Source organism: Dicentrarchus labrax, unplaced genomic scaffold, assembly GCF_905237075.1.
Source record: "Dicentrarchus labrax unplaced genomic scaffold, dlabrax2021, whole genome shotgun sequence".
NCBI lineage: Eukaryota > Metazoa > Chordata > Actinopteri > Moronidae > Dicentrarchus > Dicentrarchus labrax.
Genome location: NW_026136720.1, coordinates 20,477,833 through 20,766,190, shown reverse-complemented (window position 1 = coordinate 20,766,190; position 288,358 = coordinate 20,477,833). Strand labels below are relative to the sequence as shown.

The window sequence follows — 288,358 nt, the reverse complement described above, 5'->3', positions numbered from 1 at the left end:
TGTTATCACCGCGGGGGTGTTCAGTGAAATTCAATTCTTTTTGAGGTTCATAGAAATAACACACAAGTGAATCACAGGTGAATCTAATTATAGGAGATTTAGCAGCAAATCTCAGATAAACTGCTCCAGGGCTGCTTACTCTAGACAGACAATACCTCTGCTGCACTCTTTACCTTCAAGTGTGAGTGAGGGAAGAAAACAGATCGCACACACTCCTGTGGCGGGTTTGAAAACGTCCCACCTGTTCTTCATGGGATCGGTTTCCAGCCTGCATGGTGACATATTTACCAGCCAGACATTTTGAAAAGGAAATCCTCCCTTCGGCCCTGAAAGCTGGAATCCAACTCCGCATCGAGGGGCCCTCGGCGCGCACATTCAGGCCAGCGTCAGTGTCCAAAATGACAGGAGCTTCACATAAAATAACAGAGACAGTAGCTGAGGGCAGAAGGTGGGCTGATGGAGACAATAGACTGCAAAGGTTGAAACAGTGGGGAGTATAGCCAGGAGGCCAACAGGACTCTTCTGTCAACCAGAAAACTGAGATGGGTTAAACAAAAAAAGAAGAAAAAAACAGAGAAAGCAGCAACAAACAGGCCTCTTGGTATTTTAGTGAGTGTGACATTTGGACATTTTTTTACTGTAAAAGAAGAATCCATGTGTAAAAAAATGCAGGATGTGTTTGTAAATTATTCTAATGTAGAATAAAGATACAGCCAAATTAAAGGAATAGTTTGATATTTTGGGAAATAACAATATTTGTTACCAAATAACCACTCTCAATAATGTAAAAAAACAACAATGTATCATTACACGTTTCCAGTCTTTATGCTAAGCTAAGCTAACTGGCTGCTGGCAGTAGCTTCATATTTACAGACATGAGAAAGGAACATGAAACAAATTATGTCAAACTGGTCTTGTAATATTTTTTGTCTTCTCAGCCACATTGTATGGAGACCCAAAAAAATAACCAAGAAATTAATAATCATTTTGAGTAATTGCAGGCATAAGATGTTGTATAATCGTTAAATTCAAATGTATCAAACTATTATTTTGTTAAAGGTCCAGTGTGTAACATTCAGGAGGATCTATTGACAGAAATGTAGAATATAATATTAAATTTTATGTTTTCATTCGTGTTTAATCACCTGAAAATATGAAGAATGTTACCTTAGAATTGGCTGTTGTTATCTACGAACACCTTTCATGGAGGCTGCCATACTGAACCATAATGTTTCTACAGTAGCCCAGAAGGCACGAACTAAAAAATGGCTCTAGTTGCTGCGGTCTGACTAAACAAGTAGGTTTGGGGGTCCATACATTGGGACAATTCACACTTAATACTACTGGACATAAACCTGTTCTCCAACTCTCTCGGTACCCCTATCAGCATGACATACACATTAAATACTTGCATACTGTCACACCATAATACTCTCACACCCACCTGAGATGACACACAGTCTGATACCTGTCTCAGTTCCCAGCAATGATCCCTTGGATAACCCATCATTTCAACATCCATGCTAATTTTGCTTTGTGTCAGAGTTTCCTAATTATTTCTGATCAAGGCAGGCTTTGTGATTCATGAAATGGAGAACAAAAATAGAACCAACTTTAAAAAGGTAGATTAACTGGGCACCATCTTTGTCTGATATTTTCTTGGCAATGTGGGAAATAACACACACGGAAAAACTGATACTTTCCTGGATTCAAAACACCAAGTGGATAAAGCCAGTGACCCATAAAAGGGTCATACTGTATCGCACTAAGCACCAGAGAAATATAACAATAACTACATGTTTCTTTTTCACAAACGTGTCTCATTTGTTACTGTTGTAAAAAATAAACAATGAAAGTTAGTATGGAAGAGGGACACAAGCCTCTCCTGCTTCACTGACGGAGAAACTAAAAGCAAGATGAGCTTCTTCAGTTTGGATTTGACTGATGTGCCTGATGACTCGGCTGTTTTGCTTCTCTAACCTGGTAAAGTCTGTCCATCTAGGACTTAAAATGTCATCGGTGTATGTGTAAATCTTGCTACCCTGAATCTCGATAGAGGTCTTTATCAGGAACCAAATAACATTCACTTGAAGATGAACAGTGTTATGAGGATAGAAACATGGCGTCTGTGAATAGGTAGGCTTACCGTTAGTAACAAGAGTTTATACAGTGTATGCAATATGATTGATTACATTACATGCACTGGCTGGTGTAGTCTTATAACCTTGTGAAATCACGAAACCACAAGATCATGGGAGAATCCATCTTCCCAGCCTTCATGCTGTGAGCTTGTGGCCCAACTACAATCAACGTCCTTTAAGGAAGTACTGACAGCAACAGGGTGGGCTTTATATCAGAACTGGAGAATATTTGTCAATTGAAAGAAGAGCAAAGAAGCACTGAAAGCTTTTCTGAAAGAAAAGATGTTATCGCTCTTCTCTTGACAGTCAGTAAGAGTTTGACTCTACGTTATATGGTTCACTGATCTGATTGGCTGAAGTTTGGTCGTGATAGACAGTGTGAGACAGGTGGTTGATCCAATCACCTGACGAGTATTTTTTGATAGTACCGGCCCTTTTCCAAACAGTCTCAAATGATGAGCCAACCAATAATATTATACATTGATGTTTTGAGCTATATTTTTGGGACTATTTACTCAGTTTCTAAAAATTATTGATAAATCCATTCCAGCATCCGAGCAACTAATAATGTTATTGCCTGTGTCTGCTATGAACATTTAACTTTAGTTTAATTCCACATTCCTCTAATAGCTCTCATTATACAATGACATTATACTTGTTGCATCAGTCGTTTGGGTAGGCTACTTCGACCTTCTGCTCAGTATTCAGTATTTTACTAGTTTCCTAAATACATGTGAAAGTGTGTGTGTGTGTGTGTGTGTGTGTGTGTGTGTGTGTGTGTGTGTGTGTGTGTGTGTGTGTAAATGTTTGGTTTATCTGTCCATGCCATCTTACACATAGTGATTGGTGGCTGGTCACTCCAGCCTCCTATATTTCATGTGGGTGCTGGGTACCTTTTTGCCACTGCCCCACTGAGTTTTATTGGGGCCAATAAAAATCCCTCTGAGGCAGGCCTCCAGCACTGGCAGCTAAATAATGATTACAACAACGTAAGCCCTTTTAGTGATACCAAACAATTACAGGGGATTGGATAGTTCACATCCATCACTCAACCATAAGCTTGTATGTCAAAACATCAGGACAGGATTACACTTGAAAAGTCGTAGAATAGATGTTTTGGGTTCAGCTCAAAGGTTAAAAATTACAGTCTGCCCTGAGAACAATGTGAGACCTGTGTCAGAGACCTTAAAAAGATAAATATGGTGAAGTGGCTATAAACTCTGTCTTCACGCAGCTACGGGAGGATCTGTTATCCGGCCCCACAGCAGGCACCGGGGCCAACAAAACTAATCAAAACGCACTATTCGCCTCATCTCTGAATAAACAGTGTGGTGTTATGGCTTGTTTATTGCGGTGTTGCAGCTGGAACTCTCTACTTCCCTGCGCCAATCCTCTGAGAACAATGTGAGGATGTGATTATTTTTGATAATCTCAAGGTAAGCTGCCAGGCTGTGGCAACCCTCGGCTTTATAACGGAGAGGAAAACCTCAAACAAGAAACAAAGAGGTTTGTTCCACAATGCTACAGTAGCCTGTTGTAGATCCATTTGACTAATGTATAAATCATTGGCTGAGCTTTCGTGTGATTTCAGATGAAGAGACTGTGTATTTAGGGTTGAACAGGGTTTGTACAAACAAAGCAGACTAACTTAACTGACAACAGAGATGAGTGTTTATGTGTCATTATTCATTAAAATTAGAGTGCTTGGTTTGATGTTGGATAAGAATGAGCTGAATAAGCTTTGGGAAACACCTCTTCAATTTTAATAGCATGTCCTCCTACCCTTTACCCAATACTCGTTTGAAGCTATACACAGTTCATACAGCACTCAGGATGAGTCAGCATGATCCTCCATTTGTAACAGAAGTTATAATATATTGGGATGAATAGAGGAATGACCGAAAATCCAGTAGAAGAAAGATCCAAAAATAAAGAAAAGTACAATGTCTGTTTAAAAAGCAACCACACACACACACACACACACACACTGACACCCTGACCTCTGACCTCTCTGGTCAGGTGGTGAACCTGACCAGAGAGGTCGCCTCTGTAGGGAAGCAGCTGATTTACTGCACTGACCATAAATCAACCCTTCAGCAGCTTTGAGGACACCGAAGCTGATTCTTGACAGTTTTATAAAGTCATTTCCAGAGTTCAATAAATCCCAGCAGGTATACTTTAACGGTCCAGTGTGTAGGATTTAGTGGCATCTAGCGGTGTAGTTACAGATTGACACTGCCTCACTTCACCCTCCCCTTCCAAGTGTAAAGGAGAAACTACGGTGGCCAAGAACGAACGCCCCTATCTAGAGCCAGTGTTTAGTTTGTTCCTTCTGGGCTACTGTAAAAACATGGTGGTTTAACTCCATGGAAGGCAACCTGTAGATAAAACAGCTCATTCTAAGGTAACAAAAACATAAAAATACCTTTGCTCAGGTGATTATACACAAATGAAAACATACCTGTGAAATATTCAACTTCTGCCACTAGATCCTCACTGGACCTTTAAAGTAAATGGGCCTCATCTTTGCCAGACATTGAGGGCAAGGGGTCCCCCTGGTGGTAAAAATGATTAATAACACAAATACACTGCCAGAGGAACTGAGGTTTTGTTTAACTTAAATATGACAGTAGAAACCACTGAAAACCAAAACTTTGAAATTCAAATGCCTCAATTTACGTTTGCTATCTTTCATTCCAGTGTTTCATTTCCATAACCAAGTCTTCATGCTTGTTTCTGCGGCACCTGAGGAACATCTCCAGTCTCAGGCCATCATTTCCTGACTCCGTTAAAGAAAACGTCACCCAATTCCCATTACAGTCCTGGACCAGCTCCAGTAAGTCCAGGATTCTCACCTCTGCGTGTCAAATTCTCCTCCTCACATACAAGTATCTTCATAACTTGGTTCCTAGAAACGTCTGTAGGAATATCTTAATGGCCAATATGGACAGGGGGGAATTAATACAACAAGCAAAACTCTTACATATGGGCTTGAAAAACTGTGAACCTATCCTTTAAAATATCACCACTTTTGTATTGTGTTGTTAGTTTGAATGTGTTCATTACGGCTTTTATGAGCTGAATGTGTGAAAGTGATTTCCATCTGAGTAGCTATAAAAAGGAGAAGTGAAATAGATTCCCTTTTTTTTCATAATATGAAAATAAATTGCATTGCATTGTTATATCCTGTCTGGATCTGGTGTCCTTCTGATTGTGTAATGTATTGCGCTGTGTGTGTTGTCTCTTCTATTTGTATTTTATCTATTTATTTATTTATTTATTTATTTATTTATTAGGGACTACGGATGCAAATTAGCAGCTTTGCTATAAACCGGCATGTTTACAGAGATGTTTAAATATCGATGTTCATTAATGTGCACTGTCCCTATCCAAAAATAAAGCATTTATCATTTATTATTTATTATAAAGCTGAAGGAAGTTAAGCAACAAAGTGTACTCTGCAAGGTCTAAGAACTACTACATTTACTGGAACCACAATCACTGGAGTTGTACTGACATCCCATTTAAATTACTTGAAAGTGACTCAATAAACAATTCTATAGTTGTGTAGAGCGTGTACATTTGTGGGTATTCTGTGATAAAGTATGTGTACGATGGATTAAGTGTGAAGAAGGTGTGTTAAAAGTCATTATGAATTAACTGTGTCTATTATCGTCAAACAAATCAGACACAAAATGGATTCCACAAAGGTAGGGATTTCTAAGGAATAGGATTTTGGACAAGATCATTTATTCATTTATTTTGTAATTAGGTAATTAACTGAATTGTGTACAAAACAACTAATAATAACTTTATATTATAATATTACTAAGAGGTAGTTTGGATGGAGAAAAGTCACAAGATAACAGAAACATAAGATGTAGCAATGCTTTCATTTACCTCAAAACATATAATTATATATAATTAACATATAATTATATATAATTAACATATAATGGCTGTATTACGAAGTCAAGTGTGGGCGCGCCTAAATGTCGTCGACACAGCGACACTTCTGGTGATGTCATCAGAACGCGCCTCACAGAAAGCTCTTTAAGCGGTAAGCATTTTATGATTTTATGGTTTTACCAGCTAATATTATATCACTGTCTTATTTAACATTAATATCTTCTATCTGAGCTCCCGTGTACCAGACTTACATCAAGTACTAGCCGCTAGCTACGTGTGAAAAGCATCAAAGCTACAATTGTGTTGATTCATGTTTTATTTGTGCTAACAGATTTATAACGTTAGTCAGCGTAAACCCAAACAGCCCGAGCTAATATAAGATATTATATAATATATAATATATAATATAAGTAATATATTATACATTATATATCATGGTTTAATACCAAGCGTTGAGTAGCAGTCAGCGCCTGTTTGGTGTCTTTCACTTTCACTGACGACCAGCTGCAGATGAGCCAGCAGATCTGATGTAGCTTCAGTGTTTGAACGACAGTGTAGCCGGTTAGCTCCTGTCGGTAAACCTCTCTGTCTAAAGACAACCGGGTAAACTTTCTGTTTGTTTTCCACAGTGGCAGGATTTTGACTGCAGTCTCCAGAAAATGGTGAGTAAACTGGCTTGCCAGTATAATTGTGGAGTTATATTATACTAATGATGTCTTTCCTCTGCCTTCTTGTGGGATTCTTCTGGAGCCGGTCTACAGAGTCCTGCTGCTGTTGTCCGCTGTCCGCTTCTTTCTTTGTGTGATTGAATGAGAAACAATATTTCTGTTATTATTCGTCCATTAGATTCCTCAGGATTTTATATTTTGATGCTGTGTGCAATCCTTAAAAGACCTTAACATACAGATGGGTGAAAAATTAAAGGAAAAACACAACATAAAGTGTGTCAGTAAGGTGTTAGGCCTCCACGAGCCTCCACAACTGCTTCAGTCTAGTTACTCTACTGAGTAACTTATGAGCACATTTCTTCAAAAAGATATTCCCTCATTTGGTGTTTTGATGATGATGATGATGATGATGATGGTGGAGGACACTTTCTTACATGTTGCTGCAAAATCTCTCATAGCTATTAAATTGTGTTGAAATCTGGGTGTTGTGAATGTATACACTCATTAAACCATTCAGTGACTCGTTGTGCGCTGTATGGAAATCTCTGCATTTATGATATTGTTACTCATCTCTATAGTTCATTTTGGATTGTAGGTGTACGATGCAGTCTACAAAACACACTTTGTCAATGGAATAATTGAATTGGTTATTTTGGCTGTAGACTGCAGTGTTATCCATTCTACAAGCCACCTTAGCCACAAGATAAGAACGAGAACCACACTTCAGAGAAGTAAAGGTCAAGAGGGAGTAAACCCAACAGAATGGTATGGGGCAAAATGTTTCTAGTCAAATGTGGAAGACAGTTTAAGAGAGAAAAAGATTACTTGTTGTCCCTGGATTAACCCCAACAAAATATTCTCAATTACTTGTTGCTCTGTCGTCTGTATTTTAAATTCTATGTAAATTAAGTTCCATCTAATTTTCAACGGCTTTCCGCTTCCTTTCAGTCTCGTCGATATGATTCACGAACAACCATCTTCTCACCAGAGGGTAAGAGCTCCTGAATACTGCAGATTTTTACTGTGTGAAGTTTCTTCCATTTTGATTTTATAGTAGAAGTTGTATAAATATAACCAGAAGCAGGGATCTTGTTTTAGGTTTTTTGTTGTTTGTTCGTTTTGTTTCTTGCTTTTTAGGGCTTTGTGCTTGCGTCCTCGTCCTGACAGCATTGTGTTTCATTTGCAGGGCGTCTGTATCAGGTTGAATATGCCATGGAGGCCATCGGCCACGCCGGCACCTGCCTGGGAATTTTAGCCAATGACGGAGTGCTACTGGCTGCTGAGAGGAGGAACATTCACAAGCTGCTGGATGAAGTGTTTTTCTCAGAGAAAATCTACAAGCTGAATGAGTGAGCTACTTCTGCATCAGCCTTTCTTTTTTTTTTTTGTGGCATTGGTTCAACCGCAGTGACATATTTCTCTAACAGCCTCCCTCTATTTCCTTGCAGAGACATGGCGTGCAGCGTGGCAGGAATCACATCAGATGCCAACGTGCTGACCAATGAGCTGAGACTTATAGCACAGAGGTAAGCTCCAGTTAGGGACACGGTCTTCTTCTTAATTTCTGCTGCAGTCAAATAGTTGTAGTGGGACAAAATACTGTGTTGCTGTTTCAGGTACCTGCTGCAGTACCAGGAGCCAATCCCCTGTGAGCAGCTGGTCACAGCTTTGTGTGACATAAAACAGGCCTACACTCAGTTTGGAGGTATGAAGCAGCACCAGAGTTTACATCCTGACGAGACAGCTTTGAGATCATCTATGCAGTGACCAAATTGTGCCTTTTTAGTGGGTTGGCATTTGATCTACCTAGAAACACATAGCCTCACACATGTAAACAAACTGGTGTGCGCAGATAAAAAGGCAGTTAATTTAGTTGGCAAGTTGTCCCGCAGATCCAGTTAGCTACAATAACGTATCTAGTATTCATTTTAGTACTTGGGCAAGACTCGCGCTGCTGATCCTGATATGAATTGTTTTGACACAGTGAAGTTACCTGAACCACTATAGTGCAAAGTTAACTTGTGAAGGACTTGTGAAAATAAGTCCTGTTAACTTTGCATCATGGTATTTTTCTTGAGCAACTATAAAGTATTTAGGTTTTATTTAGGCTGAATCATTATTACGATGACAGTGTACGTGTGTCTGTCTCACAGGAAAGCGTCCCTTTGGAGTCTCACTGCTCTACATGGGCTGGGATAAACACTATGGCTTCCAGCTGTACCAGAGTGACCCCAGTGGAAACTATGGAGGCTGGAAGGCCACCTGCATCGGAAACAACAGTGCTGTAAGTCTCACAGGAGTGCTTCAGGGCTCTCGTCTAAGAATTAAATCATGTAAAATAGTTATAAAATATATATATATATAATTATTATACATTTTATTATAAAGGAATAAAGGACACTAATACATGTGGAAACTGCATTTTTGGATTTGATCACTGCGCCGATGTATTCAGACAAACTGTTATTCCACGCAGTGACACTTGAGGGCGCAGCTGCTCAACGTTTTTTAAACACTGTGGCCATGAAAAGCACTGAACCCTCACAATTAACAGACATTCTGTGGCCTACTTAGTGCTGACTCTTGAGGCAGCTAATTGTGTAAGTCCTGATTCCTGGTGGCTTTACTAATCTCAGTGGGTCTCCACAGGGCTCCACACAGGGCATTGTGGGTAACAGATCCGCCTGTGTGAACACCTTTTGTCCAAGATGCCTTACGATAAGCCTGAGTTCATGCACTTTTAGTTTGGGTGTCTCCAGTGAGGAAACACACACCCGGTCCTGACAGTGTTAGTGTTGTGCTCCACACAGTGAGCCGCACAGGAGCGGATATCAGATTTGGCAGTAATGGCCTGAGACCACAAGATAAACTGAGCTATAATGCAACGTTCATGAAGGAAAACAGTTTATAGTCAATTCTGCAGCACTAACAAGAAGGATGGTGTTTTTGGACTGTGGCAATTAAAATGATATTTACTTTATCTCTCTTTTTGTTTCCTTTGCTCACTTCTAGGCAGCGGTCTCTATGCTGAAGCAGGACTTCAAAGAAGGAGAGATGGCACTTTCCACGGCCCTTGCTCTTGCCGTTAAAGTTCTCAATAAAACCATGGACGTCAGCAAGCTGTCCGCAGAGAAAGGTGCGGATTTGAGCAGTTATGTAGAGAGCAAATGAATGTCATCCTAATGTTTAAATCACAATAGTCAACAAGTGATTCTGCTCCTTTATTTTCTATCCGCACTTACAGCTGGTCTTTATAACAACCTAATGAATGATGTGTTCATGGATAAGCAGGGTGTTACTTTCTTCTGCAGCATTAACAGCACATAGCATTGCCTGAAAATAAAGGTCACCTATTCATTTGTTTAGCTTGTCTGCATGTGTACATAATGCGTCCGCACAACACGTGAGATATCTTTCCAGATCAACCTGTTTGGTGGCTGATCAGGTGATAACTTCACAGTAACCTCCTTGTTGCAACATGTTCCAAACACTGACACTGCATCCAGCTGAACTATACATTATGTAGACATTTGGATATAGATAGAAACCACAAGTATGTGTATATAATAACATAATACGTTATCTTCCAGCAGCTGGTTCATGACTGTCTGTCTCGGTCTCTGTCGTTTCAGTGGAGATCGCCACTCTGACCCGCGAGAACGGCAAGACGTGCATCAAAGTGCTGAAGCAGAAGGAAGTCGAGGAGCTGATCAAGAAGCACGAAGCAGAAGAGGCCAAAGCCGAGAAAGACAAGAAAGAGAAGGAACAGAAAGAGAAGGACAAGTAGTGCCGCTCCCCACACTTTTCTTGTTTTCTTCTTCTTCTGTGTGTGAGAACGAATGTGAGTGTGGCTGTAAAAAGTCTTCAGGTATGTTTGCAATTGTGTTGTTTCCTAAAATAAATCCAGATGACGAATAATTGACTACTGATTTTATTTCCTATTTAGTTGTTTTTGTCTGTTTCATGTTAAATGTTGCAGTGTTTGGTCTTAAAAAGTTCATAATGCTGTTTATTTATGGTCAAAACAAGAATTTATTACTTTTTAGTCGTAAAGCGATTTAATAGCGTCACTCGTAAAGTGAGTCCACTTCAGAGGTTTAAACGTTATTTATCCCCTACGATTTATGGGGATTTGCAGTTGAAATCAATATGGGATTTGAGCTTAATGTGTGTGTGTGTGTGTGCTCAGTCTGTTCTAAGACAGAGCAGATGGTCTCAATGTATTCTGCATGAATTGTGTAATGCATACTTTAAACTGTTATGAAATAGGAGACCATGATTATTCAATGGTATATGGATATATTCACCTTTGTTTGAGTGGGGCTGTTTTCCAGTTCTTGTTGTTAAACAGGAAGTGTATCATCCTTCAAACCTCCTATCAAAAAAAAAAAACTCCCTAACTCTAAACAGCAGACAGACACAGTTAGCAACTAGCTGGTGAACATAGTGGATCTTTTAGCAGCTACAGAGCCAGATATTTCCCCCTCAGGAGCTGGTGAAGACCAGAAGAGTAAATATTAAGTGCTCATACTCCCCAGGTGGACACAGACAGGACTCTAAATGACTGATGATGTCTCTCCATAACTGGTGGATGTGTAAATAAGCAACTGATGCTGAAAAGTTTACCATATCAATTTAAAATATGATTTGTCAATGTTGTGTTCATAACTAGTTTCTGCTGCCCCCAAGTGGCCAAAAGAAATACAAGTAATTGCAAGTTTAAAGAGAATATACAATGAGGTGCAATGTTCACTCTTGAGCTTGTAAAACAGCCATTAAATTGACCTTGTGGTTATTTTTTTTCAGCTGCTGTTTCTTAGGTCAAGAATAAACTTTAAAAAAAGAGAAAAATATGAACATCTCCATCAGCTGATAAAGAACGTGTGATATGATCGAAAGCTCCAGAACAGCTACAAACCTTGTGGTTGAGATTATTTTGTCAGCAGTGGTTATGTCGGGACATTTCATGATATAATACAGAGCAGAAGCACAGAAAAGTAGGTTCTCATTCGGGCACATTACATTTGATGTGCTCTTCAGTGAGGTCTGCAGCAGCGCGAGTCTCTTTAGAGGGGATTAGCTATTGACTGGCTGCTTTTAACTCTGCTTAATGGATGCTGGAAACTGAGATGTGAGGACGTATATAGGCAGTTTCTGAGAAATCCCATGCTGTGAGTGTAGCTGGTGCTGTAACCGCTTATCAGCCTCAATCTGAGGTGAGTTTATGTAAAGTCAACATAGGATTAAGGCCAGGAGGGGAATATCTGCCTCTTGTCTTTAGTCTGGGAGATTAGTGACAGAGCTTGAATGCCTGACTTCAGTTTTTTTAGTGCAATGTTGTGTCATGTTGGCTGCTGGTGGGGCACCCCTGAAGGTCTAAATATCAACACAAACATAGGGAATTTCCCAGATGTGTTGTGGTTAATTTGTCTTCTTTTGTTGGTGTGACAAAGGACAAATTGGTACCTGCCACTTCTCAGAATTAGAGCAGTCCCTGTACTGCTGAATGGATTTTCTCCTTCAGGAGACAACAAAGGTTTTATAGCAGGTTGCTGCTGTATTAGAGACTCCAATATAGCCCAGCTGAGTCTGTCCTGGCCCGGGCACTGAAAATAGATCAAGATCAACTGACTTGGGAGGTTGCCGCCTTTGGCGAGAAGCCAGCGGTGAGCTGTAATGTACAAGGAGCTGAGCTGGTTAGAGATTAGCGCCTGAGTCAGCGATCGGCTCGAACACAGCTTCCCACATCTACTGTTCCTGAAAACAGAAACCACTTTCATTTCCTCAAATTGGCCTCATCATCATCATCATCACTGCTCTACTTTCACATTTCATTGCCTTAATTTGGCTGCCATGGTGTCCTTGTGTAATTGTACTTATTTTACATCCTCCAGTATGTTTCCTCAGTTTTATAACCTTGGCTTGCTTCCTGTGTTGTTCCCTCTACATGTTTACTAGTACAACACTTAACAAAAAACAACAATAACAGGTTTAGATAACAAGTTTTATTGCCCCCGCCCCCAAGACAAAAATTTGCAGAGTATACAAGTGTGGATTGTCATTGAATGGTTGCTAACTATGTCACCGAGAACAAAACATAAATCCCTAAACTATCACAGTAAACATTTGAGAAATATACATACATAAAAATATACCTCTGAGAAAATTCATATATTGACAACAGCTTATAGTCAGGGCTCAATCAGTAGCAACGAAGACTCATGATCTGAACACATGCAGAAGAAAAAAGGCCCCCACCCCATCCCAACACCAATATGGAACAGACTACTATCATGTTTCTCTGAGGTGTTACAGGTAGTATGGCTAGCATGGGGAATGTAGGTTGAAATTGCTTTACACACCAGGTCTAAATAAGCAGAATTTTGAAAGCAAGGTGATTTGAATTGATAGCGTGTTACAGACAGAATGGATTCTTTGGCGTTTTTGTTCAGAGTACTAAAAACCACAAAACAAACAACAAAAAAAAACCTGCAAAAGATTCCTTCTGTGTTTTTACTCTAATTGCATATTGGGTAATCACCTGAAGTGCTCCTGTTGTACCCATACGATGAGGTCATTGCCTCACGTGGCATGGGTCTGAATCTGCATGGGATGAAGTGAGGAAAATGGACACGTTCCTCAATAAGACTCAAGAGCAAAAATATTGACATTGCACTCTCCTCTTTAGGCACAAGAAGCCCCGTTTCAATCGAGCTTTCAACTGGTGCAGGACAGTACTACTGACGACTCTACTGAGCTAAATGAAGCCTCTCTAGACCCAGTTTGTGCTTCTCGTGTATTATAATCATCATCAATCCAGTCACAGGGTATCTGTGATCTCTGAAATACCCAGAAGGCTGTTTAACAAAACTGTTCTGAAGAGATTTACAGAACTTTGTTTGCTGCATGATAAAGGTTTCCTCAAATTGTAGATTATGTCAAAATAAAAGTTTTGTTAAGAGTTATATTCTACATTCATCTTAAAATTGTATTGTTTTACATTTTCATACAAAAAAAAAATATCTTTCTTGTGTTGTACAGAACAAGCAAGGACAATGTCAATTCTGGAAACTTGGATAGAACATATTGGGAGACAGTTTAAAACTAATTTTCATCCATATGGTTAGAAGGGTCTTTATAACAAGCGGCTGTTGTTAAACAACTTTCTATTTATGTTTAACAGCTGCTTAGCTAGACTTGAATGTAATGTCAATACATGAGAGGCACAGACTGAGGCTTCACTACATTCAAACATTGTGTTTAAGTAACAGTAAGTGGAGCTTCTCTTTGAACCACCTCAAACCAAACATTATTCAGCTTATGATCTTTGAAGAATAAAAAGCATTTGTTTCTGTGTGTGAGGTGCAAAGTGAAACAACAGCAAGGCCGTCCTCCTCTCCAGCTCGGCAATAACTCACACCGTCAACTGGACAGGTTGATTACTGCGCAGAGGAAGAGGAGGAGGAGGAGGAGGAGTGAGCTGGCAGCCACCCTGTTGTGACATTCAACATACAGGCTGCTTCTTAGCTTTGACACATCTGGAGAGACTAACAGGGCATTTCCACATTTGTGGTTAGATTGTTTTTGGGCAGACAAGAGCTACAAAAAAAAATGATGAATGCTGGAATGATGCCTCAATATATATCAGGAAGAGTGTAAAGAAATGTTTACATATGCTTCAATGTTAAATGTAACACATGAGGCTGTATCCCCACCTATATTATAAAGCAAACAAGATTTTATTGACCATACAAAACCCATAATTCCCTCTCTTTAGCCTTACAATCACTGCTTGCATGGTATACAGCACACAAAGACAAACAAAGTCTCTTTCCTTATAAAAAGGTCAAAGCTGTCAGAGGAGAGATATGCTGAATTTTAATGTAAAACACCACCTTCTCCTGAATGTCAACAGTTGGTTTGTTGATGGCAGCACAAAAAAAATTAAAAATAACGTGGTTGAGAGGAACCACTTAGCAGGAAAAATAAGAATCCCACGATGCAAGTGATGTATAAGTTCAAGCTACGCCGCTCCTCGTTTCTCCAATCCGCACTTATCCTCTGGGAAGGGAAAGGGGGGAGGCGGGGGGCATCTGAGTCACATGGAAATCCTACCACTCCCAAACACCCCCTTAAATCACAAGTCTATTAAAAAAAGTGACACCTCCCAGTCAGTGATGAAGGATTTCTAGAGGAGGAGGAGGGGTTTGTGTCAGAGCCAGAGTCAAAGTGGATTTGATTGCATGAGGAAGAAAAGAGGCAGAAGGCATGTTTCTATCAGGGAGGGAGAGGAGGGAGGGAAGGGAAGGGGGTAAGGGTGGGAGAGGGAGGTGTCAGGAGACCGTGTGGCAGTCACTCCTCGTCTGAGCTGCTGTTGTCCAGAGAGTATACCATGAAGGCCAGATCAGGTCGGGCCGGTACCATGGGGTTGCCCGGCTTCACCATCTCAAAGCCCATGTAGTGGAACGTCTTGATGATGGACACTGGGGAGGAAAGCAGGACAGAGTCAGAGGTTCTACTGGTGACACCTGAAGTCTCAGGTTCTGCATGTTAATTACACTAAAACACTAGTTTTAATTTAAAAGGAATGGTTCCTCTCTTTGGGAAACACTTTTCTTTCCCAGAGTGAGATGAGAAGATCGATATGAATGTCTGAGCTGCAGTCAAAACTTAGTTAGCTTAGCATAAAGACTGGAGACAGGGGGAAACTGCTAGCCTGGTTCTTTTTCAATGGATCGCGTCGAAAGTAATTTTTTGCTAACATCAGTGAGAACGGAAGCTCAGGTTGGTCAGCTAGCTGCAACCAAACCACAATGAATAACTGTATCCAGTGCCGGCCACCGCGCAACGCCAGCAAACAAAGTAACCCTGTGAACGGCAATCCAGCCAGATCACCCCCTCCATTTATAATGTTGGCTAGTGTTGCACGCTGTTGACAATGTAGGAAAAGGCACTTGGGAGGGTGTATAATAATAATAATAATAATAATAATAATAATAATCATCCTTTGGATTTTCGTGGAAAATCCAACCCATATCCCTACGTAGAAATGCAAAAAAAATCCGTCCACAGGCAACGAGAAAGCCAGGGAAGGCCTCATTTTTTAGTTACACATTGGCAATGAAAAGCATTTAATACATGGAAATATTACATAAAATGCTTCACAATCTCACATATGGAACCTTAAAAAGGTTTTGGAGTATTTTTCAACTTTTAAAAAGGAGAGCCGTTAACCTTCGCTAACCCCGCTGCAGAGGACCACTCAAGTCAACTGACAAAACAATTTGCCCAGGGAACTCTAGTAAATCCACCCACATACACACTCTACATGAAGTAAAAAATCTTTACGATCGTCTGTGTACTCAATTAACAACTCAGGTCTTCGTATTTTCAAATCAATACAAAAAAGGTTGTGAGAACCAAAAAAAAATAAATACTACAAGCAAACAATATTTAAAAATAAGGGCACTTACATCGATCCTCTCTGCCTTTATGGAACCACAGGAACACATAGTTAACTTTGAGCTTCTCTTCTGCAAACTCGAGCAGAGCAGTGAGCCTGAGGATGACATGAGCACAGAGGGAGAGGGCTGGTAAAGAAGGGTGATGACGCACACAAAGTAGTTTTTATTTTTTTCCTCTTTACATAAGCACTGCAACTTTACATAATAATGCAGTAGCAGCTGCAAAGCTGGATGCCAAAACTACTGGCTGTGTGCCCACAGCAGGCAAGGTTACTCTGTCCTGGCATTGATTACAACCAAACACAAAGCCAGGCAATGAAAGCAGAAACTAATAAGTTTCTGTTTTCATTGCCTGGCTTTGTGCCTTTTAATTAAGGGCACATTGATAGCATTAAAACATAACAGCCTTTCCTTTACAATTTAGACCCATATGATGTGCAGACTTCCACTAAATTGCTCTGTTAGACAGGCTTATTTCTATTTTAACAGTATATTTCTGATACTGTGAGGAAACAATTGATCTTAACATAAGCAATTGCTTATTTCTTTCAAACACTCAAACCAAAACTAAATAGGAGAACTGAAGAACATTAAGGAATATTCCAAGATTGAAGTCTCCTTTGTGGGCTTAAATAACCTTGCGAGGCAGCTGGACTCGCAAGATCACAAAATCATGAAGGAATCCATCTTTGGTTTGGTGTAACAAACCATGTGGAATAGTCAGGTTAAGGCTTAAAATGGTGAATCTGAAAAGACCTCCTCAGAGCTCCCCAAAGGTTGCATATTTAGCGATTCATTTAACAAACTTTTCTCAAGTGCACCTTTTTGGTGGAGTTTACAGAGGTAGCCTGCAGGGACTTCATTGTAAATAAAGTTGCTACAGAGTAATTTATTTTTTTTAATGTGTTTCAAGTAAGCTGATCCTTACCCCTCTTTGCTCCCCTCCACCAGTGGCCCGGCAGGGATCTCAAGGAAGAGGCTGTCTTCTGATAGAGCCGTATCCCAGGAGGCCGAGCGGCGCTCACTCAGCTGGTAGTGGAAGCGGAGAAGAGAGGGGTTCCCACTCACTGGAGCGCCCTGTGTCACTGTTAACTTCTCATCCTGGGTCAGACAAAAAAAACAAAAAAAACAACAGATTCAGTTTAATTCAATTGTAATTTTTCAGCATTAATGCTAAAATTCATTTTAAAACTGAAGACTGCTTTGGCTAGAGCACATGAGGGTTCAGTCACATACATATTGTAAAAGTCTGAATTATGAAAGTTTTCCACTTCTATTTCATCAGAAAATAATAATTAAATTACATTTTTAGTTAATATAGACTTAATTATTGTCGATGTTAAAAGAACAAGTCACCTAACTTGGGAAAGATACCAGGTTACAAATCTGTTAGTGTTTACATTCGGGATTGTACATTGTTGTTACCCACCACACCACTGGGCACTTTAAAAACCGGATAACACATTAAATGTCAAGTGTAAAGAGGACTTTCTGCATCTGAGAGCAGTTCTGAAGTGAAATGAGTCAAAGAGGATGTGGTTGTCGCGTGGGTATCTTGAAGAAGCTGTATCATAACTGATGTGTGGTTTGACAAACCACTTGCATTATTAACTTACTGAGCTTTTGGTCATATTTTTTTCAGGCATATCAATTTGTACTGACAGCATCTAACAACAACAAGCACGAGTTCTGTGTCAAAAGCAGTGATGATATCAATGTGTGGCCTGTTTGTTTGGTACGTTAGTTTTTATAGCCGTCTAATAATTGGGATGATTTGATTACTGTCAAATGTTCGCATATATTGGATCTGATGTTTTCTTAGTCATAAATACTGAGCAGCATTGTCAGTCACTGTGGATGACGTGATGAAGATGCAACCGTTATGTAACAATGAGTAAATAAATACTGAAGCAGACATGTTAATCAAGTTATACTGTGTTACACAACTTAAATGTCTAACAGCAAATACAATTCTATGTAAATGTAAGCAAGAGTTTGTGTTGTAAGTTGTAAACCAGTACTCTGTTACAGAGTTCTGTGCTGGCTGAGGACAGATGAGGATGTCAATATGACAGTTGTGACTCATCTGTCTGATCCTAAATCTCTAATCCCCGGGGACGGCCAGGCACATGTCTGGGGTACAACTTGACACGCATGCTTATAACTGTACTGGTTTTCCTTTCTGATGTTATTTAAAATAGAATAAACTCATTACTTTATATTATAAAATGTGAGCCTGCCAAGAGGAAACTGGGTGAATGAATGAATTCATGCATTAAATCCACTGCAGGTGCACATTATGAGCATTAGAAAGATTAAAGGATTTTTAAGCTTTTTTTTTTTTTTTAAAAAAAGGGAATTTGCAAAATGAGGGTACAACTCATTAGTGAGGTGTTCCTGTGTTTAGTGCACTGAGTCAGAGTGGTCCCTGAGGGATGAAGCACTTAACACAATTATTACCTTAAGTATTGTTTTCCATTATTACCATTTAAAACCATTTAAAACCATTTAGCTCTTATAGAATTTACTTCATCTTAAAATAAAAAGCCTTTAAAAATACCAATCTGGGACAAAGACTTATATCATCACAAACTCTTGTTTCATAACGTTTGATGTCCCAGTTCAAATATCACATTCACAAGTTGCCAGTGTTTCTGGTATCACAGCAGTTAAGGTGACAATTATGTGGCCGAGTTTTGCTATTTAATTCACTAACCAAAACTTCACCACAACTTCCCTGCTGTTTTATGCTTAGCAGTATGTTGCATTATAGGTTCACATATGCAGCTGTTACCAGAAAGCTTCACACATGTTGAACTACAGCTCTCTGTGTTGTTGTGTGAAGTCGAGAACTGTCACCTTGTGTAGTAGCACGCCGAGAGAGTGATCCCTGACAGTCCCTCGCCCACCCGGGATCTTCAGTTGTGGGTGAGGGGCATCAGGAGCACCACAGAGGCCCCGGAGACTGAGGGATGGAGCTGGGCAGCCGAGACCCAGCTAACCAGGAACTGGAAAGAGAAAGAAGAATCTGTTAGTGTTTCAGATGGTTTCACTGCACCTCATCCTTCCACACACACACACTGCAACTGCAACATTCACCTGAATATCACTTGACTTTCTAATAAAACAGTTGAAGGAAAAAGTTTGGCAAAAGAGGGGGGGGAACTGATGCTTTTGGAGGAACTGATGCTTTTGTTTTGTTATTTTTTTAGCTTTTTTTAAATTGGCTTTGCAAATTTAGTTTAATTACGTTTAATGAGGAAGTAAATGCACTTGGCACATTTTTTTTTTAGACCTCAAGGATTCACACAATGCATTTTGGTGAAAAAACTCTGCCTGTAAACTTCTGTGTGTTCACAAAAACCTCCACACGGCATCTTTAACTCAAACAGACAGAACTGAAACTGAAACACGATGACTAACCCTGCTCTGCTACTGAATGTAAACCTCTCAGCTTGTTGCCTCACTCTAAGTCCCATTTTAACTTCATTAAGGACGTTCCTGTAATTAGCAAACCTAAAGCACCTGTGGCAACGTGGCCCACCACTGCAGTGTGGAGGACAGCCAGAGGGACTTAACATGATTACACTGTTTGCTTATTTGTTGGATCCCTTTATGTAATTAGCAGGATTCCAACACTTTACCCAGACAACTGTACAAGTGTACAAAATCCTCCTGTTTGACTTCATTCCTACTGTACTGTTTGCCTCAGACTGAAGAATGTGAGTTTAGAAGTATTAGCACACTGACTGCTTTAAACAGTTAACCCGGTCTTGTTGGCTATGTACACACACATTTCATCATAGTCATCCAACCTTGTGACCACAATTCAAACAAATTTAAATCATAATGCATACACAAAGAACAAAGCCTGTGATGTGATGCAAACAAGTTCATCAAATTATTGAATTACTCCTAGCAAGTTTCAGTCCATTGACTCTCCTGAAAATCCATCACAGGCAGTTTGTTTATGACGAGCCTACCACACAGACCAAATTAAAGCCAATGATTTATAACAGCATTCAAAGAGTTCCTGATGGGTTGTGCATGTGGTGGAAAGCATGTAGCAATAACAAGCACATGATCTGTAAACACCTCTGCAAATAGCTTGGGTGGCTTTCAGGAACACACATCTTCAGCGTTTTGAGTTACAGACGCGAATCTCAAACCAGACATGATGGCAGCTGGCCGATGCTGCCAGATGGGCCTGGACTCTGGATTCTCATATTGTCAAATTTTGGCCTTTATAAATGAGCAAAAGACCCTGGGACATTACTGAGGTTGTTTTTTTTTTAAACCTCACATTTTACACATTCTTTTGTCTGACACTGTACCAGCCAGACCAACCTGTTTGGGACTCAAGAGCCACAGAACAACATCAGCATTTTACGAGAGGAGAAGAAGCTGTGGCAAAGTTTCCCTGCAGACCAGACAGGTAACCTGGACGACCTGATCTGCATAGCTACAAGCCAAAGCGAGCAATGGAAAACAAAGCTCATTATACCTGGACTGTTCACCTCACAGCAGCAACTGCACGCACCCTTTCCCCTGTCTCGTCACTTCCTCGGATCTTAACTATGCACAGGCAATGTATTACTGAAGCATTAAAGTGTAGATAGAACCTGCTCTCTCCATTTGTAGAAAAAGACATTTGATGACATCATTTTGTGCTGTAAGATATTATAATAGTATTTAGTATTAGTATTTCAGTGTTTTCTGATGTTTTACAGACCAAACTATTAGTTGATTAATTGATGGTATTATCAGCTAAATGTACTTAATGTATCAAAGTTCTCATTATGCAGCAGAATGGCTCCTTTCCATTTCATATTTTACTCACACACAGATGGATGAACATGTGAGCAGCATAGTAATTTTTTTACAAGTCATGGGTGAGCAAATCACTTAACTATTTTAATCAACTTTAGGATAGTTAAATATATAACAATAAATCAAAATGTATAAGCTCATCATGGGTGTGTGATGTACATTACAAGTACATTAAAATTGTACTTAAGTACAGTACTTATATAAATGTACTTTTATTTTTATTTATATTCACTACTGACAACTGAAAACACATAAAAGGAATAGATGCTAAATAACTAAAATAGATGCATAAAAAGGTTGCAGTCAAGGACACTGACAACAGCAGTACCCAGCAGGTATAACTTCTACTGAAAAAAGTCTACTAAATCTACCAGAATCTCCTTTAAAAAACAGCGTAGTTGGTTTTAATGGTCTGCTGCCAACATTCACCTCATTCCAGTCTAGACAGCCAAGACTTTCTCTTCATTTATTCCACAGAAACGAAACTGATGCAGACTGTATCAGGGACAACAGGTAGGGTACAGATGGAGGAGGAGATAAGCACGCTCGCCAAGATGTCAAGACCTGCTTCTCTTTTTCCATCTTCCCTTTCAGAAACAGACAGAAGAGCCTGTCCTTGATGGAAATGCCAGCTTGTTTTGAAAGGCAACACTTTCGTCCTCTGACATTTCAGCCACACTCCAAGCAGCCCTCCCCACCCTCCTGTCCCATGATGCCACTCAAGCTGGAAGGCTGCAGCCTTTAGCCCCCAATAGATCACAGGGTCATCCTAAAAACAGAATATAGGTTACATTTTTAAAGAAGGTGTACTTGATGGGTGAAACAGGCTGTGCACTAACTTGAGGGCCAAGCACGCAGACAAGTCTGGGCTATATTAATATGCTGGTAAGGATTCAATCATCTGTGTGTTGCGGGAAGACTGAAAGATGCCAAGTGCGTCATCGTTCGATTCTCCCAGTAGGGGTGAGGGCATGCAAGAGAAAATATTCTTTTTGTTTCTAAAGACCAAGGCTTCCACTGCCAGTTTGCTCTTCCTGGGCTGTCAGTTGTTTTGAGAACTGATTCAGGTGAATTGTTTCAGGGGATGAACGGCCTGGATTTGCCAGCTGCTGAACTGTTTGGCTGACAGCCAACAAACACACGACCCAACCAAAACAGGAAGTGCTCTGGTAGGCCCTCCAAGAAGACCGAAACACACCAAACCAACTTCTAACACTATAATTACCAGCTTAGTAATGGAAAAAGACTCAACTTAAACCCAGTTTGTCAAAATAATCAAGCCCCCCCAAAAAAACTGTGGTGAAAATAATACGTTGGAGACAAACAATATGTTGCTGTATGCAGGAAAGTAAACAGAAGAGTCCTCAGACCTCCTCCGACCCCTGGAAGTTGGGCAGAGCAGCGTGTCGGAAAACACGTCGAGACAGAAACAGGAAAGGCACACGTGCTCTGGAACCTGAGTGTGGTGGGACGTATCCCTGTCAAAACCCGATGCTCTGACCCCTTTAGCCAAACTGTGGCTGTGCAGCGCTGGTCAGACACACAGACAACACCAAAACAACCAAACTAGTATAAATAACCAGAGCAGCACAGTGCAAGGCTGGATATCAAAATAAGTAAAGAGTTAAAGTAAAATAACAAATGTTCATTTTGTTACAGAACATACAGGATCAGTAGACTCAGTGTTTATGAATGCTAATGCTAACATGCGGATGATAGGCAGACCTGTTTACCATGTTCACCAACCTTAACACAAAACATGGACGGGAAATTTCATGACAATCAATGTCATAGTTTGAGATATACCACAAAAACCACAAATGTCCACCTCATTATGGCCGTAGAGGAAAAGAAAAGCAACCCCTATGCTAATGATCAGGAGGATCACAAAACTGTCTGTCTGCAAAAACAGTGGCAACGAGTCAACAACAAATTTGTTAAGTAAAGACTTAAGAAGGAAGGATTACCACCCTGGGAAAGTAGAATGATTATTACTCTGAATATAACCCATACTAATCATAAACCCACCAAACTGCAAACAGGCAGCCCTACACTTGGAGCACATGGTAATTTTAAAAACATCCCTTACAGACATTTGCCCCACCCAAAACACAGGCTGACTGTAGTTTATGGAAACCAGCGCCTACATAGTTTATTTCAGCACAGCACAGTCAGTAAAGGCACAGTCTGGTAAGCCTGTGACAATAATAAGTAACAATATGACACCAAAATGAGGGACGACAGCAAAGCAATGTCATAATTGGCCATCTTATTTACACAGCATTTGAGCCTTTATGTCTTTTGCCTGTTGTGAAAACATAGCTTTGGCAGAAAACAACGTCAACATATTCACCCATCAGCAAAGAGGCTGTGCTTGGCACTAAACCATCTGTGGGTCATTGGTGTACAAACTGTCTGCTATACTGGATTTCAGTGGGCACATAGGAAAATTATTGTCTTGATTAAAAGATTATTGTTTGGTCAAAAAATAGTGAAAAATGTCCAAAGGTGATGTTTTCAGATGTCTTGTTTTGTCCAACCAACAGTCCAGCTTTTTTATAAATATATTTTTTTATTAGTCTGATATTTTATGGCCCAAACAATGAATAATTTTTATTCTTTTTTAAACTAAAGGTTAACTAATGATGAAACTGATCCTTTACTGCATGTGAAGAGCCTCTAAGTTTTCTGCCAGAGTGTGTGGGCCTTTTTTCCAGGGCAATGTGTTTATGTCATTTCAAGCCTGTCTGCAACTCACTTGTAGGTGCATGTAAAAGCTGACGCTGACAATTCCACATGGCAGCTGAAACTGGTGGGCATGGTTTATGTTTTGGTTTCGTTATTGTCAATGGAAAATTCAACAGTGCTCTGAGAATCTTCCAGCAACCACTGAAGAGTTCAGTCTGCCGGTCACTTAGAGGGGCTCAGAGTTACACTCCGGTAGCTCAGGTTAGATAATCCAGCTGTTTCTGACTGAATCCACCCTGTACTCCTCCTTGTTTTGAAATAATCTTTGACTTGCATGATGCCCCTGATCCTGGCCATTTAAATGAATACAAAAACATGAATGTCTCCTCACTCACGTACACTTGTGCGTTAAAAGTCACACCGCTGAGTTTTACTGATCAAGCGCTGACACACAAGTCAGACTTATAGTAAATAATCACACGAGCATATGTACGTGCGTCTTGTTCTCTGTTACCCTTTCCACCCCCCATACACACACAAACAGATTCCATTGATGTTTGAGAAGTGAACCAGTGGAGGGGAGGGGGTTATATAACCGGGCTGATGTAGGCCAGTTGATGCCTTCAGCTGACAGGGCCATAACAGTCAGTGAGCTAATATAGTCACTGTTCTGGCTAACAGCATCAATGGACCGGTAAACCCACAGAGGACAAAAACAAGGCTTATGCCTCCGATTTTGTGCAGAGCAAAAGAAGGAAAACACACAGGCTGCGATTTATCTGTGTCATTGCTCATAAAATCCTTTATCTTAGGTCTACCTCTCGATAAGAAAGAAGCATTGATAAATGACATTTTACTACCACCGTGACACTGAATCTCTATGGGACTACTGTGGTGGTAAAACTGGAAAAGGTCAAACATTAGAAATATACAGCACCTACAGTGGTAGTAAAGCCTACCCTAAACAAAACTGTTAGTAGGGCTGCAACTAATTATTATTTATTATCGATTATGTGGTTGATTATTTTTTATTACTCATTTAGATAATAAAAAGGTCAGAAAGTTGTAGAAATGCCACCCTACAATTTCCCAAGGTGATGAATAGATTGGCTGGAGAGATACAACAGACAATGATTATTATCAAATAATAAATGATTTTCTGTCCATAAACTAATCCATTAATACACTAGTTATTTCAGCACTAGTTTAACGTCAGTGTATTTTCTCCAGTAGGCCTGCCTTGAACTCCTTTCTTTAGTGCTGAAGTATTTTGATAATTAATTATTTAACACCAAAATAAGTCAACTGAGATAGCCAAGAGGGGAGTCAGTGCAACAATTATAACAGACAATATTTATTTACTTATTTACAGTTTCCTGAATGTAAGGATCTGTAACATTTCTCTGTTTACTACCTTTGGAAATTGGATTTTTAAATAAAGTATATGCTTGAGTTTCAGACAAAATAAGCTAAATAAAAGCAGCTACCCTGAGCTACAGTTAGTATCCATTATACAGAACAATGAACCACTTATTCGATACAATAATAATCAATAGTGATTTTTGGCTGCAGCCCTATTACTTGAACTAGAAATAACTTGCAGGTTCCCTCCAAGAAAAGCTCTAATATTTGAGATTTACATTAAAAACCCGTTTCCTTGTTGGTATTTAAAGACCTTAAATGCTCTTGCAACATCATATTGTGTCCACTGCATCACGCTGCATGTTTAACTTTTACCAGTTGTTTTCCTCTTATTTTGCGAGCCAGCTAAAAGCAAAGTCTGAATATTTGATCATGTAATGTGTAAAAGTTTACCACATACTGTAACAAACAGACTGAACTAGCTCAATCACCATCATCCAACCCCGTTAGCGACTGTTTCTAGAAGCATCCTCCTACCTTTCCTCGGTGTTCAGCATGATAGCTTCGAGGAAACACGGGTCTTTGGGTCCTTTTTGACAACTAAAACAATTACTGTTCAGTAAAAACTCCACAGAAAAGTTCACCATCCGTGATTTAAGACGAAACCTTGTCGCGGTAAAGGTCTCTAGTGCGACTGTTCGTGGGAGAGGTGGATCAGACTTCACTACGTCGACTTACAGCAGCAACTCGGTCAGCTACAGCCGGGCGACGGGGTATTTATAGCCGCAGCAAGGCATCATGGGTAATCCACACCGGGAAGTGAAAGTAAACAGACCTTAAAGGATTTCACAGCAGCATTTAAAATAATAATAATAATAATAATAATAATAATAATAATAATAATAATAATAATCATGATATGAGCTGTAACTTTATCACACTTAATGGTAGTTTTAAATAAATTATTGTTATGTAAACAGGACTAAATCTTAATAAAAGAAAAAGAAAGCTAAGTGGTGCCTTCATTTAAAGGCATAAATAATGTTTTATTTTACTGTTTTCTTTTCCATAAATTTAATTTATTTTTTCAGCAATACCACAAAATAAACTTAATTAGTAGCCCTGCAGTGAATATGTTACTGAAGTATTAGTAGCAAATGTAGCCTACTTAATGTATCAAACATAAAAGTAAGCGACTCATTTGGCAGTAGAATGACACCTGATCGTGTTTATACTTTATACAGCTGGATACAGTTAATCAGTAACCATGTAACTTTAGATAAATTATGTAAAATCTTACTATGTAAAGTTAAAAGTAACTATAGCTATGAGTAAGTAAGATTTTCAATGTTTTTCCTTTGTGGAATAGAGAAATAGTGACACATAAAATGGAGATAAAGCACCTGACACACCCCTGACGCAGCATTGGGCGTCCTGATTTCACTACGGTTGACCTTGACCTTGAAAACCTGTGCAGGGATCAACGTGACCTTGGGAGAGACCTATCAAAAAAAAAAAACAAGCTCAATACACTTCCTGGGAGTGATCAGAGAGTCCCGTTCTCCCTCTAAAACTGTCCGTCTGTCCCTCACAGCAGTCAGCATTTGGCCCAGCCTCTCAGCTTGAATCTGAACATAGACTCAGTTATGTAAGGAGGAATGGAAAAGAGCCCCTCTGCCAAAAAGATTATCAGATTAGTAACAAGATAGTAGCGCAGCAACTTGATCCTAGCACATCACAGCACCACTGTTGCTGGTTGCTGCTGCATGGGTAAGCAGGGGGCCAATGCCACCTGCCAGCCACCGTTGAACAGCACTGTCATGATGTAACAGTGAGCGAAACCTGCTGAGGGAGTCTGTGTCAGGCAAATGACAGCAGCAGTTGTGACTTACAACATGTTTAATAGCATGTACGTCTTCCTGCCATTTACACTGCAAGAATCCACAATTCAGTTAATTCAGTGTCAGGAGATCCGGTGGTGGTGATAATGTGTATTTCCAGGCTTCACCACCTCAATGCACGTAATGAGAGGTGGCAGTGACCTAACCCTCATGCAAGGATGAGAACCGAACAAAGAACTAATTAGACAGAAGGGGATGCATAGATCGGATTTGGGAGAGGAGATGTCATTCAGTGAGGAGATGTGGGGTATTTATTCAGAAGATCAGAAAAGGTCTTGATACTCTTGACATTAATGTGGTTGGTTTAAATTCTCAGACCAGCTGTGTAAAAACTCTCTGGGAAACAGGAGGAGGAATGTCCCTCTATGTCCCTGCTAAAACATTTTCAGCCCCACTGAATGTTCATGTTTTCCAACGGAGAAACCACTTATCTTTGGCGGCCACGTTTACCTCAAATTATAGTGACGAAATTAAATAAAAACCCAATAACAGAGTATATACTCAGAACATATGGGGTAGATTTGCACATTTAGTCTTTTGTTGATTTAGTGTCATCCTAAACTGACTAAAATGTTATGAAGAAGATATGTTCTTACAAAAATATGATTAATGAATCATTTGACAGTATTAAAGTCATTACTCACTAAGCTAATTACAGTTAATACAGTTGAATGAGACCAGTATACTGATGGCCTATTTCTGCTTCAGGAGAGAGTCTATCAGACCTTTTCAATTCAGTCACACTGAGACTGCAAACAAATGGTCGAGGTCGAGGTCAAATTCTTGGCCTCATTATTTGTAATGCAAAGAAATGTGCAGTTTCCCTACTGACCTATGTGTGTTGTTTTCTGTCTCAAACACTAATGGATTGCTGATGTTGCCACATGACAAGCTTAACAACAACAATGTGACTTTGGTGGGAATGTGCTAATATAGTGAGGTTGAAAGAAAGGCAGTTTTCAATTACAATTTCATTTATATTTTCTGCATGAACTGCAAATAAATGTTGATTTTTGGCATGAATTTAGATTAGTACTTCTTTATTACGGTTAAAGACAAACATTTATAATGACAAAGAATAAACAGTAACCCATTAGGAAAGAGATTAGACTGATTATTGGATTAAAACTTAAAAGACGTTAGCATATTATCACTAAATGGCAGCATGCAGATACAGCTTGAGCAGTTAATATGTAGGCTGTATGTTTTGACTGTATTTTTAATAGTTTACAATTGTCCAGTTCAGAAATTTTAAGTGCTTCAAGTATAAATTATTATGTTTTGCTACCAAATGAACATTCAGAAAAGTGTGGAACGGTGGTGCAGTGGTTAACATTCAGACCTCACAGCAAGGAGGTTTTGTGTTTGAATCCGCCCTCTGGCTGGGGCCTTTTTGTGACTGGGGCTGGGAACGTTTTGATTGGAGTTTGCATGTTCTCCTTGTGTTTGTGTGTGTTTTCTCCAGCTCCCCTGCACACATTCCAAAGACATGCACTTTAACAAGTTATTTGGTGACCATAGGTGTGAATGTGACAGGGAATTATTTGTTTGTGCCTTTTGCCCAATGTTAGCTGGGATTGGTTCAAGCTCCCTGTGACCCTGCAAAGGATACCGTAAGCGGGTATAGGCCATAGATGGATGGAACATTCAGTATATTCAAGAAGAGTTTACAGCCATGCTTCTACATCAAAAGAGAAGCTATCACCAAAGTTATCACAATTTATCCTGAGGGATCCCCTAAGTCAGTAGACGTCATCCTCTGTGGACCACGAATGTCTGTACAGAATCCTGACAATCCATCCAGTAGTTGTTGAGATATTTCAGTTTGGACCAAAGTGGTGGACCAACCAACCAACCAACCAACCAAATATCATAGAATATTAGAATGGCAATGTCATGGCTAAAAACGTTTTTTATCCTGAATAAATGTGCCACCTGCCACATATGACCTTTTCCACTGCTCATATTAAGTCATCTAACTAAACTGGCTACAAGAATTCATCACAACACACATAAACAATAAAATGAATAAAAAAACAAAGCATAGAACAAGTCCTTTGTTGTATTGGTTGCAACAGATGTATAGCAGCAGTAGCAGAAAAAAAGCAATCTGAGCATCTTAGTTTCTAGGACAAACTGTCCTTCAGCTGCCCCTGATGAACTGCAGGCAGCGTCACAGAGTTGCACATGAGATGCTGGCTGAAAAACAAAACATCTCTCCTGTTTCAACCTCAATGCTGTTTGAGACTGACACCGCTGACCTGGTATTTCGTTTTGTCAGCCAAGCTCCTCACACCGAAGACAAAAGGCAGATCGTGTGAACAACATGAGACACTATCTCTGCTTTGAGAATGAAATATTCAGCAGGTGCTCAGTGGGGAATGAGTCTGAAAAACTGTTGCTTAAAGAGAGTCCTCCTGTTGCTGCCATCAAACCTGACAATAGAAATGGGCCTCAGAAGTGTTGTCAGCGCTGAAGGATTTGTAAGACAGACGAGTTGGTTATATATCATTCAAATAATACCATTTATGGAAAGCATGCCTGTTGTTGAAAACAACTTTAAGGCTGGAATGACAGTGTTGTTCAAACAAACCTTCTTCAACACAGTCTGCCAGAGAAAGTCTCAAAAAATAACTCAGATTCATGTTCTAGGAGGTGTTTGCCTCTTTAGACTTGACCAGGCCTGCAGGTACCACTCAGGACAAGACATGGAATTTTTCAGTGGTCCTTCTGCAGTCTGATGCTGATATGTTTTTAGACTTTGTGTACTTAGATTTGACAATTTTAGGTTAAATAAACATATTATACATATATACATTTTAATAAATCGGCTATTCATCTGTGCATCAAACAGGATTTAAAAACATTTGAATCAGAATCTGATAAAAACAGTCACTAAGTAACTACGATGTTTTATTCAGAACTTTACCTTCGATTGTGCTAATTTAGTGAGGAATATTTAATATTTAATGTTATAGAAATGCTTGGGATTTGAAACTGCACTTTCAGGGGGTTTAAAAATGCATTTAGAAAAGTGTTTACTAAGGGGAGATTAACTAAATTGCGTTCAAACTTAATGTATTTATCAAGAGCAGGTTGTAGGATGGGCTGTACCAGCTCTTGATAAATACATTAAGTAAAAGTTAACCTTTTTTGTTTGTTTGTTTGTTTGTGTTTTTGACACAGACGTTAACTTTTGTTGTAGCCTCAGCTCAACCTTTTTATTGGAAATGTGTCAAATATTAGATCCTGATGTGACTGTTGTGGTTATATTCAAATAAAGGAAGCTCTCTGAAATATTTATTCTTTATCTATATATACATCATCTCACAGTACAGTTTGCAGGTGCACCGTTCAGGTCAGATCAGATTTTGGAAAACATCTTACCCCTGCTGAAAATAAAGATATCATATTTCTTTACATTGTGTGTAAAAACACATGTGTTACATGGAAGGGAAAACATCAGAACTGGGACACTAACATCTGAATATACTTTTCTTCAGGTTTCATGCTTATAGCTAAATCTCTATTACATGGCACATCAAAGAAAAGAAGAAAGATTAGGAAGAAGCGCTTGCGTATCTGCTTCTGTATGTGACTGTATGTGTGCTGTGACAATCCCTGGACAAACTCTTCAGCTCACTGAAGTTCCCATTGTTTCTCTCTGGCAGCGTCCCACATTCCTTGTGGGGAAAGGGTGATTTACTCGTGCAGGTAAATCACAACAAACACAAGGACGCTCATGTCCACAATTCCTATATTTTAACACTTTTTGTTTTTATGTCAACTGGCAGAAAATATATATATCAATAACTGTGGTCCTGACCAAAAATAGTTTATTTTAAAGTGCAGATAAAAAGACAGTGATTGTGAGTTTGAATAAGAACCATCTCTCTCTCTCTGCCAGATCTTCAGTGGAAGTTATGATGATGATAGTGATTGTTGTGGGTGAGGCTCTCGTCAACAATGGAGCCAAGCGTGCAGGCGTTCACAGGAAGGACAAGTTGTCCACTTTTGTTCTTCAGATGATTTGAGATTGTTTGCATGTGCTTTCATAAGTCGGATGGCGGATGCAGTTATAGAGAGCAGCTTATACAGTAGTGTGCTGTTCTGGGAGCTGATCTACAGGGTGTGGACGTATCCTTGTTGATAAATGCTGCCCCAATAACAATTCAAATCATAACTATAAACCATGTCCTGATACTACTTAAACTGATAGAAGAACATAGGAAGGAAAGTTAATTATATCACTAAAATCTTCAAATAATCAAGCACACTTTGGCAAAACTACACTGGACATGAGAGTGTATATACAGTATAATGGCTTTTTTCTAAAGTTGATTCTGTAATGATGACATGTCCATTACCATGACAGGTAAAGCTGAAGTATTAATAAAAAAAGTCAATGCATTAATCACATGGTATGTTTGGTATGCCATAAATACGTGGAGGAGGAAACGTGGCTCCAGTCCCTTGGCCCCTACGTGTCACCTTGTTTGTCTCAGGAAGCAGCCTTCACGTGATAAAAACTCACGCGTGCTGAATTCAGAGCCATGATGTTCATACTAAGCACCTTCATAAGCTGATTGTCTCTGTAATGCAGCCCTGCAGGAATGTCTCACTGTTTCCAGGTAGAGCTGTTCTGAGAGCATGCCCTGCAGTTATGTTATGATCTTCAGAAACTTATAATCTCTGTCTCATTATGCGTCAATTAATGAAAGTCTGCAGCAATAATCAGATACATGTAGGTTGGAGACGGTTGCTTGTTAGCTTTAAAGGTCCAGTGTGTAACATTTAAGAGGCTCTATTGGCAGAAATAGAACATAATATTCATAGTAATGTTTTCATTAGTGTATAAAAAGAATTGTTACGTTTTTGTTACCTTATAATGAGCCTTTTATATCTCCTTGTCGCCTTCCATGGAGGCTGCCATGTTGTGCTACCATGTTTCAACAGTAGCCCAGAATGGACAAACCAGACACTGGCTGTAAATAGGGCCTTTGGCATTTTTGCTAGTTTCGCGGCCACCATAGTTTGTCCTACACGCTTCACAGCCCATTCTTATTTTCCAGATTGTCAAATACAGATGGTCACTACACTGGTCCTTCAAGAATTGTAAATACTGGATCCAAGCAAGAGAAGCTATAAGCTTTAACAATGAAGCAAATGGAGGTAACAACATTAAAGTGGGTGCTGAACCATTCACAAACAACATCATGTTCCCTCCCACCAATCTGTTTGCACTTTTCCCAAACCAGTAGTCTCACAGTGTTCTGTGTGGTTGGACTTTAGGATTATAGTCATCTTGGGGTGGTTGAGGCAGTCTGCAGGAACTGTGTAAGTGGGTAGTCCCTCAGTGGGCTCCATATCCGGCTGATATACCAGTGCCTCAAGTGCCAACAGAGCTGCTCTTTCTAAAAGAAACCTATCTTGCCCGTCAGCTCGGCACTTTGTTACATAAGTCCCGCTGTCCCATTTCCATTCACCATCATGGCTGTACACCACAGAGGAGCAGACTTTTAGCGTAAATATTACAAGTGATAGTTCCTTCCTTCAGTATGTGGGCCCATAAATATTGGATTAAAATGCGCACACACCCTTACTTTTACTCTGTCATGCATATATACAGACTTTATTTCAACACATCAAAATAACTTGAAAAGCTGGCAGCAGGTCCATAGCCTGAGGAACTACAGCCTGATGAATATTTCATACTCTTACACAACCCCCTCAATCAGCCAAACAGCATAACCCACTGCCAGTGCTATTACCCAGTTACATGAGACGAGCAGGAATGCAGCAGCACTTTTATTGTCTTGCAGAACACTTAACAGTGTCCACATGCCACAGGGTTTTATCATGCCCCCAAAAATATGAAGCCAGGCCAGGGGGAGAAGTGACTTTAATTAGCCAAGTACCCTGCACAGTGTACAGAGCATTAGGGCCACCTGGTCAGCACAGAGCCAGCGGAAAGCTATTATCCCCTGTGATTTTACTTATTAACTACACTTTAATCCTGAGGCTGAGATGGAGATGATGGAGACAAGGTCGGGTAAAAATGGATTTTAAAGCCGCAAGATAATTTATTAAAAGTGAAATATGGATGAATAAAGTGTGATTAAAGTTTGACTTGATAGTTTTTGTGGCCAAACTTCATATTATACAATAAGCAATAGATATTATGCATGCAGGCACACACAAGAGCTATTTATGTACTATAGTGTTTCTTTAGTAATTTATGGTGTACCACAACAACAAGAAAAATACTCAAGAGACTGCAAGAGAAAAGTAGACCAAATATTTCATAAGTAGGATGTAGTGAAGTGAAGATGTTACCCTCTCAGACATTATTTGAATGATGTTTACAGGCATGAAGAGGTAAAACTATCGCACACGCAGCATTGGGAGCAATTTGGGGTTCAGTATCTTTCTTAAGGATACTTCGACATGCAGCGTGGAGGAGCCAGGGATTAAACCAACAACCTTCTGATTAGTGGATAATCAATGGGATGCCCCGTGAATAAAAATCTCCACATATGCTTCCGAACAATGCACAGCTTTCCACATTTGCATCAAGTCAAGGAACATTCCCTCATATTATGCTATAACATGAACCAATCTTAGTTAGCTAGCAGGCTGGATAACATATAGGTAGCGGGGTTAGGAATAGGGCTATGGGGGTTTATTTTCAGGTTAGAGCAACAGCCCCTTAAAAATGTCTGTGCACATCTCTGACTGGTCCTGACCCCTTAGGTTGGGAACTCTAACATCTAACCTTGACTAACTTCCCTCACTGGAAAATATTCTCACTGATGAAGAAGATATTTCCTATTTTTCTATCCTAAGTACATTCATGTTTCATAAGTTCAAAGCATGCGCACACACATAACTCAGATTTACTGGATATAAGCTTGAGAGAAGACACAGGAGCATGGTCTTTCACGTAATTCCCATTTAAGACAATAGAAACCCAGCAGAGCCGGCCTAAATTAGCATACACTCTCAGTGGCCTTGTTGCACTGTCTTCCTGTTCAGAGCGGTGAGCAAGCAGTAACTCTGGAGGAAGGGCAGGAGATCGTGGGAACCCGGCGTGTCACCACAGCCTCAGCCACGTCCCAAAGAAAGCTCCTTCCAGAGAACAACATGACAAACTCTGCAAGCAACAGAGGAGGGGAAAAGAAACCAGAGAGGAAACTGGAGAACAATGAAGAAATGGATGTGACACCACTGCTTAGCTATAGGTCTGGGCCAAAAGGCTGTTGTACTGGAGTCAGAGCCTTTGGCTTTCTAAAATTCATTGACAAAAAACAAGGCCCAGTTCCCACGGTGACCTTTCCCACGCCGCTGCTCATGTTGTATATTTATACTTCTCTTGTCGAACTGTTTCCTCTCTGACTTGTACACGGCTTGTTTGTGTTTCCTTATCTTTGTGGACGTGCTTTGGCTGTTATTTTGAACTCGATCTTAGCTTTATTCAGGCCTTTCAGCCTGCAGACATTTATATTGGAAAACTGAAAAAAAAGCATTGAGTGTGGAGGAGAAAGAATAGCCACTGATTACAATAACTGGCTTGTTAGAACATTATGCATCCACTTTCATGTCCCTCCAAACCGGATTTGTTAGACCTCCTTACTTCCTGCTATTAAAGTATTTCAATTATTACAGTTTTGGAAGTTAAAAGATAAGGCTGGTAATATTATACAGTTTTCTTATTGTCAAGAAATCCCATGAAAAGACCAAAACCAAGAATAAATTGATCCAAGTATTAGTATTAGTATTAGTTTTTGGCAGCTTTTGGACATTTTGGTGTGGCTTAAATTTAAAACTGACTTTTATAGTGTTTGAAAGTTTCTCCACAGCTCTTTATTGAATTTGGATGGTCAATGTTTACTTTGTTGTTTCTGGTGATAACTCTGGAACTTGATTGGAATACAAATGTGGCAAATTCAGCTGACCACTTAAGTCCACACAACTCTCCGCACACATCTGAGGTAGAATTGTATTCAGGCATTGATTGACGCACGGAAAAGGCTCCCAGGAGCACAGAGAGCCCCATCAGGAATATGAAACCATGACTCTAGAGCTTCAAATCCTGCCAAACACAGTATCTGAGCAAAATGAGCCCTGGCCAGTAAAGTGACGACTTCAGAGGCTGGCAAACCTGCCAGAGGGACAACAATCTCTACAACACTCCACTATTCAAGTCTTTGTTATAAAGAGAGCAAGAGAATGGCTAGAAGAAACCGGAGCACACGTGACCTCAGACTGAGGAGAAGATTCAAATTTCAGCAAAACAATGATGCAAAATACAAAGAAAGACAACACTGAAGTGGCTATGGGAATGTTCGGATTTGAACCCTGTGAGCTCAAATCTGTAGAACAGTTTCTCCTCAACAGAGAAACAATAAAAAATATATGTTTAAGTGTATTATTTTTTAGGAATCTGCAAACATTAAAAAAGAGATTTAAGACACATTTCATCTTTTTTTTTTTTTTGCTCAAGTGAAATTTTGACTGCAGGACTTGTATTGGACAAATATATTGTTATACTGTGGAACTGCTACTTAAAGGTCCAGTCTGTAACATTTAGGAGGATGTATTAGCAGAAATGGAATATAATATTCATAAATATGTTTTCATTAGTGTATAATCACCTGAAAAGAGGAAGCGTTAAGTTTTTATTACCTTAGAATAAGCCTTTTATAAGCAAAAGCATTTTGTGGCACAAAAGCTGACAGATTGGCTCTAGTGATATCAGTTGAGTTATCTTAATTAAATATATAGAGTTAGAAAGAAGCTTACCTGTCCTGGCTACATTAGAATCAGAATCAGAATCAGAAATACTTTATTGATCACCGGGAGGAAATTTGTTTGTTACAGTTGTTCTACTCACACAACGTTATAGAATAGTACCTATATGCAATATCTAACACAATATACAGCATAGAAATTAATGTATAGGTGTGTACATATAGTAAAAAGAAAAAGAAAAATGGAAAAAATAAATATAATAAGAGCCTATTAGCTGCTACTACTTTCCAGCCTTGAACTGTGGGCAGGAGAATTTCACTGTGGGTAACGTGTGTGAGGTGTGTTGACAAGAAAGTAGAATGTGTGGAATAAGAAAGATGATATCTCTGGTTCTGCTGCAGTGATTGTGATAATTTTGTCTATTGTGAGTTCAACAATGTTATAAAATATGCAACACTAAATCAGTGGAATACTCTTGTAAAACCAAAACAATGAGCTGGACGACACTAAAACAGAAAACTACAGAGTCTGGTGATGAATCTGTATGGGTTTGTTACCACGACTTACACCTTTCACATTCATGTAATATTGTAACCCATAGTTAATATGAAAATATTGATTTGTGCAGCTTTATGTCAACAAAGTAGATGAGTGTGACTTTCTAACTAACGAACAAAACACTGAAAAACATGAACTTGTATGAGCTTGCAAGAATCCATCTTCTCACTGAGTAATCTGATTCTGTCCTCAGGGGATCTCTGATTGGCAGCAAATACACCTGTTCTGTGTGAGCTAAATTCAAACTTTCAGAGTGAGGAGAAAAACAAAAACATGCTCCACTGGTCCCTGTCAGGAGGGCAGGATGTGGACGTTAGAATACCTCCACGCTTCGTGTTGTGATTCTCTCCAGTGTTCTTTTAATCTCGTTGACAAAGCCTCTTGCAGGAAGCTATGCCAGATATGTCCGGCCTGTCACGGCTTTTCCAATAAAGCCAGTAAGTGAAGAATAACACTGTTTCACCGGACAATCCCCAATCGCCACAAACAAGGCCAAACTGAACAACAGAGGGTTTAACCAAGACCACGGTTGTGCCGACTCCAGGGAATTCTTTCCATATTTTCCTTCTGGTGAGTCACTGGATGCCTGAGTGAATCCGGCCAAAACAAGGAGTGCAGAACACACACCTTATTTCTGTATCTCATCACAAATAGTTTTTCTTGGCTGAACTACCGTTTAACCATTGTGAAGCATATTTCCCCTAAATCCTTTATTAATAAACATTATAAAGAATTTACATTCTGTTGAAAACCCCTTGAGGCACAATATTCATTTTGAAAACTTCAAACTAAAATCAAACCAGAGGGTATTGTATAATTTCATATTATAGTGGGATATTCTGTGCAAATAATACTCTGATCATTGTGTTTACTTCTGAAAATAAAGTCCATCTCAAGTGTGTGTTTCCCTGTGGTGGGAAGTCTTTTCCATTAGGGTCTGTACCTGCAGTATTACAGCTTGTATAAAAACATATATCTAATGTCTGAGTCAGATTCTTTTGTACATTTAAGGAACTTATTTCTAAAGGCTGACGTTGATTTTAATCTAAAGCATAATCGACTGATTGATTGTTCTAGTACCTAAACTGAAATTTCAGTTGTTTTTATAAAGGAGTAGTTTTTTTTACCATATGCTTTTCACTTTAGAAGAGAATTAGATGAGAATAACACTCTCACGTCTGTACGCTAAATATGAAGCTAAAGCCGGCAGCTGGTTAGTTAACATGTAATTTTTACACTTGGATGGATTTAACAGACAAGATACGTGTTAATTAGTGAGCTTTATAGGCACTGGTAGGCACATTTTCTTACCTTTGTGCTAAGCTAAGCTAACTGGCTGCAGCCTGTATTTACTGCACAGACGTGAAAGTGGTATCTTTTTCATCTAACTCTCAGCAAGAAAGCCAAAAAGGGGGCGCCCTGGTAGCTCGCCTGTACCAAGGACTTCACCCATGTACCAAGGTGAAGTCCTTGCTGCAGCGGCCATGGGTTTAAGTCTAATCAAGATTTCCCAAAATGTCAGACATTTCCTTGAAGTCCAAATCAGTTCTTAAGCCTTAAAAATAAGCCAGGAGTACTTGAAGGAAAGTCAAACTGCAACAAGTGTTGCCCCATTGGACTGACAAAAGGTTGCCCAATCAGAGCTGAAAACCCATCCCATCATCATAAAAATAGCCAAACTTTTAGTTTTTTTTATATTATTACGATTGAACACTTATATGCTTTTACAAATCTTTTATTGCAGAGCTATGATGGAGTAACAATTGGAATAGGAAAAAAATCAACTAGTTGTAATGTACTGAAACGGAATAACTAAAATTACAGGGTCCAGTAAATCCATGTATATTTTCATATCCAGAGCGATAAAGGATTGAAAACACCCACCCACCAGCTATCACTTTATTTACATCTCCAGCAAAGAACAACAGAAAGACATAAACAGGCCTCAAACAAACAGATGAGTGATGAACTTTTCCAGCTTGGGAACGCATTCTTCAGATTACCTTCTGTCTGCAGTTGAGTTGACAAAAGCAGATGAGGTCAGTTATGTTTAGGAATACCATTCCCTCACCCAGCACTGTTCCCATGGCCTCCACATGTTTCCAGACACTGCTTCTATAAAAAGTCTACATGGGAATAAATTATATTATATTACAATAATATCACTTATTATCAGGGGTATTGTTTGGGGTGGCCCAAAGCTTAAGACAGCAGCTATAACATCTTGTAAATGTATCTAGTTTTTATGGTGGAGGACCTCTTATTAAGCTTACATTAAGTCCATGATTATTACAAAGATAGACGATATTATTATAGTTTATTCCCATTTGGCCTTTATACACCCAAAAGGCATTTTATACACTACTTATGTGCAATAATGAACTCTTTATTTATGCACTTCACTCAGTCAGTGTCTATCTTCATGCTGATTCAGTGTGAAAAAAAACCCTCAGACCAATCTGATCTGGAAACTCCTGAAAAGGGCAAAACTGTAGTCACTTAGGGCTCAAAAGGTCCTGCAACTGTTCCAGACTGAACAGCTATCGTCCCAAATTGACGTTCTTTTATTTTTATTTTATAATTTATAATTAATGCAGTTTAATACATTTATTTCAGTAACTCACATCACTTCATATAAACACTCTGGTCCACCATGGAAGTTCTGCAAGTTCTCTGGACTTTTTTAAATGTATTTTTGGGGGGCTTCTATTCCTTTATTTGACAGCTTGTGAGATAAACAGGAAAGCTGGAGGGAGAGATAGAGAGAGAGAGATAGAGAGAGAGAGAGAGAGAGAGAGAGAGAGAGAGAGAGAGAGAGAGAGAGAGAGATTGAAAGAGAGAGACAGAGAGAGAAAGAGGGGATGACATGCAGCAAAGGGCCACAGGTTGGATATGAACGCACGGCCGCTGCAGCAAGGACTCATCCTTGGCCACAATCAGTTTTGGTTATTTTCATTTTCATTCAAATTTGAACATCTGACAATCAAAATTATATATATTCTATGATGCATAAATGTTAAAATGTTTTCATTTGTAAAATACATTTCTCGACTGTCCCAGACAGTAGATCTTTGTGTCCCAAGTGCTATTTTTATGGACATTCTTAGTTTTGCGGGCTGTAGTCACTGTAATCTCCTGTCTGCTGCTAATTAAGACTTGAAAACAACATCCAGTCAAGCAGAATATATTGACATGACAGTATAACCCAACCCAAAGCTGTCTGCAAAGTGTGTGTTTTAACTTGCTTGAAGCTCCAGATGGGAGTGGTTTCACCACACGAGCATCAGGAAGATCAGACAATTACAGGAAGGTGTGTCTAACGTCCATTTTCTTTTCTGTATCTGACAACATTCAAACCACATTCTCCTGCTGCAGTAAAATACACCATTCATCACAGAAGAGAACAAAAGCAAATACTGATGATTCTTTTGTAAACAACTTTCTTTCCCCCGCGGTGATAATGTGTGACAGAAGTGGAACAAACAAGTGGAAAGCCAGAGGAGCCATTTTATGTTCTCAACAATCATGAATAGACAGAGTACCACAGAAATGCACAATTCCTCATTTTATTGCACTACAATCACATGAAAAACCACAAACATGGACTGCCTCTGTGCTGCTGTGCAGCTGCTGCTCCAGTGTGAGGGCGCCCTCTGCAGTTCACATTCACACTTTGTGATAATAAATGAAAGGCTGTACTGTTTAGTCCAGACCGCTCAAAGTGTCCTTTTGTAAAATAAAGCTGAAATAAACAAGCATGACATTTCTGTGCTATTCATAGTTTTAAGCAGACGTGTAAGAAGTCCTCAGATGTTTTACTTCAAACTGCTATATTTATGCTATACTAATGTTTTGTCACCACTACAGAAACACTGGGTTTTCTGACATTAACGGCTGTTAGTTATTGGTTTGATTCATGGTTTAATGATGTTTGTATTGTATGCAGTAAACTGTTTCCTTATTATATTTATTTTCCTAAACATGATTGATTAGATTTGATGATTTAAAAAACACACACAAACACAACACTGCACATCACACAATGGGCTTTATGGCGTTACTACAGACTCCTGATAAAGCTTGAAAGCTCAGCATTCTCGTTGCCCTTTAATTACCCTTTTTATAGACACATTAATGTTTATTCACCGAGAAGAATCTAATATTTCTCTGTATAATATGACCAGCTTTTTTTTTTCCTAAGTATTTTTTGGGGCTTTTTGTATTGCCTTTATGATATGATTATGAGACAGCTGAAGATAGACAGGAAAGGGGGACAGAGAGAGGGGATGACACGCAGCAAAGGGACGCAAGTCGGATTCGAACCCTGGGCCGCTGCAGCAAAGGCTCAGCCTCGATACATGGGTCGCCAGCTCTACCCACTGAGCTAACCAGGCTCCCATGACCAACTCTTTTTATCAGCTGCTGTGTGTCTGCAGGGTATTTATTGGTTTTCCACACATGCTTTCAGGCCAGTTAGTTTCCCAAAGACAAATGGAAAATAGAGCCCTGTGTATCTCCTGACGATGGTCTTTATTTCTGGATCCTTATGTAGAAATCTGTGCAAAATAAAGTTCACTTTTGTAAACCTGTCAGCTCCATCTAAGCTCTAAAGGGGCAATAGTGGGTTTCCACTGGTGCAGTCAGAAAGGATGTCTGACTAAATAACGCCCCTAGAGTGAGGAAGAAGAATTCTTTTAAAAAATACAAAAAATAAAAAAGACCAGCTAAAACGTTTTCATAGTAATAAACAGATAAAAGAAGAAAGAAGCCAAAACAAGTCATACATAAATGCACCAACACTTTTATGGTGCTAGTGATACCTATATGTAATGAAATTCACTCAGTTTAACAAAAATTGAAACCTTTATTTCAGATTTCATTTTTTTTTACAAAAAGCAACGAACAGTTAAGTGCACCTTGGAATGCTCGTTGGTAAATGGACCCAGAGTGTCGTCATGATTGCTCGATGTTAATGCTCTTCTGGTGCTTTAAGACGGCAGCCACAGACACCGAATGACCCCAAAGCCCCTTCTCCAGGACCAGGGCTGTTAGTGATAAAACAAGGTGGCCTGCACGATCCCCCCCCCCCTCCCTCCCCACCCAAACACCCCACCCCCCACCAGTCCTGTTTTTTGTTCTTCCCACAAGCAGCACTCTACTCCTTGGCCACTGCGAATGGCTTCTCCACCTCGATTTTGCCACAATCGTGGATGCTGACGTCTTTAAGAGGCTTATCGCGGCCATCTGTCTTTGTGGCCTCAATCTTCTTCACCACATCCTGGAAGATCAAAAAAAGTTAATTAGAATGGCAATTATAACATGATGGGCTTAATCCAACAGCAAAGATCTACACAAATCTACACCTTTGGTAACCATAATGTATTCTAGTGGTGTTTCTTTGGGTTGTTTTAGCTTATCCTTAATATAAAATATGTATATGATCGTATCATTTTCACTAGCCTGCAATGATAATATCTGTCAACCTTAGTGGTGGAAGATCAGATCCTCTACTTTAGTAAAAGTAGCAGTACCACAGTGTAAGAATGCTCCATTACCACTTTTATTGGGGTAAATTACATCTTTAAAATGAACTCATTCTGCAGTCTTAGGTGGTTGTTAGGTTGCCAGGAAATCAGTGTCTATTTTAGTCTGAAATTCAGCTGTTATTTTTGGCATTTAAACAGATACTGTAGGTGTCAGTTGGTGGCTAACGAGACCTAACAGATGAGCGTTTAGATAGCACACTATATTTACTTGTTCACCCGCATTCAGTGGTTTTAACTTCCCCAGATGTGTCCAAGACAATGTGTGCCATGAATGTGCAAACTATCAGGCCTGACACTCACCATTCCCTCCAGAATTTTCCCAAAGACGACATGTTTGCCGTCCAGCCATGGAGTCTGAACAGTAGTGATGAAGAACTGAGAGCCGTTGGTGTCTTTGCCGGCGTTCGCCATGCTGAGCCAGCCAGGACCGTAGTGCTTCAGCTTGAAGTTCTCATCGGGGAAACGGTCTCCATAGATGCTCTTGCCTTCATTTAAAAAAGGAAAATATTTGAATTGTACCGTTTAAATCAAGTAAAATCAGTTGATGTTTGGTATCTGAGTTGTTTCCACAAACATTCCCTCCCTGTAGAGACGTTTGCATCTCACTTGGATGACTTGACTGCTGCAAAATCTTTATTTTCACTTCATCGGATGACCTTTTCATATTCATGAATGCTGAACAGTGCTGTGACTCATTCTGAAGGAGAGCATCTGCCAAATGGCAAAGTGGCACTTTGTGAAATAGCTCTTGGCACAAAGTTTCACTTTTGATGCCTTGGGCCATAATTTCTTTTAAACAATAGAAGCCTCATCAATCATAAAAAGTATAAAACACTAAGGAGGTTGTTGTAAATCTTCTGAATTATATAGCAACCAGGAAAAGTTGACACTAGAATTTAGACATTTTCCAATAGTTTGTACAGTTGAACTGCTGAACCCTAAAGTTCCCATACCAGAAAAGACCCTGAAGTCATGTTCAGGACAGTACTGGTGCAGACATTCATGGGCAAGTTTGTTCTTGCAGAGACAAATCTATACAAATCTGTGCACCGATATAAATGCCATCCTGCTGGTGTCAATGGCCATCTTACCTCCAGTGCCATCTCCTCTGGTGAAGTCTCCACCCTGGATCATGAACTCCTTGATGACTCTGTGGAATTTGCTGCCCTTGTAACCAAATCCTTTCTGTTTATCAGAACAAAAAAAAAAAAAAAAAAACATAATCAATAACTGAAGAATCTGAAAGGGATATCAGCTGCCAGAGAGTCAAATGACTTATTCAAAGTGTCTCCAGGATTGGTAATCTGTATTTAGTTTGGTAATTTGACTGAGTGGAAGCCTTGAATACATTTGCACAAATACAAACTCACACTCACAACCACAGTCTGATCTGCTGCCACTGGGCAGGACACCTCAGTAGCGGTAACGAGGGAGGGGGAGGCACTACTTTTTCCACTTTCCCCACCACTGACCCCAAATGAAAAGTATGCAATACAGCTCATTTCACATACACAGCAAAGTCTGATACCTTTTCTATGCTGTATTACTGTATAACAACGAAGGGCTGATTCTTTGAATGTGTATCAGTCATGTTTATGTCTGCTTGAAATGTTTTTTCCCCCTTTAATTGAATTTAATCATGAATTTGGTCATTGCCAGACAAAATCACTGCAGACTGCTGCACTGATTTACAATCACGACAGACTTCGGGAACACAATATGAACTGTGATGTTCTCACCTCTCCTGTCGCCAAAGCAACAAAGTTGTCAACTGTTTTGGGAACGGTTTTCCCAAATACGCCGATGACGATTCTTCCAACATCTTCATCTCCAATTCTTATGTCAAAGAACACCTAGAAAAGAAGTGAAGACACGACATTACTTATTTTATACTTACTTTTATAACTTATTATTTACTGATATTTTGAATAAAGAATGGATGAGCTGGCTCAGGATCTTTCAATGGGTAACATCTTATTGGCAAATACATGGTGCATTCATTCCACTGTTTTATAGATTGGTTAATAATGTAAAAAGGTTAGGTACTCCACAGGATTTCATTCATTCACTGATGATTCAAACCAGTCTACCTTTGTTTGGGGGTTTGCATGCAACCATTTCAAGAGCCAAAAGTATTTTAGAAAGAGATATTTATTATATTAAGTTTATTCACTAGTTAGCCCTGTTATAAAATGACAGGAGAGCAAATTCAAATGCTATTCTTGTATTTTCTATTCTATGCCATTTTGCCATTATGATAAAGTTACAGGAAACAAATATTTTTTCAATTAAAAAGTTTTCCCCCCCAACAATTGTTGATTCTTCTGACTAACTCACAACTTGCAGTACAAAAAAAACTGATTTGTGGTCCATAACAGTTTTTAAATAGAAACACATCTTTAAAGAGAGATCTGGTTGTTCGGTCTACACAATATGAAGAAGAGTGAATTGAGTTTTACCCTGAGGGACATCTGAAACACAGAGCCTATCAGCTACTGACCACTTCACAGCTTCCTTGTAACTGTGGACGTGGACAAACCTGCTGCACCCAGACACAACAATAACATCAGCAGGGCCTCACTGAGCTGCAGACAAGCGGGTTCACTAACGGGATACTTACTGACTTATATACTTAAATGGATGTGGGGCAGTTGATAATTGGTGCATTTGATGATACCGACAGCTAACGTTAAGGCCAAAGTACAGGCTACCACAGCTAACGTTAGCTCCACTGAGATTAACCAGCAGCAGAGGTCCTCTCATTAGATTCGCTGGACTCCTGGTCAACAGTGGTTAAACTGTGTTACATGCAGCAAACACTGCGACTGTAAACGTCCTCACTTACTGCACAGATTACACATTAGCCATCTGCTAACTAACGTTAGCTTCGCGGCTAACAACCCCCCCCCCCGACCAACGGACGACCAGTTGAAGGCTAACCTCCGTGTGACGTGGCTTTACGGTCTGCAGCTAGCTTTAGCTTTGAGGAGGAGCTCTGATTTTTTTTATTTTTTTTTTGTAATACTTGATCCACTAGCCAGAGAGCTAGCGAGCTAGCACCTACCTTCGCTGTTACTTTGGGGCCCTTCTTCTTCTCGTCGGCGGATGAGCCATTGGGGAAGGCGAGGAAAATCACTGATCCCACAATGACTGTGACAGCTACAAGGAATTTCATCCTTCTCTCGCAGAGTCTAACCATCAACAAGAAAAAAGGGCAGCCCGGGGACGGCCTGTTAGTCGTGCTACCTTTATATGAGCCGGGGGTAGGAGTGCGGTATCCGGGGTGGAGACTGCAGCTGCGGCCGCTCCGGATACCAGGGCGAGCTGCCTCCACGACACAGGGGGCGGGCTTCAACGCAGCGCACAGACGCACGGCGCTCTGATTGGTTCACGTACTGGAGCGTTGTAGCCAATCAGATGCAGACGCGTAACACCGTTTTCCCCCTATGTGTTTTATTATATCCGGGGAAGGCCCGATAGACAGACTGAAACCATACTGAATATCTATATCAGAGATACCCTTGTTACTGTATATGGTGTGCTCTCCCGTTATACTGTGTATACAGACTAACAGAGGGCTGTACTACAAGGGAGTTGAACCTACTCAGACTTTATTTGACAAACTCTAAAGCCTAAAGATAGATAGATAGATTTATAAGGTAACATTGAGTTTACCATGAAGATAACCGGCTCAGAGCAGTAAATACATACCTCGAGTGAAAAGTATCCACCTTTTGTAACACGAGTTAACCTGGAGGTTGCTCCTGACATTACCTGGATAAGCCAGTGACCTCGCTTTGTAGTACAGCCCTCAGCTCAAAAGATATTTTGTATGTATTTATGTACTTTTCTTTCTCTCCAATTCATGAAAATATGTTTTATAAACTAATGTTGCAGCATGAGGGGTCTTGGGATCCCTCCCAAGCATCTCTGGGATAATCTTCAGTCCACACAATATACATAAATCTTATAAAACCCCAATAAATACTGGTAGCCAAATGTTTTCTCTATATCACATCACATACTGTACTTTGAAATCTATCTAACATTAAACAAATGTAGATTTCTATTAATTTACTACATACTACTTCAAGTAGGGTTGTAACTAAGGGTTATTTTTATAACCAATTAATCTGCTGATTACTTTTTAATTCATTGTTTAGTCAATAAGATAGTTTTTAAAAAGCCAATTAATATTACTCAGATGAAGATTTAATCCTCTAATGTCTATTTTTTTTATGACTAACACTCTTAAAACCCAAATATATTCACTTTATATTGATATAATTAATTAATCATAATTTGAAAATATTGACATTTAAGACACTAGAGCCAGAGAATGTTTAAACTATTTGTGATGATTTTAAAATTGCTGCTCAATGCAAATTAATCAATTATTCAGCTAATAATTTCAGCACTAGTTTTAGCTTCTTTCAACATAGACAAATACGTGCAATTATCTGCAGCACTACAATCAAGCCAAGTACTACTCTCCATACATATTTTAATGACAAACTACAAGTAGATGAAACTTTTGACAGATACAAATGTTAAAAACATGAGACACAAACTAGGAAATTAGTAAAGTTGAATAGATTGTTCTTGCTAAAAAAAATAAAGGGGCGGGGGGGTCTGGAGTTAAGGTTACATTCACCTTTGCAGGCACACCTGCCACTTCCCACTAGTGCAAAGAATTAATTCTGCAAAACAAAATGCCATATATCTTTCAGTTGTATGTTTGCATTAAGACTCCATTATTGCATGCCTTCAGTGGCCATGTGAGGTATACAAATACGCTGCTCAAACAGTTACATACTGCACATCTAACATGATGCAGGCGTTCCTAAGTAAGCTCAGAAAAAAAAAAACAACCAACCAACCCACCCATGAAAAAGCACAATTTATCTATATGCTAAATTGTATATACAGTATGTTGCACTGGCCAGCGTGTAAGGTTTTCCAGGATATCATGTTACATAATCACATTTTGTAAGTGAAGGAAAGCAATAACTGAAAGATTGTACAAACAAAACAAAACACAAACAAACAAGTACAGTGACCCTGATAACATGACCTACGCTGCCTTATATTGTAAATTTTGTCTCCAACAGAACCTTTAGGTTAATTGGCTGGCATCTGATTGTAAACTGAGCTTTACTGCATAAAGAAGAATCCCCTTCAAAACCACATTTAACTTTGCATTTATAAGTGTGACATTTCATTGATCAACAATTTATATGGATGCTGCTTTAGCAATTTATAATGTAGAGCAAGCAACAGAGATTATAACAACCCTAAAAATGTTGTTTGCACTGAGCAGTTTCCAAACTTAAACAACTTTATAGTGGGAGTGTTTAGGCCAAAAATGGAGATAACACAAACTCGCACTAGGATTTTTATCCTCACAGGACAAATAACATACATGTCAAGTATTTCTAGACAACAGTTAATACATGTAAAGAAGTCAGATACGCATAGGAGAATGAGCTTTCAAGTGATCTAGTGACTATTTGACGTCAATGCACCAAAAGTTGAAGAAACAAATAACATTGAGAATACCACTTAGATTCTACAATATAGTAAGACGCCCGTCAGTCTCCAGTCAAACACAATAGTTTATATGTGTGTGTATATATAGTGTATACATCTCAGAAAGGTAACTGATGTGAGACTTAATTTTGAGTTTATCTGGCTCTGAAATATGACTAAAATATTTAATGATAACTTTTATTTTCTCAAGGCACAGCATACTGAAGGTATGCAGGTCAAAGTAAATTGGGTGAGCCAACAAAACTCTTTGGAGTTTGTGGAGATGGCTTTAAGCTGCGCCCAGTGCATAGAGTCAGGCCACCTCACAGCCCGGTTAGATCCACTGCTGTAAAGCTCTGCCTCAGTTTCTGTGTCTGCTGGAGGACTAGAGGAGGGAGAACAGAGGAGACCGGAGCAGGCTGGAAAAAAATTATCAGGCAGGATTTTAAAACTATCACCATCGATCACATTCTTAAACTCAGTGGAGCTTCGGGAAGGAAGACACAAAACCTGGTTCAGGATACGGATGCCTGAACAGGTTTAGAAACATGACTCCAACACCACTGCAAGTGAAACTTCACTGGCTCTTTTCAGCACTTCCAATCAATGTTTTCCAGAGAAATGGAGTGTCAGATTCAAGCAAACCTCAGAAGGGCTGCTGGGTCTTTAACTCTGAGTAAACTAGTCCCTCTGCTGAGATGGCATCCCCGAGCCCTACTGTCCGAAGTGGCTGTTTGCAGACCAGCACCGGTGTCAGGTGGAAGGTGACGTTTCCCCTCCGCCACACAGTAACAGGCTCTGCTGGGTTCAGGGACAGCTTCTCTCGTGGCTCAGTGTGTGAGCTGTGAAACTCTTGTGGGGCTTTGAGCTCCACTTTGCTAACATCAACAGACTGGAGGCCACAGGCCTGACTGCTGGCCACTCGTGCTCCAGCCATCACTGCTGCCGCCTGGTTCCCCCAGTATCCATCCACCGTAGCCAGGATGTGGTAGGCCAGCGTGTGGAAGTGAATGCGAGTCAGGTCCGCTTCTGACGATGGGTCACTGCGGCCGTGCTGCTCCAAGATCCAGTGGAGGATGTCGCTGACCCGGCCCACGTCTGGAATGCCTTTCCAGGCAGTCATGTCTGCATGAGGCCCCTCACCAGCCTGAGAGAGAAAGAGCAGCTCCTGCTCGTTCAGCCCGATGGAGCTGACAATGGGCATAACCTGCTAACAGGAAACAGGGAAAAAAACTTTAATTAAATATACCGAACCCTTTAGGGATTTGTGGGATTTGAGCACACTCATTCCTTCTCTGTGAAGGATTTTCTGAAAGAACTGTTTTCCACATGTACCTCCTGCATAATGCTGTTCATGTAGTCTTTGTCGGTCATGCTTGCCAGCTCCAGATGGATGGGAATATCCTTACGAATGTCAGATATGGCTGACACAGCCTGCAGCGAGGAGGAAAGTATAAGACGTTAGATAAGTTACCCCAAAATGTATACAGTTTGAGTCACTGCCTATGTGACCATGCATACACAGACATTGCTTCCGGGCAACATAATAATAATAATAATAATAATAATAATAATAATAACAATAATAATAATGTTCTGATGAAGAACTGATGACCTTGAATCTTCCTCTCCTTGTCACGCAACATTATATTGGACATAATAACTAACCAAGTAGTCTAAAGTTTTGTTCTGTTCTTAGTTGAAGAATCGGCTAAAACAACCGCAGGCACATTTTGAGTTTTTTTACAACACTGTACATTACTATAAACAATTCTCCAAAGCAAATCATAGCTTTTCAATCAAAAAATGTTAGGACCAATTTTCAATAGCATAAGTAGCATAATGGTTTTGATGGGTTAAAAGATGGGAAGAGAATCCCATAAAGGTTGGAATAACCTTTACTCCTCAGTGCATTACTACACATCAATAGTCTTTAATAAAAGTAGATAATGTTTATTGTTATAAAGTATTTCAAGTTTAATATATTGTGACTGAGAAATAACAGATTAAGAATATATGATTTTCAGTTAATGGGACAGTTTTGTCAATTAAAACAACAGGCAGAGAAAACCGTAAGGACAGCTTTTAGCCACTGACCTCTTTCAGTCGATCCTCCCACAACTCTCTACCCTGACCCTCCATCATGTGGAGCCCCGACAGGACAACGAGTTCTGGCTGAAACTCGTCCAGACTCGCCACGAACGTCTCCAGTGAGCTCATCTCTCCGTTGGACACATCGTGAGAGAAGATGAAGCGGTTGGCTTGAGGTGCCTGAGTTGAACCCCACTGTTCACCTTGAGACAGAGACCAAACACAGCTGTTGAATTACATTAAGTGCAACAGAGGCTGTAAAAGCTGCAGCGTGTTCTCCTCTTTACCTGCTTTATACTCCAGGATGAGGTGAAATTCATCTGTCTCCTGGAGAGACTCCGGGGGGACAACTATCTGCTCATCCAGCATCTCGTGAAGTTTAGGACCGACTGGCCCACATAACAAAACCTGCGGTGTAAAAAATATTAACCGTCAACCTGAAGCACTGAACCACTCTTTAAGATATGTGCTGTCATGTGGTAGAATAATTGCCTTTTTGGGAATTGTTTTCTGCATAACACTGGATTTGTGACAGGAAATGTGCCTTATAAGATATACACATTTTCTTTGAATAATAATAAGTGCCCAGGGATTCGAATTAGACCACAATATTGTGTTTAATAGGCTGCCAAAACACATTTTCATATTATAAAATGATATGAATGTTTATTATTTCTTTACCATCAGCACGAAGATTGGCTATTTCTATTTAGTTAAAGTTATTCTTAATGCCTGCAGCAAGGTTGGATTCGCAGATTCCCCTTGAAATGAAATAAATGAGGCAGTAGAAACTGCCAGAATTATACAAAATAAGACAAGATAGGGACCCTCCATAGGGTAAATTGAAAATGAAAGTTCCTTTAAGGGGTTTTAACTTGCTGGAAATAGATTTGACTGACCAGCTTGAATCTAACAGTTTATAACAGAAGTATAAACATGCTACTGTACCATCAGGTCAGGGTAAGTAGCGAGCTTCTGGCCAATGAGGGCAGCATTTCCTCCCACATACAGCTGGAAGAAGACAAAAGTAAAGTTTACCAGGAGGGAGGTCACTAAAAAATGACTTAATAAAACGACAAGTATTCATCTTCTGAGAAGGTTTGGGGAGTGAGGTAGCCTTGCCTTCGCCCCAGGGTACTCCGCAGCTGCACGGGCAATCCTCTGAAAGACCTCCTTGTCGCTGAAGAAGCGCTCGGCAGCTGCTCCACGCTCCATGTAATGGATGAAGGCTTCCTTCAAGTCCTCTTTGGAGTGCAACACTTCGTGATCCAGGCCGGTGCCAGGATCCACAGCCAGTGCCTGCAGCAGTCCCACTCCTGAGACGACCACATCGACACAGGCATTCACCCTTTACCAGAGAGGAGATATAGACAGTTTAGAAGAAACACAGAGTACAGGTTATTTGATAGTTAATAATAACTTAATCATCATTATATACTTGATTTTTATCCCTGTGAAAAATATGTCAAAAGTAGGGAGGGATTAGGTAGAGACCAACAGTCCTCTACAGCTCCATATCTCCTTGTAATGTGTCACACCCATATTCTGTTTTTCTTTGAAGTATTCTACATTATGGAAGATAAAGATGCCTTAACAGCCATTTTACGGTGACTTAACAAGTAACTTCAGTTGTTGTATTAAAGAGACATAAACCATTCCTAAACAATACACCTTCCCTTCACTCCTTGGAGGAATAAATCTCTCCAACCCTCTGGTAGGCTGTCCTTCGGGTCCAGCCAATCACCATCTTCCACCTTTTAAAAACTCTGATCAAGTGTGTTGGCTATTCTAAAACAGCCTAAAAGGAAAGTAATTTAATTCACTGGGGTAACACTGTCTTGGACCCAGCCATCTGAGCCGGGACTGAGTCACGATAACACATTCCTTCTCACAAGCAGAGCTGTATACAGCCTCTCAAACATGCCACAGTCTGCTGTAGAGTGCCTGCAGGAGCACAGACGCAGCAATAAATATCCACTCCAGGTGACATGCATCTATTTCTCACAGTAACTTTATAACTCACCCTACTGCCACTTTGCTCCACTGTCGGGTCGGTAGAGTTATCAGAGTCTCCCAGGCAGCTGAGATCACCTGCTCCAGGCTGTTTTGGCTGTTCTGGCTCTGATATGATTGCTGAAAGTTTGGCAGGCTGATATACTGCAGAATCTGCTCTGGCAGGTCTGGGCTGCCATTGTAGAAATAGCCAACAGCTAAGGCCAGCAGGGCCGCTGCTGAAGCCTTCCTCCACATGATGCTCCCACACACTCCTACAGCGAAGGAAATCAGTCAGTTCTCTCTCATATCAACCATTAGCATTTCAAAGTGATCAACTTATTGACTGGTAATTAAAGAGCTGCATAGCAATGTTCAGTGTTCAAACACGTGACACACACACACAACTGTGTTCCACTGTTCTTGATTATACAAGAACAAACTCATCATATCTGTAAAAGAAAACCTTTACCTAATTTTGTTTGTCTAAACTTGCAGCTCGCATGGAATAATTAACTCATTTTAAGAAGGATAACATCACATGGAATAATCGCATGGAATAATTAACTCATTTTAAGAAGGATAACATCACATTGGCATATGATTTGGCTGAACCAATAATATTGAATTACAGGTGTTTGGATTAGATGATTAGATTGAGGAGTTAATTAATCAATCAAAAGAAAATTAATCATCAACTATTGACATTTGAATATTTTGAAAAGAAGAGAGAAAGAAATTACGCCCAAAAGTTAATAGTTCCAGGTTCTTAAATGGGAGAATATTCTACTTTTCTTGTTTTTACATCATAATAAATTAAATATCTTCTGTAAGTCAGTCAAATAAAAGACATTTGATGATGTCACCTTGTGTCCTTGGATAATGTAATGGCTATTATTTCGTTTTCTGCTGTTTTATACACCAAAAGATTCAACAAAACAATAGTTGGCAGATTATTATATATAATGAAAATAATCATTAGTTGCAGCCCTAGTTTGAATCAGTAAATTAGGGAAGTGTTTAGCAGAGGTGCTAAACCACCCGGATCCTGATTCTCCTCGTCCTATTCATCTGCTGGTTATTTTCTAAATAATTGCTTGGTCAATAAAACATCAGAAAACTGTGAAAAATACCATCACAATCTCCTTGGGCTCAATCATCAAGTGTGAATCAAGTGGTTCCTCTTGTCTTACTACCAGTCCAAATCCCTATAATGTTACATTTAGTACCAAGAAAAGCAGTAAATCTTCACATCTGTGAACCTTGAACAATCAAATGTTGGCATATTTGCCTGAAAAATGACTTATATGATTATAAAAATATGAGAAAAAAGCAGACTTTCTTTCAAATGACTTTGACCCTAAATGAATCATACAGTACAGGATCCCCCAAAGTGAATGAATGAGGTAGAGAGAATATATAAGTACAATTTATAGAGTTTTAATTGTACAAAAACAACAAGTATATCCAACTCTCCTTGCAGATAATCTCATTGTCTTTCGCCCAGTTGGTGAGCTCGACATTTACACCTGGATGACAGGGCATGTTCAAAAGTTAGTGTTGGTGTTCCCTCATACTGCCCAGGAGTACAGGAATAACCACAGCAAGAGCCACTGCCCTGGAGGCTGCAACGACGCTGCGTACTCTTTATGGTACAGAATACAGGGGTTAAGTTACTGCTAACGTGGACACACACACACACACACACACACACACACACACACACACACACACACACACACACACACACACAAGCTAACATGCTAGCATCAGCACACAGGGTCTGCAGTCTATCAAAGCTAATCTGACAGTAGCAAGTAGCTTCTAGCTCGGCTTAGCGAGACATCTCATTAAGAGACGAGCCTGACAGCCAAGTACTTTAATACACCTTAATTAACAGCTTTCATTAAAATCTTCATGTTTGTTAGCGGCACGTACCGATAATGTGCAGGCTTCAAGTTTGTTAGTCAGGAAGAGGATCCTGTTCCCTGGTAAATCACATACAGAGCATTTATTTTGCTGAATACTGCCGGTGGAGGGAGAAGTAACTGAGGAAGTCAGAGTCATTGAAGAAGCAATGATTGGGAAAGACAGCAGCAGGAGACCGCCAGCACACAGCAGCAGCAGCGGCTTCCGTCTACCGCTCCGCGCATGCGCTACTACAGGGTACATTCGGGAGGCGACGTCATGACCCGCCCTACTCGGGCTCTGATTGGCTGGTACCTCAAGGGGTTTGGTTGGTCAGGTTTAGACGAGCCAATCAGAGGCCGAGTAGCGCCGTGTCTTCCAGCAAGGCGAGTCCGGGTACATTCATGGTACAGACTGTGAAGAACAGAGCTGAAGGGTAAACACATGGGTTAAATAAAGACTGAAAGTGAAAAGGTACTTGGATTTTTAAAGGTTATATATATACTTATTAAAAAAATACATCTGTGGTTTCAAATGCGTCTGTTTTAACTCGGAATTCCTGGAAATCATTAAGTGTAAGTTAATGATCCTGGTGAGATATTAAACAAAGATTTTACAAAGTTTGCAGAATCAGTGACATCTTTTAAATCACTTTTCAAAACTTATCTGTTAGATATTTTAAAAAAGCTGTTCATTAATGCTAGCATACCGCTTTTTATTATTTTATTATATTTTCATTTCAATCAATTAGTGGGATTTAATTTGCCTCATTGCAGTTGTACAATGTTTTAATCCTGTTCAACCACATAAAGCACCCTGTAACTTTGTTTTGAAAGGGGCTATATGAATTATTATTATTTTTTTTTATCATTATAGTACACTGCTTTACTGCTCAACTGTTATGGGCCTTCAGTTAACACCTAGATTCATTGTCTGGGGGGCTCTGGGGAAAAAAGAAGTCCCCTGTGGGTATACCATAAACCAGGTTTCCATCCGAATGTGTCGAGAATTTGAACCAAATTTCCAGGAAATCTGTGCAAGAAAACACAAATGTATACGCATGTTCATCCACTACAGTTGTGTTAATATTAGGAGTCGGTCAACATACACAAAGATGCTAATTGTCCAGTCAGGTGCCATCATACCACTGCAGAAGAAGAGAGCACCATTTAAACCTCAAATGGTGGGGGGAAAAAATGTAGAAAACATGATGGAAATATGATATTTATGTTGGTTTCATGTATTCATAAAGATGTTTACAGTCTTCCCTTCACTCTCCAAATCCTAACTCTCCAGTCGTCTTCCACAGCCTCTCTCTATATCTAACAACACATCCACATGATCAGTTTATACCTCACGAAGAATATCACTTCATACTGCTGTCTTCTGTGGTTCTGTAGGAAACTAAAATGGGAGGAAATGATGTTCATCAGGGTTATTTGGGGTTTGGGGTTGGTGATTATGTATTATTTAACAGAAAGCATTTGTTACAAGCTGGAAATGTGGAAATTCAAAGGTGTGGACAGGGAAGGTCTAAATAAAAGGTACCATTGAGCTGCATTATGGTAAATGTAGGATAAATAAAAAAAGATTAAAGTGAAACATTATCTTTCATAGCTTTGGAGGAATTTAAATCTTTGAGGCTAATATATGTGACACGTTATTTGTAATTAGCACTAGCTATATTATTACTGTATTTTACAAGTACTTACTTCATGACTCTTTTAGACACATTATTGAAGATTTTCTTACTCACTTCTAGATATTGATCACTAATAACTAACTCCTGACACAGCATCCAGAAAATTCTGGCTTAAATTTGTTCCTTTTTCAGAGTGAACAGGTCCAAACAGGTCTTGAAATGTACCAACGGAGGCGATTTAGAACACCACTAAACCACAACCAAATAACACAATTAAAGACTTAACTGCTTTCTTCCCGTCTTTTCTCCCTCAGGCAAATATGCATGAATGTTCTGCTTGTTGCTACTTGTAAACCATTTTGCTGGAGGCTGAGGTGAGGCATGGCAGCTGTAGAGAAAACTGACACCTTTAACACTTGCATACTGTATGAAGAAATACATCTGAAGTGTCAGTTATACTGAAATTATCCGTTAATATTCAAAATAAATGACCCCAGTCAAATTCAATGCTACACTATTTTTTTTTCCTTCTGTATATTTATGTCAAGAAACAGGAGGATCTAGCACAAGACGTGTTTGGGTGTCTTGCTTTGTGTGCTATAGGTTTTAAGGGGGTCTTATAGGGAAAAAGATGATGATTTAGCATCTTTTGTGTAATTTATTATAAGACTTAAGTGTAATTTATTTAACACATCACGTAGTTTGTAAATGTTTTTTAAATAAACTGACTGAAGTTGATCAGGAAGTATAAATTATATCTCAGACTACAGCAAATCTATTATTATTGGTCAATAACGTCTTAAATAGCCAATATAAAACCAATCTGTGAAAAGATTGTGTCCAAACGACGCCTTAATTTCTCAAACAGAAGAATGTTGATCATCTTGTTCAACAGCTCAGGTTTAAATAGAGAATTCACGCAGGGTAAGATATGTTTGATTCTTTATTATAATTTCATTATAAACAAGATGTTATAAAACTACACCAACTAAAAAACTATTTGTTTACACATAAAAAATGCTTCAAAATACCACAGCAACAATATTTGACCGAAGGTGAATGAAAATAGGCAACAATATGGCTAAAACGAATAAAAGACACTTTTGCATGTGGCCACATCTTCATTAAAATTATGTTACCTTCACGACTAAAAGCACAAACACATATTAACAGAACAAAGTTTAAAGATGGGTTTTGGTGTTTGGCCTCAGTATTAGATTCTCAAAGGGCAGTATAATGTTGAACAGCACGATAGGAGGAGTAAAACAAAGCAGCCGCTGACTTTAGACAAAAGAATCCTCCAAATGACCTATTTCAGGCTGTTTTGTATGCAGGCGTATGCTTTCATTCCTGTTTGACTGTGCTACATATTCTACTTTAAAACTACTTTTACAAACTATAATTTCAGGCCTCTATAGAAGATGTGGGGTCAGGCTTGGTGAGAGTGGGGGAAGTGAAGCTGACCCGGACGTCCCGAGGGTAAAAACCCTGAAGAACCCCGTCCACAACAATATCTGGGAGATCTGCAAGACAGGGATTCAAAATGACATTACCAAACAACAAAATGGACTGACAAGTGCAGAGTCAAAATGTTGCAGAACACAAAATGCTGTACAGAAGCTGTTCTCTCCTACCTGACGTGCAGTCAGAGAGATAAGGATCCTGAAAAAATCCAAACACTCTCTGATGTGGTAACTCATAACTGAGGGAAAAAGGTAAAAATGTGACTGATTAGTCTTATGCAACATTAAAAAAAAACATTATGTGCACACAAAATACATGCCTGAAGCACAATAAGGAGGTTGGGTGCTGACACAGATGTTTATACAAACAGGACCAAGCCTGTGCTTCGGGGCAACAGTCGAACCAAGACCCTGAGTAGACGAGTGGCCTTTAAGTGCAACACACACTGATCAATTTGTGCAGCGTCATGTAGTTTCATGTGTGTCAAATAACGCCTTTAACACTCCCAGGACAAGATGTACAGATAGAAGAAGTCAATACATATGGTAGTCTGGAGGTGTCAATTTGTAGAGTGACGTCAAGATGTTGCTAGGGAGTCAGCATACATTAAAAAAACAAGACAAGCAGGTTGTTTGACATTTTTGACGCTCATGTTCTTTACAGTGATTTTATTACAGTTTCTTTTAAAGGTTCAGTGTGTAGGATTTAGTGGCATCTAGTGGTTCAATTGCAGATTACAAACCCTACACCTCACCCACCCCGTGTAGGAGAATCTAGGGTGGCCACGGGAATCTCAACAAAAGCTAGGGCCAGTCTTTGGTTTGTCCTGTGTGGGCTACTGTAGAAACATCTTGTGCATAGGGCTCCTCTCTTCCAGTAGTAGGCTACATATACTGTACCGCACAAATATAGAGAGATGGGAAATACTAGTATATCTTACTTGTAATCCTGACTGTCCAATTCCTCAAGTGATCTGAAATTAGAGCACATAACTATTACAGATTTCCAGACATTACAGACACAACAATAATACAGAAACTAACTAATTTCCTTTTGTTTATAAAGTTACAATCAGTTTTTATAAAGACAATAATCCAACTCACCCACATACGTTACACTACTGTACTACTGTACACTACTAGCTGTTATGTCATATATGTTTTTTCAGTCAAAAACAAAGAGTGATCTGATCTATCTGTACATATCATTGTGGGTTAGAGCCAGTGCTGCTGCTCCACACCACTGTGAAAAATGTGTTCAAAGTTTTATTATGTCGCCGCGTTGCCCCCAATCTTTAAAAATAGAGGACCTAAATATAGCAACATATCCAACATCTCCGGGTTCAGTTAGAGGAGTCAGGACTGAAGGACTTACTCCGTGCTGCTGATCTTGTTCCCTGTGTGAAAGTGTTTGAGGTGGAGGAAGTCCAGCAGCACCTGCGGCACGTCTTCATTTTGATAGATGATATCCTGGCCAACAGAGAACAATACAACTTGTAAAATTGTAGTGAAATGGTTTGTCAAGCAAGGTTTCAAAGCTTGTGTTTGTGCAAAAGACATTTTCAATATCAGTGAAAATCATATGTTTAAGATTAAAGTTAATAAAAAATGGCTGATGGCACATAGCTTTTTATTTTTTCATGACCTTTCCTTCAGCCCAAAGTTTAAGAAAAATTCACCCATGTTTTTTTATTAAATCATTCTTCAGCTCCTGTGAGGCTTTGTTCACCTGTAGCTCAACTACTGCTGCTCCAAAACTCTGTAGCACGGGGTTTAACGAAAACTAAACAAAAAGTTTTAGGGTTTTTGTCTCATAGTCTCCCTCTGTCACTTATAGGAATGAAGACATTTTTATGCATTGCATGATCAGATACTTCTGAAATTTAAAGCACTTACTGAGCCCTCTGACTAGAAGGCAACCTGGCCTTAATCCGACAAGTTCTGAAAACGAGTTGTTGGGTCGGGTTCAGGCCATTTTTTTGCCTGAAACTTCAGGTTGCATTATTTTTAAATATAACTTATTACTTATTAAATCTTTCTCTCTGTGACCCTGCCAATCGTCATATATCATGTGTTGAAAGTAGATATGTAATGCCCACTGGGAAGCAGGATGAGAGACTGAGTGTAGCCAGTGCTTGTTGACCAGAGTAGGATGACACTAAAACCATCTATGGTGGATGTGATTGTCTTCCTCCACGAGCATCGTGATCACGCATGTACTCAGTTCAGTTCTGGGCTCTTGTCAAGTTCGACTGGGAAAGATGTTTTGAGTTTACCAGCCACATTCATCTGGCCTCAAGCCTTTTGTCTTTGAAGAAGAAGTATACAGAAGCATAAAATTGTTGACTTGGTCTTGGATCAGATTCCAAATTCAACTGTACCAGGAGGGTTCTGGACTCTGGTCTTTTATTGTAAATGACTCCTACAGGACCTGTCTTGCACAAGGGAAGTTCAGCAGGACAGAGGCTTGCTGCTTAAGGATATCAGATTGAAAGACGAGGGCTGAATCCCATTTATTAGTGCCTGAAGAACACCTGGATGTGTTACCTGGATGTAGTCTTCCAGCTCCTGCCTCCTCTGCTCCAGAGGTTTGGTCCTCAGATGAGGGTTCCTTTTGCTCGGAAAATCTGGAGTCTGGATGATCTTTCTGAGCTGCAGGTACCACAAGATACAACATGAACCTTCGAATCAGACTGTAAGTTCGTGGCAATAATGTACCAAGAAACATAGCACACATACTGTATATATACACATAAATGCATGTATATATGTAACTGTATAGCTTCTTTGGAAATATAATTTAGTTTTCTTTTTTTATTTCTTCCTTTACTGCTACATATATACTTTTATTGTATTTCATTGTTTTATTCTATTTTAATTTAAAATATTTGTTTGTTTGGGCTGCATTATTAAAGCCATAATCAAATTACTTTTTCACCTCTTTCTACACCTACAACTATTGCAACTACAGTTTTCAAGTATAAAGTTTTATAAAACTGTCAGCTTCAAAAGACTGTCCAAGTAACAGGTTGGTTGTAAGTCTTTGGGCGTTCACTTCCAACATGACATCATCATTTCTGTAAAATACGTATATTTACAAATGCAAGTGACCATTGAAGTGAAGCTTTGTTATGTTACACAGAAATGCTCCATCTAACAGCACAACATGCAGCGCTACATACAGTACACGTCACTCAGTGGCACCGTATTAATCATTACTGTGGCTATAATAAGTTACATATACATACTTTCCTGTGGAGGCTCTGGAATTCGCTGCTTCTTCTGAGCACAAAATGTTTCCTTCCATTAAACAAGATTTCAATTCGGAAACGCTGCAAACAAACCAAAGAAGAAGGAGGCACACAGATAATTTACAGTTCTGTCTGTCATTAAGTGAATTAAATGGTTTTCAGGTTGGACATTTAAAGATGAACAGAGGTGTGTCATACTCTTCACCGACGATGAAAATAAACCAAATATAAAAACCAAATCTTTATGTTTTAAACAGACACAAACATTCTGCAATTTGGTCAAATCTTACTTAAATTAGGCTACAATAACAAGACAAAATATAATTCAACACATTTATTAACAAGGTTAAAATATGCTTTCTTTATAGTGTGTATATGTACTGTAATAATAATAATAATAATAATAATAATAAGAAGTACAGTCTAGACCTGCTTTATATGAAAAGTGAGATAACTTCTGTTATGACTGGGCGTTCTACAAATATAACATAACTGAATTAATATTAATAGTTAATTTACCACATTTAAAACATCAGCCCATCAGGTGAAGACAGACATTTGGCAACAGTCAAATATAACCAGTGACACACAGAGCCGGATTTATCTTAAAGTCTGTCATACTTCTGCTGAGTAGATTTCTTTTTGGAAAAATCTGTGTAAAAAATAAATGAAGGAATTAAGATGAAGAGCTTAAATAATAATAATAATAGCAACCATGCCTTGGGGGTCTTACAAACATATTAGTAATTGTTAAAGTACTTAGAGGTTCTCATTTCTCCACCAGGAGGAGGCACAGAGCTTCAGATTTCATTCTCAAGAAGTCAGTGTACTTTCTGATTTCTTATGTGCTTATCCAACATTGATTCTTCATTTTAAAGCATTAATATAATAATCAAGATATTATTTGTAATGTCGAAGGTTTAGTGTACTCACTGTAAACAAATCCCTGCTTTATACACTTTTACATTAACATCTGCTATTTTGAATTAACCGAGCCAAGACCTTAGTGATAAAGTTTTAAACAGTAGAAGAAGTATTCAGATCCTAAACTGAAGTAAAACTACACTACAAGTACAGTCCTGCATTCAAATCCTTACTTAAGCTAAAGTATTTAAGAATTATCAGCATCAAAATGTACTTGGAAGTATCACAAGTAAAAGTACTCATTCTGCAGTAAAATGGTCCATGTCAGTGTTTTACTATTATATCTGTATGTAGATTTGTAGATCTGTTTTTTAGATGAATATTACTGCTGCATTAATGCATATGTGGCATTTTACTGCTGTAAATCTTTAAGATAATGTAAGGTAAGGTAAATGTTTTTTAATTTAGTTTAATCTTTAATTGTTTAAACATTTAGAATGAATTGGATGGCAAAATGTTTTTTTTTTAAATAATTGGGAAATATAGCCACAGGCGGACATTAGTGGTCAAAGTAGCTTTTGTAGAGGACATTGAGCTGGACTTGTGGGTCAAATTTAAAGTCAATTGACTGTGGCCCTTCCAAAATTGCGTCTTGGGGCATTAATTACACCATCTGGCCAATGTGGCTCATGTTTTTGGGGAAACACTTGCACATATTCAGCCCCTGAACCCCAAATAATGAGGAATGACAGCTGAAGAAAAGAAACTGAGTGCTTGAGGGTTTGTGCAGAACAAACTGCAGGACGTCGTCCTCATACAGTTACAGCTTACAACACTTTATCAGTAATGTAAACAAAAGGTAACACAAGTCTAAGATCTTGTGGAGCCTTGTGGCCTCAGACTGAGATAGTAACACCAAACAAAAGGATAGTTCAGCACACTGCAGTCCGTCCTCTACAGCCCGGGTCAGCTGGAGCAAATTCCCCATGCGAGTGTCATATTTAACCATTTTAAAGTGTTGGTGTGAATAGGATTTATTACAAATTCATAACTAGGTGACTATTCTCTGTAAGTCTGACGAGTTTCACTTCAGCCCCGTGCATTTCACTGAGGTTAAAGGAGCATTGCAGGAACCTTCAGTAACACATAAACAGAGTTATAAAACTCAGACACCACATGTGTTCATGTCACCCTTTTCCTTGATATAAACCTTCATGCATGATCACCAAACATGTGGAGCAAATCCACTGTATGTGTCACTTTGCTTTCAAAACAGGGTGCATGTAACATAAAGACAGTAAATTAAAAAGATCTTCCATTGCAGAGTAAACCATTCAGCTCACTAAGCTCAGGGTGTCATTTAATGTACAATGTTAAGCATGTACTGCAGTGTATAATGTCACCAATGTTTTACAGCTTTCTGCATTAATTAATTTGAAAATGAGCAAAGGGAGGAAAAACCTTTCATACAAAGGTCAGTGGTAACTTTATGACATTATATGTATAATTTGATTCATAAATACTTTACTGAAGTATTTACTGAAGTAGTTTTGAAATATTTTCCATAATTATTAATATTATTATTATCTTGTGAGATTGTATTCTTTAGATGGTTATTATCTGGTGAATGTACTATTTTGGTTCACTGCTTCTGTAAACTACTCAGCAGTGTACTTGTTATTGAAGAACTACTGTTACTGTTACTATAAGTAAAAAGAATACTTCTTCCACCATAAAATAAGACTTTGAGCACTTGGTTTCCTCCTCATGCTCACACACATGCCTGAAGGTGTGTGGGCATCACTGAGGTCAAGAGTACTTGTAATCCACTAGATTTCAGAATAAAATATTGTACTTTTCTACTCCATTACTCTGACAGTTAGAGTTAGTAGTTACTGTAATGTTATAAGATCCAATCATATAACAGTGACGCATCGTTTTGCATTTACTTTTGTTATTTGAAGTACACATTGCTGCCACTGCTTCTGCACTTTACTTAGAACTGTGAATGAAGGATTTATTACTCGTAATGTAGTATTGCTACTATTATGGCTACTTCTGAATACTTATCCAACCAGTTACTTTTGCTTTAGAGTCAAATACAAAGATTTGTGGAGATAAATCGAAAGAGAACCTGCGCTGCTCTCACTTTCCCTCTTCCTTACCTGGCTCACCTGTCGGCACACCTTTACTGCCACACTGTAAACATGCGCTGTAGGCTCTAACAATACAGCAAACAGTCACCATGGAGGAATAACGATAACTTTAAGTGTTTTTTACGCTGTCGAGACAAGTTTAGAAGAGTTAGACTGACAAAAGATCACGCAGCGTGCTCACCTTTTTGGACTTTCCCGACTCATCCACTTCCCTCTCCATCGAAGGTATCGATACTTCAATCATCGGGAAATCTTCCACCCACACCATCGGACTGTGTCGGACTGTCTGCGATTAACTTTTCACTTAACTGAGTATAAACTGAGAAGTAAGCTCACACTGGGTTTTTCTCCTCGTCCAGGAACTGGGGAACAAAAGTGTCGGTGTTGTCGCTCTCGGTTTCCTCCTGTGCTCCACCTACACACTAATTGGACGAGCCCAACTCATCCAGGCACATTAAAGGTGCAGTCCGAAATATGGGAATAAAAGAGTTTAGTGCACATAAACGACACAAGAGTTTGTTTTCTGGATGTGTGACGCTTAGTGGGCGGAGAGCATGCTGGCAATCTGTGTCTGAAGGTTTGATATCACTGAGCTGCTGGTTGGCATCCACACTGAAGCTGTGCCATGTTTTAATGTCAAACCTTTATGTGCTGTCACATTGTTTTGTTTTTACACTGGTGGGTTTTATTTTATATTTTTTACTTTTACCTCAGACACAGAACAGAAAGAAAAAACATTTTCATTATTTTGATTTTACATATGTTACTTTTTCAATGTTCTATAAATGTTAGGCCTTTTAGCTTTGTTTTGGTCTCCATCAACTCCTGAGAAACATATGTGGCTCTTTAGCTGCTAAATGCTCCACTAAGGTTCTGAACAGGTAGTGTTAACGTAAGAGTGAAGCAAATCAATAAAGTTTTTGCCCATAAAACCAAAAAAACATAAAACGAGCTGAAAGGCACTAAAATGCTTTGTAGAACTGATGGGAACTGCAGAGATTATCATAATTATTCCGATAAGTGGGTTTAAAACCAACAGCTTTCAGACAGCCACATGCAACTTTCAAATCCAGGTTCACTTCCCACTGCACTTGAAACACAAAGTAAAACAAGCACAACTCATTGGATATAAATAGGGATGTAAAGCCAGACCACAAAGCTGTACTCACATCCTCTCACACCCACTGCTCAAAACTTCAAACCAAACTTTGTTTAGTGAGAAAAAAGTAAAAGAAAAAGTTATCGTGCTGCTTTGTATTATTTATATTTATAGATTTTGCACAAGGGCTTCCCTTCTCAGCCATTTCTCCTCTTTCTCCATTAAAATACTACGTACAGCTCATTTTCCACGTGTTGATCTCAACCAGAATCACATGCTCTGTCTGTGACCTGTCATCACAAGATTTATATCTTCCCATTCCTGTTGTTGCTCACTGTGTTTTAATTAAAGCAGACAGAAGAGCTTACTTAAGCAGCTCTAAGAGAGGATATGTGACCTTATAGAGTCATAGATCACAGCAGGGTAAAAATATAACAGTGATTTGCGTGGTCTGCATGTTGTGTCATCACTGCGTTTTACTACGGCTCATGTCCTCCTCTCCCTGTCTGAAGTCCCACCGTCAGCAGACACAAACCACACACATTAACAAAAAGCACCTGTTTGATGTGTCAACAGTTTCTACCTTGAACATAACCTTTGAATAATATTTAAAAATTAAATAACTTTTTGTGTTTTTGTGTTGGATCAGACTTAAAGACCCTCGTCTTCTGTTTTATTTATCCTATGCTTTTATTTTGTCTATTTTCAGTATATTTCAGTGCACTCAATGCGAGTTTAAAGATGTTTACAGGACGACAAGAATTTCACACACAATCAAAGACTGATTTTCATTGGCACACCTGCAAGTCAGTGAATTTCTTAGCTAAAAAAACAGTCTACTTTCCCAGTAGACGTTTTTCACAGCAGCCATTTTGGCATGAAATAGTATCATTGGTACCTCCTGTGTTCATGTCATATTGGCAGTAGAGCTGGTTATTGGTGCCATGATCAGTTAGGTCAGAAACAAGGTTATCTTTATTTAATGGAACAGTTTGACTCCCCGTCGTGCCGAGAGTTGGATGAGAAGATTGATTACTTTAACTCCCCATCGTTCTCCTCCCTGACCTGCAGTTGTCCTCAATGTCTCGCACCCCAGATTCTGTACAGGCCACTTTCTCTCAGCGGTCTTTTGTGATCACCCCTTTTGAATTCTTTGCCCCCCCCAGCTTTGCCCCTTTGTCGAACTGGTACACCTTGTTTTAATTCAATTCGCCTACCTGAGTTGTGCATCCAGTCATCTCTTGTCTGTGAAACTGAACCTTTGCATGTAAGTTGACTTATTTAAAGTTTTAGCTTACATTGAAGTACTTCAAAACTAAAAGTTGTTAACTTTGGTTTTCATTAAACTTGCATTTATCAGGTAAAAATCTTGTATAATTGTCGTCCAGTCGAGCATATGAGCTGTACAATAACATTACAGACTTAAGGAACCCTTGTCACTCGTACTGAAGAGATACATTTATTCAGTGACTGATGAGAAAAAAGCAAGTGAAGTCTCAAAACTAAACGTTTCAACTTGATAATACTTGTTAATGATATTGCAACCTATGAAATGTCTCTTGGAAAGTTCCCATTTCACATATTCAGAAAAAAAAATTGTAGTTTCTACACTCAGGTGATATTAGATGCCAAGATATTCACACAAAGTAATTTCAGGAAATGCCATCCAGTCTGGCATTCTCATTTTCTGGATGTTTTCTGTTTGGCTGATCTGGACATAAACGGAAGTTGTAATTCAATCTTGTGACTCAGATGCATCAATGTGGAAATACTTATGTATTCTGGCATTTGAATTCCCTTCTGAAGCTCTTTTCAGTGGAATGTGAAGGCAAGTTTCAACAACTTCAGCACTGGAGTTTGTCATTTATAGACATACCAGCCGATCTGGGGAGCGTGATGCAATTTGTCGGAGCCAGTGTGTGAATGAAAGGAAGCACTGTCATCCAGAATAACTGAGTTAGCTGACGCATTCTTGAGTTCTGCACACAGTTCAACTGTTTACTGCTTCAGACTGTCATCCAGTGGTTCATACACATATACCAACAAAATATAGACCAACAAAATAATTCCATTATTTTTATAATGGAATAATGATGCATCAGCTGTCTTCCTAAACAACTTTGGTATAAAGTAAATGCTTAATGTGGACTGACTTAAATATGTTTTAAGCTTGCATTGTTTCTTATCTCCTATATAAATCTAATTTAATCAAGTTAATGAATTTGCTCTACCCTGTTTCACCTTAATAATAACCTTATGTTTATCCCCATGCTGTTGGTTTATTAAAGCTTAAACTCTTTCAGAAAATTTTTTTATCTTGATTTTATTTGAGTTTAGGTCTTTGTTAAATGAGTTGTAATTTTGATAAAACACCCTCAAAAATCAGCCATCTGTCTGTCTCTCAAGCAGTCTTTATCAATCTTCTAATTAAGGTCACATCTCCATTTCTCATAAGAAAGTGAGAACAAAAAGGAGGGAAAGAAGTATAAATTACCACCTATTAAATATTCCATTTAATATATTTCAGCTGAACAGCCTAACCAGTGTGTTTGAATACTTTATGATGCACAAAACTCTCCCCGTTGGGGAGTCTGGGGGTCTCCCTAAATCTTGAAAATAAATTAATCACAATTAGTCAAGTGAACTTTATATGGCTTATGGTTAATGGTGTATAATTCCTGCATCTCTTTGAAGACTATTCACATACATTTTAGAAACAGATACATTATGTAAAATATATATATTTGACTTGATTTTTGGACGTGAGTGACAGGATCCCCTCAAGGACTTAACTGTACTTGATAATTCAATCCCTAAAGGCCTTGTTTTGAAGTGAAATTTGAGGAGTCTAAATCTAAGGTCTCTCTACACCCATTGATGTAACAAAAAAATGTGGGTGGTCTATTTTTGTTATGTTCCACAAGGATTTATTGTAATTTTATTTATCCCATGGATTTATTAGGTTGTCTGGTTTATAAAGACATAAACTGAACTGCATGAAACATTAAATGAAATGTTTATTTTTATTTCATGTTTCTCAATTCTAAAGCTTCTTGGAAACTGCAGTGATTGATGTGTACAGTTTACAATACACTACCACTAGTGTACACTACTGTTTTACACTACACTGCTACAATGTTTCTACAGTAACCCAGAACAGGAAAACTAAATACTGATAAAGCCTTTCACCTTTTACACACATATTTTATATATATGTATATATATATATATATTAATAGAGGGATGTAGGACATAATGAGCTGCTTCTGCCAGGAAACGCCTAATTTTCCCTTCTCTCCTCGCTTTTTCCTTGTTTTTTTTGCTCCTTGTCATTTTCTGTTCCCTCCCCACATTTACTTATCTTTTGTTTGCTCCCTCCTTTGTCAATTAGTCTGCATTTTCCCCCTTTTTTCTTCTCTTCTTCTTTTCCTCTTCTCTTTTCTAGTTGTCAGCTTATATACCACTTCCCCTTGCTGTTCCTCAACACTCACGTCAACACAAAGGCACACACACACACACACACACACACACACACACACACACACACACACACACGAATCCTATACAATAGGCTGCCCTGTACCCATATCATTTATCCTAACCCTTGTTTTTGTTTTGTTGTTTTGTTTTTTCAGTCACACAACATGTAAAGTCTGTCTTGTTTCATTTAATCTCACAAAATAAATCTTATACCTCTCCAGTCCCAAGAACTTTTGCTGAGACAAAGGATTGAACATTAACAGGAACTGTTACCTGTGCTGACTGTGTGCTGCCGTCCTCTCCTCTCTTCTTTTGACCTTTTCTGGTGTTTACAGTACTCTCTGCATAGTCAGTGTTACGACCTCAGATGTAAGGTCCGGGGGTTAGAGGAGCAACAATTAATAATTAACCCAGGGTTAAAAAAGGACAGGAAAACAGAATTATGTGTACTAACAAAACTATTTATTAAACGTTTTAATCATAAATGAAGAGTTCAAGATTAACAAAAAACTACTTCCTTAAAAAATAGAAAGTGAAAATAACTATTTTAACAAAAAGCATGAATTAAACAAACCACACACTAATTCAACAAATAAACACCAATGTCACTCTCCCTCCACTGACAGAGTAATGAAAGTAGTACAGGTATGCACAAACAGCATACAGCACCACACAGCTATCAGGCAGTTTGGCCCAGTGGTCTTGTCTGCTTCTGCTGTCCTTGTTTTAAAGCCGTTGGAATGATTGCTAAACTAATGCAGGTGCGCCTGACCAGTCGGAGGGGAGGGTTGTACCTGGAAAAGGGCACACAGAACAGAGGCAAAACAAAACACCACACTATACTCGTAACAGTCAGCCATCTCATTTTCCATTTAGGTCAAAGAAAGAGTCATAGATGTCCCAGATAGCAGCAATTGTGCCTCTGGACATGAGAGAATTTCAACTCAATGTCCACTTTGAAAAACTGAACCACACTGGCTCTATATAGCAGAAACTTGTTGGACTGTGAGGACTGTCTGAGGTTCAAAAGCCAACTATAACAATTCTGAGCTGATAACAATTGATGTGTGTTTCTTTCCACTAAAACTTTATCATGTGACATCAACTCCAAAATACTGCCAGCAAACTTTAGCTGCTGTCTTTAGAGACTTAAATTTGGACTTTGACATGTGTTTAATTATTGATGAGGTTTCATTGTCAGACAAAAGATTTGAGTTGGAGTGAATTAAAACAATAAATTGACCTACCCACTATTCCTATTGATGAAGTCTTACTGCTATTTAAAAAATAAACATTACCAAAAACAGTACCCAAAAAGTAAAATTAAGCCTTTTCACATTCAGGAAGTACCACTTCAAGTGGAGTATACTTTACTTACTTTAGTAAGTACTTGTACTGGAGTACTTCTACTCCACTACATTTGAGAGGCAAATAATCTAGTTTTTACTCCACAACATTTATATGACAGCTTTAACTCTAGTTATTTGCAGTTTCTGATTATTTGTAAGAAATATAATCAGAAAATAAATCCTAATTATTAGTATTATCATGGATTAAGCTATCCACAGTAGTTAAAACTGGCCCCGTCTTTACTAGCTGCAAAATTGAAGGGATGCTTACACATGAATGCATTCATCAGTAACTATAATCTAATAATATATACTGTCATTCTGCATAATCAGTGCTTTTACTTTGGTACTTTCAGTATATTCTCATGCTAATACTTCGGTACTTTTACACAGGTACATTTTGAATGCATGACTTTTACAAGTTACGAGTTATTTCTGCACTGTTGCTACTTTTACTTTTAAGTGAAGGTTATTTTTGAATATCTCTTCCATCACTTTACTTAGCCTGTTTACTGTAGATTAAGGACTTACACCAGAAGTTGTTTTGTTTGTGAACCCCTGACTGAGTTATTGATTGCTCCAGAAGATCTAGGAGAAAGCAATATAACAGATCAACAGGCTGTAAGCCACTATCCAAAGTACTTCGTCCTGAGTTAAAACTAGAACTGTTGAAAAACTGAACTTAAGCACCAGTCTTCTTCTCTTTCCCACAGGGGTACACGTTTTTGTGTTGTGCATGCCCTCCTTACAGTAAAGAAAAACACGTCTGCATGTATATTATTGGCCAGCTAACTTTTTTTTTTAATCTCCCAAGGGCTCCTAAGCAATGTTAACTCCAGATTGCCATGGCAACGCGAAGGCCTTCCCGCCAACAGCCTGTGTTGCCGGGAACAGAAAAACAGAAATCTTGACATTGAAGTGCGAGCTACAGATGAGTTCTTTTTAATAAGACATGAGCTCCCCTGAAAACATGATCTGTCCCTAAAATATTGACAACATGCCATTTTTGCCAGACATATCTATTTCCCTAAATTTTCATAATCAGGGATTATGGGTAAACTTGGGCTACAAATGATCTATGATTTGTGCATGAGGGTGATTCATCACTGATTCAATATCATTATCATTAACTTCAGATCAGAAAATATACCTAAAATAAACTTTCGTAGTTTATCTATAGGCTGTAGCCTATGTTTTCGGTTTTATGGCAGCGTATGCATCACTGAAACTGACTATGGGCTCGTATAGCTCCAGTCTCTCAATACAGTAGCCTACAGCAGTTTGAATAGAGACCTACTGTAGAGTCATATTACCAGAGCATGAACATTACCATTGTCTGTTTTAACAAATGTTTTAGCACAGGTACAAAAACAATAATATGAAACATGAAAATGCCTGTTGCTACATGCCAGTGGTTCCCAACCTTTTTCCTTAAGGGACCCCACAAATAAAAAGTGTTTTGGATGAATAGTGAGCAGATAATTTCCCATGAATATTGATCAGAGCTGAGTTTTCCTGATATTTTAAGTAACTTTTTATACAATTATCTGTCTGTAGTATGTATTTATTTTTTAATTTGCTTTAGCAATTATACATACTTATAGCCTTTTTTCCCTGTGTTTTCTTGTCATTGTTCTATTAGCTCTTTGGATGTTTAATTGTACTTTCTAATTCAGAAATAGGCTGTTTATCAGTGAGTGAAAGCTTGTGTTAAGGTCTTCAAAGTTTACATATTAAATAATAATCTCAACTTTAAAAATAACAATTCAATTTAGTTTTCTTCACAGAAATCGACAAAATGCTGAGATATTGGCTTACTGTGTATATTTTTTAAGTTGCATACATCCTTTAAACTTAAAGAAAGCCTTGCAACCCCCTGTCAAGCTCTGGCAACCCAAGGTTGGGAACCACTACTTCATACTATGTCTGAGTGAGGGAGGTTCATGGCTGAAGCTGAGAAGATTAGCGCATTTAGCCTATTTATCCACTAGGTGGCAGTAAATGAGTGAGATGCTTCAACTATTATTAAATGACTACTACAGCTCACCACTATGAATATATCACTACCACTACTACTATTGCTTTTAGTTATACTAAAACTGCAACAAATACTGCTGCCTGTGTTTCAAATAAAATAATATATATAATAATAATCCTCACCATACAATGCTACCCACAAACCATAATACACATAAAGTGTTTTGTAATGAAACTTATAATAAACCTAAACAAAAAAAGCTTTAGCAAAAGTAATTTTCTATTTACGTTTGTCGATTTATGTAGATAATTTGGGACTAAAACTTTTAGTTTTATTTATTATATGAGTGAATTATCGCATTCGAAAACAAATAGGAAATACAGATAGTAACTTTAAATGTAATAAGAAATAACAGTGACGATCCCATACTACAGACACACTTTTGTTCACAATTCCACCAGACCACCAGAAGTGACACAGACTAACGTGCATAGGGAATCAGTTCAGAGTAGGAGACAAGGGGACAAAAAATAATAATCTGGGTGGATTGATATGATGTGGAAAAACTTCTGGTCAGTCTTCACTTTGATGAATAATCTTGATGAGTTACATTCATTACTTGAATATATAATACAATTACAACACAAATCTGACGCCAGAGAAGATCTTGGTGCTGCATGAATGCATGGACACAGTCAAATACCAAAAGCTTAAACTAACATTACATTCACTCAGCACCGTCTCAGCTTTATACAGCATGTCTCACATCGGAGGCAAAACAATGTGGGTAGCCCTCAGTCAATGTCATTTAAATCAATATAATCAGGGCAGTCCGGGACATCTCCAAGGTCCCATCTTATCTTTAAATCCAGACAGCCGAGCCTCCCAACATAAAGCACACCAAGTGTGAAGGCCTAGGAGGCCTCACAGGTTAAGGTTAGTGCATAAGTGAGACATTCCTTTATATCCATACATTTCTACCACAGATAGCCAATGTTTACTAAACTACCAATACAAAGTCTTGTTTCGAGTATTGATACAAGCATCGATAGATTGATATAAAACAAAGTCTCTTAGATGACAGTCTGGGACCATGAACACATCCACTCTTTGTTTCTCTGCTGCTGTCATGTGCAGGACGTCCTTATTTCACTGCCTTACATTTATTTCAGTTAGTTGCTTTGCAGATTTAGATTATTTATACAAAATATCAACTAATGAATTATGATATATTATTATGTATTAAGATACACTGCAGTATAGGGTTAATAAAATGAACTCCTTTGCCACCATTACCAGCTGCAACATTAAAGTGATGTACACATTAATGGATCCCTAATTATTATCCAGTAATATAACAGTTTCTATATGTTAATAAGATAATATATTCCTTTATCTATCCCCCTTAGGAGAAATTCAGGTTGACACAGCAGCAATAGGGCAAAGTAGTGCAAAAACAGAGAACAAAGAATATCACAATAAAAATATTACTAATATTATTCATATTGGAAGATATAAAACAAAAATTAAAGTATATACACTATGCATTGTTCAAGTAAGACATGGAGTGCAAAATATAAGCAGAAAATTAAACTTGACTAAAACTACTAAACTACTGGAAGTGTAAATTAAATATAAATAGTGCAAAAGGCTTGTGCGTCTCTGTCTGCGGGGGTCTGGAGGAACTGGGAGCTGTGTGCTAACACTTTTGTAGTTTTTCTTAATATTTTGAATGCAGGACTTTTACTTGTAACAGAGTATTTTTACACTGTACTGCTACTTTGAAAACAGAAATAAAAAATATAATAAATAAAGCTACTACTTGATACCCACAGTACCTGTGGGGCATAAAAACTGGAACGAACCAACGCGTTAAAACACTTCCGGGTTTCAGAACGACAGTCACGTCACCCCCGAGCGTCATCCCCTCCCCTCCTCCTCCCCTCCTCCTCCCCCCTCCTCCCCCCCTCTGCACCGAGCATCCCAGAGATAACGGCCGAGTGTCTGTGCGCCTTTAAGAGCCGTATATATCCCGCTGCCCTCTGCACTAAATCTCCATCGCTGCTGTGTGAGGGGGAGAGAAGAAACAGAAAGCCACGGCAATGTCCGCCAGCTCTGCTTTCAACGATGAGAAGGGGGGCTCGTCCAGTGTCGGGGAGCCTGAATATGGTCACGACCCGGCGAGCGGAGGGATTTTTTCCTCCGACTACAAAAGGTACAGAGCCACCTGCCTCGGTGCCGCTTGACGCCGATGTAATTTGCCATATTGTAGGGGGGGTATACCGGGGCAGCTAATGGCGGGGGAGGTGCAGTATGGATGTGTTTTCCTGTCTCTCCGGACGCATAGGAAGTGTATTTAAATGTAAGGAGACGGAAGGAAACACAGAAGCCTTCAAAGTGAACTTTCTTGGCTGTTAGGCCCGTGATTTAAAAGCGGTGTCTGCTTTTTTTCTGGCCGTGAACGTCTCACCGTGATTTGGTCGCTCGAGCAGCGCGCAGATGGTGAAATAATGGTCCAGTTTAGGCGCTGGGCTTTCATTATATGTACATTGAGTGGCGTGTGTTTGATAGCAGCGAGGTTCCGGGTGTTTATATTGGCATGTTTGTGAGGTGAGAAGTGAAAGGCCTGTCAGAGGGGATGCCAGGCCTCAGCTCCAAGCTTTTCAGCACCACCCCTGGTGGACAGCGCGCACACAGGCGGCGGATACACACATACACACATACACTGATACACACATACACTGATACACACATACACTGATACACACATACACACATACACTGATACACACATACACTGATACACACATACACACATACACTGATACACTGATACACACATACACACATACACTGATACACACATACACTGATACACACATACACACATACACTGATACACAGATACACACATACACACATACACTGATACACTGATACACTGATACACACATACACACATACACACATACACTGATACACTGATACACACATACACACATACACTGATACACAGATACACACATACACTGATACACTGATACACACATACACACATACACTGATACACAGATACACACATACACTGATACACACATACACACATACACTGATACACACATACACTGATACACACATACACACATACACTGATACACACATACACTGATACACACATACACACATACACAGATACACACATACACAGATACACACACACACACACACACACACACACACACACACACACACACACGGGTATCTACAGTCAGCCAGAATAGGTTAATTAGTCATTCACTGTTGTCTGAGTTTGTCTTTGCTCTTATTCAGGGTCCCAGTTGTGTCTTGTCTATAGGCCTACAGTACAGTGGCTGCACAAACACAACAATGATAATAATAACAACAATAAAGGCTTCAACTAACCTCTAATGTCATTATTGATTAATCTGGTCAATATTTTGTTAGTAATCTGTAAATTGTTTGGTCTTTAAATGTGGAGAAAAAGTAAAAAAGTTCCCACAACCAAAGATAATATGATCATTTAAAATGTTTGTTTTGTTCAAACAACATAACCAACACTGGATCTTTGAAGCCAATACTAATCTCATAGTGATAAATTGGCAGATAGTGATTTTCCTTTTTAAACAATCACACAACAGTAACAAACAACCTTTATGCGGATCACTTAGACTTGTTTTATTTAAAGAATTGTGTTCAAAGATATGTTCTGAATGGGACATTTTACAGTTGAAAACTCATGTGTTTGTGCTCGCTGGAACTATTTAATGGAGACATGTTTCTAAATCACCTCAAACACAGAATGGCATTCCTGTACTACAGTTTCTTCTAATAATATTGGCTATATATATATTTATAAATATATATATTGGCCTGGCTCTATTCTTAATCCTAAAATATTCAGTTTACTATCTTATAATGGAAACAAACAAACAAAACAGCAAACCGTCACAGTTGAGTGTCTGGAACCAGCATTTTTCTGTAAAAAGTTACTTCAATCAACTAATCAATTAATAGCTCTAATCATTTTAATAATGATAATTTAAGATCAGTACTTGAGGGGCATAGCAAATATCACACTGACATACATTTATAGCGCCATTAAACATGCAGCCTATCATGTCTCCTTGAAAAATCTAAAATCTGTTAAATCTTTTGAAATTATAACCACCAGAAATAATTCTCAAATGTCCATATGTACATTTAAAGATTTATTGGTTTTCTGGGGACATGACTGCAGTTTACACTTTGACGTGTGAGCTTTTAAAGCAAAGGTGCACTGATCAAGAACAGATCAATTATTCATTAGAGCAGGAACACAACGTTAACAAACTGCACCGACAGCTTTCTCAATGTAGAGGCAAACTTGTGCACAGGAATAATTTGTTCTTCCAGGAACAATATACACAAAGATACATCAAGATACAGAAAGGTGTTGATGGACATGATGCTATTTTAATGAAGAACTGATTTTGATTTAGTCTCATAAAACAAGAATCTTCTGAATTCTTAAGCGCCCCATGAAAGAGTCATTTGGTGTAAACATGGCTATTATATTAGATAATAAATGGCATATGTAGTTTATAGAACAGAGGCAAGCTAACCTAGGCTCAGTTTACACATTTTATTGGATTTATTATTAATTTACAGCTGGCACAGAGTTTTAGGATGTAAACTAATTATGGGCTGACAAGAGAAAGCGTTGTTGATTATATTTTCATTGGCATATGATGACATTAGGGATAACATCTGAGACAATAATGGGGCTGAGGGTCCAGCCAGCCGCCACAAGTTGGACCTTTACTAGAGCAGCTTTTGTACACAAACATTTAGAGGAATAATGAAGTTATTACAGCCAGAGAGTTTTTTCAGCGCAACAGTTACGCCATAGGCCATGTTTTACAGCAGACATTTTCACTTGACTTTATCCGTAATTCATTAGATTATTTACACCTGTGCTTTTTCTTCTGTGACATGTCGAAATGTATTCTGTGAAAAAGGCATTGAAAAAATGTATCCGGTACACTGGACTGCATGCTTTGATCAGATACTATTGTAACATATTAGTATTGTACAGTTTGGGTACATTGTTGACATACCAGAGCTGTTGTGTTACTGACAGATGTTTAAGGCCCTGCACACCCACACAAGGGTTCATTAGACCTTTTGCTCTGGTTGAATGAACTTTAGCCTTGTAGAGTTTTGTGTATCTGTGTCTGCTTTCATCTCGCCTTGTTTTGTTTTACACCTGTTCTCTATGCATGTATCTCAGTTTGGGAACATGTCTAATTGTTTTATTGCCCCCAACGGCTCCACTGAAACTGCTAATGAAAGTGTGCAGAAAAAGCAGTAGCATCACCAGCTCTTTTCACTAATAGATACCACTGCTTCACCGTAACTCCCCAGCAGAGGGAGCTCATTGTTCATAGACGATGGATTGCATTTGTGCATGTGAACTGTGACCTTTCGATCTGGAGGAGGAGATTTTGCCTTGAGGCTCTTTGGCAAACCTTAGTCGTTAGTTTTAAATGTCTTGTGATTAAATTCTGCCTTGATTAGTTGATTGAAGTGTATTCTGGGCCTTTGTTGCCATGTAGATCTGTGTTTGCAGAAGTCGATGTCTCCTCAGTGAAGGTAGATCAACTGGTTTGTCTGTAAACATTGCAGTGAAAGCGCTGACTCGACCTTCACTGCTGTCTCCTTGGAAACACGGCAGATGTGAAATGTTGCTTCAGTTCCCAAACCATGTTAATCTTGTTGTTAATACTCAAAAATAACTGTCCCTCAGCATGAAATTACTGTTTTAAGTTTAATACAGGTTTTTCATTTTTGACCAGCTCCTGAGATTACATGAAAATGCACAAAAATAATCTTAAAGAAATAATAATAACTTGAAGATCTGAACTTCTTCCATATACAGTTTTAGTGTAGGATACATTTAATTCTCAATACATAAAATCAAATGTCATAGTAATTTAGTTTTGTATTTTACATGAGATGGTTTGTGACTGGTGTAAATGTTTGTTCTTTTGTGAACAACATATTTTGTTTTGGGATTTCTTTGCCCCTCAAAAAAAGTTGATTAGAGTCATTTTTTAAATGAGTTGTTTTTCACATTCTTGTCAAGCATTGTTACATGAGTTGTTTAGCTTAGCTGAAAGCCTGGAAACGGGAAACTGCTAGCCTGAAAAAGTGTATTTTGTATTTCCCGAATGGCAAACTATTGTTGTTACCGTGAAGTTGCTAGGCAACCAGCAGAGGAAGTCACTGCACCCAGCCAATAAGTAGTTCGGCACATAACAACCGGAAAATCACAAATTGTTGTTTTTATACTTAAGATTTTATACAAATATTAAACAAATGAGATGTAACATGTTTATTAATGAGCTTTACAGCTGTTGGTGTTTCCTTTTAGACAGAGTCAGGCTAGCTGTTTCTCCCTGTTTCCACTCTTTATGCTAAGCTAATGTGACCGGCTGCAGGATTTAGCCTTTCATTTAGCATGCAGACATAAAAGTGGAGTCAGTCAACTATTCCTTTGAAAAAACATGCCTGCATCAGGATTTTAAAAACCATTAAAGATAACACATTAAAGCTAAAAGGCTTAATTTTAAGTGTAGTCCCAGTAGGGGATGAATATGAATTATCCAGCTTCAGGACTTATACATGCTAGAGTTTATTAATTCATGAAAGCATTCATGTTCTTTCTGAGATACCCTGTTACTGTAAGCCTCTTTCATTTAGCGAATATGATACAGCTGCACTCCACCCAAAATCTGACATAAAAGTTTTGAGAAAAAGAGGAGAAAAAAAACAAGCTTTTAAAAATAGTCGGCAGCAGCAGGCTTTTGTTGTCTGAATGATTAGAGATTTACAGAACTGGATCTTCTCAGGATGTTTTAAATAATGACTGTGATGTTTTTTCATTTTTATGCTGTTATAGGGAGACTATTTAGACTAGTTTTTTTAAAGTCATGTTGTTCTAAAATTGAGATCAAAGACTTCAGTTTTTCAAAAATACTTTCTAAAGCAACTGCAGGAAGAAATTCTCTCTGTTTTATATCCAACATAGCATTAATCTATATTGTCACGGTCAATGTAGTGCTCTGAATGCTGCAGCCCCGGGGTGTATTTCCTGGTGACATCACAGGTTAAACATCTTATTAGTCTTTAGCAAATTTCAGCAAATCCTGACTGAGCTGTTACAGATCACAGGGGGAGCATATGTGAATTGCGCTTCAAGGCAGTTATTTTCGTTCGAGCCAAAAACCAATGAGTGGGAGAGACAAGAGAGAGAGAGAGAGAGAGAGAGAGAGAGAGTTGTCCTCATCACGACACTGCCAAGAAAGCTGAGTCATGTAAGACGGGAAAAAAAAGGTACCTCACAGGATATTAAAAATGAACAAGGCAGGGACATTTTTAAGCATAATGAGCAAGAGGAGTGTTTTAAAAGCATCTGTCGGGTATCAGAAAGGATTAGTAAAAGAAAAGGATGGCAGATAAAGGAAGCTGCGATGGAGAGAACATGAATGAGGGCAGTGAGATTTCAAGCTGTTAATGTGAAGAGGCGGAGCAGAGATGGCAATCATGAAGGGGCGGTGGGGGAGCGGGGGGGAGATACCGTGGCAAAAGATGGGAGAAGCTGTGTCATTGTTAGAGAGCTCAGATATGTGGACATATTGAATCCACACGGGGAGGCAGAGGGAGGCTGGTGCAGCAGCATGAGCAGTGGGAGGAGTCGCGAGAGGAGAGGCTTCATGGCAAATAAAGCTCCACGCCCCTCTCTGCCGAGCATCCATTTACTGAGCAGCTGATGTCTGCTGCTTCACTGGAAGCGTACAGACTCAGCAGTAACAGAAGAAGAAAAAATAAAGCTATAGTGCACTTGGGCTCTGGTGGATTTGGATCGGAAAGTGTATCAACGTTGCCTCGTTAGAGAAGTCTTTCAGCAGGCACTGGAGCAGTGCTGAAGAGGGTTGTTGCATCATTCGTACGAGAAATGTTGGATATACTTAACCTCGGAGGGAAGGAGTGTTTAAAACACAGAGTCTAACTGAAGCTGCTCGGTGTTGTGTGAAAACTATCTGGGGGAGGATCTGGAAAATTTCATAGACTCGTCCATCTGATTAAGAAACTGCAGCCTTTCCACTTTATATACCTGGGATTCTACAGGTTGCTCTCAAGCTTTTGATTCAGACCAAGTTTCAAACATGACCACCATGCAAAAGCTGCTGCAGCTGCCGGTGAACGCGGTGAACATCGTGAAGACTGTGCAGAGTCAGGTCCAGGGCCAGGAGGAGGACAAGAGCCCCGTGCTAACCCCTGACGGTGTGCAGCAGGCCTGGTACAGTGCCCTGCAGCCGGATGAGCTGCGCCACCTCCGATCTGGAGGTACAGGAGGAGGAGGAGGAGGAGGGAGGTGGCGGAGACCATGAGGAACGAGCACACCTGGAGGAAGGTGGTGGAGGTGGCGGCAGTTTCCAAACTCAACCTTTGCGGTAGGAAAGTCCAGGAGGATCCAGATCTGTTCAACCCCACCGTGCTACAGTTATATTTGAGGGCAGGTTATGATGAGTGCAACTGGATGCTTAAAATGTTGAACTAACAGAATAATAAGAGAATTAGTCAGTGGTTTCCAGCCTGAGGGTCGGTGCTCCCCAAAGGGTCACAAGATAAGTCTTGAGGGTCGAAAGGCAATTAACAGGACAGAAAATAAGAAAAAATATATTTCTTCAAATTCTTCTTCTCAAATTGGTGTTTTCTTATTATGGGCTGTTGGCCTTATAACTGTTCAAATAAAAACCTGACAAAAGCTGTGCTTCGCTTTAAAGGCACACAAGTTAAAAAAGATGGGAAGCACTGGTATTAGACCTCTGAAGAAGCTGTGGCCAGGAAGAAAAGTGAATAGCCTTGGTATAGAAATCAGAGGAGGGGAGATAGGTACAAGTTTACTGATATGCCACATAACACACACATACACATTACAAACAATAGCTTTTCTGCAGTGATGCTGTTATTATAAGACATATATTTTCTTACTGTTTGATTAATCAGACCTATGATAGCATAAAAAGCCATAAGAGCTGCTGTACCTAATTAATCAGACTGTGAACATCAAAAGTGGTGCTCTTCAGGAATAGATTTGCCAAAAGAGATATAAATACACTTTTAAATAAACTATATTATTTTTATTTTTACAGGATGAGCTTTACTAAAGTTCTGGTTGGTTTAAGAAGGCGTATATATGTCACACAAAAAAAAAACAATAGACTTCAGGCTAAAACAGTCAGCTTATGTAAAACAGCCTCAGCAGCTACTTATAAATGCAAGCTGCAACTCTTCAGTCTTTCACTTTCCTCTGATTCATGCAAATACATTCTTACATCTACTCCTTTTAATGTTATTGCAGTCTTGCAGAGCTCTGTTCTTGGTGAACAGAATGACATCTGAAGTTGTATCATTGAACACTGGGCCTACTTCCATGGAGACTTTCCAGCTGCTGATCTCTTGGCTTTGGTGCCAGGTAACCTGACCGCCGGTGTACTCTGTTGTACCACAGCGGGTTAAATAATTCAGAGCTGTTTGTAAATTCAGCTGTTGTTCGGCAGGACGGGACAAAATCCAGAGAAATTAGAGAACCAACGTCGGTGCAGAATTACTTTTGGCCCTTTGGGCATGAGCGGAGTAGTATAAACCCAGTCAGAGGGTTGTTTTTCCTGTTGGTGCACAAGATGCATATTTCTTAGATAATTCACTGAGGTGGCATTAATAGTTTGTTAAAATACATCATGGTCGAGCAGATAGACTGCAAAGTACCCGGGGCTGTTACCTTTTTCCTGAAACTGCTTTGTTTTGTAGGAAAGAAGTGTTTTAGTGTATAAAAAGGTGGAAGAGATGCTTTTCTTTCCTTATAGGCTGATAAATTGTTGCCACCTTTTCCTTCAGTTGTAATGGCATTGCTTGGTTTATATATGTCCCACTACTACTGACACTACGACTATTACTAATAATGCATGTATAACTTGTCTGTGGTTGCAGTTTGCTGATGATTCCACTTTGACAGGTTGAATGTTTGGCTACCGCTGCAGCAAATGTAATCAGTGTATTCAGATCCAGTTTTAATTAGATCTTCAAAAGGCCTGTTTCTCATCAAACAAGCCACATGCATTCCTGTCACTTTATTAATTAGTGAGGCTGATGAAGGTGGTAAATAGACACGAGCTGTACAAAAAATTAAGTCTTTGGTCGATAAGTTACTCTACCGTAACATTTTAGCAGGTAAAAACATTAAACGTGTCTGTTAAAATATGAAATTTACATGTCAAGTTGGCCTGCAAATATTGATTCAGTTAATGAATTCCTGTTTCCTGCCTGTTGATAACATCCAGAGAATTGATGTGAGGTCTTTGCTTTGCTGTCTTGCATGTGGGGAAAAAGAGTGCGAGCATACTAAAAACAAGGTCAGTGCAACATCATGCTGCTGCAGTGTGGTTCAATGAGGCTGTGGAAAAAGGCAACTCTGACTCTTACTTTAGATTCTCCCCTGTATGATTTCTAAGTGCGAAATTGTGACTCTTGAAAGAAGCTCAGACGCTAAAATGTGATGCCTACAGTTGATGGTGATATACTGTTGATTACTGCAGTGTTCAGTCTGCCAGGTCCAACAATATTTGATGGATTGTCATGAGATTTACAGACATTCATGGTGCCCAGAGAATGAATCCTAATGTATGAATGATATTTCTTCTTTTTGCCGGGTTGACAGTTTTGGTTTTGAGTGAAATATCTCCACAACTATATGGATTGTCATGAAATTTGGTATATTCATATCCCCGTGAGGTTGAACTGCAACAACTTTGTTGTTGTTTGTCCGGTGTGTAACAGGAGGATCTATTGACACAAAAGGAATATAATATTCATAGGTATGTTTTCATTATTAGATAATCACCTGAAAATAAGAATTGTGTTTTCCTTACCTTAGATTGAGCCTGTTATAGAGAGGCTTCGGGTCGCCTTCCATGGAGTCCGCCATGTTTATATAGTGGCCCAGATGGGACAAACCAAACAGTGGCTCTAGATAAGGACGTTTGTGTTTTTCGTGTGTTTTGTGGCCACCGTAGTTTCTCCTTCGCTCTTGGAAGGGGAGAGTGAAGCGATGAAATTGCGATCTTCGACTACACCGCTAGATGGCAATAAATCCGATCAGGTTTTCAGTTAGTTAGTTTAGTCAGTTAGTATTTTTAATTTGAGTTTTTTTGTACAATAGTTTAGTTTGTGACATTCCCAAACCAAACTGTACTTTGTGTTAAAAGCTAATGCGAGCAAATGCTAGCATGCTAACATCTAAACCAAGTGTGAACCTTATCATATACAGTATACTGTCAATGATCTGAACTAAAATTGTGAACATGGTAAACAGTATAAATACCTTAACACCAGGATGTTTGCATAGGGACATTAGCATTTACTTCAAAGCACCGCTGTGTCTACTGTAAGACATTTTATGGAGGCACTGGCATAGCTGTAGACTGATTTCACTCCATAATTCCATTGTTTCTCTATTACATACACGGATCAGCCATGACATTATGACCACCTGGGCACCCTGGTGGTCATAGTGCCGTCCTATATGCAACAAACTGCAGACGGGGAACACCCCACAAGAGCTGACCCAGTCGTCTAGTCGTCACAATGTGGTCCTTGTCAAAGCCCCTCAGTTCCTCACGCTGCCCATTTTTCCTACTTCAAACACATCAACTTTGAGGACAAAATGTTCACTTGCTGCCTAATATATCCCACCCACAGACAAATCCCATGATGGCGAGATAATCAGTGATATTCACTTCACCTGTCAGTGGCCGTAATGTTGTGGCTGATCGGTGTATGTACATTCATCCAGTGATTCGCAGGAATAAGAGAAATACATATAGAAATCTAAGGTATATCTACTAGCTGTGGTGCTGTTAGATGTTTTGGGTTTGACGTTTTCTTTTATTAGTTTGTCTTTATTTGTCACTTTAAGATAAACACTTTTTTTTATCAACTTTACATCAAAGGCAGTGGATGGAGGTTGTTTCAGGCTGTAATAAATCGACTAGTTGATGGAAATGTTCCCATTTCTGGAGTCTTGGCCACAGGCTGCAGCCCATCATCACGATTTCGCAGGCAGAAATGAACCAGTGGGACCATCATTTTCTGCTGGAAATCAGCATTAGTGTTACTCATCCTCATGTCTGGTCTTTCGGTGCTTTGGGCAAGTTGTCTTTGCATTTTTGCATCAGAGTTTGTTTTTTAATTTGTTTTGGGACACAGCCATATATTTGTAACCAAGAAACCAGCGTCAGTTCGCTGCTCACATCCAAAAATAATCCATAACAAACAGCATTTTATAGCTACTGTCAGGTTTTAATTTGACACTCTTTGATGAATTTAGGTTTTGAAGTGTGTGACAGTGTGAACTATATTATTCATGCAATGAAATTATTAACACTTTGATGCTTGATGGAGACGAAAGCAGAAATCTTTCTTAGCGCACAGAAACGCGCTCACAAACACAGTCAGGCAAACTCAAACTCAGGCAGAGTCGTGATAAATCAACCGTGTTCTGCAGTGGCCACCTCCTCACAGACTGCAAGGCCTCCATTCACTGCTGTCACACAACCCAAACAGATGAAATAGGAACAGTAGTATACCCTACCTCAGCACCTCACTCAGTGACAGTTGGATTAACTAGTTAGGAAAGTTATTTGTCATGTTGGTTTCAGTGTGTTTGAATTATTAACTACAATGTAGGACAGAAAAGTAAAAAAGTTCATAGGCTCCATTCACAATTAGTAGCTAGTTAAAAGTTATTACATTTGAGCATCTTTGGGATCAGTACTCAGAGGATATGTACAATGTCTTCTAAATGTGTTATTTTACTTTAATGTTTCAATTTTTTAAAATCTTGATCTGAATATCGATAAACTTTAAAATACACATTTAATAGGACTTCATTCAAGGACGAATTCTGACTAACTTTATTTATGATTATAGACTAATTAACAGTAAATATGGCCATGATTTAAGTATAGCACATTAAAAAGCGCAATTTAGGGCATGTCCAGATAATTTATGCACCACATTTGGTAAAGATTTGGCAAAATTTGAAGGAGAAGAAGGGGGTGAACCTTTCTATATGCCGGACCGTCTGTTTTATACCTTACAGTTCAGGATGAAGTTCAACAGTCACATGGTGGTGCTGTTCAGAACAAAACAAGCCTCTTTTTTTTTTAGATAACCTACTAACATTTATATGAGATATGACCAGCGTCTGAATTGCATTGTATCCACCTGTTACATAGCAGTGAGTGGCATGAATCAGGAGCCTGTAGTCACAATGTTTCCACTGCTCAGCACCACAGACCTTCAGTCCCTCGTGGTAAAGCTGTCAAGGCGCTACAGAAAGGCAGGAAATCACTTAACTTAATTTTATTGCACCCTTTGTTGCCTTGGAAACTAGTTGGAAATGTGCAGCTCGGCAGCTGTTTAATCACCCCGCCCATCACTAACAGAACTCCTCCATTCATCCCCACACCTCCAAATGAAAAGTTTAATCTTGGACTCTTTAAGTTAGTTGGTTCTTCCTTTTTACCGACAGACTGACACAAACACAGACACTTCACATGGAAACCACAGTACTTGTGAACTAGTAAGGTAGTAGTGTTATGATATATCATTATGACAACCATAAAGACATTGAAATAACTGGGTCTTAATCTGTTCAAATGCTAATGCTGATTAGAGATATTACTATAACATTTTGTCCCATCCATAAACTCATTAGGAGCAGATGGATTACTGTGTTTTTAGCTGTTTATCTTTGATGTACATGAAACACGTATTTATGAATTAGGAAAAAGTGATGTAATTATTGTCTTCCATTTCTAGACAATAGAGAGAAGCAGAAGCCTGAATATCTGATTTAAAATGTCATCAATCAGTATTTCAACATGCAATTAGGCTGGCGTCTTTATCTTGGCAGCCGTAGCAGTCACCCTGTCTGCACTCGGACTAACTGGTGCTGTCTGTGGGTTCCTCCTGGCAGGTTTGGTAGAAACTGGTGGCGTTCTTTATGTTAAGTCGAGTCAAATTTTATTCATACAGCCCAAGCCCACAAATCACAATTTGACTCAGGGGGGCCTTTACAATCTGTACAGCTTACGAATCACTCTGTCCTTAGACTCTCTATTCAGGTAGGGAAAGCCTCCCACAAAAAAAACCTCAAAACCTTTTAAGAGGAAAAAAATGGGTGTGTAGTGTGTGTTTGTGCAGCAGGGTGGAGATGTCAGCTTAGATCAACTCAGACAAGGATCCTGCTTCGCTTGTGTGAGCTCGCTGGTCTGTTCCCATCGCCTCTGACAAGGAGGATGGATGAACATGACTGCACAGTTACATGTTAACCTCTGTTACTGTAGCCTGTGTGTGGATAGAGGAGACAGCTGTTCCTCATTTTCTCATAAAACTGGAAAACAACAAAAACCTATACTGTAGGTGTTCCCTTTTTTTAAGGGCTGGGTATCATTTCAGTTCTGATACCAACACAGTACTTTTTCCGATACCTTACTTTGAGAAATAGGACACTTTATAGCCTCAGTAGGTGACCTCCTTTTTAGTCCAGAGGCTGAGATACAACAACTATTGGATGGATTACAGATATCAATGGTGCCCAGACGATAAAATCTTATAACTTTAGTGACCCACAGAAACAACCAATCCTGTAAAACTAATAAGCTAACATTCGTATAACCCTTTATGTTTGCTGCTAATTAGCAAATGTTTGCATGCTAAATTAATAGTGAACATGGTAAACATTATATATTAACATTGTTAAATGTTCATCAGTGATAATTACTGTACATCAGATTTGAGGTATTTCCTTATTGATTTAATGGATGAACAGCCCAAAACCCAAAGAAATAAAAAAAAAATTATATTACATAAGATATGGTAACATTGAATTTATTTTTATTTTTACTCCAAAAATGAATTAAAAAACAAATACATAGAAAATAATCCTGTTTTCCTGATTAATTGACATATTGTTTATTGCTCCCATGATACTAATTTGACTGACTTTATTTATATGTACAGTAATTGTAAGTAATGCAGTTATATTTATATAGCACATTGGCACACACAGATAATCAATAAAGGGTTATGACAGTTACTCTGCAGGTAATCTGACAATTAATTGATCGAATGTCTGAAAATAGTGAAAAACATTTTTGTAAAGCTCAAGGCTCTTCAAACAGCTTGTTTCCTTCAAATATATCAAATATACAGGCATATTTAAGAGATTCTCACATTTGAGGAGCTGGAACAAGACACTGTTTGACATGTGCTTAATAAAGGATTTTAACAATCAATTGTCGAAATAGTTGCTGATTAATTTTCTGTTGGTCGCCTGATCATTTCAGCACTAGAATCTTTAATCAATAAAGACTTGAGCCTATATAATACCAACAGACCTACAGGTTAAATTACAGTTGTACCGGGGCACATCTTCAACAAAACACTTCTGATAGAGAAATGTTTCTTAATCCGTCCCTGATGAAATATCTATACTTTCTCTGATGTCAACATGTTTTAGGGATTATGTCACTTTCCAATTACCCCGCTTTTATGAGCTGCAGTTTCAACGCTTTCCACATTTTGCAAACTGGATTTCCTACTTCAAAGAGAATGATTTCTGGGTCACACTTGTAGACTTTGATACATTTTGAGCAATGAATGGAAATTGTAAAACAAGTCTGTATTTTCTTATTTGAGGCCCCGGTAATCAGAGTCTTTTGTTGATTCCTGTGCTGCCATGCTGTGAGCTAATTTTTAGCGTTTTTCTCCCTCAGACATGACGACTTGAAGGAGATGTTGGACAGCAACAAAGACTCCCTGAAGCTGGAGGCAATGAAGCGGATCGTGGCTGTGAGTATAAATAATGTTTACTTTGGGATGTAACTGATCAGCAGGTGTGGCTGCACGTCGAGTGAAGGACAAAGCCTCGGAAAGCTTTGAGAAAAGCTGTCATTATGTACCACGCACACAGCATGCAGCATTAATTCAGACACCCGTAAGGACCCAAAGCTTGTTCTCTGTACTGACCTTGATTTCATTGATTGATCATTTTGATGGGAAAGATCTCAGTATAACAACGCTTCCATGAGAGAGGTGGATCACATTAAAACTGAAACTGTAATAGACTTAAACCGAAGGTGGTTCTGAATGATGTAACTACAGCGGTAAGAGAGACAAAGTGCGCAGTCAGCTGTTAAATATTCACAATCTGTGTCAGATTCTTCCACACCCATCTCTTCATTCATCATCCCTGCAGGGCTGAGGAGATGAAAAGGGAGCAAAAGCATGAAAAGGAGCTGGAATAAAACTTTAAAAAGCTGCAAGTGATTGAAACTCCTCAAAACTTGTCACTTTATGAAATCCTTATTTCTCATTAGTGAGTGTGTGTGTGTGTGTGTGTGTGTGTGTGTGTGTGTGTGTGTGTGTGTGTGTGTGTGTGTGTGTGTGTGTCTGTGTGTGTTTTCTCTGCAGATGATCGCCCGAGGTAAAAATGCATCAGATCTGTTCCCTGCTGTGGTGAAAAATGTGGCCTGTAAAAACATTGAGGTTTGTGATGAACCCAGTTTCATTTTGCTTCATGTATTATTTGCTCCTTTTCTGCAATTTGTGTAGTTTTATGTGGTATAAAAGTTGCTTTATGCCCTTAAGGCTTTTTCTTATTTAGCTTGCTTGTAATTTATGCATGATCTTATCACATTTTTAAAAGCCCCGAGGGGGTTTGGCTTTATCTCACCTGAACAAAATTGCAATTTTCCGCTCCTCTTTTTAAGGTTTTTATCACTTCGCTTTTTTCTCTTCACTTCAGATTTATCTCTGTGAAAATAATTGAACTAATCTACATAATTTGGATTAAATCAGTTTTTTTTTCATTGGCCTGTTTCCCTCTCACTGCTCCTCCTTACAGGTGAAGAAGCTGGTCTATGTTTACTTGGTGCGATATGCCGAGGAGCAGCAGGATCTCGCTCTGCTCTCCATTTCCACGTTTCAGCGAGGGTTGAAGGTACAGCAGTTTTCATAAGTGATAGCTCCTTCAGAATTGTACTTTTTGACATCAGAAAGAAACACTGAGGGTGTAATGATATAAAGCTCAGAAAATAACTGTATTAATATATATGTTTAATAACTGATTTACTGTATGTGTTTAGCCATGAGCTTCTAGGTTACTCCAGATTAAAATATATCAACAATGATTGGAGAGCCATGGAATTTTGTGCAGACATTCATGGTTCCCAGAGGATGAATCCTACATATTTTGGCGATCCACTAATGTTTCCTATAGTGCCACCAGGTTGACCTTTATGGTTTTGAGGATGGATTGAATTTATCCTCGGGGTGTTTTGAAGATATCCAGAGAATAAATTCTAATAACTTGATCCCTTTTATCAGGCCCAAATTTTAATTTATAATACTTTGGTTTACGATCAAATTCCTGCAAAACTAATGACATTCCCATCAGCCTCAGTTGTGTTCTGTGATAATTATAATTAGCAAATGCTATACTCTAATCAGCATGTTAATACTGGCACTGTGAGCATTTAGCTCAAAGCACAGAAGTACATCCTCACATTGCTGTAGTCTCACATTTTGGAATGAACCACGTAAGTCAGCCACAAAAACCTCGTCAAGAAGCAGTGATATTGCTTAAGAAATTCATGCTCTTTACTTTTACAGGATCCCAACCAGCTGATCAGAGCCAGCGCCCTGCGAGTTCTCTCCAGCATCCGAGTCACGATCATCGTCCCCATAATGATGTTGGCCATCAAAGAGGCTGCTTCTGATATGTCCCCATACGTCAGGAAGACAGCTGCTCATGCGATTCCTAAACTCTACAGGTAACTTACTGATACTTATTCAGTACAGAGGCCCCAAATACAAAGCAATACATTTATTCATAATTCCCTGTTTTGGGTGTAAAGACAGCATGGTCAACTCTGACATGAAATGTCACTTACTACTTATTGATATTTATTGGAAGATGCCTACTAGTTACATATGTTATTGCTTGAACATTTTTGAGAATTTATCATTCAGATCAGAGTCCTGATCCCCAGTTTGAGAACCACTAGACTAAGACTAATGTTGTTATGACTTAATGTCATAGTGATATTTAAACCCTTTATGACAGTAAAAGGTATCTTCCAGAAATCCATCACTGCTCTCGCAGTAAAATCCATTTGTTTTATACTTGAGAGTAGGGTTTATAAGGACAAATGATTCCTAACTCTTTATACAACGTTTCTTGTTTCATGCATTTGAATGATTTATTCTCCTTTGCTGACAGTTTGGATCCAGAACAGAAGGACCAGCTGATTGAAGTTATAGAGAAACTCCTCGCTGACAAAACCACGGTGGGTTTTTGCACCACTGATCCAGTATTTTTCCACCAGATTTCTTATTAACAAATGCAAATACGAGTTTGAAAAACACAGAATGCGCAAAACATCCGAACCAGCTTCTGTGCGCAGCACCAGATTGCATTCAATGCCTCAGTTGTTTCAAGGCTTATCATTTGTTTAAGCAGTCTCTCTCTTCACATTGCTGCTGCAGTTGGTGGCAGGAAGCGTTGTTATGGCATTTGAGGAGGTGTGTCCGGAGCGCATTGACCTGATCCACAAGAACTACAGGAAGTTGTGTAACCTGTTGATCGACGTGGAGGAGTGGGGGCAGGTCGTCATCATCAACATGCTGACTCGCTACGCCAGGACCCAGTTCCTCAACCCAAACATCAATGTGAGTAAGGAACGGGTTTCAGTCCCAAAAATGTTTGTCGGTTTATAAAAGTGTAACCTCTGCTCACTGACTCAGTAGTATATAAGGTGTATTTATTTCTTCTATGTGATAACACATAACACAGTGCACATTTCTTAGAGCCCAGTGTGATGTCTTAAACTTGCTTGTTTTGTCTGACCAACAATAAAAAAACCTAAAATATTAGATTCTAGTAAAATAAAACACACAAAAGCAGCAAATCCTTACATTTGTGAAGCTGCAACAAGTCAATCTTTGGCAAATTTTCCCTGTTAATTGACAGATTCAATTGGCAATCGATTTTAAAGATTAATAAATTATCAAAATTGTTGTCGATTGTCTTTTTGATGTATCAAATAATTCCAGCACCACAAGCAACTGTTAATATATAGCTCGCACAGCCATATTTACAATACTTTTTCCTCAGTTTTACTCCCTGTGTTTTTTAAAAACACTGTGTGCACTGTATACCATATCAGTGAATTTGATCATATAAAAGACTATATACTGTAAGTGTTTAATTCATTATTGTGTGGTACAGAGGTCCATGCGAACTAATATAACTAAGTTTACTCATGTGTTGTCCCCAACAAGTAATTTGCATAGGAATAGGATTTTAAGATATTAGTGTGCAACAGAAATGTGCATTTATTGCAATAACACAACTATTATTTTGTTGGATTAATTATATTCTTTCAGTTGTGCCATTGTGACTGTGCAGAGGTACAAAATGAAACTATTCCACCATTATTGTCCTCTTTCAACGTTGCCAACTTTTTTAATCAGTTTTTCAGACCCACCTGTCGGCTTATTTTATCATAAGCAACCAGGAACAAATTGAACATTATTATTGTCTGCTTTTACAATTTATGCGGTGACAAATACAACAATTTTGCACTCCGTGTTTGTCTAACGAGGAGGTCTAATGATAATTCTTCTCATACACAGTGTTTCCTCTTTCTTACCGGCATATAAATATATTCAAGAGCAAATTACCATCTGGTGACTTCCAGAGACTTTTTTAACAGCTTTCCATGCAAGAACATTTCCTTAGCGTGTTTGTCCCCCAACACACAGTTTAATCCCTGCTGTCTCTGTAGGAGTCCCTGCTGGAGGAGGGAAGCGGAGGGGACAAGACGTTCTACGGCTCAGATGAAGATGAGGACGAGGATGAGGAGGAGAAAGAAAAGAATGCAGAGGCTCCTGCAATGGCCAAGAGGAAGCCGTATGTGATGGACCCAGACCACCGGCTGCTGCTGAGGAACACCAAGCCACTCCTGCAGAGCCGCAACGCAGCTGTGAGACCGCTGCTCTTTGGCACATCAGTATAACACACAGCCCATTAGCTCTTCTTCTGAGTCAGTTGCCATGGTAGAGATAATCACTCTCTCTCCAGCATGATTCCACATTGAGCAGCAGGTCGGTGTTGTGAGTAGCTGAGGTCTTCTTAACAAGCAGCCGTCCAGCTGAAGTGTCCCTGAGCAAGACACTTAATCAGAGCTGACCTCTCCCTCTGAAATAGGGACAAGTGATAATTTCCCAAAGGAAATTAATTAATCATCACACTGCATTAGTGCTACTGTGGTCACCTTGGAAGGCCTGTTTTGATTCATGTTAGATGATATGAAATTCACCCGTCACACATTATTCTGCCTTTGTACCGCTGTAATCGAGCTTGTTGCTTCAAGGCGGTTCAAGATTAACTCTGTTCCTCAGACAACAAATGTGTTTCCTTATCTTGCATTTAGTTTATACGTCTTATTGTTTGCCTGTTAAGTAATTAATAAATGGTTTCCCTTTGCCCTGCTGTCTTTAAATAGTTCAGTTGTTGTTACCTTTGGTAAAATGCCACATACATGTGCTTCTTAGGGGGAAATTGGAAGTAAAAACCTCCCACTACACGTACTACTTAAAGCCTTTATAGCCAATATTTTTATATTAACAGTATATCAATGGAAAAAACAACGTGACAGTATGAAAGGGGTCGCTTGTTGAGATGAACCTATGGAGAATTATCACACTCAGCTATATGGAGCTTCATAGTGAGTATTGTTATGGAGAAAAAGCTCTAAAAACCCACTGTACACTAACCTGCTCAGTACCAAACGGCAGGCAGGCACAGTTAGAGACTAGCTGACAAACAGACCTAAAAGATAGTGAATACTGGATTCATCAGGTGGAAACAAAACTTGTAGTTAATGCTAATGTTGCTGCATTTGCTTCCACATTCACCACATCTTTATATTCTAATCAATATTGTGTTTAACTTTCTGTCTGACCAAAAAAAAAAAACTGTGAATCCAGGTTTAACTTTTGTGCAATATGCCGATTGAGTGCTTAAAAGACCTAAAAAACACACAAAACCCTTTCTCTTGAATGACTTGCCAGATTATTTCTTGTGATGAATTTTAATCTTCTCACTTTTAGCTGAGCGCTGTAAAAAGAGTGCAAAACTTTTATTTGCTTTAGTTCTTTCATTCATATTCAGCACATCCACATCTACACCGCCACATACGGCAGTGTAAGGCCGAGATACATTGATAACTGACTGAACTAAAAATTAATGAATTTCCGATGGAGAACAAAGTATTGAACACAATACTCAGAGGGACGATATAGTACATTCAACTTTTTAATGCATTTTATATTGTGAGATTGTATTACTGGTGATCACTTATCCCTCCTGACTGTTTTCTCATTCCAGGTTGTAATGGCTGTGGCTCAGCTATATTTCCATCTTGCCCCTAAAGCAGAAGTTGGGGTGATCGCCAAGGCCCTGGTCCGTCTCCTGAGGAGCCACAGGTGAGTTTTACTGTCTATAATTTATACGATGACAACCGCTCCACTCGGCTAAATCTCTCTGAAGGTGCTGGAAAGCTCAATGTGTTTAAACTGATAGTAAAGATTTCTGTCCGTGGATGCAGAAATACTTACTATCAGTACTGTTTATAATTTGAAATAAACTGTCTATTCATATTGCTATACCATAGGTTTTGGTTGCACTGTATTCCAAAATGTATCGCAGTGTAGTCTCGAGCCATCTCACTGCGTTATTGTGGCTGAGAATGGAGCTAAGCTTGAAAATAATGAGAGCTGCGTTCAAGAAACTCACTTGGAAAGGGACAAAAAACAAGTTGAAGTGCCAAAAGAAAAAAATGCACAGCTGAATGTGATAAGAGAGAGCCGTAATGACCATGAAACTCAGCGAAGTGGAAAACAGTATGACAAAAACAAAAGACAAGTGAGGGTAGTAAAATAAATCTCCACAGCCCCGAAGCAGGAAGTGAAATTAAACAGGGAGCTCAGTGAGGCTGAGGTAAACATGAAAGCATAAACCATAAGGAGTGATGATGGCACATAGTTGGCCTCTTGGCTGTAAGTCCTGCAGACTGTCAGCTTCTTATTGAACAAGTGCTCTTGTGGTTCTGGGTTTGCTGTAATGGGATCATCACTCAGCAGCAACCAAACAGCAGCATCTCTCTGTGGGGGGTTTGTCAGAAATACATTGTACTGTACAATATTATACTTAATTATTTGTATGGAGTCGGAGGTGTCTCATTACAACCACGTTGATTAGAAAAAATATCTAGATGTTTGACAAGAAAGCTAGTTGAAACCATTTGTATTGGTCTTGTTTGTGTACTAGACCGTCCACAAACAAACGCAGATGTAAAGTTTACAGCAAACTTTTGTTAGAGTAGTTATGGCAGAAAGAAGCTTTATGTGGTTTACTTGGACTTCAGTAGTTTGCTTTTTCTGACTCAGGAATGGGCAGAATGGGGAAAATAAAGAGAAAAGCTTTGCCGCATTATGAGTAGTAAAAGATAAGATGATTAAAAATATGAAAGTACATAGATTATAACGATAAAAATAAACATAAATTATAAGATGATAAAAAAATAAATGCATAAAAATAAAGTCTTCAATCTAATTTAAAGGTTAGTACAGTCAGGCTTTATTGATTCATCATTCATTCATTCGTTTTACTCATCTCAGCAGGTCTTTAGCGCATTTTAAATTTATACATTGAGCATTTATGTAAAAAAAAATCCAATGAACTGACCTTTAAGAGCACCACACTGCTTTTGTTATCCAGTGTAATAAATAGATGTATTATCAACAACAGTGTGATTGTTTAGCACCCACATATGTTAACTAGCTCATGTATTTGCTGTTGAATGAACTTTTCCTAATTATAATGTGGCCACAGGGTGTCTCAGGTCAAGTAGACAAGGAAGGAGAAGGGATTGACACTTTATTGAATCGATCCTACTCTGTTTCTCCATCCATCTCTCCTGTTTCTGTCTCCTCCTCCAGTGAAGTCCAGTATGTTGTTCTTCAGAACGTGGCAACAATGACGATTAAGAGAAGGGTGAGCTACACCTGGTGGTATTTATGTTGTTTGTGTGTGTGACTTGAAATCAAATGCTGATGGAGCTGCAGATTGACTGAAGTTTGTTCTCTTCCTGTCTCACAGGGAATGTTTGAACCATACCTGAAGAGTTTCTACATACGCTCTACAGACCCAACCCAGATTAAAGTCCTAAAGGTTGTTTTTTATTCTGTTGTGCTGTCATGCCTTTTTGTTTAATCTAAACACTGAATCAGTGGAAGACTATTCATTCTCTCAACTACTGAGGCATGGTATATATATATATATATATATATGGTATGTATATAGACAGTATATATCGGCAGCTTATTTTATCCTCAGTTATTCTGAACCCACTCACACTTATTATAGCATTTCATGGAACAAGTGCAAGAGCAATTACATGATTTTAAGATCTTAACTGAAAAAAGCAAGTACAAGTACTAATTGTAATCATAAGAGTCAGTTTGGTGAACAGGTAATTTATTTTAACCATTGTGAATGGTAAGAAACAACAATGTTGAACACTCAACCAAAGGATGTCATGCCTAATCAATTCCCATGAGAGTGAAGCAATTTCTAAGATGTAGACATCAATGTGAAAATGCAAAATGTACAATTTTAAAAGTGCAGTCTTTGGCAGGAAAAAGCTATACAGTAATTACTGTAAATAGAGTTTTATATTCCCCTTTTAAATTGTTTCTGCAGTATTGATTCTCTTTTTTGTCATTTGCAGCTGGAGGTTCTCACCAATCTGGCCAATGAGACAAACATTTCAACTATTCTCAGAGAGTTTCAGGTACAGTGAAACAGAACATGGGATGTTTTGTGAAGAGCGAGGAGAGACTGGCCTTTATGTATTACTGTACTGATTGAGTATGTTTTTACCGGCAGACATACATTAAAAGTATGGACAAAGACTTTGTGGCTGCCACAATCCAAGCCATTGGCCGCTGTGCTACCAACATCGGGGAGGTGAGGGACACGTGTCTGAACGGGCTGGTGCAGCTGCTGTCCAACCGAGACGGTAAGTCGTATATAAATATTGCAGTATGTACAGTAGCAGTATCGGATATTTGGTTAATAGGGTAATTTAATCAGTTCATCTTCATTTGTAAATAATAAAACAATTTGAAGCAGAAGATAACACATTTTAGAAGATCAGATAAGACTGAGATCTCACATCCCTAAATAATTTAATTTAACTTTAAAACTAATTTAACTTAAGTCAACTTTTTAACAAATAATGAGTGAAAATGGAGAACTTGTTTCAGAGAATGAATAAGGGACTGAATTTGAACTGCATCTCAATTCACTGTTCATTTGTGATTTCAATGAGCAACTCTCCTCCTGTTGTACAGAGTTAGTCGTAGCTGAGTCGGTGGTGGTTATTAAGAAGCTGCTGCAGATGCAACCGGAGAAGCACAGCGACATCATAAAGCACATGGCGAAACTAACGGACAACATCCAGGTGAGGGTTTCACTCACAAAGTGCTGTCATTGTCTGGCTTTAGAGCTTCTGGTTAAAGGAAACAAGAGGTTACATTTATATTTTTATGGTCCTTTTGGATTTTAATTTTGCACGTAAAAGGTCGTGGGCCCTGTCTAGTACCAGTAGAAGAGGTATGTACACAACATTTTAATTTAATTTGAATTGTTCTCAGGTGCCGATGGCGCGGGCCAGTATACTCTGGTTGATTGGAGAATACTGTGAGCATGTACCTAAGATTGCCCCGGATGTCCTGAGAAAGATGGCCAAGTCATTCACTAACGAGGAGGACATTGTTAAGCTACAAATCATCAATTTGGCTGCCAAGCTCTATCTCACCAACTCCAAACAGGTATGAATGGCATGTTTTTCTATCACTAGTATTTTAAAAGATGAATGACTTAATAGTATTTGCAGTGCTACCAAGATTCAGTGCAGAAACAGACATATACTATTATATTGTAATAATTGTGATATACCAGGCTAGCTTGGGCTAAAGGAATAAAACACAACTTCAATTATTCCTGTACTCGTCTACAATACAGCAGAAAACGGAAATACTTAAGTTAAGCACAGTACTTGAGTGAATGTGCTTATTTTCTTTCCACTAAAAACACAGCAACCACCTAGCAACCCTCTATCAATGATTCAGAACACCATAGTCACCACCTATAGCAACCACCTAGCAACCCTCTATCAATGATTCAGAACACCATAGCAACCACCTAGCAACCCTCTATCAGCTACTACTACTAAAAGTGTGCATCTTGTTCGTACCACAGAGAATCTCTCCCACAAAGAAAGAAATAACTTTGTGTAGGCCAAAATTAAGAATTTGTCATAGACAGCGTTTGATAAAGTTTATAAAGTTTCTCCTCACTCAACTCTCAAGCACCCATCCACAAACACAAACACACACACACACACACACACACACACACACACACACACACACACACACACACACACACGGCGCATAAACACATCAGATAATAGGTATTCTTGTTTGTACTGTCTTAATCCAACACGTCCTTCATATTCTTTCTTCTCGCAGACCAAACTTTTGACGCAGTATGTTCTCAACTTGGCCAAGTACGACCAGAACTACGACATCCGAGATCGAGCGCGCTTCATTCGGCAGCTCATCGTACCCACCGAGAAGAGCGGAGCCCTCAGCAAGTACGCGAAGAAACTGTTCCTCGCCCTCAAACCTGCACCAGTCCTCGAGTCTCCATTTAAAGGTACTGAAGCAATTTTAAAATCCTCGGTTGATAACGGCTTAGAAAGAACTGAAAGCTAACACAGTCACTATAATTCTTGAGACAACCAATAAGGCTTTCTTATCGACCCTTTTGGCCTAATAATGATGAGCGGTTGCAGCAGTGGCTGTGACACACAGCTCATAGAGGCAAATCAGGTACTTTAAAACTCTTAACATCATCAAACAACTCTGTCTCAGTCATAACTACGTAAAATATGGATATACACAGATGAGATAGATCTGCTTAGAAATCCTAGAAAAAATATGCTCATCGCTCCAGAGCTTGCCTGAGAATCCATATATTTTTAGGTTTTCTTCAGTGTCAATGTAATCCAGTGATAGCTCTCTGTACATTCATGGATACATTGCAAGAGGGAGCAGCTAATAGCTAATTCGACATACTTTTAATGGTGGCAATTTCCAAAATGTAGGCCACAGCTAACTAACTAACTCCTACTTAAATCACCCGAAGCCTTCAAATTATTGGAACTGTATGTCCAGAAATTAGAGCACGATTACCCCCAAATAAACGAATAATAAGAGGTGTAACAATGTACCCTTTGTGTTTCATTTAACTCTGTTTGCCCATGCAGATTTACATTCACGGTTCCTTTTTTGTGCTTTTGCAGATCGAGACCACTTCCAGTTGGGTTCATTGTCCCACTTGCTGAATGCCAAGGCTGGCGGCTACCAGGAGTTGCCTGACTGGCCTGAAGCTGCCCCAGACCCCTCCGTGCGCAACGTGGAGGTGAAGGATTCTGTGCGTGCAGTGGGAACAGTAACATTCAGAGACACAGGGGGCCTCTGGGATCTCCAGGGGCCCCAAAAGGTGGAGGGGAGCGAGTGTTGCTCCTGCCCCAGAGCAGTGCCTCAGAGGGGCTGCACAGAGTCACCAGAGCCTCACATCCAATATAACATTAACTCCAATATAACATTGATTCCTCTTTCACTAGCCATCTTTCATTCACTTACAGCTCATTAGCATTAACAGCTCATCTGTAACATACATCCTTCTCGGCCTGCATCCATATCCAAATGGATGGTGCTGTACTACTCACCCCCGCCCTCCATGGAGGAGAATGAGTCACAAAGGAGAAAAGAGGATTATAGCCTCTATTTAAAAACTTCTGATTCACAATGAAAACAGCCAGCGGTATTGAACTCCTCGCCCTCTCTGCTGCACTTGTTTCTGTTCGGCAGCAGCTCACTCGCCCCATCCAGGTGATTTTTCACCAATGTTTGACCCAATAGCACATGTGATACAAGAGGGACCAACAGCAGCAGTAAACCACTTCCCTGTGGTCTCTGCTAGAGGTCAACCTAAGAGGGGGTTTTAAGACTCGTTGATATTAGGCATCTAATCTATTTACATTTTAGTAGTAGAAACACAACTTCTACTCTACTAGACTACAGCTGAACAAACTTTAATTTGATCTGAGGGTACACAATACATCATCCCAACTCACCAAATTCCCTCCTCTTCTTCTCCTTCACATTCAGCCCATGTGCCATCGGTTCATACCCAACAATGTGATCTAAATGAAAACATGAAATCAAAACTTGAGTGCATCACTTCTTTGTCAAAATCAAGATTTTACTTTAAAACCACTTGATTTTAAAGTTCAGGAGTGACTGCAAGTCTTGATTTTGTTGTCATATTTGTTATAATTATTGCTATTAAGGTGTTTTTTTACTCACAGCTCAATGTCCCATACCCAGTGTTAACTTTTCATTTACTTGTGATGCGGATTTCAAGATGAGGCCACAGGTGCACTGAGTTTTTATTTAACAGGTGGTACACAAGAGACAGGCTTGTAAACGACCATACCAGGAGTTTAGTACGTGATATGCTAAATAAGAAAATTAGTTATATTACTGTCGACCATCTTCCAATGCCTTTAAGCCTTCACCTCTAATTTGATTCCCCGCCTTCCAGACACATATTTGTTTCTTTTGCAGTGAGTTAAACATTTATTGAGAAAGCTGATCCATCTCAGGGAACAATTTCTTACATTTATTGTATCAGAATGAGTTTATATCATGTGATAATGCAGTTGTGAGCCAACACTGTTTTGAAAACTCTTCCTCGAGGTGCATTTAAAGAAGCTCCGAAATCAGATTGATTTTCTGACTACATACCTCATAACTGTAATTAGGTTTGCAATGCCATAACCCATTTTTACTTGTGTGTCTGGGAGGGATCAGATTACATTAGTTGGCGACGTCAGCTCACACACCAACATGAACTCTTTCCACACCTGTCTGAACCCACACACACACCTGCTGTATTTTGGTCTTTGCTTGCAGTTTTAAAACTGGAAAAACATGGCAGCTGGGCATTAAAAATTGGGTGTTTGGAGAGGAGATGGTTCGGCCTTTGCAGATAGGTCTTACATCTGGTGTGGATCAATTAATTCTCAGCGAGGGTTTTTCAGTCTTAAATCTTGAAGCTAAAATTTAATCTGGATTTAAGAGAAACATGTATTTCAGCAGCAGCGCCTAAAATATTCTTTGGAAACGCACTGAATACACTGTGAAGGAGTGTTTTCAAAGTACTCCCTGTTTGAAAATGCATTACCATGCAATAATAATGTCAAAAAAATGAAACCACTGTGATCGGTCTGTCTAATACAGCATTTATTGCCAACCAGGGCAATATGTTTACCCCAGGGAGTTTATCTGCAGTTTGCAGGAGGTGCATGGACAGGGAAATTGTATGAAAAGATAATTGCACCATATCCAGTTTAATAAAATAATTATTACCGTTAAATAACATCCAGTAAAATCCACTCAAAATAACATTTAAACATGATGGATGGTGACGATGAAGGGATATTTGAACTTGTCTGACAGAGCTGTGGGGTCTCAAGCACGACTCAGACATCTAACAGTCTTTCAAAGTGTATTCAACTGCATGAAAAACAATAGACAGCCTGGAAGATGGGAATCTACAGATATATAGTATAACATAAATTAATTGTAGTTAAAGAGCACTAATAAACAAAAACCTCTGGTATGGTCCTTGAAGTGAACTGAGTGTCCCTTTACATCCGCTCATGTTGTGGGTGAAAAAGGGGTCAGTGGTTCCTCTCTGACCCGCTCTCCCTCTGCACATTATGCACCTCCACAGATAGAGGAAGTCGTAACCACCAGCGAGGGGCGGATCGGCTTGCTAGGAGAATGGCGAGAGGTGCCCCCCTCCCTCAGTTTGGGAGTGCAGTGGTTTTTGTTTTTTTCCTCTCTTCATTTAATCTCTCTCTGCTTGTCAAAATGTAATAACTGATGATGGTCAAGTTGACAAGATAAGATTAAGGAGATTTTACTCACCGAATCACTGCAGATTAACAAAGGGTAGACGCGACAGCCGTCTTTTTCCCAAGTGGCAAGAGATGATTCCTTATCCTCTTTAAAAACATGACGATTGTAGAATTGAAGATGTAGAATAAGAGCTGATGTTAAATCTTAAAGATGAAGCTAATTCGAGTAGCAAATGAAAACAGTGGATAGGATTAGAAAACTGAGCTTGACAGTTCATTCTTTAGAAACAGCATTTAACAGCCTCAACTCAAGAGACACTTACTTGTGTGTCCTGAAGCTTTTGACCATATCCCATAGTCAGCAGGTGAAAGAACTGTTCAAGGTGTTTAAACTTTCCATTATATTATATAATTCTACCATTAGTCCGAGCACTTTAAGGACTTATAAAGTTGAGATTGACATTTATATTCTTGACATTGAAAACTCAAGTTCCACTTGCTCACTTATTCACACAAGAGGCCATAGAAATGTCCAAAATAAGACAAACTCCATCTGTTGACGCCACTGCACGCACTGTTTCCTCTTCTGCACCTGATTGGTCTCACGTGAAATTTGTGACACGGTTTGTAAATGTGTCACAAATGTTGTTGTGTGATCTGAGTGACGTGGTTTCCCTCTCCTGTTCCACCCCTTTCACTCTCCATTTAGCTCATTGTATTCCATACTAGTACAACATCCTGCTTTGTCACTGGTGAAGACATTTATACTAAATGCATTGTCCTGTATTTGCTTGACGTATTAGTAAGTAGTGAATGTTAATGTTGACTTTTTATTTCTTTATCTCAGTATATATTTAAGTATATATAGTATAATTAAGTTATATTGGAGTGTATTCATTTTTACCAGAAGAAAACAAACCCTTTCCTTTGATAATTTTATTAGCTATCTATTGCCAGATATTGTGGTAAATAAGTATACTGTGATGAAATTTGGGGTTTATTTTTGTCTCTGTGATATCAGCAACTGTTCTCACACGTCTTCTTTTTAGACCCAGAAAACCTTCCTGTGTCTGTTTCTCTCTTCCTTATCTCACCTCCATCCCAATCTTTTTCTTTTCTACATCTGCCAGGTTTTTACGCTGCTTGAAAGAGTCACAACATTAACGAGTGTGAGTCAGTTAGTGGCAAAGAGCCCACCTTGAGCCTCAAACCCATATAGCGGCAAAACCCGAGTGCTTTTTGACACCCCGCCTAACGTAGTTGCTGTCCTGTGCTTAGCCCAGCCAAAGCTACCTGAAACACAGCACCCTCTTCCTCGGTCTCTACCATTAAAGAAGTGATTCTTTTAGCAGGGCGTGCGGTCCTCTGACACGTCGAGTTGCATTAGCAGTCTTGTGGGATTTAAACGGGGGTTGGGGATGTCTACACTCATTAGCTGATGGCTCTAGTTAATGAGTTTGGTCACAGAAAGAGCGAGACAGACAGGCGTGTGGGAGGATAGTCATCACTCCTCAAAGACATCACTTCTCTTAATGGAACTGCTCCTTGTATTTAAACAAAGCCATTTCTGCAACTGGTCATGAAGGCATCACCTGGTGCTAACATCTATCTGTGCAAAACAAAACCTCCATACAAGCATTAGTGTTCGTACTGAAATTGTTCTCTGACTGTCAGATCTAAAAGCAGATCTGATGGCTGGCTTCATTTGGCTGCATCACGCCCAGGCAGAGGCATTCATGGCCATGCTACTGTAATCTGCCCACGTCTCTGCTTCTGTCCAAGGGGTATTTCACTGAAGCACAGCTGACGGCTTACTGTTTACATTTTTGCTTCCTCTGCCAGGTGCCTGAATGGACCAAATGCAGCAGCCGAGAGAAGAGGAAGGAGAAGAAAGTGGAGAAGCCGTTCTACTCGGACTCGGAGGGCGAGTCTGGGCCGACAGAGTCGGCTGACAGTGGTAACTTTAAGGGGGTGTTGGCTGCGTTGGTGCCATCACATCCTTTAGTCAAACGAGTAGTGTCCACAACAGATGTGTTTGTGTGTGTGAGCATGAGATTTTTGCTGAAACTCTGTGCAGCATACAGTATGGTGGTACATGGTTGGATGGCTGTGGCTCAGGAGGTAAAGCAGGTCGTCCACTAATCAGAAGGTCGGCTGTTCGATGCTGTGCATTGGTGTATGAATGCATATGAGTGAATTAGTTTCCCTTTGTGATGGACCACTGTGTGAATGTGGCATGTTGTGTACAGCACTTTGTTAGTAGAGTTCATTTAGTATCAATCTTCTGAAGTAGTACTAATAGAAGTAGTATTTTAGTACTTTTTAGTATTATGTTTGTGTCAGTAAAAAGTCATAATATTCTATTGAAACAAAAACTGAGTAGCGTTTATTAGCAGTGTTTACATTTGAGACATAGGAAAAATAAAAGACATAGACTTAAACCTTAAATGTCATGTTTACATCTGATAGTCTAGTCTTTGTAAAGATAAAAAATACTACTTACTTAAACCTTTACCGATGCTAATACAAGCCATCCATGACTTGCACCAAACTATTAATAACAAAATCTAAATATTGTGGAAAAACACACCATCATTAGAGCAGCTTTAGAGTTATCTTTCTAATTTCTGTCTTTAGTTATTTTTGTTGTGCCTCAGGAACGACCTGAGGAACTGAAAGTCTGTGAAAGTCAGTAGTGCCGCTTAATCTTTTTTATTCTTACTTGCCACTGGAAAAAAAATATGTGTCTGAGCCATTAATAATAAAAGGGTTAATAAAACATTTTTTTTTTTTTTCATTGGTGAATGTCAAGGAGCAAATAATGATCTCACAGATAAAGAAGTTATTTTAGAGTTGACTCTTGTGAGTGTGATCTTGATTCTTTCGATTGAGGAAAATTGTCTTGTGGTTCCTGTGTTTGTCCCTGGAGGTGTTTGTTTGTAAAAATATGTCACTGGATATGTTGTTTACCCTCTGACCCTTTTCCCTGTCAGAGTCGGACTCTGCCAGCGGCTCAGAAAGTGGCAGCGGCAGCGAGGAGAGCGGATCGGGATCAGAGAGCGTGGAGAGCGAGGAAGGCTCTGAGTCTGAGGAAGAGGAGGAGGATGAGGAGGAAAAGAACAAGAAGAAGAAAAAGAAAGAATTGAAGAAGCCAGTGCAAGAAAGCGAAAGGTAGCACATGGACTGTTGTCATTGACACTGCTGTAGATAAAAAGAGAACATGTGACTCCTTTTGAATTTAATTGTTGATCTTAATGTCTAAATTAAAGTTAAATTTATGATCCTTAGATGCTGAGTCAAATATCTTTATTTTTTCACATGCTTTCATTTTATACTGAATGCCGTATTTGTGTGGTCACTTTACTCTCTTCTGGGTGCCCTCATGCAGCCTGTTTCACAGATCCTGTATAATACATCTCTTCTAATAATAACTCTGGGATTCTAATGGGAACTTTGCTTTCCTTTCCAGCGAGCAGAGCAGTGAAGAAGAAGAGAGGAAGCCCGAGAGGAAGAGCAAACAACGTAAGAGCGACTCAGAGTCTGAATCTGACGAAGAGGAGAGCGAGTCTGAAAGCAGCCAATCGGAGTCTGAAGACTCTGAGTCTGAAGCAGAAATCAAAAAGAAAAAAAAGGTATTGATACTGCGTCCACATTAATACAAGCAGGTGAAATCAGGACCTTATCTGTATCTGAATAAAACAAAATTGAAACAGTCTTCTTATGTTTGACTTTGACCAAAAATTCCTGTATTTGCTGCTCTACCTGCACATAGGAACATAAAAACTACAAAGCATTCATGTCAGTTTTCTTTCATCTCCTTCCAGGCAGCTGAATCCAAACCTCCTACCAAACCTGTCAAGAAAGAGAACAAGAAAGAAAAGAAAGAAATGTCTCTGCTCGACCTTGATGATTGTGAGTATTTCCGTCTCTGTACGCTTTCTGCTGTGAAGGTGAATATAAAAGTAATTACCTTCACCTCAGTCAATGGACAAAGACGTTTGCAAACCATGTGATTATTTCCAAAAATCCCAATAACCAACTCTTCTGGTAATCAAGGAACTATAAGAAAAAACCTGATGAATGAATACAGTCAGGTCTGAGTCAAACTCTTGTCTCTCTTCCCAGTTGAACCTGCTCCTTCTCCTCAAGTTACACCCGTCAACACCTTCCTGTCCAACAGCCTTGTGACCGACCTGGAGGGACTGTCTTTGTCTGACACCGTTCTTTCCCCAGCAGTAAGTACTTTACCTTTCCTTCATCTTCCTGCTTAACATCTTCACTCTATTCTCGAAAAGATGATGCAATACAAGATAGATAGATACAATATACCGTATACAACAATGTTGAGTCCTTTATCCTCACTGCTACACTGCTGCCTACTTACCCAGACCTCCTCCTGTATTAGCATTTAGTTGTATGTGAATTTTAAATGTTTTAGTGATGTATTTATGTTGGTTAAATGTTGTGTATCTCAGTCAGTGGGATATGTGAGCTCAGGAACAGTCTGTGTCAAGCCTGCTTAGATTTGTTGCAGAGCAACAGTCACAGTGCCAAACTAAAATGGATATTGCTGCAATAAATATTTAAAATGTTGACATTAGTGTCCTGTCTGTACTGACGGATCGAAAAAATACTGAAGGTGCCAGTTATTAAAGTCAAAATGTTAAAACTCAGCACCGTGAAATCCTCTAAACAGGATGAACCAGATAGTTCAAATGATGGAAAGGAACTGTTCATCCAAAGGCAAAAATAATGTACTCCAATATACATAAGATAATCTCTCTTTGGTTTTGTCCAAATTATACCACTTCACTCTCACCCCAGTGTTGACTAGTTGTAAATAACTCGACTTAAAGTCACTCTTACAGATCAGAAACCATTTACGAAGTCCAGTCAGAGAGAATCAGTAGGTTAAACAATTAATATTCAGCTTACTTTCTAGTTTGCCAAGACATGCTGATGTTATGATATTAGCTACAGTAGCAGGAGGGTTGAGAGTGTCGCTGTCTGGAGCTGGTGAAACCGTCTCATCCTCTCTGCAGGTTAGCTGGGCAGCAGCAACTTTAACTACAGTTTGAAAACCCACGAAATAGCTTACATTAGTTACGTTACTTGCTGCTGTGTTGTTGTTTGCACTAACTCATAGTATTTGTCATGGAATCAGATTTCTCCAGAATCCTACAAGCCTACAACATCTTTTCTTTACCATAAACATTTTTTTGTATCTGTCAGTGGCACTGTACTACTGACTGCACACACACAAAATAATATCTTGAAATCACTCTTGGTGGCTTCTTAATAAATATTTGACCGAAAGATGATCTGAAGTTGTTTGAGATCCTGAAGAAAATGCCTTCAAAATGTAATCAGACCTTGAGCGGTGTACTTGCTGCGAATGGATGCCTGTTGCTGAGCTACTGTTTTTCTTTTGCCTCTCAAATCAAACGTAACATTTGGACTACGTGTGGCTTCTGTTTTGTTCATGTATGATAAATTAGTAGCTGTACAACCGGGCTTGATAAGGTTGTTAGTAATAAACAAAGAGTATTGTGGAAACCCCAGTGCCAGCGTGGCTGTGAGTTTATCTTCTCAACCAAGAAACACAGACCCAAAATAAATAAGTTTGTATGACAGAAAAAAAGTTTAAAAAAAGGGTATCATGTTCCCCACTCTGTCCACCAAGACCAAGAAAGTAAATGAAAAGATATTTGAAAAAAGTAAGGAAGTCTAAACATCTGTTTGGATCTTTGTACTTCCTAACAAATCAATGTACCAATCAGTGCTAGTGTGAATACCTAATTGAGGATATTTACTTCAGAAATATAATGAAAAATATAGCTGATGCTAACTGACATCAACCCTTTCTGAAATAAAGCTCTTAGCATTAACGATTCTTCATCTCGTCCTCTGCCTGCAGACCATCGCTCCCTCCAGTGCACTGAAGAACTATGAGCTGCTGCACCGGATTACGGGGGAGGGTCTGTCGGTTGAATACTGCTTCAGCCGACAGCCGTTCAGCCCTGACGCGAACATGGTGGCAGTGCAGATGCAGTTCACCAACAACGCCACCTCCGACACCAAGAACCTGCACATGGAGGACGTGAAGCTCCAGTCTGGGATGAGGGTCAAAGAGTTTCCAGAGATTGGTGAGTGACAGGCTGAAGGGGACTGAAGGGACATTAGTATTAATGTTGCTGTTATTAAAAACAAACGTAGCAGAAGCTGCAGTGTTACTTAGTTACTCCTGTTGTTAGAATCTTACCAGTAGTGGGGATAAAAATGTTATGTTATGTTATAAACTGTTGTATTGGAGCTGTGTCCCCACCATTCACAATTGATTTTAACTTGCACACTCCAAACAGTCTTTCTTAGTATCCATACCGACCACACTTCTCCTGTATGATCAAAAGCTGCTTGGGGTTGGTATGTAGTAATGGAATTGGGACGTTCGATTTTTCAGTGAATCTCATGTAAGACACCACGCAGTCGGCGGTGAAAGGACACGTATTTAATCTCAGATCAAAGAGTTGCTGACTTAAGAGCTCCTTTTGTTGCGGTGTGTTGACAGAGCTGCTGCCAGCAGGTGAGACGGCCGCAGCTGTGATGGGCATCGATTTCTGTGACTCAACACAAGCGGCAAACTTCCAGCTTTGGTGAGATGGATTCTGTGTTTTAGCTTTTCAGCGCCCTGCAGGCCTCTAATAGACGTACTGTGTGGAAATAGAAACATGACTGATGATGTAATGGAGATTTTTTTTTAAAATAAATTTGCTGAGTTTTGAAATTACACTCACTTCTGTAGGCGTATTTGTGCCCCGTGTGCAGCACCGAGGAAACAAAAAAACCCCCAATATTATTGCAAGTTCAGAAATTCCGCTGTCCTTTTAGAAAAATAATACGAATTCCTGAAATGTCTCTCTCCCTTTTCAGCACCCACACCAAGAAATTCTTCGTCTCAATTCAGCCGCCGGTTGGGGAGCTGATGAGGCCTATCTTTCTGACAGAGAACGAGTTTAAAAAGGAGCAAGGTGAGAGTTAAATGGAAATTAAATAACTTGATTAAGTAATATAGAATATAAAAACACAATGACTAAACTGCCATCACATGAAAACAAGTCTCTAAAAATGGGAAAGGGGAGTCAGCCACTACTGTGTGTCTGTAATGTGTGGAAGTTGATACACAATTCATTTATTTAGTTTTTCCTTTATTGTCATTTATTATTTCAGAAAAGTAGTTTAATGTCCTGTAGGCACATACAGTATATGTAGTCCTTTTTTCCAGTATTTTACATATTGATTAAATCATAATCTTATGGTAAAGATAAATTTCTCCTCACAAGTTATTTCACTGACAATTGACATGAATAATAGCATCAATATAGGATCTTTTAATATACACCTGCTTTGTTTAAGTAAATCAGACCCTTGTTTACTTTGAATGATCGCTCCAGAAAGAGAGGATCACCTTTGTTGATGAAAGAGACTCTGATGTGAACATTCAATAACTGAATATAAAATAGGTCCAGTGATAAAAAGACTGTAACAAGGTCAACAGAGGAGGAAACAGTGTGTTACATTTACAATAGGAAAGAACAAAATCACTTTAATCTTCTATCACAGTCAGCATTTATTTTAAGATCTTTACCCGTGATAAAAGCTGTGGATACTTTATGTCCATCATATGTTACCTTGAAATAAATGCCTGTAATTAGACAGGTGACATCACTCATACTGTTTATTTTTGCGCTTTTTTAAAAGTATGCTTGTATTTAGAGCAACATTTAGTCACATTGTTTGTTTTGTATTCTTTTATCATTGCCCTGTGATAATCACAGCAGTATACAGTCACATGAATAATCACTGTGTTGCATGATGTTTCTTTATTTCAATGGGAAGCCTTGATCACCTTTTAAACTGCTGCAGAATAGTTTCATCGTTGCAGAAGATTAAGGGTCCGTCTCAGTACCCACACTTGTGATATTAGTCCAATGGCTGTGTGAGATGTTTGCAGTAACCATCATATTGCCTGTTAAGACCTCCAGCCTGTTGAGATCTATCACAATTTCCACATATTGTACAAATAAAAACATACAGTATTGCAGTTACATTCAGATGATGGTAAAAAAGAAAGGAGTATTTTGCTTTATAAAGACATTCAATCAAGTTATCCAAAAGCACATAGCTCTACTGAACTTAAAAGAGAACTATTGTTTTATTTTAAAAATTATGTTTCTGTAACATTTTTAAGGAATTAACATGTTTTTCAAAATTATTAATAATAAGATAAGATAGAACTTGATTTATCCTGAGGGACATTGTGGTGCAATAGTTGCAGTACAAAGTAGGAAAGAGTGCAAACAATGAAATATTATTAAGGTACAAATATAAACATATCAGTAAACAGGTATCCGTAATATATGCAAAGCCAAATATATATAAAGGTTAATAGTAAGGATCATAAGTTGCTCATATCTCAGGTTGCTAACATTTACCATTTTTATCTAGAGTCACATTCAATGTTGAACCACTATGTTTCTACAGTAGCCCAGCAACTGGACTGATGTTGTACAGTAGTGGTGAATTATAGGATAGCCTCTTATTGGTGTTCATCAAGTGTGGGACATAATTAAGACCGCAAGTGTGGGCACTGGGACGGATCCTGAGTGGCCACTTTAAATACTCCAAAATCCTACCGGTGTTCGGTAGAGCAGCTACAGACAACAGTGACCGGCATGTTTCTGTTGTTTGGTGTTCATTTCTCATCCTGACTAACACTGAGCAGGTTTTGAGCTAACAAACCCATAGTGACTCTTTAAACATGTGTCATATCCACGGTTCCTCCCTCTTCGTACTGTCCTCAATAGAGAAGCTATTACAGAATCTAGGTAAGTTGGCTTTGATAGATTTGTTTTTCCCAGTCATCTGTGTGCCCACCTGCCATATAGCCAACCTCAACCTCACACAGACCCTCCCACCCCCCGCCACTCCCCTCCTCCTCCTCCTCTTTCCTCTAACGCCTCTTGCTGACTCCCCCTCCTGCCTTGGTAATCAACACTTAACTGCATCTCCAGGTCTGTAGCTGCAGACAGACTCACCTGTACTAACATGCATCTTATAAAGGCCGCTCACACTCTGCTACGCCAGGAATGACTGGAAATGCTCATCCACTGATCCCGATTCACTTGTCAAGCACCATGTGAACAAACAGTAAACGCATCAGGCTCGGAGCAGCACTTGATCATGTGTACCATCGCTCATATTTCTGTTACCTGAGCTTTCAAGCTGCTGATAACCACTGACCATGTTGGGAATTTGAGGTGTTACAATATCAATGGGTTTTTTTAATGTTAATAATTGGTAGGCACAGATTGTTTTTGGTACTTGCAGGTCAAACGATATATTAAGCTTTGAGTAAGAGCTTGTTTTAGACATCTTGGTTTCAGTGACTATATTTCAACATGCAACTGACAATTATTTTGCTGATTATTTCTTGACTAATTGATTGTTTGTTTAGTCCGGTGTTTTCAATTCTTTTTGGCTCAGTACCCCTTAAAACAAAGCTTTGTAGTTTCTGTTAAAGTTTTTTTTGGGGGAAGGATAATTACCTGTCACAATTCCCCATAACCCAAACTGATGACTTCAGATTGTTTGGTGTGACCAATAGTCCAAAAATGCATTAAAATTGTTAAATGATGTAAAGCATTTAAGAAGCTGGTAACAGCAAATGTTTGATGCATTACATAAACGATAATTCAATTAATCAAATTGTTGTTCATGAATTTGCTGTCAAGTGAATAATTGTTCCAACACTGGTTATTCTTCACAATGAAATATAGTCATTCTGTAAAAGCTCAGTAAATAACCAGGTTTGACTCAGAGACGAGCAGATTAGGTAAAAGGTGCGGTGCTGGGCAGAATGAGTGGAAATGGGCTGACATCTGCAGGCATGCTGAGGGTAAGTGGGAACAGGTGAGCAGGTGGGCGGGGAAGGTCAGGTGATGGGAAAGTGAGGAAGAGGGGGGTTTACTGCAGGGCAGGAGGGAGCGGCTGGATCTGAACTGACTGGAAAGTTTGCATGTGACACAGCAAACAGCAGGCGAGAGAATGTGTAACCAGGAGCTGGCTGGAGTTTAAGTGACACATGATGGTACATGTAATTTAGATGTGAAGAATGTCTCCATGTCTTTTGACCTGCAAGTCTCCAAAATCAATGCTTAGCGGGTAATCAGTGTTCATTCATAAAGAGAAAAAGTTGTTTGGTGCAGAATCTCTTCCGAGGCTTCAAACTCGGCTCGTAGTGCACAAATTTGCCTCTTCATTACTTTGAATTGACCATAAAAGAGTCACTCCTCTACTGTGTTCAGTGGGAAGCACCAGTGCATTCCAGTTTAAGTTTCAGTGGCATTTTGTAATTATTGATGTATTGAGTATTACATCATATAAATCGCTGTAGTGTTAGCCATATACAGTATACAGTATCTTTACTGTATATGTCTGTAGCTGGTAGATATCCTGAAAAATAATTGATTGATATATACTTGATATATAAAACAGCACCCTGATGCTGGACAAGCAGCATTCTTATTTATCGATGTATTATTATTAACTTGCTTTGCATTTTATCCTACTGAGAGAGAGAAAAGAAGCATCAGCTAACTTCAGAGCTTTCCAGTTTGACCAGTGCTCTGCTCGATCCTCTGCAGGTCAGCTGATGGGTATGAATGAGATCACGGAGAAGCTAACCCTGGACGCAAAGTGCCGGAACGAACACGCCATTGTCCAAAGGGTGACCACCGCCGCCAATCTCAGCAGAGTGCCCTGTGGGTCAGATAAAGAGTGCAGGTGAGGGGATTCAAATTGGTGTGTTTTGTACCTCAGGGCCGCCGTACTTGCTCCCTTCCAAAGTTTTTTCTGCGTCATCATCCAACAATACAGCAAGTTTACTGAATGAAGGTTTTAAGTGTAAAAAGATGTTGTGAGACACTCATTAGGTTTTCAGGTCAAAGTTGACAGGATAGCTGCATCGAGTAGCAGTTTACTGCTATGACTTCAAACATTGCAAAACACAAAGGGAACATTTATCATCTCTCTACGTTTTGCTAGTACTGTATCAGTGGTATAATTCTATAATTGGAGTGCCTTCATTTGGCCAGATGTTTTAAACACAGACAGTTTACATACAGAACTGAGAGTTATTAATTATTGATGTTCATATTATGCTTCAGTCCTTTTGACCATAAAAAAATTAATGATAAGAATTTATCAAAAATCACCACAATCACAAGACCTGAGACATGAGAATATGTTCGATTTATTTAAATTTAATAAATATTTTAATAAATGTCTTAACACATTGGAATAAAGTTAGTGTGTAAGTCTTAATGACTGAATCAAACTGAATCTGTGGTGAAGCAGGTTTGGCCATCCATAGTTAGAAAATCTGAGTTAATGGTGTGTTGATTTTAACACAGAGTGAATATATTATGGTCATTTAGCCTTTTCACTTAATTTTTAGTGCCAGTATTTGGCCTGTCAGGGTTTTGCCTAAATCAGAGAGCATTTCAACAGCCAGGACCACAGATAGATGAACGGGCAGAGATACTTGTTCATAAACTTGTCAAAAGCTGCTGATTGACACATTTGTATCCCATCTTTATTTCTGTGGCTTCGTCTTTACTTCCATTCTTTTGCTGCTTTGACTTCAGTCCTCCTGTTCCTCCTCCTGATCATCCTATCCACAGGTTCGCAGGCAGGACGGTGACCAGCAGCAGCTTGGTGTTGGTCACCGTGGCGACCAAAGAGGAAGGAGCCGCCCAGCTGACGGTCAACTGTGAGAAAATGTTGATCGGCACCATGCTGGTGAAGGACATCCTCCTGGCTTTGACACAGTGACGTGTGTCGCGACATTTTTGCCCTCTGCCCCCTCTCACATATCGTCCGAGACTCATCACACTTGTAGCATCTCCTCCGTTCTCCTGTAAGCAGTGAGGAAGTTTCCAGAATGTTTAATCCCAGTTTGTTGTTTGGTTCAAGAACCCTCTACTTTAAGAAATGTGACAGTTGTTGACAATCAGACATGACTGATGTTGAACCTGATATGAAATCCATCTCCCCCCTTTTAAAGTTAATTTAAATATTTATAATTAACATATTTTCCTTCCAATTGGATTTATTGGACTCCACTTTCTGAGTCAACACAAAAGAGATTTTTGCATCTTTTAAGTGTTCAAAACCTTAAATTTTCTTCCACTTAATGTTATCAAAGCTTTCGACTACATCTCGTGGTTTATTTGTATAGCACCTTTCAACAACAATGCAATTCAAAGTGTTTAACATAAGACATAAAAAGGCATTAAGACAAGATATGAAAGAAACATACAACAATATAGGAATATAAGAAGAAAAAAACGAAGATAGAAAAAAGCCCAAAAATATCAAATTAATAAAGTCACAGTGCAGCTACAGTGCAGTGCAAGAAATGAATGAAATGTATTAAATTTAATAAATGACAGTGGCAAACAAAACGTTTCAAGACTTAAAGTAAAAAAAAAAATGGAGAGTTAAAACAGACCTTAAGTTTTCTAGCAGTTTGTTCCAGATAATGTGTAAAAACTGAATGTTGTTTAGTTAAAAGTCTGGTCGGCTCATTATGTAGCAGCCGATCAAAGACGCACCCTGGAAACAGAGAACATCAGCTGCCTTTGGTACACTACACTTAAAACGTCATGTTGTGACCATATGTACATACTTAGGTACCTAGATAACAACTGTGCAAACTCCATCTGTTGAGGAAGGCTACGAGACAAAGTTAGTGAACCTTTCAATAACAGTATTTTCAGATAATACAAAAAACAGTCCCGCTTCATTCATAGCATTTAGTTTAGTTTCTGCTGGACATGAGTTTTGATTAAATTATTTACAAATAAGGTGCCCAAGTAGGTTATTCTTTATTCTTTCTGATAAGTGGGAGCACAAATCTTTTAGTTTTTAGCTTGTTAGTTATTAGCTTTGAGACTATTTTAGGATGTAGATAACATAAGTAATAGATTATATACTAGGTATATATCCCCCAAAACATGTACATACAATAAGTGAAACCAGTAAAAATCAAATACTCATTCAGTTATTTGTCATTACTTGAATGTAGCATGAAGGCTCGACTGAGACAACAACTACCTATAACTGAATCATTCCATTTTGGCACAATAAACATTGTTAATCAATAACTCTCCCGGGAATAACGAAGGATTTTCATCTCAGATTCTGCGATGTTAGCGTTTGCCTAACTGTCATTGTGCACATGTTCATTACAATAAGTGGGGCATTTCTAAAAACTGAAGATGTATAAATGTTATTATATGTATTGCAACATGTAATACAATAAGTAAGGTGTGGTGTGTCTGAGTGTGTGTGTGTCTGAGTGTGTGTGTGTGTGTGTGTGTGTGTGTGTGTGTGTGTGTGTGTGTGTGTGTGTGTGTGTGTGTGGACGACACTGAATATTGACCTGGCAAACATTAACTAGCTGTTTTCAAAACGATTCAAAATGACGCTTGACTTGAGATCATCATGAAGCCCATTATAATGATCAGTCCACAGGACAGTAAGTAAGGACTCATACGAAGACTAAAACATGATCTTACATTTAATTATAGATTCATAAATGTGCCTGACAAACTAATCTACTTAACATTAGTCACCACATTCGGGGCTTCAGTTAGCTGATTACTTAATAGTTTCAATATTAAGTAATCAGCTAATTCTTTAACAATTCATCCTCAGAGAACATCTTCCTCTCCAAAACCCAGAGTTCCACTTAATAACATAGAAAATTAAGAAAACTATATTTACATTTTAAAATCCAGAATGTGATTTCCATTAGAGAATGAATGATAATTAGATTAAAACAGTGCTTATGATAATGTCAAACACTTTCAAGTTGAGTGTTACCTCGATCTCATTTGTCAGGCAACACTGTTTTCATGCCTTTTATTATATCTTGATTTCAGGTCAGAAGTCATGTGGCTTCTCTTTTGTTACGGACCCTCATGTGTCCAGTGGCAGCATGTTTCTTATCTTTAACACATTGTCTGTGTATTTATTTATTCATTGTTTCTTTACTGTTGGAAAATGTAACAACCAAAGGAGTACATTACAGTCAGACGTCAGCACTCGTCGTGGAAAACTGAGCAGCAGCAGTGGACGGTTTTATTTTGGCCTTTTTTGTATCTGTTGCGTTGTTTACCATTGAACCACTCACACCTGAAATTTCCAGTCACTGCAAACACAGTCATGATAAAGAATGTAAAGAATAAGAAATTTTAATGTAAAAATCTACTGAAAAAGAGACAGGAACCACTGGATAAACCTATTCTCCAAATCATAATTCATGTCTGGCAATTTGTTTTTAATCTGCATCAGCTTTCAAATATCCAAAGTATGGTTTATCATACTCTGTGTGTGTGGTTGTGAAATGTGATCCTGAAGTATTACAAGTTTATTTATTATACAAATAAAAATGACAGATACATTGTCACGTGTCTTTTGTCTTATGGTCTGACAAATAATGAAAAACCACTGGTCTGCAGTACCGTCATACCTCAAACTCTAAAACATTTCAGAGGACATTGGAAAGTAACTAAGTTCATTATTTTTATTCTAATACTTAACTATATCTCAGAGGGAAATATTGTACTTTTCACTACATTTGGCAGCTCTATAGACTGATATTTTACATGAACAAAACATATAAGTGTACATATAAGTACACATATATATATATTAAATATAATGCTTTAAGGGCACCCGGTAAGCTCAGTGGGTAGAGCTGTTGACCCATGTACCGAGGCTGAGTCCTTGCTGCAGCGGCCCAGGGTCTGAATCTGACCCGCGGCCCTTTGCTGCATGTCATCCCCTCTCTCTATTCCCCTTTCCTGACTATCTTCAGCTGTATCTATCATAAAGGCAATAAAAGGCCAAAAAAATAACTTAAAAAAAAAAAAAAAAAATATATATATATATATATATATATGTTTTGCCTAAGATTAAACCAGTGGTTTCACCTCAACCAGCTATAACAGTAAAATGCTGTTTACACATTTACAGTCTAATAATGTATAATAATAAATCCCAGGGGACATTTTACTGCAGATCAAGGACTTCCACTCTTGATACGTTTAGTACATTTTGCTGATAACAATAAAAATAATACATACTTTTACTTCTTTGAATGCAGGACTTTTACTTGCAGTTTAGTATTTTTCCACCACTGGTGTTCAGTAAAACCTGAGTTGTAGGAGAAATGACACCAAAACACAGCTGGGATGAACAAAAGTAGTGTTTATTGATTAAGACAATAGACACAGTATTTTGACACCCGTCTGAAAACAGGCAGCTCTACAGAAACACTGATGGGAATATGAGCTAGCAGCAGCGTGGTTGAAATAAAGGTTTCTTCATCTGTAGCCATTTTGGTCCTTTTACAATGACTGTGATGTGAAATTAGCCATCTTTGGTTTTTCCACAGGAATGCTGAGCTGGTTGGTCCAGTTTGCGCAGGAAAATGACAGAAAGGGTACAGAAAGAAACACTTTCACAGGGAAAATGAGTTGCATAGATTTACACATTATTTTTATAATTATTACTTGGAGTTAAAAAAAAAAAAAAAGACACTGATGATTGTTTTGGCAAGTATCGTACAACAGCTGTGCAGGTCAGTGAACCTGAAAACAGACATAAAGGCCCTTTACAGAATAAATTATAAACTAAAACAAATTGTGTAGGAAAAATGTGGAATGTGCAGCATTTTCTTCCTGAAATAATCCGAACTAATAGCACCCAAAACTCTAAACTGAATAATCAGATGGAAAAAGCCTGAAACATCCTTGGAGAACTCTTTGACTTAAAAGGCGACAGAAACAAAGAGACTTTTATAAATGAGGGCCATATAGGCCTCTAATCTAATCACTGATTATACTGTACTCTTATACCCTTTTCTGAATTTTCTGGAGTTTAGGGATAGACAAACCTTTTAATGGTGTCCTTGAAAGTTCATACTCTGACGTCTGGGAAGGATTTTAATCCTCACGAGCTCACAACAGACATTGTAGTGCATTTCTTTTTCTCTTACTCACTTTCCTGAGTAGTAAATCTTAGAAGCTGGAGAGAGCCCGCTGTCTTCTGAAAATGATTCTCATTGTTGGCATTTTAAATGAAGCACCATAAAAAGGCACAGAGAGACGACAGAAGGCACGGGATTCAAACATCCTCTGGGAGCAGAAACAGGAGATATAAAGGCAACAACCCTCCAGTATGCTTCCACAGTAAGGGGATGTTTGCTAATAATTTATTAATTTAAAATAGCACGAGGTAGAGTCTGAGCGATCAGGTGAGCTCAGTCTGTTTGGTTTGTGGAAGCAGAAGAGCCACCAGTCCTCCCGTCAGCAGCAGAGCCGACACCAGCAGGATCGGTACGGCACAGTTCGTGTCCACCAACTTTCCAAAGACTACGTTACCCATGATCGCTGCCACTCGACCCACTCCTGTGAAGAACCCAAGAGCAGAGGACCTGAATGAGAGAAAAAAAACACCAGAACATGTGAGTAGCTGTGGGCGTATTTACTAAAAACAGAGCTCATTTAATAAGTGGATAACCTCACATTCTCCCTAGTACTTCTTGATTTTAAGGGCCGTATGAAAACATAATCACAGCATTTCATTTATTTCTGTGAAGAAAACTAAAATATATATATATTTTTTTAAGTTTAGGTATTATTTAAGATTTAAGCCTGTTAAGTATTTATGATTGTTGAAAGAAAAACAAACAATACAGACAATTGTATTCACAGGAAATCTGCTCAAAATTCAACCAAATTGCTCATTTTACACAAATTTAAGATTATTGCATTCACTAGTTGGGTTCATTGTACAGTTTATCAGTTGTTCTGTACTAGTATTGTTACACGTTGAATAAAATATAAAACATCCATAAAATATGTCACTTAGTCAGGGGTCGTCAGTTTACTGAAAAGGAAAAAAGGTTGGGAACCACTGGATTAAATAAAAAATAAAACATATTAACATAAATCATATCATATATAATTTAATAGAGTTCAAATGAAGAACTGGAAGTACCAAAAACAAGGACATTTCTTTCAACAGTGGAATCAAAGTGTTTTGGCTTGTGACCCCTCATCACAGGTTACATCCTGCTGTCTTAAGTTCACCCATTTGAAGGGTCTTGGATGTCTGAGGAGGTAAAAGCATCCACTATATTACAGGGAGAAAGCAATGTTCACTTTTATGAACTTTGCTGAACTTCAGCTGAGTTTTAAGAAAAGGTACCGTAGCTGGGTCGGGTAGAGCTCTGTTCCCACCACGTCCAGGGCGTTCCAGGCGATCACAGACACGCCGCTGAAGACACACGACAGGATCAGACTCTGGCCTTTGGTCTTGACCACATAGATGAGGAAGACGCTCAGACTGGATACCAGCAGGCTACAGGCTGGAGACACAACAAAGAGGTGAGACATCGTTCAAGGATCCAAGGCGAGAAAACTGGCGTGTTATATGCACAGACACTTCTTGGCAGCAGGACCTCGTGATATCTCCCTCACTTTCTCCTCTAGTCAGTCTAGTCTAGTCAGCTGCATATGGTTAATGGTAAAGTTCGATAGCAGGTTTTAGAGATGCTGGGGATTGGATGACTTCCCTGTATCTTATAAAACTAAACCCTCCAAAACAAGGTCGAGTTAGCACCTCTTGAGATTAGATTAAAGTGGAAAAAAATCCCATTCTTCTATTGAGCTTGAGGAGAGTGAATCATAACGTCTCCTAAATGAAAGTGAAATACCATTTTATAGACATCAGACTCACAGAGTAGAGTTTTTCCTCCTGTGCTGTCCATCATAAGGATGGTGAAGATGTTTCCTGGTAAGTTTGATGCAGCGATGAAGAAGCCTTCCATATACACTGTCAGGAGAGGAATAGATACAGGAAGGTGAAGTGAGGACAGCAACAATAACATCCATTCATATATTGTAAACTGCATATAGACTGTGTGAGTCTTTCTTATGGTCTTCATGACTTGCTTTTGTTTGACAAGTCTTGTAAGTGTGTTCCTTATTGTATTATTTTATTGTGCGGTTTCCTTGTTCTTACCCGTCAAGGGACTACAGATGCAAATTAGCTTTTTTTTTGTACGGTACATCAAATGGTCACATTTATGTTTTAAACTGTACATGGTCCCTTTTAAATAAAACAAACCTAGGGAGAATTTACCCAATTCAGCCGAGCAGCATGTCTCTGGACTGAAAAATAACATTGTCATGTTCACAGGGAGAAACAAAAATGTTAAAGGAGCACTTCCGTGAGATGCCTGAATTTCAAATTCAACGTACCAAAGCAGTTCAGCTTTTAAAAGAACTACATTTACTGAGACAACAAACAAAGTGACCTCCATGTGTCTATGATCCAAAAATACCCCGAGCACAGCGTCTTTTATTTTGTCCTGGTTAATTTTTATCCTACCTTGTGTAACCTTTGTTTTTTCAAAACAAAACCTCCACGTTATTAATACCAATTCAACATAAATTATTAAGTCTAATTTTATAAGATGCTGAGAGAATATATCTGTACTCGGGTGCCTGGTAATGGTTCTTTATTTTAACCTCATTCCCATGTTCTGTTTTCTTTCTGTGGATGAGATATGAATGAGGCTGTGTTTGCTGACTGGAAGGAGAAGATAGCTGATGGCGGTAAAATCTAACATAAATTCTTTGTCATCCCAGATACACACCTGCTGTCTTGACTGGGTAGCAGCTTTTGTTGTGGAGTGGAGACGGGAGAGACACGTTGGCACAGGGCGAGCCGCCGTCCTCAATTCTCTCAAACAGCTCTGGAAACCACATCCAGAGCCCATAGTAACTACAAGAACACACACGAACACACACACAACACACACACACACACACACACACACACACACACATATTTATATATAACATTTATTTCCAACTGTTTGATTAATAAATGTATCACTGCAAACTGCAGCACAAATGCAAACCTCTTTCAGAAATGTACATACATTTAATATTTACAAGCTTCTTTCAGTTAAGTAACATGATTTCTGGTTGTTGAAGATAAAATATTTGCAACGGTTATCTCACTGCCTGCTGTAGACTTATCGCATCAGCAGTGCTGAAATACACATGATAAATACAACAAATTCGACAACAGAGGAATAAAGTCTATATATAAACGGAAAGATGGGACTTCTCACCCGAAGGAGATGCAGTAGAAGATGATGAGCAGAACGATGCTCCTGGATTTGAGAGAACCTTTAAACATCAGTTTAATAGGAAGTAAGCCCTGCAAACCAAACCAAAGAAATGATTTAGAACAAGAATGGCATATAAAAGAGAAATGATGTATCATCAACAAGCAAGAGAACACTGTCATTAAAAATGAATCATCAATAATGAATATATATATTAATGACTACTTCACAAGGCTGAATTACCAAACGGGGGCAGCTGCCACAGGGGAACAGAACTCCAGGGGCCCTGAGAGTCCAGTCTTACTGTCTGTAAACTGGTTTGTGCCAATTTTATTGAAAATATGTTTGGGAATAGAACTAAAGCACAATAGCTGACACTATAAAGGCCATTAGGTGCTTTATGCCAATGGTATTACTTAATCTTAGAGCACCTCTTAAAGAGGGTCCTTTCATGTTAAATCAAATAACCACACAGCAAACTTGGATAGAAGCTGAAATAAGTAGACACATTTGGATTTGACTTGAATTTGAATTTATAATGGGGATATTTTACTATTTAATAAGATACAGAAAACCGTACCTAATTACTGTAAATAATAGTTTGCTGAAGCCCTAAACCAGGCTCCAGGTAGTGTTACAACACTGAGAAACTGTACACACTAAATAGGGAGGGGGAGGAACAGGGTGGCAGCAAAGTTTACTATACTACTTCAGGCACCACAAGGACACAAATAGACCCTTCTCACAGCATCCATTTTGACATAGTAGGGTAAAGACAGATGGTAACCTTAATTGGTATCATTGGTAACACCTGTCTTTACCTTATTATTTCGTGTCAAAATGGCTGCTGTGAAAAAGGTCTATTGACCAGTGATCTGTGACTCTATGAGTCTATGGAGATTGAGTCAGCCCACTAAAAATAATGTACACTTCTGCAGCTGTCTTCTAAATCATCTGTGGATGTCTAGTCGTGTCTTCGTCAGGGTTTGTGACATTTACCTTTTTCAAAATACAGGCGAGTGTCTTTCTGCGTGACCCCCGAGCTCTGGTCTCCTTCGGTTCCTCGCTTTGCTTGGAGCTCGTACACAAACCAAATTCCTTAAAAAGAGTTCAAGATGAGAGTCGCTACACTTGAAGTAGATTATTACACTGTAGACTAAAGGAAGGAAGTGTTTAGAGAACTTGAACAAACCACATAAAAATAAATTACACATTCATTAGAAATATCACTTCCCTTTTGGCTGTGTCTTTCATGTCCTTCAGGATCTCATTTGTGTATTTGCAGTTCATATAATTTGTTGGTTGTCTTGTGTTTCTTGGATCTGCTATTTGTTTTTTTTATTTGTTGTATTTTACCATTTTCACCACTCTAATTAAGCCAAACACATTTGTAGACCAAACTATGATAATAAATTATAGAGGCAAACAGGGACATTATTTAATTCATACCGGAAACTCTTTTCCTTTTCCCCACATGTTGAGCTCAAACATGAGCCGGAAGACGTGGATCGCCTCTTTCTCCCGGGCAGCCTGACAAAGGACACAGCAAAAAACTCAAAAGCAGCTCAGAAGAAAAAAGCAGAATGCAAAACACGAGGACTGGTCCGGCTTTCAAGTACCTCCATGAGGAACCTGGGGCTTTCAGGCATGAGCAGTCTGAAGAGGAGGGCCGAGGTGAGGCTGGGAACGGAGCAGAGCACCACAAACAGTCTCCAGCTCTGAAAGTTCAGGGATCCTAGAGAAAAACGTGCCCAGGTTCTTGGAATCACCAACCAGGCCAGACCTGCAGACAGAAACACACAGTCACTCACTACAACACACATGGGGCTACACATTTTCAACTTTGGAATTCTCTTATTTTGATAGTGCCTGCAAAGGAAGTTTGTAATCCTAAATGTTTGCAGCTCTGGGGTTTCCACCACCAGATTATTATAATTCTTTAGCTCCAACTATAAACAGAGACAGACATTGAATTCCAATTTCTGGATGTGTTTATAGGGACAAAAATACGTTTTAACTGATTATGTGGTTTAGACGTATACCATGTATGCTCCTGTATTTCCTGCACCACCACCGTCACAATTAAGTAAAGGCCATGGCAAATAAATAAAAAATAAAAGTAAAATGTCTCTCTCTCTTTTTTTTTTTAGTTTTTTTTTGGCCTTTTGTTGGCTTTATTGATAGAGACAGCTGTAGGGAGAGAGGAAAGGTGGGTGGAGAGAGAGGGGATGACACGCAGCAAAGGGCCGCAGGTCGGATTCGAGCCCGGGCCGCTGCAGCAACTCCGTATATGGGTCGCCAGCTCTACCTGCCCTTGAGCAAGGCACTTAACCCCTAACTGCTCCCTGGGCGCCTAGGCTGCCCACTGCTCCTAATGTATATAATAATGTATATAGGATGGGCCAAATGCAGAGGCCAAGTTTCATTTCATGTATGTAATGGTGCTGTAAATGGTGTATATATACTGTGAATATGACAATAAAAAGACTTTCTTTCTTCATAAAAAAGACTTTCTACTCTCTCTACTCTACTCTTCTACTTTTCTTCTAAAGGAAGAAGAGAGGCTAGCATAATACTTCAAAACATTTCCACTTGTAGGCTAATTTCAGAGTCTGGTTGTTGTGCATGTTTGCTCACTGTCAACAACTGAAACAGAGAAGCACCATCAATGTTAATTGTAACATCTGTGCTTTTCCAAAACGTCATTAAAAGGTTGACTGAGTACACAAGAAAGCTACGTGTTCATGTGCCAACTCTATGCTAATAATAAAGAAGCATACTCAACAAATGTTAGCAGATGACTAAGGTTTTTTATAATCGCAGTGGTGGCAGCACTGCAACACTGATATTGTTTTATTTATGGGAGTCATGTAGATTCCCACCTGCAGCCAGGATGTTTCCTGCCATCCAGAAGGTGGCCAGAGCGCTGATCATTGCACCTCTCCTCAGACGGGGCATGAACTCTGAGAAGTAGGAGAAGATAACAGGGATCGACCCGCCGACCCTGCACAGGAGAAGAAAACAGCTTTTTATTATTGAACTATCGGCAAAAACGCCTAATTTTTAAGGTAACGAAAACACAACGATTCTTATTTTCAGGTGATTATACACTAATGAATGTCTATGATTTTCTTTCCCCAAATGTCTTTCATGAAGGAGCATGTAGATGTTGTAGTGATAAGAACTATGACTTGTTGATTGCAGCATGATCTATGATCTAAGCACTGAAACATACGTCACCCGGTGTGTGGTTGTCAGCTAAATGACTACATGTGTTACATTTGTACAGTATAAAACATGTAAAAATATGAAAATGATTTGCTCACCCGATGCCGCTGATGAACCGCAGCAGCAGAAAGAGCCAGAACCATGGCGCCACACTGGCCAGACCTCCGAACAGCCCGTTGACTGTCAGGGACACAACCAAGACCTTGCGGCGCCCCCTCTGGTCAGCCAGGTATCCCCACATGTAGCCGCCCACCATCATTCCTTGAAAAGACGGATATGATTAGAACGAGACAATAATCTAGTCATTTGTTTTTTAAATAAGTTGGTGAACTGAAATGTTATGAGATCGTCAGCATGGTAACATGATACCTGCCAGTGTAGGATTAGCCTCACAGAGCCGTTAGCATGGCTGTTAACTCTTAGTCTTGTTATTTTCCTTTTGTTAATTCTACAAGTTCATTGGATACTTCAGGTTCAGTTTTATGTAATCAGCACTGCATCATAATGTGTTAATTTCCAAGCTTTAAAAAAAAAAAGAAATTGTGTATGTTTTTCAAGTCACCAATTTTAATTTGTTTATGACAATAACCAAAAATAATGTTCCTTTGTGTTTTTGAAACATCATCGTGTGTTGGTGTCCTAGTTATTCATAGATTTGTGATGCTGCTACGACAGATTTGTTTAAATTTATTGTGACTAATTCAACATCTTGCGGAGGTATGAGAGAGATGCCACCGTGCACTAGTCACATGGTCACACTCTGGGTGTTTAATTGTGTTATTATATTCACAGGTCAACTGTACCTGCTCAGTAAGGCTGCCACTCTTATTTTACTTATTTAATAATCTGTCAAGAGAATATTTAGCGTTTATGCTTGAAGAATTTACTGAAACAATGATTTAATAAAATTGCCAATTAATTTTCTCAGTCACAGCTCAGATAAGATAACTGATTTTTTTAAATGATTGTGATTCACCGAGGAAAATGCTGGCAGTCAGCAGGCCCATGTCTGAAGAGCTCAGCAGCAGGTCGCAGCGGGCTGTTGGCAGGAGAAAAGACACACAGAGAATCTCCACGGCATCGCTGGCATTGGCCCAACCACACACCACCAACAGCAGCCAGTGGAACAAACCAAAACCTGAGAGCAGACGCAGAACGAAGAGCGAATTAACAAAGAGAGAAGTTATCGGTTACAGAATCATCTAATGCCTTTATTGGTCTTTTTTGGATATATTCAACGCTAATGTAGCCTAGCTGCTCTGCCCTTTATGGTCAACAGACACAGTCAGTCTAATGTGGCTGAATTCTTTCACAATAATGTACCCAAATTACATTTTGTATATGTTTTTATGCATCTACATTGCTACTGTTAAGTCAATACATTCCATAAAACGTAGTTTTATAGACTATGAAAAAATTACCATGTTTTTAACATGGGGAAGATGTGTTTTTCAGCTGTTCAATGTAGGAGCATGTATTCTTCCAGTTTAAAGAGCGATATTTAAAAAACTAGATTTATGAGGTTTTTTCCCCCACAAAACACCAGTAATATGTTGACTTTCACATTTCTTCCATCTTACATGTTATTGTGATTAAACACATTACATATGACACAAAAACATTAGGATGTAACACAGCAACTACAACAGTGTTAAACCTTATATTACCTGCTTCCTCTACTGCCTCCTCATATGTTAATCTTCGCTGGGCACCCACACCAGCATCACGTGGGATGTTTGATGCCCTCCTGTCAAAAATAATTTCCCCTAAAAAAGTAGCAACAAAACACACAAACAGGTCAGCTGACACTGAGGTTAAGATTTTAAAAGCTTCAGACCTTTATTTTGTTGGTACATATCGAGCCTCAAACTTAGTATAAATGAGATGAAAGATTAATGATCAGTAGCTTCAGTAACAGATGACCCCTACAATTAATCTTGGGTTGCAACTTACAATTATTTTTATTATCAATTAATCAAAATTATTTTTTCAAAAATTCATTGTTTAAACTGTAAAACACCAGAAATCCCCCAAAACCAAAATATATTAAATTTACTACCATTTAAGTCAAGTGAAAACAGCAAATTCTCATATCTAATAAGATTGAACCATCAAATGCTTTTTTTTGTTTGATAAGTGATTTAAATAATTTAAATTTAATAATTGCTAGTTATTTTTCTGTCAATACTTAATCTTTAATGAGTAATATGAAAATAGTTAGTTGCAGCAGTGTCCACTGTAATCGATGGGAGCTTTAAGGGCCCAACAGCAAATTCTTGCCCCGGGGCCCCTAACAAGTAAATCCAGCCATGGTCCTGGGAAACCAAAAACCAGTGGTAGAAGAAGTATTCAGTTAGTTTCTTAAGTAAATGTACCAATATAACAATACAACAGTATACAAATATTTCACTCACCCTACAGGTAAAAGTCCTGCATTAAACAAACTCTAGTAAAAATATACATAAAGTACGAATAGTAAAAGTACTTGTTCCCTGTGACTGTATATTGTTATACATGACATTATTAGATTTTACTGCTTGTTTGAACTACTTATCATTTGTTAGACTTTTTATTGATACAGCCGATGGTTAGAAACCCACTGGATTTAATCTTTAACAATGCATTGAATTTTATACTTAACTATAGCTAGAGTAACTAGAAGTATAGTATTTGAGTAAATGCACTAGGTTACTTTCCACCACTGCTCATTCTTAAAGTTATTATGTTCCATGCACTAAAAAAAAAATAATGTGTGCTGATAGCCTGAAAATAACACCTTAAGATGTGGTTGTCTGGGTAACATATGTTGCAGCTGCATACATTCATCATCATACTGTACACCAACGAATAAAACTACACCTTACAGCTAAATGAGAGCGGTAGGTAGGTACTGTAGGACACCGTGTAGCTCTCTGTGTGTCCGGTTAGTAAACTGAACCGTAGTCTGTGCTGAAGTGAAGCGATAAAGCGGAACAACTTTTTACCTTCATCTGAGTCCAGCTCCTGTGGCTCCAGGTAGGCAGCACTGAGAAGCGGCTCTCGCGCCTCCGTGTCACCGGTACACACGTGACGAGACATCCCCCCAAAAAAAGTCGGACGTGTCTAATATGGGCACTGAGCTGTGGACACATTAGCTACTCAACTGCACCCCTGTCCAGGTCCACACTTACTGATTCAACCGCTGCATTTGTCTCATGACTGCCAACCCCCTTCTAGCCACTAGCTAACACTGAAGCTAACCTGGCAAGAAGGAGGACCAGGAAGTAAAAAAAGCAGACAGCGGCGGCTCGCACGTCCTGAGCGTCTCCTCCGGTCAGGCCAGTGTGTTTGGTTGAGTTGAACTAACGTTACTAACGTTACTAAGGTTACTAAGGTTACTAAGGTTACCACAGTGTGTGCACAGCAGTGCTTTAGCCATTGAGTTAGTTACACGAGCAGCGGCGGTTAACGTTAGCAGCTACAGGAGACAACGTCTGTACGGTGCGAGCAGAGAGGGGAGCAGTTGACGTTGCCTCCCCTTGTGTTTTTAAAAAAAGATTGAAGATGGCGACCAGTTCGGAGCGCAGTCCTCCTCCGTTCCCCGACTCTGAGGACCAAGATGTGCTGGACTCTGAAGAAGTCCGGGGCCGAGACAGTGATGAAGACGACGCGGACGACCTCTTCATGAGCGCGGTATGTGTGAGTGAGGTTAACGTTAATGTGACGTTAGCTGAGCCGCCTCGGATGTGGCTAACTGACATTAACTGTCAAAAGAACGTACTAACGGTGGTTAGCTAACGTCAGCGCAGAGAGAGCTAGAGAGGCGATTTTTACCAAAAGTTTCTTCAAGGGTGTTGACCAACATTTGGCTTGCTTTAGCGGAAAGGGAAGAGTTGAGAAAATAATGTTAACACAAGCAACTGCCGTGTCAGATAGTGTTACACTTTGAGATTGTTGCTGTTACTTTAAATTATTGAAGCATTTTGGGGGATTTGATGCAGAACAATCTGCACTACCCTCCTACTATAATGGTAGCTGGCTTTAAAATCCCTGGGTAATCTTTGACACTGTTGAAAATACCCATCGAGGTATTGATTTTTTTCCGGAAAAGTTACACTGTGGAGAAGTGTGTAGCTGTGATTTAATAAGGTCGATTAGGAAAGCAGATAACACATAGGTTAGTTCCTGTGTGGTGGCCAATGATATGGATGTTTTGTGCACATAATATATTTGACATCTCTAATACTATTCCTGGTTATCTCTAATCTGAAGGTATCCTCTTCAGATATTTGGGTGTGCAGACCTTTAGGCCATGCATAGGTAAAGCAAGCATCAGTCTAAAGCTAGCAATCTGCAGAGAATGAGGTCTGTGTGGTTTCACTGTGAAAGTTACAGTCACCAGATTGGACGTGATTCTGTTATTCTTATTAGATCGGTGGTTTCAGAAAGTCACAATCTTGGATGTGGATTAAAAAGCTGGCTCGAGCAGCCTCCTGTCATGTGAGTTAGCTGTGGTCACATGGTCAGAACCCGGATGTTTTCCCACAGTCAAAGTTCAGAGGCGAGATTGGAAAGTTGCTGTCTTTGATTTTTGAGCGCTGGATGGAAAACATTAGTCAGCAGTTGTAGTAGATGTTACATTTAACAGTGCCTGCAGCTGAAGTAATGCTTGGATATAGACCAGACAGTGGTAATTTGTGGATTCAAGTGTTGCCTCATGCAAAAAGAAGTTGCATAGTATTACTTAATGTGAGAATTAGCAAGTACAGCCAATCAGAAAACACTGTTTCAGTTTATTATGTGCACCAAGCAAGTACTTCTAATGTTCTTCTTTGGAGGATGGACTCATTATTAAACCTTTTTCGTATAACACAATACAATTCAACACCACAAACATGACATGATAACGTAAACGTAAACTTGAACCTGATCAAATGTTTCAGCATGGCAGTGGTTTTTCTTTTTTTACAAGGTGCTTACTTTTTGATTTGAAAATAATATTTTTGTTATCAGTTTTACACCCAGTAGCCTGGAATATAGGGTTGTTCCTAATGCCGTTCTTTTGAAAGGCGGGGCGGGGCAAGCTGGTGTGTGTGTGTGTGTGTGTGTGTGTGTGTGTGTGTGTGTGTGTGTGTGTGTGTGGGCAGCAGTGTGTAGTGACAGACAGAGGTGTTTGTGCATGTTGGTGCAAATATCAGAAATCTCAAAATTGAAAACCGATCACCCAATAAATGAATAATGGAATAGTTGAATATTTGTGTCAGGCCCTGCTGGAACGACATAAAATGGTTTTGTTCTTGCATTCTCCACTGAAAGTTTTAGCTAATGGCTGAGCTCAGAATCAAGTTGAATAATGGCATGCAAATGATTATAAAAGCAAACATCCGGCTGACACTCATAAATTTAGATTGACATTAAACAGGAGGCCACAGTTACCACTTGCACTATCAATAGCTCCCACTGAAACAAACTGGTTGTTAAAACCTGTTTGATTCCCCTAATATCTATTAAAAGCTAGTAATATCTGGTTGAGACCCATTAACCTACTTTCAAATCATAATGTGATTAACTGTGATCACGGTTTATGAGTTTGTGGAAGTTGTTCTTTTAGTAATAATATAACTTAGTGAAAATGCATGCATTTGGGATGTATTATGTTATTATGTTTAGGTTTTATGGTTTTATTGATTTTGTTATGGTATGGTATGAGGAAATGTATTTATTAATTTTGGAAGCTCCAATACTTGTAATAAATATGGTATCAGACCATCTCTACTGTTTATCAGACAAAATTAAGCAATTGGAAGACTTCACCTCGAGCTCAGGGAAATTGGGATAGGCTATTTCCTTGCTGCTTCCTGACATTTTATTGTCTTGATAATGAATCCAAAAAAGAATTGACAGATAATTGTTATTTGCAGCCGTATTCAAAGACATGAAATCTTTTTTTTTTTTATTTTTTTTACTTTTCCCCTCCAGAGCAACCCTCCACTGACCGAAATGGACCCCACCCTGCCACCTGCCAGCCAGCCCAGTGACCTTTTAATGAAGCCTCCCGCTGACATCATGAATGACCCCTTAATTGAGCCTGTTAGCATCCAAACAGAAAACAAAGTGACCATAGTTGTCAACGAATCCCCGGATGACTTTGTCGACCTAACAAACAACTTAATCGACTCTCCCGATGACACAGTTGCACTTGAAAGTGCCGTTGCAGACGCAGCAAAAGACACAACTGAAATCCCTTTAGATGAACCCACAGATGATTTTGTCAACATATTTGGAAGTGAAACTCAGGCACCGCAAGAGGAAGTTGTGGTAGCAGATGTTACTGTCGAAGGAGCAACCAATAAAAGTGAAGTGACCAGCGGTGTTACAGATTCACCTGGTGATGAGGAAACAGGAAGTGATGCCGAACAGGAAGCAAAAGAAATCGCTGCAATTATCGACCTAAGTATGGATTTGTCAGCCAGTGACACACAACAGCCACCTGGCATTGACAAATTTGTTGACCCTTTGGTTGACCTTCTCAGTGACGCTCCACCCGCTGCTGATGCCACAAAACCCAGCCGGGGAACAGTCGATCTGTTCGAAGATGAGGGAAGTGACCTGTTCACAGAACCACGGCAGTCTAAATCTGCCAAGCAGCCACAGAAAAGCCTCTTCGGTGAACCCGATGAGGATCTGTTCGGTGAGCCGCTGGGTGCCACTGCAAAGAAAACTATCATAAAAGAGCAGAAGGACAAAACCGTTGTAACCAAAGCTGCTGAGGATGGTAGCAACATCGGCGGGCCTCTGCAAGACAGCAATCCTGCAGAACCTGCTGATCTCTTCTCTGAGGAAGCCGTCACCACAGTGCCCAGCATTAGAAACACCAGCACAGTCAACTCCAAGACAAACGGAGTCCACTCTGAAGAGGAGACAGATTTATTTGCTGGTAGGTCCGCTATTTTTTATATTATGGAACATTATCATTTTAATTTTGCTGCTCTATTTGAAAAGTGTCCTGAGATAACTTCTGTTATGAATTGGCGCTATACAAATAAAATTGAATTGAAATTGAATTAATTGTGACAACAGTCACATTCAAATATTGGTTTCTGTTTAGTTTCAATATGCACTTTATAAGAAGTAAAAACATAACCAGCTACAATACAACAGAAGTTGGTCATATCAGGGTGTTCCAGTGTGTTCTTGTTTTTCCCAGTGTTTGTTTTTCGGAGGTACGTTTGTCTTTATTAAATAGTGGATACCAGAAGGTTGCCAGGAAATGTAAGGAGACAGATGGAGGATAACATGCAACAAAGGTTCACTGCCAGACTCAATCCAGGGATTCATGTCATGGTCAACGATTTTTTATTTTTAGACTTGTAGTCTGCAGCCCCAACTGATGCTGATTCAGGTGACATGGCTTGAGGACATTGATCAGATTTCAGCTTCCTCTGCAGCCGCAAGAGGCTTTATACAACTTTTTACATTTGCAGAAGCACTCCTCAGCACCTTTTAACAGACTTTGCTGTGCACAAACAGGGAGTTCCTGTTTAACTGATATAAACAATAGAGAAGATAAATTACCATAAACACAAGAGGATGGAATGCGTTTGTTTCTATTTCCCTTTTATAGCAAAATGTGTGGTTTTTCCTCCATGGCCGGTCATTTAAACTCAAAAAACAATAAATGAGGCCCTTGTGCTGTTAGTTACAAGCACTGTTGAAAGCAAAACAGACAAACTGTAGGTATTTAGAGTCAAAGTCTGTGAACATATTTGTGGTCAGGTCAAAGGTAAAAAAAATGATCATCACATCCAGATACAAACAAGTTGTCTGTTACAATGAAATCCTTAGTTTGCTGATTATCATACAGAGAAAGGTTGATGCAAAATAGTATATGATCTAATACACACCTCTAAGACAGGTGGTAATCCAGTATACTGTCAACACAACCTTTATTAAAGTAACAAACATGCAGGAGTTCAACACTTATACATTGGCCTGCAGCTCAGATAGTGGAGGGTGTTGGCCAATCATAGTGTTGGTGGTTTAAATCCCGACTCCTTTTGTCCTGTGAGTGTCCAGTTTCCTCTAATAAGACACTAAATGCCAAATTATTCCAGTGGGAGAATGTGTAAAATAATTGAATTTAAAGGTTAAAAAATAAATGAGACTTGGATGAATAAAACTAGAATAAAATAAATACAAAGATCTAATACCAGTATATTACACAAAATGTATAATAAAATGCTGTCTTTGTTTCTTTGTTCACATTCAGAACCTGTGAATTTGCCAGCAAAAAAATATAAGAAATTAAAATCTAAGGCATTATGTTATATATAAAACATTTGACAGCTAATGTAAATACTTTAGACTTATATATAGACTCATAACAAGTCCAGGTCGTAAAGTAAATAATGGTCATCTTTCTACACATTTCCATTCAGCTTGTAATGACCACAGTGTGGTTTCTTTTTTGGTTTCTTTTCCTCTCTAACAGAAGCCACAGTGGAGCTGTCTCTTGACAGTCCTCGGGACGAGAGAAAAAAGGATGCGACAGCCAAACCGTCTGTGTCCGCCCCCTCTCTGTCAGCCGCTGCCAGCCTGACCAAGCCACAGTCTGCTGCCCTGGAGGAGGTACACACATTTCTAATCTCAGAGTGAAATCCCCAGTGTGAATGCAACAAAGTAATGACTGAAAACTGTTCAAGAACAGGGATTAGCTATTTTATTTCTTATATATTTTATGGAATATCCGAATTGTAAGAAGGAGTCAGTGAATTCATGTCAAAATGAAACTGTTCAAATTTCTCCAAGAATTCCCAATTCTGCTGTTAAAACATTTCGTTTACTGCAACAGGGCCGTTTTTAACTTTGTCTTCAATATTTCAGTTGGAAGAAGAGGAAGAAGAAGAGCTGGAAGACAAATTTGACATTTTTGTTTCCGTCAAAGACCCTGAAAAAATAGGTATCGGTTATTATTTTAATTCTGTTTTGAATAAATAATGTATCTGGGTTTATTTAGTCATTTGCAGTAAGGATACATGTTGTTTTATGCATCATAAACATAAAGTATGTGGGAGGGGGATTTGCACTGACTCAGAATAACTAAATGTCTTCCTTTCAGGAGATGGAATGAACGCCTACATGGCCTACAAAGTATCCACAGAGGTAAATACTTGTGAACATGCACTTTTATGAAGTCGTTCATCTTAAATCTAGAGGAAGTTAGGACAGTTACTCATCCGATGTGTGCAAAGAGAGGAAATACTGTGAATCGTAGGAGAAACGCCCATGCTCTGGCCCTGACATGACATAGATTATGTCAGAATTTTATAGTAGTGATTCATTAAACTTAAACCTGTTATGTGTGTAAATCCAATAATATATAAGTATAGGTAATAATTCTAACTCTGTGTGAACTCTTTCAGACCTCAATGCCCATGTTCCGCAACAAGACATTTACAGTGAGGCGACGCTTCAGCGACTTTCTCGGCCTCTACGAGAAGCTTTCTGAAAAACATGGACCAAATGGATTCATCGTGCCTCCGCCACCAGAGAAGAGCATCCTGGGTAGGCTGCCTGGCTTTACTGTTTCCTTTGACATACTGTTACTATAAATCTTATCTCCATCAGCTATAAGAAGGGATGTTGTGTTGCACAGGTATGACGAAGGTCAAAGTGGGAAAGGAAGACTCCTCATCTGCAGACTTTGTTGAGAGAAGAAGAGGTGCTTTGGAGAGGTAAGAGTGAAGGAATGAAAGTAAAAGTGCATCATGTGCTGTTAGTGTTTGGATAGAACTATTCCTGTCTTTCACATCTGAAACTCAAATCTCCACTAAACCATCAAGCTGTTATGAAGTTGCCCTGTCCATAGAAAGCAGGATAGTGAGAATTTTTCTGTTTCCCCATTCAACAGGTATCTCCAGAGGGTGGTAAATCACCCATCACTTCTCCAAGATCCAGACGTCAGGGAGTTCCTGGAGAGAGAAGAAGTAAGTCGAAATTGAGTTTGGAGAGTCTCGGTCCTGGATGCCTTTTTATAGGACAATAGTTTTGCGTCTGAGCCACTGTCAAATACTAAATACTCTTAAATACCATAAACCCGTCAGTCACACAAATGCTCCACATAATAACTGGCTGATTAATTCATCTTAATAAGATCTAGAAATCTGTTAAAATTGAGGGAATACTGTCAGGTGGATGCATTGTTCCTCTGCCATTTGCTTCTGTTTGATCCCTTTGTGTATCTAAAGTTTTATTGCTGTATTATAATGTGTGTGTGTGTGTGTGTGTGTGTGTGTGTGTGTGTGTGTGTGTGTGTGTGTGTGTGTGTGTGTGTGTGTGTGTGTGTGTGTGTGTGTGTGTGTGTGTGTGTGTCTGTGTGTGTGTGTGTGTGTGTGTGTGTCTTCAGTTGCCCAGAGCAGTGAGCACCCAGGCTCTGAGCGGCGCCGGCTTCCTGAAAATGATCAACAAAGCAACAGATGCTGTCAGTAAAATGACCATCAAGATGAATGAGTCAGATGTGGTGAGTTCAGTCTGTTCACAACGGTTTTCATTCCCAAGAAGCTCTGATGTAGCAGATGCGTTGTAATGAGGAAATCTGGATTTTCCAGTTAAAAAGCAGAACATTTGGAGCTCACAGTTAAAGACTAACACTCGCTTGATATTAGTCATAATATGAGTCTGTTAACTTGTTTGTTTTTCACAATGAATCTGAATTTGCTCTAAAGAGAATTTTCACTGTTCTTTTTGTTATGACCCAGTATATGATGTGATACACTCAACGGACAGACAGACACATTCCTTTGTAAACTGATGCGGTGCTATTGATTAAATCATTTTCTGTCCAGTGCTTTTTTTTGTTTGCTCTAGTGCAAGCTAACATTTGGCAAACTGTACGTTTAGAAGAGAGCACCACAGTTCACTAAATGCTAAATGTGAGGCAACCAATCACTCTGACCTCAGACCCTATTTGTCAAAAGTTGCAGTGAAAAGAAACTGAGCTGTGACACTGATCTCCACATACATTCCCATTATCCTAGATATCTTATTATTCCTAGATTATTCAAATATTCAAGTAAATGTTTTTTCCAGCTGAATACATTTAAAGAAAAACGCATTATAGTAATGTTTTTGATTTTTACAGTTATGTGATATATCCTCGGTAATGTGGCTCACAATTAGTTGTTACACGGACAAAAATATTGACGCCAAGCTTATACATGAATATGTGGAATAACAGTGGGTGTTAAACAGCAGCCTCAGCGTTGGAGTTGTACTAACTGTGTGTTTTGCTGCAGTGGTTTGAGGAGAAGCTGCAGGAGGTGGAGTCTTCAGACCAGCACTTCAGGAAGCTTCACGCGCTGGTCGAATCTCTGGTCGTCCACAGGAAAGGTTAGTTCTCTCTCTTCCAGCCACTAAAAGATACGCCTTCGATTAATGTCCTGTGCTGATTATTTATTAGTCCAATTTTAAGAAAAGGTGACACGAAGATTTTATGGCGACATTCATTAATGAGTATGAGGGGCATCGCCATCATTTCCTTCACCATAACATGAGCTGGTGTCAGAAACTGGAAAACCATAGAGATTCATTAAACAGATTTTGACTGGAGATATTAGCAAGTTGAGTTTGTTTATCAGTTGGCTGTTTATGATTTTAGTTCTGCCTCCCTTAAAAACATCTAAATCTCCTAAGTATGAATGAATGAAAACAACTTTTATTAGTCTAAATGGACACAAAATAACTAAGACCAACAACAATTTCTTTATCAGTGTTATTTGTACTCAGAGCTATTCCCAGAAAGTAGTTCAGATGATCACTTATTTGTTTCAAAGTATATGGTGAACAAAATGCACCAGTTTGCATTAGGGCTGCAGAATATGGTAAAAACATTATATTACAATTATATTGACCGATATTGCAACTGCGGATGATTCACGATTAGTGTTGGCACCATCATTTTTGTGTGACAAATGTATTTATTTATTTAAAATATTAAAATCATGATGATTTTGTTGGGGGTCTGTACAAAACAAAAATGATTTGATATATCTGGAGAACAAATTTGTAGGCCAGGAGAATTGTGCAGCACTGCAGTACTTCATCATTAAGCTGTTCTGTCACACATTTCACCTTTTTATCAAAAAACTTGGCCCCTATTTTGATAATATATCGATTATTTGTGCAGCCCTAGTATGCCTTCATGTTTGCTCTTCCCCTCCAGAGCTGTCGTTAAATACAGCCAGCTTTGCCAAAAGCACAGCCATGCTGGGCAGCGCAGAGGACAACACCGCTCTGTCCCGAGCTCTCTCTCAGCTGGCAGAGGTGGAGGACAAGATGGAGCAGCTACACCAGGACCAGGCTGCCTACGACACATTTGGCTTTGCCGAAGTCATCGCAGATTACATCCGCCTGCTTGGAGCCGTGAGGGTACTGAGAAAATCTGTTTCACTTATTTCTGGACGTCAAAGATAATTCTGCATAGTGAAGTATTGATTTCAATAGTAGTTTAATCACAAATTATTTCACTTTTCAAAGGTTAGGGGGTAACGCCAGGTCCATGTAAACATCAGACTAGATATGTAGAGTTTTGGTGAAGTTACATTTCAGTATAATCTAAAATAAAATCCAATTTGTCTGTTGTATTATCTTAAGTCATGAGGTTAAGTTTGCCATTTTAATTTAGACCACGTATTTGTGTTAAATCCTTGTAAGAAAAAAGTTTGCAAGACTTTTTTTTTGAGGAAGTACTTCCAGGGACAAGAAGAAAATCCAGGAAATCCACTATACAGAGTGATCAGGCGTACGCTATTTATATAAATATATTTGGAAAGTTGATCTGAATAGGAGCCGCACTTAGCAAAATATAAACATTAAACAATCCCCGTGTGTGTTGGTGACCTGCAGGGGTCGTTTGATCACCGGATGAAGGCGTGGCAGCGTTGGCAGGATGCTCAGGCCGCGCTGCAGAAGAAGAGGGAGACGGAGGCCAAACTGCTGTGGGCCAACAAGCCGGACAAACTGCAGCTGGCCAAAGAGGAGATTGCTGAGGTAACAACAAGGGCCAAAATCAACATAGTGAAAATAACTCAGACGAGGCTGGGATGCCTGGAAGAGCTGGAGTTTGATGTGATTTTTCTTTTTAAGATTGAGAACAATGTTTGAGTGATAAATGAGCCACCTGAAAAGCTTTTTGTTCCTCTCATCAGAAACAGGGAGCGAGACTTTTGTTTTTTAAGATTGTTTTCTATTACCTTGGTTATTCCTGTTAGGGTTAGGGTTACATTAGATTTTATATTGTTTTGTCATGATGCTCATTTACTTTCTCTATCTATATCTTTGCTTGAATATTGCAAGTTCAAGTTTTTAATCTGTTTGACGAGGCTGCTTTTAAACATCAGTATTTACTAAAGAATCACTTTAACCAAACATTAAACCTGCAAGACAAATGATAATCCTTAGTTAGAAGTATCAAATACTAAGATGCAACTTTAACTTGTTCTAATAATTCTGACTCAATATTAACTTACCATGATTAGGGGACTTTAAACTCTTCTTCTCTTCTTGTTAACAGTGGGAGGCCAAGGTGACGCAGTATGAGAGAGACTTTGAAAGAGTCTCTGCTACCGTGCGCAAGGAAGTCGTCCGCTTTGAGGTACTGATGTTTATCCTTGTTGCATCAGTTGCTGGACAGCTGACAATGTTTGTTATTACTGACTGATGCAATGTTCTTATTTTAATCCTACAGAAAGAAAAGGCCAAGAATTTCAAAAGGCAGATAATTAAGTACTTGGAGTCTCTGCTTCAGTCTCAGCACCAGGTGAGTGTTTCTCTAGTCTAACGTGAATATTTAATATCTCCACAATCAAATATTCTTCTTGTTAAACCAGTCAGTGTACATTTATAAAGGGGTTTGATGTTGAGTAAAGCTTTTCCAGCTCAGGCAGTCCTTGTTTTGTTTTTTATTCCTATTTAAAGGATTTAAAAAGTCCTTGGCTATGCACCGTGTCTGAATTAGTTGTACTTTTTTTTTACATTTTAGTCATTTAACTGACTGATCTTTTCCAGAAAGAGTTCAGGAGTTCAAAAAGTTTGAATTATAAATGATCAAAATGAAACGTGACAAGTGTGAAAAGTGCTGTAATAAGAGATATAGTGATCTACAAAATTTCTGAACCACAGAAGGAACATTTTTAATGGAATGTTTGAGGAAAATATATAAATTATGAGCTAGGGAGTTTGAATAATCTTTGACTGTTGGAAAAGGAAAGATTAGGGATGCAAGTAAGAACTGATTTCTTTATTAATTCATCTGGTGATACATTTTTTTAAATCTTGAATTAAATAGTATATAAAATAATACTGAAAAGCTTCTCCCAAATGTTTCAAGAGTCTTAAAAATGTCTTCAGATTGCTTGTTTTGTCCAACTAACAAACCCCATAAATGTTTTTTAATGATGTAAAACAGAGAAAAGAAACAAGTGCTCACATTTGAGAATCTAATAGATATTTAGAATTTATTACTTGATGTTGGACAAATTGACTACAAATTGTCAGTTAACTGTGTGTCTATTGACAAAAGGATTCAGAACTGGGAAAGATGCACAGACATCTGTTGTAAATCCTAAATAATAACCACTTGTTGTCTGTTAATAAGGAATGAAATGACACTGTCTCTCTTCTTTGTTTCTCTCTCCAGCTGATTAAGTACTGGGAGGCTTTCTTACCAGAAGCTAAAGCAATCGCCTAATCCTCGAGCACCAGCCTTTTGGATGAACAGAACAGGCTGCCTTTTTCTTATACACTTTACCTCTTGCCTTTAAACCAAGGAAAATGCGTGCATTGTAAAGGGAGATACAATCAACCTGTTTTTTTAATCACCTTTAACATATAGGTCTGTATTCTATTGTATTAATAATTGTATATTTTCATTTAACCTTCCACAAATATTTTCTTATTAGATGAAAAGAATTTGCATATACAAAGATATGGACACACGAAAAGAGAAAAGTGTAGATGAATGATTCCATTAATTTCCACAAGAGAAGGGAAATGAACCGAGTCCGTTGTTCTCAGGATTTTCTCCCTCGTGTGATCAGGAGCTCCTTCACATCAGCAGTGGTTAATTGTTTACAGCGTGGCTGCTCTCTCGTCAAATATTTCTGGGGACCCAGATGAAGAAAGTTGCCAAGAGTCTCACTCTGTTTCTTCTTTTTAATGACTCAAAGGGATAAAAAAAAAAAAAAAGAGGAAACAGTTAAATGAATAAGAATTATGATCACTTCCACAAGGTGGATAAAGTACTTAATTACCAGCCATAAGTTTTCCTTTTGTTCTGTTTTTCTGTCAGATTTAAAATACTATTGATAATGAGGGGAGGGGGTGCAGGGCATTGAGAGGCATTAGATTAGCAGGGTCTACAGCTGTGGTCAAGGGTTGCATTGTAGGTCAAGCTTGTTGAGTTTAACATTTTAGATTTCAAGCGTAGTGCAAACTTTACTCCTACAACTACACATGTCTGTGCCTTTTTAAGCCCGAATGGTGTTTTTGGTGTGATCCAGTTTGGGAGAAAGTTGTACTCAGCTGTGGGCAGTGCAGGGGCTCGTTAACAGTTACCTCCACAATAGCCACGATGATCAGTGTCAATGCTGAGGTCAAAGAACAATACTGGTGTTTTCATTTTTAAGCCCCCCCCCTTTTTTTTCTCCCTCTACATTCTTGCTTATAATTTTGCAAAGGGTTTCTTTTCCTACCTTCCAGACAGTCTTTGGATTCACTGCTGGATGAAACCTGCAGAGACTTGAAACAGGTGAACATCATGTCTGTTTCTGTTAAACTCTGCGTCACTGTTGGGTGGTACAACAGTACAGTAAATGACAGTTGACACCATTTAAGGCACTACAAAGCAACGGTGACTAACTGAGAAAAATCTGATAAATGCCAACATGGATTAGGCTTCTCAAGCAAGTTTCATGTTTCTGCAAGTAGATTTCCATGCTGTAGAAGTGAAATGAAAGCTGAAAACCAAAGGCTGCGTGGTTAGTAGGAGTCCTCCTCCGTGGTGTGCATGGCAGCAATACTACGGCTGCAAATAACAATTTATTATCCGTTTATCTGTCAGGTTTTTGTTTGTTTTATTTCAGCTAATTGTTGAGTCAATAAATTGCCGGGAGCCCACGGAAGTAGTTGAAATAGTTTGACAGTTTGATTATTAAAGGTACCTTGTGGAGTTTTTGACCAGTTACAGCACTATAGAGCCTGGGTCCCCTTTTTTGTTTGTATCTCACACTGGTGATGGTTTCACACTTTGCCACCGATTAGCTGCTGGTAGCAGTGACAAAAAAAAAAAAAGCAAGAAAGAAGAAGACTAGCTAGTAAACATGGACTCAAACAATGTAAAATGATTCTTAAAAAAAAAAAAAAAAAGGCTATGTAAATGTTTTATGAGGATGGAAATGCATTCAACACATTTGTTAGACCTTTAAGATACGGAAGGCACTTGAATGTAAACATAACTTTGTTTACAAGAAAAATCCACAAGATACCTTTCAACCTACAATGATATAAAAGAGAGAAAAGGGGAACCAGTCAATGTTGGGGGCATTTTTGCATGATAAATTGTTGCCAGTTGTCTGTTGATTGACTAATCATTTCAGCACTAAACTATTCTATGTGTGATTGCGGTAGAAAATTGGCAAAAACATGCAAAAGACACCTGAATTGTCCTTTAAAAGATGGCCCTTTTACCTCTCCAGAAAGCACCAGGACGGGGCTGTTGATGCCGACTCGTAGACATGAGATTAACGTCAAATACTAAACGTACTGATGTCTTAGTGAACCTAATGCTTCCCTGAATGAAGCCTCAGTCTGCAGTTTGATAAGTTGCGTTTTAATATCAAACCGTAACAAACCTGTGCCACAGCTTTATGTGGCAGGGCTGCCATCTTTTGATTACAGCTTTAATTTCACATTTGCACACACTTAAATTGAAGCTGTGTAGCGTTGAGCTGCACTATCATTTTTTTTGTCATCACTTAACTTGCAGACATTTCTTTGCACCATGTCTCACTTAAATAAAACTGGATGTCAGTACGGCCTCATACTGTATGTCATCACTTGTTCAGTGTGCAGAGCAATGTCAGCAACGTGCACTGTGTCATAGAAATTACTTTTAAAACAAATCAATAAAAGTTGCACTGTTTACACTTGGAAATTTCATTAAGAACTTCAGACTTCAGTGTCTTATTTGTCCACGAGTTGTTTTCTTAACATTAATATTAGGTAGTTATAATAACGCCACCTAGAGTCTGTTTCTATAAGCAAAAACAAGCTTCTGAATGGAGTCAAAAATACTACAGTAAATGTTGTATAATTCCAAGTAACATTGAGTAGATTTACATTTTCTTTGTGTTTTTGAGAAGCAAATGCACCATGGGCTGTTACTTTTATTTTCCATATGTGGCGTAGGTACACAACTGGTCTGACAAGGGTTTCCACCTTGAGAGTCAGAATCTGCAGCCTGATAAATGTGAATGAGTGAGTTAGTGAATGAGACCAAACCTGTTCCTTTAGTAGACTTACTAGACTTTTAATGGTATTTCTATAAACTGTAAATACCGTCACTGTCAGGATTTAGACCTCATTAAAGTTGACTCACACCCAACCAGAAGCTGACTTTTAAATCGTAAATACATTAGCTCATATTAATTTATATGTTAGTATCAGTATGCGAAAGTGCTGTACAAAAATGAGAAATTTAAAGGTAATTTATAAACAGTGTCTCCATTGCATAGACCAGACAGCATTGACAGGTTTCTTTTAACTGTAGTAGTAGTAGGAGCACAATTCTTTAATAGCCCAATTTAACATATAAAAAAATGCTTGTTTATGTAAATAAAGTGAATATTTGTGGATGTTTGCTTTAAAAAAAATAGTCTGGTTATAAGTTGAAGATATTACAATTGGCTCACTCGTCTTCCACTGGAGGAAGAAAACTTTCTGGTTACCTTGATGACCAGTTTTGGGAGTGATTACAAATATAACAAAGGTTTGTCATTTAATCTGAAGCATGCATAGACACTCTGACCTTTAGTTGTTGTTCATGTCAAGGCCTAAAAACACTGGATCCTACTTTTTTTTTATTTTGTTAGACCCACCCTATCTTGTCAATGCCCTCATCATTCAGACTCCTTGCTACCAACCCCCCGATGACACCAATAGGGTTATTTTCTTATACCTGACAAATCTCCACCAGAAGACAGTACTTAGAGACTAGACTCAGTACTACTCCCCATCACAAGTAAACCTTTAACAGCACCGTGAACGCCTCGCAGACAACCACAGCAGCAGCGCGTTGCTTTACCATTTATTTAAAACTATGTACAATATGATTACGCACATCCAGACACCTTTTCACACGTGCAGCGATGCACTTCGTTTGCATACTTTGCTTCCCTAAACTGAGACGACAGGAAGCAGCAGCAGCGGACCAGCTGACTGTCTGCTACACATGATGACACAACAGGTACAGGTTTCATGCTGTGTTGCTGCTGCATGCTTCAGTTCACAATGTTGTTCCATCTAGATGACACTGACAAACTAAAACTATAAAGGCAAAGCAAGATGGACTGGCCCCAGCTGAGGAACTTAAAAATAAAAACCCTACATGTTCTATATTATGAAGCTGCAGTGTTGAAACTATGAGGGATTTTCACACATGAGGCACCCACACAAACAAAGGACAGCTTTGCAACTTGCTTCAACTCTTTTTGGCAGTTACACAAGGCAAAATATCATCTTTGTTCACTCTTAAAATGACAAAGAACTACACGGTTTTGCAGCAGTTCCAGGCAGTTAATGGTTTCAACATATTACAGAATAGTGTAGGTGTCAATAAATAACTTCTCTTAAAACACAACCAGCACATCATCATGCTCTCTGAAAAATAGAAATGCATAAAGGCTCCAAACTACTAGATAACGTGACATGTTGCACTGGAGGGATGATTTCAGATAAGTGCCAGTATCTACTGTAATGTTTTCAACATGCACAAATATTAAATCATACAGAGCAGACACAAAAAGAATGATTTCAGATCTCAATCTCTCCGGTACCTCAATACATTGCAATGGATCCTAAACTAAAGAATACCTGTATCAAAGGCAGGGCTGCTCTCCTTTCACTTATTATTCACTTCAGTCCGTTCAAACTGCAGTATGAGATGGTGAATGATGAAGCACTGATTATCAGTCATTTCTCCCTTGGATGAATTTGAACAATCTCTTCATGCGTGGAGCTATTGCATGATGTAATAACTCTTGACAGTTGAAAGTAAACGGATGCATCATCACACAGTGGCAGGAGAGATGCCGAGGGGATGAAGAGCTATGATTACACTTGTCACTTCAAAGCAGCTTTTACCTTCACATGGTGCTAACCAGTTATCGGTCCACTTGTTTAAATGAGACTGTGTAAAGAAATACAGTCAGATGAGACAATATATGTGTGCATGTACAATATTAAGCTATATAGGCAGCAGCCAGTTAGATTAGCCTAGCATGAAAACGGCTCTGTGCAGAGTATGGATGAGCGAGTGCACGATTATCCGTATCTCTTCAATTATCTTTACTTGAATCTATACTCTGAATGGGCGGGACTAACCAGAAGTTGATATGGGTCGTTATATTTATTAGAAAACTATTTCCAGAACAGCCTCAGAATTGAGATTCTGAGTAAGAGAAGTATTTGTTTAAAATAGAAGTTGTAGATCAGATTTTTTCTGTTGGAGCAACAAAATGCTTTTCACATATGCAGTAGTACTCCTCAGGACCTATTAACATACTAATGCAATACTTAACAATATGTACTGTTCCCCTTTGAATAAATATTGGTGCTAATAACGCGGCTGGAGGTAGTCAGGCTCAGGCTGTGGAGAGTGAGCTGGACACGGTCACAGGATACAGATGTAAAATCCATTCAGGTGATGAAGGCGTGTGAGCTCACAAAATGTGTGGGTTTTAATCTAAAAGAAGCACATCAAAATGACAAGTGTAACTACAGCTAAGGTTCGCCTCAACACGACAAACAAGTGTTTAACTAATAACGTTGCACTTTGAGAACACGGAGTTATACTTTGGGTACAGACACTAAATGTATTTTAATTGACTGTTAGAAGCACCTGCTGCTTTGTTGATTGACATTAATGGATTCTTTAGTCTGAAAAACTTTTATAATTTACCTTTAATGTAATGCAGAGGACTGCTGGTTGTAGTAGGAGACATCTTTATGTAGGAAGCTTAGTGATACAAGCAACAGCAAAAAGGGATTTCACATTTTCCACATAATAAAAGTTGACTGAATAAGGAGAAAATTGTACTTTTTGCAAAAGGCAAATTTGATTAAAAGAAATATTAACAGAACTTTAATTTACACAAGAGTGTTTGGCCCCAATAAGAAATATGGGCAACTGACATCAATTCTGCAAATTTCTGCAATTCACAAAATTAGACAATTTACCTGGATGTTTGGGAAAAAACAGCTGCATTGCACCCTAAAAACACCAATGTATTCATGCTGTAGTACCTAGCACCGTGTTAGCCTTTCTTGGCAGGATCCATTTCCTCTCGGCTCAAGTCCTCGATGAAAGAAATGTGCCCCTCGGTACACTCCAACAGTAAAACACACAAAAGAAACAATGTTCAAAGGTCGTCTAGGGTACAATATCCTTGCTGAGTGAATGTCACCACTTCCTCTGCTTGTTTTGACTGTCTTGTGAGGAGAAACGCTGCTGCTGAAAATGAAACAGCCACGTGTAGTGATGGAGAAGCAGTTCAGGAACGGGACTGAAAACTGACGTTTCGGGACTCCCGAAAAGTCTGGAGACGTTCATCGAGCTCGAGCGGGCAAAACGTCAGCCTTCACGTTGCTCCGATTTTTCATTCATGCTGAAGACAAACAGGTGAAAGGATGAGGGCTGCTGTTCATGAACCTCGGGCACATTCAGCAGGCTTGGGACCGGGTAGCGGGGTGTTTCAGAGCAAAGTCCGAGCAACGTATCTAAGATGCCCTCCGTGTCGGAAAAAGATAATGTCCATCTCGGTGTCAAACAGTGCAGTGACGAAGAAGGACTTTCCTTCGCTAATCTGCAAGACAGCACAAAAAAAACTTTCACTAAACCTTTCATCAAAGTGCTTTCATTAAAATGCCATTGTTCTGGATTTAGGATATTTTACAATTAATGGAGATGTCCCTGATAAATGCTATAACTGATAACATAACTAAATAAAAGCTTCGTTACAAAAGAAAGACAGGAATCCAGTGATTGTTTGAGTCAGCAAATACAAGTTTCCTCCTCAAAGAACACACAACATCAAGCTGGGTATGTTATGATATTAACACTGAATCAAATGGCTGTGTGTAATGTGAATGGGACTGATGAATCGACAGATCACCAATATATCCAGCTTTACTGATTTTTTTTGCCTATTTCATCTCATTGTTTTGGTTTTAGAGCACATTTATTGGATGGTTCAGTCTTGTCTTCAGACAATACTGCAGGCTGACTAAGTTAGTGACTAGCTGGTGATGGCAGTCAAACAATTAGCAGCTAGTGAGAGTGAGATACAACATAGAGAATGGACTTCAATTCTTCCAGTGGACAGAAACACAACTACAATAGGAGCTTTTTGTCTTGTGAATTAAATAAATTAAACATAACAGCTTTATAATGATGATAATATGTTATTAAAGCTGTGTTTTTTTTTTACCCTTTGTGCCCAAAAATTATTCTAAGTTTAATTTTGTTAAATATTATTTGGAAATCGTTGTTGAGTACTTTAACTTATTTGATTTGGAAAAAGTGTCAAAAGATGGCAAATAACTGAACTAGCATTTTTGGAAATAAAAGTTATATAGTCATCTTTGAATTCTGAAAATAAAAAGTACAACGCTAGTAAAAAGTAATAATAATAATGTAATACTTCACTAACACCTCACTAACATGTATTCAATATCAATTGAATGCATTGTATTTCAACAGGATAATCAATGTTGAATGCCTCTCTCATTCCTGTTTCCTACCTTGACAGTGAGCTGCTGCCTCGGGCTCAGGCTGTCTGGCAGGGTGATGGTGAACCTCTCCTTCCCACTGAGCTCCAGTGAGTCCGCATTCTGGTCGGGCAAGAACTGGAGCGGCATGATGCCCATTCCCACCAGCTGGTTCTTGTGCAGCTTCTCAAAGCTCTCAGCGATGACTGCACGTACACCCTATGGACCGCAGAGAAGCAGGTGTAAGGCACAAACAAGTGAGGCATTAGTCTAAATTGATATATTATTATTCAAATGTAACCACTGCGAGGTAAGGGTCCCATGTTAAATGAAGTGTGGGTGCTGCAGTTTACCAGCAGGTATGGTCCTTTGGCTACCCAGTCCCTGGAGTTTCCAGAGCCGTAGTCTTTCCCTGCCAGGATGATGAGGGGAATGCCATCTCTCTGATAGCGTTCGGCTGCCTCGAAGACATCCAACTGATCAGACAAACAGGAAGAGACATGTTATTAGCAGTAGATCTGACACTGCAAAACAAGCCAGTTAGTCTGGTCTGAACGTGTAGAAAGTGACAATGCTAGGCACACACAATGCTGCAGCTCAAACCTCCAGCTTGTGCAGGATTGGTGTTTGTATAAGTCAATACGTAAAAAAAAAAAAACTACACAGAATCTTTATCAAAGGTGAAAAACTGTGTTCGAATCCACCCATAGGTTACTAGTCTTAAGAGGTTTACACTCACCGTCTGGCCTGAAGGAATGTGCCAAGTCTTAGGGCCCGGTTTGCCAATGAATCGATTTTGGAGCTTGATGCTGGCGAAGGTGCCTCTGGTCATCACTGCGTCATTCCCTCTGCGAGCGCCATACGAGTTAAACTCCCGCGGTGTCAGGCTGAGCAAGACAGTCACAGTGAGAGGTTAATAAATCTGACATTGCGCAAGGAAAAACACTGTTCAGTGACAATAAGTACATATTTTGTTGACCTATTCAGACAACAGACTGTACAAACAGATCTCATATACATTATATCTATTATCTATTCATTACTGAAAATACACACATACAACATGCAACATTTTAATTTTAGTTATACAAAAAACATTTTATTGAGTGGACTGTTTTTGAGAAACTGGATATCCACAAGTAACTTTTGTAGTTGTCATTAACAAGACACCAACCTGGCCATAAATGTATAAATAAATAAACTTTATTATTCCTTTATTATTGCCGGGTAACAACCAAAATAAGTAGTGTTTCTTAATTTAAAACGGTGATGAAGATGCTGTGTGAGTCTAGCATTCTCTAGTCTGGACTTCTAATAGTTTATCATGACTCATCATATTACTCAGATATATTGTAAACATGTCCTGAGTGTCTCTTTCATTCAGTGAAATAAGATTTTGTTATAACAGCTAATAGATAGACCTTGTGGTGAGATTGATGTAATATTAAAGTTCTGATCTTCCTGCTGTCTGATCTGAAACTGACCGTTTGCTCAGCAGGTACTTGGCGGCGGCGCTGACCCTGGCAATGCTGCCGGCTGGTGAGATGTGGTCCGTGGTGACTTTGTCCCCGAGGAACAGTAAGACATGAGCGTTCTCTATCGACTGAGGAGGTGGCACCTCTTTACTCTGAGACAAAAGATGAGCACTTATTATGTGAACTGCTGCTGTACTTACTCTGATATGTGAAATGAGAAGAAACTGCGTTACAATGCTAACCACAAAGAACGGATGACTTACCAACTTGCTAAAGAAAGATGGCGAACGGATATATGTGGACTTATGATCCCAAGGGAAAACCACAGAATCTGGACATTCAATGTTGTTCCAAAATGTGTTCCCTTGCTGGAGAGAGAGCATAGTGGGAACAAAAAAACATTTATAACATCATAAATTCACTAAATGAAAAAGACATTAGGCATACACAAAGGAAAGAAAGACAGATCATGTCCTCACCTCCATCCTTCCTCTAAGATCCTTAAAAATGGAGGAGATGACTGTGTCCTCTTCAGTCTGTTGGACCTCCTCCCTGGACGGCCAGATGTCACAGAGGTACACCTCCTTCCCCTCTGAAGTCACACCTGCACCGACAACAGGATGCCCAACGTTAGCAAAAACAGTATCAATAATAAAGCACAGCTGTCAACATCTGCTCAGCCATAAACACTTTTCATCACAAGAATTTGGGAGTGTGTAATATATTCAGACTTACAAACTGAACTGATTGTATATTAAAACCAGATTACTACCAGATAACACACTGGTTTAGACCTTAAACTACCCACACTGTTGTCACCTGTTCTACGGCTGCTGCAAGTCTGTACAACACAATGAATCATGAATTGTTCACTAAAGGAACATCATCCAATGAGCTTCAGGTTTTAGAGGAGCAGCTTAAGAGAGCTCCTGCCTTCCTTACCCAGAGGCTCCTTCTCAAAGTCGATTCCTACAGTGCCCGCAAGAGCATAGGCCACCACCAGGGGAGGGGAGGCCAGGTAGTTGGCCCGCACGCAGTCACACAGGCGGCCTTCAAAGTGCCTGTTGCCAGATAAAACACCGCAGGCCACCAGGTCCCCCTAAAACACAACAGATTATCAAGATTTGATTGTTGTGAGAGGCAATTTAAAAAAAATAAAAAAAATGTACCAATACCACTTTAGCATTACAGAGATCTCACCTGTTTGATTGCATCCACGACAGTTTCTGGTAACGGAGCCGTGTTCCCTACACAGGTGGCACAGCCATAACCTATCACCTCGAACCTGTGGAGAGAAGGAAGGAAAACAGTGTTTGTGAGAAAATTAAATCATTCAGAATTATTTTGTGGCCGTGTCTTTTCTCTTACTATGATTATTATGAACATTATGCACCAAAATACCTAAAATCTACCCCACAAAACTAAGCAACCCAATTTAGTAAATCACTAGTCTCACATTTTCTAGTTACTAATAACTTTAGACACAAGCTTATTGTTGGATTTTATATTCGGTGCAACACACTCCAGAAGAACAGAATTTATGGTAGAGAGGGTACAATCTACTGTATGATTACAACTACAAAAAGTTTATATCGTTCAATTTTTGTTGAGAGAGGAGTTCATTACACTGTGTGGGCATTTTGGAGGATGTAGTTTGTGGTGCTTACAAAGTGTACTGCATTACACAAAGAGGTGTTTCTGGTGCCCTCACTGATATAAAAGGACTTGAACTGCATATGCAGGTTCATCCCAGGTCACTGCCCTGGTGTTAAAAGGGGTAATCTGTGTGTGTCCTTCCCCCATCCTTACCCCAGCTGGCTAAAGTACGGCAGGACTCCACTGGTATTGAGGTAGTGAGTGACCATGCCACTTCCAGGAGCCAGGCTAGTCCGAATATAAGGCTTGACGACAAGCCCGGCCTCCACAGCCTTCTTGGCCAGTAGACCTGTCAATCACGAAAACAGCTGCGTTATGCAAATGTGCCTGTGGTAAGAAGCCACACAGAGAAGTGAAGTATCACAAAGCAGAATACTACTTTTTGTAAGTAACAGAAAAGAGAAAATGTGTAATCTACAATAAGGTGAGAGTGCAACTATAATTAGATTCATGCTGGAAGGAATGTATGTATGTAAAGTATGTAAATTCAAATGTGACACCAAAAAGATGAGATGACTAGATGACATTCAGGAATATCTTCATCTTGTCACTCAGGGCTTTACCTGCAGTCAGCATGACAGACGGGTTGCAGTTGTTGGTGCAGCTGATAACAGCAGCAATGACCACCGAGCCGTGGGCCAGCTGATACTCTTGACCGCAGTGCAGGAAAGGAACCAGGATGTCCTGCTTCTCCTTAGAGATGTGGAAGCCTTTGAAGCCAACCTGCAGGGAAACCGAGGAAAGCAAATTCCTTGTTAGATAACGGTGAGATAACATAAAAATGTCAACAATGTATCGCCGGGATAACCGTGAACCTAACCCCAAATATCTGACTAAGTTATACTGAAGACTGGCAGAATTTTTATTGTGTTTTTTTTATGTTACCTTCTCATCAAGACAACTCTGGAAGTCTTCTTTCATGCTGCTCACTGCCACTCTGTCCTGTGGCCTCTTGGGTCCGCTCACGTAGGGCGCCATGGAACTCAGGTTGATCTCAATCACCTGCACGTGGATGAATGGTTTTAAATTTGCTTAATTTACGAAAATCAATACCTTTACTGCTGCACCTCTGGTTAATTTTTGCAAATATGGCTAACATGAGGCAATTTTAATCATCATAACACAAAAAGGGGAATTTAAAAATCTCTTTTATTCTGCCTAATCAAGCAAAATGGAAAAAATAAATTAAAAAATTATGATAAATTTATATCTATCTACTGTCAGGCGCTGCAGCTTTGACTTTCACTCATCTATCTGTTTATCCTCTGAGGATTCACAACAAGCTTTGATACATTACCTCAGAATACTCAGGGTCTTCTGAGGGATCTTCATAGCTTCGTAAAAGTTTTACAGCCTTCATGTAAGACTCCAGCAATTCAAGTTTTTCCTGGGTAAAATCTGGAAGGAAATTATGACAGTTATGATTAGTTAACAACCCAAGAAATGCTAATTAACTAACTAAGTACTATTTCTGAACATGGACACATAGTAGTAAATACCCAGTAAATTCAGCTTGAAAATGTAAGAATAAATCCAAGAATAACTTGAGGTACTGCATAGACCACCATTTTGCAGCTGTGATGCAAAACTCTCAGTATCACTCGAGTGACTCACTTGTCTTTTTAAAGTGCTTGAGTGTGACTTGGTCGACGGGGAAGAAGCTGACAGTGGCGTTGTACTCTGGGCACATGTTGGCAATGGTGGTTCGGTCAGGGGCTGAGAGCTGGGAGACGCCAGGTCCAAAAAACTCTACAAACTTCCCAGCGATCCCAGCTTGCCGCAAGTGCTGGAAAAATCAATGCATATGATAGATAAGTACACAGTGAAAGAAATGTTTTTCCTGTAAACAAATGGAAATAAAATAAACTCCAGGGCTGTACCGAATGTTGTTTTTTTGTTACATTTCAGGCATCTCTTTCAGGAGGTTTTCGAATGAAGCTTTGAACATCTGTCGCCATCGCAGTGAATCAGAGAAATAAACAGCGTCCATGTTCAAAAGCACAATAAAGACCCACAGCCACACCTCCGCATAACTCTGCGGGAAGGAGCCGCAGCCACGCTTCATCCTGTTTGTGATGTGTCCTCTCTCTGCCCTGCCCTCGGTCAAACAGATACACACACCGGCAGCTCTTTATACAGACCGATGACAGAGGAGTGAGACAGAGACAGCTATGTTATGTGGTCGCTACATTTTTATAGAGTCCCGAGCTGTGCGGCATTCGAATGCTGATTTAGAATTTGAATGTCAATGTCATAAATAAAGCTTCAAACTATTCGGTAAAGTCCTAATAAATTCCTGCAATTTCCCAGCTTGGGATCAATAAAGTATATCTATCTATCTATCTATCTATCTATCTATCTATCTATCTATCTAATAAATTCCTTGCCAAGTTTCTTTTCTATGATTCAAAAATGTACAACTGTGAAATGATTCTTATATATAGTGGTATTCTTATTGTCCTCCACTGTGTGTGCCTCGCTGGAACATGTGTGAAGTCCTAATAACACAGAAAGTACAGCAAAGCAGTGTTACCTTTGTGATGCCGAGGACGATGTCTATGGAGGTGGTCAGGGGGTTGATGGTGCCCACCAGTTTACAGCCCACCACCTGAGGAAGTGTCAGAGACACTGGCTGGCCCAGCATCACAGCTTCTGACTCGATTCCCCCAACACCTGGTGGAGGAAAGCAGACAAAATGAAATAATTTTTATTGAACAAAGACTGTATTGTAGAGTGAATCAACAGAAACTGTCATTACTCTCACTGAATAGCAGCTATTTTATTTCCTCAACCCCTCGGAAGAGTAAGAAACATCAAACATGGTTGTAAATTAAAGTTCCTGTTAAGTTCACATAGGTTACAACAAATGCGTTAACAACTGCTAAGAACGTTAAATTCTTAAAAAGCTTTACCCCAGCCCAGGATGCCCAGGCCATTTATCATGGTGGTGTGTGAATCGGTTCCCACCACACTGTCAGGGTAGATGAAACCGTCTCTGACCTGGATCACTCTGGACAGGTACTCCAGATTCACCTGGTGGACTGCACCAACGTCCGGAGGAACTACGTTCACATTCTTAAATGCTTTTGAACACCACTGTTTGGTTGACAGACAGGAAGAGAGCAATAATTAGAAAAACATTTAACTTTGTGTCTCACTCAAGGCACAAACTCTTTGTTCTGTTCTCTAAAAGTGAAACGAAGTTCTTTAAATTTTCACTGAAAGCTACAGAATATTACCATGAGCCAAAATATAGACGTTTTTTGACTAATAAAACTAGTCTTATAAAAAGTATGAAACAAAACACTCTGTTTAACGTATTACTTCTGATATGAAGACGGCATTAAATGCTCCTTGTTCCAAACAAACAAAAGAATAGTTTGACATTTTGTGAAATACACTTCTCTCAATCCTCTTTTTCTTGCAGAGAGTTACATCAGCTAACTTTATTTTCAATCTCATTTCTTAATGCTTTGGAAATATTGTCTTGTCTAGACTCATGCCAACAAAGCACACTGAATTGAAAACAAGGAACTAAAACCCATGAAATGGTGACTTGTGTTTTTTTTGGTTTTTACATGGATTAAACAAATGAGACACAATAATACACATTAAAATAAGTGCTGGTAGGTGGATTTTGCTACCTTTACACAGAGCCAGGGTAATTGTTTCCCTGTTTAAGCATATTTCCCTGAATAACAAGTGTTTCTCTCCCTCTGATTGTCTAATATGATGTAATAAAAGCACATCTGCTCTTTGCTGTACCTTAAAGAACTGAAGCCTCTCTTTGTTTCTGGTCAGCTCCATTTCCTGATTCTTCAGAGCTGTATCAGTTCTGCAGAAAAGAACAAATCATGATAAAGAGGAAGTCTAAAAAGGGCCTAAACAAAGTAGTGACCTGTGATTCTTCAAGTTCTAATGAGACCTTGGAGATATAAAGGTGGGCAAACAAAAGTGTCATTTAAAAAAAGTTCCATTCTTCCATATCAGGATACAGTTATATCAGTAATGTTGTACAAACTAATGTTTCACTGCTTTGTGGAGTAAGTCGCGTATCAATAGTCCTGCGTCACACTCACTCAGACACAGGCTTCAGGTGGAAAGGGCAGAGGAGAGGTGTATTCTCGATCTGCTGGACAGACGCTGGAGACCGACCCGAGGAGGCTGGAGGGTCACTGCAGGCAGCTTTACTACAGGAGCCCCGCTGGCCCCCACACTGTGAGCCTCCTCTGGACAGAGGCCTGGAGGGTGTGGATCGTGAAGGACCGTGGCTCTGGTTTGGGCCGTCCCCTCCACCTGGGTTAGGAGCATTCTGTATGGCACTGTGGATAAAAAAAGAGTGTGTGTCCATCTTTTGGCTGTACGTTCTCCTTTACTTAAGCTCATTGTCAATATAAAGGGAAAATATAAATGCAAACGCACCATTTGCTATAATCAATCTGTAATGAGTGGTCTACGATGAGGTCTGTGGGGCATTTAGGGTTGACCAGGTTGGGGTCCATGCCATGTTTGGCCACTGCATCCCTCATGGCTGCCAGGTCCACCATGGCAGGAATACCACTGTCAGAGGAAACCAGGAGAAGGGAAATAATGAAACCCAGCCGTCCTTCAGGGATTTATAGGAATAAACTGAACTTGTTTATGTCAAGGAGCACAAAGAGAGATGATGATGACACAAGAGCTAATATTCAACCTCCTGGTGGGTCAGCTATTTTACCCAAGTCCTTATGGAACTCACGTGAAGTCCTGGAGAAGGACTCGCGCTGGAGAGAACGGCACCTCAGCTTTATTCTGCTGCTGCTGCCAGTCCAGTATGTTCTGGACGTCTTCTTCTTTTGTGTAAAAGCCATCACAGTTACGAATTGCTGCCTCCAGTAAGACACGGATGGACAGAGGCAGCTTGTCTGCACAGAGCAAACAGAAAAGGGTGGTTTAATTTCCCACAGTAAACAGTGTGTAAATAAAAAGGTCCAGTGTGTAGGATTTAGGGGCAGAGTGGTTGCAGATTACACCGTCCTCCCGTTCCAAGTGTGTGGTCATGAAAACCACGAAAAACTTTAGAGACCTAGAGTCAGTGTTTAGTTTGTCCGTTCTGGGTTACTGTAGAAACATGACAGACTCCGTGGAAGAGAGCCCACTCCCTCTGTAGATAACAATGGCTCATTCAATCTAACAAAAACACAACGATTCTTATGCTCAGGTGATTACACGCTAAAGAAAACATACCTATAAATATTAGATTCCATTTCTGCCAATAGATCATCCTAAATATTACACACTGGACCTTTAAACAGTTCACTGTCCTTGTTACACAAGTGTTAATTGAATGTGCACCGATGCAGGCTCTTAGAGGCTAAGTCAAGACTTACCTTCATCTACAGGTATGTTTACAAATGTTCTTCACACGTTTTATAAGGCCTTTTACATGCACACAACCATATTATGATGCTTGTATAACACAAAATACTGATAGATTTCTACTGTGCAATATCCAACTACATCTACATCGTGCAGATCTCATTCAAATGAATGCTACTTGCATAAGGTGTCAACAGACAGCACGTTTAAAATGTGTGTGCCTTTTCTTTTAGTCAGAGGGCCTGAACTCACCATATCTTGGATCATTTAATTTCTGTAGATTGAAGAACTTGATCCTGCCATCTTGCAGTGTGTCAATTAGATGGCTATATGGGTGCTCTGCAGAGGGAAAAAAAAACATGTATCAAAACAACTTTAATTCCAGCCAAGTACAGGTCATTTCCAGATGTGACCAACTCAGTCTGCTTGCAGGTTATCCAGGTTTACTTAAGCCCTGTGCCTTCTTATTTTACCAGCCTAACCTTACTAACAACTACCCAAAGGGGAACTCCTAAAAAACAAGGCACGTCTCTAAAAAAATGGCAGGAAGCCTCCATTTTTTTTGGTGCCATTTGTGCACATGATGTTTCTATACAATTGGCTTACTACATACCACGCTGTATTAGTGATTATTACTAGTAGCTGAGCTGTTCGTCTCAAGAATAGCGATGGGGGTGCACAATGTAAATGCAGAGAAAAGAGAAACGGAAAAGATCTTTCTGGTCTGACTCTTTCCTTTGAGGTCTTAAAGTGTAGTAAAGTGAGCTTATGCAGGATGTGGTTACCCTAAACTAAAGGTTATAAACAAGAAACTGCAGCAGCCATGCAAAAATATTTTCGTGAAAATTGTCTCTGGTTGTAAGAGAAACACAATTACGTAATCAGATTGGTAGAGACAGTAGAGGCTCAATGGGTGGTAGAGGTTTGGGCTAAAAGAGAAATGCTGGTACATTTTTTTTTAGCTGTTTAATAATGATGAAAATCTCCTTTAAGACTTGGTTTTAAAATGAAGCTAAGCAAGTGCTGAGCCCCTACGGACAGAGTAATCTTTTGAGTCTTGGCACAGCACTACTCACTGGTCTCACAACAGGACATCATGCTGTAACTCAGGCTCTTAGGTTACTAGCTTTGAAAGCAACACTTTACTGATCATTATGACACCAAAACTGTAGAGAGTAGACTGGCCAAGCGATTTATACAAAACTCCTCAGGAACAACAATGCAATCCTGCACAGATGAAAGTCAAGGCCACACACTTTTACTAAGGGAAAAGATGCAAGTACACATATAACAGAAACAGTTTAGTCCAATTTCTACAATCTGATAATAAACCAACGTGAGTGACACAGTAGGGGGTTTCATATGTTCTTCATCTGCAGTATTTCCTCTAAACCATATTTCACTAGTGGTGGGGCACTGCTGTTCAAGAAGAAGGCAAATAAACAAAATGCTGTTATTCAGCTAAGCAAGCAGAAACCAGTTTTGAAATAAAGCTTTTATAATCATAGTCGCATACCGACATAAGAAGAGTTTTTGTGCTCTTGATTCCACTGCAACATATTTAGCAGTGAAAGGTAGCGTGTAAGGGATCCCATTTAAAAACATATGCTACATAATTTGAACATGCAACCATTTTAAATGACACATTGACCATTTTATGTTGAATCTGAATAATATTTTAGTCAGATAATTCACAACCAGCTCACATATCTCTCCCATGTTTTGCTGCTTTCTACATAACACTCACTGAGATGCTTTTGTGTGTGCTCACCTCTTTTAAATAACTGTATGCAAAAACTAAAATCCATAATCTAATGCAAAGCAGAATGGAAAACATAGCAAAAACACTGTCTGATCACTAGTGAGATCCTCTGGAGATAAATCCTTATGTAAACCTGATTTCACTGATATGGAAGGCTTACGGAAATGTATTGTTTGGAAAAATATTACACAACTGACTCAATGCTACACTTATCATTTTCTTACGGTGGCCTATAAACAACAGACACGTTAACTAGCTGGGTGTTAAGACTAGAAATAACAATCCTTGTCTTGTTTAACCCATCTGTAACATACTGTATAAGTGGCGATGACAGTGCTGTCTGTGAACATCCTGTATGTGTCCCGATCACAGGTTATAGACAGCTAGCTACAGAGCTAGCTGAGGTTCAAGTAGCTAACACTAGTCCTTATCGGGAAGCACACACGCTAACTAACGCTAACTACTTATCGTGCTGCGGCTGGACGTCTTCAGGAGATAAGAAAAACAGCAATTTACACACAATATTAAGTTTAACATGAGATAGAAAGTAGGTTAAAGCTGTGTTGTTGTTTTTTTGGGCAGAGAGAAGGCGCATCTAGCTTGCGGCATTAGCTAATTTAACAGCTCCTGCTTAGTTGTAGAGCAACGCTAGCTAATGTTAGCTTTAGTCGCCGGTACACTTTATGTAACGTTAACGGAAAGCAAACAACGGCCGTTTTATTTTAGGGGAAACTCGTCTTTTCTTAATCGATGCCTGTCGTTAAGGCTGAAAGGCTGAAAGGCTGATCGGATGTAGGCTTGCTAGGTAATGTTAGCAGAAGACTCCTCTTTACCTTTGACTGGGGAACTGAGCGCCATGATGACTTCTGAGATCAACACGACCCGCTCTCAGGACCGCACTGGCAGCGCCGAGCCGACCAATCAGAGCGCAGGGATCTACGGCCACGCCCACTCAGAGATTACTGGCTAAATAAATATAAAAAGTAAACAAAAGGTAAAACTCAAGGTCCACTTATTTGTTTTTCATGGAGCTTTCAGCCGCAGCTCACAGTCTTCACCTCTTGGCCTGAGAGGACCTTGGGGGATTTTTATTTTTTGGTCAAGAACAACAATAATTATAATGCTAATAAATTCTGTTTTTATTTATTATTATCATCGCACACATTTCTATTTTTATGTTTTATTTTTATATATATGTCTATACATAATATACAAAGACATAGTACATAATACATATACATTATATATATACATTTTCTATCTTGTGTCAGATATTGTAATATGATGTATGCTTGTATTATTTCTATTCTTTAACATTGTGTGAGCACCTTGAACAACTGTAACAAACACATTTCACATCAATAAAGAAATTCTGATTTCTCAATGATGTCTCAACAAAACAAGCCACATTGTAAATGAGCTCATTTAGCCTGGTCTTCATTCAAAACGTCTTCAATCGTTTGTAAACACATACATGAATTAATTTGTGAACAGGTTTAGTTTGGTTTGTAACCTTTAAAGTGCTGTACTAAAAGCCACGTCACATTGCAGATGCACTCTATGGCTCTAATGTGGACTTTAAGGCACCTCCAACTTCTTAGGTATCATTTGTGCCAGATTCAAGTGATCTTGGTCAGATATAAAAACAATAATGTTGTCTATAAATATATATATATAAAACATAGTATATAACAAGTATATATATACTTGTAATATACTATGTTTTTTAAATTGTACTAAATACTGTCGTATCACTACACTTCACCTCCCATACTATATCATGATGCCTCATATCATATTATATTACATTATTCAAGATTCAAGAGGTTTATTGTCATATGTACAGTAAGAAACACAGTGGTTTATACGTACAATGAAAAACTTACTTTGACCGACTCCCTAAGCAACACAAAAATAGAAGAATAGAATAAAGTTAAAATATATAAAATATAACTTAAAGTACAGAACATTGTACAGTAGTATTATGTTAATATTACATGGACTTCCTTTATATTTATTATTTTTATATTCTATACTATAGTCTATAGTTATATTACATCTCTATATTAATACATACACATATTATTGGAAGCAAAAACCATGTTCCATTACTTAATCCTATCATGTATTAGTCTGGGTTTCTGTTTTATAGACATTACATCAGCAATAATAACAAAATAATACTGTATAACAAGGACATTCTGCTGCATAATGATGATGAGCACTTTGGTACTTACTCACATTTAGCTGATGCAGGACTTTTACTTGTAATGGAGTATTATTATATTGCTGTATTCCTACTTCAACAAAAGAACTGGCGTGCTCACCCCAGATGTCTTTAGAGTATGATGTGAGCCGACTCAAAAAACTACCAATAAGTAACACTATTCTACTTCAGTGAATGATCTCAGCAGGTCTGCACCATGGCTATATTTAGACATTTGACGCTTTGTTTGTTCATTGGTTGTTGAAGTACTTCCAGTTCCTACGTTTGCATCGGGCCATGAATGCATCATCTTTGTCAAATTAGCTAAACAAACCTCTTGTTAAGTAAATATAAGAGTTACAGCGGTCGGTCGACTGGGAGAGAGTCTGAGACCAAACTGTTTAGCTATAAATATATTTATATTTAATACATAACAACGCGCTGCGGTCAAACACAGCCCGTGACCTTTAACCTTTGACTATGTTTGTTCTCAGCAGTAATGGACGGAAGACATGACCCACCTTGTATGAGAGCAGACCGTGTGAGTTTAACGAAGCAGCTCAGTTCCGCAGCAGTGACCGTGGAGGCGGAAGGTGAACATGAGCCTTTAACAGGTAACGTGAAGTCGGTGTGTTTTCTCTCTCGTGTTTTCTGTCTCGTGTTTCTCTCAACTGCAGAGAAAGTGTCCGACATGTTGTTAGCTAGCACGGCGCGAGTACACTCTGTGACATTGCACGTGCTTCCCCTTTGCTTCATCAGACCACATTAAACATGTTTGATTAGATAATATTAAACGTTTTAGACACTGTTAGACTATAGTACACGTTTTGGACAGGATTAGACACCATTAAACATGTTAGACAGTGTTAGACAGTGTTAGACAATGTTAGACAATGATCAGTCTCAGGGTTATGAAACGGTGTCCGATTGCTAATGTGTAGTTAAAGATAAGAACAAATCGTGTTTATTGTGTTGTTGTCTATCCTCCTGTCCTGCACTGACAGTATTAGACCATAATAACATGTTAGATTAGACCATGTTAAACATTTTAGACAGTATTGGACAATAATAGACAATATTAAACATGTTAGATCATATTAAACATGTTAGACCATGTTAAACATGTTAAATCTCAGGGTTATGAAACGGTGTCTGATTGCTAATGTGTAGTTAAAGATAAGAACAAATCGTGTTTATTGTGTTGCTGTTTTTCCTCCTGGCCTGCACTGCTCTGAACACCAGCTGTACAGAAGTTGTCCTGTAGGGTGCATTTTATTAGCATGCTGGTCTGTGCAGAGAAACTGCCCCTCTCTGTCCTGTTTTGTCGTATTTCATGGACGTATTGTAATGTAATCGATATGTATTCTCACATGTCGCCTCTGCTCTCCTCTCTGTGGATGTCTGGTGTGTGTTTCTGATAACTCAGAAAGCTGTCACAGGTCTGTCAGGTCCATCAGTCTTTCCCCTTAAATGTTGTTGTGAGTCTGTGAATGAACCATTATTTTGATTGTTTTTTTTTTTTTTGTTTTGTTTTAAAACTTATTGAGGATTTAACAATAAAAAAGAAACGTCGTTGAATAATGTAACAACAACAGTATGGTGACAAAAATCATCTCTGGGCATTGTCAGGTGACTTGTTTGATTCACCACAGGGCTGAAATTATTTGTTGATAAACAGAGTAACAGAAAAGTAATTGTCAACAAGTTTGATAATTGATCAATTCATTTTTCTTTGTAAAGTAAATTTGTCCAGAATTTACTTGTTCCAGCTTGTTGTTGGGTTTTGTACTGGTACACGAACAAAACAAGCAATTTTCAGATGTCTACTTTTGTTTTGTATTTTTCACTATATTATGAGATTGTTTAGAACAAACAAATAATCAATTAAGTAAGAAAATAGTTGGTGGATTAATAAATAACTAAAATAGTCATTAGTTGAGGTCCTATTCAAGCCATTTATTGTGTAAGGGGCTTGTGTTGATACACTAATACATACATATACATGCCCTGTATTCGGCTCTGGGATCAGACGGTCCAAATTCTGAATGAATAAATTAATATTTGGGAGAAACCAGCAGGTTCCTACATCCGCTCAAAGAGCGTTACTAAGGCTGAATGTTCTTGGTTGCAGGTGTGATGGCGGTAGGAGGACTGATGACTGCAGATACGTGGCTTTAGGGGGGCAGCACTGCCCTAGCCGGCACCATGCAGCAGAAAGGTGCCATCCAGATTATCGAATGGGAAGACCTGGACAAGAGGAAGTTCTACTCCCTGGGTGTGTTTATGACCTTGACCACCAGGGCCACCGTCTACCCAGCCAGCCTCATCCGCACTCGGCTCCAGGTGCAGAAGGGGAAGGCCCTCTACTCTGGAACCTTTGATGCTTTCTGCAAGATCCTGAGGTTAGAGGGTGTGCAAGGCTTGTACCGTGGTTTTATGGTCAGTACGTTCACCCTGGTGTCAGGACAGGCTTATATCACCACCTATGAACTGGTGCGCAAGTATGTGTCCCAGTACTCGCCCAGTAACACGGTGAAGTCAGTGGTGGCAGGAGGGGCAGCGTCCCTGGTGGCCCAGACCATCACTGTGCCCATAGACGTGGTGTCTCAGCAACTGATGATGCAAGGACAGGGGGAACACCTGACTCGCTTCAAGCCCAAACCCAAAATGATGCTCGCAGCAAGCAAACGCAGACTGACTTTCGGGCAAACCCGTGACATTACGGTGCAGATATTTGCAGCCGATGGCTTCAGAGGATTTTACAGGGGCTACGTGGCATCGCTACTCACGTACATCCCAAACAGTGCACTCTGGTGGCCTTTTTATCATTTTTATGCAGGTAAGTTAAAACCCTGTTAGCTCTGGTTTATAGTAGCTGGTACATGCATGTGAGACTGACTGAAATTTTGTTCAGCACTTTAATCGGCAGTGCTCTTAAGTGAAATATATTGGCCTTACGCTGTTTTTTATATCCTTTGCGTTCACAGAGCAACTGTCCTTGATGGCGCCAAGCGGGTGCCCCCATCTGATTCTGCAGGCTTTGGCAGGACCAATGGCAGCAGCAACCGCCTCCACCATCACCAACCCCATGGATGTTGTTCGAGCAAGAGTACAGGTAAACGCTGAAAGCCACCTTTGTGCACCACATACATTTTATTATATTCACAGTTAAGGCACTGAGAATATTTGAGAATGTGAGCCAGTGGTTCAACGTGTACTTACCAGGAACATTTTATTCTTTGGAGGATGGACTTTGACTTTTTGGTACATTTAAAAACTGTCAAATGTTTGACTTGCTCACATAAATGTTTGATACAAAGAGAACGAATGAACCAACACAAAGTTTGTTTTAATCTAGGGTGAGCAGTCATATGTTACGAGCCCACAATCAGCTGGTGTAGAGAACATCAGTATATTAGTCCATAAATCTGCACAACCATTAAATAAATGGTTTGTTTTTATTCTGGTCTACTAAAAACTCAAAGTGCTTTACAACACTTGTCTCGTTCACCCATTCAAATACTGACGGCAAAGGCTGCCTTACAAGGTACCAACTGCTCATCAGGACCCATCTAAAGCTACGATTTGGGTAATGGAAATCGAACTAGCGACCCTCTGAGTACTAGCTGACCCGCTCTACCGCCTGAGCCACAGCCACCCTCACCTCTTACTGGAATTTCAGTACCCTGCTTCCAGTTTTCCACAGAATCGGGCCCTCGGTGCAGTGATCAGTTGACACTAAATACAGCTGGAAGAAGTTCCCTTTCTCTCTAGTTTCTAACGTTGCACAATTCTTTCTCAACGTGCTTTTAAGTTGCAGTGCAACAGCAAGCTGTGTGTGTGTGTTTGTGTGTGTGTGTGAGACACGTGATGTTTTTGTAGATTCTACTGGTGTTATTGGTTTTACTTTCTTGACACATCACTTCATTTCATTTAGTGCTCATACATTTGGAACAAAAATAGCAGAACTTTGCTTAAATTGGATCCTGCCTCTGAACTCAGGAGACAAACTTTTTAAACACCTACTACACCTTTTTAAAATGTAAAGTTAATTCTTGACCTTGGAAACAGCACTTGACAATACAGTCTTACTATAAGGTCCATTTAGTAGCTGTTCTGGAGCTTTTGATCATCACATGATCTATCTTTTTTAACCAAGGTCAACAGTGAACTTACAATAACAAGACGATTTAACAGTCTCCTGTCTGTCAAAGGTGGAGGGACGATCGTCTGTTATCGAGACGTTCAAGCAGCTGCTGGCAGAAGAGGGCGTCTGGGGGATGACCAAGGGGCTGTCGGCTCGCATCATTTCCTCCATGCCTACGTCGGTGCTCATTGTAGTGGGATATGAGACTCTGAAGAGACTGAGCCTGCGAGCTGATTTGATCGAGACCAGACACTGGTGAGAGGCCAGAGGAAACCAGGACAGCCTTGTGCCAGGCTTCACCTCAACACAGATCTGTGTCCAGTCTCTGGGGTAACCGCTCAGCTGTGTAGCTGCTACCACAGGCCTTTTAGATCAGTGCTGTTTCAATGTAGGTATGATGCAGCGGCAGTGTTTGTCTTTAGATACATTTGGGAGTTGCTGGTGTTATCACCTTGCTTTCTTTCTGTGCAGACCCATTTCTACTGGCCTCTTTTTCTTTCTGCTAAACTGTTACTGTGAAATATGAAGCTATAAGTGCCAAAACCAAATTGAAAAATCTTCAGATACAGAAAAGTCTCCCCTTAAAAGGATTGTAGATAACTCAAGACCCTTGGACCCCTGTACCAGTGTATTTTTTTATACCTGGACGTGTAGTTGTTCAGTTTTGGGTTTTTTTACCGTGTCATACTTTAACTGTACAGATGCAAACGTGTGAACACTTTTGCTGGGTTCAGTTTTTTTTAAAACAGCTACTCTGCAGTAAATCACATTATGTATTTTAAAGAGAATTTGTGACAAGGCCATTGTAAGGGGTTTTCAGTGTGCCAAACCGAATGCCTTGTTTGTCCTATTGAGCACGTCAAGAGCAGAAAAGCTTGTTATCTGTGTGCATTCCAGTGAAAAGAAAATCTTGTGCAGAGGTGTGAAACACCTGCTAAGAATCTCACCTTCAGTCTATGCCCTAAATGAGTACAAGATGTTAATAATAGTGTAAAGGTAAAAGAATATCCCACTACAATAGCAATGTTGTTAAATTGTACAGAAGAAATCAGTTCAGTGTGATAATTAAGACTTCCAAAAGTATATTTATAACGTGTTTGATGTTCTGTTTACTTACAGGACAACAAATATTCAGTTCATCTCAAGAGGTCTCTGTGAAACCTGGCCCACGTTAGTGTAGTTCGACCTTAAAGGCTTTCTGTACTGTATTTAGCTGTGTCCCATGATTTATTTTGTGAAGTCACTGTGGCAGGTATAACGATGAATTCTATGTATAGATAAGTTGAGCGGGCCAATCAGGCAGGTGTTTTTGCTTCTTTCCGTTCCTGTCTGCGTAAATGGACTGTACACAACAACGTGGAGCTCGACAGAAACAATGAGAAAAGATGAGATGTAGCCGAGGAGGTGTGAACTTCAATGTTACAAGCATTAGAGCTCATTTATGTTCCTCATGGGCCACTACTACTGTTGTGTTCTGTATATCGTTTATAATGTTAGGGATGACCAGGGATTAAATCTGCCATCATTTGGTTACAGGGCAGAAACTTAAACCACTGGGCTATTCTGCTAACATACATCAACACCAGCAGACACAATTAAACTTCAGAGTTGCCTTCAGGTTTCACCTAATGAGTGTGAGGTACATCAACGGGACTAATGTAATGTTGGGCATGAAATGCAGTTGGAAAAGATGCAGCCATGTTTGGAAATGAGTATTACTGCCACGAAGCACATCTCAGTGATGTTTCTTTTTATTCTGTACAACTCAATAGAACTTCCTCCAATTTCTGAACTGAATGTGATTTAATTTCCGAAAAGCCAATTTAATGGACCTTTTTTATGGAGGAAGTGCTACACCTGTATTTACCAACTACCTGCTCTGTGTGTGTAATATCAAAGAATTGTTAATGGTACAGTTTGATGTTTTAAACATGCAAAACGTGTGGATCTTTGATGAAACGTAATAAAGACTTCTGAATCACTGCAGCAGTCAGTAGTTTTATCAAATGTTCATTATAAAGATATCTTTCTAAAAAGCTCTACAGCAACATCAGTGTGAGGCTGCAGTGCTCCTGCTTGACCACTGGAGGGAGCACGATCATATTTCATCTCCTGACCTGCTGCTGGAACCTCCCTGGCTGGATGGTTTTCTGTCATGCCTACAAACACTACATACATGGCATTAGGGTTAAAACGTAACTGTTGCAATTATTGATTTCTAAAACACCCAGATTATTCTAGATAGACCAAATCAGATCACAGACATGAAAAAGATAAATAACTGCTTGTCAGGGGCTCAGCCCATAAACTCAACAAATACAGCAGAAACAAATGTACAAAAGAAACTATTTTATTTGACCATAGTGGGCCAGTGCAAAAAAAAAAAAGTTTTACATTTACATCTTGTCTCCTCCCTCCCAATTTCACCAACTTCAATAATCTGAGTTAACAGCTCTGCAGGTCCCCTCCTCATGTAGCCTGTACTGGACGACGTCCATCACATGGGGCAGTCGTAGATGTGGATGGCGCGGTCGTCTCCAGCCGAGATGATCTTTGAGCCGGTGCTGTTGTACTTTACACTCCACACCTGAAGACAACAGGGACAGGAAGGATGTGAATGAGACTTGAGTTACATATAAAAAAAATTACACCGACAAGTACAATCACTTACACAGGCAGGAGTCATCTCACATCTGAACACTTTCTTTTTTAATCAAGAACTGCTACAGAATTAACGGTTGAATCAACAACATAATGTCCCAGATAGTAAGAACAATAATGGCGGGACGTTGAAATGTATAAGAAATTGTCTTTGCTTGGAAAAAAAAACTAACCCTTTTAAAAGAGACATTTTTTGAATTATGTTTTTATACACTCACAGAATTACAGTTTGTTCTGTTATAGCTGCATTAACAATCAAATACAATTTGCTTTTAATTTGATCAAAAACCAAGCAGCACAGACACCTATGACCTAAGCAGACATAGAAAAATGCTCTAAATAAAAGAACAAAGAAAAGCTGAATCCTTCCTTGGCTTCACGCTGTCCCTGTAGAGTTTGTGGTTTTGCGGTTATTTCACGATGACACAAACGAAACAATATGGCAGAGTCTGCAGCCTCTGATCTCCTCTCTGAGGAGCTGTGCTATTTCAATTTTCTGGAGAAGAGATCAACTTCCCCACAGGCGTCTGCAACCGGGGATCTAATGACAGCTGGGATTATTGGTTTTGCCTGAGCTGAAGCATCAGATGAGGGTCATGTGAGATGCCACTATGTGACATTGGCCATATTGATTTACCATCAACACATCAGCACCTACAGCAGATGGATTTTCTCACTTTTCATTTGATTATAACACACTCAGTCAAGAGATGCGGCGTTATCTTTGTCACCTGGTCTTGGTGGTCGAAGAAAGTGTTGATACACGCTCTGGAGCTGGCGTCCCAAACCTTTACGCTCTTGTCAGACGAGCTGAGAGCGGCAGAGGAGAGAGAACATTTGACATGTTTTACAGCTCATCTTAGAATCAAACTTTGTGCTGTCTGGACAGAAAACTATTCAGCCTGAAGGTGTTTTAAAGCTGAGGTGTTGCATTTTACCTCGAGACAAAGTGCGTGTTATCTGGGGAGAAGGCCACGTTGAGAACCCAGGATCCATGTCCACTCAGCGTGCCAGCCAGGTTGGCATGTTGCCTGTAAGACAAACTTTATTAGAGCAAACCAATGCTCCTTTCTTTTCCCCTTCTGTAGTTTATATCTGTGCTTGTGAATTGAAAATATATTTCTAAATGGTGCTATTGACATGAAATTTTCAACAGATGTCTGTAACAACCCATGCAATCCACACATGCAAATAAACGAAACAGTAGATGTCCATAAATTAAGTTATGTGTAATAATGTGAAATGACACAGGGAAAAAGTATTGGAACACATGACGAAAGGGAGATGCAAAAAGGCATGGAAAGCCAAGACACCAGCTGAAATCTATCAGTAATTAGAAAGCAATCCTGCCACTTGTCAGTGCAAATTAATATCAGCTGCTTCAGTCCCAACTGATGGCCTATAAAAAGGTGTCTCATCATCACCAAGGTGTCACACAAGAAACATCTCATGATGGGTAAAGCCAAAGAGCTCTCTCAAGACCTTCGCAACCTTATTGTTGCAAAACATACTGATGGCATTAGTTACAGAAGGATTTCTAAACTTTTGAATGTTCCAGTGAGCACTGTTGGGACCATAATCCGGAAGCGGAAAGAACATCATTTCACAATGAACCGGCCACGACTAGGTGCTCTTCGCAAGATTTCTGACAGAGGAGTGAAAAGAATGATCAGAAGAGTTGTCCAAGAGCCAAGGACCACTTGTGGAGAGCTTCAGAAAGACCTGGAATTAGCAGGTACAACTGTTTCAAAGAAAACAATCAGTAATGCACTCAACCGCCATGGTCTGTATGCACGCTCACCGCCCAAGACTCCATTGCTGAAGAAAAAGCATGTTGAAGCGCGTTTAAAGTTTGTTGCACAACATTTAGACAAGCCTGTGAAATACTGGGAGATTATGGTCTGGTCAGATAAGACCAAAATTCAACTCTTTGGATGCCATAATACACAGCATGTTTGGAGGTCAAATGGCACTGCACATCACCCCAAAAACACCATACCAACAGGGAAGTTTGCAGGTGGGAACATCATGGTGTGGAGCTGTTTTTCAGCATACGGCACTGAAATATATTTACTATATATGCTGAGCATCTGCGGCACAAAAATTTTGTTTTGTTTAGTTTTTTTTGTATCAAAAGAGCCAAAACTGACTGGCAGGAGTATCCACCAATAGCTGCCAGCTGAACTCACACGTCATAGATTTTGATGTAGCCGTCGTCGGAGGCTGTGACCAGGAGCTGGGAGTCGGGGGAGAAAGTGAGGGATCTGATGGGCATAGCGTGACCTGAGGAGAGAGGAAACAGTCACTCAGTAAGCTTCCTCATGGACCTCACTGCTCTCTGCCTCTGAGAAAGTATGGTGGTCATTTTTAACTATTTTCTGACTAATAAACAAAATGCTTACTCCATAAAAAAATTATATAATTTACAGGATAATTGGAAATGAAAACAAATACTAGTTGCGGCACCAGTTCCTAACATTTGAACCCACCTTCCAGTGTGTGGAGCAGTTTTCCAGTGGCGATGTCAAAGATGTTAATGATTCCATCGATGGCTCCACTGGCCAAATACTTTCCATCAGGGCTCTAAGGGGGCAAAAATAAAAGGTTATGCATTATAAAGGTAATGCCCAAAGACATGACACTGGATGAATGTTCTAAAAAGCCTTTAAAAACAACCTTTGGGGCCCGGAGAGAAAGGGTTAAGAGTTAGAACAAAAAACACAAATCAAGAGGAGTTATTGTAAAACCATGAGGGTGAGGTCTCAGCCACCGACCAGGAGGACAATTTATGGTTTCTTACGTAAGCTATACTCAGGATGAATTTTCCTCTGGTGTCCAGAGAATATTCCTTCTTGCCGCTTTCCACACCAAAGATGTTGACCTTGCCAAGATGGCTTCCTGTGGCGATGTACTTGGAGTCTGGTGAGAAGGCAACTGACCATGCGTCAACTAGACAGGAAAGCAAAGGGACAGAGGGATGGGTTGAATATATCAAACTGATTCCTCTAACAGTGCCATCTACAGCAAACACAACATAATTAATGCCACCGTAGATTCAATTTATTTCAAATCTTTCTCGGCTGAATCCAAATATACAGTATATCCAAAGAGGGGAAAAAAGGTCTTTAATCCACTGACCGAGACCAACCACTGAGTGAAATGAAGTGTCACTAATTGAAGGTGACATGGCATTTAGATGAAGTACAGCTCGGTTCAAGATACACAACAACAACACAGACATTTCAGGGTATGGGGTTCCTGAAAGGTGAGAGTGAAAAAAATAAAAGGAGCTTGTTGCGCTACAAAGCAGAACAGACAAGCTGTCAACCCTGCAGGTTCGTTTTAATACTGAACTGGGAGCCAATTTCCTTTATGGTGACCTTATTCCACGGTAATAAGTGCTAGACAGTAAAAAAGCAGTGAAGAAACACTCACAACACAGCGGTAACAAGGTCAAACCAACTATCTTTTTATCAGAAGTTTAGGAGCCAACTTCTTCGACACGAGTCTGCTTACAGGCATCAGGGATTCTCTACAAAGGGAATTGTCTATGCCTGCAAAAAAATGGCTACTGGAAAGTCTCATAAATAATCAATAATATCTGTTAACAACATCTAAAACTGTACAACAGGGCTACAAGAATGGATTGTTTTCTAAATCAGTTATTCTGACAATAATTTTATCGTCAATTAATCAACAACATTCCAGAAAATGTCAGGAAATAATGAAAACTGACACAATTTCCCAGGGATCAAAGTGCTGTTGTCAAATAATTTGTTTGGTCTGACCGACAGTCCAAAACCTAAAGATATTCCGTTTACTATCACATTAGACAAACAGTAAAATCTCACAAATGAGTCTAAAACCGTCAAATGTTTAACAATTAATCAATAATCAAAGAAGTTTCCGATGATAACTCGACCAACTAATCGAGTTTTATCATAAATAAAAATAAAACAAATAAAAAAACATAAGTGGGAATGTTAAAGTCAGTCATTAGTTTAATTAATCAATCATTAATTTGATAAAGTTAACAGATGTAATTTAAAGGTGAGAAGTAATACAAATGAATCAATAAAAAACGTCAATGATCCTCTGAGGCCCGACCTTACCTGGTCCGGCGTCCATGGACTTGATCTGTTTTCCTGACTCCAGGTCCCAGAGACGGATGTGAGCGTCGAGGGAGCTGGAGGCAGCGATTGCTCCGTTGTGACTGATGTCCACTGACACCACCCCCAGCTGGTGTCCCTCCAGAGTCCACTGCAGCTCCAGCTTCTCATCTGACCTGCAGGAACCAGGAACAGTGCGACACACGGATTATTCCATCACGCCGAGTCAAATTAACTCAGCTTTTAAGCCAACATCCACGAGAAGATCTTAAAAGTTACGGCTCGGAGTAAAACTGAAACTGAAGACTCAATTCCGCGACCACTCCATCTGCTGATAACAATATATCAGTCAATGGATATCGAGTGAGTGATCAAAGGCTCCAAAATGCTACTAAATGGACCTTGCTGTGAAATCGTCTTCTCAACAAGTCTTTTTTTGTTAAAAGTATTTTTATTAGCTTTTTAGGTTATAAAAAATAAAGCAAAAAAAATAAAATAAAGTACAGTTTGATATATTTTAACAAACTCTCCTCCCATTACAGATTTACAATATTACATATTAAAACATAAGTTCAGTGGTAAATATGACAAAGGATTTATAAAAGTATAGAAATGGGGTTAGAAAAGAGAGGGGTACCAATGCCTAAATTAAAGAAATACACTAAAATAAAATCTCTCGTTGCATACATTTATTTTATAGAATTTTTATAAGATCTCTGATCCATAGATAGATAGATAGATAGATAGATTCCTTTATTTGTCCCACAATGGGGAAATTCCAATATTACAGCAGCAAAGTGGATAGAGAAAAAAAAAATACCAGTATAAATTATATTATTATATTATCACAAGAGGTTCTGGATATTTGTATCACCTCAGAAAATAATGTAAATATAGATCACTAAAAATGTGTTTATTTTGGGAAAAGACTGCGATTACTATTAGGATATATACTTGCTGTAAGTTTGGTCAATATTTAGATCAATAATCTATGTACATTCTTAAATTGTTCTACTTAAACAAATTGTGTGTGTCACAAAAGTGTGTTTTCTCAACAAGTCTAATCAAATGTTATGGGAAATAAAACCAACACAAAAATGACATCACTGTGGCAGATTTTAGCCGTTATCTACTTGTGAGGAACTGAAATTAATTGTAAGATTTTACAGATTGCTACAGATGTGCTTGATTTATAGTTAAAGTGTATTTACTGTATGCCCCTTTGCTTTGTTAAAGACTTCCTGGTGTATTTAGGACCTCAATAGAGCCAGACATCTATCTATCCCCTATAGCCATAACAATGCAGGCACCGCTAAAGAGGACACGAAGACAGGAGGGTAGTTAACTGTGCTCCTGTGGTCTCTATCAGTGGTCATAATCAATACCCTCAGTAGCAACACCCTCAGTAGATATAATCAATACCCTCGCTGCCAACGGTCAAACTCAGTTAACAGGATTTCCAGATGTGGAGTGAACACAGACGTGTCACTTTAATTCTTACAAAGAGCCTTTTTTGAAGTGAACCTCAGACTAAAGGCTACATCTCTGAAGTCCCTGAGAATGACTGTGCATATGATCAATGACAGTGTTTTACTTTACTTACTTTATTATTTTTTTTATAGTCTTTAAAAATAGAGATGTCTCGAACCCCTTTTGGTTTAAAATATGAATTTATTATATTTGTCTATTTGTGTACATAATCAATCATACTGATGATTTTTGTTTTATATTAAAAAGATATTTTTAAAGATAATAAATAAATAGGTAAAAAAAACAACTAATGATAATTAGTAAAGAAGAAAAAATAAATACAATATTGGGCAAGAAAACATCAACAAGACAATTGACAAATGTCAATAAAAAAACACACTCACCATTTCCAGACTTTCACCATATCATCTAGAGAGCCAGTGACAATAGTTTCCGTCCCATCCGCCTCACTTTTACCCCACGCTGCTGTCCAGATAGCGTCATCGTGTGCTGAGAGGAAACAAGCACAGGTTAAAACTCTGTGTCAGTATAAATAAGCCAGGCTGATGGCTGATTCTATTTTAAAAGATAAGTCTGGCATTACTCTATATTTTTGTTCTTGACAACACAAAAACCAATAATTTGTCAATATGACTCTGAATAATCTCTGACTTCCCTCCTCTGTCTGTGGTTCTGAGCTCCAGGCCCATTTGTTTCTACTGAACATGTATATCTTTAAAAGAGATCATTGGAATAGCTTAAATAATAATGGAGCTCTATGGCAAAGAGGAATAAGTGAATCAGGAGCTGGCTGTATAGACAATAACTGATGGTAGAAAGTAGTCCTCTATGGGATTTGTAAACAGTAAAACAGTTCAAATATATTATCACTTCCCATATACTTTATCCTTCTTGCAATGATGATCGTAGTGGCAATTATCCTCTATACAGTTCTCTACATTTATTTTATTTTACTTTTACTCTTATCTCTACTTTCTATATTTAGCTAAGAGTTTGTTGTTTATCATATACTGTATTTTTTCATACCTCTTTTATTTTCTATACAAGTGTTTTGTAAGCTGCTGGAAATTCAATTTCTTTGAGGGAGTCAACCCAAAGGGATCAATAAAGTGAAGTCTAAGTCTAATTACTCATCTTAAGTTAAGTGAGAACAACCAACCACAAAAAGACAAGAAAAGAGCTTAGAGCTGATCAGAAAGCTGTGTCATAGTACGACAGGGTACAACATAACACATGTTTTTATCTTTCTTTCTTCAGTTGATGGAAGCTTTAGAAAAAGGTTGGCATAATAATCTGTAGCTTCATCCTACACCTGTTTCAGCCTGCTTGAATCTTTGTTTCTGTCATGATCGTGGTTTTTTTCCGACTGTGGTATTGCCCAAATGATTGCCTTTATTTTTTATATATTGTTTATTGTCTCTGTTGTTGATTGCAGACTAAAATAACTGTCACTTCAAGTCAGTTTCAGTGTGATTTCTAGTGTCATAGTGAGCTCTGTTTACCCATAATGGTACTCACCGTGTTCTTGCTTGAAAAGGATGCTGTACTGAAATCAAAGCACAAACTTACAGTTCATCTTTCACCAACAAAACAAACAAAATGAGGTAAATATTGAGCGTAAATATGAGGCTATTTAAATGTGACGCTTACTTGTGTGCTCATTGTTTTTTCGTTCTGGGAGTCAGAGATCCAGTTCAGATTATTTCAGCCTGAAAAACAACATGAATGTGTGTAAACAGTAAACAGTCTGCTGTCTCTGACTAGTGGGGCTACAAACATCCACACAGCGTGTAAACAAGAGCGTAGACCCACCACAGTCAATGGGAGAACAGACGTATAAACCACAGGCTATGTTCAACATTAACAACGCCATATCTGTGTGGTTGTACAGATGAACAGGCTGCTGCGGTGATCGTAGCAGGTTAGCTGCATCAGGTTGGAAACAAAGTGCAGTTTCCAGATGATCAGGTGATCATCCAGTTTAACGCACTTCCTCTATTGACAGCTTATTAATTCATTATATCATTTAATGTACACCCACGTACCTTTAAATGTCCAAATAAGATGTTTTATTCAATGTCTGACGCTCGGTGTTTTACATGTGAGACGCCATGACAACATTTGTCGTAACTTCCGGTTTCGGTCTTCTTCTTCTTTTGTTACAAAACAGTTGGCGAGACTCACTACCGCCACCAGCGGAACCGTGGAGGAAATGCGTCTCTAAAGCGACTGGGCCGAGCTCCTAGAGGTGAACAAGATACTCTATTTGAAACTGTTTATTTAATTTGTTTAAAGCCTTGGTAACGCATTAATTTAATATACGTATAATTAATTAAAGCTGTTAATAATTATTCTGGTAATATATATAGAATATAATAATAAAATAATAATAATAATAATAATAATAATAATAATAATAATAATAATAATATATAGAATAAGTCAGTTTGATGGGTGTGAGGGAGAATCAAGATGGGCATGGCAACAACACTTGATGAAAGTGAAGAATCCAGTCAACGAGTAAATGTTACAAACATATATTTGTAAATGAAATAGGAAAAATTAAGTTTAATCATTTATTATTAAATAAATTAATACATTTTCAAGGACTACGGTAAGATGGAGAACACGGAACTGTAATTATCCTGTAATATTCCCAATTGTTTGATTAAGTGTTTTAATGATAGCCCAGTAGAAATTCAGTTTAACTAAATTAATATGATCACAAATTTTCTTCACACACTTACAGGTTGTGTGTAAATTTGAGATACACCAATTTAAGTAGTGCATCATTAAAGGTGCCCAGAAAACCAAAACATGATCATTATTTGACTGTTGGTGGGACTTTATGTGCTGCCTGTCTTTACTACAGTAATAATGGCTTCAAGTAAAACCTCTATGGTGCAGAGAGAAAGGCAAAGCTGAGCCTGAAGAGTGAGCAGAATAATATTCTTATATTTTGACAGATGCTGCCGCAGTACTCTGAGCTCTGCAGCCTCAAAAAACAGTCAAGATAAAGTTTCAAGAGAATATTTCCAAGTTGAGGAAAGCAAATACAGGAGAGGGAGAGGGAGAGGAGAGAGAGAGAGAGAGAGAGAGAGAGAGAGAGAGAGAGAGAGAGAGAGAGAGAGAGAGAGAGAGAGAGAGAGAGAGAGAGCCCCAAAATGATAAAATCATAGGATTATATGATCCTAAGTGTAATAACACTTGTAAGCCCAGTCTCTTAATGTAAACTTGTAAATCATTGGTATTTAAGACCATTAAGATCATTATTCTTTCCAATTATGATGCAAATAATTATTTTCAATGTTTAAGATATAATTAATTAACTGTTAAAACTTCACTAAAACACACAACAATGTAGTTATTATTATGTCTAATTCCCAAACCATCAAATAGTGACGCTTTGCATCCCTGTGAATGAGATTCAACACTCAACTATCTTTCCTGGCTCTGACCTGATGTTTCCATTCTTACAAATGCCATCAGGAGTACTAGGAGCAGCAAGAGAATCTGATTTAGTTTTTTCACGTTCTACTGTCAGGATATAGTAAAATCTTCAGCATCCCTTAAGTGCAAAGGAGAAACGGTGGCTTCGAAATGCACCCAAAATGCTTTTTAGAGCCAGTGTATGGTTCGTTGCTTCTGGGCTATAGAAACATGGTGGTTCAACATGGTGGACACTAGGCAACCCACAGCATCTGTAGATAAAAAAGGCTCATTCTAAGATAACGATAATGATTCCTATATTCAGGTGATTATACACTAAAGAAGAACACATCTATGAATATTATTTTCAATTTCTGCCAATAGATCCTCCTAAATGTTTCACACTGGACCTTTAAAGTCGCTGCTGTTTTGTTCTCCATTTATAGTAACAGTTCCAAATGACTGTTTCACGGCCAGATTAATTGTTTATCTGTGAACACGTGAACCACCTGTAGAACTTCTTTCTCAGTTTTTAAATGCTTGATCCAAATGCTGTTATTTCAGTAATGTTATTGTACTTTTTTTTACATGTTAGTGAGGGTGAGAAAAAATCCAAATCTGAAATCTGGATCTTTTCTTGCAGCCTTGACTTTGGTTTCTCCGACAGGCATGTGTATTTTTCCTTTTGTTGGTTCTGCAGGCAGTAATGATCATAGAAATGCTATTTTCAGCCAGTGATTAATTCGTATTTTTTAGGGCAATAATGATGGTGGGTAATGAACCTCATGTAATGGCATCAGCTGAAGCATGCTGGAAGGAGAGCAGGACTTCTGCTGTCTTTATCTTTGATATGACAAAATCAAAGCTTTGTCCTGTCCTGCACAAAACGATAACAATATTAATAATATTACTAATACTAACTTTACTAATACTAATACTCTATATTTTCTTTAGACGCACCAACATGAAATATAACTGTAAGAAGTCTTTAAAAGTGTCAGCTCCTTATGTAATCATCATTTTCCCTCTTATGGCTTTTAAATTATCGGTCTAGCCTGATTATGGGATTTTGTCTTGGCAGACTGTATCAATGGAAAAAATGACTAATCCAGAATAAAAAAGTGGTAACTTTTAAGATGAGGTGTCTCTTTTCTAAGAGGGTTTGAGTCAATTCCTCCTTTGAAAACTACTACACTTTTTTCAACCTTCTTAAGGAATGAATCGTAAAGTGCATGTTTGAATTTAGATAAGCGCATTATATAATGTCTGACCATTAACCAGTTGTGTTTTAGGTGCGTATCTTCGGCAAACAAGCATGCATGCATACCATGTGGTGTAAGTGGTGTAATAACGGTCAACTTCATATTTAAGTTATTTTCCCTTTCCCCAAAAATTCCCTTTTTCTCTAGCTCCTCTGTGGACGTGGAAATGAATCGAGGACAGTGAAGGTGAATTCAAAGAGAGTGACAGAACTAGTGCCTTCATTTAGCTTCCTGCTTTTCAACAAGTCACATATTAATTTGTATTTACTGTTTACAAGCACATTTACCGTAGCTGTAAAAATGTGCATACTCAATTGTTAAGCTCTATAATTTTTAGAAGCCACTGATAATTGAACACCTTCTGAATACTTTCTTAACATAATATAATACATTAAAATAACATAACATCAGTATAGTATGTTTATTTGACAGTTATCAGCAATCAGCAGACAAACCTGTAACTGAGTCTGATCTGTTGTCTCTGGTCTGGCACACATTAAGAGAGTCTCTCTCTTAATGTGTGCCACTGTCAGATTATAGCAATGCTCAGCTTCACCTTGTCACACTTTGATATTCATAATCTTCCATTTCTGGTCATGTAGCTCACTTGGGGTGGTCTGAGGGTGAAACACTTGCTCAAGGGCACCTCAGCTGTAGTTATCTTACAGCACGACCTGCTAATTAACACTGCGGCTCAGCAGAAGGACAAATTCTAAAGGATAACACTGTATCCACTTTACATGAGTGCAGGACTAATACATTATTAATGCATAATTAATACAATACAATAATAAATATACAATTCCTTGTTAAAGCCTGGGGGGGCAATAAGAATGTGGTTTGATTTTTTAAAAAAAAAGCTTTTTAAATCACCAACCAAAAGATGTCAAGAGAAAGTCAACCTCCACATAAAAAAAAACTATTTATAATCATGTCATCGCCAAACTGAAGGACTATAAATATGCTCTAAAAGAACGATTTTAGTCGCTTTACTCCCCAGAGAAAGCAGACAGTCTTCTTCTACGGTATTAATGGGACAGACCTTTCAGGGGGAGGGACCTCCTCTGACTCCCATTAAAGACAGTAGCTATAAAGGAGCTAAAGACAAGGTTGCAGCCAGCACTCTGAGATGCACAGACGAAGCAAGAGTGTGTGAAGAAAAAATATATTTAAAAGAAACCCAGAGAAACACTTGCGTGTGACAGTGTGAACGGGAGGTTGAGCCCAGAGCAAAGGAGACAGGAGCACAGGGAAGAAGGAGGAGGGTGAGAAAGAGTCAAAGAGGATAGAGGGAGAGAGGCATCAGAGCGTGGAACAGGTTCTCTCGGCAGCCCTTGCACTCAGCCTCAGCAGACATGCCTAACTTTGCTGGCACCTGGAAGATGAAGAGGAGTGAGAATTTTGATGAACTTCTCAAAGCCCTGGGTAAGCCCTCTCCTGTCTCCTTTCCGCCCTCTCCTCTCCCTCCTCCATAGTCTGAGCTACATCCCTGCATGAGGTTGACTATCCATCATGTACATGTAGAAAAAGGCTTTTCTTGTTCTTTGAGAATGGCTCCCGACTTCCAACAACATTGTATTGTTCAGAGAAGCTCCCTGGGAAAAGAAGGCAGAGATCTACCGGGAGATGCTGTCGAAGGGAAATCCCTCGGCTTTACAGGAGATATGAAGCACTGGATGCTGAATTCCAACCTAAACAGACGTGGTATTGTTACATGAAGAGAGGAGGGGGGCACAACATTATTCATGTTAAGCATTTAAGTAGGGCATGCATTAGCAATGCCAGGGGAGGTCTCTGGAGCCCAGTGTTATTCTCTTGTGTCCTATCTTTTTTCATTCTTTCTCACCCGTCTTAGTCTTAACTGATGATTGTGATGGTTTAGATTTGGACCAGTTTAACTGGGTCATTCAATTGTGTTGCAGTGTTTTCGTCACGCCGGGACTGCTGAAACAGACAGGACACAGCAAAAGGTTGTGTGTCCTTAGAATAATGTAGAAATCTTTAGGGACGAGTCCCAATGTGAGTGTGGGGAGCTGCTTCAACAACTCTCCTGGAACTACTGACACCAAACTGAATTACAATTAGAACTTTTTGGACATGAATGGTCCCTGTTTAACCTCAAACTGGTTGAAAAAGTTGAAACAGTTTTGCACAATTGACAGTCTAATTGTTTGTGCATCACTTCAGCACTTATCAGTGTTCATGAAAGAGAAGTCAAGTGCATATTTGGCTCTGGTTGCAATCTCTCTATAAATACCCCACCCTACTACTGCTTAGTTTATTACTTTAAAGGATAAGGCTGGTGATATTGTACATACATTTCTTATTGTCCACAAATCTAATTAAAAACAAAAAAACAAAACCAACCATTAAATTATCCAACAAGTGTTGCCTTTGTAGTCTGATTTGTAGCTCACATTGCTCCTCTGTCCCATAGAGCTTTATGGTGAACCTGGGAACTCTAGTCTATTTAAAATCAACCCCAAATACACCATCCTGCTAAATACCAAATGTGTATTAATCCACAGCTAAAAATAGTCCCCAGGAAACGCATAATTTACTCTAGATTGAGTAACCTTTTTCTAAAAGAACTACAGTGCCCAGCTGTTTTAGGACATTACTAAACCTTTAAAAAAAATAGTGTATATGTATGACCTGTTATCAAAGACTTCAGTAGGAATGAATGGGCTTGTAGTAGAGACTGAGTGAGGAAGACAGAGAGTATCAAGATACAGACTAATGCATTGTTGGTTTTGGTCTTTTCATGGGATTCTTGACAATATGAAAATTGATAATATGAAAAATTTAGATTAATGTCAACCTTATTCTTTAATCAGCAGTTCTCTTTAAGGCCATAACAATTATCCAAAGACCCAAATAAAACATATTTCATTTTGATTCATTTTGGTTCACAAAAGAATGCTCACCAAAAATTCAACATCTTTCCTTCCCATGTCTAGCTTTAACCTAAGGTCCATAAGGCAACTATCCCTCCAATTGCTGTCCAAGAAGAAATCAGTCACTCTCCGAGCTAAGCACTACATCCATTAATGAACACATTAACTACATCTGCCGGAGCAGATCACTCGTTTGCTCTTACATAAGGGCATGGTCAGTGGAGAGCTGCGATGTGCAAGTACTTTGGATTCCAGGACTGCAGGACTGCCACTTTCCATCAACATCTTTATAATTATCTGTTGGGGTTTCCCAACTGTAGGAGGGGATTGTTATATACAGGGTGCAGATAGCAGAGGAACATGCTGAGTGAACAGAGCTGTACGAATTGATCAGACTCACAGTTTGGTAATTGAGAGCAGGCATGTGTGTCTGCACCTCATCAAAGAATGTAAAAATACTGTACACTTTATGTACAATTTAACTACTGAGCCAAAATGTGGATTATTTTAAAGACTTGTCTGAGTGAACAGGGACTCAAGTCAAGAAATGCAAAAATATTACCAAGTTAGGAAAACTAGGAACTGAAGTTTAAATCTGAGCATTGGGATCAGCAGAAACCTTGTTCAGTTAGTAGGAAATTGTGTGACTTCTCTCCACCTTGTCTTAAGTTTCTGTAAGAACATGAACTCCTTACTGTTGTAATTATGGTTGTCCAGAAGCTGAAGCTTATTGTCCATTTATTATTATATTTTGTGAACATTTCAAAAAAGAGAACAGACTGCTTTGCTCACTGAAGTTCATACATATTTAATGCTATAAAAACACATGGCGTGATCCCTCAGATCATGGGTGGGGTCGGGCGTAAACTGTGAAATGAATATGTTTTTATGCCTGGGTGTTGACCAAGTAACACTACAGTAGGGTTTGGGGTGAGAAGGATCTCTCAAAACTAATTAGGGCTGAAGTTTTACAAACGGATTTAATTGATCTGGTATGCATAAATATTCTTTCTTTTCATTTGTTATTTTATTTTATGGTGGTAGGAGAGGCCAGTAAAATAAAAGATCCAGGACTTTGGCAGGACATAAAGCCAGATGGTCTTGCAGTGTCAAACTGGGCATGACAAAGTGTTGTCTGGGCAGTGCCGCACATAGGATCCCCACTCTTACAGTCACCAGACAAAAGGAGATCCAGCACCCAACATCCTCGAGAGTTCACTTTTTTCCTTGGACATGGCCGAATAATCCCTAACACAGACTTCAGTGCCAAAATTCCACAAATTTCTCCTAAAAAAATTTAGGCTTGGAGACGTTCCCCATACACAGAAATACGAGCAGACATGCAGCCAGCGTGTGCCTCTATATTTAAGGTCCAGAGTCTGATAGAAGCTGGCATGAGGGCATGGAGAGGTCTAAATCTGGGTGGGGTCGGGGGTAAGGCAGGACAACAGAACCTACTGGAAGATGTTTTACTACAAATGTTAGTACCAACAGGGCAAAAAGAGGCTAATGACAAAGATTGCATCTCTTTCTTTGTCAGTTTTGTGCTGATTTGGGTCTTTTACGTTCACACCCACGAGGACATTTGATTTTGTTGTAACAAAAAAGTCATAATTATATTCTCATGACTAAGATGACGCCACTTTTGCATGTTTTATCTTGCATGTCAGCTTTTCATTACCTAGTAGAGATCAACCTTTAGCCTATTTCTTTCCTGTCTCTTACACCTGTCTCTCATGATTAAAGTAGTTTATTGGGGACATTCAGCGATCTGTGACTCTTGTTCAGTCACAGAGGAGTAAGAAGCTCCTTTTAATGGTGGCCTCTAATGAACACAAAATCCTTTACTCTGTACTAGTGAACCAATTAGAACAGGTACTGCATTTCTGATAGTGAGAAAGTATCATAATGAAAATTACTGTAATTAAGTATAATATCAATCATTTTCAGCTGACATAAAAGTCTTTATATAAGTATTATATATATATATATATTATATAAGTTAATAATCAACAACCTTCAAACATCACAGAGGATATGTTATCATCATTTTGTACAATGAAGCATCCCAACAATTTCCCCTCTAATAACTAAGTTAATCTTGTTAAAATGGTGAAACTGACCCTTGTTGTTCTGGCACTGCATTCTTCCTGGTCAGGAGTTAACACCATGCTGAGGAAGGTGGCTGTAGCTGCAGCCTCCAACCCCCACGTGGAGATCCGTCAGGATGGTGAGCAGTTCTACATCAAAACATCCACCAGTGTGCGCACCACCGAGATCAACTTCCACATTGGCGAAGAATTTGATGAGGAGACGGTGGATGGCCGAAAGTGTAAGGTAAATGAGTATTGCAAAGTCATATATTTGAAATAAGGCACACTCATATTCAGTTGGTTAATAACTCTAGGGTAGAATGGGAGTAAAACTTTCTTCAAGTTTGCAAGTTTTATCTCTTCAACAACAAACCATGTATACTTTTATTTATGTGTATACATTTTCAATGTTCAATTCATTTTCTTATTTATTTTACCTGCTATTCTGTTTGTTTCCATTTTTTCTGTATAATATGAAAATCTATGAACAGATTATTATTAAGACTATTTCAGTTGTAACGCCAAAGCTATGTTGTACAGAAATAGATGGAAAGAAATGTCAGCCTGGAACGGCACAAAATATATAAAATTCTAAAGCACAACAGGATTGTTTCCAAATTTTTTACTTGTGATCTTAAGTAGAAGATATTTGTAATAAATAGGTTAAAGTATGCAAAACCACTGGTGTGGCACTTTCTTAAAACCTTTAGTACAGTCCTTTTCTCTTTATTCAAAATATGAAGGTGAAACTGCAAAAGATTGACGTCACACTTTAGTGTGTTAGTATATACTTTTATTAATGGCATTGTGGGGACAAAACCCCAGGCACACAGTCATATTGTGGGGACTCGGCTCCCATGTGGGGACAAATTTGGAGTCTCCTGAAGGTTGATGTGGATTACTGTTATGTTAGAGCTATTATTAAGTTAAGTTTAGTTTAAGTGTTGGGGTTAGGTATACAATGGTCTCCCAAAACAAAATGGTGTGTTTGTGTGTGTGTATTATATTAAGCACATTGTAGGGACAAAAATCTGTTCACAAATTCAACCCCATCTGGTGACAAAAAACAGTTCCCACAATTTCAGCTGTTAAATTTTAGGGTAACGTTTTTAATTAAGATCAAGATTATGGTTGTGGTTAATATTGGGGTAAGGGATGTTGTAGTTATGGTTAAAGTTAGTATAAGCTTCAGGGAAATTGATGTGTTATGGCATTATGGCTGTTTGCTTTGTTTAGCCAGCAATGGTGACATACTGTGAGTTGAACTGTGCTTACTGTATTTTTCTTTTTTTTGTAGCAGGAAACAATGACAGCAAGCCTGGCCACACACATTGTCATACTACAGTTAAACAGTACACTAAGATATGTAGATATGTTTCTGAAAAGATTTGAAATGAAAAAGTAGACAAAGCAGTAAGAGTTTTGTGCATTGAACTGGACAAAGAGAATCATTTGTCAATCACAAGGTAGTCACACCATAAAGCATATCCTGCTTTATTGTCTGTCTTGTCCTAAATGGCACCATGATTTACAAAATGAACATCATGCTGTATGGAAAAGATGTGAAATTAGTGATTGAGATCATAAAATTTATTAGGAAACTGTTCACTAAGCTAATAAATCAAGTGAGAAGTAGGATCATTTTTCCATAAGACTCTATATTATTGGACTTTGCTGTCAATGGAGCTGCAGCGTGCTGGCCATTATTTTTTTTAATATTTATAATATAATTTGTATTTCCAGGGTATTCTCTGCATGTTTGTATGTGTGTATTAACTGTCATCAAAGCTATCGGCATGCTATTGTTGTTGAGGCTTGAATGAAAAATGAATACCTCCTTACAGTTTCATCCATTGGTATCATCCTCACGTCTGTGCAGCTGGATTACAGGCAGCTTGAGTTGGGATGCACGTTTCTCTCTGAACCTCTTTGGTCCCTGAGGGGGAATTCTCACATCCTGGTACACTGTCAGAGCTCCTGCACAGGTTTGAAAAGAAGGCAGAGACATGTATGCTTTTAATATTTTATTTTTCATGAACATCAAGGTCTTCTCAAATCTTGGAACTCATTACAAATTCTGCTCAAAAAGTGAAACTTTTTAATTGGGAAAGGGTAGTCAAGCTCTGACACTAAGGCTGTGTTCTGTTACATGCAATAAGAGTAAACTGGTTTCTTCGAGAAATCAGATATGATCTCAACACTGAGACATTCATCTGTGTAACATACACGTAATTTGTTCAGCTAGATGGATGAGGAAACTAGATTGCTGGATAATGTGTCAAGATATTACGATTCCCAAAGCTGACCTTCATCTGTGTTTTTAGTTTGTGATTGTAGTTTGATTTATGCTTTGTCCTTTTTATGTTACCTACAGTATATAACATATTTAAGGACCCTGTGGGAAGAAAATACATTAATCGATCATTATTTTGTACTTATCAGAGGAGGTCTTTCCCGCAAAGACTCTAAGTTTAAAGCTTCCCCATGTGTTGTATGCACTGTTGATTTTGTTTATTGGAACAAGTACTCAATTCACTCAATAGTTGTATTGTACCTACACAATAAAGGGAGTCAGTGCTCCAGAGTTTAAGAATTTAGAGACGAGATGTCAAGGCAAAAACACGGCGCCACTGAGTCACTATAAGTAACAAGAATCTTGTATTAATGGTCCAGAGGCTGACATATGTTTGTCACCCTGTACTTAGCAACCAGTGTCTGAGCTTGAGAGAAAAAGAGCCTTGTTTGGTATCAGTGAGGTAAACATCATGAACATGTAATCTAGGTTCATCCTCTCACACAAATGGACAGATGAGGGGATACCAGACACCATTAACAGTTATTTCATTACAGTAACGTTAGATCACTGTGGCATACAGAGAGAGTATTTGACATACCGACTATGGCTAAACAATTTAAGGCTAGATGTGTATTTGTAGAACCAGAAGCAGTGTTTTTAGGTGGGACTATTACAGGGTTATTACACTGAAATTACTGTTATATAGACACATATAAACCTGCACATTTAAGCAGTTGTTTGTGTTTGAAATTGGGGCAGACAAAGGAAATGTCATTTTTGTTATGAGTAACAATAAATTACAAACTCACAGTCTGGGATGGTTTTGGTTCTTTTATGATCACGATTATTTAAGATTTTTACTTATACTCGATCATTAAAAATCTTTAAGGTCTCTTCTAACAGTTGTTGAAAGTTACAATAATCCCCATTTTGGAGTGAAGTATGATGTTTTCGGCAGCTGTAACATATTTAGGGATTCAGTGTCTTGTTAAAGGAAACACCAGCAGGACAGTTTCCCAAATTAGCATGCCACACCGTCCATAAAGGTGCAGATAATATGCTTAAGTTTGAGTATAGTGCTGCAATATGCTCATCCATCTGTGTGTCCACACTTTTCATATAGAATACCAGGCTGCAGTGGCTGTTGCAGTGTAGCAGAGGAGAGTTGCATAACAGATGCAGGATGAGGAGTTGTTGACAGTCACAATATAACGTATCAAGTTTCTCTAACTACTGGATGAATTCAGAGTGTTATGTTATGGATGAAATTAGTCATATTTTTGAAAACACTACTTCTTTTTAAGAAAAGAAAATCATCTTTAACAAAAGCAATCCATTAAATGTTAATAACAGCGTTAATGTTGACCTATACAATTGCTTTATTCAAAAAATGTATTTATCCATTAAGGACAAATTGTGTAAATATGAAGATAGGTATTTACATACTCATTGATCCTTAGAACCTGGAGGACTTTTTCTGTAAATGTGATATACATTAACATATGTAACTGAAGAGTTTAAATCATCATTTAGTGAGTGTAATTCTGACCATTGAACACTGGCACCCTGCTGAAGTGTCCTTGAGCAAGGGACTGCATCTCTCCGATGCAGCAGGTTCTATTCTGAAATGTAAAACTTAAAATGTAAAATTTACTGTCCTCAAAAAATTCTTGGGTAACAGAAAGCAGTGATATTCATTCTTGTGGAGAGGGAAGGGAAATATGTGTGTGCATGTACATCATTAAGTCAACAAAAGTCAGCCAAAAGCCTGAGAAATTGGAGATATGTATTTTCTGGAAACCACAATGTCCTTTTCGGTATGTGCACTACAGAATTTATTAAGGGTTTGATCTGTCTAGTACATCTATTAACATGCAAAATTTTATGTATATATCACCATAATGCTTGTAAAATGCCTAAACAGCATGCAACAGCTAACATCTAAAGTATATATTTTTGTCTTTACCTTTTATTTTATGGTAATAACTACATGTTGCAGCCAGGGAGAGCAGACATGACCTATTTCAGATCCCAGGAGACAGTGTGGCTCCTTCTGTCTGTGCCCTGGGGCATGCTGGGTACTGGGCAGGGCTAGACAGCTCTCAGTGTGGCTTTTGGCCACATGATGGATTTCTGCTATGAGGCTGACATGTCGAGTTGTCATCACACATTTGCCACATCCACTTGTTTGGGTTTGAGGATCAGCATCACAGGATTTGTCTGTAAAAAATGAATTTGTTAATGGTACAGCGCAGTCAGAAGATAGTGATATGAAGTGATATATTTTTAATTTGTTTTGTCTCTGTACTGCAGCACACTGGTGGGTTAACATTTCAATAGGTTACAGTGGTTTTAAGTTAGTGGTCCAAACCTGAAGTCCATATTTGGTGTTATTTGCCTCCAATTTCAGTACAATATGAAGCTTTTGATACTGCTGCATCATCTGTATCCTCTGTATCAAACCTGTAACCCTAATTAACACACAAGCCTGATGAAGCATTTGTGAAAAAACTAGGGGTCAGAGCATCTCCAAAACTGCAGCTCTTGTGGGGTGTTCCTAGTCTGCAGTAGTCAGTACCTATCAAAAATGGTCCAAGGACGGCGAAGCAGTGAACTGGAGACAGGATAACGGGCGGTCAAGGCTCATTGATGCACGTGGGGAGTGAAGCATGTGTGGTCTGATCCAACAGATGAGCAACTGTAGCTCAAACTGCTGAAAAATGTATATTATGGCTTATCGGTGTACATTCGCCAGCTGGTCGGAAACACTACAAATGAATGATAATGTCACTCCAAAACTGCTGGATGTATGGGTAGGCAACTGAATTGAACTTACTAACAAGTTCGCCATATCAACTCAAAAAGTGATAATGTATCATGGTCATGTCCAAAACCTTCTGCTTAATTTCTGGTCTAAATAAAACAGGTCGTTGTAGGGTGGAAAACCAAAACAATGAGCTGAAAGAAACTAAAATGCTTCATATAGCTAAGAGGAACTGCACATCATGCATATTAAAGCTAAGAACCAGAACCTTACTGTCACAGTCATTGTTTCATTTCAAATCCAATGTGCTGGAGAGTACAGAGCCAACACAATATGAAATAAAATGTCTGTCCTAATAATGTTTGACTGCCTGTTTGGTGATAAATTATAAGGAGGGTGCAAATCCTATACCTAAGTAATACTTAACTAATGAATGACTCGTGATAATTCAATGCTTGAAATAATGCAGCATGTTTCATGAATTCCTATTGTTCACCACTAACAAACAATCAAGTCACTGCAAATTTTAATTTTTAGTTCAGACTTTATAGATTTTCAGTTAATAAATGTTAATACACAGTTACTTAATACATTAATTGAGAGATGGATTCCTCTATCATAAAAGTTTCTTTAAGGACCTTTCCCTCTCAGATGGAAAAATAATATGTCTACGAAAATACACAAAATTGACCAGTGGTATTTTTTTGGTACATTTACAACATATTGGATAGTTTTTTTTTGTTGTTGTTGTTTTTCCAAATTGAGTTTGTTTTGTTGAAAGTAGTGGATGACTCACCATTCTCCTCTAATTTGTTTTGTGTGCTAATCACAAGAAGTGATTGTTAATGGTGATCAACAGGATACATCCTGCAATAATTCATACATTAAATCATCATTAGTCAAGTATTATAGTATATGATTTGTACCCTTATTATAAAGTGTTACCGTCTATTTTTAGTAAAAAGAAAACAAGGAGGTGGCTCTGAGCAACAAGCACATTGTGCTCTTGTGTGGCAATCATATGCAAGAGTGAAGCTAAACCTGCAGGAGGCAGCGCCCACTGACACTGGCACATGTGCTGGAGGGGCGAGGGAGGGCAGTGTCGGGTGTTGGCGGACTCTCAGGTGGTGGTTGGCAGGAGAGCCCTAAGTGGGTTTTGGCTGAGGCCGGCTGCCCCTGTGGTTAAACGGATTACACGCTGATCTGTGCCTGGCGAAGAGCAGAGGGCTGATTAACACCGCCACAAGGTTAAAAAGCTCCAGTTAATCTGTGTGAGTGCGGTGGGATTAGACAGTCTCTTCTCACTTCCAGGAGGAGAAAGTGATAAGGGGCTTCCTGTCAGTCTCAGAGACAACAGAGGAACAGACACCAGATGGGCTGTACTGCAGAGTGGAGGTCATAATGAGGCGATTATGTACCTGCTCAGATGGATGGACGTGTTTAGGCGGAAAAAGCTCTAAGATAAACATGAGCATGAGTTTTTTCTGCCTTGTGCAGCTGAGGTTGGGTTTGCTGAATAATAAGTTTTAGAATAATAAGAAATAAGACTGTCTGTGGTCTGTGGCACAACAATATTTTCATTGGAACACATATGCTTCATTTTCCAGTGTGCAAAAAAAAAGTCACTTCTAGGCAAAAAGACAAATGGAGTCTTTTAACCCAGCTGGTTGCTATAGAGACAGACTTTTAGTATCAGTCACCTGCCATGGGGCAACATGGAGAGGTAAAGTGAGCAGAATAAGGATCAGGAAGCAAGCCTGTGTGATTGCTAAAATGACAAAAATAACAGATGTGGCATCCACTAAAGAGTGTCCCCATATACCTGATACAAGGACAACATGGCCTTTATTATTGTATTTCCAAATGATGCTGTATAGCCTGACAGGTGATCCTATAATGTAATGATGAAAGTAATTCTTATCTGTGAAGCTCAGCACACTTGCACAGGTTTGGGGTAAACGGATAAAAGTGGGAATGTATTTCCAGAACAGACAGGGCCTCGCGTGTCTGCGACTGGAGTGTGATTCAGAGCTTTTGACAGTGGATCATTTAGCACTGGGAGGCAGGAACAGGCCTGCGGCGGATGACAGGCAAATCAAAAATCTGTTGAAAAAGAAGAGAGAGGGAAGACTGATTATTTTGGACTCATTCTAATATACACTGAGGGCTGAATATTGGGTTTGGGATTTGCAGCCTCATTTGTAAAATCTGTCTTATTACTTTCAAGGCTGAAAAATTCTTCTGAGGAACATTGGCATAGAGCGGTGAAGTTACCCATTGTTTTTTCTGCTGAGACATATTTAATAATATTTATAATCCTGGTTGATTCGGTGGCACATGTGGTTGCTGGCAAGTGTCTTTTGTACTAATACTACTCCAGAGTGCAGTATAAAATAATCAGGGATTTATTGAAATTGCTGGATACTCAACGTTGCTGCCAGTTCACCCCAGTAGTCATTTGTGATACTGCAACAAAAAGTTGAGTAAGAGTAAAAAAGTGCTTGGTGAAAAAACTACTCAAGTACTGAGTAACTGTGAAGTAACATCTGATTTAATTTTTAACACAAGCATTCAATCAAACTGACAAAAATACAAAATAATCATCTTTAGGCAAATTGTAGTTCATCCAACCAATAAAATAAATTAAAATTAATGAATTCATTACAAAATAGCTTAAATTAAAATAATCCAGGTAAATTCAAGTACTTAAGAAACAAAATCAATAAAATAATAATAAATAAAAAATAAATAAGCACAAGTAACAGAAATTTCCAAATCTTTATACTTTTTTAACAGGCTCTGCAGGCAGGACTAGAACAAGGCAGCCCATAAACTCTCATAAACTGTGTGTGTGTGTGACAAAACATGCAGAAACAAACAATTTCATCAAAGAATCACTCAGTGATGTCACTATTAAGGTTCAACAGTAGTTGATTCTCAAGGTTCTTGCTGTGAAGCTGTGATCGTTTAGCAGTGAACAGGAGTCCTGCATGACTGAAAAGTCTCTCACAGGCTGCAGATGCAGGAAGACCTGTGTTGACTTTGAGTGACAGCTTCTTGATGTGAGGAAAGGTGTGGAGTAGATCCATACCTGCAGGGGACAGACATGAAAGGTACCTCTCCAGCTCTCCTACTTGTGATTTTCCCAACTCCGTGGATACAAAGAAGTCGTCGTCATCAGAGAGGCTGCTGTTTGTGCTGGTGACATCATCCAAGTCGGTGTCGAGGTGATTTCCAATGTAGTCAAGGCCTGTGGCAAGATAAATCGTTTTTCAAAATAATTAGGTCTGCACATTATTCTTACCCTTCTACTGTATAGGCTGTCAAGCTGCTGATGTTTGACATTAAAAGCTACCTGAGCTTCTATCTATATTGCCACCCTGTGGTTTGTCACTGACACACTAAAATCCTAAATGACAGTAACATTATACATATTTATATATGTCAATGTCTACCGGTTCACATTTGAATTGATAAACAAGCATATTTACCAGCATTTAAGATGTTCTCCTCTGTGGTCCAGGATGTTCTGAATCTTGGTAGGAGTATTGCTGCTGCAATCAGCTCAGGCTCTTTCATGACGTCTCCAAAACGTTTCTGGATCCCTTGCTGCAGGGCGTGAACAAGAGGTGTACACATTTTCCAAGATGACTCCAACCTCTTCAGCTTGTCCCGCAAATGGGGGGGAAACAATGACGTGTAGAATACCAAAGAGGTAAAAAGAGCTCATTGTAGCCTAATGTAGCGGAGTAAGAGTACAGTTTCTTCTTCACAAATCTACTCAAGTAAAAGTAAAAAGTATAGTGATTTAAAACTACTCCTAGAAGTATAATTTTTTCAAAAACTTACTCAAGTAAATGTAACGGAGTAAATGTAACTCGTTACTACCCACCTCTGGGCATAAGCTACGGAGAGTGAAACACGATGAGCAGACACGGAGCCATAATGTGATCAAACCGTGGGAAGAGATGAGTCCAACAGGGAGTGAGTGTGTTATTTTGGGATCTGAAAGAAATGTTGTATAATCCAACATAAAAAACTTTAAACCAAGCAGGAAATGAGATGTTCTCCCACTTTTTCGACAAAGGCAGCAGATGTTGTGATAAGTAAAACGCAGAAAAAAGAGAAAAAGCAAGATGAATTTGTCTTGGTCTTAAATGTGTGTGCACAAGCTCTCGTTTGTTATTTGGGAGAGGACTATGTGTGAGAATTTGTCTGTGAGTTAATGTGAAATAGAGAGAATGAGAGAAAATCCATCCAAGTCAGAGGCTGAGAGTAATGCTTAAAATGGAGCCGTAGCTAATCAACTCTCTGGGCTCTGGCTTTATTAGATAAAAAAATCAGAGTGAGAACTGTAGAAAAGCCCTGCTGTTGTTCAGCTTGGCAAAGTCTGAGGACGGCAGCCCGCAGGGATCCATGATGGCTTTCCTTACCTTTGATATGGTGATTAACATTTGCCTCTGAGAAACTGAGACTGCTGCTTTGTCCAACACTGAGCAGTGGTGCTTTATAAAATACAAAATTGTACAAATTGTGAAGCAAATTGTCTATGAGCAACTCTACAAATATGCATGCAAGAACAAACATGGATTTTCATAATAGGCCCGTCCAAATTTTTTATTTTCTTGGGTGTAGATGCTTGAGTTGGATGAAGCAATGGCAGCTTTGATCAGTTCCAGGATTTGGAGCGGGATCACTAGCTTAAGATGTTATGTTGAAAAGTAAAATGCAGCTGGCTTTATTGAGACGAAAAAAAACACATTTCGGCAGTGTGGGAAAATATAATCAGGGTCAGAGAGCAGGCAACACTTAAAAGAAAATGTGAATAGTAAGCTACTCTTTGGATTAGAGACTCGATTTGGAAACAACTATAAAATAATCATTAAAGTAGTTTGACGTTTCGGGAAAATGTATTCACTGAACGACTTTTAACTGACAAGAACCCTCATATCTGTTCCAGCCAGTAGAGTTTACATAGCTTAACATATAGATATAGATTTGAAACAGCTAGTGTAACTCAGTCCATACATCTTTAAAGCTCACTAATTACTTATCTTTTTCCCATTTCAGCTGTTTTTTTGTGGGTTAAAGAAATGTATAACGTGTTAATGAGCTTTAGAGATGCTGGTAGGCGGATTAGCTTCTGACAGAGCCAGCTGTTTCCAGCTAACCGTCTGCTGGCTCCAGCTTCATATTTAATGGAACATTAATAAAAAAATTTTTATCGAACTCACCCTTTCTATCTAACGTCTAAGTCTATTTCCCAAAATGTCTAATTATTTCTTTGAATGTGAAATTGCAGCTTTGTCAAAGCTAGCACCTCTAAAGCTTACAAAGTAACTTGTTCAGTCTCTCAAACAAGATATATTGTGTTGCAAAAGTGACTTTGGCCTTTATGTTAGTCTCCTGGCTTCAGCTTCACAATTAACAGACAAATATGAGAGTGGTGTCAATCTCTTCATCTTCATCTTCAGCTTGTGATGATAGACAGTTGAGGTAAGGAAATACGAGCGCAGTTAATGGACCCTGAACTGACCAAAATGATAAATCCTCTACATTAAAACAAATTAGTGCCACGGGGTCACCTTGGTCCCGATCTTTCATGAATTCTTAACTCTCTGATAGTTTGAGTGAATTACCTCAGGAGAAATTAGTCCTGAAGTCAAAGTCTGATTAATCCCCTTGAAGTCATTTGAAATATTATTGAAGTGAATTAGCAGACAGAGACCCTGACTGACCAAAGGGCTAAGAGGATTTTATGTTTTTTCTTTATTATTAATCTGCTAATGGCTCAGGCCACTGATTTATAATATCATATTACTTTGTTCGTTGAGGTCTGGCCATGGATGAATAAGCAAGGGACAGATGTTATTTTAAGGAGGCTGAGAAATATGTGACCAAAAGTATGTGGACATGGCACACATTTATGACCATCTCCACTCGTCTGGGAGGGTTTGGCTCAGAGAAGACGTTCCAGTTCATCCTACAGGTGTTGGATGGGGTTGAGGTCAGGGCTCTGTGAAGGGGATACCATTAGTTTCTGGGTCTTACTTTGTGTACGGAACAATCGTCATGTTGAAACATCCCCAAACCACAAAGATGGAAAGCCGTTGGTTGGGTGTGGTTGGAATTGCAACAGAGCACATTTCTTACCACACTGATGAGTGATGCTGGTGTTAAGTCTAGTATAAAGTGACCCCTTAAAGATGAATGTGTTTTACCATCATACTGACCCTCCCGCCTTGTTGTCCTCCCGCAGAGCCTCGCCACCTGGGAGACAGAGAACAAGATCCGCTGTCAGCAAACTCTGGTAGATGGTGATGGCCCCAAAACCTACTGGACCCGAGAGCTAAACGGCGATGAGCTCACACTGGTGAGCGCACAGCAATGACTCATCATCTTCCTGAAAGCCTCTTAATAGATTAATGTTTAGGAAATAGAGAAAAAATCCCTCTTTACAAAGACAAAAACTCTGAAATTCAGTAGATTATGGAACTCTCATTTCAGGCTGAGGTCTCAGCTCAACAAAGAAAAGAAGTAATAGAGAGCATGATCTGATGGGTAGCTAATCTGTATGGTTTGTCTGTTACATGCTGTTCTCATGGAGACTTGGACAACATCAGATGCATTAAGATTGGATATTCGAGCAGCAAGTGTATTCTGTTTGAGAAATGGTTAATGAAATGAGGCAGGGAGTGTATGAAGTCGCCCTGGAGATTCATCCGTAAGGGAAATGAGAGAGGCCGTTTCCCAAGGAGCCGAGCTTTCATCCACCCCGTGGAGAGATGTGAAAGGAGAACAAGAGGAGCTGCTACACTGACATTGCAGTAATACCCTCTGTATTTAGCTAGATTAATATGGGCAGAAGTCAATGGGTCTAAAGCCCCTCGAACGATGTGCAGGGGACCAATGTACCGGACGAATAGTTCTCAGGGATTCAACAGCTTTCCTCTTACAACACTCCCACTCTCTGCTTTGTTCCTCGAGAACTAAGATGAATGTCCAAAAGGCAAAAGCTTGAAACAACAATATAGAAAATTTAGATGCAGAAAAAGTAGTCAAGGATCAAGGATGCAGGACATGTATTAATATTTATACAACATGAGGCTGTACAACAAAATGAAAGTTTGCAGTCCCTTCCTGCTACGCATATAGAAAAAGATCATCAGTCCGAGCACAGAGTATTTTTAGTTTGTGTAGCTTATTATTACCGGACAGAAGCAGGCATAGTAAGCCATCTAATATGAGTCACTCGACTCAGCAACTAAAAGCCAGTCAGAGATTTACTGTTGTCCGGCAGGTTCTCTCTCATTCTCTCTTCTTACCATCCTCCATCGTCCTCTTAGGTGAAGTGAAGTTATTATTTTAAGGTAGAAAAGTTACATAATTAGGCTTTAAATAGTATCACAATATTCCACTAGAGGCTCCTCATTGTTCAGACCTAGAAGAAAGCAGAACATGTGAAATCTTTTCTGATGTTTGGGCGATAAAAGCAGAATGTGTAACAGTGCCTGATACTCTGGTGACACTCTGGCCGGGTTGCCCTGGAGGAGCTGAAGCGTTTCTTGTACTAATGGAGATTGATCTGGCCGAGCTGTGACACCAGCTGAGTCTCTGTGCTTCTCTGCTCTTCTCACCTCCGTCCTCCTTGCTGTCACACCATCATGCAACCAGCAGATAGTCCACGTTTACGGAGCAGTTTGTCTGAATTTTGATTTTTTTACAATCAACAGCAAAAAACTACGCAGAGCCACATTCATGCCTCATAAAGTCGAGATTACAGATAGGTAGATTGTGAGAAATTGGTTCCTAGTGCATGCAGGTTTGTATTGTGTTGCCATGACAACACTAACAAGCGAATCTTGTCAACATTCACCAGAGACCACTGCCCTAGTTTTGGTGCCACAGCAGCTTGATGGTGTGTAAGCATGAAGGATGACCAACAAAACTTAAAAGACACCATAACTGAAAATTTCAACCCAGTATCCTACAAATGTTGTGTAGATATGACTAAATTCTCAATTACGTTGTGGTAGTAATAATGGCTACTGGGATTATGTTTGGAGGCAAAATGTTTTTGATTGAATAAACCACAGCAGTGTATGGGAGGTGGTCAGGGTGGATGCAGGGTGTACAAGCTGTAGGACTTTGACACTGGAGTTTGCATCCTGAGTCCCACCTGTAGTCAGGATTTGGCAATAATGCACTTTGGTTAAGGTTAATAAAAGACTCTGGTTTGAATCAAATCTTAATAAACATGTTGTGTTTCATGTGTTTCAAGTCACTGCAGAGTTGTTATGTTTATTAAACCAAGACCACAATCTTTCCCACAATCTTTCCTTAACCGTAACCAAGTGCTGCCATTGCCTAAACACCATCTTTTTAATGAACATTTTACATGACTTGTCATCATATCATATCCTGGGGAGACGTAATCTGGCTGACATTATGTTTTCTTCAAAATGTATTTGCTGTTGCAAATTAGTTGTATATAAAACTAATTTCTCGGAGATGTTTACAATTTCAGTATAACACATGTCTAGGAATCGTTAGCAAATGGTTACACAGTTGGAGTTGTCATAAAAAGGTCTCAGGTAGTAATGCTCATGCTCTACATCTGTATGAATATGACTGGATGCCACAGATGGAGAAGCATGAATGACACAGGCAATGCCAGTCAGCTAATGTAAGCACGACTTTGGGACTCTGCCACAAATAACACTACACTATTAAGCTATACTCTTACTGTGTGACTAAATGGATCAGCAACTACTCCAAATCTTATATAGAAATGGTTCAAAACGTCAGTTTGTAAATGAACATGAAGGCAGAACGCAGCTTCACACCCAAACAAAGACAAGAGCTAAAGAGCTGCTTTAAGGAGCTACTAGTACTACTAAAAAGATGACTGTAGTGTCAGCCTCATTGGCAGGTTGATCTTTTCATTGTTTCCAGGGTTTTTTCATCCTGCAACCCTAACCATTCTTACCTTGAATAAGTTATTTAAATATTGAATATTAGCATATTAAATTTGCACTTTAAATATGAAAAAAGATGCTTCCACAATAACCAAATCGAGTACAGTATTTGTTAACCAACCATGTTTTACAATGTTTTCTTCCCAAAACATTTTTATCCTTTGACCATCTCCTGCTGCATACAGTTTGATAGACTTAAATATCCATAGTTACCCCAAATAGTCTACACCTTGCTGTGAGTGCATTTTCAAAATTATAACACGACTGTTGGACTGTACATGTTTAACAGCTGCTTTTAGCTTTGATCCATTCTCATCTCAATCTCAATGTTTAGAGCCGACTCCGATTGGAACTATATACATATGTAACTATATACCTTAACATGTAAATTTGAACTCTCCTTTACTACTCGAAGTTCAAACTACCCAATCAACTAAATATCTTGACATCAGTTAGGAAATTACATCAGTGCAGTTTAATAGCATGACCTAAAACTCCAGCAATGCAAGAGATCTTTTCAAAAGCTTAAATATGTGATAATGATTGAATAAATACTGTATCATTCAAACGCTGTAAGATTTTAAGCCTCTCTGGAAAAAAAGAGGCATGAGTCATCTCTGCACCCAGACAAGCTCTTAGATGAGCAACTATAAAAACCAAAACAGACCCTGTCTGAATCTAGCTATCTGTTTAAAAAGAAAAGCCCCAGACGGGGAGACAACTCAACAATTGCAGAGCTTCAGCTTGAGACTCAAAGGAGGACTAGCAATCATAAAGCAATGGTCTGATTGTTTGTGGCAGTTCACACTGTAAGTGGGGCACATTTCCATACGATTTGCATGATCCGTTTAATTGGTTTAGTCTGAAAATACTTATATACAAAACCTATAATATATTCCTCCATCAGCCTGACATAAAATCAAAAAGTGATAACACATAAGAGGACTGGACTAAATGACTTCAACCTTGTCCGTGCAAGAGACGCATAAATCTGTTATTAAACAGTTTCTTTTGGTTTCATCATCAACAGTTTGGCCTAGATTGATGGCCATAAGACTATGATGTTGTGACAGTTGCATCATTGTTTTATAGGATTTCCTTGACATTTTGAAATTATTTATAGGCCTGCCAATTTTACTTCCCTCATACCGAAACAATCTGGTAATACTACCATAACTCAACTATCTTTAATGAAGTTATGTTCTTTCACGTCACAGCTGAATGCAGACACTGCTTGGAAGAGGTTTTTGAGGGGAACAGACAAGAGTAGAGACTTGCAAGGGTTCAGTATGCTTATGAATTTCGGCCAAGGCTTCATGGCATTGTGCGTCGTGGTTTGGCTCCATGATCTGTGTGTCTTCAAATCCCACTGAGTGTCTCAGAAGCGGTGTGTCTTTAGAGCATCTTTCCTGCCCGATGTTGTTGACTGTATTTTGTTCTTAATAAAGATATAAAACGGTGTGTTTATCCACTTCCAAGATTAACTTACTGTTGTCTGTGGTGTCAGATTTCCTCTGACCTGCCTCTGACTGGTTGACTTCTGGTCTGGTGTCACAATATTGATGTAGTGTGAAATTCAATCCAGATTCTGCACAGGGTATTTTATTTTAAACTGAAAACACACTGCAGTCCAGAGGAAAAGTCATTGTGGAATGCATTAAAAAAATTCAACCTTTTGTATTTGCCCATGCCAGAAAACTGTATATGTGTCAATATAATTTACTTTAGTCTCTTCCTTAATTCCTTATTTTAATTTAATTATTATTTTAAAGTCCAATTTTCTCTACTTGTTTTCTGTATGACACCATGTTGTGTTATAGCAAATGTTTTTTTCTCTTGAGCCCCCTGGGCTGGCACCCCCACTGCGTGGAAGCATACAGGGGCCAAGTCACAGGTGTTTGTTGAAGTAAAACAGCAAACAGCTTTAAAATGTGAAGCTAATGTTACATTTTCTGCCAGCTAACTGCAAGTGCTAATCACTATCGGGTGTCTAACATGCAGAATTATCTTTTTGTTTCCTCCAGACTTTTGGGGCAGATGACGTGGTGTGCACACGGATTTACATCCGGGAATGAAGCTCTGCAGGCTTCATCGGGACAAGGGAGATACACAGCTGGACCACAATTTGTTGAAACCCAACAACTCTCTGTCATGCTAACACGCTAACACATTTGCAAAGTATCCTGTGTAATCTCTCAGCATCAGTCTGCATAGTCTCCACAAACAGTAGCAATGTCTCTGTAATGATTTGTAGTGAGTATTGTGTCTGCAGTACAGTAGCTGGATATCTCAGTGTCCATATCTACAACCCTGGTGTCAGCTGTTTACGTAGGATTTAGTCATCAGTTACACTGATTAAGTATTCATGTTCAATGACAGGACACAATAAAAAATGGAACCAACAGTATCAGAGTCCCTTTTTTATAATGTCTATTAATGGTATCTTGTGGTGTTTATGTGTAAACAAACATTGCTTGGTACATTGCAATATCTCTTGACTCATTACTGCCACCAACTATCAGTCAGTGAAACAGTGTGGCTTTCATACAGCACACATTTGCATTACCGCCCTCATTGTCACATATGGCAGATTGTAATATCACTCAAGTGCTTATGACCCGCTCATTAAAGCCTTACGCCAAAAACACCACAGAGCATATTTATATGAACATCAAATAGATACTGAGGTTCAAATGGAAACAGTTGACAAACAAATATAACCTTAAGGTCCATTTAGGAGCCATTTGAAGCTTTTGATCAAATCACATGTCTTCCTAAGAGCTTCCCAACTTGTCATGGAGTTGTAAATATTAAGATTCGCCATTTTTTTTGAAGTAACTACACTAGGGATGAAAACCTGTCTCATATAACCAAGCATATAGGAGAAACTATGATAATTATACACTAATGAAAACATACCTAGGAATATCAAATTCCACTCCATTCCACTAGATCCTGCATTTACTAACTCCTTTTAGCCTTGCTATAACTATAACAAGCACTGTGAACTTATACTACTTAAATCTGAAAGACAAAACAACTGGTGCAGGCATTTTAGAAGTCAGTGAACTCAGACAAACTTCTGAAAAATCCTAAACTGATCCTTTAAAAAAGCCTGGGGTTGAATACCCCACATCCCGTCATGCTCCAGCCTCCCACTCTCTGCTGCCATTCGTCACTGGCTTCGCTTCTTCCCAGACACTCCCGAGAGAGACACGTCTTTGTGTCTGATGCAGTTCTGAGGCAACAAGATTAAAGACAGAGTGGGGCGGCAAGATAAGCCCAGACAGACTGGAGCAAATACAGTCAAAAGCTTCCAAGCAGGGCCCTGTCGCTCCAGCGTGACTAATGCCACAGTTGCACATTTACATGAGTCGTCTATTCACGGTGACAGACAACATAAGAGCTTTCATTTTTCATAATGGCTTTTAAATTCAGAGAGGCACGTGGAGATTTGTTATTTTTTTGCGGGATGTATTTTGGCAGACAGTAGATGTGAGAGATGAGGAAGGTTGTCCTAATGTGACTTTCCCCTCAGGGTCTGTCATGTGGAGGCAACATTATTGGAGCGAACAGACACAGTAGCGTTGTGGTCAGTTCATCTATCTGACCTCATTTGCTTCACTAGCCTTTCTAACCTGATTGCCCACTGGTCTATGTTGCCCCTTGTTTTACCAACAAGGTGGTCAGATAGAGATGAGAACATAAAAAAGTCCAGTGAATTGGAAGGCAGAGAAGCAATAATAGAAGCAGATTGTTTTCATTAAACAATAAAAAAAAATCCTTCTGCAATCTACATACGTTATGAGTAATAGCTCCTTATATCACTTTAGTGCAGTTTTAGACAGTACAATGAAAGCTCAGATACTACACTGAAGATTCAAGTGTTTTCTTCTCTTTTTTATGCCACTTTATTTAAACACCTGATTGTAAAGAAGGCTATGAAACAGGGAAAGCCAGAGGTGTAACATGTGGTAGGAGTCTATAGGTGACACATATTTTGTAGCAATGGAACATTTTAGGACATGATGTAGCACCAATCACAGCACCCAAGGTGTGTTTGCACCTGTGTTTGGTCATTCAAGATCAGCATTGGACTTCACATAAGATATTCATGCATTGTAGCATAAAGCAGATGTGTAAAAGAACCATGTGAGTGCAGGATTTCAACCAACCATGAGGACCTTAGTTAACTTGACTGCGCCATGGTTTGTTTTGCACAGAGCTATCTAGGAGGTTGTCGTTGGAAACTATTTGGAAAAGGGCAGGCACTTTGAAAAAATACTTTGCAGGTGATTGGGTCAACCATCTGTCTATCACAATCTAACTATCACTGGCGAACTTCAGCTAAATCAATGAGCCATGTACCGTAGTCAAACTCTTGTTGAAGTCAGCAAAAACATCTTTTCCATCAAGAAAAGCCTTCAGTGCCGTTATTTGCTCAATGCTTCAATGAAGAAATACTCACCACTTCTGATATAGATGATACTAGCAGCCTCTACACTAACCTCTATGAGCCTGCCGCCTGTGCAAAGATACAACCTGTCCTACTCGTCCTCTGATTGGCTGGTGTTTGTTGCTCTCGTTGGTTGGATTGGTTAGGTTTAGGCATGAGGAGTGAGATTGGTTAGGACTAGGGTAAACCAATCAGAGGCAGAGTAGGGGGGTCATGATTTTGCCATCCTGGAGGAAAAAAACATACAGCCGCCTGTAGCTGCCAGTATTTCCTCAAAGGATGCTGATTGGTCTGGTGCTATGTAGTTTGGCCCCAAACGCATAGCTTGAAGCCTGGCAGGATGGATTCTCAAGCGATTTCATGATCTTGCAAGTCCAATTTCCTCACAAGGTTAGACCTTAGTGTCAAGCTGGTGCTCATGAAGGGTTCATGATGCAAGCTGGCCTGGAAGTGTGAGGGAATCCCTCAGGAAGAGCTGTTGGTATTCAGTGGGGGAAAAGGTCGTGGACTGGTGCCCTGCTGCTCTGACCATACTGATAAATAATGTAAATGGCAGGATTGGTGGGTAGACAGACGGACGGTAAGACCGACAGTCAGAAGAAATGGATGGATGATGGAAACTTGCGATCAGAGCTACAGTGCGAACATCTCTATAAATTTCAAAATGAATTAATCTTTCAGTTAACATTTTTGGACTTTTATTTGGGTATTTGAATCAAACCAGCCCATGCATTAATGTTGATTTACAGTAGGCTACAAGTAACTGACAGCAAAGGCCTTTAACCAAACAAAAATGTTAATATTGTAACTATGGGTATTTCAATTTTTCTTTATTTGCTTGTAGGTGGAGTACTCCCTCTTTCTTCCTCTGATGAGCTGGGGCTGTTTTGTTTATTTAGAAACTTTTTTTCTTTTGGCTAAAATAAATGAACCCTTTTCACACATGTTGGAGTCCAGGACCCATAAACAAAATGTTTCTCATTGTGAGGTGTGACAAAGGTAAAGTAACTTTATTTCATTTTCTTAGAAACCTTTTGGACTCCCCTGTCTTGAATTTAGCTTTTGTTTTACTTCAGCAGTGTTTCAGTGCTGCTCAGGAGCTAATTTACTGTTTTGGTGCACAATCCAGGCAGTGGGCAGTGCACTACTACCATACAAATCTTTCTATTGGAAAACCACTGGGGAACTTATTCAACACACTTCCCCGGAGCAGGTGCACAGCACATCTAGTCTGTGATCCGGGCCAACACAGTCTCACCAGTGGTCAGAGGCCTTGGCATGGACTTCAGTCCAGTCCTTGGGGTGGATATGGCCAGAAAGTGGCACACCATCAAAAACAAAAAGCAAATCTGTCTCTGTCCTTCACGGCTTCCAGGGATTCAAAGGTTGTCCTTTCAACACTCGGATTCGCGAGGATTAACACAGTGGCACGGCGACTGTTCCCATTCCTCAACGCCAAGGCTGCTGGGCCGACTCTATACCACCCCTGCTTTTTGACCTGGTATCCCCTGAAAGAATGAGTTTCCTCCTCAGTGCACCACAATGCTCCGGGAAGCAAGGGCCAGGGCGCGCGCCTGCTGTGATGTTAATTTAATGACAAGCTGCTGTTCAGATGGCAGGTCCAAACAGCTGAATAAAGGGATTGTTGTGTTTTTGCTCCATTTTGTAGAGAAGGGGCCCCTCCGCCTGTCTTAATGCTCTCTTCTGGGCACCAAACAGTGGAGCCTCTGTGAGTACAGTGGAGTTCAACGCCGCTTCCCTCCTCTTCTCCACTTGGTGTCCCAGTTTAGCTCCTCCCAAAGCTTGAGTGGGTTTTGGAGTTTGGGAAACTGCTGAAAAAGGCCTGTTGGGTTTCTCTGCACAATAAGACCTAAGACTAATTAGTGCATGCTTTAAAGGGAAGTACAGTTCCGAGCAACCGGGTCTTGATTTTCTTTATTTTGGTCACCATTCCTTTTGGTAATAAGATTGTTTGCACATAGTTAGTTGCTGAGATGTGGGAACACAACAACAACAATAAAATGAGGTCAGATGGGGAAAGAAACGAGAGAGGTCAGATAATCAGACGTGTTTTAAACAAACACCCAGGTCAGCACAACTTATTAAGGAGAGAAAATGAAGACACAATGTACATTTTTTTGTTATGACCAAAACTTTAGTTTTAAACCAGCACCAGCATCATCACTGTCTATCACAGTTTACAGATAGACTGCATGCATTATAAGTGACATTACTGCTCTGCTCATTTTGCATTGTACCTCCAAACTGAGTAGCATAGATAAATAGATGAAAACTTTTGGCTTGTTCAGTGATTTTCATAATTTTCTGGATCTCAGCTATTACTGTGGCAAGTTCAGTGCCATCATAACTAATAGAAACCTCGGCCAAACTTACAAACATGTGACCAAAGTTGTAATAACCTGTAACTTTCATTTGGCTGCAATTAAGCATTAGAAGAAAGAGTAGAACATCTTCTACATAGTGTGACAACCTTGCATTTGCTCTTATTTTAAAGCACACTCATCATAGCACAAATCTTGTATAATATAGCACAGTTTCTAACAGGTTTATGTGATGTAATGGCTTTATTAATGGCCCATTTATAATTTTCATCAATTAATTAATGATCATTCTTCAACAACCAAAAGCTATTTATATGAACAACTTTTGGGTTGCCAGGTTGTACAGACATGCTAGCTGTTCTGTGACGGTGCTGCACAGCAGTGCATTGAACTAAATGCTTACTTCAGCATGCTTATACATTCATAACATTGACTGTATAATGTCTGTGACGGCACCCATAGGTTTCCTTAACAGCCGCTGTGAAGCTCGGTGTGGCTAATCCAAAAATGGGCAAAGACGAGGAGCGTGGGTGGAGCTGAGGCGGGCTGAATGAAGCCTTGTTTCTGAAAACAGCTTGTGACGGCACCCACCTGTCACTCAAAGTGGCCATGCCCTTGATTATGCACAACTTTCACCCTTGACATCATTAAAAAGGTCATATAAAAATTCACCCCCTAAACGGGGAATTTAGTTATGGAAACTGAAACCATTTTTTGTGCCAGGCTGTAATGTCAGAAAATGCTAATTGGTGCACATGTATTTAACCCTGGCAGATGGCGCTGGCTAACCCTGTAGAAGGTGTACCATTCAGCACATTAACTTACATGTATTGCATATGAACACCAAGGGAGGATGGAAAAGGTCAAGTTCAGCCAAGTGTCTCTCTGTGTGTGTGTGTGTGTGTGTGTGTGTGTTTGGTGGGCAGGGGGGGCTGTCACATTAAATTTCCCAGTGTGCTTTATCCTTTGAAGTCCCCAATGACTTTCATCTTGTGATATATTTAGTCACGCCTTGACACTAAATGGCTTTCTCAGGAGGCACGCACATATTCTGAGCGCTCTGGCAGTCGCAACTCTGCACAAATGTCTGCTCAGAAGAAATTTCATTGCATCATTTTGGAGTTATTTTGCATGCAGACAGTGACTTCTTCCATAGGGGTGCATTCAAGGACACTGCCAGAAGCTGTATTTCAGAGTTGCAACCAAACCTATACAAGTATTTTTATGTCAGGACACACATCATCTTAGCTGTTATGGTGTCATTGTTTGCCTATTGTTTGTCTTCTGGTTCTGTATTTCAATAGCCATGAAATGCTTTAAGTAATAGACTTCCAAATAATGCATTTTAGTGCGTACCTTTTCAATTTCCCACTCAGACTCCAAGTCTGTTACAAGTCTGCATTTTTAAATGTTTGGTTCACTCAGAATCCATATCTCTTGATATCTAACCATGCAGACAGATTTGGTTTTAGGTGCTCAGGTTTTGTCTCTAATATTTCCACAGCCACAACAATACAATGGAGGCAAACAGAATGTCGTTTGTGGTCCTAAAAGCATTGAAAAATTACATTTGAAAAACATTTTTTCAGAAACTGTATCCTTGTTATACTTAACACTACCTTTGAGCCACAAAAATTTGATTTTGGGTATATGATATTGGGTGGAAGCGGAAATCTAAGAGATAGATGTCTGAAATCCTGGACAAATAAAAGCAAAACTATTAGATACCACTCGAGCTGAGTAATTAAATGTTTACTCCTGTGTCTGTAGAATGATAACATATAGAGGAAAGGAAAGAAAGGAAACTTGAATGTATAATTATCATTAGTGACAATTTGGTGATCACAAGTGTAGGTCCTACCTTAAGTCAGTGGCACTATTAATGTTAAAGGTTTTAATATTAATAACACACTTCCCATAAATCGGCTTACTGCCAGAAAAACGTTTTCTCCTCTGTGTTATAGGAAAGATGAACATGGTGGAAGTCATTTTTTCATTGGTTGTTTTAATTATCAGCTGTTTTGAGAAACTGGGAGATTTCCACTAAACCTGATACAGTGGCACACAGTGTATCCACAGGTGTAGAGATCAACAGAGATTGAGAGTCTTTCCTGTATGCAAAGTGTGTTTGTGATCTACGTGTCAGTAATCTGCTCTGTGTGTCGCTGTTAGCCTTCTAAACTTTATTCTGTTTTGGGCAGAGCCAGTGAAACAGCTATGTCAGTAAATCTTAACATGAGTCACTAGTTAACATTTTAATGTGATTCAAAACACATGTCCCATTAGTAAGGAGCATTACTCAAATGACAAGCAGACGTTGCTGTTGTGTTAATGCAAAAACGAGTCTAAGAGTTTAGTCTAAAAGTGCTCATGTTCTGTGAGGCACACAGGCACAGCATTGTTTTGGGATAAATACTAACAAGGCAGTGCTACCATGCTTATGTTTAACAGGGACAATTTTGAACCATGTGGACCATCTTAGCTTAGTGTTATTATACTAAACATGGAGTACAGGTGAGGCTGACAGGAATGCCATTAGTTTGCAGATATTTGGTCATAAATCAAAATATCGGACAAATTAAAAGTTAAGTTAATAATGACGTTAAATGAAAGAGAGGATCCGAAGTTGTTCCAATTTTACCAAATTTTGCTTACTGCAACCATTAGACTCGCATAGCATGTTCTAATTTACTACAGCATGTGGTCTGTATCTTAGTAAAGACGTAAGAACACAAGATAAAGAGTGGTCACATGGATCTGTCAATCCAGAGCACTGCAGGCCAGAATAAGTGACCTTCTTGTGCTCGACACCTCTGCAGTAAAACGGCAATTAAAAAGTTAAAACTTGCTGAAGTTACTAGAACTGAGCATGTAAACTCCACTGTTCAGCACAGGAGCTTGCAGTGGTTATGTAAGAGTGCCAGACCTCACTAATCCTTTTATAGGGGAGAGGAGCCTGCAGGGTAGCGCTTTCTCATCATCAAGACAAATCAGCCTGTAAAGCAGACATCTCGGCTGGGCTGTGCATCCACCACCATACAGAAACTTCCTCTCATATAGGCAGAAACAGCCCCTGGGTACAGCAGGTAGAAATCACCGACAGAGTTGTGAGACAGATGAGAAGATGACAGAAGAGTGCTTTGTGTTATTAATAGCTGCTCCAATTCATGCTTCTTATTCTTCCAATCCGCCGGTCTTCAAACCTTCATAACCCCTTCCAAAAATACATCATAGGTTTGGATAATCTGCTCTTATTCAGCGATGCTTTTGATGTTTTGTGCACACAGAGCGAAAACCTGCCATCATCCAAATGCTGTAAACTTCTTGCACAGGAGACGTATTCAGAGGTTTTGTGCCTGTTTAAAGCTCTGTAGTGTGTGAAAGAGTGCCTGTTGAATTTTTAAATGAAGCAAACACTGTACACCCCCCTGCCTACCCACATACAAGAATAAAGAACAGAAATCTACGTGGTCACTCTCAGTGAGTTAATTGCTCTGCATTGTGAGTGCCAAGGCCTCCAAGGTTGAAGGACAATACCGGCTCTGTAGTTGTGACAATAGCTCCCGCTCTATGAGTCAGAAGTTGCGGAAGCGCCGACATTAGGGAGCTGAAAGCTGCTGAAAGTTCAGGAGTGTGCACTCCATGGAAGAAATCACGCAGAAGAGCTTTGGGAGTGGGAAAAAAACCACCTCCCTCCACTCCCCCTCAGCCGGTGCTGCCTTTGAGGAACTCATTGTTAGCGCTGCCAGTGGGAGGCATGGAGGGCTCTGCTGGCATGTGTCGGCCTCACTCCTCGTCAGGGCCTCAGCACCGTGACGGCCAAGTGGGTAAAGGGTGTGTGTCTTTGAGGGGATGTGTTTTGTTGAGGGTCTGAATGCTGCAGGTACTGTAAGTGAGGTGAAGTTTGGGTTTGGGATGTGTTCACCCTCGCTTCTCTCTACCCTCTCCTTGGGCAGTGTGTGGGACCACCCGCAGAGGCCCGGTTCAGCCTGGCCAGCTTCCCACTGGAATTCAGGTTTTGCGTCACAGAGCGATTGTCCCCCATTGGAGCTGAATCTCACAGAAATCTGCCAAGAGTTTGTTTTCCACATACTAAAGTTTGGATCATATGAAGATGTACATAGCTTTGATTTACTTTCTCCAAGATATCTCCGGTCTTGAAGGCCATCAGTTTGGTGCATCAAGTAGGCTGAAACCCCTACACACAATCACTTTCACTGAACTTTTTGACTCGTGTGAGTCGGACTTAAAAAAATAAATAGTATGGTGCTTTGAGGAAGAACCTGGCTCTAAATTTGCATCCAACAGTCAAAATGTGCTTTTGCCAGTTTCTGAACTAGTGAAAATATGTCTGAATGTGCAAAAATGTCAAACAACTGCTGGTTTCTGCTTTGAACAATGAGCAAATTTTCTGCTTTTTAATTTGGAGATCATTTTAGATCCCATTTTATCGATTAAACAAAAGAATAAATGAACCCGTATAAACTCATTGATTCAAAATAGCAATGAGTCCTAATGCCAACGGCTGCCTGGACTTTTACAGCTTCTGGTCATCTTCTTAAGGGAGTGATGACACTGGTCCAATAATCATGGAGGGAAGAATCTTCAGTCATGATTACCTATGTACTTAATCAGCTAATTAATAAGCTGTAAATTAAGACTGAGGCTGTGATGGAACCAAGTCCATGAGGGCCTTCAATTCATCTTCAAGGAAACTTAATATTCTTGTAAAAACAATACTGTGTGAGCAAGATGCAAAGAGCTCTTCATTTGGTGGACAGCTAGAGGGCTCCCTCAGCAGGATTTGAAGGGAATATATTGTTTAATCATCTGATGGAGAATAACTCCTCTGTACGGATGTGAAATGAATCATTTAATGCTACATTTATGGTCATATGGGCCAAAGAATGATAGAAAACCTTCCAAATTATTTATTATTAAATCTAGTTTTAGTACTTCCCAGCAGTGTCCAAAAATCATCACTAATGATAGAATTAATGAAATTAAACCAATCTGCATCCAAACAAGAAGTAGGAAATGGATGGATGAATTAACCAATTAAAAAAAGATGAATTCATTTAACTTTTATTATGAGATGATGAGCTTTCCAACTACTGTCGCTAGCAGTAGTGACTGTGTTAACTTTAACAGCTTGCTGCACAACACAATGCAAACACTGTCAAAACAATCCCACTTTAAGTTGATAAGTGTGTAACATCTCGGATATTTGGATATGTATCGGACGTTTAAGAACTTTGCAAAGGAGACTCTTAATAAAAAAATAAAAATAAAAAACAACTGACCAGTACTTTTCAAGACTGGAAATTAATGCAGGATCACAGGTTTAAGCTTTTGGCATTTCATAAAAAGAGAAAATATTCCAAAGATTGTGCACAATAAGTACAATATACAATAAATACACTGTGTATATACAGAAGAGACGTTTGAGCTGGTGGGTACACTATTAAAAACTCAAGAATTGTTATAAATGTTTCCTGTGGGAATCATTCTGCATGGACAGACTATGATTTGTCTAGTTGTCTATGAGGTAGTCTTCAGTACGAGGAAGCACTATTCAAAAACTATATCTGACAAGAAAACCAGTGCTAATAAGTGTATTTTTTCTTTATTGTGCTGAATAAAAACGTGTCCGATAAGAGGTAAACAAGGCGGATTCTGCTTTGGATTTCCTGCCAGTTTAACAGAACATAAATGGCTGAAGGTAACAGATGAAAGTGTGAAAAAAAGAAACAACTCCACAAAGGGCTCTGTAGGCTACAAATGTCATTTTTATTATTACTTTAAATAATGTCTAAATAAAGGGACTAAAGACATGCTTGTGTGACTTCTTCCAATATCAAAAATATGGTGTTGGGGGGTGATGTTTGCAGCAGAAATCTATCCAGGGAGGGAAGCGTGCATCACAAGGTGAGACCGTTGTGGAGCCCATTCATCTTAACACTGAACTTTGAAATGAGTCCCACCATCACGTCGGACGGTGTCGGTTGTCAAAAGGGGGCAGTGATTTTTTTACCAACCAAATGTCACATTCAGAAGAAAAAAAAAAATAATAATAATAATTTTCATATATAAAAACTGAAAGACCTGGATACATTTCTACTTTTCCACATGTTTTTACTACAGAAACTAAAAAAGAAAGACATAAAAGGAACACACAAAGGGGGAAAAGAGCTATTTTTATAATCAACTCCCTTTGGTAAAAACTGTAATAAATGGTCTTGCATTTGTCTTTTTCATGTACATACTAACTTTAGCCATTTATCACTAAAGTCCACAGTAAGCTTGGAAAGGATTACTAGCACAACAACACAGATCTGTCATAAAAAGTCTGAGACTATATACAGTGTATTTACAATGTGAGCGGCATGTGGACAGTCCTCCCAGAATGAGACGCGTGTGTTTGTTTGTGTGTGTGTGTGTGTGTGTACACAAGCTGGTGTATTGGCGGAGGGCAGTTTAAAAAGGTTGACGTCCAGGGCGGCGAGGATCATTTGTGTTAATAGAACTATATATAATATATATACACAACACATACACTGGAATACATGTCAGTGTCTGACATTCACAAGCTATACAATTTTACAGTCTGAGACCAAACAGTGTTGTGAGGTTAATTATTTTGTTTTGTTTTCTTTTTTTTCTTTTACATAAACGCAACAGTGCTTTTCGATGTTAACCCGACAATACTGTTTGGGGCTCAGGCACAGTTTCTAATAATGCTGCCATGTGTTTTGGAAAAGGAAACGTAACCCTCTTTCCGTCTAGTGATAGGTACATAATTGTGATTTGGCCTTAACGCAGGAATGTCTGAACCAGATCTCTCAGACTCTGTTGTGCTCCCTCCAAACCTTCAATCTGGGAAACAAAACTTTTGAAACAACATTTTCCTCTTCATAAATAAGTGCACTTGTCCACCATATTGTTCTCCATGGATACTGTAGTATTAACACTATCATAAAGAAATCTCTGTCTGATTGGATTTCGATGGAGCTCTAACTCTGATGGCTTCAGGCAAAAATGGTCAGTCAAAAGCTAAACCAAAGCTCAGTTGTAATAAAGTACAAAAAGCACCACTCTATCCGTTTACGCTGCTAAGCCCCGTCGAAAAGGCTCAGGGAAGTTTTGTTTTTAGAAGTGGCTCCGAGTGCTGGTAAGAGCTCAGGTCTGCGACTGGATCATGACGATTCCTAAGTTTTGGCACCAAAGGCCCTGCGAAAAAAGGGGCCCAGCTAAAAACGCTGGTAAAATCAGTAATCCTGCCGCCCTGGGTGCAACATACACGGTAGCTAGCTTAATTGTGCTCCCATGTCGGCCTTAAAAACACATTAATAAGCCCTCGTCCCTACATCTACTCCTGACCTGTTTGACTTCAGACCAAACACCCCCAGAAATCAGTCTCTCCCCCCCCCACCCCCGTTTCTCCTCAGCTACGGCGCCACGCTGGGTGTGCCGTATTTGACACGGTACTTGTTGATGTTCATGAAGTGAAGGATCTCTGGCTGGCGGGTGGTGGTGCAGGGTAATAGGCCGTCGCGGCCCTCACCCATCAGCCACTTATTGGTCTCGGCGTTCATGTCGCGGGTGACGTGCTCCTTGACCCATGCATCCACCCAGGCCTGGAAGCGTTTGTGCAGGCGTGTGCTCACCCTCTCGTGTGACTGAGGAAAAACGAAATGTATGTTATTAAGTTGTTATAACACTCACACACACAAACTCAACACACTACAAGATCATATAGCTCTTAAGTGACTAGAGATGGTTAGTACATGAAAGAACAACTCTCAACGTTACACTCAGACTGAGTGTTCTGAGTAATCAGCACCACTGATTGAGTGTGTAGCTTTTTGCATTAGAGCTCCCCTCACTGGTGACTAAAAGCCCCAGCATTCAACTGATATACAGCCGGTTACATTCCTCTATAAGGCCTGTCAACAGTGCTTATATAGACCTAGTTTATGCTGAACTTAAAGGAATAGTTTGGCATTTGGTGAAATAAGCTTATATCACACAGAATTTGATGACAAGATTGATATCACTCTCATATCTGTACAGCAAATAGCCACCAGATTGAAAAGAGCTGAAGATTGCTGTTTCCCCCCGGTTTTCAAACTTTAACTAAGGCAATGATTTAAATTAGCAACATGATCTGAAATGTCACCTGTGCTTAAACACTAAATGTAAATGAGTATATCTTCTGCTGAACCACTGTGATGAGCAGGTTCGAAACAGCTTAGATACCTCATATGAAATTGTAGAACAACCTGCTTACAGGGATGTGATACTGGACTGGTTTCAGATATTTAAAAAAATATGAAACATTTTTTTTGCATTGCTTTGCAGTAATTAGATCTGGATAACAAAAATATGATATGTTGTAAATTTGCAAAAACTTTTATTGTTTCAAAGTTAGTTTAGTCAATAGGTTTTAACAAAGGCCAACGAAAGCCTCGAATCAGATGACAAACTCAAAAATATAACTTCCTCACTGTTCCTCCAACACGGTAAGGGAGTAAAGGAGAAATCCATTTGGTGCAGTAACTGCGTAATAGCAGCAGTGAGTACCTGGTGAGCTCGCAGCAGGGCAGTGCGTCGGTACATGTAATCCTCAGACTTAAAGACATAAACCATCTTGTACGAGTTGAGTTTGAACATGCACTCCATTTTCTCCTTTTCCAGGGATTTTTTCCCACCCTCGCAGGCCTCTTTGTCCAGCTGCTCTCGACCCTTCTGGTACTTCCTGATCCGCCTCAGATTCCTAGTGTCAAGAACAAAGACAAACGCGAGAACGTGTCAGAACAAATCCATTAAGAGTTCATTTAATCAAAAAACCCATGTTCGACGGAAATGTGTCAGAGCACTTACAGATCCCGGCCATTAACATCACCCTAATTCGACAACTCACCTGGGAAGAAAAACTGGCTTCTGAGCGAGGTGCTCCCTCAACTCAGGTGTGGTGGAGTCTGGGTTTAAGTAGCGCCCCACATAATCAGACCAACGCTGCGAATAAAAGTAAAAAGTAAAAAAAAAATATTTAAGACAGATTATAAACAATATTTCTAACACCAGTATTACCAAAAGATTGGCAACAGGTCCTTACTAGTATTTCCACTCCAGCTGGAAAAGTGGACCTTCTTACTAGACAAAATGTAAAAACAATGACAACTTTTATTTGCAGTTATTCACTAGATTAATTCTTTCCCCTCATATAATATGAAGATAATACTCATAAAAAGATCTTTTTTTAATATGACATTAGCAGCCAAATCAGTCACATCAGTGTGGGAATTTAGTCAAAAGCTGAACACTGTGGTTGGCAATTTGCAAAACTCCTAATTTTGGCAGTTTACCAACCATCACAGAGGCTCAGCTGGATTAAAAAAATCCTGACTGGCTGGTAAAAACAGTAAAAAAACAAAAACAAAACAAAAAAAAGGGCTTATGTATTTTGGAATTATTGTGTAGCTTGTGAATTACAAAGTTATTTCCCCTGCGTTTATCCAAACTCTTTGCTCAAACCTTAAAACTGACAGTTTCTCACCTCAGCCTCCATCGGCTCGTCTGAGTTCTCCTCCTCCGTGTCGAGCAGCTCCACCGTGAGCTGAACCTGCGCTCTGTTCCTCAAAAACATAACCTGAGAAAGTGAAAGACACGTAACAAGTATGAGGCTAAATGAAATCAGTGCGTGAGAGACAAAGCCAGGACGTCCTGAGGGCTCCGAAAAGGCAAACCAGGTAGCTGAATCATCAACATCAGATTGGAATCTATTATTTTTGTTGCGAGTCACGCCGTCTACCAAATCGTTCACCAGTTCTTCAGCTCGTTCTTCCTCTATGCGTTTAATAAACATACACATGCAAAGAAAAAACAACTTAAAGACAGCCCTATCTAGTGGTTTGTCCCTTCTGGGCTACCGTAGAAACATGGCGGTTCAACATGGTGGACTCCATGGAAGGCAACCCACGATGTGTGTAGATAACAGCAGCTCATAGTAACAAAAACATTCTGGTATTCAGGTGATTATTCACTAATGAAAACATCGATATTATATTCCATTTCTGTTAATAGAGCCTCCTCAATGTTACACAATGGACCTTTAGTGCATCATTTTCAAACTGTGCAAAGCGAGCAGGTTATCAACAGTAAAAATGATGCTTTCAAAGTAGGTCAAAAGGGAAATTTGCTTTAAGCTGCTTTACGCATTTCCAGTGCTACACGAGAGCAAGTATAACTTCAAAAAAGGATGTTATAATAATTGGTAAGCTACAGACAACACATTATCCTAACCGGGAATTATTCACAGCACTGCTTGAATTTCACTCATTATTTCTGACAATGTGTGGAAGATTTATCGGTTGTAAACACACCCGAGAACTGAATTTAAATTAAAAAACAAAAAACAATACGAGACGTCCTGATGGTTTGAGTTGGTAAGGGTGGGATGTTCCTCCCTGTAGCAAACAAAGTGGATTCATTACAGCAACCACTCCTGCAGCCTTGAGGAACATTAATCATTTTAAGTACTTACTTATTCCTTAAATTAACTTTAATTGAACTAATTTCCATAGTTTCACTACTTCTCCACAATCTCCCATAATCTGTCGGCAACCAGTTTCCACTGTTGGAGCTTCGTGTATTTACCTTGAAGCAGTTCTCGTCCGACATGAGATGCTCGGCTTTCCGCTGGTAGATGGTCTCTGCGGAGCTCCGTGAAGACTGGGTGGACATGGCTCCTCCGCTGGCGCTGTTAGCGGTTTCTGAGAGGTAGAGGTCCGTTACCTGGACGCAGATCTCATCACTCACGATGTGCTGGAGCTGGATGGAGACAAGGAATTGTGTTTAAGTGGGAAACAACCATTTAAAAGTGCAAGATTTACTCTGTACTGTACTAAAGGAGGCTTTATGTAACCAAACTTAATGTAAATGAGATTAAAAAAAAAAAACTGAAGGTGACAGAACAAACAAACGCTTACCTGCCGGACGATGCTTTGGATGAGCTTGTCCATCGTGAAGGCAATGTAAGCGTGAATGGTGAACATTTCCCTCAGCGAGTCCTCGTACTGAGAAGCCTCCATATTTCCATCCAGCAAATTCTTAACCATCTCCAAGAAGGCTGAGTAGTAATCTTCCACCTCGATGTCCACTAAAGAGAAGAAATATGATTCAGCATCAGCTGGCTAAATAGATCACCACGTGACAGAAAGACTGGCGGCATTTCAAATCAATCAGCTTTGGCAGCAGTTCAAGGTTCAATATACAGTAAGTTTTTGTACTTTCATTCACTTTTAGTTTTCTATACAAGCTTTTATTTGTCCTTTTTAGTTTTTTCGCATTGTTTAGAACTGTTTACACCTCTCTTACAATGTCAACATTTTTAAAATACTTTAGAAAAAGAGAAATGCGAATTATTTCAGAACAGGAATGTGAACCAAAACACAATGGAAACAGGATTTGTTCCCAACTATCCTATACACAACCTCTTATAGGTTTACCTTTACCTTTGATTATTGTGTAATATGCTTATATGTGTGTGTATTCTTGTATTTTTTATCCAATATGTAAAGCACTTTGTTTTAAAAAGTGCTATAGAAATAAAGTTACTATGATTCTTATTATTATAGATGTCTGCCTGTTGTTACTCACTGGGCTCCTTCAGTCTCAGCTGGATGGCTGGATTGTCGTTCTTCTCCTTTTTCAGTCCCAGGACTTCCCTTTCCCAGTCTCGTTCTCTGACCTCTTCTTCGATCTGGCGCTCTGCCTGCCCGTACAGCCGCAGCAAGCGCGAGCACAACGTCTGGTGCAGTCGCAGGAAGATGTACCAGTTGTTGTTGACGTAGAAGAGGTTGTAGGCGTCGTCACAGCCGCGCAGCTTCTGTGCCGCCGTGTTGCTGAACAGCAGCTTGGACTTGGAGGGGCTGCCGCTGCCGGGGACGCCGTTGTGCTTTTTGGAAGCGCCTTCCTCCAGATCCATCTCCTCTTCCTCCTCCTCCTCCTCCTCCACGTCGGAGAGCTCACCCCGCTGAGCGAAGAGCATGTCGGGGATGAAGTGGTAGATGATCTGTTTGATCTTGTATTTGTCCTCCTTCTGAATGCTGGTCTGCCGCTTGACGTGGTGGATGATGAGCGCTGCTGCGTCCTCCAGGATCTGGCTGTCCTCGTATGCCAGCATCAGGTGGGGGCCTGTGGGTGGAGTGGCGTTATCCTCAGATGCCTGCTCCTGGCGCTGCATACCAAGAACAAATCAACGTCAGCATTTCGGATGTACACAGATCTGTATGATATTTTTGTATCAGTGCTGGTGTTGCTGGTAGAGGAGAAATAAACGCACCTCATCATAAATGCTTTCGATTTCATTCAGCAGGGACTTGGATCGAAGCACTTTGGTGTCGTTCTGTTTGAAGTTGATGCCTTGATGGTCGAGAGACTTGAGGTAATACTTCTCGTTCTGCTCCCTCCAGATCTTGTTAAACCCTCGTTGGGCTTCCCGCCACTCTTCCTCCTTGGTCTTTAACCTGGTTAGAAGAGGAAGAACAAAGTCAAGTAATGCACACACACACACACACACACACACACACACACACACACACACACACACACACACACACACACACACACACACACACACACACACACACACACACACACACACACACACACACACACACACACACACACACACACACACACACGTCTCTGAATAATATTTGAAACTAAAATCTGCAACTTTTACACTCAAACTGCAATAAAAGGTGTGAGAGCATTCAGGGTCGCTTTTGGAACTCTGCATCATCACAACTCAAACATCAAACATCTGCAACAACATGGTGCATTTCAGGGAGTACTACGTTAGAATACTGTTAAAATTTGTTTTCAAATCCTTTTACAGCAATGGAGAATGTCATAAGAACACATTAAATCTCAGGAGCCATTTTTAAATCCACCACTCCAACATCATATTGGCTTTTCCTCCTCTGTGTGGATTAGCGGGTTTATAAGCTGTGGTTCATAGCCTCAGTCTGGGCCCAAAAGAAGCTGGTGTACAAACATTTACTGCGCTGTGCAAACACAGAGCATGTGAATCCCACACATTTGTGTTTTTCTTCACCATAAAACTACAAGATCAAACCTGAAACCCTTCTGGTTGAAGATAAATGTCTCAACTTAGAAACAGCTTCTATTTCCAAATACACAGATTGACGAATTAAAAAGTTAATTAAAAAAATATGGGGGGTTAGCAGATAACGGCATGCAGAAGTTGTTTCGACTCCCACCTCTTTAGCACGATGGGGACAGAAACAGCAGGGTTTTTCTTCAGGCCATCGATGATGTCGGGTGCCTTGTCTCCATATATCCTCTGGATGGCCTTGCGGTGTACGACCTCCGAGGAGCCGCCCAGCGTGCTGTCCAAGCGGAACTTGGCCTGTTCCTCCGCAGACATGCGGGACAACTTCCTCTGTACCGTCTCCAGGACTCTGATGGTAGCCAGGTTGGTCTCCAGTACAACATCCAACTGTGGGCAAGAAAACAGAGCAGTTTAGAACATCTATTGGATCATGGGTTATCAACCCCTGTGGTAACATCAACAGAGAAGTCATATACGTTTAATGTTACTGCTCACCTCAAAGCGTTCATCCTCACATCTGTAAATATGCTCCTCGTACTGAGTCTTCTTGGAGCTGACAAAAGTGGAGTCCTCAGACCAGGAGGGGAAGGAGACCCAGGTGTCATTTAAGACCTTGACAACGCAGAGAGGAACACTGTGTCATCTTTGAGGTTCATAATCTTATTAATGTGGAAGTCAAATGATATCAATGAATATGACACACTGGTGTAAAAAGCTTTCCTTTCACCACTGTTATCCTCGTGTAGCATCTATCTGATGATGTGATCTTGTTGTTTTACACATTTTTCCAACAAAATCTCATATTTTCCATAAAGTAACTAATCAACGGATGAGGCCATTTTTATGTAAATGTTTTCCAGTCTCTACATTTACATACTTTGTTAAACCACTGAGTTGGATCTATTTTTGATATGGTTTGGATAGAGACAACTGGAGTTTCAGTAACTGTTACTAAAATAAAAACTAAAAATGCAGGTTATAACATTTTCTAAAATCTTTTTGATATCTACTCTTAATCTTCTCAGCTTTTCCTGAGTGCCGCTATTACCTCTTTACAAAGTGGAGTTCTGCCGGTGCACTTGGGCTGTTGGTAGCTTTTGGGGAGAGCTCTGTAACTGGAGCCTAGTCTCTTACAGGAAGCATAATCAATCTCCATGGCGATGCCCTCAGTGGCCCGTTCTTTAGGGTAAGTTTCGATGTGGGACATTTCTCGATATCCCAGGAAGTTTTTAAACCAGTTGAACAGCTCAGGGAATTTCCTGTATAACATAATTAAGTGAAAAATATATGTATGATATACAGAGGACAACGTACTGTGAAACATTTATGTCACTTGCCAGGTGAGACGTCGAGTACTCACCCTAAAAAGGGCAGCACCAGCTGCACTAGTTCGGCCCTGGAGATCACCTCCTGATTAAAGATGAACAGACACCGCAAGAAGTTGTCGTAGGCCTCTGCACTTCGCAAGGCTTTGCGCACCTGTGATAACAAATAAACAATATCTGTCAGAGGCCAGTGGAGGTATATAAAACGACCAAAATACTTCAGCACGACTCTGTTGTAGTCGTCGTTAGTCATATTAAAGTTTTCCTTTACTGAAGTCTTCAATATTTTCCGAGTTGACTTATTTCTTATGTACTTCAAAGCAGTGCTGGAACGATTTATTTCAATTATATTAATCTGCAGATAATTAATACCGCATTGAGGGTTTTTCCATAAAATGCCAGAAAAAAGTGCTTGCTTGCTTGCTTAAAGGACTAATGCATCACGTGCAAGCATGTTTGCTTTTCACAACAAAAAGATAAAACACAGCATACTAAAAACTCACCTTCTCAAAGAACAGAGATTCAGTTCCGACTCCATGCTTGCTGGCTTCTGCCACCGAGGAATCTTTCAAATTCAGCAACTTGGGCTTCTTCTGTAGCACAATGAAAAGAGTAATGAGAAGACATGCGTACAATATTTACAAAAACAATCCAGCAATGGCGGACTTCAAACAAGGAAATAAGCAGGCAATAGGAATTGACTACAGCTTCAGCCGTATGTGCGACTGCATGCATGTACCTTGACGGTGGGTGCGCCCCCCGGAGTAGGATGACGACGGATCTGGCAGCCGTTCTGATTGGGCCTCTGTTTGTTGTTGAGCTGCAGCTTTTTGGCAGTGCCGCCGTGGTCGTTCCGTACAGATTCTGCCTTCTCCGCCGTCGTCTTACTTAGCAGCTACGGAGAATGCAAAACATTGATTAAGATGAGGATACATGAACATGCTCTCCTCAACTGCGGACCTACAGAACTACAGATACAGTAAGATTAATGCAGAGGGTGAAAAAAAGTATTTAAATAAGGCCCAGTGAGAAACAGCACATACTAAAAGTAACACTTTTACTCCATACTTAAAATAAGTGCCAGTACACCTGCACTAAAGCTCACCACTTTGCTCACCACTGAACTGTTGGCGTCAGGGAGAAATTGCCCAAACTCTGAGAGCAGGTCTTCTTGGTTCTTGAAGAGCCTAGCCACCTGAGCGTACACCTCCTGCTCTGTGAGAGCCGGTGTGTAGTTCCCACCAGCCTCCTTAGCATTACGCTGCTCCTTCTGTGGGGGACAAACACAAGTTTACTGTCAAGTCACTGCTGAAATCTTGAGTAACATGAGAGCTTACAAAGAAAACAATCACATTAATTCCACCATTCCCTAAATGGCGTTAATACAGATTTTTACAATAATACAGGGGGGCCCCCTCCCTAACGTGTGACGATATAGATGAGATCTATCTTGTGTGTCAGCAAAGTACAGAAAGTCGAGCACTGGCTGAGCGTAGCCACTGACCTGGTACGTGTGCAGGATCTCCAGGAAGGCTTTGTAGATGTCGGGCTGGCCCTGGAAGCGGTTCTTGATCTTGTTGACATAGTTGATGGCATGGTTGAACTCCACAGGCTGGTTGTTCTGAATGGGCGGCCCAGTGGGGGTCCCGCTGAGTGGTGGGTGGAGCTGCATGGGCGGGGAGCGAGGAGAGGTGTACGCAGGTATGGACGGATTGCTCTGACTGCTCGGTGTCAACGCCTGGGGCTGAAGAGGCTGTGAAAGGCAACAACATTCAAGGTTTTAGGGGGTTTAGCCAGATGCTGCACCACAAAACAGCAGATTTTTTTAACCTGAATAACAACATTTTTTTTATTTTGTCCATCCACCTTACGCTCTGAATCACTCACTTTGCTCATCTTGGCAGAGGTGGGCTGTGTCAAAAGGGGTGGGGCGGTGGTGGTTGCAGCAGGCGGGAGCTGGGCCGGATGTTGGGTAGCTGCTCCTGTTATGGGGATGTTCTGGACTGAAATACCATGCGGGGTGATATGGTGGATCTGACCAGGCGTGGTCACATTGACCAGGTCGTTGGTCTGGACCTCAATCTTGTAGCCGGGTGGCAGGAAGGTGTTGAAGCCCATGATGAGGTCGGGGTGACCTTTGAAGAGCTGTGACACTCTGCTGATGACCCCAGGGGTGTCAATACTGGAAAAACAAAACCAGACAGAATTTATGCAACTATACAACAGTAAGTTCCTCCTGACAGTAGAGTTAGCCACTATAAACCTATATAAAGGGGAAGTCATGCTAAAAGAAAATACTTTGATATACCGTGAAGCCACCAGAATCTTAAAAACATGCAGTGATACAAATTTTTGGTCATACTGCCCAACACTAATTACTGCAACAATAGTTATATGAATACCAATAACCCTGGCTCAACAAATGTAAATTTGTTTGTCTGTGAAGTTGTGTTGGTGAACGAAGGTGACAACACTGCTACAAAGATAAGAAAAAACAAGGTTGAATTCTGCCCACGGTGTAGGCTTTAACCTGTTGGTTGTCGTAGCACTGTCGTATCTATATTCTGTTCACTTTGTACAGTATTAAAATGTATTAGCACCCGGTATGTGTAAGAAAAAAACAGAAGCTATCAAATCCAACAGATCTTGCAGACCAACAAGGATCACATAAACAGTTAAATTTTTCAGGAAATGGATGTTAGTTCTGGTGGGAGCGTCTATGGCGCCTCTGTGTGTAAATGTTGGTAAAGCTTCTCGGAAAAGTGTAAAATTGTCTTCAAATTCTGGGTTATTTCGGGCATTATGGATGCAGACGTTTCATTAAACTAACAACAACAGCTAAAATATGACTAGAAATTTGACAACATTCTCAAACGCACCCAAACCCAGCAAAACAAAATTAGTGGAGGGGTAACTCTAGTACTTTAATATGAAGTCGTTTGAAAGTAAAACTAATGTCTAGGGTCTTTCTGACTAAATTAACTTACATTTGTATCTCTATAATTTATTCAGAATTTCCTCCTCATGTATTTTCCCAATCTGACAAATGCGGCTGCTACTTTTTCACATCAACTGTCATCGTGCTATACCTGGGCTGTGACTCAGAGTGCATTCATAAGCTGCCAACATTGTGGGGCATTAAGAGTTTCACCAAACCAAGAGCAGCTCGTCCCCTTTGACCTTTAGATTGTTCTGAACAAATGCCAACTTATAGCTGCCATCTGTGAAAGGGTTAGCGGACGAGCAAATGGGGGCTGCGAAAAAAATATGCTTATTGTTTTTATGGAGTCCAAAAAAACAACAAAACAAAACACATAATATTGTATAATATACTATATTATAATTAATAATATTATAATTAAAACATTTTTAGTTTTGTAAAAAAAAAAAAAATCTGATGGGATTTATGGCCTGGTGTAAATCAAATATTAGTTTATCCTTCTGCAAGTAGTGTATTGTGCAAATTAGTTGTACAATGACACTGTCATGGCACGACTGAAGGAGTAAGAACTCATTAAATATACTTTTTAACTAGTTGACTGGCTTTAGATGCGCATCATAATAACTCACAATATTTTTCACAACGTGGCCTCACCTTTGAGACTTGAATTCTTTCATTATATCCAGAAAGTCATTGTAGACCTGAGGCTGGTTGCCAAACTGCAGTTTCACTTGGTCCAAGTAGGACAAAGCATCTTCCACCTTAGGGAAAGAGGACAGTCAATTTCATCAATCTGACAATCTCTTTTTCTTCTACATTAACCTTTGGCAGCAGTGCTCTGATCCCGATATTTAACACATTCCTATGGTAAGAGCATGACAACATAGACATATCAGCAAATACCACTGGATTTAGAAAACATTAGTAAAAAAGTGTTTTTTTCATTAATTTTAAAATTTTCAGATCTTAAAATGTTAATTAACAGATTCTCTAATACAGAATGGTTTTGGTTAAATGCTTCCCACAAAGAAACGTCTGATTGGCTAGGGTTTAAAGGGGAAAAATCATATTTTTTGTGATGGAGAACCGGCCTTTTAGCCAAGAGTCTTTAAGAGTCTGTCAAAATAAAATGGGCCAACTAACCTTGAGCCTCTGGAACTGCTGCTGGCCCTGTGCAGAGACTTGAGGAGCAGCCGTATGGCTATGCCCTGACAACACTGAGGGCCCATGGGGCTGGACTGCCGGGTTGTGATGGTGGGACCCAGCATGCACGGCTGGGCTCGGAGCGTGCCCATGCCCGCCACTGTTCTGGGCTACCGTAGGAACCTGGAAAAGCAGAGACACTTAAATAAAAACTAAGAAAGATAGCTGGTGGCTAGAACTGTGGCCTTGTCATAAAAGAAGAATCGTTTAAATCACCAAATACAATGACAGTAGAGCAGTTTATCTTCATAAGTGAGACTTACAGATGGATTACAGAAAACAAAAGAAGTGTTTGAATCTGACAGACACCACAAACTGGTTCAAATGAATTGTGAGCGACAAGTGACTTAAAGTGTATTTGACCTAGTTTTAACTCTAAAACACAGCAAATCAAAAACAAATCTGCAGTGGACGAGCAGAATATACCTGGTATCCCTGGGGGACGGAGTACTGGATGCCTGCTGTAGGCTGCATGTTGTCAGACACGGCCTCATACACAGCTGGGGCTGGAGCAGGGGCCAGCACACGATGCTGGAAAGCCTCCGCGTTGCCAGCGAGGCGCCGCTGCTGCTGGGGCGTAAAAACCGTTTCCTGATCCTCCAGTCGCCGCTTCATTATGAACTCATACTCCTAAGAGCTGAGAGACCTGGGAATAAAGAGCATATGGACCTTATTTCACACTGACATATCTCTGTCAACTTATCAGAATCCATTAAATCTGCCTCTTGAATTCCGTCAATAATTTGCAGAGGAGCATATGGCAATAATTTTATTACTTCAACTGTGAATTTATGGATGCCAGCTAGCCGCTTCTGTTGTTTGGCTTAGGAAGAAAATTACTACATGGTGTCCGACCACATTGCCAATGAAACATCCGATGCTTTTAGCGGCACAAAGATGCCTGAGGGTTTACAGAGGTCAACAGAGGTCAACTGCTTATATTGATTTACTAACCCATGATTGTGCATGTCAGTTTTATACTTTGTGTCATACTTCTGGGGTGTGTTTTTTCTTCTCTTTTTGGGACCTATGCCAAAGTTACACCGACAGTTGATTACGTTTGTACACGTCACTGCAGACTGACTTCAAGTGACTGATGAGTGACTATTTAGTTTGAACTTCCTGACATCCTGAGCCACTCAAACAGCAACTAGGCCAGAATTATATACGCAAGAAATGTGCTGATCATCCCCATCCAGCTGCATACATAAGAACAGATCCCTTTCTTTGCATAATAAAAGTTAAATTTTTTTTTAAAATTAAATTTGATTTGGTGAAGGGGAGAAGAACCACGGCATCATTGCGACATTATAAGCTACACCCCCCCCCCAAAAATGCCTTTCTTATACCATCAAACGAAGCGATGTGACGAGGTGATGAGCAGCACACCTTCAAAAGGCTTCTAAATGTTACCATGTACTGAATGTAAAACTCGCAGTCTCTCTCCGTAGCCAATGAAATGCAGACAGTCTACGTCATCCATGCAACAAACAGGTGCTGTGGGAACGTGGGAGTCGGTCTGCCATTCACAACTTCCTCAAGACAGCAACAACTCCTAAAGCGTCTGAATGAAATGCGTTACCGAAAGACAAAGCTTGAAAGACCCCGACGGGGGAAGAACCGGTTAAATAACGTTTCACAACCCGAATAACGAGCACAAAGTGACACAATGACTGTCAAAACTTGAAGTGCACTCGTACCGCTTCCGACACTCGAGCTTGTTTTCACCAACATTATAGCCGCGGGAAAGAGCGCGAGGCTGCGGTATTAATCGATACATCGACTCCGCTCGGTGTAGTCCGCGTTATAGTCACGTAGAGGAACACAGTTTGAGTGCGCTCACATCTTAACAGCGATTCACCACCCCCTTTATGGCCTGGCAACACAAGCACCGACCTCGAGTTACAGCACGACGCTTTCTCTCTCTCCCCCACACACACACACACACACACACACACACACACACACACACACACACACACACCCGCCATTTAGAGCGTGGCGCAGGAGTGCAGCAAATTACACTCCGTTTCAACCAGGTAAGCAGAAAAGTAGCTAAAAAAATGCTAGCCGTCTGACTGCTCTCCCGTCTTTAAAGTATATGTTTGTTTTTTCTCGATTAACTACGCCGAGAACTTGTTTTGTCGTCAGGGGGGCTGAGAGCTGCCAGTTAGCTGCTAGCTAATGTAAACAACATGAGCAGTCCGACACCGAGCTCCGTCCGGGGCTAGCAGGGAAGCACATGCAGCTAACCATTAGCGATCTGGCTCGCTGTTGTTGAAACAGCCTATCTGAAGTGAGCATTAGCTATCGATTTATTAGAGCAGTCATATTAAGTGTGGTTAAGAGTGAGTGGCACGCAAAGAAACGTCAATTCCCCGTGCAGTGTACTAATACCGTCTTGTAACGTCAGGTAGGTAAGCTAGCTGTGTTAGCTTGCTGAATGAATTCAGCTGAACTCACCCCTCTCCTCAACAGCAAGCTGAAGATCCCAACGCTGCTTTGATTAATCCGTTATTTCAGGGTTCACCGTAACACCTCTGGCTGGGAAAGGTACCAAAGTGGCGTATGTGCTAAAAGCAACTTATCAGTGGCGTGTGATTTTTAAAATAAACAATTCAAGCTGTGGGCTGCAAAGTGAAAAATCTCCCCGAGAGAGGAAAACAATCTCCCGTTCGGTTAGCTGTGGGGGGGAGGCGGGGTTTTCAGATGTAGTCTCGTCCCCCGACAGGCGCTATTGGTCCGGTCGTTCAGAGGATCCACAGAAGGGCGGGCCGACGGTCCCGGGTTGTGAATCTGAACTGTCAATCAAAGCTTCATCGCACAGTAACCAAGTACGCCCATTTGAAGCGCGACGATGCCACAGTGTGACATTTGAGGTACCTGTACGACCGGGGTGTGAGTGTGTGTTGTCATGTCTTCAAATTATACTTGTTCATATGTTTTGACTATTCATTTCTCTGTATGTACATTCATTTTTAATTTTATCCTGCACAATGCCTGCATCACTCCTTTACTCATTTACAACTGAAACATGTTCCTGAGGGACTTTTTGGTGTTTTTTATAATAATTTGGATTATGTTTTGCGAGCAATAGTGATGAAATGTGTATGTTTAATATACACATCCAAACTTGACTGGCCCCCCAGTACACACAAACACACACTCTCTGTGTTTTAATACCAATAGTAATAGCTAATAATTGTAGTTTGGCAACTGTAATGATTGTGTAGTAAGTAAGTGAACAGATTGTTCCTTTGACAGTGACGCATCAGGCTCTTGTTAACATACATGTTCATTCACAGTTTGAATTTCCTGTACGATGCCGGTGCATAAAAGTTTCTGTAACTCTTCAATAGGCAGCAAAATATACAATACTGTTCCTTGCGTAGCTGTAGCGTTTAAGATCAGTTTACACAACTATTTTGAAATATTTTGTTTAGAAAATAAAGCAATGTTAAAGTTGTTGGCATATATTCTTTATTTTTACGTTCTGTTTTTACTAAAGTTTGCACAGTATAAATTGTTTACAATCTGCAATTGTTAATGTAGTCTGATTCTTTTATTTATTGTATCATTTTGTGGGGCCAAGAAAACCATGTAAATGCCTCAGTATATACGTGATGACATGTTTTATATTCGATGCATTCGAATGCAAAACAAACCCCAAAAACTGGTATATCCACTGTTGGGGCCCCGTTCCCTCCGAGTTTCCACCAAGTACAGTGCACACAGCGCACTATAGACAGCAGCTTCATAATATTTTGCACTCCTAAACAACTATACTGCTAGTCCTATACTATTTTACATGGCCCCAGGTGTTCTGTATATCACTTATTCTGTAGTAATTGGATGAAACACAATTGCATTTAGGAAAATACACTATGTAAGCACAATATAAACTAATAAAGATATTAAAACTATGTTTTTACACAGGGCCCCTCTACATGACAATGGTCACAAGATACATAATTGCATTTAAGTAGTGTAATTTCCCACAGAAAGTTTTAGAGAAACAGTTTATGACAAATGAGCTGACACACAGTAAACGTGGGACTTTTGGACAGTTGGTAGTGCAGCCTTGTGTACGGTATATTACATACCTGTACATGTGTACTCGTATAGATTCAAGTTCAACTCTCACTTCCCATACCAATACAACACAACACACAATATCGAGCATCCTATCCTATCTATTGGACGTATTAAGAGCTTTTATTTTAAACATCAACTTTCAACAACAACCAAAGAATAAACAGTGACAAACTCACTTTTGCACAAAAAACATGTTTTGCCCACCATGAAACCCGCCTCCTAAGAATAGCCTCCCTCACATACACTTAATTACATTTAATCAACACTTTAAACGCGAATAACAAAACGAGCTATGTTACTCTTAAGTCCGTTTCTATCTACAAAACTATCTACTTCCTGGAGTTTGCGCACACGTGACTCTATAGGAGGCAGTCCGCCTATAAACTTGTGTCCCTCCTCTTTGTGGACATCTCAGCCAATCACCGCTCGCAACCGTCATTACAAATCCCAAAAAGGTGGGACTTCTAAAATAAACCATCGCCCACGACAGGCGGAGCTGCAACAGCAGCCCGGGATTCCTCCTCTCAGCCCGGGCGGAGGGTTGAGCAGCGACCGGAGGCTCCAGCACACACGTAGTACTCCACTACCCAGACTGCTTTACCCTCCACAATAATCCGTGCTTCTTTTCAAAAACACATACATACGCTCCAGATTTGACTAACAATACGCACGGTTTTCAAGCCTTTAAACGCACAGTATGTGAGTGTTGTGCAGCTTAAACAAGTGTGTGTTGTTTTTTTTTCCCCCCAAGTTTTGTGCAAAAGCATGCAAGACAACGCAGTGCGGGCTGTGGAGATTCCCACAACACCGAAGTACACGATGAGTGCGGGGGAGGGGGGGTTCAGCGCCGACCGACGTGGGTAATTTGCAGGCTACAAACAAAAGGTTCACGGCGCTAAAAAAAAGGCACAATCTGGTAATTGACGCTTTTTGCATGACCGCTGGTGGGACACGGTGAAGGAGGGCCTAGGACGCGGGCAATGAATCCCCCCTCTCTCTCTCTCTAGGCGGCAAGAGCGGATCCAGTTGCCCTTACTAAACAATGCCAAAGTCAAACGAAACGGGAACTACGGCGTCGCTTTATGGAAACATCGGCACGGCGGAGCCACGCCATTCCCCGCGTTACCTAGACACAAAAAAAAAAAAAAAAAACGCAACCGAGAGCAGCCCCATTTTCCCCTTCAGGAGAGGACGGCCGCGCTCATAACAAATCCTATTCTTTGTTTACTTCAATAGTCAGGAGTAAAATGTCTAACCTGTCTCACCACAACAACTCCCCCTACCCACCCACCTCCTCCCTCCCTCCCTCCCTCCATACACATCCATTAGCGTTACATGCTCACACAACGCTGCAGACAAAATGTTTCCACTTGCAGACAGCGGGATGCTTCACATTACACTGCCCCGGAGGAGGAGGGGGGGTGGGAGGCGGGGGGGGAGAGTGTTTACTAGCCGAACAAAATGACGTCCTGCAGATTTGGCCATCTACCACGTTATGTTTTCTGGCTATTCTCTAACGTTAGCCGTTCACGACCATTACCAAAAGAAAAAACACATTTCATTTAAACACACGCGCGACTGAGCACGGGACGCTTTCCGATCCTATATAAACATCGTTCACGTGAATACAGCAGCAGTACTGTTAATATTATTTAGTTTAACCAGCTGTTACATACCCAGGAAAAAGACTCCTTACTCCGGATTCGTGTTTGTAACAAAATAGTTGGAGACGCCCCCCTCCGTTGGCATTGGCGCACACTACAATACGCGTCATTTTATTTTGAATATCACCCGCTAAAACCGAGAGAGCAGCAGTGAGACAGCAGCGGTGTCTCCATTTGATCAAAACTGTGTGGGTATGACTATCATCTGCACTCCCATCTGCACGGTGGAGCAAACAGGAGAAGAGTAATAGAGTACATTTACTCTAGTTCTGTACTGAAATACTTCCTCTACTGCGCTGTACATTATACTCCACTGCATTTATTTTGAGCTATAGTGACCAGTTGCTTGGTAGATTTAGATTTTACACACAAAACATGTGGTCAACAAATACAATATGATGCTTTTTTTTATAATTAAACCTCTGAGCAATATAAATATGTGTAAGTTGTTCATATTAGATCCGCTTAAACCAACTACAATGTTGCAGACTTACTATTTTGTTTAGATATTTTGCTGATAATGCTTTTACATATGATTTTATTTACAGTCAAAGTGCTTCTTCCTGTATTGTTTGCCAGATTTTTCAAATTGGTATATGTATGTAAATATATATATATATATATTATATACCTGTATATATATATTTACATACCTATAGTATGATATATATATATATATATGTATATTTGTATATATGTATAGTATGATATATATATATATATATATATATATGTACAGTACATTTATTGTGGGCCCTCCTTATGTTTTACCTTTATAATACATCACAGCAGATATGTTTAATACATATTATTGTGCTGCATTATTATTTCTGCTAGAATTATACCTTCTTTTCATATAAAATGTCTGATTTTGGTGTATCTCAAATATTTGTGCATCTTGTAGCTTCAGTCCAGTCTGTCTGATACTGTATTAAATTCCTAACCTCCTCATCCCCTCTTCGGCAGGCAGACATGGTATTTAATATTCACAGGTATGTTTTTACTGGTGTATAATCACCTGAAAATAAGAGTCTTTGTGTTTTTGTTACCTTAAACTGAGCTGTTTTTATCTGCAGAGTCTCCTCCTACACTCTTGGAAAGCCGAGTTGTATTCAAATGGTTGCAACTTCACCACTAGATGCCAGTGAATCCTACACACTGCTCTCTTAATGATAAATAAAGTAAGTTTAAAAGTTGTCTTTTTGAAGGTCCAAGGTTCCATTAAGTGTCTTATGAGGCTAACAATGGATGTCAGTCTCAACTGAGGATACTGTCAGATAAAAACATACTTCTATGTTTTTCTTTTGTATTTTTTTTAGCAATTTCATACTTGAATGTTGCTAAGAGAGAAAACTACTTTACTTGGCTTCAGGGTAAAATGCTACTGCAGATTAGAGAGCAGTAATTGCCTTGAGGACATCATACCACACCCAAAAATAAGCATTGTTGAGATAGAAATACTCCACACTCTGGGTTCAGCTCCCAGCATGCTCCATGGTTGCAGTGTTTCAACTTAGTGGGTGTACACATCATTTTGTGGGTATTCCCCTCTCAATGCTCTTTGCTTACACTGCTCACTTTGGTGTGGTAGTAAACCCCACAGTTTAGCTAAATTCACTGTGTTTGTTGAGAGTGTGCAGTAGTTTAGGAGTTGTGCTGCAACAATCGGCTCTGTATTTTAAGAGAAAAGTAACGTTTGGACCTACAGTTCTCACCAGTCATTACTTTTGTAATGACAGTTTGGTTTAGGTTAGATTCTAGGTAGGGTGTGTATAAAGCATGAAATCCATTGTCTCATCACTACTATACAAATATATACAGAGCCTTGGTGATATGGATTATTGAGACCAAGAGCAATAAATAGGACTGTAAAAAGTAATTAGGTAATTAGTTCATTCTTAATAGTCACATGGGGCCCCTCTTGCCCTATAAGCATCTCTATTTGTTGTATTTCTCAACTCATTTTTCAGTATTCAGGTTTTTTAATCGTGTTGGTATATACTCCATCTGGACAGAAATGTAAATTTTACAAAATCCACTGATTCATCTTAAGGGAAATATGCAGCTCTCTAGCGACTAAATGCTTCACAAAGTAGTTGCTAGCTGGGCAATTAGCGTATAGTGGGTTTATTAGAACCTTTTGTGCCTTCAGCTGCCTGCTGCAACTGGAAATAAGGTTGAAAGTGGTGACAGTGAACTAAAAAAGTACAGCTGTGGGGCCGTAAAACCAAAACAATCAGCTGGAAGACACTAAAATTCTACGTTGAGCTGAGGAGAACTGTCCTAATTCTCTGTGGGTTCATCATTCGAGCAACTTTCACATTACACTTTGTCATTTGACTCATTGTTATTATAAAAACACTAATTAGTGTAGCTTTAAAGTTACTTATTAAACACATAAAACCTGCTTCATACCTTGTTCATCTTGCCTTCCCTTGAGTTTGTTTTCCCTCATATTTCGAGTTTTATAAAAGTCTCACTGTTTGATAGTATACAAGAATGTCAACTGTGATTGCCAAATTGAAAATGCCATAATCAACAAACTCTTGACTGGAAAATGAGAAACATTAAATTCCCAACAAAACTGCATGGCCGTTCTACTAAATCAGCTAAATATGGCAAAAAAAACACACTTTTACAAACATATATGTTGACATAGTTTGTATTTAATACGGTATAGCTTGATTCAATAGTCATACGAATGATAAAGTAATAGGTTATAATAGAACAAATATAAAATTAATGTAGATAACTGTATATCCTGGGTAATCGTATGAAAACAGTTGTTGAATACAATAGAAAAATAAAATAGGGCACATTTTGCGTCATCATTGAAAGGAAAAATAATTCTAAAATCAGAGTGCATGAGGATGGCAGACTTAAAATGCTTCACTACAAGCAAATTCAATATGAATTCTGTAGTAAAGAACACATTTTTTTTCACCTGGCAACAACATAATGCAACACCAGACACTGTTTTTGTACATGTACTCTATAATAATGGCAAGATACTGGGACCAGATGAAAGCACTGATTACAACCACAGTCTGTAGAACTTAAAGTAACACAATAATGAAAATATACTTCAGACAAAATTTCTGACTCTCAGGTGCCCAAGAAGGACTTTATAGGGTGTAGGCACAGATTTGTGCAGGCTTATTCAGCTATTGTGTCATTAATTTCTGTTTTCCCTGTAAAATCTTCTTGATTTGTCCCAATAAAGCTCTATGCAGATGTTTACAGTAAGACCAAAATGTCACTAAATGTTTCATATTTAAGCGTTACTAAATTTAACAATAACAATCAAGTTATCCCAGCATCACATGTAGACCTATATGACGACTATTATGTTTTACTTGTCATCCTATCGCCATGATGACTAATCTCAGAGCACATTGGGAATGGTTATTTAAAAGTGCTAAGACATGTGTGTAAAAAAACAAAACAAAAGTATTGCACTACTCATGAGGTCTTAACTGATGACTTCTGATGTACGCTTCAATGGCATAGTCACTACAGACTGCTCTAAATGTGTGTGTGCATTGTGTAGGTGCTTAGCAATACATTTCCACAATCACTAAAGCATGATGGCACTGCTAGTGAGTAAAGGCGGCCAGACACTGTCTGTACTGCAAGTCAGGAAATCTCAATACGTAGGCGAGATGGAAGATTTCAGTGGATACATTTTGAAAAGCAAAAACATAAAAACTACAGAGGAATTCACATGGACAACTATTTAATGAGTGGATCACAAAAGGGAGTTTACAGCCTGATCATTTTGGATGTGCTTTACCCCTCTTTACTGCCATTCAGGGATATTTACTGAGGCAGAGGAGGATGAATTGTGCAGCCTTGAAGGAATACGACAACCTCTTGGCAATAGATTTTTTTGAATAAATTGTTTTTTGGCAACTAGTTGGGCCGGTTTCACCTCCTCGTGTTCAGTATGACACTCCTGAGACTATGCAGAACTAGCTCGTACCATCTACATGACACATAGCATGTGCTAAAAATGCACTACAGGGAATGTAATAATTTCTGGACACAGGAGGTGTAAAAACGTACCCAACTTACCTTAAAAGTACATGAGTAAAACCTATTATTGTTGGATGACTGTGGAGATCAAGCTCCCCATTTGGAATTTAAATGGCGTACTTAGTTAAAGGATCGTTTCACCCCAAAATTAAAAATTGTGTCGACTTGCCCATGTCATGTGAAACTCCGATACATACAGTTAAAAAGCATAAAAGTTAGACACTGTAGTTCCATCTCAGCTCATTTAAAACTATTAAATCAAGTTGAGTGCTTATGTCATGCATCTGACCAAGATATCATCAGTGTACAGTAATTGTGTCTATGGGGCATTTATTTTCCACAGCAGTTGTAGGTATAAAAGTAACAAACTTTTTGTTGTGTATCATTTCCATAGCAACTTTAGGATTGAAGCAGAATTTGACTGAAATGCAGTTAAAAGTCCTTCATTGTTTTGCAGTCTTACAAACTTTACTGGAGTTTTAACTGATATGGGATGAGTGGATAATGATTGAACTTTTATTTTGGAGTGAACTATTCCTTTAAAAAAAAGCCCCTCCCCCCTATTGGTTTAAAGTGGCAAATAAATAAACAAAAGGTTAATGAACATTATCTCGATCACTTCCCCCAATGTGCCTGACCACAGACCACAAAACTGCACAACACAAGAGCAGTTTGTTCACGCTGCCACATACTTACGTTCAGCAAGAAACAAAATGTCACATTGCTGGAAGCGAGAATGTTATCACACTGAAACATCATAATGTCAACACTCAAGCCTTTTCGTGTCACTGCCTTGTCTTGGTCTGGCTTGTAAATGAAGAATGGCCTAGTTTCAAAAGACAGCTTCAGTGAAGAAGTTAACTTTGCTGGGCTCACTAATTGGTCACACAACACGGCTTGGGGTTAACAGATTGACTGCAGAAATCTCAGGGCTCATGGACTAGTTGGGAAGTCAGGGCTGAAGCTCACTGATTGGCTGGGAGCAGGCCCTGCCTTTGGGCGTGCTCCAAAATGGCATTGTAGCAGAAGTAGTACTGGTCCGGGGTTTGAATGCTGAAGGCTCTCTGTGTTCTCATGCGTCGCACCGTCTGGCATACATTTAGTGAGCCTACGTCCTGTAGCTGGGACAGACAGATGTCCAGGGCACAGAAGGTACCTGCCAACAACAGGGCTTGTTAGCAGTGACACTTTTTAAAGACGGGATTATTGACAAAGAAGCACAATTGTTAATACTGTTTTAAGAAAATATGAAGCATTGTGTGTCTGAATTTGGTATAAAGCTTTGCGATATTATCCATATTTTGATGAATAACTGATGAAGACATAATGTTAAATACTAATAATCAGAGGTCAAGCTTTTGGAAGAATACAATCACAGGATCTCACCTGTTCTCCCAATCCCTGCACTGCAATGGACCACCATTGGAGGTCCCTGTGGGTGGCCTGCCCACTGAAGTCCCAAAGCCTTCACCATTTTCCTCTGTTGTCTCTTCACAGCTCCCAGGAAGTCAATGAGAGTCACTGCTGAGGTGGGAACGCCGTAGTCAGGCCAGCTGAGGTACTGGAAATGACTCACTTGTCTCTGTTCACATGTCTGAATGGATAAAAAATGTTTTTAGTTACATGCTTGTTGCACCAATGCACCATTAGAGGAACAGTTTCTATAATAATTAAAAAATATTCAAATTTAGGGAAATACTCTTACTCCTGCAGAGCGTTAGGTGAGTCTGTATGCTATGTTTAAATATAGTTGGAGCCAGCTAGCATAACTTAGCATAAATAAGACTGGAAACAAGGGGGAACCGCTAGCTTGGCTCTGTGCAAAGTAAACAAAAAAAAACAAAACACATACCAGCACTTCTACGTAACAATTTATATCTTATTTGTTTCATGCGTACAGAGAAAACAAATGAAAAAATGATGTGGTTTCACAGGGGGTTATGAGCTGGAACTATTGTTTTGCTAGGGGCAGAGGCTTGTTGCAGTCTTTGCTGGTTTCCTGTCAACCTCATAGTGATGAGAAGACATGAAGTCATTAAGCCCAGCCAAGAAACAGTTTCAGCAGCAGAGTTGATAAAGGAGAAGGACATCTGGGCTATGTTGCTTATCCTGCTTCCACTGGACCCAGATAAAGAGAGGACAATGATCTCACTATGAAATTGTTGGCAAGAAATTCCACTGAATAATATCTTTGACCTTTCGCTTTTTTTTTTTCTTTTCCCTAGCTTGTTTGTTGACAAACTAAATGTTGTTGCTACATGAAAAACCACCCTGGTATGCACGTTTCTGTTGCAATACATGTTCTTGCAGTGGCCCATGGCTGTACCTCAGTGTTGTGCAGTTCGAGGGTGGTGTGGTTATAGTGGGTGTGGTGGTCAACCCTTTGGTTAACCACTGCCATATGGCCATAGACCTCCTGCCCCCCTTGCTCCAGAGGCCAATACTGTCCACACTTCCTTCGACTGCCCTCATCTGTCCTGCAGCACAGACAGGAAATACTTGATTTATTACATTTAAGTGACAGTTCTTATTCTCACTTATATTAAAGAAGAAACAGGCAAATTTTTGACTAGTATGAATTATATATATATATAAAAATTACCAAATTACCTGGTTGTCATTACAATAACAAGCACGTTTTGTTCCCAGACCATTCTCCAGAAATCACTGTAGGTCTTTTCCAGTGGTCCTACACAGTTCAACAAGAGATTCAAAGTACAATAAAATTACTTCAGTTCAGTCAGTAATTAATTGCACGGAATATCAGCCTAGTTACACTCCTAACAAACACTAATAAAGACTTTTGGACATGGTAGTGAAAATGAAGACCCTTCCCTGTTCTCAGCTCGTATTGTGCGTATTGTTGTACACACAGTTAGTATCCTCAGGTCTGCCAGCTTACTCTGTCAAGTTGAGAAAGCCTCCCTACTTATCTTCAGAAAAAAAGTATTTGTCACAAAACTAACATCCTGCCAAACTCATTGAGGAGATACTTCTGATAACAGGACTCTCTTAATACATTTTGCCATCTGCTCTCAAAACGAGAACTAATACTACTAATCTGACTGCTGATATCCTACACAATATTACAGGACAATTTAAATTCTCTCCACTGTCTTATAAGATATTCATAGTTTATCTTCTGCTATATATGACAAATCATCTGGGAACGCTCTTAAGTTAACACTGGTGTACCACAAGGTTCTGTGCTTGGTCCACTGCAATTGACCATTTACTTGGTTAAATCTTGGGCAGATATGTCAGTTTTCAAGACACCAAAACCCACACCTCTATATACCTTTTCAGCCTATGACCACATCCAACTGGCAAATTAAATTTGATCAACACAAATATCCAAGTAATCATCCATGTATGTATTTATAAAAAAATATTAGCCATAAGCCATCCAGAGAGCATTACCATTAATTCATATGTGAAAGCTGTCATACCTTGAGTACCAATGTATGCATTCCTCTGTTTGTAGCCGTCCATAAAACTTGCATTGATGTAGTCTGATCTCTGTGGGAACAACAAAGTTTAGTTACAAAGGTGGCAGTAACCCTTGCAAAATCTACGTATCATCCCAGTTTAAGAAAACACTAAAAAGTAAATTGTGCTCGACCTGAATAATATTGTACGACTCAGTTGTCCACATGGGGCTGATGGAGTATTACATTTTAGAGGAGTGAATACAACAGAGTGAAAATACTTTAGTTACACTCTCTCAGGCTGGACAAATGCCAGCTTGCTTATAAAGCAGAACACCGTCAGTGTGGCAGCCTTTCAAAATGTTTAAGCATGGCACATTTCTTGGCAGCATGAATGCTTTTTCTTTTGATATGAATGACATACGTAATATTTTAAAAATCAACAACCTCGTTCCTTCGGGCTTTCAAACGAACTCTTGTCTGATCAAGGCACAGCACATCTCCATAGCGATTCCTCTCCAGATTGTAGGCTGCTCTGTAAACAAATAATACCAAAAATGACTAATGACACACTTGGTGCTGTAGCCAAAAATGACAATCTACAAGTAATAAATCCGATGTCCCAGTTTTGAATCATTTGTGCCCATTATAATTTACCAAAGCCCAGGGTGGCATATTCATGTTTTATACTGACAACAGTCCAAAATCAAAATATACAAAATTTACTATCATACAAGACTAAGACAGACATCAAATCCTCACATTTGAGAAGCTGTCACCATCAAATAATTTGTTTGTAAAATTACAGAAACAATGAATTATCTAAATAGTTGCAGATTAATTTTCTGTTAATCGACACATCATCACACATCATATCATTTTGCCAGCTTCTGCTAATAGTGTGAGCTTAGGTCCACAATAATAATTGGCCCGATGAATACAAGTAGCCTAAACTAGGACGGCTGTTTTATTAATAAGTAAGTAATTCTAATCCACAAATGCACTGCTTATACCAAAAGTAATGTGTGTATGTTGCTGTAATCTCACTGTGCACAGTGAAAGGTTCCAGGCGGGGGTTCTCTGCGGAGCTCCTCATACTCTTGATGGATGCCTGAACGCTGAAGCCTGCCAAGGTGTGTCAGCAGCTCATGTGGCCGCATGGACTCGGGTCCAGGGACGTGAATTGAGGCCTCTTCCACTGGGATGCCCACCAGCTCGTCCACTGGGTCTACTCGGCCGTTCTGGCCAGCCAATAGCTGCTGGTTCCAGCTATATGCATCCAGGGGCAGCAGGCCGCCAAGGTGCTGTGGGAGGCAGTCTCTGGGGAGGTGCTGGCGCAGCTCAGCCATTTTCACCATCTGAACCTGGAGGGAGAAGAGAAAGCGATTGACAGGAGTCCGTTTGTGTTCAACATTTGACGTAAAAAAAAATTCACATAGTAAAAAATGCCGGAAACTCTATTTTTTTTGTTTTTTCCATTTTTATGTCAGCAATTGTTTGTTTATTCTTAATTGCATGAATAATCCTGAAACACAATTTACAGTAAACAATCAGTCTCCAAAGGAATCCATACTAATGAAATTCCTCAGGGACGGTAATGTGGCAGGGCGATCGACCCCAGTGATTCAAGCATTAACATTCCATATGCTATATGAGGCAGCAGGGAGGATTAGTAGCAAGAGAAAAAACCCCTAATCAAATGATCACTTGCAACAATCAATGACCCTGAATTGCCTGCTTACTCACTGAAGGCCACTCCAGATAAACTAAACAACATTTTTCAAAACTATCATCATAAATATGGAGCAACTATTAGAATGTGAGCAATAAGCGCCTTTATTTACCCTCTCCCTAAGTTTCTCTTTGAGAAGCAGGCTGAGCAGATTGTACGGCACTCGAAACCAAACAGGGGCCCCGACAATCAACACCTTCTTCAGCCTGGCAGGGAACGCCCCCTGGTGGAGAGAAGACAGCATGACTTATAACAAACTACAATTTATATCACAGATTCAGTTTACTTCATTTTTCTTTGAGAATCACAATTTAGTCAATAATGTGCTAGTGTGTTATGTAGTTTCCTACATAGTAGTTTATCCTCAAAACACGACGTGGACAGTGACCTGAGAGAAGCTCTCTCAGTTAATATAAACCCATAATTATGCTTTCCTCACTTTGTGTTATCATGCTCTATTTCTGCATATATTAACTGAATTTGAGAACCACAACTCAGCTAACCGAGTCACTTTTTAGATCAATATGTGAGGATAAAATACATGCCGCTGATGCAGCCACATAAGTGTCTGTGTTATTGACTCCATTTGACATACTACTAAACCCTTAAACACAAATCACTTTGTTGTAGGCATACTTGCAGGTACCTGCCAAAATAAGTACCACTACACAGCCATGGAGTATGGATTAAATAATTCTGATGTTTGTCAACCCATTTGGTAAGCTATTCATTTTGTCCATTGGACTGGTTCTTCACAGGATGAAGGACATAACTCAACATGCAATTCTTTGAATATTACACCTTCCATTTCTCAAAATCATGCATCTTATTTATATATATATATATATATATATATATATATATATATATATATATATGTATTTTTTATTTATTTATTTATTAGTATATATTATATATATCTGTGTAGATGTAAAATGCAGCACTGTAATCCCCACCTTGAGCAGGTTGAGGATCTTCTTGCTCAGGTCCAGCTCGAAGTTTGTGTAGTTGGAGCCTGCCATGTCATAGATGAACACCAAGCCATTCCTCTGGGTCTCAAAGCTGTGGGCAAACAGAAGTTAAGATTTCTTAATGTTTTGGATATCTTAGAAAACAGGTTGGTACTGCTACTAAAAGAACAATTTAACAGGTTTAACATTGCACAATCATCATAATGTAGATTCTGTAATGAGGAAGAAGAAGACCAGTTACATTTGTTTTTCTATTGTCAAAGTGTTACTAGTTTGTAGTAAGTAATAATGCAAAATGGGTTACAAATTTTGAACTTGCACGCTTAAACATTATATTGGAGGTTCTGAATGAAAATTGTCCTCAGATGAGAAACACAATTATTCTTCTCTATTCTAAGAAATTAATCTTTTCCAAATAAATTGCAATATCTGCCAATATCTTTTGGGGGAAAAAAACGGGTAAGAAACCTTTATTGAGTAGCACATTGCAATATGAAATGGGAAAATGTGCTCTAGTGACTATATAAAGCTATAAATATGCTCTACAGTACCTGTCATGTTGTTTTATAATCTTATTTTAATCCTATTTTTAGATTATAATGTCATGTCATTAATATTTTGCCTGTATTAAAAACACGCACACAAACAAGTCAGGTAACAACTAACCTATGCAGGCAAGTGAACTTTTTTCCCAACACATTGAACAGACAGCATATTGAAATCACACTTAAAATATAGTTGCCATGGAAGTCTTTTAATAGCAAAATGCTGCACCTGATTTAAATGCTAAAGCAGGATTTATTATTCTAGGTAGGAATGGATGCCCAATATTGATCAGATAACATTTTACTAATGATTTCAAACAAACTGTCTTATTACAACTTTTTTACATTCAGGCTATCTACTTAAAACCACAGTCCTCACCTTTCCACGGCGCGATCAAGGAGGTAGAAGAGGGCCTGAAGCACCACGTGGTTGCCTGTCTTGTTTGGGTGATGAAGTTTAGCTGTGTACAAGGCGATAGAGGCCCCCGAAGGATCCCGTACACTCTGGAATGCACAAAACGCACAGGTTATACCAGCATTCAAGCTATGTTTCACTACCAGCTTTAACTCCCTGTACTGAACCGTTAACAATATTAGCACACTTACAATAAAAGTGTTTTATTTGTATTCTGAAGGTTTTGTTATTTCTTCACTTTTTTCTGCATCATTGAATTTCTCATTAGAATGAGAAAGCCTGGGTTATATTATCGGAAGAAAATATGTCCAGTGGATTGACTGAGATGTGTTTACGATAGGAATCATGTTGTACTTTAAACAAGCCCCAGTAAAGCCCTTCAAGTGGCAACTAGTGTGACAACAAAGTAGCCAAATGGAAGCTCTGCAAAAATGAAGGATGAACAATGACCACAGGGGGGCACTTAAGTTCATACGCTGGTTACTGGCACACACTGTCTGAAAGGGCTGTCAACAATTCACCAGGAGAAACAATGTCAATTGTTCTTTTGCTTGTCAGTAATGATGTTGCAGGTTTTGCACCTCTTTTTTTTTTTTTCCAAGAGGGACACAGAACATATTTTTCATGTCAGACCTGATCCAGAAGTAGAGGCTCTTCAGTTGAATGAAGCTGCTGACCAAAAGATACTACTGTCCTTTGTAAGCAAATAAGCCTGTGTTCTCGGGCACGGGGGCTAAAAATACCTCAGACAGGATATGAAGCCCGCTGCTGAGGCTGGAGAACTCCGACGTCAGACAAGAGGATGTGCAGCATCAATGCCACTGTGGCACGTCAATGGGGAAGGAAGAAGGGAAACGCAGGAGAGTGGAAGTGTGTGTGTGTGTGTGTGTGTGTGTGTGTGTGTGTGTGTGTGTGTGTGTGGCTCGCTGGAAGGGGGGCATATTTTATGGTTGTGATTTGGCTGACAAAAGGCTAAATTTATCTGGCACAGGAAATGCACTTTGCCAATCAGTCAATCAATAAGTTGCACCCCAAAAGAATCCTTAAGTCCTCATTATGAGAGTATGCTTTCATAATGGGTAGTCAACCTTTCTTGTCCATGAAAAGTGAGCTCACTACATTAGCACAAGTTGGGATCCTTTGAAGTGCAAGTTATTGACTGATTGATCTTCCGACCAAGCTACTTCCACTGGAACTTATATTTATGAAAAGTAACACATGGGGGAAAGCAAAACAACCCATCATCTTAACATGTTCAACAGAGGACATTTTTGTGAGCTTTTGTTGCAGCCTGAATAATTCTGTTCAATACAGACTGAATCCTGAAGCATTTTTAACCATCACTCCTTCTATCAGAAAAGATTAAACTGTATATAAAGCCAAAAGCACAGAAGAAGCATACACAACAAAAACACATTAAGCAGCAGCTGCATATGGGATTGTAAGCTGACAGTTTAAAGGATAAGACTTTGGGTTATTCTATAATTTTCCTGTCAACAAATCCCATGAAAATACTAAAACCAACAATGCCTCTCTCAATACTTCCTGACTCCCCCACCATACCCATGGCACCCAAGCCCATTGGTTTCTACTGAAGATGTCAATATTTAATAATAGATCACAAGTATGGCATTTCAGTTTAAAAAAAGGTAATTTCCTAGGAAATAGTGTGTTTTTCGGGGGACTATTTAAGCTTTAGGACTCTAGTGAGCATACATGTCATAGTGCAACAATCTGTCTTATCAGTGCTTTCAGTAGTTTCTGGACAACAATAGAGGTTGATGCAACAGTATATCAGGCTTTGGATACACAGAAAATACTTTTGTTTTCTGTAATTGTTCTATAATGTGACATTAAACTGTACTTTTCCATGTAAGGAATGCCGAATCTAGAGCAGATTTATAAGAGACTCACTTACCAACACAGTGAACTTTCCACTGAGCAGCTCAGAGCGCAGAGGTTCTTCCTGAGGCTGAAGTCTGACGATTCCTTCTTTAAGACGTGTTTCCTGAAGAAAACAGATCACAGCAGGTGAAGTCAGGCCATGGAGTAACTATAACAGGCCGTCACTTTGAGGTGAATTCCTCTTTGTGAACAATAGAGAATTACACGCCTCACTTTCCTGCCAAGAGGATCCCTCTCCGCAAGGTTTCCATTTCGGCTTTCGATCCCTCTTGATCGAGAAGACATGATGAAAACTGCATCTAATGACTGACTTCACAGTAACTGCAGCTCCCCCCTCCCCTTGTTCTTTTAAGACTGGTATTGGGACACACATATGAAAGAAAGACTAACGTGCAAAGATATGTATAAGCAGTTTAAAAAACATAATGGATATATTATTTTGGATGGCAGCCATATTCCAAATAATATCAGAGCTTTTGCAGATAAAGTTAATGAAGATGTATACCTGACAACTGAGATTGAGCCTTAAAGTCTACAGAATGATGGTTACACTGAAACAAAGGCTGAGGTTTGACTATGTTAAGCTAGCTGTTTCCCCTTTTCTAGTCTTTTTACTAAGCTAAGTGTGGGAACTGCTGGCTGTAGCCTTATACTGAAACAATCGACAGACATGAGAGTGGGTTTAATCCGCGGTTTAAACATATCAGGCGCATAACAAGAATATTGCTGATCTCCTTTGTGTATTTCCTGTTACGCTCGTAAAAGTCCTCCCTGCGGACATCCATACAATGAAGACTGAACTTTGGAGCCCTACAGTAGTGTTATAATCAATAATAAAACAGGCAGCAACAGATGAAATTTTTTCTTCATGAGATTAAACAAGAAGCAATATTTGGACCTTAAGTATGAAGAACGGCCAAAGCTTTGTTTGCTGTTTTTAATAATACAATCCACAGCTTGTAAAAATGACAGAAAACTCAACAATACATGTGATTTTAAGCGTATTTGAAGATCTTTAGTTCACTGTATACATGTTATACAATGTTCTTAGTACTAAACAAGAATATCCACCATTAAAAAACAACTTTCTGGTATAAAATAACTAAGATGTATACTTGTAAAAATGCATTGCATAGCTAAAACCAAAGTAAGTACTCAAAAGTAGTGACACTTGTAAGGTCCAGTGTGTAACATTTAGGAGGAACTATTGGCAGAAATGGAATATAATATTCACAACTATGTTTTCATTAGTGTATAATCACCTTAATATAGGATTTTATTATGTTTACGCCATGTTGAACCGCCATGTTTCTACAGTAGCCCAGAACGGACAAACCAAACACTGGCTGTAAATAGGGACATTTGCCTTTTTTCGTGGCCACCATAGTTCCTCCTACACACTCCACAGCCCACATCATTCCCGGGTTGTCAAATACAGATGCCAAAAGTGTTCAGTTAGTTGCAATCTGCAAAGTCACCGCTAGATGGCACTAAATCCTACACACTGGACCTTTGATGGTTCATCCAAGAGCAATGATTCACCAAAGTACAGCTTAGCTGAAGCTACTCACGCAGTGGTACAGATTTTTATTTTACGTCAGGCCCAACTCGCACAACCAGCCACTTCAGTTTGAATGCCAGGTTGGTCTGTTTGCATGTACCTCACTGGAAACTTTTCCTTTAGTTTGTTCTGACAAATTACTTGTACCCAGCCTCTGTCCTGGTGCTGACACAGCATTAAACTGAGTTAAATGAACTGTGGCATGGCAGGGGAGACTAATCCTTCTCAAAGTCACATTCATGGCTTACATAAATGAGTCGCGTTTATGCAGGCCAACTGTTCATTGCAGAAATAAGAACCCACCTTGGTGATTGAGGAGACTTTACTTAGAGGCAGGTGGTAAAATCCTGGTTCAGGTCTTGAAGCTATTCAGGTCATTAGAGTCTGTGTGAGACATCTGGAAACTTTCTGTTGGCTGCAGTGGATAAACCAGAGCAGATCTAAGCAGATAAAATCCCATTTTGCATGTTCACATTTGGCCAGAATGCAATTTACAGCAGTATAGACCATTTAGGGACAAAATGAGACATTATCCTCAACTCCCTAGTAGTTACTACGTGGCTCGGAGAAGGTCTTGATTATGTTATTATCTAGATGTTATTTTGAGATCATAAAGTGAGACCATGCATGAGACCCGCAGTCTGATCCACTGGCCCTTCCCTCGAGGTTTCATCTTCATCATTTCCCAGTTTGATAGTAATAATATCACCAAGGTCACCAACTGCTTTTTTTTTTACTGATACGTGGGGAACGGATGTCTTTTCTCAGCTATCTTCTATTATATTTCTTCCTTCAGCGAGTTCTCAAACTACATCTCGTCCACTCATCTCGTTCTCAGCTGAGGCACACAGCCAGGCGGCTTCTCGACGTCCCTATAGAAGATACTTATAGATATACAGCTAGCTGCTATAGATATACTCAAATGCACGTGTTAAACTTGGGTCTGTTTCAATTCACTTGTCCCTAGGGGAGGTGGCTGAGAGCACAGGAAACAAACAGGAAACAAAAAGGAGAAGATCAACAATATTAATAAAGATGCAAAGCTGTTGTGTGCCTCTAATGCTTCAAAAGATCCAAAAAATAAGTTAAGTTAAAACACAACCCAACCCTTTTATTTCACCTATTACACATACTTTAGAAATATTCCATTCTATCATTGTGTTTAATATTGTTTTTCATGCAGCCTAACATACCCTTCCCTGTGAAACTCTATGTTTCTCATTTACTCTAATGAACACTTATTTTGTGATAAGCTTGAAGCTCTGTGGAAAGTTGAATAAGCCTGCATGCTGCTTCTGGAAATATCCGCCGGTGTATAATTGTGTGTGTGTGTGTGTGTGTGTGTGTGTGTGTGTGTGTGTGTGTGTGTGTGGGCCCAAGTCTTTTGATGCATCTGTTTAGGCGATCTCTTGCTTGGCTAAGGCTTCTGAGAACATTTGCTCAATGAAAAAGGCCTTGTGTTACTGTGCTGTGGGTGTGGTGAAGATGCTTTAAATGCCCTCTACCCTTGTGCCTCTGGGTCAACCTGTTATCTCTGTGTTGTTTCACATCCTTTTGTTTTTAAAAAGGCATTATAATTCTTCTGCATTTGATGCAGATCGATTCTAAATGCAGCAAACACAGCAGATATAACGGGGATCTCGGATGTAACCTCATATGTTGTCCTGATTTTATTCATTGTCCTTTGCAATATGTCATCAGTTATTTCTGTCCATCTGAACTTATCAGAAAGGAAGGAAACTGCAGTCAGAAACAACTCGTTGCAGACTTTGAAGTTATGTCATAATCATCCTAACGAGGATAATATTATACAATTAGTTCTGTGGAAATAATGGCTGATATTTAGTGTAATGAGCAAGAAAAGACAAAGGAAAGATCGTTCCAATGTGGGTGCAGCTTCTTTAGATAAAGTTGAAACAGAAAGCTTTCAGATTGATGAGTTAGATATGGCTCTAAATTTAGGTTTAAGAAAAGTGCAAAGTCCATTTTAACAAAAACAACCTGAGTTGTTGCTCGAGATGAGTAAGATCCTCTAAAACAATTTCTACACAATGACATTTGCTTTATAACTGGCCAACAGTGTTAACGCAAGCAGCTTTGGGTGTTTGTTAGCTTTGGTGGAACCTGTTGACAGAAGCCATGGCTTATGCTGTGAGCATTACTGTCACTGAGGTCTCCCTTCAGACACTCACGAGCATGAGTTGGCCCAGAAAGGGACAAAAGGGAATAGTCTTTGGTAAAAAAACGCCTGTTTGCACAGTGTGAAATTGATGAGACAAGTTGATGTATGTCTTATGTAACATTCATAAAGTACAGGGTCAAGTATCAAACCTTAATAGTACAATGTGTTTGTAACATTGGGTATTGAGTCCAGTATTTAAAATTGGCATTAAGTGGTTAGGCTTGTTTTCTTATTCTTTGATCAGATATAAACATTTCTAACCTAAAGTACTGTAAATAGTACAGTAAATAGACAGTTTTTAATGCATTGAGTAGTTCTGCATATTTTAATGAATTAAAAAATGGTTGGTAATTTGAATTGTCTTAATCGAAAATGAAAAAGTCCTTGTAGCTAAAGTAAAACCTGATATTACCAAAAATTGTTCTGACTAAATTTTGTGACCTGATGTGCGGTTAGGTGTTTATAAAGTGATAATAGTGTGAGCTGCCCACTTGGTTAGCCAATAATATGCTGGCATTTAATCTTAAATATTAATCCAACACCAACATTGGGGGGTGCACAAGCTCCCTGTGTCTACTGAGAGTTGTCCAGCTGCCTCTGTTAAAGCAGGGACTTCCAATACGGCTATCAGAGGGTACTGATGTATGCATAAGCAGCTGCAAGTTAGTTTTAACCAAAATAATTAGCTTGTGTCTTCCTACCCTGTAGCTGTGGAATAGCTCGATGGCGCGGAGGACATCAAACTTGCGGGCCATGAGGAACTTGACGGCCAATTCCCTGGACAATGGTGACACTCCATGCTGACTGGTCCACTTGTTGATTTCCTCCAGAAACTGCCTGGTAGCCTGAAACAGACACAGATGTGGTCACAAACTTTGTACTCTCATAATCGAAGGGTCAACAGGAAGGAAGTGAAACTGGGCTTTAAACTTGATACATCCTCATAGGAAGTGCTATCTACAGGCTCACAGAACATACGACTATTTTATGGCCTGGTAAGACGTCTACGATAGCGTTTCATATGCTGTAGTATAGTCTGAAGGACAAGTGGAGCTCTGCTCACTGTGTGTTTACAGACACTGTATACAAAAGGAAGGCACAAAATAAAATGTGTGAACTGTAATTTGTGCACCCAACCAAAACCACTGGTTTTACACATGATTCCTCTGTTTTGGTGGTTCATTTTGTGTGTTAACCACAGCTATCCTGGGGAAAGTGTAGGCTCTTTGTAGATGAACAGTTCATTTTGTTCACTAAAAGAACAAACTTCAAACTTTAGAGCTTACAAAGTGAGTGCAAAAGCATGAGAGGGGAGGAAGATGGAATCCTGCTGAACTGGTGTTTATGAAATGAAGCTGCAATAATTACAGGGCAACATCCTCAGACTTTTAAAATTGTACTTGGCAGTAAAGCCAGTCACATGTAGTTGTCGAGTGCTGAGATATCGGCTAATAAAGCAGCTCTTCGTTGGCAACTAAATAATGTTAGGTGAGAGGATGACACTGATGGAAAAATTATGGTTTTCTATTCCTCTTCTGCGGAAGACGATTAATTGGCCATCAATCTCTGTGATGGTAAAGCTTACACATGTACGTCTAACATGTTTCATGATGAAGATGCTAATTAGTTTCTTGTGAAATCTGGTGGCAGCCACAGGAAACAGCCCCAGAAGAGAAGAGCTAAAAACAACAACTGACGTTATGATGGATTACTGGTCATTACGTGGCATAAATTAGACGCCCACATATAAGATTTTAAAAACTCAGCAAGACAGCTGCATGTTTGTGCTTTAGTATTTAGTTTTACATATGGAACAACATTCTCATTCATATGGTTTCTGGCCACCTGGTGAATATATGTCCAATATTTACTCTTATTTTAGCTCAATTTTGGTCTCAACTCACCATATCTGGCTCTTTGGCCACTACATGTAGTGGCTAACTGTGTCTGTCTACCATTTGGTCATGGAAGGTAGTGTATAGTGGGTTTTAGGAGCTTTCCCGCTGAAAATAGTTGTCTGTTGTGGCCACTACAAGAGCGTTAAGAGTGAACCAAAACAGTTCAGTCTTACCGCCACAACAGGCAGCTGTTTTCAGCAGAAAAGTTCTTAAAACCCAAAGTTGCAGGCTCTAAAACCAAAACAATGTACTAAAAGACTATAAAACTGAAGGGGACTGCAGAGTTTTGGTGATAATTCTCTGTGGTGTCACCTTTCACATAAAAGAAGTCTTTTCATGCATTGTTAATATCAAAAATATTTATTATAGCCACTTGAAAGTAATATAACTTAATTAGAGAAAAGTGTGCTAGCTTACAAAATACGTTTTCTTTTTTTACACGTTTTTAATGAAACACAATGTTAAGACACTGGTTCAAATCTAAAAACAACTAAACAAACACACAGTCTCATAAACTGCACTTGTAATTAGGAAAACGCGTTTACCATAAAGGCCTTCCACCCACCTTGCAAATAACTTATGCATTTATCCAGCAGTCTTTCAGGGGCTTCCTGTCCTCCCCTCTGCTCTTATTATACACTCCCTCAGGAACCCACCCCCACCACCCCTCAACACCCGCAGAGTTACCGAGTCAGCACCCAGTGAATCGTCAAAGGGCGACAGAGGAGGCAGTGAAAGCTCACACTTTAAACACAGGGTTCCGCTTCTCTCGTGAGGCACAGCGGCGGTGGGGCATGCATGGGAGACAGGAAGTCAAGTTCTGGGAGTGCACAGCTCTTTAGGAATACAAAACGATCACTGACAAGCGCTGAGCCTGAAGACAGGATGCCACTGTCTCTCCTCAGCAAAGCCAGTGCTTTCACAGACAGGAGGGCCTGCAGCTTCTGCTCTGTTCAGACGCCTTAACATGCAAGGGATGAGGGATGATTGCACCTGACAGGGTTGACGTCGTTTCATATCCGATTCTCATGGGAGGAAATGTAGAGGGGTGTTTATTCTGAATTCTGAGCTTTTCAGTGCAGTAGAGAATGGACCTCTGATCATTTTGAGCTGATTCCACAATACTGACATAAAACATTGACTATTTAGAATAAATTGACCAGTAAATGTTTCAGACGACACAACTGAATTATAAACTAGCATTTTGCTCCAGTTTTCCTTCCTTTTTCTTTTACTATGAACAGCAATACTTTATTATATAAGCCGGTATTTCTTTTCAGTTCAGTGTAACAGTCCGATACTAACTTTGAACAAGTTAATTTTTTACTTTTGGGAACAGAAAAAAAATATTATTATCATCCACATCCCTCGCCAGAGACCAACTCGGAACATATGACCACATTTTTAAATCACATAACAATGTTAGCTTAGCTTAGCCAGCTCCATTCACTGAAAAAGGCCACGGAACTGTTTTACAAAATGTATTTAAAAACGTGTTTTGGGGCAATTTCATTACTAATTTTCATTGCTAATTTTCATTGAGTCACTGAGTGCACTTAGTTATAATTGTCAATGTCCAATCTCAATGGAGTTCGGTGGGTGTGCAATTAGTTGGTGCCATTGATCTGGTTGGAAATCAGATAGAAGATGAAGATGACTTAGGGTTTCAGATAATTGATGACAGTGGCTAACTTCCTGATTTCTGTCCTCTAAAAGTGGGTTTGGGTGAAGCTGGAATGCTGCAAAAATCTAGCTCTGTGAACTTACTAAACAAGACAAATAGAAAACGACTGAAGAGGGAAGATAGTGTATGCACTGAGAATCAATGGTTTGTCTTGCAAAATGATTTAATAAAGACTTCACTAATATATGACTTCAACAGGACATTAAATCTGGAGCTACTTCAGAAAATGCACATGGTTTCTTCTGGGGATAAGAATGCATACCTTACTTTGTAGTTCTGTGGCTCTAAAAAGTCAGTATCACTCTCTGTCACCATTTCAGAGTTGTTTATCGTCCTCAGAATGTTTTGGACTTTACCAGATGAATAATTAACTTTTGTGGTACTGTCTTTTACCGCAGTCCATTGAATGTGGCCCGCCTGCTCTTTGTTGTTGCACTGTGAAGCGTTACTCCTTCGGTGTTGGCCAAAGACAACTTCCTGTCAGATTGCTGTCAGGTACACTCGGGTTTCCAAGATTTCAATGGTCTGACAGCTGCTCTCTCTCTCTTAGCCTTTTAAGGAGAGCCTGCCAAATCAAGGCAGTGACCCTCTGTTCCTGGAGAAGCCAGTCTTGTTTGGTTTTTCTGCACTAGGGGCCATATCCGCCAGGGTGGAATTCGAGGATGAACCAGTTTGTTTTCATGATAGCACACACGACTGCAGTGGAAGACTCACTGCGGAGGAGTGACTTATTCAATTCCTGGAGGACGCATAAATATTTGCTTGACTTGCTCCAGCACTGATATGGAAGGAGTTCTTTTTCACTCAAAGTTCTTGTTAACTCATTTTAAAACACTTAATTCTGGTTTATACTGCCTGACATTAATTCTAAATAGAATGAGAGGTTGGTGCAAGTGCAGAATTATTCCGTATCTGAGTCTTTATTTTTTTTCCATCTTCACTAGTCCAGCTGTCTTTATGTGCTCAGTTTGTTGCTCTGAAATGCTGAGTGGGACATTTTAGACAAGTGGTTTCTGGCCTTCCAATAAACAGCTGACATTACATAATCCTGTTTGTTGTCGAGGGTTGTTCATCGGTGGTGTTGACAGTGACTGTCGATAACCAATTGATTATGTTCACTGTAGTAGGAACCTAGCGTGCTGTGAGTTAGTGTATGAAGTTGAGGTTGGTTCTTCACCAAACAGTCCTAAAACCACAGTCCACAGACCCAAAAAGGTTGGAGACCCTGCCCCGATAACCTGCTGCGACAGGGAACAACTAAGACGTCACAGAAAATTTAATAATTATCTTTTTTTCCCCCTTTATTTTCATCAGAAACAGAAGAAAAAAATCCTTTGAGAAGTTGGAACCGCCAATGTTTGGCACTTTTGCTTGAAAGTTAAAAATCACAGCTACGCAGGACTAATGTTACCATTACTGTTGTTACTCTATTTTAGGTTTCTTTCACTTAAAGTAAAGTGATAAAAAAACTCTTTTACATGATGAAGTGCTGAGGATGAATTAAGCAGTCTCACTGTCTGAGTGACGAAGCTGCGACAGAAGCTTCTGTACCTCTCTCCAGATGGCAGCAGTGAACAGGCTGTCCACCCTGCTGCCATCAAGGTGTGTGAAGACTGAGCTGGAGTGCTAAGGGTGCTAGTTGTTTAAACTAGATACTGCAGACTTTTAAAAAGGTACAAGGACGACGGTGGCTGTCATGAATCAGGTGGGAACACTCTTCTGGGACAGCGATATGTTAAAAATGTTAATAATGACATCAGCTAGCTGGTTGGCCCCTTTTGAGTTACACGGCCAGGAATGTTTTTAGTCCCAGTGGCCTATATTAACTCTCAGCAGGATTCTCCTCACCTCTGCTGTGGATACTGATAGCGGTTGATCCTCTGGAGGCAGAGTAGACTTTACAGCAGAGATCAAAACAGCCATAAAATGTGTTTAGCTCATCTGGTAATGTGGCCTCACACAAAGCTCCTGCTTTCTTTCTTGGTGTTGTTGGTGTTGAGGTCTCTCTCCAGTCTCTGCCAATCATCAATACATTTGCCGATGAGTGATGTCACTGATGATGTATATTTCTTAAGATTGATGTGGTTATCCTGGGTGGCAGCCTCTTTAAACATGTGCCTATCTGTGCACTTAAAACCACTGACCGCTGCGTCTACATGCATCACCGTTGCCATGGCAAATATCTGTGATACCACAACAAAGTGGCACAGTCATCCTCACTTCAATAATTCTTGATTACTACTTTAGTTTCTACAACTAAAACTTTTGCTTATTAGAATTTAAAACTACCTATACTGTGATAAATGACTGTACCCATATTGCCAACCACTAATACAACTCTACAGACCATCTTCATGGTGCACATTTGGAGTTGTTCAATACAGGTGTGGAAAATGTTTGGTAATCGTTTAGCTGTGTCAGTGCCAGGCCGATGGTATTGTGCTTACTGGCACAATCTTTTTTTATTAGTCTTACTTCCTTACAACCGTGATCCTTTGTTACAAGAATCAGTCATTAGAGTCTCAGTATTGACATACTGTCTATTGTAGTCCCGTTCCAGTCAGAAGGAGTTGCCCCATACATGGTGACTGTATCGATGTCTCAGCTGAAAGAAATTCTAGTGAAGGGTTATGGGAAGTAGTGGAGGGAGTCTGCGGTGTCATGGTTATTCCTTGATCCTACACAGAACGCTAATGCATTTATATATTATGATGTTTTAAGAGGAGTCATGGCTGCCCTTGACATTGTCTTTCCAGAATCTATCTGATTACAGATGCTATGCTAATCTATTTACAAATATAGGACTGCTGTTGCCAAGCGGCTTGGCTTCACTTCAGCGAGTCCCATTTGGCACGAGTCAATACCAAAACAGGAAGTCAATAACGTCACTCTCTCCCTATTCCCCAATTTCTCGCACTCCACTGCTTCCTGGGAGTAGACTCGCAACACACACACACACACACACACACACACACACACACACACACACACACACACACACACTCAGTAACTCATAAACTCCCCCTTCCCCCGAGTCTAGTGGAAATGCTTTTAACAGCTGCCTTTAGAATGAAGTTCCACTACACTCGTGTATGCTCCAGAGAGAGCCACCCGGCCACACACACACACACACACACACACACACACACACACACACACACACACACACTCCACCCAAACACCCCCCACAAGGCTGTGGATGTAATGAGGGCGTCCGGTACCCCAGCGGGGGCCCTGGCTCACACAGGAAATGGAGTAGCCAGATAAGGCTTTCTGCTGGCCAGATGAGAGGAGTCAGCGAGAAGAGAAGGCATGAACATGACCAGCACCAAACAGGAGACTCGAAAAAAAATCATAGATTCAAAATCTACCGGCTTCAAGCTGCCCATTATTCCCCCACACTAACTGTAAAATGAACCATGTACAAAAACAGTAACTTCAGTCTATTTCTTCTAGTCATGTTGGATTTCTTATAGTTTGGTACTACTAGAAAGGCTTATTTTAAAAAGGTAAAAAAAATAATAACAATTCTTGTTTTCAGGTAATTAAACACAGGAAACATAGTTATGCATTTTATATTCCATTTCTGCCAACAGAAGTGTAATGACCTTTGACGCGACTATACTGCTCAACAAAACCAAACCGCAGTAACAATTTTGGTCACAACTGAGTTATGAATGAAAATGAACTTTTAAATGTCTGTTTTATGTTGTGACAAGTTTTCGAAGTTCAGTCTTGCTCTATCTTAGAGGAAAAAAAAGATGTAAAACTTGCATTAACTACAAAATCCAACCAGGACAAACTGCAGAAAGTGCTGCTTCAGTGTCTGTAAAGACAATTTCAGAACAATGTAGGACTGAAAACAAAATGAATCTTCATGTTCTCCACTGGGAACTCTTACTGACTTCATCTGTGTATTATCAGCGGAGCCCATTGTAGCAGATAGTAACACTAGTTTGGATAATACTGTGTTAGCGCTAACTAGCTACACAAGACAAGCTATTAATGTGCTAGTGCTAGCTAGCTGGACAGGAAGTGTTACTGTGCTAATTAAACTCCACAAAATATTACTTAAATTCTTAATGACTTATCTGTTTCAACTTATTACACATGGATAAATAAGAAATACAGATTTAAGGTAATAAGATTTTGTCAGTCTTTGCACTACCTATATATCTGTTCATGCTAATACACAGACAGAGTACAGTATCTGCAGTTTACGGGTCAGAGGTCAAATAACTGCTCATTATTTTTAAGTCATAAAAATTACTTAGAGAATACATACGGTAAAACTTCCAATAAAAGCAGGGTCCCTAATAGACGCAGGTCGCATTTAAAAGCCTGTTGTGGCTACACGTTTTGACAAATAAACGCAGGTCTCCAATAGAGGCCTGGTCTGGATTTTATAGAAATAATCTCGATGTATAAAACCTCTTAAAACCCACGGGTTGCACGCTTGAGCGAGTTTTAAGTCGTTTCAATCTCCAACACAAATATAAACGTTTAAACTTCTGTCAATATGTACATGCTGCACATCGTTAGATCAGTTATAGATTCTCCACAATTCAATCGTTCACTATATTTTACGAAAACGATCAACAACAAAGTATAACGTTAATTCATTCTGACTTACATGGTAAACAAGAGAGAAGGAAAAAAAACCTCTGAAGCGATCATAATCATTATGTTAGTTGTCAAATTTGCTGAACAAAATCTCAAGAGAAGCAGCAGTTAGTTTAGTTTTGTGCTAAAGGAATTAAAGGCCTGTCCCAAATAGATGCCTGTCCCAAATAAAGGCGGGGGGAGTTCAGTGATTTAAGCAAATAAACGCCCGGGCTAATATTAGAGGTTTTACGGCATTTAATAAGCACATAACCACCCTTCCACATTAAACACACTTGGGTGGACAGTCCAAAAACTTTGACTTTTCTCTGTTTCACTGTTAGCGTAGTTACTGCAGTTAGGCTATGTAGCACAGATAACATCAAGATAAATGCTATATTTTAAACTCAATTACTAGTTTATTATTAGGTAGTTCTAGCTAAAACTTCTGTCCTGCAATAAATCCAACCTTCAGAAAGGCTATACTGTCCTCATTGACTGTTGTATTAGACTGTGTTACTTTTAGCTGGGTGTATCCAACTTCCTACTTTATATATTTAGAGTACACTAATAAATATGAGCTCAGCAATCCAGGTTTACTCAGAAAGATTCAGATATGGTCTTTCAATCCAAAAAGTAAGCCAATTCTTCAGGGCCTGAATCCATGAAGCATAATACAGGTGTATAATAGAGATAGAGTGATTATTCTGTTCATCAACTTAGAGAAATTAGTTCATCTGCATCATTTCTAACAACCAAGTAATCATTTAAGTTGTTTTTTTAAAAGCAAAAATGCCAAACCATCACTTCTTACATTTTCTCTGAAATGGGTTTTCTTAAATAACTTTGATAGTGAACTATTTTGTGATGTTAAATCAATGTGAGATTAGGGGACAAAGTGATGGGGCATTTTTCAGATCAAACTTGATTGATTAAGACAATCTGTGGACAATCAATTTCCTCACTTGGCCTATACACAGAAAATAATCTCCCAAAAATCCAAAACTAAGTGATGTGACAACTTGGTTTTACTTTTTGCCACTTTCAATTTTATACCAAAAATCAACATAATGTATAAAGGGGAGAAACAAAATGGAAACTTTCGAAAAAGTTGACATCTTTTTAGACTTACATCAACATCTCACATTATAGTCATACTTTATATACCCATGTGGCTTTAATAGGACATATAAATGAAGAAAAAAAGGCATTTCCTATCCTCCATATTGATCTCAATGTGTGAATGTATGCCTCATAAACATACTAGATGTTACAGTTTACATACATTTTTCACAACCACATGACCAAGTTTTAACTGTACAGTCCTGAATGAGCCAAATGTGGAACCAGACAACGTTTCCAAACTCCCCCCCTCACCCCACCCCGGTGCAACATCACGGTCTAAATACCCCCAAACTAACATTTTATTCTACATCTACGGAGGCTGGTAAAGGCTAATTCGGCCTGTTTCGCAACACTGGGGCCACAGGAGAGGAACTGATAGTGATGCAACGAGAGCAATAAAGCGGCCGAAATCGATCCAATATTTCCGCTCCGCTTTTCAGGACCGTTTCGCAACAGATCCATTGCGCACTGCCGACGGTGAGCACACGCTGCACAACAAGGGCCAAAATACCTCCAGGGTGAGAGTGAGGGAGGGGAGGGGAGGGGGGCCGAGGCTGGGGCATTTTACGGCGATGCACGCAGAAAGGGAAGAAGTGTAAAGCATGAAGAGTCTGTAAGGGCCTACCTGTTCTTCCTCCGCGGATAAAGTAGCTGCCATGGTCCCCCCGTCGGTTCTCCGATCACCTCCTACAGAGTCCTTTTCATAAAGTGGAAGGTGACGGAGATGTCTGCCTGTCCGTCTGTCTGTCTGTCTGTCCCTCGTGTACAAACGGGGGCTTTAGGGGTTGTCCCTGTCGCTCAAAGTTGATGGCATGTGAAACGCTACGGCGGTGAGATGAATGGCTCTCTTTCCTCTTGGTACTGTTTGACTGGAGGGAACAATTCCGGCTCGATCTGCTCATCCAAACTACACAGAAACCCCCGCTGATGTGTCAGATTTCGCCGAGGAGAAGAAAAAAGAAAGACGGAAGGGGGGAGAGAGAGAGAGAGAGAGAGAGAGAAGAAAAAAAAAAAAGGACAACACTTGAGCAGCTAGACGAGGCTTTGCTTCGGCTCGATGATAACTAGGGTTCAGATCCTCATCTGCTGCTCCTCCACATTAAAAAGCCCTGACAGCGATCAGAGGGCTGCGGATGCCCGCTGACTCCTCCATGCCATGAATTGCAAGTTTTTTCGCCCTGGTCGTCGCCTTTATGTTGTGAGGGGGAGACACACACAGCCCTGACCAGTCAGAGAGATTTGGAGGCTGGTCTTTTTTTTTTTGTGTGTTGCATGTTGCTCTTCCCCCTGGTGGTTAAGATCTGGAAATGACAAAAGCTCACGACCTCCGCCTCCATTCATAAAAATAGGAAACCAAACAGGAAAATCACCATTTTGAGTGTCAGTTTGCAATGTGGAGGCAGAGAGAGCGGCGGTGGGGTGCAGGAGAGTCTGAGAGTCTGAGAGAGAAAAACTACAATTACCAAACGTTATACTTATTAAACTGAAGCCTCCTTCCTTCAAAATGTGTGTTTGTTACTTCCCTTTAATGTAGGATTATATTTAGAGTTACACTTAAACGTTGTTTGAGCTGTAAACTAAATTATATATGAATGTACTATAATGAACCACATCAGTGTTAGTGTTAATTTACTATTTTTAGAAAATTACTTTAAACAAAGCCATTTTATGACTTGAAAATGGCTCAACACGCCATCTACTGTTGTAAATTAAAAAAACCCTGAACCTTGCAAGGCCAATGCTGATCGACCATTTGGGACTACTTCATGTGACATTTATATAAAAAAAAGAAAAAAGAAAACAGTGTTAATGCCCTTTAATGAGAGAAAGACACCTCCCCCAGCTTCAGCTTGGAGTGGAAGTCTGAGCTCATTTTCAAATGTATATTTGAGACCCAGACTTGTGCTGCAGAAAGACCACAGGACTGTAATCTTTACCCTGAACCCACACACTGACACTCATACTGGAGAGTTAGCTGATCTCTGAGCTGTTAGCTTAGGCTATAACACAGGTACCATCTGTGCCTGTATGTGGACGAATAAAGGTGCCAGTACCCTAATTCATCCCAGCCCAAACCCTAAACGCAACATAACCCTAACACTGTTCTCAGGCTAGCTATGTGTTTTGACACACAGACGCAGTTGTTTAAGAGTACCTCACCAGCATTGCTGTACGCAGGGTATTAGAAATACACAGGTTCAGAAACTGAACTTGCTAGGGGGGTTATGGGGCAATAAATCAAAGCCTCAAAGTAGCTATCTTTATACAACTAATAATTACTTTTGTTGTATAACCCCTGGAAAAAAGACACTGTTGTAATAAGAAGTAAGGGACGTTCTTGTACAAGCTGCCACGATTATGCTTCCAGTGACTGTAAAAGCTCCAGGGGACTCTCTCTGAGTCAGGGTCTGACAGCAGCTGCTCACAGCTGGTTAACTCTAACTACCAGCTCACTATTCCTGCTGTGGTCAGTCTGTCAATCATTCTGCTCGCTGTCGCAGCCACGCCCCCTGCTAAAGTCACTGTTCTTTGCAGGTCTGATGCATTTTTTAAATTTCCAGAGAGGGAGGGAGCTAGCAGAATCGACTTCTTTCACAGCAGCCACTTTGACATGAGGCTTTAGTTAAGTTTGGTTAAGTTACATGAAGAATGCTCCCAGTCTTTATGCTAAGCTAAGCTGCTGTTGTAGTTTAATAAGTGCATTTACAAGCATGATGCATGATTTTGTGACATCAAAACCAGTTGAGAGACTGAACTGAAAAATAACTGTTCAACTTTTGGAATCTAAAATATTTGCACATTCAAACATAACATACTTTTCGATGAGGGTGAAGCCGTTAAGCAGGTTTTTAAGAGACTTTATTCAACTTTTTGTGGAAACAAAACAGACTAATTATGTCTCGTTCATATCTGTTATGTATTGTTTGTCTACCACTGTAGTCTATATTTTAAATATATTTTGTGCACAGCTTTTTTATTAGCTATGTGTCTACATCACAGCAGCACTCTCTAAACTATCAGTCTATCACTGCCCATTACTAATTCATAAAATAAAGTGAGAGGAAATAACTAATAATAGGAGCAGGCCCTTTCGTAATAGTTGGTTGCAAGAATAGCAATTTAATTAGTGAAACTCTCAACTCATGCATCCCCCAGGCTACATTATAATCCCGTATACTTTACAGGAATTGCATGACCTCATAGGAAACAGAAAATACCCGACAGTACGATAAAGTCACTGTAATATGACCCACAAACACACTGCAGGTCTCCACAGGAAGATTATAGGCTGCTGATATATTTCAGCTGGGAGGTTAGTTCAAGTGCAGTCAGAAGATTGCATTTCCTGCAAGAGTATTGATGGCCTTTATCTCATACCTTGATGTCTTTCTAATGAGACTGTAAAAGTAATCTGATGCAAAATAGGTAGAGTGTGTGTGTGAGAAGTTGGTAGGATCAATGTTGTTGTTAACCTTCACATCACAGATGTCCTGTTATACCTATAGATAAAGATGGAAACGCCTTTTTGAGACCGCAGGCTGTTTATTTCTCCGACATCAAGTGTTTTTGTCACAAAAGGATCATAAATTATAGGTACATTCACATGCTGTTCATAGAAAAAAAATTAAAAATAAAATAAATAAAACAGATCCCACAATAGGCGAACTGTAAATAATGAGGCGTGAGAAAGTCTGACTTGAAAACCAAAGGGAAAAGGGAGTGGACAACAATAGACTTCCTGTTAAACCAGCTGACATCATGTCATATGGGAAAATGTGATTGGTATAGCCTTAGCCCTGCCCAACTGTAGGAAAACCAACAAAAAAAACCATTTAAGACGGAGATACTCAACTTGCTTTGCCCGGGGGCCCACTTTTGAAAAATGACAGGAGGCCAGGGGCTAACTAATCAACAAATAATGTTTATCAGATGAAACGAATAAACATTAAGATTGTTGATTTGGCAGAATAAGATGACTTCAAGGTCGTAACCGTCTGATATTAGCAACCTGTGGGAAAATAAATTCACATGTCCATTTCTCATTGAATATACTTATTAGACATGGAACAGTAGGGTAAACACGGCGTTATCAGTGATACTAATTAAGGCTGTGTTCCATTCAGATCAATCAGAGTCAGGGTGCTGCTGTTCCTCTGTTCACTGAAAAGGCTCTGCTACGCTAAATGGAACAGAAGATGTTAAGTTCAATTAAAACATGATAAAGGAAATGAAGTGTGTAACATTTAGGAGGGTCCTTGGGCAGAAATGGAATATAATATTCTTTTCATTGCTAATTAATAAAATCAGAACAGCACTTTGAGGTTTTACAGGTTTGACATAAAATAATGTGTCAGTTAATGAAACATGTCAGCTGAGTCCCCCTGTTTTCAGTCTGCTGACTGTAGGTTATTGTCACCAACATGGTATCATTTTAATCACTATTTAGAGAGATTAAGGTCAGGTTCAAGCTTTTAAGAAACCCTTGCAACAACCCTGTGTGGACCCACCACTCAATATGCATTTCTCTTAATTCTGTGTGTTTACCAACCACGTAGACGAAACACAAATCTGCTTCCCTCCTTACAAATCTTGTGACAGGTTTAGAGAACAGAGAGGCCTAAAGTAACCGACATTGTATGTGTGACTGCATGTTTGTATGTGTGAGACAGCGTTCTGAAAACTGCAGGTACTCAGTTCCTGGAAAGTGATCGGTGTTGCCGACTAATAGCTGAACTCTTGCAGTAACCACAGGCTTGAGTTTGCTCTCGTTGACAGGGCTCTCGGTTTAGGGGGTGACTCAATACGAAAGCAAAAACATCCGACTGTACTCGATGACAAACATCTTATTCTCAAATATTATATGTGAAGAGTCAAACCCTCTTTGCAGATATTTGGCATGCGCTTTATTTGCATACATACTCTTAACTGTCACAGATGCAGTGAAACAATAGGAGATGAAGCCTAAAACCATATAGAAACATTGTTCATGTTGTTTTTATCACAAACCACATCCACTCATCTAGTTTTCTTGTCTACATTAACGAAGAAACGGAATCTGACCTGAAAAAGCAGATTTGATTCCTGATTACAACTAATTACTGTTATCTACACTTACTGTTATAGATTGTCAGTCTGTGATGTTTGATGCTTTCCAGGAGTTATCGTGTGACAAGATATTATACACAGTTTCCTTCAGCTGCATTCCTCCACTTCAATGATCTAATGTTTCCCAGAATGAGTTTATAACAATCCCCACAGAAGTGTGGCGAATGTGTTATTTTCACCTGCCGATGTTCCGTGTAGGCAGTGACAGCAATTATGATACCATCGTACGAGCAAGAAGAAAAGGATAAAACTGATTTCTTTTCCAGTGTAGGAAAAGCGAGTAGTGGCACATGACACAACACGCCTGTCTGTTCCAGTGTATGCTAGTGAGGTTTGCAAGAGGTGGAGATAAAGAAGTACACACTCTTTGATTCTAAGGGTCAAACACTAAATGCTGCACAGGATAGGTCAAAATGTTAGATGTACTTATGGCACCAGAGGAAAAACCAGGTGATCACTAAAGTCTATAGGCTTTATCCTCTGGAGACCATCGTGAAATATTTAAATTTGGACCAAAGCGGTGGATTGACTGACCAACATTGCCATCTGTAGAGCCGTGCCCACTAGTGGTTGAAAAGAATAACACCTGGGTTTATTTTACAATGTTTTTGGATGGACAGTTCCTTTAAAACGTACCACTACTAGCCTACCTCAGCTATCTGTAAAGTCATATTTATAATCACACAAAACTAGGCTTCGGTAGGTTTAGAAACTGTGGACTTTCAGTTGAAACATTAATTCAAAACTGTCTTGTCACTAACAACAGGGAAACAAAAGAAAAGAGAAAAGCAGCTTGCCTTCCTTCCTCAGATATTGTAAACTACTTAATACACTCAAGACCTGGTAAGGGAAATGACCTTCTGTCTCAGAGGTTGTGTTGGTTGGTACAGGTTGCTGAAACTAAGTTCATAGCCATGTCAGACACTTTTCCTGTTGACGATTTCCGCCCAGCTCTTTGGTTACGCAAATGGCACAAGATGCTCAGTGCAGAGGGGAAGAGATGCACAAAAAGAAAAAAAAGAGTGCCGGTATCAGCAGTATGACTCATGCCTTACCATATACTGGAACATGAGCTTCTTGCAGTGATATTGAGAATAGGTGTATAATCAAGTCTGAGGTGTCTGCAGGTTTTTAAAATTAAATTCAAAGCAATTATCTGAACTTTTAAAAGTCTAAGTCTAGCTTAAATGTATATATAAATCATCACTTCCTCACAGATCCACCAATATTTTTGACACACTAAATTTACATGTTCATTCCCTAAAATGTATATATTATTATCTGTAAACTGTGTAATGCATAAGTGGTGAAAAATGTTATGAGAATTTAAAAAAAAAAAAACACTAACACTTTATAATAAGGGTCCAAATCATTCTATATTAAATGTTTGGTGACCAACCTGTGGGAATGCAGTAACACAGAGAGTATAGGCCAATAAAAAAACATTTATTAAGTAACATACACTTTAAAACATCTTCTAGGCAATTTTAAATTTAACATTAAAAGTCCATGTCACTGCTGCTGTTCAGCATGATAGCAACTCACAGGTTCTAAACCGTCAACAAAACCTCACCTTCCTAAAAACACAGAGGGCTCCATTACTGTTGTTCAAGCTCAAAAACTATTTTTGGCGAGTAAGCATCAGTGATGGGTGGAGAAAAACCTGCAGTCAACTGACAACGGTAAAGATGTGTCTTATGTGAGAGAAAAGCAAACTAACACTTGACCACAAAATTTACTGAGCTGCGCTTTGCAGTATATCGCACAAACCTCTCGTCCTCTTTTTTGATCGTATGTGACTACGTATGGTGTTATTAAAGGATTTGCATTAGAGACTGGTGACTAAGTAATTATAGTGGCCAACTACTGTGCAATTATTCTCGAGTAAACTGATCTGTTTCGGGGTTCTGCAGCAGGTAGAAGTAATGATGTTAATGGCAGACCTGAGTTATAAAATCACATATAGCGTAGCTCTACTAATCTGCACTCTGAGGGCGTCCTGAGCAGTGCCGGATTAGAATTAGCCATGCTTTGCAATTGGTCAGATCTGCAAAACCATTCAGCAGACATTCTAAAGAGCCATATGTGGGCCGCCACCACTCAGAAACACTGAGTTGGCAATTTGCATCTCGTTAAGCCTCCCACTCAGAGCTCCATGTGTGCTTCCCTTATTGGCTTCTGATTCAGAAAGTTCACAGTGTCCCCACTGTCCTGGCTTGGGGTGGACAGGTACTCTAACTCATAGCCTCCGCTTCTGTTGGCCGGGCGGACTTCATTTGATGGTTTTTTGTGTTCCAGGATCTGCTGCAGCTGGTGGCCGGCGTAATCGGGCTTGGTGGTGAGGGGTCCTACTGGAACCTCTATGCCCAGGATGTCGGTGACCATGTAGGGGCGAAGCCAGCCCACCAGAGGGGTGCTGCCAGGGGTGTAGTGGGTCTGCCGGTGGTAGAACAGGAGACCATCCACCTGCAGCCAGAAATTCAGAATTAAAACTAATCAAAGCCTGATGGGAAGCACCCAACATGTATCTGACTAACACTTCTTGCAATGTGCAGCAGTGAGGTATTTGCAAAAAAAAAAAAAAAAAACGGTTGAAGGACGAGATAACTTTTCTTACGCTGAAGTTGTACTCAGCTGCCAGAGCTTTCTGAATCAGCTCTGCTGTGCAGTCAGTACTTTGGAGGCTCACAAACCGGAACTGTTGGACCAAACAAAACCAGAGCAGCACGTTGTTAGTTCCAAACACAATTTGTCTTCTTGTCAAATGTGAGAAATTGCTTTCCAATGGTGAGTTTACTCTACAAGGACTAAGCCTAGCTCCTAGTGGGCTGTACCACACAAACACTGAGGATTTAGTGGTGGAACTTGAACTCAAAGTTCACTTAAAGCACCATAATCTCCAAGATTTGAGTGTAATAATCACTTCAGAGCACAATTAGGAATAAAGACGGCAATGGGAGTTTGCCTTTCATTTTCCTTTGTCTCATTTCCCCCCTGAAGAGGCTTATTCATTAAATTCAAGACTTTATGTGGAAATAAGGTGCAGCAAGGCATAAAGCACAACAGACACAAAATGCAGAAAACCTAAGATTGAATAAACATGTTACAGTGTTTCAAATAACAATACTAAGTACTGGAAACTAGGAAGGAAAAATAGGGCACGAAGTGAAGAGGCTCTATTCCTGGTGCTGTTACTCACAGGGTTGCGTTTGGCGATTTCTGATAGGCCGTCCGCCTCCTGGACTTTGGACTGGAGCCAGTAGAAACGGAACTCAGTCTGTTGATGAGAGAACAAGCTCTGTAAACAAGAAAACTCTTTTTCGAATCCCGAGCCAATGAGATGGGCAACGTGGCAAAACAGCACATCTGTGGCCCAGACTTTGCTACTTAAGCAATTAGACAAGCATTCCTGGATTGCTGGAGGATTAGAAGCCTGTCTTACCGGGCAGTCATACACCGGGTGGCCTCTCCAGCACATGACATCCAGGATGTAGTACGTTCTGTCCACCTCACTGTAAATGCAGTCCAGGATTGTGTAGTCTGCATGGGGCACGTACAAAAAGGGCCACTTACAGACAGACAGCATACACTAGTATAAAACACATTCATAATAACTTAATATCTTAACTATTATTTAAGCTACTAAATAAAAAAAAAAAAAGACTTACAACCTGATACAAAATAATTTTAACATACTGTAGCGACAAGGGGTATGACAGTATGGTTCGTTGATAGCAGTGGCACAAAAGTTACAATACTCATATATTCGATTGCGCGAATCACTTTTTGGTCCTGAACTATGTTTTGGAACAACAATTAGCCAGAAGACACTGGCACTCTCACCAACCCCCACCCTCCAGAACCAGTGCTGCAAGACATTTCTGCTCTAATGCTTCATTTCCACTGCATGGTACGCCTTGGCTCGGATCGCTGGGAAACTTTCCTTTGTGGTTTGCTGACCCTGTTCAATATTGCGATGGCGATATGACTTGCAATAAATAAACAAATACTGAAGAGTGCATATTGTGAAGAAATTTTCCTTCTTTACATTAGACTGCAATGGTATAGGGCTCCCCTTACCACTGTAAAGTCTACAAACCTAAAGGAGGTCACAGGTCACAGCCTGGTAATCTGGCCTCCTCTCTGACTGTTTGGCTGACTAGACTATGCAGAGCAGCTGATAAGGTTGAACACTGAGCACCCAACATATCGTAGTAGTACTTTGTTAGACCAAGTTAAGAACAATCTGATTCACAGACTGACTCATTTGTCTCCTTTATAAGATACGTGGCAAACTGAGCTAAACAGACGTCATACAGACAGCTTATGTTTTGGTAACAATACGCTATTAGCTGAGCTAGCACACTGTTCTTGTGGATGAGGGGTGATTGAAACACTTTATCTGTGATTATTATATTTTAAAAGTTATAGGTTAGTAAGCATAACCTGAAATAGACTGACAGGTGAATGAGAGCAAATGGGAGAAGCTACTGTTGTCACTTCCCTGTGTTGCTAAAATGGTTTACTATAATAAACCAGTGTCCTCCAAATACAACAGGCCCTCCTACCTTTTCCCATGGCTGAGTTGTGTCGGTTTCCACCGGGCAGCAGGGAGGGGAAACGATTCACACAGTAGCCGCTTTTAGTGTAAGCTGCAGTGGAACCCTTCAGAAAAAGAAAAACAGAAGGAAGAGACAACTGTTACCACAATGGCTGTCCACAGGGACATTTTAACTGGAAACTGAGTAGAAAAGATCACAACATTGGCTATTTGGTTTCTTCTGCTACTATCTTCCACATACTTATAAACAGTCATGAAGTACAAATACCTTTTGTGCAACTTGATTCGTCACAATGTTGTCTCACTGAAAGGACAATACTCCTAAATTATTGCCCGGCCCCGTCTGAAACCATAATCATAATAGAGCTCTGAAGGTTTACTTAAGAATAATTGCACAGTATTTGGCCACTATAATTATTTAGTCATGGTGTCCTATGCAGATCCTTTAATAACACCATACATATGTACTATACGATCAAAATAGTGCATATTATATTCTAAATTCACAAGACAACTTGTCTTAACTGCTTGGGTCATGCAAATAATGGGACCTAAAAATGGACAGACATCAAACCCCTCACTCTTGGCACAATTAGTGCCATGAGGTTCCCACAGAGTTGTGCAGGAACTTTGGAGATAAAAAGCCAAAAGCTAGCTAACTGAGAAATGAATGTGAATGCTCGAGATCAGATGAAACATGCTGCATTTGGTTGCAGCAACCATCTGCTGTTTCTGTGTTTCAAAGAGTCTTCAGTCCTCGTTCTGTAAAGAGCGCTGTGCAGCGGCTCAGTTTTGGCATCAATGAGGTCAAAGTCTGAAATAATGAATGAGGAACCAGATGACTGTTATGATGTGATAGATGGTTGCATCATCGGCAGTGACACTAGTAAACAAAATGTGTGTGTGTAGCAACAGAGAAAAACTGTAGGGCAAGAATGACAGGACCAGCATAATGTAGCAGAGTTCCTAGTAATCTGCTTTTAATACTGTCAGCCTTTTCATTACTCATAAACCACAAAAGTGACAATACGACGCAGATGAGCAGGTTGTTTTACATTCAACAATACCACAGAAAAACACACATGATGTTGTAAGAAAGTAAATTGGAAATGTTATGACAGAGTTGATTATTCACAAGAAGTAGAAGTAGATTAATTCTAATATAAGAGGGGGATTGTTTGGGGGTAGGTTTAATTTAACTGATAGGTTTGGTGACTCAACTGCCTCCACTCATTGAAGATATTATCTATAGTCATTTTTACACCATTTTTTAGTATTTCATAGACTAAAAGGTTAATCAAGAATATAATCAGCAGGTTAATTGACGATGAAAGAAATCATTAGTTGCAGCCCTAATCCTGATGCTGCCCAGTACCAGTCCACAACCCTGAGTTGTATTAGGAATACACTGCTATAGAAATGACCCACACAAACCTTTGGCCTTTTGGCTAGATAGTACCCCAGAGTAGGGTAGAATTGGCAGAATATTAAACAAATGAAAACCTTCATGTACTTCTTTTCACTAGAGGCCTTTCCAGCAGGGCGGCAGACAATCTGTCTCTTTCCTGATGATGAAGATGAACTTTCATGCTGTTCCTGTATTACAATCTAATGACATAAGTAATGTTTACATCAGAGGACAACTTATTTCCGAATGAATGACGAAACACAGCGTGACTCAATACAACATACAGCCTGACACAACTTGATTTTGGTAGTTCTTGTTTTTCACTTTTCGCAACACTTCTTCGGTGTCATGGCCAAACTAGAGGTGGGTGATAGATATCGTTTGCGATAATATCGTCATTGTTGTTTTGACGATGTGCACATTTCCATTATCGAGTATTTAAATTACTTTGCCAAAAATATTGAAACGCACGCGGAAACTCCTCACATCCACTTAATACACGGTGCAGCAATGCTCTCTACAGCATGGCGGGATTCAGTCACACGACTAGTGGGCCTACGTGATCACATGACGTGATCACGTGACCTCTCGCTTGCATCCTCCTTGCAACAGTTTAGCAGCACGTTGTGATGGTAGAGAGAAAATGCAAGCACCTCCAGTCCCTGAAGCTACCGGTACTTCAGATGATTTAGTGCCGAGACGTGGGTCTACCTCTCTGGCATGGAAATGGTTTAGTTTCGAAAATACTTTTTAGCGCAGCGCTCAGAGCGCTTCAAGTTGAAATCTGTTCAACTTTTAACACCGCTGGGCGCTCAGAAAATTAGTTTTTGAGTGCTCTCAGCGCTAAAAACGCGTTTGGTGGACACAAGCCCTAACTCAGACTATTCACATTTTATGGGATATCGACTGATTATCATTATCGCCAAAATCCCAAAGAATTTTGCCCATATCGCCCACCCCTAGGCCAAACATGCAACTTTTTAATATGGTAATCCTTTTTGACCCTACATACACTTCTCCACATTGTTCCAGTATCATAATGAAATCTATTCTAGTTTACCACTTTCTTTGTCACAGGTTCAGGAAAATTCTTCCTAAAGGCTCGCCCACATTACTAATTTTGAAGGGTTTCCCGGACAAAAGTGACTCATGTTACTCATAGGCACAACTCACCTCATTCTCCTCAATACCAAGAATGCAGTTTTGAATAAAACTAAAAGCATAAAATGCAAAGCACAATAATCCTATCAGAATATCGATTCAGTACAGCTGTGACACTGCATTCAAATTAGAGATTGCTGTTGTTCATGATAATCAAATTTTGAAAATGGCAAGACTTCCGACCTGGGCTGGGAGATGACACATAAAAAAAATAATAATAATAATAAAAAAAGCCAATAGGAAACTTAACTGAAGAGCAGTGACACGTTTCTTACCTTTGAGGCAACAATGAGAGATCTTTTCCCCATGGGACAGACCACCATCAGCCAATCAGTGTCCAGTTCTGATGGCACATCCACCAGCCACTCTGACAGCATGAGCTAAGGAGGAAGACAAACTCAGACTTTTATCCTCATAAACACTGTATTCAAGAGTCAAAAAATAATGATGTGAAATCGGTTGGCATTCAATAAGCCTGTTTGGCTTTCATTTTAGAAACAAATGCGCCCTCTGCTGGTCGAGATGAAGAATGAATGAACACATGAATAAGAATGTCTCTGGGTAGTAACACATCAAACACTGACCTGGTTTGCATAATGTTTCGGCAGCTTCCTCCTCTCAACCTCCATCCCCTCTTCCTCTGCGTTGCCATCTTGCTCCCGTTCCCCCTCGTTCTGTTTTTCCATGTCCTCCTCTCCATCGCTGTCTGCCCCCGTCCAGTCCCCGTCAGCCAGACGCCGCGCATGGTTGACGTAGTTTAAACGTTTACTGAAATTAGGGATGAAAAAAAAATTAATTCACATTCAGATACTTGCACTGTGCTAATCAGGGTCTAAAATGACCTTGATCGAGGAATCAATCCAATGCTTTATCTGGGGCTGAAAGAAAATTACAACCAAAAATATTTTTCGACAGGCCAGATAACTGCAGCTTCACAAATGTAACGATTTGCTGCTTTTCCTTTTAATTACTTTAATTATTTAATATTGACAATTATTGAGGTTTGGACTGTTGGTTGGACAAAACAAGCATATGAGGGTGTCACTTTAGACTCTGCGATGGCATTTCTCACTATTTTTAGAACTGATTGGTAATTAGATTAATAGATTACAGGAGAAACATTTTCCTGATTATACATACAAAAGTTTTACTTTAATAACATTTGCAATGCAGGCATTTTACTAGTAACTGAGTATTCTGTGATATTAGTATTTTCCCTAAGTAAAGGATCTGAGTAGTTCCTCCATCACTGCCCCTCTCTATCAAAGTAAACAATCCCCGCCAGCCTCCCATACATTGCATTATTGTGCCATTATATTATCATAATATCAGTCACATGAAACGGTCTTAAAATGACAATAATATGGTTTATTGCATTTATTTCTGGGACAATATATCATCCAACAAAAGTAGCAACTGTGACAGGCCTAATGGGATGTGAGTCTCTCCCAGTACGTGAGAGAAGTGCCAGCATGTTGCCGCAGTCACAGAACAGAGCTTTATGCTACAAGTTACTGTTAGCTGTATCGTAGCTAAATCAGCATATTAGTTCCTGAAAGTTGTTGTGTTTGTCCCTGTTCATGCAATGTTACCATGGCGTCTTCTTGCAGTCTTCACAGCGGTGTGAAATGTTATCTCCCACGCATAAATGTTACCAGAGGAAATACTGTGCTAGCTAGATAACTGTAGTGACGGTGGACAGCGAGGGACAATCATTGATTGACTGTTATACAGTGCATACTGCCCCCAGTGCAGAGTTCATGCAAAACAAAATGTGGTCAGTCAACTTATGTGTTGTAGTGATGAGAGTTTGTAGTGAAGTAGTGTATTGAACATTATAGTGTCTGACAACTGTTAGTGCAGTCGAAGGTATGCTGCTGGAAACAGAAAGCGGAAGAGCAGAAAACTATTACCTTAAGTCTCTGTGACGTAATAAAATAAGATTCATTTGGAGTAGTGATTTTAAATCGGTCGAATTCAAACCCAGAAGGGAGAGCTCCATACTGTGAACTGTAGTGTGAGGACAGTTACCTTTTCTGCAGGTCAAGGAAGCGTCGGCGCCGCTCGCTCTGCTCCAGCACGCTGTACTTGCTCTTGTACTGGGCCAGCCGAGGGTGGGGGGCGGCTGTACTGTTGGGATCCTTGGACACAGCAAAGCTGGCTGACAGGGCTTTGGTCAGGTCATCCATGGGGACTCTGTAAATCAATACACCAGTGGTTATATAAGCTTATAAGCATTTTCCCCTTCTCTCTGATATTGACCATCCCCTTCCCTGAGACTAGTGAAAGAGCTTATATTATAAGGACATGTGGTTGATGAATTTATGAATAATCACTATGGTTAAGCCTGGAAATGACACAAACAAGAGTACAATTTATTTTGGTACACTTGTAAACTCTGATTCTGAAGAAAAGGTGTATCCAACATTTCCTGCAGACATTGTCTGTATTCTGGCAGTTCAACCTTGTCAGTTAACATCTGTTTGATATTTGCATGATGGCACATTTGTTCATGTCACTGTGTGTGTGTGTGTGTGTGTGTGTGTGTTGTGTGTGTGACTCAGGGATTTATCTCAGTTGTCTTTAAAAAGGACCAGTGTGTAGAATTTAGTTGCACCATCATCTTTAAAATGCAGTGTATATATATATAAAGAATCTAAACTGCGTAAGCTTACATGGATGTCCAGATGTAACGTTATGTGTATCATTTCATTATGTAGTAATCTATCGATCTAGTCTAAATTCATTTATTTTGTTTGGTAAATGATTAACTGATTGTCAAAAATGTCTCTTTTCTTAATTCACTGGTTAATCAACTAATCCTTTTAGCATTAATATAGATGACTGTTTGTTGCTTTCTGTAACATTAGATATTAATAGTGCCATAACCCAGCTTTAGTAACCATGTAAACACATAATTTGCCTGCCAATAACATCATCATATTATGTGCTTGAATAACGTATTCATGCCCACCTGTATCCTCCCTCGACCTCAGTGGCTCCTCAAAGTTCTCTTGGTTAGTTCATTTCAATGCTACACAACTTTCCCTCTCAGCTAACTAAGCTACAACACAATGCAACAGTTTTTAGACACTGTAATCTATGTTCATGTAATACACCCAGACGACAAAGGTCTTCTAACGTTAATAACAGATGATGGACCCTCATCTGGTGGCTGTCTAATGGGATTTTACGATGAAAACAGCCCGGAGAGCTGTGTTTAACAGACTGCTAACAGACTGCTAACGAACAGCTAACGAACAGCTAGCCAGTGATGTAGCTAGCACAATGCTAAGCCTGCTAGCATCATGTGGCCAAGACGTTACTGCTTTTATTTTCCTTCTTGCTTCACACAGACATTTTCAGAGCTAACCTCACTACTGGACAGCAGGTTTGGTCAGACAATAGTTAATAACATTATCTAAAAACATTACCGTTACCTTGGATACTCCGAGAGGCTGCTGCTGCTGAAACGTCACGATGTCATTTTTCCCACCAGTGGCGACTTTTAGTTGGCCGATTAAATACAGAAAACTATCCCGGAGTTTCACACAGTAAACATTTGCACTTTATTGTAAATAATAACAGTTCATCATATATTATAAATACTGTGTTTCTGGTGCACATGTTTCTAAAACATTTATATAAAATCCGTTTTATTTAGCAAAGTGTGTTTGTTACATCTATAAGTTTGTGAAACAATACATATTTGCAGTAGTGGAAGTATTCAGATTAAATAAAAGTAGCAAAACCACACCATCAACAGTTCGGCCTTTAAAGTACACAATTTTTATCAAAAACATTTTCTTAAAGTGTCAAAAGTAAAAGTTACTCATTATGTGAAATGGCCCTTGTAAGTTAATTATTCAATCATTACTATTGATGAATAATGATAAGCAGTAGGCCTATGGGCCTATTGTAATATACAGTAGAGCTTATTTGAACAATTACATATACTGTTGGATAGCTTAATCCATAACAATGCCATCAATTCTTAATTGTGATAATTATTAATTAATTATATAATCTTTCCCCTGAAATTTGTCATGTGAAGGTATAAAAGTAGCATAAAATGGGAATACTCAAGTAGAGTAGCGATAAGCAGGCTACCTCAACATTGTACTTCATCGTGCTGTACTGTACTTGACTGAAATCATTACTCTGTTTTGTCTGTTCAGTTTTATTGTCCTGTGAAGCACTCTGAACTGCTTTCATATGAAATGTTGTTATACAAACAAAATTTGAAGTTGAATCTGAACATATTATGGTTAAGGAATATCTGTATCAAATATGAATTAAGTATATACTAGAAGTCAGTTCTAATCTGTTTATCAAGACTATAATGAGCAAATATAAGCAAGAATAACCAGTAGCCCAACTTGAAATTCTTATTTATAAAGTTAATAATAACTCAAACTGTCAAATAAATATAGTGCAGTAAAAAAATACAGAAATGTAGTTGAAAAGAAGTATAAAGTGTCATGAAAAGGAAATACTAAAGTAAAGTACAAGTACATCAAAGTATTATTTTAGTTTACATTCCACCTACTACTACTAATTATTATCATTATATAATTATACTGATGATAATAATAGTAATCATAATTATTAATTTATTCCCCTTCTACTTTCTTAATAATCATCATTATCACCATCTTCTGAAGCCTGGTTACATAAAGTGTCCCCTGTAATCCGCGTTGTAGGCTATAACCAGTCTCTCCTGTTGGGGGCAGTGCTGAGCCAGTTTCTCCTCTTTCAAAGAATATAAAGGAGCGGATGAAAAAAAAAAAAAAAGCGAACTTGCCTTCAATTGTCCAAGCCTCACGTCATGGAAAGAGTTACTTTGTTGCAGCGCGCACGGGAGTAAACCCAGAGAAATGGCCCTGACCCGTGCTGTGTGTTGATATTTTGTAGGAGGACATTGTGTGCTGCCGGATTCTGCTTTTTTTTCTCACATTCAAAGGATCGAGTGAAGATGCGCAGGAACCTGTTTACAAGGAAAACGCAGCAAGTTTCAGTCTGAGGGAATGCGGTCTTAAACTGCACAGGGATACCATTACTCATCCCTCTGTTTTTCTTCCCGGCAGGCCACTTTGTCTTGGAAATATCTTCATCGAGGATCGTTTTTTATTAAGAATCAAGTGTCTGTTAAGTGATCAACGCCAGGTTACTGTGCAATTTTCAGAGGATTAAAAACCACCGTCGCTGCTTTTGGAGGAGCTCGTTGGCGTAAACACTTTTGTTTTTGAACCTGTTTTTGTTTTATGATGTGAAAGGAGGTAAAGAGTTTGTTATGAGAGAGAGTTGTTGTGTTGTAGAGCCTTTATAGCCGAAAGTTATTGTTAGACTGTTAGGCATAATAGATAATAAGACAATAGAGCGACAGTCTCAATGGGCTGAGGATGCTAGTGGTCACAGTAGGCATATCTTAGACTTTTTCTGTTGGCTGATAGGAGTATTAGGTTTGCGCAACTGTTGACTTCTTCTGTGTTTACTAAGTGTCAGATCATTAAATTTACATCCTGCGCTGTTGCACACCTCATCCCACAGCTGCCATGTCATTTGAGATGAGTTTAAATATTACAGTGAGCTAGTGTCAGATGTTTCCAGTACAGCATGCATCAAGACAGTAGCATCAGTATAATCTAGGCACTATGGGTATGTAGAATTTGTTGCTTTAGGACCCACTGGAGTATCAAGATGTCAGTGAAAGCCAAAGCAATCTACACTTTTCAAAGTGAAAACAAAGAGGAGATCAGCATCCAGGAGAATGAGGAACTGGTTATCTTCGACGAGAACTCAGTGGACGGCTGGTTCCAGGGGGAGAACAGCCGAGGGGAGAGGGGTCTCTTCCCTGCATCCTATGTGGAAATTATTCGCACTCGCTCAAACTCCAACGTGACTGACTGCTCCATAAGCCCGGCAGGATCTTTAGGAAATGACTCCTCCTATTTCCCCTCAACCCCAAACACCCCTCTTCATTTGCAACAGGGTTACTATGACGACGACGACGATGACTGGGACGACTGGGATGACAGATCCACAGTGGTGGACGATGGCGACCACACTAGGAGCCCCGGGGCCAATGGACATGCCCATCAGAGCCCGTTGTCAAACAACCCCAATGTGCACTACCGGAGCAAACCACACATGGAGAGACAGGACAGCATCTCCAGCTCGAGGAAAGGCAGTATGGTGGGCAGGAACTTGAACAGATTTTCCAGCTTTGTCCGTTCAGGGGTCGAAGCGTTTGTGTTGGGGGATGTACCCATGATGGCAAAGATAGCTGAGTCATACACCATTGAGATGGGTCCCATGGGGCCCCTGTGGAAGGATAGCCCACAGCCTTTCTCCTGCTCCATTGAAGACCCCACTAAGCAGACAAAGTTCAAGGGCATCAAGACGTACATTTCGTACCGGGTGACGCCGAGCCACACAGGGCGTCCTGTCTACAGGCGCTACAAACACTTTGACTGGCTGTACAACCGCTTACTGCACAAGTTCACTGTGATCTCCGTGCCTCACTTGCCTGAGAAGCAGGCCACGGGGCGATTTGAGGAAGATTTCATTGAGAAGCGTAAGAGGCGACTGATACTGTGGATGAACCACATGACCAGTCACCCAGTCCTCTCCCAGTATGAAGGCTTCGAGCACTTTCTGATGTGTGCTGATGACAAACAGTGGAAACTGGGCAAGAGACGGGCTGAGAAGGACGAAATGGTGGGTGCCCATTTCATGCTGACCCTCCAGATCCCTAACGAGCACCAGGACCTTCAGGATGTAGAGGAGCGGATCGACTCCTTCAAATCCTTTGCTAAGAAAATGGATGACAGCGTGATGCAACTCACACATGTTGCTTCGGAGCTGGTTCGTAAGCACCTGGGTGGGTTCAGGAAGGAGTTCCAGCGGCTGGGAAATGCCTTCCAGTCTATCAGCCAGGCGTTCGCGCTGGAGCCTCCTCACAGCTCAGAGACCTTCAACAACGCCATCTCCCATACAGGCCGCACCTATGAGAACATTGGAGAGATGTTCGCAGAGCAACCTAAGTATGACCTCTTCCATATGCTGGACAAGCTGTCGCTCTACCAAGGCCTGCTCGCCAACTTCCCCGACATTATTCATCTACAGAAAGGTAAAATCATCCGCAAATAGTTTCAGTGTGTGAGACATTTCTCTGATGTGCTTGTGCGTGCAAACTCTGTTAAAGGGAAATTACAAATGTAACAATAGTAAAAAATGTTAATGATGATACATTATCATTATCAAACATGTTTGGATGTATCCTTAGCCTCCCATCCAGTTACATTCCTGCAGTTTCATTCATATTTGAACTCAATGACCGCTCCTGATTAGAAATTTTTCCAGCCATCAGCCTTCATAATGGGCTTTTTATATCACAGTTTATCACCGGATATATCACTAAGTTGAAGGGAGAAAGCTTTTAAAGGTTCTTGATTTGTTTTTATGATTTTATTAAGGTTTTAAATTTCTTTTTAACACAGTACAGACACAGATAACAAACTCTTTACAAAAGGTATATAAAATGTCTAAGTGGTCCCATACATTGTAGTTTTGGTATGCCAGACTTTCCAAGTATTGCATTCCAAGTAACATATAGGCCCATTGTGCTGCCACTCTAAGCCGGGGTCAATCCTTTTCCCCCCAAACTTAGATATACAATATTTTTTTCCGACCGATCAGTACTTCTATAAGACAACATGTCCATATTAGACGGCGACTTTACCAACTCCAGTAAACCAGTCCTGAAAGGCTCCCTGGTGTCTCTCACAACCACAAATCTAAATCCAATCAGACACACTACAGTGGGCGACTTGTAGAGGATCACCCAGAATTTACAGCTATGGCTTGAAATCAAAATTGTCCTCAGAAATGTCTGTAATACAACCATGCATGGCTACAAATAGTCTTGAAAGGGCACTTGAAACTTTGTAACAAGTGATATTCTGTATCAGGTTGTCAGCAGCAGCTACACTGGGAACTAGTTGCAAAAGCTTCTGTAGTAGTCATAGAATAATACACAGTGTCTGCTAATGGGAACAAACTATGCTGATGGCCGGTGATCATGTTTTCTTCCTCAGTCTGTGCTATTTATTTAGTTATGGATGACAGATTAGGTCAGGTTTTGCCTCCAGCATCTCCCCTCCCCTTATCACAGACACACACACACACAGACATACACCATATGATATACCCAAGAATGAAACATAGTATTTGTATGTTTTATGTGGTCAATCTGAGATGAATATTAGGTCAAAGTCTTTGCCTGCAGCAACTGATGTCCTTTGCCCCACCTCCTTGACCAAACCAGACACACACACCCACATACTACCACATTCTTTCGGTTTAACAAATACTTTCTTTACAATAATGGACTTTGACAACCAGTGCAAACAGGCCTTTAAAGAGAAAGTGGTGGAGTATTAGACAAATGCTTTATTTGTCACTTTCTAGGTGTTTATGTACTGGTTTGATTATTAGATTAATCATTTTGGTGGGCTAGTAGAAGTGGAGTGCTTTTATTGTGGTAGTTCACCTTAGATTCACCTGCGTACTGTTTCAAGCTTGATGAGACAAACAGGCACGAGCTTTGTTGTAGTGTAATATTACAACCAACAGCCATCACGTGACAAGGACACCTGAGTAACAAAGGCAGGGACTGGCTTATGGACTGGGATTTAAGAATAAGTGATATGTCATCAGGTTATCTTGGCCTTAGTGACCTTTGGACTTCCTCAGTATTTCGGTTAATTCTGTAGGTTCAAAATATAATTAAATACCTGTTGAAGTGATCAAACAGTGGCAGATTTACACAGTTCACAGTAGGATAGGATCCTTGAAATCCTTGTTTTTTAAATTTATTTTGGTGACATCCTAAGGGCTCAGCAGTCACTTCTGTGGTCTTTTAATTTGGCAATTCTCTGAGACAACTTGTTGACATCTTCATCCTTCCAATGGTTGTATCATCAAGTAATACTGTATATTGATACTACCCATTTGATCTTTTATTAACTCCAAATATTCTTCAGATGCAAAAGTTTCTATTAACTGGCAAAAAATGTAAATAATGATTACCTTTCACATATAAATGTGGCAAAAATACTCACAGCTGTAAATGGCCACAGTGGCAAGTGATGCTCTAAGCAGCTAATGATTTATTGCTTATATTTGTTGAAAACCACCATTGCTTATTTTACTCTCTGTTTAATCAGTGACTTTATTTACCTAACATGATAAAGCATGCCGTTGTCCTGTAATGGTCATATTACTGATTTGAATACTCCATCACTGTCGTATATGTGATGGCTGATTTTCATAAACCCTACAGTAAAATATTAGTCTGCACTGCAACTCTGGCTTTTTTCTGTGGTTATCCTTGGTGCAAGACAGTCAGAGCACTGGCATATCAGCAGTCTGTGTCAGCTCTCAAACAAAAAACCGTATCAGTTGATTGGAGTTAGTTGAGGGGGAAGGAAAGGGCTGCTACCAGTGAGTTATTATCTCCTTCAAACAGCTGGCAGTGATTATCAAAGTTATTCATGATAAAGTTCAGCTAGTTACATTTAGTCACTCCACCCTAGAATAAATGAGAAAAACAAAGCCATCTGAATGATATTAAAAGGTGAGTCCACCCAAATCAAAATGGTGGTGTCAGGCCATGCAAATAGTTGATAAATTAATAATAGGTTTCATATGCCGACGTTTTGAGATATCTGGCTATGAAATGTTATTTTTAAATGCTTGGAGCATCACCAGGGGTGAAAAATATGTCTCTCTGTAATAAGGGTGAACTGACCACACACTATAAAATAAAAAATAATGTGTACTTCCTCTTACAAATGAAAAGTTAAGCTCATAAGCAGTAACACAGTCCTGCTTAATTCAGGTTCCTAATGTTAGCTAATGTTGCCAAACTTTAGCTGGATATTGATTATTGCTGTGTAACTGACTATTATAGTCTTTAATGACCAGTGTGTAGGAATTAGTGGCATCTAGTGATGAAGTTGCAGATTGCAATCAACTGAATACTGCTTGCCTTCCAAGCGTGTGGCCACAAAACTGTGTTTGGCTTGTCCATTCTGGGCTACTGTAGAAACATGGTGGTTCAACATGGAAGATAAAGCAGCTCATTCTAAAGTAACCAAAAAAATTCTTATTTTAAGGTGATTATACACAAATGAAAACACACCTATGAATATAATCTTCCATTTCTGCCAGGAGAGCCTCCTTAATGTTACACAAGTATGCAGGTATTTCAGTGGTTTTCTTTTACAATCATGTTTGGTAGTTTTATTAACACCAAGGGATTTTTTTACTGAAGAAATTATATATATTTTTTCTAGAATTGCTCTATTTTGTAGAATCATTAAAAAGATGATCAAATATATTGTTTGTACAGGCCAAACGAATGCTTTTCGGACGAAATTGTGCCTATGAAATGGATTACAGAGTAATTGTTTGAACATATATTTTTGTTTTTGAAGCTTATCTATGCTCTATTTTAGCCTGTATACAGTTGTCAAGAGTAGGTCTGTGTATCAAATACTTGACTTTGTCTTAAATTTGGCATCTGAGGCTGAGAATTGATATTAGTTTCATGTTTGTACAATAAATATGAACCTGGAGCCAGGAGACAGTTAGCTTAGCTTAGCATAAAGACTGGGAGCAACAACATCTGCCATCTGTGTGCAGTAACTTTGTGGAGTCTTGTTGTCATTGTGAGGTTGCCCGGTACCCACTGGAGACTCCGTAAGGTATTGAAAAAAAGGGTAGTTCTGGTAACGGTGCAAAAAGTAGAATAAAATAGCCTCAATACTGTGCAGGGTGAGGTTGTGCAGCAATGTTTTTGTGCAGGCAGAGACCTTTTCCCTGTGCTGAGTCTTCCCTGCCGGTCCAGATAACTCCCCTTGATGTGACTTGTGTTCTGCTGAACCAGATACAGCTGTGGCAACACTCAGAACACACAGAACTGAGGTCAACCTTTTCCGGTGCACTCCTCCTCCTCCTCTTCATCCCCTCATTGCTTCTTTCCTGCCTGACTCTCGTCTTCGCTGAGGTCTATAGGAGCTGTTTTTTAACTGTGATCCTGGTGAGCATATGAACTGCAGGAATGTTAACTGTCTTTGAGATGTGGTGTTGGGCAGCGACTGCATGTGGCCCGGATAAAATGGATGTAGGGAGGAAAAGGTTTTGGCTATTGTCAGAAAAATGTCAGGGTGTGCTGCATACATGTCTTTTCCCCATTTTCTATATCCTGTTTTGGCTTTTATTCAACAGATCCTTGAGTCTCTTCTCTTTTGGCCTCTGCCGTTGCTCAATCTGCAAATCAGAAATGCTTCACCTCTGTTTCTTATCCCCTTCACGTCTTCTTCTTTTCATCTTTTCTCCTCCCGATTCCCCCTAAAGACATCAATATCAAAACTGTCTGTCTGGGTCGCTGTCCTGGTTTTAATAATGGAGAAAGTAAAGCTTGTCTGGTCAAAAGACTTGGACTCCTAACAGTGCACTGCCGTACTTTGAACCTCTGCCAAAACTAATCCCATTGTTAGACATTGATCTCATTTGAATATAATTGAAAGTCTTGATCTGAAGGGTTAATAACATTGCGTTGCAAAAGAATAAAGGGCCTTTGAGGCTTTAGTGTGAGAGGCAGATGTGAGCACTGCCAGCTACAACCGCACTGCCTGTTACAATTAATTGTTTGTTGGTAATCCTGGTCACTGAAATTTATTGTGGTTCTCGTGACAAAATAGTACTTGTTTTGAATTATTGTACATAATCATAAAGTGAGCTGGTCTGGTATCAATCTGGTGTTAAATATGAAATGTGTGTTCTATGGAAGGAAGGTTACATTGACTGCGATTGTAAAAGGTATTCCTGAGAGTAAAGCAGATATCATGTTCTGTGTTTTTGTACCTGACAACAACTGATTCACTTATCTGAGCTACTGAAGCTTTGAATCAACACAAAAGGGCACACAATGGAGTGAAACCAACCCGCCCCGTTGTGTGCGTATCTGTCCAATCTAATCTGATCATATGTTGTGTAAGATGAAGTCTGAGGCGTTGGCTCTGTCTGGGGTCTGGATCTGCATTACCTGGGTCCCCAGAATAACGTACTGTGGAAAGTAAGGCAGCCATTTCTGTTAAATTCTTGTGGACAAACAAAAACAGTGATGAATTTCAACACTGAATTGAACTTCAAATTGTGGGTTAGGTCACACTGGAACAATTGCAGTTTTAAATCTTGAAGTACAAGGTTTAAAATGACATAAACCCAAAACAAAAGTCATGACAAATGTACTGTGGTAATCTTCAGTGCAATTTTCAAAATAATGCTCCAGACTTAAGCTGTTCTCCCTTTATCTTTTTTTTTTTGGCATTTAGATTATTCAAACGCATAGAAAGTGTGGTGTTTCTTGTCCCAATGGCTGATAGTGGGATAAAACCTTTTGTGACCCACACCAGAGCAGAGCATTATTCAGTTTGAGAATGAGCTATCTCCCCTGGGATGCCAGCCAGACTTAATCTGGACAAGAGGTTAGTCTTGTCCATATGGCAACACATTACAAAACCACATGCAGGCTCTATCAGTTTGAGGGAAAATACATTTTATTGCCAGTTCCAAGGAAATGTGTGTGCCCAATGCACACCGGTAACAGTTGTCTCACATCAAGTTTTGGGATTGTCATAGACAGTTCTTAGTATTGTTTAATTTTTCGAAGTGCTGACCAGGAGCTTGAGGCGTTTTTATATTGTTTGACAAACATGTTAGAGATTAAAATTCCATACTCTGGTTACAACACACAAGAAAATACTGCACTGTCAGCAGGTAGGCAAACCTCAATCTGTGAAACCAGGCTTGGGTTTCAGGAGCGTGCAGTGGCCCAGTTAGGACACCGTTTGAACATTGATCGTATGGTATTTTGTTGGCTACAGTCCCCTTTGCTGACTGTGGTGACTCCTGTTTGCTTACTCATAAATCTTGACAAAGGCTGTGTGTCTTCACACACACTGTCTATCCTCATGCTTCTACATTCCTGTCTGTGTTGGCCCGGTGCACTGTTGTTTCACACTGAAGGAGATTACAGATGTCTCCAAGAACTCGGTTTTTACCACCGCCGCCTCCCTCTTTCTCTCAAAGAACAGCAGATTTTGTGCTTAAGTGGCATTAGACTGAAAAGGGCATGAGGTAAGAGAGGAGTTAGCATATCTCAGAAACGCTCCACATAATGTTTTTAATATTCTGCCTCTCTAATGAGAATATCTTAAAATTCACTTAACATTCGAACCATAACATTTGCCTTTCAGTGTACAGCCCAGTCTAATACACCACCACTTACTATGACCTCAGAACAGAGTTGAACACCTCTTTAACACTGTGTCAACAAAAAGTGAACATTCTTCACAAAGAGTCTGCAACTCAGAGTATCAGTGGTAGCTTGCTAGCCTGGCTGACTTCTTCTGTAGCTATTAAGGCCATGTTCATACAAACAATAGGTTAAGAGTTTCACTGAGACTACTGCATTGGCACTGGGGTTGTGCCAGGCTGAACCTCGCTCAATCATTCGGCACTCACTGCATCAGCCAAGTGCTCATTCCTGGTAGGGCTGGAGGCATTTTAATGTCCTTAAGCTCATTGTTTTGGTTTTTACGACACACAACTTTACTTTTTTGTTGTCACTGCTCTCTTGTCTCTGTTTTCTGGTGAGTCAGGCAGCCATTTTCAGTAAAAAAAAAATAAAGCTGTGATAAAGCCTCTGTATGCTTTTATATGGCGATGCATGACACTGTGCTTTTCGCTTTTTAGCCCAAGCAGCCCAAAAATAAATTAATGCTGCTTAATTGCAGTGCTGTTTTTAGTCTAAACGCCTGTAAAGCATAACATGGTTGTTTAGTTCTTAGCACTATCGCATCACAGCTGGAGCAGCCAGCTGGAAGCTTCCTGTGTGGAGTTTGCATGATCTCTCTGGCCTGAAGAAATGCAGTTTGGGTTACTTGGAAAACCTGAAGATGGCTGTAGATGTGAATTTGTTTGTCTATGACAGACTGGCCACCTGTGCTGTTGACCGTTGCATACAGGAAGATACTTCCCTCTCTGTTGATCCTTAAAAGGAAAATGGCTTTAGAAGTTGACTCTCCCAGTCCTTGCATTATCATGAATAAATGGAAAACAGAAGTCATTGCCATCTGTATTTGTTCATGTTTTGATCAGATCCGTGTTTGGCATCGTGTTCACCGTTTAGCTCATAGATTAATGGGTTTTCTGGCTCCATCCATTGAACTAAAGTACAGCTAATGTAACCCAAAACTAAAGCACCATGTTCTTTGTCCTGGTCTTGCTGCAAGTGTCAAAGTGAAAGAAGCTTGTCATTCTGTCAGAGAGATTCTGTAGCTGTAGTCACGGTAACGCTGGCATAATGATTGTAGTTGGCATGGACACGCCGTTAGTCAGAGGAGAGCATTGTTAGCTGTGCATTATCTGGTCCTTTCTTGTGTCATGATGTTGTGTGAGAGAGCAATCATAGAAGCCAGGACACTGGAAAAGCATTGTCTTTGATTTGGAAGGACATGTTAGTTGAGGTTAGATATCCACATTGCTCGGATGGGTTGATTGTGTCGACAAGGACGGATAACATTCTGATCATAGGAACATCTTTCATCATAGGAATATCTATTCTTTTTTGCTGTCTCTGTGAAGCCATTGCAATACTTCATTCATTTGTCATTAGATAAAAGTTACAGAGCAAACAAACAGAGGAACTAATACATCTGTTTCATAACAAAAATGGCTATAAATTAATTTAATGTCACAATCAGAAACAGAACATAAAGCCTTAAGACCCTGAGGGATTTCAGGAGATCACAACTCTTATATTAAGTTAACAATAAGCTATACAAAGGAATTATGATGTCACTGTTAATGTTTGACTTGATTTGTGATGACATAACAGATTTTCTTTTAATGTCTGAACTTTGTGAGAGTGGCTTGAGTTTGAAATGTTAAAAACTCATAACAAAGCAGGTCATTTAGTCCCAAATGGCGGCTGAATATCCCCTATTTATGTCTACATCCAGTCCAAGTTTTGATTTGATTGTGACAACACCCTTTTTTCTTCCTACAAATGTAAGAAACCCGAGAAGGGATGAATTGAATCTGAGGAATGGTGTGAGATAAACATGGGGCTGTTTGCAGTGGTAATGAATTATACTTCCAGATCGGTGCTCTGCATATCCTTTTTAATAAACAAATACAATACATCTTGAGAGGAACATGTTTGACACGAGCGTGGATTTATAACGCCATCTGTGTGAAAGTCAAGTATATTATCATTTCAGATCTGATTCTCTCATATTTAAAAAAACAACATCTGTTTGACATCTTTTTGCATGGCTTCAATTAAGTACTTCAGTTTGAACTTTGTGTCTTATTTTGTGAGTGCAACAGTCGTCATGGTCAAAGAAGTAGTGGATGCGCACAAACTAATATGGAGTGTACACAGGAAGTTGCCCTGTCACAGATTGAACATTTCTGGTAACTAATTCCCCGTACAGGATAGAGAGGGTGGTTCTGTTTTGGACATTCCTCATCCCTGAAGTAAGAAAGAATCCAAGAATTGGAAATATTTGTTTCAGTATCCCGTTGAGAAATGGACAAAAGATATTTAAGATGGCTCAAACTGGTTGAGCACATTCCATCTCAGGACATACGCTCAGCTCTGTTTTTATCTGTGTATCTGATTGGCTGCTGTAAACACTATTACTGTTGGCTTATTCAGCAGGGGGCTTTTTCATGTTTGTGTGTCTCTGATGCTTTTAAGGCCGACTTTAAACACTGGCAGATATGGCTGAGTCCATTTAACCCTTTCATGCATTCTTGAATCGGTGAATCAGTTTTTCTTCTCCAAAACGTCCTTCCTCTCTCTTTTCAGCTCTTTTGGACATGTGTGTTTCCTGTCTTTTTCCTTCCTTTCCTTTTCTCCTTTCCTCTTCTCCATCAAAATGCATTTACATTGATCAGCAAAATCTGTTAATTTTAAGTTCACTGTTGACATGTAAAATCTGTGCTGTTTTGACAGTGCTGAATCCAACATTAAGGAAATTTATTTAACCCGTGCCAAAGGTTACAAACAGTTATGACAGTCAATTATACAAATATGTCTTTTAAGTTAACTGTGTGTACTTATTTTCCAATTAGAGACCAAGCCAACAAGCTAGTTAAACTGATAATTAATGCCAGTTAATTGACAGTGAGTCAGAAATCTGGTTAGCTTGGTCTCTATGGAATAATAACTTCTCGTTGTTAATAGAGTTGCAGGGAAGTTAGCCTCACCCTGGTTCCATCAACAAAAAGCCTATGGGATTTTCCCACTGGATTTCAGGAGATTATTGCAGAAAAGAAGCTCTGTGACAAACAGGTTTATCAGACAAGTGTAAATACATTACCTACAATGAGTTTTGCTTGTTATAATGAAAGTAATGTGAATATTTCTGGCTGCTGAATGTAAGCTAGTTTCCTCCATGATTACAAAAATGAATCCAAGGATGTGATTGTAGGCTATTTCAAATTAGTGGGGATTGCCAACAAAAGTAACATTGTAACTAATTATTTTTGAGGAGGGAAATGTATTTGTAATTAGTTACACTGCTAGTTACTGGGAAAAGTAATATTACTTAAATATTATTACTAGTAATAATTTACTGCCCAACACTGGAAGAATAAGGGACACCTTGCCAGTGGTCTCATGCATGGGGGATACAAATCAAGTGAGGTCTGGGCATTGTGCTTTTTATGCCTCTATTTCCTGAGTGCTCTCTGCTACGCTAAACGTAAATGTAAAGGAAATAGAAAGTCAATAAGATTAAAGAACAGTTGCATCATTTATATTAAAGGCAACAAAAACAGAATGATTCTTATTTTCAGGTTAAAACACACTTGTGCATATTATATTCCATTTCTGGCATTAGATCCTCCTATTTGTTACACACTGGAGCTTTAAGACACGTCGCCTAAAGGCTTCAAAATTCACAAGTGGGCTATTTACTGAGGTAGCCTATTGCATGTCGTAGATTACGGACCGTATTTCAGGCACTTAACCAAAAACCCACTGACTTTGATACAATTGAACAGGAAGTGCAAACATTTCCGGGTGTTAGGACTCATTCCTCACTCATATTTGTATCAATGACAACTTATTATCCTATTAGAGACCAAGCTAACAACTGACAGTGCCAATGCCAGGTAACTGACAGTTAGCAAAGTAACTGTCACATTAGCTAGCTCTCCTAGCTAAGCTTTTTTGCCTCTGTAACTTATTACTGAATTCAATTTCATACAGCCCTGACAAGACAAGATAGCTAAAGTGACTGACTAGCGCCAGCATGTTTTTGGACTTGGTACAATGTTAGCTCACTAGCTCAAAAGCTAACCCTGTGCGTTCCCTACGTCAGCTCGCCTCCAGCACTGCCTGTTTCACATAGGGTAACATCTCGTGTGCCACTTTCTAGTCTCTTTTTTGTTGTTGCTGCTACTTTCATGCACATTTTTTGAGAGGGCAACAGAGAACAAATATCCCATCAGTTCACAGTGGTGCTTGACACAGACGTCAACCTCTCTCTCCACACACACACACACACACACACACACACACACACACACAGGGCCCTTTACTATTGGTCAGTGTTTTGTGGTGACAAGCCTCATTTGTCCCCATTTGTTTACTTGTCTGTTCGGTGTGAACAACATCCACTAATCTTACTCAGTCACGTTAGCTCTTCCTGTGTTTGAATTCTTTAAACCAAATTCACAGATTGGTTTATTTAACAGTGCAGTGATGAGTCATTCCGATTACACAATTTTGTAATGGAATACTACACCTCTTGTCAGTATTTGGGCATTAAAGCAGTTCAAGCGGTGTTTCCCATTAATTACCTAGACTCAAAAATATTTGGACTTTGTTTTTCAGCTTACTGGGTACTCTTCCTTCCTTCTTCCCAAAGAAACCCATTAAATATCAAACAGTTGATACTATTATATACGCCACCTATAAGCCTATGTTATGTTAGGTTGAGTACACAAAGGGGCCTCATCTGAAGAGGCTTCACTTCATTTTAATGATGCCTGGTCCCAGATGAGAATGAGTTAAAATTAGACACACTTGTCTTAAAACAGCTGTCTGCTAATGTTTGGATCTTAAAAGAATCTGCAGTCTGTGGAGAAAAATAACGCTGGCTTTGCTAAAAAGACACTCAGTCATAGGAAATTGGCAAATGCCGTCACCACTAATAGCGTATATAAATACAAGCACGCAGGCACCCCTCATTCTGTAAACAAATATCTTAAGACATCTTAAAGACGGACTTCCGTTCTCAGATTTCAAGTATTTGTCAAACGAGCAGAAGATTGATGTGGCTGTAGAGAAGTGCTGAACTTCCTGAATTCATCCCGCTGTGAGCTCGGGCCCAAGGAGGGTTGTGGGAATGGGGAATTCAGCAGAGGCCTGAGTTCAGTCGTCTAAGAGGGTTGAGGTTAATCTCAGCCGTCCTCATTCCTTGTCTCTTTGTCTCACACATACTGTATGACTTATTAAACTAGACAGTGTATCTGCAGGTCTTGTCTTAAAAAGCCTTGTCAGGGCATGTCACCCACAGCTAAACGCTGGGTTGTTCTAACTGTGGATTGTACTGCAGGAGGCTGTTCAATCCAGGTTGTGTTGATTTCATTCGTTATATAGGAACAATTTTTATTTTTGCTTTAAAGTACTACTGACACCAAGGCCATATTGCCCCCAACGGTTTTCCATCATACTTCCATACTTTTGCATGTGTGGTCATCAAACAGGTATTAAATTGCATTCTGTGTGGCATAGAAAAGTCTTAAATATAACTCTATAACTCAGCAGAACGGCTGTTTTTCCCTCCCTTGCACAATGTTGTCTTTTTCTTGTTCTTTTCTTTTCTGTCCTCTCTTCTCACCCCTTCTCAATCTCTTATATCTATCCAGCACAGACCCATGAAGCTGTCACATATGAAAGAGTTAAATTCTGTCTTTGGCCACAGCCATAAAACATGCGGTAGCCAGTCTGGTTGGGCAAGATAAACAAATCTGGTGACTTTCCAGACCACTGGCCTCGTATCATAGAGCATTTGTTAACTGGGGAAAAAGAGACAGAAAGCCTAAAGTAGAAAAGAGGGATTGTTTTTTTTAGAATAGTAGGAAACTTACACAGCTTTGCTTTTTATTTGTCACATTTTTTTGCTTTTATTTTGCGGCTGCAATGGTATAGCTATAGATATAGATTCACGTCAGAGTGCAGATTTAGCTATGAGGAAGAGCACATCAAAGCTTTCTTTGTGATGAGATTTTGCATTAGCTGATCCAAAAATGTTGATTCAACCCCCAGTTCTTCCCAGCCTCACACACATACACACAACCGCGAGTGCCTTTCCTTTATGTCGCACAGGCATGCTATCTGGTGATGCATATTCTCCTCTCATGTGGAAAACAGAATACATGAATGTAGGTCAGCGCCACAGACTGTAGTCCACACGCCTCCTCGCTGGAACAGACTGGAAGTGCTGTTCATGCTTTCCCAGACTTCTGCCAAGAATTCCATACAAAATCGAGGGCTGCATTAACTCATAGATAGAGTTAATGGATAAAACCTGTACACTGCAGCAGATGCATTAAAGACAGAGCAAGTAGCTTGTCCAGACTAGTCCTGCTAACTAGCTTGTTTGCATAATGTCTGACTAAGATCAGTCTTCTTCCTGGTTTCGGGCTCAGCTCGTGTGAGATTGAGACGAACTCAGTAATCTGACGGGAAATGCAGTGTGGCGACATGCCATTAGGCTGCCATGTTCTTCACTTGGAAAATGATGTCATGGGAGTCTGGGTGAATGTGGTTGCAACTTGTTCACATTATCTGAAACTAGACGTTTGGTATGCAGTGAAACAGAAAGTAATTGTGTGGTGTGTTCCCTGCTTCACCTATAAAGTGTACAGCTTTGCAGTAGTTAATTTCTGGGGGAAAAGTTACGATGTTGGTCTTTACTGCTGAGATGTTGGCATAACATTACTGCAGCAGTTATTTCATATATCACAATGTATATAGACCCACCCAAAGAGCAGTTAAAATCTGGGACTGTTTTTAGACTATATTTAACTTTTACTACAACTTATTATTTTTATCCTTTTATCAGAAACACGGTTTACAACCTTTCAGTGACGTACTCTTCCAGTTTTTACATTGTCTAAAAATATAGTGACTATTTAGTTGACAATGACATTAAAAGATCAGTCCAACCAAATACAAAAACCCGTCATTCAGATAGTTGGTTGCAATGGCCCAATACAGTGAGGGTATCCAGTGGACATTTGTTTGTGTTTCTCATACCATACATACAAATGAACTGTTCCTTTGGATAATCCTTTTTCAAATGTTTGTTTAGGCACTATATTTTGGTAGAATCAGAATCAGAATCAGAAATACTGTAATGATCCCAGGGGGAAATTATTTGTTCTATGGATTATTCAGAACAACCATCGCATTGTGTTTCTGTAGCAAGATGTTGCAACTTTTAGATGCCGTGAGCATCCCAAAGAAACAAACAACTGGGATAGCGGCAGAAATCTTACGAGAGGAAACCCCCAAAACCTAAGAAATAAAACCAAAAGTATCTGCATGGCCTAGGCTAGACCACTATGCGTAAGTGATAAAATATGTTTTTGTTGTTTTTGGGTGGTGGCAGAAACCTCAGAGATGGATATCTCAAAAACTGGGTAAATAAAATGGAACGATTACACATTACCACGTACCACTAGAGGTAAACGAGAACCTGTGTTTGTTTCTTGTCATTTGGGTGAACTGAACTTTAACGTGTAGCTTTCTGTTTGGTTTCTGACCAGCCTTCTGTTTTTAAAATAATATAACTCTTCATCTTAACCCAGGTGCCTTTGCCAAGGTGAAGGAGAGCCAGCGGATGAGCGACGAGGGGAAGATGGATCAGGACGAGGCCGACGGCATTAGGAAACGTTGCCGAACGGTTGGGTTTGCCCTCCAGGCAGAGATGAGCTACTTCCATCAGCGGCGAGAGGTGGACTTCAAAGACATGATGCAGGCCTACCTCAGGGAGCAGATAGCCTTTTACCAGCGTGTTGTCCAGCAACTGGAGCGCACCCTGCGTATGTACGACTGTCTGTAAAGATACCAAACTGCTGCCTGGTTCAAGATGCCAAAAAACAGCCAAGAGAATGAGAGGAAGATCCAAGTCTTGACTCTTTTATCAAGGCGTTTTGTGATGGTCACGTTTGATTCAGTTTGAAAGGACTTGTGAGATGAAGCAGTAGTTACTGGAAAGACATACAAAGCCAGTTAGTCTTTCACTTTGATGGATTCAAAGTCACATGTTTTTTTATTTTAAAGACCTACTGTACCGTTTATCTCTGAAATACACATCACACATAGGCAATGTCACAGCATATTGTTTATTTTACATAATTTAAGGTGTTTGTAACATTAAAATAAGAATATAGGTTTCAAAATCATAGCGGATCTATTAGTTGATTGTTATTTAGTGTAACACGCCATGAAACGGGTTCTGTTTTTAAAATTGTCCCCTTCTCTCCATCATTATGCACTTTGGCTTCTGCTGGGACTGATTTATGTTGCTTCCAAAATGTACATTTATACACAAAAAAAACCATAATATTCTGGTTAATTTACCAACATCTCATAAACATTCCAGGTGATTTTTCTCATCAGACCATGATAAGACCAAACAAGTGCACTGTATGCTAAAGTGGAAAGTCACCATCATCCTGTTGAGTGCTCATCTTGCTCGGGTGGTCACTGCTTCGAAAGTCACGTCAGTTTCCCTGATGTCTCTTAGTATGAGTCACAGATGTCTGCCTTAACTTTGCACCGTGTGGAAGACTCACTAATAACTATGTAATTCAGTTAATTAATGTCATTTTCCTACCTTTTTTTCATACAGCAAGTGCCTGCAAGGATCTGAGGCATTATAATGGAATGAAAATATGGTTAAATGAACCATTTGTCTGTAGCATGGCTTGTGTTTTTTATAGGGGACATTTTTTTGTCTTTTTTTTTTTTGTGTTTAGAAACAAGTTTGCACATGTTTTTATATATAGTGGGTCATAGTGTGTGGGGGTCTGTTTATATGTGGATGAGCGAGTGAAATGAGTCGTCTACTGTGCTGATCAATTTCCTTTTCCATGATGGAAAAACACATATATTTTGGTCAACTTGTATGAAAAGTAGTCAGATAGTTGAATTGGATTAACTGGTTGTGTGAGGCTGAACATCAGGCTGAACTTAGCGTTTAAATATTTGTATTGAATCATTTAGCTTACACAAGATCAAATTCTTCCTGTTACCAGAATTTTGTGTTCAATGTAGTCTGGGTAAGAAAAACAAAACGATTTGATGTTCATATCAAGTATTTTAAACACCATCTACTGTAATGCACAAAGAAAAGCACATTAGGCCTATATCGTTCACATTCTCTCGATGCTGTACCCAGAATAACTTAAAAATATAGTTTGATTGGGAAATACGCTTTCTCGCCACTAATTAGATGAGAAGATTGCTCCCACTCTCAGGTCTTCCTTTAAGTATGAAGCTACAGCAGATGGTTAGCTTAGCTTAGCATAAAGACAGAAAACAGTGTGTAAGTGTAAAAATGTCATTTAATGGTTTTATGGGAGTTATGACACTGTTCATTAAATATGCTGGCACATAAACCCCTGTAAAACCACAACTTACACTTGGTGCTGGTAAGCAGATTTTGTAACCTTTAAAGGGAGCCAAGCTAGCTGTTTCCCCCTAATATGCTAAGCTAACCAGCTGTCAGCTAAAGCTTTAAATGAATCCTGCAGACATGAGAGACGTATCAGTCTTCTTTAACTTTTCCTTTAATAATAATACTACATATACCTTGTGCTCTTATTCCATAGTGTCATTTTGTACATTTAGTTTTTCCACACTCAGCGAGATTCGCGTGACCATGAGGATTCGGGTCCCACTCTCCACTATTTGAGTGAGTGTTTGTCACTAAGTAGAAGCTGTTGCAGTAACATTACTCATCCTGTTTAACGAGAAAAAAGTTTCATGGCAACTTGCGGTTTGACGAGACTATCTTTAGCGTTGTGTTAACCTTGGGTTTACGTGGAGTCTGCGTTGCAATTGTAAGCATTACCTCAAGACGTGTAGGGAATGTTTTTGTGAGCTTGACGCGCTTCTCCTCAAGCAGTTCCCAGTGTTCATTTGTCAGCTGTGAGACACTGATTCTTCTGATTTTGATGGAAGAGGGTTAGGTCTCTCAGTGGTGTGTTTGGGTTTTGGATCGAAATGTGAAATGAAAAATCATTTTGTGACGTCTCTGACTGGTGTTTGTGAGTTTCAGAATTTGAAGTTAGAGCCTTATTATGGTTCTCTCAACAAAAAAGTGCTGACTCAGAGTGCAGGTTTCAGTAAACATATGGTATGTGTGTGTGTGTGTGTGTGTGTTTGTGTGTGACTCAGATATGAGTGTTGTATCAGTACTGTCCACATCTGCAGCCTTTAACTCTCTGCTGTCTACATGTGGTGTTGTTTATGTTGTTTTTTTGTTTTTTTTTAACAAACCTTTGCTTTTCATACTATTGCTTTTTTTTTAAATTCTGTCATTTGCACTCATCACAGTTTCTTCAAGACCAAAGAAGTCATACATTTTCTACTGGGCTCCCTTTTTTTTTTCTGTTTGGTTGTAGTGAAATTGAATGTGCTCTCTGGTTTTGTAATTGAATCTGTTCTACTCTGAGGAAAATGTGAAGAGAGCATTTGGAAAAAGTAAAAAAACATTCCACAAAGAAAGTATAAAGGACACCAAAGGCAAAGACAGATTTTGGGCAAAAGAAAGACATGCAAGGTGCAAAAGAAAGAGTGAAAAACCATTGGAAGAAGTGCTTGCAGCCCCAATCAGGTTTCATGGTGACACTTTCGTCTCATGTTCCAAAGCTGCATAATGAGTTAAATGCCAGACATTTCACACAAGTAGCTGTTTCTTAACATGGATGTGTGACCTGGTGAGCTGCAAGAGCGCTCTTTAGTTTCAGTCTCTGAAATAACAGATGGAGGTTTTCAGTAAGTAATTTGTCACTTGATTCAAGGGGACCTAAAAATCTTAATAAAAGTAATGATGGTGATCGTTGACTGTCTTTCTCTTCTTTGCATATTTGTATAACTGTAATATCAGTCAGTAATCATCTGAAGTACCATTTGATACTAAAGCAGCATTTTGAATTGATTTCCATGCACACATTATATCCTGATGTTTTAAGTATTCTGTTTTATATTTAGAACTTTTTATCTTACTGTGAAAAAACAGTACCAAGGAAACACTTATGAAAAACAAGCATCCGTTTACTTTGTTTTCAGTCAAAGTAGGCTGCTGTTGTCATATTCTTACAGTTTTTCCTATCCATGCTCAGTACGTGACAACATTTGCGAACAGGATGTGATGACACATACAAACAGTTTGTCCTGAATATAACTAAAACAAGGACAGCCAGGAGCTGTTATCCACATTTAAACATTTAAACACTCTGACACAGTAATGTTCTAACAAAATAAATTAGACACAAAGAAATATGTGCACATCTTGCCAGAAGTCTGAATAAAGCTGATTTTTTCAAATACTAGGTTTTGGTTGGAGTAGGTATCTGTTAGGTCTATTATCTTTATGTTTTGACCAGAAAACACATTTTACTGTGTTTTTAGCCATGGAAACTCTGTGGCTGGTTTTGGGCTGTTGGATAATTAGTCCCGACTGAAATACCTCAACAACTATTGGATAGATTACTGTGACATTTTGTACAGACATTAATGTCCCTCACAAGATGAAGCCTACTGAGGTTTGTGACCCTGTGACTTTTCCTCCAGTGCTACCATAGAGGTTGACAGTATCTAAGTATGTAATTACTGGATGGATTAAATAAATATAAATATTTAAGGTCCCTCTCTGGACTCTAGGACCCAGAGGATTTGTTCTACTAACTCGTATGACCCTTTCATTTTTCAGTTTTGCAAAACCAATGTTCCCTTTAATTCCCCCAGTTAACTTTAACTCAAAGCACTGGTGTGCCTAAGTACACCCTCACAGAGCCGATAGCATGGCTGCAGAAGCTTTACCTTATTATTTGTATTATATTTATTCTTGTTTAAGTATAGTTATTTAAACTTCTTTAGCTGCATTGATCTGGAGGAAAACTTTGCAAGGAACAGTTGCAGTATAGAAAGTCTTGTCACCCATTCTGATATAAACTTTTAGCCAACTAAAATTTTATTAAAAGTTTCCTGATACATGTGCAGCTCTCCTGCTGAGAGACAGCTGATGAATGCCAAACTATAGCCTAGTACAATATGTTAAAGTGAAGCCTAGGCTTTTCGCTTTAATGCGTTCCACATGTTTCGGAAGCAAACATTTCATTTGGATGGCTCAAATCAACAGCTCTGTTGTTAAAGTGAATTAGGTGTTGGCATAGACCTCATGAATATTAACTCCCTCTTCTGTTTTTAACCAAACAACAGGTGTCTTAACAATATTATCTTGTACCTTTATATTAAGAGTTCCTTTGGGTTGACATATAGTGATGCTAAAGGATCACAGCTGCTCCACAGTCTGTAAAGAACAAAGTGTACGTTACAGATGCACTTGATGACTTGCAATCTTTTAAAAAGTCCAGATGTTTCTGTTTGAACCCAATGCCTGAGTCCGATGGTAATGTTTCAGGCTGTCTCAGGTTTTGGTATGCAACTGGAGGGGCGGGATGATGTCACCTTCATGATATGTGCCAAGAGGAGACATCAT

The 288,358-nt window shown here is 39.5% G+C and overlaps 16 protein-coding genes across 31 annotated transcripts; 6 read left to right on the top strand and 10 right to left on the bottom strand.

Moving 5' to 3' along the window:
• Window positions 1-6,128: 6,128 nt before the first annotated feature.
• psma4 (proteasome 20S subunit alpha 4) lies at window positions 6,129-10,636 on the top strand. Its single transcript, XM_051381868.1, has 9 exons — window positions 6,129-6,201; window positions 6,680-6,712; window positions 7,667-7,709; window positions 7,905-8,067; window positions 8,167-8,244; window positions 8,335-8,423; window positions 8,872-9,002; window positions 9,731-9,854; window positions 10,351-10,636. Exons 2-9 carry the CDS (start codon window positions 6,710-6,712, stop codon window positions 10,503-10,505), a joined length of 786 nt encoding a protein of 261 aa, XP_051237828.1. The 5' UTR covers window positions 6,129-6,201; window positions 6,680-6,709; the 3' UTR covers window positions 10,506-10,636.
• A 2,072-nt stretch (window positions 10,637-12,708) lies between these two features.
• oaz2a (ornithine decarboxylase antizyme 2a) lies at window positions 12,709-25,830 on the bottom strand. The gene is given in 6 exon segments (XM_051381871.1): window positions 12,709-15,201; window positions 16,192-16,277; window positions 17,111-17,283; window positions 19,042-19,122; window positions 19,124-19,190; window positions 25,600-25,830. Coding segments are annotated over 6 exon segments (648 nt in total). The 5' UTR covers window positions 25,710-25,830; the 3' UTR covers window positions 12,709-15,070.
• A 15,286-nt stretch (window positions 25,831-41,116) lies between these two features.
• Window positions 41,117-45,121, bottom strand: ppib (peptidylprolyl isomerase B (cyclophilin B)). The gene is made up of 5 exons (XM_051381870.1): window positions 44,883-45,121; window positions 43,558-43,671; window positions 42,910-43,003; window positions 42,119-42,303; window positions 41,117-41,550 (listed from the first exon to the last, which is right to left on the bottom strand). The coding sequence occupies exons 1-5, from the start codon at window positions 45,015-45,017 to the stop codon at window positions 41,428-41,430; spliced, it is 651 nt and encodes a 216-aa protein (XP_051237830.1). The 5' UTR covers window positions 45,018-45,121; the 3' UTR covers window positions 41,117-41,427.
• A 1,184-nt stretch (window positions 45,122-46,305) lies between these two features.
• On the bottom strand, window positions 46,306-53,587 carry adpgk (ADP-dependent glucokinase). Of its 2 annotated transcripts, none has more exons than XM_051381862.1 (8): window positions 53,369-53,587; window positions 51,462-51,705; window positions 50,561-50,786; window positions 50,387-50,449; window positions 49,726-49,846; window positions 49,445-49,641; window positions 48,683-48,781; window positions 46,306-48,557 (listed from the first exon to the last, which is right to left on the bottom strand). In XM_051381862.1, exons 2-8 carry the CDS (start codon window positions 51,686-51,688, stop codon window positions 47,994-47,996), a joined length of 1,497 nt encoding a protein of 498 aa, XP_051237822.1. In that variant the 5' UTR covers window positions 51,689-51,705; window positions 53,369-53,587; the 3' UTR covers window positions 46,306-47,993. The 2 variants fall into 2 exon arrangements, with proteins under 2 accessions (XP_051237822.1, XP_051237823.1); XM_051381863.1 differs by having other exon boundaries at window positions 46,306-48,554.
• Window positions 53,588-55,910: 2,323 nt separating this feature from the next.
• Window positions 55,911-63,225, bottom strand: snx22 (sorting nexin 22). Its single transcript, XM_051381873.1, has 7 exons — window positions 62,896-63,225; window positions 59,692-59,775; window positions 58,991-59,095; window positions 57,819-57,913; window positions 57,385-57,417; window positions 56,615-56,682; window positions 55,911-56,503 (listed from the first exon to the last, which is right to left on the bottom strand). Exons 1-7 carry the CDS (start codon window positions 62,980-62,982, stop codon window positions 56,385-56,387), a joined length of 591 nt encoding a protein of 196 aa, XP_051237833.1. The 5' UTR covers window positions 62,983-63,225; the 3' UTR covers window positions 55,911-56,384.
• A 9,356-nt stretch (window positions 63,226-72,581) lies between these two features.
• LOC127353124 (AP-3 complex subunit beta-2) lies at window positions 72,582-114,408 on the top strand. Of its 11 annotated transcripts, none has more exons than XM_051382130.1 (28): window positions 72,582-72,835; window positions 86,526-86,601; window positions 87,223-87,297; window positions 87,656-87,751; window positions 88,423-88,583; window positions 89,033-89,099; window positions 89,299-89,481; window positions 90,600-90,797; window positions 92,204-92,301; window positions 93,817-93,871; window positions 93,977-94,048; window positions 94,608-94,670; window positions 94,766-94,898; window positions 95,233-95,342; window positions 95,536-95,712; window positions 96,415-96,601; window positions 97,251-97,381; window positions 101,009-101,047; window positions 101,721-101,835; window positions 102,872-103,049; window positions 103,348-103,510; window positions 103,703-103,790; window positions 104,004-104,113; window positions 105,796-106,024; window positions 106,447-106,531; window positions 106,809-106,906; window positions 110,582-110,720; window positions 111,620-114,408. In XM_051382130.1, the coding sequence occupies exons 1-28, from the start codon at window positions 72,723-72,725 to the stop codon at window positions 111,768-111,770; spliced, it is 3,390 nt and encodes a 1,129-aa protein (XP_051238090.1). In that variant the 5' UTR covers window positions 72,582-72,722; the 3' UTR covers window positions 111,771-114,408. The 11 variants fall into 11 exon arrangements, with proteins under 11 accessions (XP_051238090.1, XP_051238087.1, XP_051238094.1 ...); XM_051382127.1 differs by having other exon boundaries at window positions 111,584-114,408; XM_051382126.1 differs by lacking the exon at window positions 72,582-72,835 and adding an exon at window positions 78,920-79,136 and having other exon boundaries at window positions 97,251-97,369; window positions 111,584-114,408.
• A 786-nt stretch (window positions 114,409-115,194) lies between these two features.
• Window positions 115,195-125,513, bottom strand: sv2 (synaptic vesicle glycoprotein 2). Its single transcript, XM_051383040.1, has 13 exons — window positions 125,364-125,513; window positions 124,047-124,145; window positions 123,356-123,517; window positions 122,478-122,640; window positions 122,034-122,155; window positions 120,771-120,934; window positions 120,601-120,681; window positions 120,151-120,249; window positions 119,155-119,243; window positions 118,672-118,799; window positions 117,750-117,845; window positions 117,219-117,378; window positions 115,195-116,442 (listed from the first exon to the last, which is right to left on the bottom strand). The coding sequence occupies exons 1-13, from the start codon at window positions 125,455-125,457 to the stop codon at window positions 116,259-116,261; spliced, it is 1,641 nt and encodes a 546-aa protein (XP_051239000.1). The 5' UTR covers window positions 125,458-125,513; the 3' UTR covers window positions 115,195-116,258.
• Window positions 125,514-125,687: 174 nt separating this feature from the next.
• Window positions 125,688-139,579, top strand: snx1a (sorting nexin 1a). Its single transcript, XM_051383039.1, has 15 exons — window positions 125,688-126,051; window positions 128,338-129,295; window positions 130,850-130,986; window positions 131,242-131,317; window positions 131,477-131,520; window positions 131,781-131,922; window positions 132,014-132,092; window positions 132,269-132,344; window positions 132,764-132,877; window positions 133,653-133,746; window positions 134,579-134,784; window positions 135,262-135,405; window positions 135,929-136,009; window positions 136,103-136,174; window positions 137,054-139,579. The coding sequence occupies exons 1-15, from the start codon at window positions 125,923-125,925 to the stop codon at window positions 137,102-137,104; spliced, it is 2,403 nt and encodes an 800-aa protein (XP_051238999.1). The 5' UTR covers window positions 125,688-125,922; the 3' UTR covers window positions 137,105-139,579.
• A 2,996-nt stretch (window positions 139,580-142,575) lies between these two features.
• On the bottom strand, window positions 142,576-155,616 carry ireb2 (iron-responsive element binding protein 2). Its single transcript, XM_051383038.1, has 22 exons — window positions 155,484-155,616; window positions 153,141-153,227; window positions 152,269-152,434; window positions 151,953-152,090; window positions 151,610-151,852; window positions 151,296-151,365; window positions 150,443-150,626; window positions 150,064-150,203; window positions 149,145-149,316; window positions 148,828-148,928; window positions 148,416-148,532; window positions 148,094-148,253; window positions 147,684-147,819; window positions 147,075-147,159; window positions 146,817-146,973; window positions 146,354-146,478; window positions 146,138-146,242; window positions 145,884-146,026; window positions 145,139-145,286; window positions 144,753-144,875; window positions 144,433-144,618; window positions 142,576-143,495 (listed from the first exon to the last, which is right to left on the bottom strand). Exons 1-22 carry the CDS (start codon window positions 155,506-155,508, stop codon window positions 143,385-143,387), a joined length of 2,922 nt encoding a protein of 973 aa, XP_051238998.1. The 5' UTR covers window positions 155,509-155,616; the 3' UTR covers window positions 142,576-143,384.
• Window positions 155,617-157,150: 1,534 nt separating this feature from the next.
• On the top strand, window positions 157,151-162,989 carry slc25a44a (solute carrier family 25 member 44a). Of its 2 annotated transcripts, none has more exons than XM_051383042.1 (4): window positions 157,151-157,470; window positions 158,988-159,695; window positions 159,844-159,971; window positions 161,054-162,989. In XM_051383042.1, the coding sequence occupies exons 2-4, from the start codon at window positions 159,062-159,064 to the stop codon at window positions 161,138-161,140; spliced, it is 849 nt and encodes a 282-aa protein (XP_051239002.1). In that variant the 5' UTR covers window positions 157,151-157,470; window positions 158,988-159,061; the 3' UTR covers window positions 161,141-162,989. The 2 variants fall into 2 exon arrangements, with proteins under 2 accessions (XP_051239002.1, XP_051239001.1); XM_051383041.1 differs by having other exon boundaries at window positions 157,157-157,470; window positions 161,071-162,989.
• Window positions 162,990-163,337: 348 nt separating this feature from the next.
• Window positions 163,338-171,425, bottom strand: skic8 (SKI8 subunit of superkiller complex). Its single transcript, XM_051383043.1, has 11 exons — window positions 171,310-171,425; window positions 170,915-170,973; window positions 170,783-170,810; window positions 169,648-169,753; window positions 167,777-167,949; window positions 166,465-166,613; window positions 166,154-166,247; window positions 165,854-165,947; window positions 164,603-164,695; window positions 164,396-164,474; window positions 163,338-163,590 (listed from the first exon to the last, which is right to left on the bottom strand). Exons 2-11 carry the CDS (start codon window positions 170,924-170,926, stop codon window positions 163,501-163,503), a joined length of 918 nt encoding a protein of 305 aa, XP_051239003.1. The 5' UTR covers window positions 170,927-170,973; window positions 171,310-171,425; the 3' UTR covers window positions 163,338-163,500.
• A 3,619-nt stretch (window positions 171,426-175,044) lies between these two features.
• On the top strand, window positions 175,045-195,390 carry crabp1a (cellular retinoic acid binding protein 1a). The gene is made up of 4 exons (XM_051383044.1): window positions 175,045-175,380; window positions 179,011-179,189; window positions 190,265-190,378; window positions 195,008-195,390. The coding sequence occupies exons 1-4, from the start codon at window positions 175,311-175,313 to the stop codon at window positions 195,056-195,058; spliced, it is 414 nt and encodes a 137-aa protein (XP_051239004.1). The 5' UTR covers window positions 175,045-175,310; the 3' UTR covers window positions 195,059-195,390.
• A 10,158-nt stretch (window positions 195,391-205,548) lies between these two features.
• Window positions 205,549-224,241, bottom strand: sin3aa (SIN3 transcription regulator family member Aa). Of its 3 annotated transcripts, none has more exons than XM_051381876.1 (21): window positions 224,163-224,241; window positions 218,818-219,037; window positions 218,332-218,514; window positions 217,843-217,949; window positions 216,135-216,429; window positions 215,752-216,000; window positions 215,353-215,517; window positions 214,987-215,142; window positions 214,751-214,840; window positions 214,283-214,401; window positions 213,971-214,181; window positions 213,418-213,534; window positions 213,071-213,309; window positions 212,128-212,311; window positions 211,443-212,022; window positions 210,773-210,942; window positions 210,441-210,614; window positions 209,341-209,433; window positions 208,705-208,799; window positions 208,365-208,557; window positions 205,549-207,460 (listed from the first exon to the last, which is right to left on the bottom strand). In XM_051381876.1, the coding sequence occupies exons 2-21, from the start codon at window positions 219,004-219,006 to the stop codon at window positions 207,230-207,232; spliced, it is 3,840 nt and encodes a 1,279-aa protein (XP_051237836.1). In that variant the 5' UTR covers window positions 219,007-219,037; window positions 224,163-224,241; the 3' UTR covers window positions 205,549-207,229. The 3 variants fall into 3 exon arrangements, with proteins under 3 accessions (XP_051237836.1, XP_051237835.1, XP_051237837.1); XM_051381875.1 differs by lacking the exon at window positions 224,163-224,241 and adding an exon at window positions 220,855-221,739; XM_051381877.1 differs by lacking the exon at window positions 224,163-224,241 and adding an exon at window positions 220,855-221,738 and having other exon boundaries at window positions 215,365-215,517.
• Window positions 224,242-226,796: 2,555 nt separating this feature from the next.
• On the bottom strand, window positions 226,797-251,460 carry ptpn9a (protein tyrosine phosphatase non-receptor type 9a). The gene is made up of 13 exons (XM_051381638.1): window positions 250,859-251,460; window positions 241,626-241,769; window positions 237,195-237,284; window positions 235,241-235,365; window positions 234,302-234,407; window positions 233,458-233,568; window positions 232,661-232,977; window positions 232,061-232,148; window positions 231,635-231,704; window positions 230,796-230,874; window positions 230,512-230,662; window positions 229,572-229,779; window positions 226,797-229,341 (listed from the first exon to the last, which is right to left on the bottom strand). The coding sequence occupies exons 1-13, from the start codon at window positions 250,889-250,891 to the stop codon at window positions 229,151-229,153; spliced, it is 1,713 nt and encodes a 570-aa protein (XP_051237598.1). The 5' UTR covers window positions 250,892-251,460; the 3' UTR covers window positions 226,797-229,150.
• Window positions 251,461-256,764: 5,304 nt separating this feature from the next.
• On the bottom strand, window positions 256,765-266,006 carry snupn (snurportin 1). 2 transcript variants are annotated; one of them, XM_051381639.1, is made up of 9 exons: window positions 265,910-266,006; window positions 264,501-264,665; window positions 263,054-263,237; window positions 262,745-262,849; window positions 259,908-260,004; window positions 258,782-258,879; window positions 258,539-258,616; window positions 257,957-258,037; window positions 256,765-257,805 (listed from the first exon to the last, which is right to left on the bottom strand). In XM_051381639.1, exons 2-9 carry the CDS (start codon window positions 264,656-264,658, stop codon window positions 257,485-257,487), a joined length of 1,122 nt encoding a protein of 373 aa, XP_051237599.1. In that variant the 5' UTR covers window positions 264,659-264,665; window positions 265,910-266,006; the 3' UTR covers window positions 256,765-257,484. The 2 variants fall into 2 exon arrangements, with proteins under 2 accessions (XP_051237599.1, XP_051237601.1); XM_051381641.1 differs by having other exon boundaries at window positions 265,904-265,961.
• A 1,276-nt stretch (window positions 266,007-267,282) lies between these two features.
• On the top strand, window positions 267,283-286,694 carry snx33 (sorting nexin 33). The gene is made up of 2 exons (XM_051381987.1): window positions 267,283-269,601; window positions 283,437-286,694. The coding sequence occupies exons 1-2, from the start codon at window positions 268,170-268,172 to the stop codon at window positions 283,688-283,690; spliced, it is 1,686 nt and encodes a 561-aa protein (XP_051237947.1). The 5' UTR covers window positions 267,283-268,169; the 3' UTR covers window positions 283,691-286,694.
• The last annotated feature ends 1,664 nt before the right edge of the window (window positions 286,695-288,358 follow it).

Excerpts from the sequence above, each read along its gene's own strand:
- psma4 (XM_051381868.1), top strand. Across the intron at positions 8,068-8,166 it reads AAAATCTACAAGCTGAATGA|AGACATGGCGTGCAGCGTGG; the intron begins GTGAGCTACTTC and ends ATTTCCTTGCAG. Across the intron at positions 8,424-8,871 it reads GGCCTACACTCAGTTTGGAG|GAAAGCGTCCCTTTGGAGTC; the intron begins GTATGAAGCAGC and ends TCTGTCTCACAG.
- ppib (XM_051381870.1), bottom strand. The coding sequence starts at position 45,017 with ATGGTTAGACTCTGCGAGAGAAGGATGAAATTCCTTGTAGCTGTCACA. Across the intron at positions 42,304-42,909 it reads CAGAGGAGATGGCACTGGAG|GCAAGAGCATCTATGGAGAC; the intron begins GTAAGATGGCCA and ends TTTTAAATGAAG. Across the intron at positions 41,551-42,118 it reads GGAAAATTCTGGAGGGAATG|GATGTGGTGAAGAAGATTGA; the intron begins GTGAGTGTCAGG and ends TTGATCTTCCAG.
- adpgk (XM_051381862.1), bottom strand. The coding sequence starts at position 51,688 with ATGTGGAGGAAGGCTTCAGCAGCGGCCCTGCTGGCCTTAGCTGTTGGC. Across the intron at positions 50,787-51,461 it reads TGGAGCAAAGTGGCAGTAGG|GGTGAATGCCTGTGTCGATG; the intron begins GTGAGTTATAAA and ends TCTCTGGTAAAG. Across the intron at positions 50,450-50,560 it reads CGGAGTACCCTGGGGCGAAG|CTGTATGTGGGAGGAAATGC; the intron begins GCAAGGCTACCT and ends GTCTTCTTCCAG.
- snx22 (XM_051381873.1), bottom strand. The coding sequence starts at position 62,982 with ATGGTGTGGGTGGAAGATTTCCCGATGATTGAAGTATCGATACCTTCG. Across the intron at positions 57,914-58,990 it reads AGCTGGAAGACTACATCCAG|GATATCATCTATCAAAATGA; the intron begins GTAACACATCCA and ends TCTGTTGGCCAG. Across the intron at positions 56,504-56,614 it reads TCTCTCTGACTGCACGTCAG|ATCTCCCAGATATTGTTGTG; the intron begins GTAGGAGAGAAC and ends CCTGTCTTGCAG.
- LOC127353124 (XM_051382125.1), top strand. The coding sequence starts at position 79,003 with ATGAGCTGCGCCACCTCCGATCTGGAGGTACAGGAGGAGGAGGAGGAG. Across the intron at positions 96,602-97,250 it reads CCTCGAGTCTCCATTTAAAG|ATCGAGACCACTTCCAGTTG; the intron begins GTACTGAAGCAA and ends GTGCTTTTGCAG. Across the intron at positions 101,836-102,871 it reads GACAGAGTCGGCTGACAGTG|AGTCGGACTCTGCCAGCGGC; the intron begins GTAACTTTAAGG and ends TTTCCCTGTCAG.
- sv2 (XM_051383040.1), bottom strand. The coding sequence starts at position 125,457 with ATGTCTCGTCACGTGTGTACCGGTGACACGGAGGCGCGAGAGCCGCTT. Across the intron at positions 118,800-119,154 it reads TTCTACTGCATCTCCTTCGG|TTACTATGGGCTCTGGATGT; the intron begins GTGAGAAGTCCC and ends GTGTTCTTGTAG. Across the intron at positions 117,379-117,749 it reads AGGAGGAAAAACTCTACTCT|CCTGTAGCCTGCTGGTATCC; the intron begins GTGAGTCTGATG and ends TTGTGTCTCCAG.
- snx1a (XM_051383039.1), top strand. The coding sequence starts at position 125,923 with ATGGCGACCAGTTCGGAGCGCAGTCCTCCTCCGTTCCCCGACTCTGAG. Across the intron at positions 126,052-128,337 it reads ACGACCTCTTCATGAGCGCG|AGCAACCCTCCACTGACCGA; the intron begins GTATGTGTGAGT and ends TTTCCCCTCCAG. Across the intron at positions 134,785-135,261 it reads GCCTGCTTGGAGCCGTGAGG|GGGTCGTTTGATCACCGGAT; the intron begins GTACTGAGAAAA and ends GGTGACCTGCAG.
- ireb2 (XM_051383038.1), bottom strand. The coding sequence starts at position 155,508 with ATGGCGCTCAGTTCCCCAGTCAAAG. Across the intron at positions 152,435-153,140 it reads ATTAAATGATCCAAGATATG|ACAAGCTGCCTCTGTCCATC; the intron begins GTGAGTTCAGGC and ends TGCTCTGTGCAG. Across the intron at positions 146,243-146,353 it reads ATCTTAGAGGAAGGATGGAG|CAAGGGAACACATTTTGGAA; the intron begins GTGAGGACATGA and ends CTCTCTCTCCAG.
- slc25a44a (XM_051383041.1), top strand. The coding sequence starts at position 159,062 with ATGCAGCAGAAAGGTGCCATCCAGATTATCGAATGGGAAGACCTGGAC. Across the intron at positions 159,696-159,843 it reads TTTTTATCATTTTTATGCAG|AGCAACTGTCCTTGATGGCG; the intron begins GTAAGTTAAAAC and ends TTGCGTTCACAG. Across the intron at positions 159,972-161,070 it reads TTGTTCGAGCAAGAGTACAG|GTGGAGGGACGATCGTCTGT; the intron begins GTAAACGCTGAA and ends TGTCTGTCAAAG.
- skic8 (XM_051383043.1), bottom strand. Across the intron at positions 166,248-166,464 it reads TCATCCTGAGTATAGCTTAC|AGCCCTGATGGAAAGTATTT; the intron begins GTAAGAAACCAT and ends TTGCCCCCTTAG. Across the intron at positions 163,591-164,395 it reads TCTTCGACCACCAAGACCAG|GTGTGGAGTGTAAAGTACAA; the intron begins GTGACAAAGATA and ends TGTTGTCTTCAG.
- crabp1a (XM_051383044.1), top strand. The coding sequence starts at position 175,311 with ATGCCTAACTTTGCTGGCACCTGGAAGATGAAGAGGAGTGAGAATTTT. Across the intron at positions 179,190-190,264 it reads TGGATGGCCGAAAGTGTAAG|AGCCTCGCCACCTGGGAGAC; the intron begins GTAAATGAGTAT and ends GTCCTCCCGCAG. Across the intron at positions 190,379-195,007 it reads ACGGCGATGAGCTCACACTG|ACTTTTGGGGCAGATGACGT; the intron begins GTGAGCGCACAG and ends TGTTTCCTCCAG.
- sin3aa (XM_051381876.1), bottom strand. The coding sequence starts at position 219,006 with ATGAAGCGGCGACTGGAGGATCAGGAAACGGTTTTTACGCCCCAGCAG. Across the intron at positions 215,518-215,751 it reads AGATCCTGCACACGTACCAG|AAGGAGCAGCGTAATGCTAA; the intron begins GTCAGTGGCTAC and ends TGTCCCCCACAG. Across the intron at positions 212,312-213,070 it reads GTCCCCATCGTGCTAAAGAG|GTTAAAGACCAAGGAGGAAG; the intron begins GTGGGAGTCGAA and ends TCTTCTAACCAG.
- ptpn9a (XM_051381638.1), bottom strand. The coding sequence starts at position 250,891 with ATGGCAGCTACTTTATCCGCGGAGGAAGAACAG. Across the intron at positions 237,285-241,625 it reads AGCTATTCCACAGCTACAGG|GAAACACGTCTTAAAGAAGG; the intron begins GTAGGAAGACAC and ends TGTTTTCTTCAG. Across the intron at positions 230,875-231,634 it reads TGCATACATTGGTACTCAAG|GACCACTGGAAAAGACCTAC; the intron begins GTATGACAGCTT and ends TGAACTGTGTAG.
- snupn (XM_051381639.1), bottom strand. The coding sequence starts at position 264,658 with ATGGATGACCTGACCAAAGCCCTGTCAGCCAGCTTTGCTGTGTCCAAG. Across the intron at positions 260,005-262,744 it reads CTCTCATTGTTGCCTCAAAG|GGTTCCACTGCAGCTTACAC; the intron begins GTAAGAAACGTG and ends CTTTTTCTGAAG. Across the intron at positions 258,617-258,781 it reads ACCCGGTGTATGACTGCCCG|ACTGAGTTCCGTTTCTACTG; the intron begins GTAAGACAGGCT and ends TCTCATCAACAG.
- snx33 (XM_051381987.1), top strand. The coding sequence starts at position 268,170 with ATGTCAGTGAAAGCCAAAGCAATCTACACTTTTCAAAGTGAAAACAAA. Across the intron at positions 269,602-283,436 it reads CATTATTCATCTACAGAAAG|GTGCCTTTGCCAAGGTGAAG; the intron begins GTAAAATCATCC and ends ATCTTAACCCAG.